Here is a 288,358-nt window from a genome sequence, read left to right on the forward strand (position 1 = left end):
TGATAAAGTGACTTTCCCTTTTTATTTGATAGTGAGCATTGTGGCACTGAGATTTGACTGAAAAATTTTCACTTCTCCGTAACCCTGGTCATAGTTAGATGAAGGAAGACTCACACTAATCCAACCTTTTCCCAAGCCACCTTGAACAAGCACACTAAATAAGTATACCGCTAAGCTGCACAAAGCCAATATAAAACAACTTGGTGACTGGAAACATCCATTCCTCTATTTTTTTTTTCACCACCAAATTGTGTAATTTTTACTTCTCTATTTAACCTGTCCATGAAATTTTCTCTATTAATGTTCCAGCATCACAGTCAACATCAAAAATGTCAGTTTCTAAACAACAATATGTACATGTGTCACCAGAGCACTTGCTCTGAGGGTAATGCTCAAAAGCAATGATTACAATCAATCTTCTTCCTGGTGAGGATGCTCCCTTGCAGAAACAGGCTATGCATTTGAAAGAGCCACATGGATATTATGAAACAGCTTACTGAAACTCCTCACCAAAAACAAATCCTGGTGCAAACCTTTTACAGAAAAAGAATTACTCTTTCATCAGGAACTTCATTCTCTGAAAGATTAACTTGCAAGAGTGCTTTTCCATGACAGCTCTCCAAGAGCCTCAACATTCAGCAGTCTTCTCTGGATCTCATTGATGTCATCAGAAGCAAATTACGCATTAATCATTGTGTGCATATGCAAGAGGTACCTGACCTGGCTGCAAATCTCCAGTGACCTGCCACAAGTGGCAGTTCCTGTTGTATCAGAGTTCCTGGCTCTGCTATTCTTGCGTTTCCCAGTACTTACTCTGCTTCTCCTGGTGCACCTTCTTATGTATGAGGGATATACATTGAATTAAATAGTCAAAGCCAAGGCTAACAGAAACATATGAAAGTCACAATTATCTGTGAGATTCTGGGCTTGATCCTCAAAAAGTATCTAAACAAATGAATCCTGAGCACTAAAATATACTGCTTTTCACTTTAATAAAAGGATGGGCTTTGTGGGCCCAAAGGTTTTCTTAGCACCTAACTCCCCTCCCCTTTCCTACAGAGTGATGATCACCCTTGTCTTATCCTCTGGAGTAGAGTATCTTCTTGCCTTTGCTCTTGCTCATCTGTTAGTGCATGTTTGACTGATTAGTTTTGCTCTCAGATTGTCAAACTTTTCAAGTTTTAGAACAGTTATTTTCAGCTTTTACCGAGCTACAAAAGTTGCTGCTTCTTTTTCAGACCTGAAGTACTTTTGCCGGAAAACACTGCGTCTGATTTTTTTACCCGAAGTATTTTCATTTCTGCTACCCTGAAAAAAGACACTGCCTCTCGTCATGGCTTTCCTTTTCCCAAGAAAATCTCCCGTGCTTTTGCGTGATGCAAATCAGATCTTCCATCTGTCACTCGCGAAGCATTCCCCTCCGCGTGCCAGATCCCAGCCGGGCTGGTAGCCTCAAACTAATGGAAGTCAGGACTGATTCCTCCACGTCTTTGCCCTAAACTTTGTGATTTCCCTCTTCCCCCTCCAGGCGCCGACCGGGGGAGGGGCTGCGCGAGAAGGGGAGTAGGCGGAAAAATGAAAGAAAGCCGTAGCTGACAGGCGGTGTGTGGAAGAGAGTGACGCCGAGGAGGGGCTGTGGGGCCGCGCGGGGCCGGGCAGCGGGACCGCCGAGCGGGGCGGGCGAGCGGGGCCGGGCGATCAGAGCCGGGCGAGCGGGGCCGGGCGAGCGGGGCCGGGCGAGCGGGACCAACGAGCGGGGCAGGGCGAGCGGGACCGGGCGAGCGGGGCAGGGCGAGCGGGGCCGGGCGAGCGGGGCCGGGCGAGCGGGGCAGGGCGAGCGGGGCAGGGCGAGCGGGGCCGGGCGAGCGGGGCCGGGCAGCGGGGCAGGGCGAGCGGGGCGGGCGAGCGGGGCCGGGCGATCAGAGCCGGGCGAGCGGGGCGGGCGAGCGGGACCAACGAGCGGGGCAGGGCGAGCGGGGCCGGGCAGCGGGGCCGGGCGAGCGGGACCGGGCAGCGGGGCCGGGCGAGCGGGGCGGGCGCGGCGCGGCAGGTACCGCCCGGGACCGGCAGGGGGCGCCGGCGCCACGGCCGGCCGAGGCGGAGGGGCGCGCGGTGCCCGCGGCGCGGGGCGCGGCGGGGCCGGGCCCAGACGCGGCGCGGGGCGGGCACAAAAGCGCCGCGCCCGCACACGCCACCTTGGAGTCGGCGCCGGGGCAGGGTGGGGTCGGTGGGCCCGAGTTCAGCGCTTAGCGGCGCCGGTACGGGCGGCTGCCTCGGGACTCGCACGATGCCGGAGGCGCGGCGGCGCGGGGCACGGGTGCTGTGGACGCTCCTGTGGGCGGCCGCGGTGCGCTGCTATAACGTGGATGTGGGTCGCCCCGTGATTTTCCGGGGTCCCAACGGCTCCTTCTTCGGGTACTCGGTGCTGCAGCACTACCACGACAGCACGCGGTGGTGAGTAGCGCGGCCCTACGCGCCGGGATGGGCGAGGCGCGGGCGGCGGCGGGGATGCGGCCCGGGGGTCGCCGCCCGGGTTTCCACCGTCCCTCCCGGCAGCCGCCCCCGCCCCGCACCGCGGTCTCTCCCCGCGCCCGGTCCGCCTCTTTGGGGTGCGGTGGAGGCAGAGCTGTGGGGCTCCGCGCTGGGAGCATTTTAACGCGGGGATGTTCTTTATGGGCTGGCAGCCGGCGCTTGGCATTGTGACCTAATTGTCCTCGAGCGCCAGCCGGCCCGCGGCCGATGTCTCGGCGCTGTGCTCGATCCCCCTTCCTCGCAGGAAATATTTAGCAGCTCACCGACTTGACTGCGTACGAAAAAGCGCCCGGGGTACGAAAGATGATGGTTTTTGCCGCGTTAATGGGAAGTGCTTCTAATAGCGGTAACCTCCACCGAGAGCAGCACACTCAGCGTCCACGAAGCCAAACTACCCGCACTCTGCCTGGCTGGGACAAAATTCCTTCGGAGGCTGAAGAGACGCTTCCAAATCGTAGAGGAAATGTCTGTGTAACTTAAAAAAAAAAATAAAAAAGAAGGCCGAAGAAAGAAAGTTTATCTACATCCAAAAATTTGTGAAACTGGCAAGCTTCTTGTTTTCCCGTTGGTTGAAAAGAGCATTGGACCATAGTCTGTTTGTTGTCTGGGTTAGAGGCTCTTTGTTAGAATTAAAAGTGATTGCTCTTAATTTGACCTAGCTGGTGTCGCCTGGTGCCCTTCTAATGTGAGTAGGAGCCACTGCTGCCAGTAAGCGTCCACAAAGCATGTCTTTATCTTTTTGTACTTAGATATTCAGCTATTGATGTTGGAACTTTGGTGCACTGTGCTTTAAATAAATGTATTCATTCTCTGGCATACAGTTCTTTAATAATTAATTTCTTTCACACCCTTTATTTCACAAGTAGTTCTATGCTCTGCATTTCTCCATAGTGGCTTTCATGGAGTATTCATTTTTAAGGACATATAAGAAGATTTCATAGAGGAAAAGCACCCTGAGAGAAGAAAGGCTCTCAGTTTAAAGCAGTGCTTAACTTAGGTCAAGAGTCAATGAAGGGTGCAAAAGCTGAAAGGAACTTCTATTCAACACAAGTTGCTGAGGATTCAGTGGTGTGACTGAAATGCTGATCTACTGCAGTGTGGTGGGGAAAAAGTGGTAGAATTTGTTGCTTCTTATGTAGGTATCTGTCTTTCTTATTGATAATATGAATTATCTTCATATAGCACCTGCTGGTGTAGTATTTTTTGAAGGGAAGGTGGACTAGGGAGCGGGCTCTTGGTGCTAGCCCCACTTCATTTAGAAACCTGCTGGACTCTTAAGTGTTGGGTGTCTGTCTGAAGGCAGGGATCTGTTAGAAGTCTGGTGCTCAAAATGAAAATCCCCAGTTATGTAAATTCAATTTTTTTTTGTTTGAAAATGGAGCTGATTCATGGTGCCTTCACTGTGGCATCAGAAGAAAAAAAAAAAACAACCCAGACCAACCAAACATCTAAGATCATTATTTTTTTTAAATAAAAAAGTTTTTAAGCCTAATACCTAGAAGGGTTAACAGCATCTTAATATTTTGAGCATCAGCAGTCAGAAGTCATGAGGGTGGGATTGTCACCACTGATGGGAATGCTTCTCTTTTCATTGTGAGGTTAAGAAGTTTGTTTTCATGGGTACTTCAAAATCCTGTTCCCAGTTGACACAGGGATAACAAGTTGGGAGAAGAGTATTTTTATACTCACCTTGATTCTAGTGTGCTATATACAGTTGTGCTTGTAATGCGTGTGTGCATCCTAAAGGTCAATAATGAATCTCTTAAAAGTATATGCAGCCTCCTTCCAGTTTGCTGAAGAAGCTGCTCTTAAGAGTCAGGGTTATTATTTGTGTCAAGTTTTTTTTCTTTCTTCTTGTGACTTTTATATACCCAAGGAAGGGCTATTATTTTCAGTTTTCTCATGTTGATTGGGTCTGTACACTGCAATGGGAAGTTGTTAAAATAATTTAACTTTAGACAGTGCTATTTTGGGCATTGAAGGCTTGCCCAGTGAGTTTAGCACTATCCGAGTCTGCAAAATTGTGATTGATCTAGTCTGAGGCTGACAGGGCTCCAGCCCATCTAAAGTTATTTATTATTTTAATATGCTCTCAAGAATTTGAAGGTATTCAGGGAACTCTTGGTCTTCATTGCTTGTGAGCCTGATACTCACCTAATGTACTTCTGATCATGAGAGCTGTCCTGTTTTCCGTAGCCTCGTCTGTGCGCTGGTGTGTGTGAACATACTTGTGTGTGTGTGTCTATATATATAGTCACCAATTTATATTAAGATGGTATCTCTCATGGCCACATCTTCCACGTTTCAGCTTTTTGTTTTCCAAGACCACAAAGGCACCTGTCTGTATTGCCTACCTTAGGCCTGTGGGTTTCCACTAAGCTGGTTCAGGGTTTGGTGATTCTTTCAGGCTTTATGTGAGCCAAATATTCATGTAGAATGAAAAAAAAGGGAAGAGGGGATATTTGGTATGAAATCTTACATCAGATAAATGTGAATAGTCAGGCTGCTGCACACAGGAATTACAACTGGGAACTGGTTGTTCAGCCGCCACTGCAATAGTGGAGCTGTCAGTGCCTTTGACATTTTCTGCAATAGTTGATTGCAACGTTGGTTCCATTGAGCTGTTTTTGCACATTTTCTTGTCTCAAGAAATCAGAGAATCTCAATAGAGATGTGCTGAGATTATTGTATTTCTGACAATGTCTGCTTTTCCTTCCTTAAGTGGGTTTTATGGCTGTAAATCTTGACAGGTTTACTCAGTTACCCATCATTGCCATTTTCAGCAAAACCAAGTGGCTGGTTACATTTACAGCAGGGACAAGCTGAAGTGCTTCTGCTCTCGGGATATAAAATTATGAAACTTGGTGTAAGAACTCAAAAAACAATCAAGAAATGACCCCAGACAGTTAAAAAAGAAAAAAGAAAAAGAACCAACACATTTTTTCCCAAATAAAAAGTGGTAATAATTTGAAAACTGATTCTTCTTTTTTAAAATGAATGTTACTTTAGTCTCTCCCCCTTTCCCTCCTTATAACCTCTTCTTGCTGACACCCTCAAATCTCTTAACAAGTCCAGGGTGACCATTTCATCTTGTCTGGCAAATAAAATGGAAAAGTAATGAAGTCAGTTTAGTTGCATGGTGTCCTGCTGTGAATTTTACAATGAAGAGTGAGCCTGGTTTCTGTGCTGTTGCATCGTTCCTTCAGCCCTGCTCTTCACCAGTTTGTACTGCTGCCGAGATAGTGAAGGTTGATCTGCATCTTGGGCCACTTGGTGTGTGTTGTAATGCATGTCATGTAATCTTGTGTGAAATCAGAAGGAAGGCAGTCCAAAATTGGATGGAATAAACTTTCTAATACAATTTGAAACATTAGAAAGCAGGCATTCTTTATCTGCACAGGACACGCAGCTGATCTCTCCTTGTTCTTCATATGTTGTGTATCTTTACAACAAGGTACTTATCATAATCATATCTATTCACTAAAACGTGTTTCTTATGTAATACATAAACATCAGTTTCCTAAAACTATTTTGCCTCCTTCTGAAAGTCCTTTTATGGTTCTGGAGGTTTATTTGAGAGGGCTTTCTGGTGGTTGTATACATTGAATGCTTCAATATTAAAGGTGAACTTTAATAAACTAAAGGTTTTCTTGAACTTTTTCTTTGGGCACGTGCTATTGCTTCTTCTTACATAACTTGCCTGAACACTATAGGTCTCCTTATTTGTTTCTCCACTGGTTCCAGTCACATTTATCATCCTGTGTGTATCATCCTTTATATCCTTTCTTGTTTTTTTGTTTTTTTTCTTGTTTTTTTTTTTTTTTGTTTTTTTTTTTTTTTTTGCCAGCTTAGTCTTTAAGCTCTGTTCAGCAACTTCAGGGGAGCTGAAAATTTTTATTCTCTATGTTATTTACCAAAGGTATGGGAACAGATTGACCCATGGAGACTGGGTATTGTGTGTATAATCTAAGCAGTGATGCTGTAGATTATGCCATGGAATTTTGAGGAACCTGAGCTTCCTGTCATTGCTCATGGATCATGCAGCCCTTCTACTTCTTGCTCTGAATGTCATGGATAAAACACAGAGTTTTATTTTGGGTAATGTTTTTTTTTTGTTGTTTTTTTTTTTTTTTTTTTTTAAGAAACAGAGATCTTTCTAAAGGGGAGAAACTCAACTGAGATATGGTAGGGCACCTTTCTCTGGTATGCTTTTGAAATCATCTGTGGTATGTGAGGATATATAAAGAATTTTTTTCCCCTGAAATGTAACATTGCAATAAGGTGAAGTGCCTAGTCCTCAGTCTTTAAATTGTGATTGTGTAATCACTGCTGATGTGCTGTAGGCCAATGCTTAATGTGCTTGGCATATCTTCAGCCATTGGTCAGCTCTGCACTTTCGTTCACTGTTTGTTTTGTTAAATCCAACACTTAATTTCCAAATCTGTATGTCCTGAGGGTCAATCACCAGGGAAGTGATCATTACTGTTCTTCAGGAAGTAATTTTAAGGAGGTGTGAGTTTCATTGTGGCCAAGAAAGCTTCTTGTCATCCAATAAAATAGGCTGCTGCAACTCCTTCAGTGGCATGGTTTCCAGCCATGCAGCTGCGTAGTTTTCTCAATAAAGATGAAGATGTTTGTCATTGATCATGTGAGTACTAGTGCAAGAAGAGAAAGTTAAGTGGCATTTCTGCTTTCTCCTTCCTATTTTGGTTTAAACCCCAATACTTTTTTTCACAGAGCCAGTGGGATGAGGCTGTTGCTTAAAGATTTCTCTACACCTCAAGGAAAATGGCTGAAATGGCTCCAAACTCCCCTTCTCCTGTTCTTGGTTCTCTTCCTTTCTCCATAGAAAGTAACCTCTTTCTCTTGATGGGGTTTCCATATCAAGGTATCTTCATGCAGCTACTCACTAATATTCTAGGGGCTTCCCATAGAATAATATGGTTGTGGTGAGAACCTGCACTCATCAATAATCTCTGCAGAGAGTATTACTCACTGTAAGCCTTTTGGCAAAAGGCTAGAGAACTGCTGGTACCTGCTTGCTGACTGCCCAAGTAGTCATACAGCAGCCTTGGAAATCTGTACTGCCAAAACTAGTAATTTTAAATAAATGCTGGTTAAACTATTTGGAATATATTGGAAAGTTTTACTTCTGCTATCTGTATTTATATCTTCTGTGTTCATGCCAGGCAAGATTCCACAACACTGAAATAAGAGAAGACTCTATTAGACTCTAAGATTTTGTTTTGAAGTGTATTTCTGATTTGATACAGTAGCAGAGAAAAACACTTCTGATTGCAGTGCTGTTTCATAGACATTGCAAAAGATTTCAAAGGTGTTTTAAATATGCAGAAGAGATACAAACAGGTGTTTTTTTTTTTTCCTCCAGGAGTCCAAAAGTATTTAGATGGAAATAAGTTGTCTATCCAAGTCTGCTGGAAAGTCTCATTATAGTTAAATGGGTGACTTCCTTATAACAGTTAAGGCATTACTTACAGAAGCTAGTGAAAGAGTAACCAAGTCTTTTTGTTGACAAAGGAAATATTCCAGTCTCAAACCTTTGAATAAAATTAATTATTATATAACAAATACCAACCAAAAACTATGTGAACCAACAGAATGTCTCCTGTTTCCTTGAAGGTAACCATCTGAGGTCATGAGTGAGTATGGATCATGCTAGATGAAGTAGTAGCTCTGCAAAGGTTTCAACTGCTGGGTTTTAGGTGCAAGAGTGAGAGAATGGGACAAGATCCTAAGATGACATATTGTGTGCTATATGTGAAATATCAAATATGAATGCATGGACATTCAAGACAATCCAAAATAAATTTGCCATTGGACACATCACTGGCTGCTTCTTTCTGCTCAGTCCACATGAAGAAATGGCAATGTACATTTTCTTTTTGAAAGGTCTAATTGCTCAAGGCAGCAGTATTATGTGAATAATAGCCTACTCAGTTTGTTAATTATCAATTTTTCCCATTCATCTTTTTAAAGAGAGATGAAAATGCTTTGTAATTTAGGCTCCATTGTCTCTGTCTTTGGTATTGCAACCCAAGGTATCTTGTGCACAAGTTGCTAAATCATTTATTTTTCTTAAGTTAGAGCAGAACCTGTTTTAAACTGAAGTTCAGTGTGACCTGTGTTATCTTACTGTTATAACAGTTCACAGAAACATTCAAATTTCTACTTGGAACCTGTAACTCTTTAAGCTAGTAATGTTTATTTTTGTTAGCTCTTGTGAATGTCAATATGTGAATGTTATGCATTCATTGCCTGTATAAATGAAGTGACTAGCATTTGATTTTATATCTGCTGCCTGCCTAAGAGGATTTCCATTTAGTGCTATTTTCAAGCTCCTTTGCACTTGCTCCCCAAGGGTGCAGCCTTTGTAGGTTTTAATAGTTTAAGTATTTTGGACATTAATTCTCCTCACTTGAGAAAGCATGATATATGTTACAGAGGGCAAGAATGCAATTCCAACAGAATTCTCCAAATGAAACAGTTTAGCCTATGAAACCTCAGAGAAAATGGTCACTTAATATAGGGTTTCTCATATTTTTGTAAATGTTATCAGGTGCCACAGGACAGTTTTGTTGCATCCAACATCCAAGGTAGTGGGTCAGGAGTGGAGATGTGCTCCTGTTGTGTATAGATGAGGCTGTGATGCAGGAGAAACTCTTTTGGATGACTCAGGTTGGCCCTGGACAAGTGCACACCTTGTTCCTTGGTTCTCCTTGTGTGTACTGGGATGGTAATGATGAGTGGTGATTGGTGTGGAGCTTTAGATTGGAGGGTAAGGGAAAAGTTGTTAAGAACAGGGAAAACATCCATTTGAGGGTTGGTGCTGGGCTGTCCATCTGTGACTGGGAGAATTGTGTATGCAGACTAACTTTGCACCGACAGCTCTTTAGTGGCTAAACCAAGAGCACTGTCTCCTTGGTCAGCTGCTACCTCCCAGGTAGCAGCCTGGGTCTGCACAGGGGACTTGTGGAGCCTTAGCCTTTTAGAGATGGTTGCCCTTAGTTCCAGCCCTGGGCTTAACTTTAGTGAGGATTTTTTTAGATTCAGAATATCTGTCATATGTGACAGTACAAGAGAATTTGCAGAACTGTTAGTTAGCTACTTGGTACTCCCCACTGCCCTCCTTGGAGCTGCCCTCCTCCTGCTTAACCTCCTTCTTCCTCCTCACCAGCCCAGGTTTGGAATCACAACCACTTGAGAAAGATTGTCCTTTTAATGAGGAGACAGTGAAATACTTGTCCTTTAATACTTGTCCTTCCCCTGTAATCCTCCTCAAAAAGCATCCCTTAGGGCATGAGAAGATAGAAGCCTGGTAGTTAAAGAGTTTAACTAGATCCTAGCACAAGTGATTAAAAAGTGCTGACCATCTTTCTTTCAAGGGTGACCCTATGGTTAGAGCAGGCCATTGGTGTTTCCCAGAAACACTAGATCTCATGTGATATCCAGGTGAAGTCCAGGTAAAGTCTTCACAGCCTTAAAGATAAATGTTCATTGATAGGAGTGTATTGTGGAAGAGATATGCTTGTATTGTTGGTTTGATTTCTTCCTGTTGTTTATTCAAGATGTAATTATATAAAATGTTCTGAGAATAGGGTGTCTCCACTTTCTAAACAAGCTTACAAATCTTGGTCTGCCTGGCAAGACTGCAGCCAGCAGGAGGTTCAGATTTTATCTGCTTGTGGGTGTATCAGTTCTGGGATGATGTAGCTAAAATTGAGGAAAAATGGATGCAGATGCTGTTGTGCTCCTAATAATGCTATACTAAAAGCCTTTGGGAGGTATGTGAGGATGAGGGTGTGTCACTTTAAATGTGGTACAATCCTAATGGAAACTTTATTTGTTAAAAATATTTGTGCCTTCACTGTGGAGAAACACAAAGGCTTCACTGCCTTTATTGTGTGTGGTGTTTTCAGTTTGTGAATCAGTGTCATTGTTTTACAAGGTTGTTGAGAAATGTATTTTTGTCTAGTGAAGCTCTGGCAATGTGAGCCTTGGTGATGCTTGTTGATTTTTTTCCTTTCCTCCTGAAATTAATCACTTGTTGCTTTGTTTCTGGTTTCCAGGGTCTTGGTTGGTGCTCCCAAGGCAGAATCTAAATACAGCACCTCTGTTCAGTCCCCAGGAGCAGTGTTTAAATGTCGAGTCCATACCAACCCTGACAGAAGATGCACAGAACTGGATATGGGGAGAGGTGGGTAGTTATGATGTTGGGACAGCAGGAGGCAAAAAAATCCAAACTGCATGGCCAGCGGTCCTTCTTCCAACTTCAAATTGGCCCCAAAATATTGAGAGGCAGCCATCAGCCTTTCCAGATGGATTTTGAACACTGCTAGCAAAAGCATTGTATTCTCTTCAGCATTACAAAATAACATGCTAGTGGTGCTGGTGTCCTCTCAGTGACATTGCTTGCTCTTTCCAGGAGTAACCAGGTATATGTGGATTTTTCCCTGCTAAACCTGAGCTACTGTCTTTTTTTTCACCTGCTTCAGTGTAACTTTTCAGCATGTTGGTAACTATGTAAGTATTTTTGAGCGTTACTGCCTGTTCCAGGCAGTGCTGAAGTCAGAGTACATGTGATGACCCCAAGCAATGCAGTGATGGGCTCATGATACGTAGTGTTATTGGTAATGTGGTGAACTGTGGGTTCTCTCATAATACAGCAAATAATTTCTTGAGTTTACTTTTTATACGAAAGTGGTCTTAGTGAGACTGCTTGTATGCCATTGCATGGGATCAGGGCTGACTTCAGTTACTCTGATGAACTGTCTGAGGCAGGGGAAGGTGGAGGCCTAAAGTGGAATTATGATCTAAAACTTCCTGCTGGATAATGATGGTAAAGAATGAAGCATTTTAATACTTTGGTTTTCTTGGTGAAATGTTGCTTTTTCTGCTTTTATTAAAAAAAGGCATTGTTCATCTTTTCATACTTACACTGAGTAGAATTTCTGTTTATGAAGTTTACATGTGTTAAGACAGTGTTTTGGCTAAGTGGTTTGTCCTTTCCCAGATTGTAAATTGTAATGGATTCATGCCTGCCTGACAGGACTGCAGATTTCAGTCTCATTTTTAAGTGCCCTGATCTCATTTTCAATATTGCATTCAGGGGTCAATCTGATACCTCTCCCATTGATTTAATGGTTTGATGGTTTATTTGAGTAGAGCTGTGAACATAATGTGATAGATACTGCCTACTGGGAGCAGGGTCTATCCTCAGCTGTTGATGTGTGTGGTGCCAGTTAAGAGTCAGAACATCGCCCCAGTTAATGCATTCAAGAAGTAATAAATAATCAGGATGCAGGGGGAAAGAAAAGCATTGTCAAATGTTTGATGGGCAGTCTTTTTTTGTCAGGATTCTTTGGTAGGTATTTAAAGCTCATGTCTCCTTGCCTTGCTGCCTTTCCCTTTTTTTCTTTAGGTAATTCTCGGGGCATGCTCTGTGGAAAGACCTGTAAGGAAGACAGAGATGATGAATGGATGGGTGTGAGCCTAGCTAGACAACCAAAGGCTGGTGGAAGTGTGCTGGTAAGTCCATACTATTCTTTGATCTCATTAAAAATGTAGCTACTGCCTGACTAAGCACATCAGATTGTGTTTGGCAGTGACTGATGGAGTCCAGAGTAAGAGACAGCAGACTCTCTAGTCCTTTCTTCAAGCAGAAGTGAGCCCCAGCCAGAGGATGTGATTTATAGAGGGAGGATTCCAAGCCATCACACCTGACTTGTGTCAGCCAAGGACTTCCTCCTAAATCTGAGGGTTTATATCTTTGAACTGAATAAATACAATTTACCTGGGATTCTACTATTTGTTCTTTTTGTAGTTTGCATGTGTTTATGTAGGAAATGTGAAAGCATACATTTGCCTTGAGCATATGAATTGCGTCTCAAAACTTACGGGGAAAAATGTAAATTGCTCTTTGTAGCCATAGTTTTCATTTATCTATATTAATTTCCTATTGACAAGGTAGAAGAGTTGCAAATAGAGATGTCTTAATTGTGTGTGGATTGACTTATTGTTTTTGGTGTGGTTCCTATGCACATAGACAGGACAAGGAAAGCAGATGTGATCCTTAGGATGTGCAATATTTCTTTGTGAAACTTTTCCTGTGATACTGTAAAGAGTCCTGGGCAAAACCCTTTCTATAATGCCTGGGTATTTTACATTATGATTTTACATTTATTGCTTGTATAGATATTATAAACATCCATGGTTGGGTTCTGACTGTCTACCTGAGTGAGCATGTCTGCAGGGAAGTTAACAGAAATAAAAAGGAATTTGCAGCAAAATGCTGTACATATTATATGTGGCAGGCAAATATCAAGGTTGTATCAGAGTAACCTTGAGAGCAGTCTAATTCTAAACAGCACTGTTTGTGAATAGGAAACTTTCAGTTGGCCCCTTCTTTCCAGTGATACAGAGCCCTTGTATGTAACATCAAACTGTCAAAAAGCTGCTAGTGAGAAAGATTTTGTGCAGGGATTACCGTACCAATCACCTGGAAAAGGCAAGAGGACAAACCTGCTTCCCTCAAGGACTTTTTTTTAATATGTGCTTAGAGTACAGATGCTTATGCCCTAATCTTTGTGCACTGATTTCCCCGTGGGAGAGCAGGTAGGTTTGATACCTTTCTGTCACAGTATTGTGATATTTTTTCACCTCGTCTCTCTTGGTATATACCTTGTTAGTGTGATAGGGGCTACCTTTACTTTTCTTGGATGTTTTAAACATGTTCAGGACTAGAGGAGGGAGGGAGAAAGAGAGGCATAAATAAAATACACTGTAAACATATACAACAGAGGACAAAATTAAGGCATTCATGCTAGTCCAAGCAATTCATATTTTCAGGGTGTATCCTGAGCTGTATGTGCTGAGTTGTGTGTGACATCTGAGGAGTAACTTGCATTTATCAGGATGACACTACCCTTGAGGCATCCTTTTCATTGTACAGTCATCAGGCTGAAATAGAGAAATTAATCCTAATTAATTTTAAAAGGTTGTTCATACATTTTTTTAAGCAGCTCTTAATTTGTTGTCAAAACTATTGTTTTAAGAATAGAGAATTTGTGTATTTTGGTTCAAATGGAAACAGGTTGCAGCTGATGCTTAGGGGTCATCTCCCTAGAGAGAAGCAGTAATTGAAGGGAATGCTGGTGGGGCAAAAAGTCAAGCAACTGCCAAGCTGGGTGCTGGCTGGCTGATTGGAGGCTACAAGGGTGAGAGACATGGGCAGTCTCGGATTAGGGCTGAGGGAGTAGAAATTTCACACATACAAGGGTGAGAGATATGGGCAGTCTTGGATTAGGACTGAGGGGGTAGAAATTTCACACATAAAGCAGGTTAAAAGTGCAAGTTAAAGTAGGTAAAGTAAAATACACAGCTGTAGTGTGCTTATTCCAGTGCAGTTTAGGCTGGTAAAATGTCTCCACAAGTGACACTGATTTAAAACAATCCTCATCCAGGCATCTGACAAGATAATGCTGCCCCTCACTATGTAGACCATGTCCAGATGCCAGAGAATATTTAATTATATAATTCTTCTTATTATCTATCACCAAAGTCTTAAACTACTAATTATATGTCTGTGTGCATATGTGTGTAAACAGAGCCTGAAATGAATGCATACAGATTCTTTTGTGGAAGGAAATTACCTGGATGTTTAAGGTCATTGTTGCTCTCTGTTTTGAGAACTTTTTACTGCAAAAGATTTGTGATTTTCCCACAGATAGTTTTCCATGCATGTGCTCTTCTAATTTTAAGGATTAGCGTTTCTTTAAAATGTAGCTTTTCTTTGAGGCCCATTTGAAAACTGGTTTTCTGAGACGATGTGTCTGAATATGTCTTCATAGCTGTATTTGCCAATTTTTTTTTAATTGCTAGATAACATGAATATTTGTTTAGTTAGGAGTGTGTAGAGTCTGCATTGTCAGACATTACAGTTCTATTTACTGTATCCCCTCCAGGAATTCCTTTAAGTCAGAGTAATAGCTTTCTGGTCAGTAGCCCTGGGTGGATTGTTTTTTCTTTTCCATAAACAAGTGTAGTTGACTGTGTGAAATGTTCATGTTCTTGGCACCCTGTGTTAGATTAACCAGTCACACAGTTTAATTGTGGGTTGTATAAAGAAGTTGATGCTTTTGTTTTGTAGCTGCTTAGTGGCCTAAATTTTTTTCTTATCAGCCTTCCCCAATTGCCTGATAAGAGTACCAGCTACAGTGGCAATGGGGCAGTAGGGAAAGTGAGGAGCATGCCAGAGGGCTTTAGTTGGTGTTTGGTAAAAGGTGGATTGTGTTTGAGCTGATATTGTGCCAGGATGTTACTAAACCAGAATTTGGTATTTGTGTGATGGATTAAATAATAAAGTATCAAACAGTGAGTATATAAACAAATGTAGGAGTAGGATTGAATAAGAAAGTTTCTTGTCCTTTGATATACTATCAGTCAGTCTGCATTAATCTCAGTACTGCAATAACATATCTGAGATTGCCCACTCTTTCCAAACTGAAACAGTAAAATTCCTCCTTTTACTTTTGTTGGGAGAGGAACCAGGGGTGTTGCACTGTGACTGGGAGATGAGTTACATCCTTTGGTCTTGCTCTTTCCAAATACCTGCCACTTCTGTCATTGTGTTGCTCTTCCTGTGGAGCAAAGCTGGTGGCTGCAACAATATGCAAAAGAGTCAAGCGTCAGCAGTTTTGAAATGGCCTGTTCATTATATTGCAGTACTGCAGTGTTGGCCATCAGTAGATATCTCATATTGCTTTGCTCAGAAACATTTTATTTTGCTTCAAGGGTTTGCATAATTTCTCCCCTGTTCTGTGGTAGAGCTGGAACCTGTATGCCAGCAGCAGCTGCTGAGCACCAAAGTATGCTGGTGGTTTCCTTATTGCACAGGGATTTACCTATAACTTGCATCTGAAATAGGGTGCATAGGCTGTCAATTGTTTGCAATTGCCTCAAATTCAGGGGACTCACTTCTGTTCCAATGACCTCTTCAGACATGTGCTGTTTCTGCCAGAGAAGGAAGCCTGTAGCCACATCACCATGCCTTGGAAACGTTGAGTGACAGTGAACTGTAATCAACTCTAAATGCTTTTGAGAAGACAGAAAAAACAAAATTGGATGTGTTGTGGTAGGGAGACAAATGTGCTGGTTGTCTGGCTGCAGAGAAATGAGTTTTGAGCAGGAAGAGGAGCTGCTGGACTCATGTTGACTGTAAAAATGTTAAATTCTGTAGCAGTGGCACAGGAAAGTCTGGGGAAGCACTAACTCAGGTAACCAAGGAAAGTTCGTGCCTTGAAGGTTTGCAGACTAAGGCAGTCAGTGCTGAACTATAGTGTGCCTGAATACATATCGTGATGAAGGTACAGAAAAGTGGTCATTAACCCAAGACGTAACAGATTGGTGTAAGTGTGCCCAGAATAGACTGAGCCCATAGCCTCCAGCTGATTTTGAACATATTTCATATCGAGCAGCAGCTTTTTCTCTCCTTACATTGTTTTATATTTCTTGGCCTCTGCACCTCACTCCTGAGCAAAGCCACCTGCTTGTGATGAAATCCTGCTGTTCTCCCTGACTCCATTGTTTGTACTTTTCTGATATATTAATTAGTAGGTTAATTTATGTGAGTCTTGCAGTTTCTGAAATATAAAATACCAAGGAATTTATAATACCACAATCCTTTATCTTTCCAAAATTTAAAAAAATACTCTTGGTCTGTTTCCATTTGAGTTTATATCCAGAGTTGGGATTGACAACTGTTGCTGTAATGGTTTGTGCATTTATGGCATTGTCTTTGCAATGGGTGTGTATTTGTGCTCACAGCACAGATCCATCAGGAGAGAGGCTATTTCCTGGTTTTGCTGAAAATTAGCGTTTCACATGTTGGTTATCTGTAGCTGTTAAATTTTGAATGATTAGTGCATGAGGATGGAAGTCATAACTAAGCCTCCTCAAAGTGCATACAGGAGTCTGCTCTTTATTGTACTTCTCACATGCATTTGGCTGTGCAGCCAAGTGCCCTCAGAAGGATTCTTTGCATCACAGGTAGTAGTCTGCAGCATGCAGTGTGATGCAAAAATTTCTGCAGCCCCCAGAGCCCCTCACTGTCCCTCTGTGATAGCCAAATGTGGATATATGTGCTTTTCTTTCAGCCCAGGAAGTTAGGAAAGCAATAAATATCAAATGTAGCACTGCTAACAGTAGAGCAGGTTTTGCACACCTGATTTTGCTCTTTGAGAGTAGTATTACCTATTTAAATCCTTTTGGACATAAGTATATTGAAATCTGGTTGATGGCTGGATTGAATTTTGAGCTTCTCAGTTGCTGATACACTTCCCATGTCCTTTAGTGCAGAGGTGACACTGCTGTGCCTGCTTTATGAGCAGATATAATTTTGAACAATGTTGAGCTGCTCCTGTGGGCAGCTGTGAGGTGCTGAGGCAGAAAAGTGGGGTAGCACACAGAAATGGAAGACAAGAGGGTATGTCATCTGGGGAGGATAGGGTCAAATATGGGATTCATGGAGAGGGTTGATGCAAAGCATCCAGGAAAAGATGAAGGCATGTGAAGGAGATGATTTGTAGCATAGAGTCTTGGTCTGTTGGCATGGGGTTAGGCCTTAAATGACAGAAATTGACACATTTACAGTGACTTAAGTGTAGACTCCGACCAGCTGGAGATATGGTCTGGCATGTGCTAAGTTCAAAGCCATTGCTGTTTCACATTTCCTTTTCTTTCCAAACAAATCCTGAGCAGAAGCCAACTTGTGGTTTGACTGGCAGCAATGCAGTGTTAGTTTTTGGAGCAAATGGGTTCTGAGAAGTTGTGAACCAGGCTCTACATTGCTTGCATGTGTGCTTGTGTGTGGCAGTTGTACTGAGCAAGTGTCTGGTGAGTCCTGTTTTTCACGATGATCTCATTCTTCACTGTAAAGCTCTGCAGCTTGTCTGCACCTTGGCTAATGTTGTCACTCTTGTTGCTACAAAATCCTTGGCATTTTAAATTAAATTCACTACCATTAAGCAAGGCTCAGCACATCTGTCACCAGAACACAGAGCTGCCTTTCCCCGTGGAAGCAAACCTTTGACTCTCACATGCAGTATTTGGTGGTTTAGCCTTCTGAGTATTCTCAGTGTCTTTATTCCTGTTTTTCACCTTTTGCTGGGTTGTGTTAGTGCATCTTTAGTTAGAAAAGCTTTGTTTTCTGCGAGGATTCATGCACAGTCCGAGATTTTGAAATTTCCATCATAGGCTCTGAGACTTCTTGTTTTCCTAGTTATATATATATGAAGGCTGAGTTCTGAGCTGCCAGTTCAGACAATGTCCTGAGCTCCAGAAGGTAACAATGAGAAAATACTTTAGAAGCAGTGGAATGTAGGGAGAGTACAATGGATTTGTGGGGTGAAGGTGATGCTGAGTGGTCCTGTTCATGCATGCTCTGCCTTGGTTGGAGTGATCTCCTGTGACTCTGGGCCAATAACCCATGTTATATGGTCTGTTTAGGCATGTGCACACCGCTGGAAAAACATCTACTATGAGACAGAGTACATCTTGCCCCATGGCTTCTGCAACGTCATTCCTCCTAACCTGCAGTCCAAAGGGAGGAAGCTCTTGCCCTGCTATGAAGGTAAGGAGTCAGGCCAGGAGTGGAGCTTATAATATCCCTTGCTATGCTTCTAGTAATACAATAACCTTCACTACTGATTTTTTTTTTTTTTTTTTTTTTTTAACGTGTGACTGCCTCATGGCCCAGCTGTGCTGACAATTGGGTTTTGGATGACGCTGGGAGAATAGCACAGTGACTGGGTTTGTTGGCTGGTAAAGTGCATGGCTGCATTTTACTGGAGGAATAAAAAGTTTCTGAATTGTATTTTGAGGCAGCAGCTCTCCCCTTAGGTAAATAATGAGAAGATATTTCTATGAGCTTGGCCTTGTGTGCTTCACTGTGACATGGAATAAAAATCCTGAATTTGTTGCAATCATGAACCAATTTGCCTATCTTATAGAAACACTTCCATTTTTATATTGTCATTTATCAGAGGATTGGGATGTGGGACAGGGAGGAGCGTTATTTTCCTCACTTCGGGGTACTTCTGCAACAATTTATATTAAATTGCTGTTGTGTTAAGGTCTGGGTTTGAGGTGCATACAGAGGGAGGGCTCCAGCTCTGAGCCATGGGTGGCTGTACCTTTTGGTTCTGCACCAAATTCTGTGTGCCATAATTTTAATTTCTCCTTCTCTAGTGCATGTGAGACTTTTATATCATGTTTCCATTTTTTGAAGACTTCAGAAGACAGAGTCTCCTTGGCCAAGAGCAATTAACTGAATTAAAGGGACAAATGTATTGTTAGGTAGAAGATATGGTGTCTCCTAAGATTCTTGGCTTTGAGAGGAATGTTTTGGGGAAAGCATCCTTACTTCCTCCTTTCTTTAATTTCTTCATTGTAGGAACCTGAGGAAGTGGGCAGGTTTGGAAGACAAAACACAGCAGGGTTTGTTGTGGGCAACACCTCTGATTTTACTTATTTGCTTTTACCCATTTGCCCTCCTGTCCATAGCTGGCAGCAGCCAGCAGCAGGCTTTCTGCTGGCATTAGTAAATTGGAGAGGGATAAGGCAGTGAATGTCCTGGCAAGTTTCTCTGTTGCTGTTGAGTGGCTAGGTCCTAGCTTGGTGGCCTATAAAGCTGTGTCTGTGACAGAACTGTGTCCATTTCATGCTCACTGTTCTGAGGTGGCTCCTCACCTCCCTCTGGGCTTTGCTTAGGAATCTGCCATTGCAAACCTACACACCTTTTGGAGATGGCATGCAGTTGTGCATTGATGTTTTCCTGCCCTGAAATTGGTCATTATTTGATATGTGAGAAGTTTTGAGGGACGTGTACCAGCCATGCTAGCTGCTGTGCAGCAGAGTACATGTAAGCTGTGTAAGCCTTCCTATTGTGGGTACTGTGCTACTGTATTTGTCCTTCCTTGCCTCTCTGTGCTCCTTGTTAGTGTCAGCAAAATCAGGATAAGGCCTCACACTAATGTCATACACTGCAAATCATCTGATACAAACTTTTTGGACATTTTGCACATGCAGGAATACCAATGGGGCTCCGTCTGAACCTTTGGTACTGCTCCTGCACTGCCTGAAGCCGTGGTGGGGATATGGTTTCTGGAACAGGAGAATCACTTGTGTTTATCTATGCGTCATGTTTTTGGAGTAAAACTGCTGTTAATCTGACGGGATATTTGCCAGGAATTGCTAAAAAATAGAAATGTGTGGGCCTAGTACACGTAGAGTAGCCAGTGGAAAGTTGGCAGGGTTGATGCAGTACTATGCTGGCTTAATTTCATTGCATAGTAAAGTGAAAATTGAAAGTTTGGGACTGATTTCCACCCAGCCCCCCAACCCCATCAGACATGAAATTGCAGTGTTACATGGAATGGCTGCATTTGTTTACTCCCGATTCTTTAAATTTCAATAAAACAAGCTTCAAGAGAGATAGCTGTGGTGTATCACACAGAGGAGTTAATTGTTTAAGGCTTGCTGTGAAATAAGCTTACAGTCATCCTTGTAACTTTTTCCCTTCACTTTCTGGAAGGAGCAGAATAATTTTCCTCCTGACACTGATGAGTGGCTAGTGCAAAGCATTGAGTCTGAAGTGCTTCTACACTGACAGCCTCTGGCCGTTGCTGGGAGGCTGCCAGCCCTGTGGCTGCAAACGCTGCACTAGGACACATGCCTTTGCCTGACAAAAATCCAGTGTCTCAACCTTCTCTGTATCTTTCCATGTACAAATAGGGGTAGACAGTGGTGTGCTTGCTTCCAGAAGCCTTGTTTTTAGTCCAGCTAAGGTGATAAGCCTCAACAAGTGAAGGGTGCAGGCCAGCTGAGTGCACGTCAGTGTCCATCCATGGAGGAAATAGAAATTTCCTGACTAGATGGCACTGGTGCAACTGCATAGTAGTCTCAATGCATCTTATTCTTGCCTGGCTTCCCTGAAAGGGCTGACAGAAGTCTGGAATTGAGAGATAATTAGAACAAAGCAGCAAACTTAATAGTTAAGTACAATCTCTCTGAGTAGGATCTAATTTGGTTTAGATGAGCTGGATGTAGTATAGCTGATGTATGAGGTCACTGTTTTCCAGGCAATACTTTCAATTGGTTTTTTCCCCCATAGTTTTAAAGGCTTTCCAAAAAAGGGAGCTGCCTCTTCATTCCCCAATGCATTCAGTTTACAAAGAAGGATGGTTGTGTGTACTGTGAGAGGCAGTCCAGCTGATGAAGAGAGCTGGAATGGTTTCCTGTTCCTCTGTGGTAAGAATTTTGATGGTGGAAGTGGGGAAGACTGATGATCCCTTTTGTTAGTAAATAAGGGGAGCAGCACATGCTCATATTCCTTGCATCCAAAACAAAAAGTAATTTTTCTCACAGGTCCAAACCACATTGGGTTTTCTGGGAGCCATCATAACATCCTTGCTTTGTGGTGGAAACTCAGTATCACAATTCTAGGTCAGAAAGGTTACTGTTTCTTCCTAGAATAGTGAAACACTGTAAGGTAGGAAACAAAAAGCTTTCAGCACATGTGATAGTTTACACCTTTGAGGATGATAATTTTATTGTACCCTGTAGCTTAGTTTATGTTATGGCCTTGAAGTTTGCTTAAAGACTGGCAGAGAGTTGTATTCAAAGAAAAAGTTCAGGGGCATTTACCTTCAGAACTGTCACACATCAAAGCTTATTCTTTTTGCTTGTGTGTTGTTTTATGCAATTAATCCTTCCTCTGTCTCACTTCTCTTGTAACCTGAGATCATCCTGGCTACAAACCGCTGCCATCTTCTTCTCTTTTTTCCTGTATGTATTATTCATGACATATCTTTGAAGTTGCACAGGCTGCAACCTCCTCCAGATTCAACCTTATCATGCTGCTTTGCTGTCAGCTGTTGCTGCAGCAGTTTCATGGCTTGCATTCTGTGTCATCAGGAATGCACAACAGCCAGCAGGCAGACAAGAAAGAACAAAGAAGTGTAGAAACAACAAATTTGTCCTTGACTACAGTTATTGCCTGCAGCTATGTGAAAACAAATCAATTTAACATCATGCAAAGGTTGTTTTTCAGACGTACAAGAACTGTGAGCTGATACAATAACTGCACAATTTCCATCTAGTTGGTTCCTTTACTTCATGGCTGGCTGGCTATGTTGTATGAGGACAGGTGTCACTACGGTGCACTGAAGTGGAGGTGAGGTAGAAGCAAACTTGTCTGGATGTGACCATCTAGGATGAGTGGCACCCCTTGGCCATGGATGCCTGGGTGGAAAGGAATCTTCCTTGGATGTGGAGGCAGGTGTACATCACTGCAGATGGGAGTTAGGGGAGCAGACAAGGAGGGCTAGTTTTGTGCTGAAAGGGTTGGCAGAAATCCAGGAGCCCAGTGTCTGTCTGTACTGGGCTGCTGGCTTGTTGGGGAGGACTACACCTATCTTGAGTCCCCCTGAAATTGGTGTGCTGATCTCTCTGTGTCACTAGAGCTTTAAATTCTCAAACAGCCCACATGTCTGAGGTGTTTGGGCCCCCATGCTTACATTTCTGCTTGTGAAATGTCATGGCCTTGGCAGTGAAGACTGAAGCAAAGAGAGCCTGAAGAAAGCAAATATCACCCCAGACTTCAAAACAGGCAGCCAAAGAAGCCATTCAATATTTCAGCCTTCTCTGCAATTTCTGTTGCAAGGGGTCCCTGTTTCCATTCAGCCATGGAACCTACATTTTCTTTAGTACCCTTTTCTTTAGCTGTTGATGTATCTGAAGAAGCCCTTCTTGTTAGCCTTGATATCTTTCACCAGATTTAATTCCAAATGGGCTTTGACCTTCCTCATTGCATCATGCAAGGCTGGGGATACTGCTATAGTGAATGCAGGGCTTTTAGGACATGCACAGAATGATTTTTCAGGAAATGCTGGAGGGAGGAATCTCTCTCCTTGGCTCTCTTAATGAAAAAATGTTCACATTGATAACAGACCATTTTTCCCCAGGCAAGTACTGCCTGGAGAATCTGTATGTGGAGAGGTAGCTGTTCAAAACCCCAACACTTGCTGAATAGCTATGGGCTAATATGGGCTTCAGTTCTCCATGGAATTGTCTTGCATTACCTCTAGGAAACCCAGCTGTGCTTCTGTTCTGCTGGAATGCATATCACTTTGGCAGGACCCTTCCTTGGCCAAGGGTGTTGGGCATTTGGAATGTAATTTGTGGATCAAGTCTCTATTCCACATGGTGTCTCCACGTGAACTTCTCCCTGTGAAACTGGTATGACCTCAGCAAATGTCTGAAATTCTGAACAGAGCCAATTTGCTCATCCTTTTGATTATCATTTTTATAATGTAGCGATGAGTTAATGAGGCTTAAAATTAAAAAAAAAGTATAAAAAAGTCTAGCAGTTATCAGGTTATATGTTAAATTGTTTATGAACATGAATTACTGTAACATACAGGAAGTAGTGATAGTATGGTAAATATTTTAAAATAATGCTTTGGAAAAAACTGGAAAGGCTCTGATCCAGCTATAAGTTTCAAATACTTCCAAGATGAAAATATTTGAATTAGGGTGGAGTGGAAAGTTATTTTCTTTTTTTCCTTTTTTTCCTGTTCCTCACTGTGAGCTTAATGTATTCCTAGAAATATTTTTTTTCTCATCATCAAAAAAATAAAGTAAAAATTCCTTAGGTTGGAGAGGGCAAATGATTGCTATGTCAAATCCATAAACAAAAGCTGTAGGGTGGTTGTTGGGTTCCCTGTGAACTGGGAGCTCTGAGCACGTAGCCATGAAAAGCAGCAGATCTAAACATCCTGCAAAAGAGACCGTTGTCTGATCATGTAGAAACACATGGCTTTCCTAAGTCACTTTTCCTCAGTTTTTTTCCTGGAGCTTGTGTCCTGAAGCACCCTCAGCAGAAGTGTTTGTGGGGGCTTTGATGACTGTCATTGTAGGGGAATATCACTTTATTCCTCTGAGGTAGTAATGGGCCTGAGAGTTAAACCTCTTAGAGCAGAGTCTGTGGCACACTGGCATGTGCATCACTTTTTGCTCCCCCCTTCTGAGCTGTGGTGATCTGCTACAGATTGGAGCCTCTTCTAATGCACCTTTACTGGAGCGATGCTGCTGCTCTTTTCAAATGCAGTGGTACTGCTTGTTTAGCACCTTTGTAGGAGAACTCTGGCCTCTCTTCCCAGCTGGCTACTTGCGATACTCCCTGATGTGGGTGGGTATGCTGCATGGTGCACCTTGGTGGCCGATCCACTGATAAAACCCAGGAGCCCTGCATGCTAGTGTCTCTCCAGGCTGTGTGAGTAGCCATGCAGGTGGCTTAGGTGAAGAGTGTGTGCTGTGCCAGGGATGACCACTGTTTTCTTCCCTTCTTCCATCCAGAGTACAAGAAGAAGTATGGAGAGGAGCATGGTTCATGCCAGGCAGGGATCGCAGGCTTCTTCACTGAGGTGAGCTGGGGCACATGTATGGAAGGCTTGGGCTTGGTAAGTGGCTCTCCTGTTGCGTGTCCCAGGAGGAGATTCCCAAGTATGGCTTGGACAGTGGGCTGAGTGTTGAGAATGGTCCCTTCCTGCTAGCAAACACCCTTCTGCCTTGTCTGGTTTCTCAGGTGTCTGTTTCTTGCACAGTGACTGCGCAGTTGTTCCTTCGTATGTGTACATGTCTCTCAAGGTCTGTGGCCAAGTATAAATGAATTGACTCTGGAAATATCTTCAGGGAATATTCTTATTATGTACATCCCAAAACCTGCATAGAGGTATTTCTCTGTAATTAGCTCTTTACTGTAAGTGATGATGTCAAAGTCTTTCTTGAATAATTTTGTTTATGTATGTGTACCTGTGCATGAATATAATGCACATATATACACATGCATACAGAAGATAAATGCTTTTTTTCAGTTCTACTACAGTTCTTTGTTGCAGAAAGATGGAGAAAAAAAAGTGTTAGAATATATGCACCACAATTGTTCTAAATACTTGACCACATTCTTTCCTGGACAGAAGCTTATCAACCATGTTTCAGTTTTGTCAATAATTAATTTGTTCCCTTATGCCTGGATTTTTTTCTTTTGTTAATGTTTCAGGGTTGTGGCTTTTTCACTTGTTTGTTTTGGTTTTATTTCAAATTTTTTAAGAACACATACCCTCTCCTAATTATATATATGCACTGATCTACAAATGTACTGCCCAGACTGATACAATTAAAATAAGTCAGAAATTGCCTTCTCCCATTTCAGTAAACTGGGATGGCAGGCAATGTTACCACAAGGGCTCTGTCTGGTAACTGGATGTTCAGCCAGCAGCAGCTGTTTCCTGACTTGTCTGCTCTCCCCAGCCTGTTTCTGTTCCCAGGCTTAAATTCTCCCTTGCTACCCTAGTTCAAAAGATACCGTTGAACTTTTATCGCTTCAGTCTGATGGCAGCAGGAAATGCAGATAAATGGCTTTTTGAGTCAAACAGGTGATCCTATATCCTGTGTTCAGTACTGTGGATGGTAGTTTTTCCTGTCAGTAAGTAACCTGACAGGTATAGCCCATAACAAAGAAAAAGCTATTTCTAAGCACATGCTGCTCTTTGGTTGGTTTTGTATTCCTGTCCCTGTAGTCTTATGAGGAGAATCCCTTGTTTTACATCTTCCCCCAACTGGAACTGTTCACCTGAAGGGGACTCAGATATGATAGCAATTTCCACAAGGATGGAGTCCATGGGTCCATGGCTTTGCATTGAATGGAGATGTGAGGAAAGCAGCTGTTCACATATGTGTCTTCTTGGGGGATGAAGAACTTCCTGGGGTTAATGCTTCTCAGGCTTAATTTGGTCCCTTGCTGGAGGTATTTAAAACCACATCCAGGAGCAAGGTTTTTCTGCAAGGATGCTGGATGTTTTCGGACAGCATTTTGTGAATTTCTCTTGAATGTAAATGTACTGTGGATTTTGACTCAGAAACATTATCCATGACCATCTACTTTTGAATGCTGGATGAAACTGTGCCTGATTTCTATTGTCTTTTAAAATGTTCCATCACTCTGGTTGTCTGTAATGATCCCAAGCCATTTTATTCAGGTTGTCTCTCAAAGACCAGAGTGTCTGATGACAGAGCTGGGCAAACTGTTCCACCTAGGACATAACACACACCCTGCTTGTTGAGTGCATGACAGCTGTTTAGCTTCATAGTTCTAAAATCAAAATCTTTTTTGCTGTTTCCATCATGGTTGGTTAGTATAGTGTGTCAGCCAGCATCAGGGCATGATCTTTAGCAGAGTGATGGTTTCTGGGTGGGCTGAAGTACTCCTCTCTCTGGGTCTGCTGCAGCACATTTGGGAGAGGCAGCAAGTAGGGGGACTTTTCAGAGAACTATGTTAGCATGGATAAGCTTGATGGTTAGTAAGGTTGAGGAAAGTCTTCTGTTGCAGCAGAAGAGCTGAGCAGAAGTGGACTATAAAAAGGCAGTCTGTCACTAGGGTATGTACAATGACCCCCAGGTTTGGGAAGAAGGATACTGTCCAAATGCACACAGAATGGAGGTTGTTACAGATAGACTTATTATAGCTGTTTTAAGTAATTATCTTGTCCCCTCTCTGTTAATGTGTAAAGTTTTGATTGTTATTTTTTCCTTCTACCCTTTTCCCCACACATTTCCCTTTTTCCTGTTGTAGGAACTGGTCATCATGGGGGCACCAGGATCTTATTATTGGACGGGAACTGTCAAAGTACTGAATCTCACTGACAACACATATTACAAGCTGAATGATGATGCTGTGATAGCCAGGAGGTACACATACCTTGGTAAGCAGATCTCTAGTGTTCACTGTGAATAGGAAATTGTCCAACAACATGTTTCAAGGCTTTAATACTATAAAGTTGGTAGTGTTTGTTTCTATGGTGGTGTAGAGTATTTTTATAAAAAGTGTGAAAGGAAGAATATTTGAATTAAAATTATACTTATCTGGAAGGAAAGAAGCATTCAAAATACTCAGTTTTTCTCTCCTTGTTCTAACACCCTCCCCCCACACTTTGTTGTAATATTTTTGACTAATATAGAAAGGCATTTTAACAGCACATTGGATTGTGGTAGGCTTCTTAACATTCTTGCCTTTGCCCTGTAACAGGCAAATTGTTACTAGTTGAACTGCATGTCTGCTCGCATGTGCCTTTAAAATAGCTGTAATAACTAAATAAAGAATTTGTATTGGAGATGCATTTATTTCAACAAAAATAACACAATCTAACTGCGTTATTGGCAACTGAAGGAAGTTGTGAAAGGTTTGGATATAGGTACATCTTTAACTCAGTTGGTTTTACTTGCTGTGAAACCAGCTAATGTCCCTGACATACTTAATTTAGAGGCTTCCACCTAATCAGAAGTGCTTAAGACTGATGAGACCTAGAAGGCATTTCAGCAGTTAGATACTGTTTGACTAAAGTCTTGCACTGACCTCTCATTGTCCCCTTAACCTTTAATATTTAAAAACCCATCATTCTGTAGATACTGCTTGATGATAACTAAATGAAGAGTAAATGTTTACCTGTTTGCAGACATAAATAGGTTTTGCCACTGATAGACTTGAATTATAGAGTTTACTATGTTGATGAATGCCTCATGATTTGTAGTAAAAGAGCAAGGCAAATACAAAAGAACCTTAGAAGGAAAGCTACTCTACTCATCTTTAGTTATTGTATATTATTTTAATATATGAAATAAAGCTGAATCTTTCATATTTTTCTTTCAAATACACACTTTTTTCTTTGATATATTGTCCCATTTTTCTTCTAGCTTAGAAAAAAAACTTTTTAAACTATTGACTTCTCTTTACCTACTTTAAGCTATTGACTTCCCTTTGCCTAATGTCCTCATCTATCTCCCCTGACCAAAAAGGAACATGATTTTCCAAGGCTTTCTGGGCAGTGATTTTAGCCAAAGGAGGACACTCCTGTCTGATCCAAGTGGGACTGTTGCTCTTTGATGTGTTACTTTCTCTGTGGTCATATGATTGCTTTTCTCTTTTTGTGTATGCCTTTTCCTGTTTTACTGCTTCCCTTTCTTGACTTGCAGTTGGCAAACTGCTGCCAATATGAGCTCCTTGTGTCCCTTGGTCATCTCCACACACATGGCTTTCTTGTCTCAGCTTTCGGAAGGTTACTGGAGGGTGCACTCTCACTTCCCATCCCCATGAACTTTTGAACAGAATATTGGTGCATCCTGAGCAGAAAGGTTGTTGAACTCTTAAGTGCAGCCCAGGAGCAGGGAAGCCTTATAAGCCTGATCTATCTGGCTGATCTGATTTCCTGTCATGGTTATTTATTTATTTCCTTTACTACTCAGGATATGCGGTGACAGCAGGTCATTTTTCTCAGCCGACTACGACTGACATTGTAGGAGGAGCTCCCCAGGATGGAGGCATCGGAAAGGTGTGGCTCTTTATCAGACACTAATGTGGGTTGGATGCAACAGTGCATGAAATGTAATACTGATGCAGTTCTAACATGTATGAGAAGACAAGAGTTTTTTGTCTGCAGGATAGTTTTGAGCACTGAGTTGGAGAGAGATGAGGTAGTTTGGTGAAGTTGTCAAATTTTCTCAACCTGTCCGTCCTGATGCATCACATCCTTTGCCCTTCTTCCCTCTCTTTCCCACCCAGTCCTTACAACACCCATTTTAATAAGACACAGACAAGATCCCTTTCATACTGCTTTTGTTTGGGATTTGTTACATTTAGGTATTACTTAAAAATTTCCTATAAGTGAAAATACTTGTCTTCTGCTTCTTTTATTCACACATTTGACTATCTCAGTATTTACTTCAAGATGACATCTCTAATAGGATGAGGTCCAGTTATTAGATGCCATTTTTAAACTTCATAATACTTTGATGTTTAGTGTATTAGAGTCTGTTTTTTTTGCCAGCTATAATTAGAAATCTCGGTGACAGTCTCTTAAGAAGGGAGGAAACAAAAAGATCTTCCTGTGGGCATATATAGGTTCAATATCCCAAAGTTTTAAACAAGTTAATGGCTAGATGGAAATGGCTAGTGAGTTAGGCAAGCCTGGTTCTCCTGTGCTGAGTATTCACATGCTGTTGGAGAAACTGGTTGAGGGTGAGCACTGTGACCTCTTAAACTCTTCTAAACCAAAGGTGGAAAATTGGGAGTGGGGAGAGTGAGAGTAGGAATGTAAAGGATCTTCTTTTGTCTCTCTTTCTTCAAAATACAATCCACTTGGGACCTGCTGTCACCACTTGCTTGAGCAGAGGTGTCCTGCAGCTCCCTTCCATCTTCCTCCCTTTGGCTCTCATGCTCTTTAGTGACATGAGTTGTAGCTGAATCATAACAAGCAGTGAGAAGCCTTCACTACTAGGAACACTATCCTGTTCAGGCAGATTATTTTTGATAATGACCATGTTCTGGGGGTAGCAGTGCAAGTGGGGAAAATGGGAAAAAAGTAGAGGATGAACTTGGTATTTACACCTGATCTGGCATGACTAGGACATACAGGATATAGTAGCATCACAGTTGCTACTGAAAGGACATGTGCATAAGAAAGACATAGTTTCCTTATCCCAGTTGTTCTGTTATGGCTGCTACAGTGCACCTTCCTTCCAAGCTATTTTTAGTGTGGAACAAGTTTAATTTCTCTATATGGAGGAGGGTGTGGAAACACACCTGGTAGCAAGATATCCACAAGAAAGCAGCTTGCTCTGTAGTTTAAAGACTACTGCTCTAGTCTTTAAAGCTTACATTATTCTCCCTTGGCATGGGATGTGGGTAGCAGGAACACATGGCAAAGTGTCGGTAAGAGGTGCTGGATACATGACATTACAATGGGCAGTCCTGTTATGCTTTCCAAATACTCTAATAAGCTGATCTTTTCCACTTCTCTGATAGAAAGTGATTAGCATTGTCACAGCTTTCCACTTAAGTTAAAGCCAAGTTTCTTAATGAGACTGGGTAATTTCTCCAAAGTCACAAAGATTGTCATTATTTGAGACTGGGTTTGGAGTTGAGGCACCTGGCAACATGCTGTTGGTGCTAAACATGCCACTGCATAAGATAGGGAGATAGCAATTGTCTACAGTAAACCTGTGCTGTGTTCTTGACTGAAAACAGCTTTGAACTCTGTTTCACCAGCTGTTAATAACTCACCACATTCCAGTGCTTGGCTCTTCCACATGGCCTTGGAAGTAAGAGATCCTCTGTCCTACAAACTGTGTGAGCACCTGCTAGAAGGGAGCCTGTCAAATGCCACAGGAGTCTCAAAGACTGACTGAACCAGGCTTTCTGTTGAAGGGAATCCCTTTCTACAAGCCACGTACTTCACATCTGAAATTTTGGTACAAGATGTGTTCTTGGACTTGAATCATCAATAATTTTATCCCTGAGGATTCTGGATTAAACAGTTTCTCCTGTGGAAATGAGCAATGAATAGGCTGTATTTGAATAGTTTTTCTGATTTAAGAATTGGTTCAGACAGAAACAGTGGGTAGTCTGATTGGGATTTCTACTCTGACTGTTTCTAAAGCATCATGAAGTTTGCAATAAAGTATGTGCAGGCACATTTTCTTGATGAGGGAATGCTAGATAAGGGAAGGGAGCAGGGTTATGCATTCTCAGTCTTTTGCCCTCAAGATACCACTTATTTGATAGTTGTAAAGTTGCCTGGCTAGATGCTTTTAAGTGCACACATGTGCACATACATAAGCAAGTGAAAAAAGTAAGCAACAAGATAATATTCAAGTGTTTCTCATGACAAGCCTGTGATTTTTCAGGACAGTGGCAAACTGTGTCATCTTTTAAAAGAAGGCTGACCAGTAAAATGGCCATGATCCTGGCAATAGTCATGATCATGATTTAGATATTATTTAGAAAGCACAAGTGCTTCATAGTTAGTATTGGTTAACTTTTTTTCTTTTTCCCCTTTCAGGTTTATATTTTCAGAACAGACAGACAATCAGGCTCTCTAATAAAGATTTTTCAGGCTTCAGGAAAAAAGGTGAGTATTTATATATGTGTGTTTTCTATTAGGAGGGGGTAGAGTGGGTTGGAAATAATGGCAGAGTCATCCTGGAGCATCATTTTCATTCCACTGCTTCATAAGTTGTCCAGCAAACCCTGTTTCTTCTTATCCTCACAGAAGAATTAAACCTATTTTACAGATCAGCTGTATGCCATTTCCTCTGTAGCAGTCATGACTGCAATGTCTGCTCAATGCCCATGTGACTGAAATAAAAGTTCTTGCTGGAAATTGTAATAGTGGTTCTCATGAGTTTGTGTGACTGTAGCAGTACCTCTGAGATGTGGTACATGGGGCACCAGGTGAGCCTAGATGCAGAAATTTCCTCTTAGTAGATGTTACTGGGAGATGTGGGTAACCTGGAGTTCAGTTTGATATGCAAAGCCCCAGTCTGTTTTTCTGTGTTGTGTTGTGACAAGGGAGATATTGCAGTTACACTGTTTTGTGGAGGAGCAGTTTCTTTGCCTCAACAGATGATTATTTCCCCTTCCAACTATAAATCAGTCTTGCATTCTCTTCTTGAAACTGCTGTCTTAAAGCTGAGCTGCCTTCCCACTCCATGAAATTTAGTGAATGCTAATCAAGCTTTCCCAATGTGGTGTTGTGTTTGAATGGGAAACAGCTTGTGTTCTTCATTTGGGGCCTTACTGGAGCTGTGTTGCAGGAGAAACAAAATGGACAGTATGTCTAGCTATAGGTAACAACAAAAAAAGCTTTATTTGGGAATAATTTAGTGATGAAATGATACCTCTTATCTGAGGTATCCTGTGTTCTTCTGGAGGGATAAGAAATACATAAAAAAATGGTTTCTGGAGGGTTTTGGCTCTGTGAAGACCTGCTATCTTCAGGAAGACCCAAAGTGTTTGCCTGTATCCTCAGATTGGGAATGTTACTATATCTTGTTATTTTTTTTCCCAGCAAGACACAGTTGCAGTATTTAAAAACTTGCATGAAATAGGGGATGTTAATTTACTGAATTTAATGAAATAAATGTAATGATAATGAAACTACAAGCATGTGTAGGTGTGTGGTATGACTTGTATTTTAGGGCCTCTCCAAAATTTTACTTTCTCTGCACTAGCAGAATTACAGACATCTTGAAAGGAAAAGACTTCCCAGTTAATCCAGGGCATCTCCTGTGTTTGATTGCTTCCTGTTGATTCTTTCCCTGTTGAGTTTTAAATGTCTCTAAGGATGTGGTCCTGACTATTCCTCAACCTATTAAACAGAGTTTTCCAAGTCTTAGCCAAAACCTTTTCCTTTTCAATTTAATTGCTTTACTCTTATTCATAACTTAACTAATCAAGTATTTACATCATTCAGGTACTTCTAGGGTTTTTCATTAGCTTCTTCTTCTATAAATTCTCTAAAATCCAGATGAGAATTTTATTTTAAAAACAAGGCTGTGCTAAATCATCTTTTATGTTTGGTTGTTGTTTTCTTTTTGTTCTTTGGTAGAAGTGAAACCAGACCCGATCAGCAGTGAGCACTTCTTGGAAATTAGCTTTCATAAAATGCTACATCCTCCCCAGTGGTGTGAAAGTTCATTGCTCTGACATTCTTGGTAGGCAGATATGAATAGCAGGCCAGTTTATTTCTTCCTTTTTTATTAATGGAGGCTGAACTAGGAAATCAAATGCAGACAAAAAAAGAAAATCCAGTACTTTGTTACAAATTTTAATCTTGCAAACTTCAGGTTCTTACATGATCTGTGAACACTGTGGAATCACCCATGCTGCAGACATACCATATTGCAGTTAAGTAAATAATAGCTTTTTCCTGAAAACTGCTTGAATACATAATAAAATGCTTTTTCATAACTTTTATTTGTTACCCATGAGACATTTACCCATGAGAAATTTCTTTTAAAGCCTTTGTGGATTAAAAAAATAAACAAAAAATCCACAAGGGAACTTAAGCTACAAAATAGCTGGAATTAAAGGATATTTGTGGTCCAACTTTAAACCCACAGAAGCACAAAAATCTACATTAACAAACTGAAGTGCTATTCTTCAATCACCATTGCATTATACATTTAGCAACTTTTAAATCTTACAGACTACATAGAATAGAGTTGCTGCTGCCCATCTTCTAGTACGTCCAATAGTTCAGGTTCATGAATGTTAACTTACAGGTTTGGAGGTCAGACATCTGCTATGAGGAATGCAAAAGCATTCAAGAACATAATTATTCCTTTAACCTCAAATTTTCCTGCTTTGTAGAAAACAGCACTCAATTTCCAATATGAAGTGGCATCTTCCCCAATTTCCTGCTGAAGCAGCTTTTAATTTTTAGGCTATAATTTGTAATTGGTTTCAAAGAGTATGCCTTATGTTACCTTAGCAGAAGTGAATGAAATAAGGGTGAAATATCACTCTTGCTTTTGGTTTCCTTCTTGTGTTTAAATGTATTTTGAAATTTGTCCTGTGGGTGCTGGCTGGGAGATAGTCTTCAATGTTCACCCATATAAAAAAATAATGAAGTGAAATTAATGTATTTCTTTATTTTAAGCAATTAAGTTTATCAAGCAATAATAAGTGGAAATTGAAAGTGGTTTACATTTGTTCTGTATCAACTGAAAAGCTTTTATTTAAAGTCTTTGTTTCTGTACCTGCCTGTACATGAGAGGAAAGGCTATGATTAAGACCCACAACCAGTATGCCCTTTGACAGCGAGTTATACAAATAAATACAAATAGAATAGGGAAAGATAGTCTATAATTAAGAGGTTGTCTTAGATACCTGTTTTCATGGCCTCTTGCCTGCTTTTCTTTTTTTTCTTTCATTATTTCTTTAAGGTATCCCCAGATCATCTGTGGTGCCCAGCTTCAAGGAACTTTGGCATTGGGCATGAATATTCACTGTCTAGGTCTGGTTTGGGAGACTCATTTCACCCCTTCCTAGTTTTAAGCATTTGACAAGCAAAAGCTAGTCTAAGAAAGCTCTTTAAGTGTCTCACTTAAATATGTCCCAGAGTATAGCTTCTATTCTGTTGGTAAAACATCCAGGCTTGGTGCACTGTTACAGTAAAGTGTTTTCATTTCTGCCAGAGTTATTCCCAAAGCTTTCTCTATAGGAGTGCTTGTGAGTGATAAAGCAGCAAGTTATCATGTGAAATTAAAAGAATAACCAACTCAAACAAAAACCACGCCTGTATGATTTCCTGCTGTGTGTGGGCAGATACTGAATGCTTTGTTGTGACTCAACTTGGTTACAGATGGGCTCTTACTTTGGCTCCTCCTTATGTGCAGTTGACCTGAATTCTGATGGTTTGTCAGACCTACTGGTTGGAGCACCTATGTTTTCTGAGATCAGAGATGAGGGTCAAGTCACAGTCTACATCAACAGAGGAAATGTGAGTATGTACAGGAGGTGACTTGGTAAAGGGAATGAGGGTGTGGGTCTGCATGGTGAAGCTTGATGTTTCAAATAAGTGGGGCTCTGGGTGTCTCTAGCAAAGCATGAAGTCACAGGAAGACACATCTGGTATCGTAGTTTGCCAGACGCCAGCCCAAATTCATCACAGACCTGTAAATCTTTCAAAATGATCTGAGAAAGTCTTTGGCTCTATGTTGAAACTTGGTGGCATTTGTGGCTTTATTTGGATTTAATACCAAAACCAAGTAAGAGTCAGCAGCTTTGACCGAGTTTCCTTTGTGTTTTGAGTGGTCACTAAAACCTGAAACACAAATTGGAAAACAAATATCTGAGGATTGAGGAAGAGGAGAGAAAGCAGAGATTGAATTAATGTTACTTTCACATTATGCCCCATATAGAGGTTTTAGGGGAGGTTCTTATCAGCTGGTATTATTGGATTTCATATGACCTAACAACAGTCTTGGAAAAGTCTGAACTTTGTTGCATTGGCTAACCAAGGCCATTCTTATGTTCTATTACTAGGAAAACAGCGGTTGTTTACATATTATTAAATATTTAATATTCAGGTCCTAAAGCTGAATATTAAAGGAAGAGTTGTTACAGACTAAAATTAAATTGGCTTGTATTTAGTGAACTTTGAATTTAGTTATGCTAGACTTCAAATTCACCAGAAGTCCTAGCATTTAGGAAACTTCAGAAGTGTTTTTGCTGTAATTTTTTAAAATTACTTCTCCTTTAATTGAGCTTTACCTTTCAGCTTTATCCACAGGAGATTCCACCTTTTATGTTTCAGTGTTGCTGTTGGATGTCAGGATAGGGTCCAGAATGCTGAACAGATAGCCAACATTTCCTGCTCACACTGAGAGTATACATGAGTTAATGCTTAGCTTCTATAAAATAGTCAAAATAAGTTTCTTGCACTCCTGCACCAGGAGTAATAGAGTTACTTGCACAAGCAATGGCTTGCAGGATTGTGGACTTTATTTTGAACAGTGGACAATTTAAACTTTGTTTTGATGCCTTTTCCTTGGTCCTAAAAATTAAGAGCCAGACAGAGTTAAGGGATAAAGGGTTTTTACCTCAGTAGCTAATAAAGATCCTCATGGTGCACCACTTTGCCAAGGTGGAATGATAGATCATGTACAATTTTATAGACCTTACAAATTATCATATCTAACAAAGATGCCCCAGTGAGAAGCTTGAATGAATAGCCTGATATCTCCCCATCTTGAAGAATTTCCCCCTGGATGGGCTGAATCTTACTTTACAGGATGTATTTTGAAGAAGATCTTGGCTTCTCAAGATAGCATGGGGTTTTCCATCCTCCAGCTGTGTGGTCTCTAGGATGTTTGGTCTTCTGGCCTAACAGAATATCAGGACTATGCTGAGTTATCAGACTTAAGGAATTCAATAATGCATGCTAAGAGCACTGAGGATACATAAAAGGTATATAAAAGATATATAAAAGGTATATTTTAAAAAAGGCAAAAAATCATAATGACATCAGTTTCATTCTTCAAGCGCCATTGCTTGAAAGGTTGTTGTAGAGGATCAGAGAACACTGTATTATAAAACAAACAAAGACAATGATGCTACATTTAAAATGCTTATATAAAACCCTTTGCTGTGACAACTGGAAAGAATTGAATCACACATACAGGCCTACCTGTCTTCTTTCTGTTGTGTTTCAATTTAATTATGTGGGATTTTCTTAAGGTCAGCAACTCCTTGCAGCTGAGTAAAAGATTTTAGTACATGTTCCAGAGAGTAGCTTATTCTCATTCACAAAGGAAGCAAAACCAAAACAGCTCTGAGCTGGGTACAGACGTAGACTGTGTCACTAAGTTTATTTTTCTTGTGGAAATGTTCATTTTCCCTGAAGAGAAGACTGAAAGAAAATAAAACTTGCATATCTGACCAGAAGGTGGGTGGGCAGGAAATACCAGTGCCATATAAGGCTTCTCATGGCATAGTAGTACAAAGCTACTTAATTTTCAACTTTTCTCAGTCTCTTTATTTCGTTAAATATATTTCCGTATTCTTAATTTAAGAAGGCTTTTGGAGGACTTTGCTTTAATCCTTCTGTCCTGTACTTAAAATATTTTCAAATCCAATTATTAAATGTTCTTTGCTCAGGGAAAAATACTCCTTAGTTTGCTGGAGTTTAGCTGAATAAACTTGGACTGGGGATTTTGGTCCTTGGATGTAATCTGCGAGTAGAGCAAGCTCTGGGCTGTTACATTTTAGGCATCTGTAAACTTTCATGATTCACCAGTCCCTATGACTGCATTTAATTACACCTCTGCATTACTGTTTAGTTAATTTAGTATTTTGGTTAAGTCATGCACTCCTTTGTCTTCCCTTCCCCCTTTAAAACTAAAATCCAGAAGGTTTAAAACACAAGTAAATTCCATTTCTAGAGCTTAGGTAATCTGACTGCAAAGAGAGCAAGAGACAGGCTGCATCTTTGCCCCAGCTCATTCCCACAGCACATGGGCAGCTTCCATGGGGAAGGCTTGCCTCATCCATTTCCCTGACTTTTTTTATTTCTTGCTTGCTAGGGAGTGCTGGAAGAGCAGCTCACCCTGGATGGTGACAGTGCCTATAATGCACACTTTGGGGAGAGCATGGCTGCCCTTGGCGATATTGATGACGATGGCTTCCCAGGTCAGTGCAATTCCCTCCATTGCCGTTTCTACGTAAGTGTGAGCAGCACTGGTGACACTGTCAGTCCTGCATGGCATGCATTGCTTATCCAGACCTGACTAGCACCTGGGTTCAGCCTAAGGATACATCTGCTTGGATTTGTGTGCTAAAGTGTTTTGTAGCTGACTGTCCTTGCTGTTGATTTAGTTTGTGTCTGTGCAGGTCACATTAACATTGCTTTGCTTTCCTTGCTATTGTATTTTCTTCTTCTCTGTATGGCTTATAAAAGGCTGTAGATACCCTCACCCTAAACAAAACAGAAACCTGTGTCCAACTTCTTTCTTCTTGACCATTTTCCTATGTTTCCAAGCCTTTCTGGTTTTGTTGACATAATCTCACTTCTTATCAAGAAGTATAATTCAGAAGTAGCTTTTCACTCCTGATAGCACATAGTCTATTAATTTCTCTCTTTTGCTTTGTTCTCCCCCTGCTCCATTCTCAGGATACTCAGTGTGAGACCCCATGCTGTGAGAGCAGTAGGTGAGAACAAAACGTCGGTGTTCCTTTTCTGCCCTTATTTCTGGAAGCGCAGATTAAGGACTTCTAAACAAAGGCCCACTTAATGCGGGCTTGGATTTATTTCTTCCAGGCCACTCGGGACACAGTATCCCATTAAGCCTAACCCAGCCTAATTGCAGGTTGCCCTCACAAATTATGAACATGCTTTTCCTCTGCATCTGGACATGTGCTTGTGTGTAATTGCTAATAGTTATAGTCAGTCATGGTGATGCTGAGACTGCAGAGGGAGTTGGATTAGTCTGTGGGTATGAAGCAGTTGTGAAAAGCTTAATTTTAGCAGATAGCATAGTCACTAGATCCAAGTAGGAGAGGGGAATGGGAGGTGGGATCATGCTCTCTGTAGGAGTTTGCAGTTTTGAAAATTCACTCTCAGCAGTTGTTTTTAATTATTGCCTACCCATTTAATATACCCAGCCTTTTTGTGTAGCCTTGGATTTTCAACCAACCATAATGTACTGCTACAGTAAATATTTTGCCAGTCTTGTCTTGGTTCACAAAGCTGATGTTCTCATGGGTTGAAGATTTGGTTATGAAGGGATTGTAACTTCACTTTCTTGAGTATTGGTTGATAAGCACATTTTTGTAAAAGAACATGTATCTAATTAGGCACAACATCTGATGATGTGAAACATACGTATGTGTACAAATTCAAATGCATTTGTGTATTTTTAAAGTTTACCTTAACATGAGTTCTTAATTAAATCAAATAAATTCTTCTACCAAGGTTCATATAAGCTGCTGATGGTCTTTTCATGGGGAGCTGTTTTCCTATGGATAGCTGTAGCCTAAAATTAGGGAAAAGTTGGATTAATTGACTAGATTGTGCAATTTGCAATGTTTTACAGATGTTGCCATTGGAGCACCTAAGGAGGATAACTACATAGGAGCAGTGTACATTTACCATGGGGATGCCAATGGTATTATACCTCAGTACTCTATGGTAGGTACCGCTATTGTTTATGATCCCTATCTGAAAGTCACTTTCCCAGGACCCACAGAAATAAACAATACTTAAGGGTCCCTTAATAGGTAACCTTGTCATAGCTCTACATCCTTTTCTCAGTCCTGGTTTGAAGATAACTTCTCCCAAAGTTTGTCTGTATCTATGCTGAAAGGTAAAATTATGTTAGTCATGAGGTATTTTTTATTGTCTTTTGTTACAGTTGTCAGCTATATCTTCTTGAAGCAAGCAGAGTCTTAAAAGTTGAGTGTTAGTTTTTAGGGATAGTACTAATGTGGAGGAGAAATGAAAACCCTGGAAAGGTTGAGCATGCAAATTATGAAGAGGCCTGTGGGAAGTTGGGAGGTTGCACTTTCTTCCTGTAGAAGCAGACTTAAAATTTAGAGTTATTAACTGTTCTTTTGTACCTCCTTACCCACTTTGTTGGCCTTCTTGCATTCTGACAATATGTCAGAAGGCTGTTCTTAGGTGCCATCCCCCTTACTCATTTATGATGAAGTAAAACCTTGCTCGGGATATGCTATGGTATCTTGTGCAGAGACAACACAGTGCAATTTAGCTGCTGTAGTCAGGCAGTAGAGAAGATAAATTTATGCTCATGCTGCCCAACATGTGTCTCATAGTCTCTGTCTAGGACTTTTCATTGTTCTGAAAGCCTGACTCTTCCCTCTCCCTGTGTGTTTGAAGTTCTGGTTGTTTTGTTTTGTTGCTGGGTGGGATCCGTCATAGTAAATCAGTTTACACAGAATTAAAGAGTTCAGTGGTTATATTGGCAACTCTTTCAACAGACTATAAAAGTTTAGTCCTTCTTCTTTACCATGTATATGGCATGCACTTCTTTTGAGAAAAAAGGAAGTTAAGTGGCTCTTCAGTGCATTTTAGAAGTATTCATAATGTATGGCATGTGGAGGATTCTGCCTGATTTTTGCCAAGAGCCACTGGTTGGGAGGTCCTTCTCTGAAAACCCCAGAGCTTTCCAGCTCTTGCTGAAAAGGATCAGATTTTTTCTTTTGTTTAGTATAGTTTAGTTTTTTTGTTTGATTTGATTTTTTAGTTTGGGGATTTTTTTGGTCATTCTTGGTAAAATTTTACATTTTTAAGGACAGATCAGCAGGGTGGGAAGGAAGGCATCCTGTTTGTGATCTCTCCCTCCCCACTGGAGCAAGGCCAGCAGAAACAGCACATATCTCTCTATTTGGTCAGTGGGAAAACACTCAGCTCAAGAGTGTGGCAGGGTATGTGGTCATTGACTCTTGATAAACTGCTCCTATCATTGTCCCATGTCCTGAGGCAGCCAAGGGGGCACTGCTTACAGGCACTGTCTCTCTGCCATTTCCCAATGTCTGGTGCAGGGCACTAGACACACCCCTGGTTCAAGTCCTGTGTGCAACCAAAACTGTGTAACAATTTCATCTCTTTACCTATCTGCGCTGGATTTTAACCTGGAGGTGGAAGACATTTTGTATCTTATTATTGTATTTCTGATCCATTTTACTGCTGTGGAGTTCCTCTTTGAAATAAGCTGTGAGAGGTGGAGGGGAGGCTGCCCAGCAGGGTATATATTTTTACCCTTTTCATTTTGTTAGCTCTTCTTCCTCCTTCCTCCTGCTTTTATAATTTAAAGTGCTGACAAGTGGCATTCTCTGATGTCCCTTCAGCAGCTTCAGTGGCAGCTATTAGCAGAAGCAGCTGACTTGGCTTTTTGTCCTGCTGTTTTCATTTATGGTACTTAAAAGCAGCATTATTCTTCTGTCTTGTAGGCTGAAAGAACCCACAGATGTCTTTTAGGTATTTGCAGGTGGAATTTACCACCCTAACTGGGACATCCAAAAATGGAACATGAGTATAATGTGGGGGTAAAGTTACTTCCAGTTGTCTTAAACTTACCTGCCCACAAGTAGAAAAAGAGATCTGTACTCAGAGGAGCACTGTTTTCCCTGTAGACTAACTGTCAGGATATCTTTCTTATTTTCAACTAGTCTTTTTTTTTCATAAATTTCCTGCCTGATCTTTTGTCCAATATTGCAATGGGAGGGTCAGGAAAAGTTGGTCACATGTCACAAACAGTGAAGCACCTCCAACAGACTTAAAATTACTTCATGGTTTCCTTTGTCTGTAACTTCTGCAGTCAGAAGTTGATTTGAGTTCAGGTCTTGCATTGGTGGCCTTGCAGAATGATTGAAAGCTGCCTGATTGCCATCTTAGAAAAAAAGAATTTGATATGTTAATTTGCTTCAGACAAAGGCATTTGCAGTGCAAATAATTCAGAGAAAGTTTTGTGTTAGTAATTAAAAGAAGAAAGAAACTATGTTAGAAGTCAATTAATCTTTGTGTGGGGGAGGCAAAAATGAAATACAACATCCAAACTGGCAGAAAATACTCTGTAATAGATGATGGAAACCAGAATTTCCAAATGGGATGAGAAGTAATAATTTTGACTTTGAGTATGCTGGCAGACTTGGTGAAAATAAATGGTTGTGTGTCATTTTCTGTTTCAACTAATCATTAATATTGTTAAAATGCTTCTTAAAACTTTTATTCACAGAAATTAAGGTAATAAAAAAAAATCTCTTGAGTGCAGTTATATTTTTTCCTCATGCAAAAATCTGTTTGATGTGTTCCTTATTTTGCTTAGGTCTGCATGAGTATTGTAATGCAGGTGTGGGTTTTTAGTTCAAGTCAACACTGGGCTCCTACTAGCCAGGAGCAGAAGGGCAGTTGACAGCCTTCCTGTTAGGGCTGTGTGCATGTAGTGCAAGACAGCAGGTGCATAGCACTTCCAGCCCACAGAATAGAGACCCAGTGGCCATGGAAATCATGCTTAAATGTTTGGGGATTTTTGTTTTGGTAAGTGTTTTTTTAGATAATTTTTTGTGTTAATGACTAATTTCACTTGTGTGTTTTCTACTGCAGAAGCTATCTGGACAAACAATAAACCCAAAGCTGCGTATGTTTGGCCAGTCCATATCAGGGGGAGTTGATATGGATAGCAATGGTTATCCAGGTATGTCAATTACTGTGGCAGTGAGAGCATCAGGAAAATACAGCAGCAGGCTGAGAAAACAGCAGAGCTGCTTGTTTTCAGCCTCTTAGTTCCTGCCATTGCAGGTGATCAGTGAAACTGAGCTGCTTTTTCTGTTTCCCTTTTGCCACTGAAAATTCCTGATAAAAAATTTCAGTGATTACCTAATTAAAGTATTTGGACAGTTACAATGATTCGGTATCTGGCCAAGGTTTTAAGTTAGTGGGAAGCTGCTCTGTCAGGATGGCAATCTTAAAATAACCCAAAAAGTAGACAATAATATAATAGTAGTAATAAAAATCAAACAGTGAAGCAGAAGTGAACATCACCAAACTAATCCTTCAATAACAAGATTTATGACAATGATATTTGAAGGGACAAACTGGCTAAGTCAGAAAATGCTTTTTTTAGATTCATGCTCTGTGATTTAGCAACAGATTTGAGAGAACTGAATTTTATGCCTTCTTTGTAACTGCCTCAATGTTACAAACATTTCAGATATGACTGTTGGAGCCTTCCTGTCAGACAATGTGGTACTTCTGAGGTGAGATGTCTTTTTCATTCACTGTTGTCTTCTTCTGTTTTCTGTTTATGTCTTATGTGGTCTGAGTCCAGTTTCCTCCCTATTTTATTGTGGCCAGAAGAAGCTAGCTGGATTCTTTTTTAAGCAAAACCTTAGACATGAATGGTGTCAAAGAATGCAGTCTAATTTAAATAGAATAGTGGGGGGTTATAATACCAGGATAATATCTGGTCTATGAAGAAAAAGGGTTAGAGCTGAAAGGAGATGTGTTGCATCTCAGTGCCTCTTTAGAATAGTTGCTCCTGACCTGTGACAAGGCTTTTTTATTATTGTGATGTTTACCTAAAGTACATCAATGGTGATTAAAAGGAATGCAGTTGAGCAAAAATATGAGCTGCGAAGTATACCAGGATGTAGTTTTGTAGTTTTACAGATACAGATAGATAGATAGAAGTTTTGCATATATATAAATTTATAATGGGATGCAGAATAAAATAAGGGTGTTTAGGGAAATGAAATATGGATAGGTTTTCAGTGCACACAGGAGCTGGGCTGCTGTTTCAAGTTTGTGAGTTAAGTGTAATTGCTTGTTCTGTCTTATAGAGGTGGGAAAGCTTAGTTCACCAAATTATGCAGGTGGAGAGTTGAGTGCAAGTGACTGGAGTAACAGAATGGAAAGCTGGATTTTTGTCAGTAGCTCCTTTGTTATACTTGTTAATATTAAATAAAAAAATCCTTTCAATACTTAGATATCTTTAGGAACTCCTGCATCTTAATGGAAGTCACAGGGACAGGGGCAGCCCAGGTGAGAAAAATGCTGGAGCTGCAGAACAGATGTGCCAACCTTCTTCCTGTTCAAGGCAGGAGAAACTTGGCTCTGTTTCCATTTCAATCAGTTACACTGAAGAAAAAGAAAAAGGAGAGAGAGGGAAGAAATAATATTGATTATAAGAATGGCATGTGGTCAAGGCTTTTGAAGAGTTTTCTGTTTCAGAGAACGCTAATAAACTGCTTCTGTGAAAAGGTGTGCCATGCTCCAGATGGGAATTCACAGTCTCATGTCTCTAAAGCTGCTAGAAAGAAAGCTGCATTTTTCACCTACATTGATGTTACTTGCAGAGAAGGGAAGAAAAACTGAAAGGCTTATTGTGATTAAAACCACATACATCACAACAGCATGCTGACCTCTGTTCATGTGTTCAGTTATGTTTATGCATTTCAGGGGAAATTAGTTCCTTACTGACTAACTTTGTGAATGGCTTGATTAATTGCTGTTACTGCCAATTTACAGTGTGTCCCTCTTGCTGTTAGGATAAAGACATAAACTTTTTCTCCCCCATGCATCCCCTTACACTTCCTGCTTTTGAGAAATTCTTTAACCAAAACTAACAAATGTTTTACCAAGTGATATTTAACTCATTTGGTGGAAACCTTTCTTGACTTGGGGCAGATGCATTCTGTTGATCATGTGTGTGTATGGCTCTTTGACAGATGCATTGAGTTGTTTTTCCCCAGTGAATAACCAAGTGACATAACATTAAGGAAAAATCACACAGTGCATGATAGCTGGAGAAATATTCTTTTCTGAAGGAGAGATATTTTTCTAGATCAGTTATAACATTTACTCTTTTATGTCTCCCAAAACATTCAGAAAGAGTGGTTTTTTTTGAAGGTGTGAAATGATCCTAAGATGCTGACTTTTTTCCTCCTTTCCCCCTACCATATATATTTCTAAGGCTAGAATTTCTTTTTATCCTCCATCTCAAAATGTGAACTTGCACTGTTACTTCAGGCTGTGGTAAAACAGTCTGAGCAGCTGTATTGCAGATTGATGTGAATCTTGTTCCAGTTCATATAAATGAGGTGTAACCACAATTCCAGCTGTCTTCTCCCTCCCCTACCTCTAAATTTAGGTGGCTTGTGGAGTGAGAGTCGTGAAGTAGTTTACAAGCTCTGGCCTTGCATGGCTGCTGGAACTACCTTAGAACTGAATCTGCTGGTTGCTGCACATTTTTTTTTTATTACTGTAGTTGATTTTGGAAGAACATGTTCATCTGGAATACATACAGAATTGCAAACAGGAAGAATAACACCCATAATTTTTGGGTTGAAGTCTTGCACTGGAGATGGCTTAGGAGTGCCTGAGTTTCTGGGTTGCTTTCCCCAGTCAAGCTGCTGGGCTTCTGTCTTGTGTGAAGAAGGAAACTGTTGAGGAATACATTCAGTGCAGGTAGTTTGGCGTGTGAGCTGCAGATTGAGCTTTGGGTGGTGGGGGCACAAAGCAAGGGGACATTGAAACATAGCAGGAGCTGAGGACTCAGAAGGCAGAGCAGAGACTTTAGTGTGCTTGGACTGTGAGGCTATAAAAGCCAACAGGGACCTTTGTTTGGGGTCCCTCCTTGGAGGCACCATCTCCAGCTGTTTCCGTCTTACTGCACTGCGAATAAAAGGCTTTATGAAGCTGTGAAAAACCTGGTCTGACTGTGTGAGTGTGGTGTGTGTTGGGAGTCAAGGTGGGCACCTGTCAGTTCACTGGAGCCACACACTGTAATGAGCTTTGGTCCCAGCAGTTAAAGTCTCTGGTGGTGGGAGTGTGACTGCCTGAGTACCTCCTGGATGGTCAGAGAAGTTTCCTTAGCAAGGCACCTCTGCCTTAAGGCAGTCACCTTGCTCTGTGATTCTGGCTGATGCCTCCCTCAGCCAGGAGTACTGGTAGCAATAACCTGGTGCTGGAGTTGCAAGAGTAGAAAGCTTTTTGTTCACAGTACACTGGATAATTCCTGAAACAGAGTTCAGCAGCGTAATAAGAGTATTCAGTCCTTGTCACTTGCCAGGAGGGAATTAGCCAAACTTTTTCCTCCAGAAAACATGGATGTGGTGTCTCTTTTCTCTCTTATACTGTCAGAAAAATTGTGTATGAATCCATCTCCTGTGGAGGACCTTTGTGCTCTCTTCTTGACTTTGAGGTCACAAATTTCACTATAGACCATTCTGTGGAAACCCACAGTCTCTCCTTACCTGCTCCTGTTCATCCAAGATGGTTAGCAACCAGTCTCATTTGCATTAACTTGTTCTTGTTTGCTGTTCTGGTAATTTTGTTATCCTCTTCAGTCATCAGGAAGGCTTATGCAACCTTTGCTGGAGATTATTATTGTTATTACATGTTACCAGTTTTCTCAGTTGGCAGCCTTCAGCCTGTATCTGAGCATTAAACTTCAAGCTGGCATTACATGTTTCATTTAAATGCTAGTAGTCCTTGCCAGTTAGATAAGATGCTAGTTTATTTTACAGTCCAAATGTACTCTCTTATTTTTCCTGTCTGCTTGAAATTGGGCAGTTTTTTTCCTTTCATGGAGAATTTCCCTCTGAATGGTCACTCAGTTTTACTTCTCTGTTGATCTCCAGATCCAGGCCTGTCATTACCATGGATATCACCATTTTCCTGCCCATATCTATCAATATCACAGCTCCTCAGTGCCATGATGGTTTGCAGCCGGTGAACTGCCTCAACGTCACAGCCTGCTTTCGCTTCAGTGGCAAGCATGTTCCTGGAGAAATAGGTAAGATACCTGTGCCAGCCCTAGACAGGAGCACAGTAACAGGTTGACCCAGAGTCAAGGTCTCTCTTTGTACTAAGTAACAGAGCTTTTGTGTTCAAGATGAACATGGGCTATACAGTCCCAGAAAGTTGGAGGCTTGAGAGCTTTCTTGGGTGTATTTTTATCTTCTGATGAGGCTGACATAATACTGAGGAAGATTCTTCCTGAGTGAAATGAGGAAAATGTCTCCTTACTGCAAGGATAGAGAACACAGCCTTCTGAGTTCATATTCCCTGTCTACCTCTTGATAATACATACCTGTATCCATATCCTTTGTCAATGTTATAAGAAAAAAGGTATGATTTGTTCTGGATTAATAGTATTTGAAAGTCTGCAAGGAGCTCTTGAAACAGGCAAGAGAAAATCCTTTTCTGTGCATCAGTTTACCTGTTTGTAAGATGATTATAAATAGTTCAGTATTTTACTGATTGTAAGAGTATCTTCCATATTAAATGAAATGCTTAGATTTTCTCAGGTGAATGGAATTGTGTAACATGTCATTGCCCAAGCCTTTACATCTTGGCTCTTTTGAAATACTACTTATGTATTTTACATCTCAATGTTTGCAAGTCTTAGCTGTTTTATGAAGTTGTATTGGACAGATTCAACATTTCTAAATATTTAAGGCCTGGGTTAATTTTTTTCATGATGTTGCACCTTTGTCATGCTTTAAGAATGGCAGAGGACTTGTACTGTACTTCTTCAGCAAAGATGCCTCAGCCTCACAGCATGCTGTGTCTTGACAGTGAGTCTGGTAAGGAGCTGGGGGAAAGCACTGCCTCCTGCTCTGTGCCCTAACCTTTTTGAGCAGCTAGTTGAGAAAGATGAGTTGTATCTGTGTATTCTGTTTTTAATTAAGTCAGAAAAGGAAAACACTTCTTGCTACTTCTTGCATTCACATGAAGAACTGCAAGCAGCTTGTCACTGTCACCTGAACAGCTCAAAACAATAGAGTTACTGTATTTAAGATTCCTCTGTATTCTAACATATTGGTGCAACTGAGACTTCAGTTTTGATTTTTGCTTCCTCTAAATGCTGACTTTTTCCTTCGCTGTAGATGATAACTCTAAGTAGACAAATACATGCTTTGATAAAGTATTTTTTTTTACTACCCACTACTCTATCATTAAGTAAATGCATTTCTGAGGGTTCCTGAGGTGTTAATTCCTCTCTGAAAAATTACAAATAGATTTTCTGAATATCTAGGTGTTCTTACATTCCTGGGGGACTATTTAAAAAGTTTCCTTTGCTTTAATCTTGTATCTTTGGACCTGTGGCCAGAGTAGCAAGTAAGGCAAAGAAGTAAACTGCCTTTTTTCTAATCTAAGCATTGATTTCCCTTATTTACAAAAGACCTATCTTCCTGTTCATCATGTCTTGTCAGAGCTGGTTGAATTTGCCTGTATTCTCATACAAACTGTACTGCCCATGAGTTGCTGGGTAAAAGCACATATGTGTCTTTTTCAATGACTAACATCTATTGCATTACAAGGAGCTTTTTTATTATTAAGTAGGTTATTATAAGCTTCAACCATTTCCCTTTCACACAATGCTTCTAACAAAGTGATTTTTCTTGAAAATGATAGCCAGAGCTATCTGACTGTATAAAATCCCTTCAGCATATGATTTGGATAAAATATCTCAAATAATCTTTCAGTTAGTATTCTAGCAGTCAGGCCATTTTAATTATGTTGCAGTTGAAGAATATTAATTTACAAATATGGAACAATTAATGGAAATATTGTAGTGGTTCCTTTCCTGCATGGTTAAATGTAGAGGGGAAAAAACCCTAGAATATCTCTGTTAATGCATTGTTATGCAGTTCAGACTTTGAAAGACTTACAGAGGTGTTGAAATGCTATGGCAGAATTTTGTGGCTGAAAATGTTGGGAATGTCTCACCCCCAGATGTCTGGGTGCATTTTGTTAAATCAGACTTTGAGAACAGAGTGCTCATCTAGAGTGGCACTGCCCTAGGGCTTGTCAACGTGGATTCTCAAGATTACTGCTTGCTGGTGTAAACCTGAGCATTTCTCCTCCTTTTGGGCAGCTGAAATTTGCCGTCTACTACATAATGTTCAGAAATCAAGCTGAACATGCATGTAGTGTTCTCCTGTGGCAAATGTGTGTCTTCTTCAATACTTTTTTGAATGTGTGGTCATTTTGTTAGCAAGGATGGGAAGAAAAGTCATCTTCATCTTCCTCACACTTCCATGTAAACATTACCTACCTTTTTTTTTTTCTTTCTTCTTCTAGTGGTAGTTGCAATACTGAAACAGCTATCTGAGGATCTGTGTTTATGGATACTGCTTGACACTGCAAATGACAGTACAATTTCCATAAAGTTGTTTCTTGCAGACTCTAGATTTCAGAAGTATGAATTTATTGCTGAAATGTTTTTGTCTGAGCAAAGAGCCATGGCCAAGTGAAACGTGCTCTTTCTGCCACTCTCTGTCTGACCCTTCACTCTGCCTCAGTTCTTGTTGGAGAGCTGAACATCTAGTTGTATGCCTCCTGACAGAGACAGCCTCCAGTATGTCTTGGACGTATGAGAAGTGCATAATTTAAAGTTTTCATTCTGTTGTCTCAGAATCTCATTAGACTGTTCCTCCCTCACTTGAGGGGTCGTTGCTCTGTCTCCCCTGGGGTCTCTGTATTGCCAGGAAAGACAGAGATTAGAGGAAGGCCTTTCTTATCTTGGATGAAAAGGTTTCAGCATGTTCAGACTGTTTAATTCTGTGTGACCAGGACAAGAAAGAGGCTGCTGACATCTCTGTGCATTGAGCGCTGCTTCTGCATTCATCCCTGAAAGAAAATGGAAGTAAACTTGTGTAGTAAAGTTGTTGAGATCTAGATATTAAAGTTATTAGAAATGCCTCTGCCCAAATTCAGGTGCAAACAACATCATATGCCAAAGTCAATAGTTTGGATTTTATTTTATAGTAAATATGAGAGAGAGAAAGAAAGAAATAAATAGAAAATATGTGAGGAGAACAGAAAGAGGGTGACAGAGACAGAATAAAGAACACACCACAATCCATGGATTGCACAGTGTTCCGTTGATCTCTAGTTGATCTCGGTGGTGATGGTCCCTCCAAAAAGCATCTTTAGGGAGGCGTGGGCTTTGGAGGTTCCTTTGCTCATTCTGCTATAATGAGGAAAATTTTATATCAAATAGGCATGAACTATTTCAATCTCTGACATCCACCCATTGACTCAAACATATAATAGATGTTTCTTTCCTTACGATCTTCTTTAGTTTATGGGTTGTCCATGGAGGTGATAATAGAAAGATGATAGGAGTAAAGATAGAAACAACAGAAGCAATAACATGAGTAATCATACAGTGTACAATAATCATCAACCCAATTCTCATTATCCAGTGCTCCCAGGAATCTCTGTGAAGCCCAGGAATTAGTGTTTTTTAACGGATAGCAGGTACAAGGGATATCACAATATTGTATCTCTTAAGTGTTGGTTCAGTGTGTTTTACAATTAGTTATAGAATTATACAGTGGGTTTTCATTTTCAAATTCTATAGAGGAGTATCCTCAACAGATACACATATTAAGATGTGTCAATCAGCCAAGTTTTGAGAGGATTCACGACTCTTGTAGTACAATTGACTAATGTCACATCCTGGAATAAAAGTAAATGGATTTTTTGAAGATGTGTGTTTTATTTTCTTCTTGACTGTATTTAGGTATAGTCGAAAGAATATTATATGTAATATTCTTAATCCACTAGATAATTTTATATATTATGAAAACCAGTTCTTTTAATACAAAATTACTACACAAAACATATTCATGCAAAATATTCTCATGCATACTTATTTTTACATCAGGGCAATGCTCTGTTTTCCAGGAGATAGTTGTAATTTAATCTTGACACAGAGTGGAAACTGTGGATTTATTATTGGTGGGATTAGAAATGAAATTAATTCCCTTTCAAACTTAGTTGTATTATCCCAAATAGCATTTTTTCTTTTGAATTTCAGTGAGTGAATTGCCCTCATCATATTCTGCACCCACAACTAAGAAGCATTTATGTTGCAGAATGTGCTATAGTCACTACACTGATTAGCATAAATAGAAGAAGTGAGGCAAAGTTAAAATATTCTATTTGGACATATGGCAGGAAATATAACATACATTGGCTTGAGAGCTGGTAGAAGGCTTTTTTGTATTTTATTCATGTCCTTTTTGAAGTCCATGGCTATCCTTCCAGGTTTGGGAAGCAGGATTCAATAATTTCTTAGATGACTTTTTTTTGTATTTTGTTAAGGCTTTTTTTTTGTTCTCTAATTAGTAAATCAGAAAAATGTAGCCAAATCATAATAATTTTAAAGCCCTTTGGGGCATAACTGGGGTGGTTAGTACATGTTTGTATGATTTCAAATATGTATAAATTTTTATACCAACTCTCAGGATAAAATTTGTTGAGACAAATTATGCATTCACAAGACCTTTTGTCACACCATTTTTCAGTAAGAAGAAAGCAAGTTAGACAAAAATCAGACCTATGGAGAATACTTAAATTAATATTTGATCTCCCAGCAAGCCACTTGCAATAAAAATACAAACAAAGCACAAACATTAACAAACTAAAAATGCAAACAATTATGATGACACTTTAAATTTCATTGGTTTTCATGCAGCTCCATTTCATGGGCTGGTAGGTTCCCATAAAAAGAAAGTGAATGTGCTGTTTGCAGTTTCTCTGCTCCCAAACTGTTTTCCTTATTTTCAATGTGGGGATGTTTGATCTTCCTAGTGGAAAAGAAAAGAAATAAACTTTCCTGGCAAAATATGCCAGAATGAAACAAGTTGCTAATTGCGTTAACTTTTTTAGGTGAAGTTTTAGCTTTTATTCTATGAAGTGCTTGTTGCACTGCTTCTGTTGTTTCCCACAGTTTTTCAGTGAGGTCTCCTCCAACTGATTTCATGTTCAGTGGAGGGAGTGAGACTGCTTTAATTGCAGTCTGTGAATTAGGGAGTGGTTTTGGTGTTTGAATTGCCTTTTTTTTTTTTTTTTTTTTCCAAGATTTTAGTAGACTTCTGCTTTTCGCCTGGGAGCAGTCAGCCTTGTCAATTAGCTCCTTTTATTCTAGTGATTTTCCTTTTGGACATGATCGAATTTTGTGGCAAGCAATGTCACTGCCTAAAGTATTTTTTAATAATGTATCACTTTTTTAGTAACCAATTGCTCCCCATCCCAATTCTTTTTCCTTTTTTTTTCTACTTTGTCCACCCCAGGGGTAGAGAGGTGACTAACTAATTGATTAAGGAAAGACAACAAAACATTTCCCTCTAAAATTTTCCTACCACCCCCGCAGAGGAAGCTGCATGATAAATAGCTAAGCTTACAAAGGGACAAAACCATCCCCCCAAGGCAATAGCTGCAGGATTAGGACCTGCCTGCTTCTAGTTCTCCACAACAAACAACAGACTTTTGGGGGGGCATTCCACACAAGATAGGAACTGCAGAATTGGCTTCAAGGACTGGAACCTGCCAATTGTGGCTTTTCACAACAAAACACACAAAGAGTATTAGTCCCCACCAAACAGGAGCTTTTGGCTCTGCACAAAAACCATGTAGACAAATCAGTTTACCATAATTTCCACAATTCCCTCAGAGAAAGATGAGTTCAAATTTCTAAGCCTCCAGAAGAAACCACAGTCTCCACAGCCCCTCAAAGGAAGTTGGTCAGAGTGCTCAGGATTCCTATGGATGGAATCCTAACAATCCTTACAGCTCCTTAAAATAAGTAGTGTTTGGATTTCTAAAATTTATTACAGAAAGAAGTATATGAAATAATTTCGTGAGTGGAGACAATACTATTGTGAAAGACACTTTGGGTCAGAGAATATCAATCCTGCTGACTATGCCAACTAAATGTTAAGATCCAGTTATTAAAGTTATTAGAAATGCCTCTGCCCAAATTAAGGTGCAAACAAGACCATATGTCAAAGTCAATAGTATGGATTTTATTTGATAGTAAATATGAGAGAGAGGGAAGGAAAGAAAGAAATAGAAAACGGGTGAGGGGAACAGAAAGAGAGTGACAGACAGAATAAAGAACACACCACCATCTGTGGATCACAATTGTGAGAAATGATACTTTCAAAAATTTAAAAAGGTTTATTAAAACCTTATCAAAAAATACAACAGGAGACTGAATAGAAAAAATGATACAGCGTCGGGAGCAGAGAATTTTTTCCCACCATGTGCTCACCCACACAGTGGATATTCTGCCTTTTAACCCTTTAGCCCCTCCTCACGTTCTTTCCATCGACTCCTTCTTTGCTGTCCAGTGCAGGAGATCACTTTCTTAGATCTTGATTGGAGGTCAGGTGTTGCTGTAGTAATGAGCCAGCCCTCCCAAATGCCCAACTACCCAGGCCAACCCATGATAGCAATGCAGGGGGTGGGGGGAGTGAAACTTAATGATAAATCTATAAAATTTCTCTTAATATATACATAATATTTGTCCTTTAATTGTGAGAGTCAACCATAGCATTAATCATCTATTACACAATGATGTTCCATTGATCCTTTCCAGCTGGTCTTCTTGGTGGTGATGGTCCCCCTGAAAAGCATCTTTAGGGAGGGATGGACTTCAATGACTCCTCTATACAGTTTTGCTATTGTGAGCAAAAAAATCAGTGTTTGAGGCATTAATTACTTCAGACTCTTGTGCTTACCACAAGTCTCTGACAACAGTCTAGATAATTTCCTCTACAATAATAACAGTAGTAATACTGCCTGTCTGAGTGAAGCAATATGCAGAATAAATAAATAGACTCCACAACCTGGGGTAGTTATGAAGTGGGTATGTATTGTCAGTGCCCAGCACAAGTGAGCTATCTCTCCAAAAACTTGTGCCCTGAGTCTCAGTCTGACCCACACTTTTATTCACAAAGGTGTTCCATATGCAGTACATCACACAACTTTGCTAGCATATTCAACTCCTGGCCCCGCCTGTCCTCGCCTCTCATGCTAAATAGGTCCATGCCCTTCTAGGCATGCGTGGTTTGCCATGGTGATCCTGTGGGGGTCTCTTGGGATCTTCTGAGGCTGAAGATTTTGGTCTTCCTCATGACTGAACTTTTAAACTTTTTCTCTCTGCACGTGCACTTTTGGTCCTTTGATGTTTCACTGAGTATGTCTGTCAGTCTTGATAGGCTTGGAGATAGGGCAACTTCTTTATCTGGGTTCTTTGCATCCCTGGGTATTGCTTTTTGTGAAAGAAGCTTCAGAAATTTGCATTTTCTTATGCCCTTTGTACCATGGCAGAGGTTTCTTAAGTAAAAGGTTAAAATTCAACACATAACTCTACAAAGTAAAATATAAATGCTTAATTCATTTTGTTAACTGAAGTGAACTCCAAAAATCTCTATTTCATGGGAATTAGGTGAATTTTACTGGCTATGAAAATGGAGGGTTTTGTCATTTGACTAGTGTTAGGCAGATAGATATGTTAGAAATTGCCCAAATTTTCTCCTGTACTCTTCATTTCAGATGTGTTGACACACATTGCTTGTGTGTTGATGCGTACCTAGGGTAGTCCTCATGTCCCTAATGCTATTGCCTGAAAGACTGGCAAGATTTAGTGTAGGATAATAGGTTGTTTGATATTTTCACTGTTTAAACATGTTCCTAGGACTGAAGAAACACGACTTGTTAAAAACTTAAAAAGCATACTCTCATCTTCTAACCCGTGCACACATATAGTTTGGTGCAGGAGTATTATTTGTCTGTCTCTCATTTTTCCAGTCTGTTTGTAGGCAGGCATGAGTCAGTGCTACCCTCAGAATGCCTCGGAAGCAGACATGCTGCAGGGATGTGTTGTTCAGTGTATGGAGCAGTGTGGATCTCTCCCTACTTAGACCCAAGGAAAACACTGTGAGACAGGATTCGAAACAAGGTGGGGAGTACTGGGAAAAAGAAAGCTTTTTGGAAGGGAATGGAGGAAATGTCCAAAAGTGCTAGCAAATTCTCATTTGCTAGCCTTTTTTTAATGCTTCCATTACTTCAGAATTTTCTTTGCAAGCAAAATTCATGAATCATTTTCTCCTCATAATTACTGGCAGAGACATCAAAGAAACACATTCCTTTTCCAATGATTTTGTGTAATTATTTAATTAGTTCTTCATTGTTTCCATGTGATGCCTCCCACTTACCCCCTGGCGAATCAGTACTATAGCTAGTAGTTTAGCAAGCATTTACAGATGTGCTTATTCCTGATGAGTATTTTTCCTCTTGCTGTTTGTGTGTTTTGTCATTATCTTAGTGGGTGAGGAAGGGATATTCTAAGTGGTTCGGAGTGTGCAACCCGTCCACTAGCACAGCCAGCTGTGATTCAAGTGTTTTGGCTTGTGGGGTACCATGGCCCAATCTTAATCTTTTCTAGTCACTGCTTCAGGGGTGCTTTCAGCCCTATGGGATGCCTCTTGCATCATAACTATATATATGCTGTTTAGGATGAAAATCCATTATAAAATGCCTGCTGCCATTTACTCTTACCGGCTGGATTAGTTCACCTGGTTGGCTGGGTAGTAGCCATCTTGAAGATATGAGCAAAATTTTCTCAGAGGGAGCCATTATCAAAGCTTTTAGGCATTTAACTTTAGTTATGGAAAATGAACAGTCATTAGAAGAATTGAGCCCTTTTTCTGAGCTCATCAAATTCACGAGAGAGTTTTATTTTCATTGTAAAGTTGGGTGGGTAGATCCTCAGTAGAAAGAAAGAAAACTGAGAGCTGCTAGACAAATGTTTGAAGGCATTACTTGGAAGATTTAATTTGCTAGTGAAAACTTGCCTTATGATCTCCTACTAAAGTGAGCAGTAAGAACTTACACCACCAGCAGTGATGTTTGGCCAGTTATCTCCCTAACCCTCCACTGTTCCAGGTTGCTTTTTGGAAGCTGCAAAGTTGTGGGGAGCTAAGTATGGTATGAATGCTAAGATTCATTGCTAGGATGACTACAAATAAAGAAAAAAATTGTCAGGAAGTGCCATATCCTGGTTGACATCTGCATGGTTTGTGCTGTTTCAGAAGATGTTTTTAGGTTGCTGCTGTTGTTTGTGTTGGTAATTTTTTTTTCTGCTTTTTCTGTCAGAAACACAATTTAAATGTATTCTGGGGGTTTTTTTGAGGATTTTTTTTGTTTTTTTTTGGTTTTTTTCTGTTAAGTGTGTGTTTCTAGATGTATTGTTACACATAATTTCCTACAGGAAAGAATGGACTGGGAAGTATAGCTATATTAAACATGGGAGTATGTTCGTAATTGGATCTGGCTTTCTGTAGTGGCACGGAACTTAGTGATTGATTGAGGTCCCTCAAGGGTTGACCTTTCTTCAAGCACAGATACCCTGGAGGCAGCATGATCCATTGATAGGTGGCTGGAAAATAACTATTGTTCACTGACATCCTTTGTTTTCTTCTTCTTCTTCCTTTTTAAAACAGGTTTGAATTATAACTTGACCGCTGATGTGGTAAAGAAGGAAAAGAGCCAGCAACCCAGAGTTTATTTTGTGACTTCTGGAGAGACAGCAGGGCAGATTACAGAGAAGTTACAGCTGTCATTCATGCAGGAAAAGTGCGAGCATTACCTAGCATATGTCAAGGTCAGTTCGCTCATGTCCTTCCTTACTTTGGCCTTACTACATTCCACTCTTTAAAAAAAATATTCAGCCAATTGAAATGATGCTGCTTTGGTTTCAGATGTTTAATTTCCTGATAGGTAGAAGTTCAGATCTTCTTGCTTGGCATGATTTGTCAATCTGAGAACCTTCAAGACCTGCTGCCAGGAAAATTCATTTTTTTAATATTTGGTCAGGCAGGTCTTTCTCTCTTTTTCTCTTTTTTTCTCTTTTTCTTTCTCTTTCTTTCTTTCTCTCTCTCATTCTTTCTCTCTTTCTTTTTTTCTCTCTCTTTTTCTCTCTTTCTCTTTTTTTTTTTTCTTTTCTTTCTCCTTTTGCCTTGGTTTATTGCTACAGGTATTATTCCCAAGGAGACAACATTTTGTTTTATCAGGAACAGCAGGTTTAGTGTTTAGTTTTGTTTAATGTCTGACTGCACAAAATACTAGTGATACAATCTACATGGGGATGGCAGGATAATGATAGGCCTGCAATGAAATCATTTGGCTCTTGGATTTGAAGAATCCTGTGAATTTCATTGGGGCTTTAAAGCAGCAGTGGGATAACTTAATTCCACATGCATCATGACACTAGGGATACAAAGAGTGCTTTCCAGACTGAGACACTGAAAGGGTTGGTTTTTCCTGTGAAAAACTCTGCATCTAGGGCTTGCTAGGACTGTAGTTATCCTCATTTGGCAAGTGTTGAAGAAATGTCACCCAGGTGCCATTGTTTTCAGAGGAAGCACAATTTTCTTCCACGCTAAAAATGTATAGAATGGATTTTAAAATTACATAGGAAGGACATTTATCTTTTAAACTACATATGTCTTACAAACACTAATCTTTATCACCAGTCCTTACTGAACGACTTCTTTCCATTGATGAGTGTGACCTGAATTTGATGGATAACTCATAGTACTCCCTTGTTTTGAGAATACAGCACATCCAGCTTTTTCTAAATGTATAAACTTTTCCAGGAAACTTTTTTGTACCTAAAAACTCTTGAGAATGACAGATAAAATTCATCCTTTGACTCTATCAACATTTTGTGCGTGGCTGTTGGGAGAAAAAATAAATAAGGTCACCAAAGAGGAAATGTTGTCATGTGAAGAAACTACGTATCTTCCACATTTCTTTGCTTCTGGAACAACCATTGCTGTCTGCTGTAGAAAAGCTTGTTAAAGTAAATGTAGGCCTACAAGATTACCTTTACTGACAAAATGTATCACTGAATTTACTAATCCTGGTCTTTCTCCTGTGAACACATTTGGTTAGATTTCAATTTGTTGAGTTTGGATCAAAAGGAGCCACGTACCTATCTTAACCCAATAATGATTTCTTTCACACTAGCTCTTGTAGTTTTTGGATCCTACACAGAATTCATTAAAATGAATTTTCCTTTCAATTATTGTGACATTTCTTGCTAATTTTGGGATTGCAAAGGTAAAAAGTGTTCTTCTGGGAACTTCCTGGGAAATTTAATTTTTATAGTCAAGAGAAACAATTAAACATGTCTAAAAATACCAACAACTTAAAGCAAAATAACTGTTTAACAAACAAGGCTACTGGTTTTCTATGTGATATAGGCAGCCATTTTTCACTATTAGAAGAATAAGAGGAAATCTTGTAAGGGAGAAAGAAAAGTACTGGAGGAAGATAATCCCTGTGCTTTTCTGAAAAAGATTGTGTAATCCACAAGACTACATTATGTTAGAAGCATCAAAGAGAGCCCCACACACTCTGAAGGAGTGGAAATGAGGTCATAATCACTGCTGTCCTGAACTAATAGCTGGTAAAACATACCCCCTGAAAAACCAAACCAAAAAAAAACCCTCCACAAACTCCAACCAGAACTCTCCTTAATTGCAAATATTTGTGATGGAATGGGTGATTAAAAATAATGTGGGCTTAAAATATACAAATATTTCATTTAGGCTTCCTGTTTTCCTTTTATTTACTGTATGTCTGATGAATTCTCCTGCATGGCAAATTGAGTTGTTTGTAGTTGCATCCTTAATACATTCCCATTATTGTTGTTTATTTGTTTCACTGGTTGCGAAGGTATCTATGTGGCTTAACGATGTCATTTCTGGATTGCCTATAATGAAGGATACTTGTGTGTCACCTTGTGCCAGCTTGACTAACTCTGGTAGGTACACAAGGTCTCTAGTTCAAATGGAACACAGCAGAACTCTGTGGGTTAAGTTAACTAAATGAAAGCCTGTTCCAGGCCTTGCTGGAAGATATTGTTTTATCAACGTGTAATTCTACTATGCTGGAGGCACAAAATGGAAGGACTGAGCAAAGCCATTGAAAAAATAGATCTCTACAAGCTGCCTGCATTTTTTGATAGATTTGATCTCAAGAAACCCCAGAAAAACTGAGCACTAAAAGAGTTACAGTCTGAAAATAAACTGACATTTAATTGTTTTGCAATTGGTAAGTGTCCGTGTTTTGAGCATGACACATTTCCTATTTGTGATTCCCTTTCAGGACAGTAGCTACTTTTCTTATTGCTGCTACTGAATTTGACTATTAAAATCTGTATTTCCTCTTATCTGTGTGACTAAGTGGATCTCAGATTTACAGGATACATGTAGCTGGGATCTTCATCTTGTACATAGCAGCCTATCAAATTACAGCTCAAATTGCTAGAGCTGTGATAGTTCATGAGAAAACATGGTTTCTGGTTGAGGACAGAATTAAATGCAAATGCTTTGGGACTTCAAAATGCATTATGTATGGTTTTCTAGTGGGTATAGAGTTGTAGAGGAATGATATGGTTTTATGACTCTTTTATACTTTTAAAATTGCCTATCCTCACTGGAACCTTTTTGATGAATACTAGTTAAGAAACTTTCTTTAGTATACATGGGTAATAAAACCAATACTGACGGAAACTCAGGTGTCATCTCCAAAAGCTGTATTGCTTTAATTTAAACAACTTTTGAAGGTTTGAGTGATACATTGAGTAGAAAATGGCTGTTAATTGAGAAGTTCAGGAGCACCCCAGGCTTTCTTATGTCAGTACATAGTTGATCCTTTGTGTCTCTTAGAAGGTGCTTCACTGCTGGACCATTCTTCCAGCTCTCTGGAGATGATGGTGCTGCTGCTAAAGATCATCTCTCCTTCAGTGGTCATAAAACTATTAAGAGCAGATGAGTGCCTTCTGTGACAACTGTCTGTCAGTTTTGTTGGAGTACAAGGATTCAAAGTTTAAATCTGATTAGCTTTTGTTCCCTTTTTTTGTAAAAGGATTTGGGGTTTTTTTTGTATAAGGAATGGTGGGAAAATGGAATGTGCTACTAAAAGGAAAAGAAGCAGAGTTTGCAGAAGGGAATAGAATCAGAGAAGACTAAAGAAACAAATGGATTTGGAGGCTTTAGAAATGTTTCCTTAATATCTGGACCTGCAGCTGAAATATAGAATTTTCTCATGGCAACTGCACTCATCTGATAGTGTTCAGAAGACTAGGGCAATGGGCTTAAGAGGTGCTGTGATCAAGGTAGTGACTCTGAGGAAACATTGTTTCCCTTTTCCAATAACTGGTTGTCTTCTGGTTATGTGGGTTCTCCTAATTGGGATAGATTTATCAGTGTATCGGATGAGAATTTTACAGAGATACCAAAGGACTTTGTGCCTGCAGATTTATGCAGGATCAAAATACATCTTCCTTGATTTATTACAAAGGTGTAATGGTGATCATGTTGGAAGCCCCTTGAAGAATTCCTGCATTTATTACAGAAGCACCATCTGGTTTCTTACCCCACTCTAGGCCAGCCAGCTGGGCTGCCTATTGCTACCAGTCACTGTTGTCTGTGTACAGAGTGGATGCTTTAATAGCTGCAGACACCATAAGTGGTGCTGGCACATGATTAAAATACACATAGCATTTATATTTTCCAGAGATCTTTCTCTTGGTTGTTTTAAGCAGTTTCATGTAAGTCATAATATTAATTCTTAATACATCCAGATGTAGTTTATGGGAAGGGTGGGGCTGAAATGTAACAGCCTTTGCATAATACGTGTGTAAGTGAAGGATTAGTGTTTGTACAGACAGGTTTGGAAAAAAAACACTGACTTTTCAACAGAAAATGCACAATTGTGCTTTATTCATTGCTGAGTCCTGTAGCCAAATATTTGCATTTTTATGGGTATGTTTCTGGTCTTTGTTTGCCATTCATCACTTGCTTTTAAAAGTACTCTAGGCTGCTGACATCACACAAACAATCTCTAGTGCTGCTCATCTATTTCAGTCAAGGTCTGTGGTCATCTTTGTTTCTCCCTGTATAGCTGTTTGATCTCATCTGAGGGGCTTGCATGTATTGAAGTCTTTTCTTTTTGATTCATAGCACTCATTTTTCTAGAGGTTGTGTAACAAAGCATTTGCTCTCAGTCACATCAGATGTAGAGATGGTGTCACCTTGATCATATGCTTTCTTCTGAGAGTTGCCTGCCTGTGAATTAATATCTCTATGTAAAGATCTGGTTGGTAGCATTACAGGATAGAGATAACACTTGAAGCAGAGACTGCTTTTCCAGGCAACAACAACAATGAAAACTTGGTCATGGTTATCTAGAATTTCACAGGGTTTGGACCACTTGATAGACAAAGAGAATACTGAACTGTTCCAGCCTGCAGTAGAAAATTTATCATCACTACAAGACTAAAGCTGCTGTGTAGTTTTACCAGGAATGATGACTGTGGTGAGATTCAGTACTAAGACCGAGAGCAGAGTTGATGCCTTTGGGTTTATTAGTTTTGCTTGTTTTATGTAACTTTCTTTACCCTTTTGCAGAGCCAGCTGGAGAAACTGCTAGGCCCAGCCGGATGCAATCATAACATGAGTGCAGCCTTAGAAGGCTGTGGGATAGGTGGGGTGATCATGATCAGGGGTTTATTTACAAGAAGCATGCTTTCCAGAACAGTTCTGTTTTCCAAAACTGTAAAATCCACTGATAATCTCTTAGGACAGCCTGCCTCCCCTCCAGCAGAGCAAAAGAAATGTGGAATACAAATATAAATAAGTAAGTAGTGATTTTTGTTGCCTTATTCTGTAAAGTGATCAGTCATCTCTTTTTGGATAAATTCTGTCTGGCACTGAGTAGAGCTGATGTCTCACCTTGAAAAATGAGCCAGGGAGAAGAGAAGCTGCATTTTTTCCTGCATAGCTCATATGGGCAATGGAAGAACAGTGGTCAACTGCATAACTCTTTCCATCACCTCTTAGGTAAATGGATTTAGGAGTACTAAGAAGGAGTATTAGGAGTCAGCGACATCTTTAAGCTGAGCATTAACTGTATCAAAATTTAAATACTATTAGTGATCATGGAGTTATCTTTGGCTTTTTCAAAGGTTTTTACAAGGCTCACCAAGAACAAATAGTATTATCTTTCAGGGGTCAGTTTATAGTCCAGTTAAAAACTGTCCTGCACAATATGAGCAGAATCAAGCTGCCAGATATGCCTCCTTTCAGGACGGAACCCATTCTGCAAGTAGTTAAATGCTGTGAGATCTGTAAGGGCTAGTAGTGCAGCCAAGTGGGAAAACAAGTTGTATCAGATACTGTAAACTCCTTGGGAGCTGTTTAGTGGACAGTGTAGCTAGAGAGCTGTGTGGTAGCCCAAAGGTGCTCGTGTCTTGAGGCCATTGGGAGGTTTTCAGCTGTGAGCTGAAGGTAGAGGTTCTGTCCAGAAATCCTCCTCAAAGGTTTCTAAAGAAATTACTTTTTTCTCCCCCTCTTCTTACATTGTTAGGTGACATAATTGGGTGAGTGACTATCTCCTTCTTTATAGTTGGAGAGTAGTCTTTGAATGTCTTCTGCTCTGTACAGAGCTTATCCATCATAAAATCTATTAAAAAAATCCAATTGAAAGTCTTAACAAGGTAATTGATTTTACTGAAGTTCACTGTTGCTCTTTGACTTTTGCCATTATGTATGAAAAAGGCCAAACATGTTGTTTATGGCCCAGGCAAAAATTTGGTTGCTGTGGTGAAATAGCTGTCAAAGTGCCTGGCTAATCATATTTATGACTCCAAGTAGAGATTTTGTAGTCCCCAAATGAAATAAATGGCGTTTTGAATGAGGCTCAGTTAGTAGACTTGCAGCATAGTAGCTGATGAAATTCTGCCTTGCCTCCCTTTTTTAAACTGTAGTGTACCCTGCTGAACCTTAAAAGGATGCAAATCTTTAATCTTGAGCCTTTTTATGTACTTATCCCTTTGATATGTTCTGTAATGGCAAAGAAATATGATTTATTTTTCAAGCAGAATATCTCAAAAAAGCATATTTCTGAAGTTTTGGCAGAGTTGAGAATTATTTTTACTGCATGCAGATTCTTAATGAAGCATGACACTTCACTGCTGCTTTTAGATATTCAGTCACAGCACATATGCCAGGCTTTGCTGTCTGTCCACTGACATATTTCTGTCTGATACTGTAGTTTCTCAAAAAGAGATTTAATTTGGAGATAAAAGCTTTTGGAGATTGAGAGGCAGATTTAGGCCTCAACAGACCACTTCTAGGGTGGAGGTTGGTCAGAGTGCTGGAGCCCCTCTCCTACAAAGACAGTCTGAAAGGTTTGGAGTTCTCCACCCTGGAGAAGAGATGGCTCCAGGGAGACCTCATTGCAGCCTTTCAGGACTTGAAGGGGACTCAAAAAAAGAGTGACTTTGTTAAAACTAGTAGACAGGAGGTTTAGATTAGAGGTTAGGAAGATCTTTATCCAGAGGCTGGTGATGCACAGGAACAGGTTGGCCAAAGAAGTTGTGGATGCCCTGTCCCTGGAAGTGTTCAAGGCCAGGCTGGATGGGGCCCTCAGCAACCTGGTCTAGTGAAAGGTGTCCCTGTCTGTGGGGTATGTGGGGTTGGAATTAGATGATTTTTAATGTCCCCTCCATCCCAAGCCTTTCCATGATTTTTTGATACCAGAGTCTACAGATTTGTGAGGCAGTTCATGGGATTTTTGTCTGAAAGAAGTAATTGCATTTCCCAGTGATGACACTTTAGGAAGTGAATGGCCAAACAGAGATGAAAGTTAGCTTTGTGCTAGGAAAAAATAATTTTAAAAGGCAGATAATGATGGATAGGAATATTTTTGCTTTCTCTGGCACTCCCGGTTAACTGAAGAGTTCTTTTTAGATGGAAAGAAGTAGCAGAGAAGGCAACACTTCTGGTTTTGAAACTTTCTAACATTTTTTTTGTAGAGTTGTATAAACTAAATACATGATAACAAATTGTGCTGTGAAAGTTTATTATTTGCTTCTTTAGGACAAATTTACATTTAAGGGGAATACACTTAAGGGTAGAGTTTTTCTGCAGAAAACTGCTGTAGAGAACAGCTTGTTTATCTTAGTGGTTTTCCTGTTTAGAATACATGGAAGAATATCAGAATGTGCGCTAATCTCAAGCACACACACACATACCAACAACACACACATACACACACACACACACTTGGAGTCACCTTCTCCTGTTTAAACTGGGGAGTGCCTTAAATTATTACCATTTCATTTTGCTACCCTTAGAAAGGAATGACCAGGGCACTTCATCAGGAAACACTGAAAGCAAATTCCAATAGAAAGCTCTCTAGGCTAAAGAGAAAACAATTAATTTTGCTGTCTGTGGCTTCTGGGTATGTTTCAAACCTATAACATCCTCTTAGTCGAAAAGTCTTCCTAGAAGACTCTTACACATGCTATGTTTAGTTTGGGTGGCAACAACATAATGCCAATCCAGTTCATAGCAAAAGCGCATGTCAATATGTTTGAAGACATGTAGGAATAAGAGGTTGGAGCATAGAGCTTCTTTTGCACAAAATGCAATTTCTCCCTTTCTCTCATGAGGAGATACTCATTATGTAATTCAGGTGTGGAACTCAATTAGTCTTGACCTCCTAGGTTCCAGATATTGAGAAGAGGTGCATGCTCTGTCATGTTACCCTCACCCTCAAATACCCATGAGCACTTACATAAGCAACAGGTTAGTTACAGTTGGTATGGTTGTGCTGGTGATCAGAAGTTAAATGCTTGGTAATAGACTTCAAGTTTGTTATTTTTATTTGTCAATTCAGCTTATAGAGCTCTGTGACTTCTCCTGGAATCCTAGTTACTTTAGGGAATGCTTAGTATTTTGTATTAATGTTACAATAGTGTGTATTAGTAATTTTGTCCTGTATTAGCTGTTCTCCAGAGAATTGAAATTGATATTTATCCAGGAATTCAAATTATTTTCCCCTTGGCCACAATATCTTTGCCCTGATGGCATATGCTTAAGCTAGTTTCCTGACTTAATACTAGATGCTCTTATGGATTTGATGTATTAGGCAAATTAGAATGTCATGATTTTACAATGGCCTTTTCTACCATCAAATATTTATGTCACCAGCTGACCAATGTGCTTGCTTTCAGTGGTCACTTGTGCTTGGAAAAAATGGTCATGATTGAAAAAAGTATGCTTATGAAAGCTATCCTCAAAGCAGTGAAGTAGTCAAATCTTGATTTAAGTGTTTATTGTCAAGTTATTAACCTTAAGCAACTTCTGGCTAAGTTGCACATATTGATGTTTGTGATTTGTCATATGTAATACAGGATGTTTCTTGTAAAAAAATCTTCCTGTAAAGTATTTGTGAACATTTATCTCCTTTGTGAAAACCTGAAAAATACTTAACAATGAGTGGCTTTTGCATGGTTTTTATATAAGTTGGTTTATTTCCATCTTGTTGTTCTAGTTATTTTTAATCTCCATTTAGGAATGGGCTTTAAGACCCTGAAAATGTTTTACTTAGAATTATATGAACGTGCATAATACCATAAGGGTAGGACTGAGTGATAGCCTGACTGTAACAACAAAATACAACAAACAGGGAGAGAATCCTGTAGTAGTTTATATTGCCCAGGTCTAGTGTTAAATTCTAGATGCAAATGTAAAAAGTTAGTGGTAAGTCTAAGGGAATCTCATGTGAGAATAAAGTAAATTTACTGCTCTGCTGGATTTGTCTGCATCTCACAAAATGGGATGGGACCCTGACTGGTTGCAGACTTAGGATTTATTATCTGTCTGTATCATACAAGCAAAAAACAAGAGACACAGAGAAAATAGCAACATCCATGCAAATCCAGATCAAAGACAAGATGGCAGCTTATGCAAAACCTTTTTCTACATATTCTTTGAACCAATAGCATAAAATAAAAGGTGCAAAGTCATTATACTCTAACCAATAAGAAATGGACCCATGTGGGTTTAACATTAACAAAAGGACTTCTATGAACCTCAAACAATACACAATAATTCATTATATAAGATTAAAATTTTTTCTATCTTTGCAAAGCATATATCTAGGACTTTTCACATCTCAAACTATCAGTAAGTTCTTGTTCTTTCTTGTTCCTTATGATAAATATAAACTATACACTTGGTTCGTATTTTCCTAGCTTCCCATGGGCAGGTTTTGAAATTTCCCAGCCTTTCTCAGCTTTATGTCTACTTTCTGGGGCCTTTTTGCACTTTCTAAAATATTTTACCTTTTTATATTCCTACATACTACATCCTTCTCTAGATGACAAAAGAAGTTGAAAATACAACTGATTAAAGTTGTCATGACTTGGTAACTTTCATCCTATGAGTAGACTTACAGCTGTTCATTTGGCAAGATTGACTAAAAGGGAGCAGACATTAATAACTTTAGTGAGAAGAAAAGAGTGTAAAAATAGAAGCAAGTAACAAATGATGTAAGTTGTAATAGGTTGTCATAAATTTCCACCTTATTTTATATGTTTTTGGCCTGCTAGAATCTAGATAGTAGCATATGAAATATGCCATTAGCCACAAAAAGCAGTTTTAGTAAAGGCAAAGTGTACAGGGAAATGGTCTGATGAAAAGGCTTTAAAATTCCTTTCTTTTAAGAGACTAAGCTCTATTGCTTGGCGTGAAATCTGGCTCAATGAGCTAGAAAGAATGCCAAAATTGGAAAGCCAGATCTTGGTCATGTTAAGGAACGTTTCCTCTCTGACCATCCAGGAGCCACTGGCAATTACATTCCCACTGCTCCAGACTTCTGCTGCAACCAAACCCCCTCGTAGTGGGGGGCCCTGCTTGACTCCCCACACACAAACCACTCTCATGCAATCAGACAGGTTTCCCTCACACTCTTGACAGAAGGTATCCCATAGCTGAGTCTCAGATGTCTGGTTCCTTTAAGTATTTAATCATGGTGCAGTAACATGATTACAGCTCATTTGGACTTCATCCAGAAAATCAGTGCAACAACTCATCTGGTTTTCACGTTGATATTTCCTAAAACCTAATTGTCTCTTTAGTGAGTGATTGCATCAGTCCAGGATTTTGTATTGTAGGCTGTTGTGATCAGAAACCACCTCTGGTACAGTCCTTTGTATAAAGGAGTGCTTTGTATAAACCACAGCAGTGCTCATGGCTTATAAACAGCCAGGGGGACAATCACCTTCATGGATGAGAAAATGGTAAGGTTTGAATGTTTGAAGGGTTGTTTTCTTATAATAGACATCCCTAGTATAATCTAAAAGGGTATATCTAAATCTTTTGAAAAGGCAAAATATAGACTGGACATCCTAGGAGAGGTTTTCCTCTCTTGCACCTCAGAGTTCTGGCTTGTCTGCCTTGTAGGAGCATTTATGAGACTGCAGGTAGGTTTTTCTGGTTCTAGTCAGAACCAGAAAAAAAAGGTCAGAAATAATTCATATCTTAATTAGAAAAATAAAAATCCAGTGCTTGAAAAGGCTTATATAAATGTGTATGTGCTATAGTTTGATACAACTGCAGTGTTTGCCATCTGAACAATGCTGTGTTCTGAGGTAGCTGAGAAGCAGGAAACTAAATATATAGGTGTGAAGAAGAAATGAAGACCATCAATTTTGTGTTTATATATGTGTATATATATATATATTCTAACGTCAAGTTGCAAGGACTGTTTAAATGAATTTAGGATTTAATGATGTGTTTTTAATTGTCCTATATGTCTCATCTTCCTTTGTTTTCCTTTCCAGCTTGATTTTTTTCCTAGTTAGAGATGTTGCATGTGTGCTAGTGGGAAATGTGGTCAGCCATGTGGTTTATGCTTTGTGATGTATTTTGCAAAAGACAAAATATGAAAGAATGATACCTGGGAGTCTTCACAGCAAAACAGTTGTTGTTTAGCATGTTGGTTTACTATTACTATTACTATTACTATTACTATTACTATTACTATTACTATTACTATTACTAAAGTTTACTATATTATTATAACTATTACTAAGTTGCTTCTTGTTCTGCTGCATTCCTTCCTCCAGTGCCAGGCTGGATAGTCAATGTAGGCCCTGAGACAAGTGTTGTGTAACAGTTTGCCCACAGCTCAGCATTATCCAAAATGAGCTTGATTTGTGATCCTTGGAGAGGTTAGCTTTTCCAAGATCTGGCAAGCATACTGATAAACTTAAATTCTACCTAGGAGCTCATTGGTTGATGCTGGACCTTCAGCTCACTTCAGGCTTTGGCAGATGAATTTACCATACTTCTATTGCAAAACACTTTTCTTTTAAAACCTTTTTTTCAGTTGACAGGTATGAAAACCCTTGTCTGTAACTACAGACTTCAGTGTTTTAAGTGAGTGTGCTAATTTCTGTCATAGTTACTTAGTTGGTAATAACATAGTTAAGGAGCAGTATGATCAGGTTTTGGTCCATTGTGTACCACTTGCAATTTTTAACAGATGGAATATTCTTGTTCAGTGTTGTCCTCACCATTGATCTATTCTCCACCCTCAGAAAAATTTTGACTTTTGAGGTGTTGCAGAAACCTACTTTTGTGGATACATGTGGGTATGCAATAAAGGACTACATCAAGCTGTGGGCTGCAAATAATTACTTTATGTACACAGTAAACCGAAATTATGGAAGTTTTGACTCATAAGACTTATGCACTGGACAGATGTATGCAACTAACTCAAAATATGCAAGTTCGTTTCATGCCCGTGGGAAAGGACTTTGGGTCATTTCTCTGTACAAACAAATCTCTATTTTTACTTTGGAATTATTTCCACTTTTATACTAATATTTTTACTAATATTTACAATTTTTTAGTATGCATTTTCAGCTTATCCTTCATTTTATACAGACCACAGATTTCTAAGTAATGAGTGGGAATAAACTCCAGTCGCTTGCATAACTAAGCTTTCTGCTTTCTCTTTTTCTCTCACTTTGGAGCAGATTTGTTCATACAAACAGACAGGAAATGATACTGGGGTTCATGTTATTTTTCTGTGTATATTAATGTATATGTAATGTATAAAGACTATTTAAATAAATCACTCCTTATTACGGCCTGGGGTTCCCGGGGTCTATTTGACCCCGGCTGCCATAGGTGTCCCGGATAGCGCTGGGCAGCTAAGCACAACCTGTCCAGGTCCCTCAGGCAAGCTCCCAGCTGCAGGCAGTCTTAGCAAGCAGCTCAGCTCTTCAGTGAGATCAGCTCTTTGGTGAATTCAGCTCTTTGCTTGCTAAGGTGCCCTGGGAAGGCACAGGGAGAGAGAGAAGGCTGTATGAGGTTCCACAGTGGTGTCTTTATTGGCAGCTTCTGCGAAGGGTTTCAGTGACAGCTCTTTGTCCTGGTTTGAAGAGCAAAACTAGTGAGAGGCTCTAAGTCAGAAATACAATTTATTAGGAAAAAAGGGAACAAAAGACCAAATACATATAATAGCACAAAGAAGAGCCACTGACAGAGTTAGAGATACAACCTGACACTTGCTGGCTAGGGTGGTGGTAGCAGATATGGTTCTGTCTAAGCAGTGGTCCTGTAGACTGATCTAGTTTCCCTCTGGAGGTCCAGTGTAGAGAAGGTCTCAGCTGTTCTTGGAAGAGGGGATCTACTTGCTGTCTGCACAACCCCACTTATATCCTTGATGGCATTCGCTTGGCTCCTCCCTCTGGGCGGAGCATCTCACAAGAGAATGCTGTGATCTTATCAGTCATGTGGCTAAAAGAACATGTCCTCCTGGAGGGACTTATCTCTGAGTCACAAGATAGGGAAAGAAAGGGATTGCAGCTCGAGGTGGTAATGGAATACAGCCTAATATTATAACCTAGGACACTCTTCTGCCAAACTGGGCAGAAATGGGAGTTCATATAGGATATGTGGGTTTTGGGAAATGGTCCAATAGTAAGGGTCGAGGCAAATATTACCTATGGTCTTACAGAGTGATAATGCCGGGTCCAAAGGCAGAAGAGGTGATACTTTGGTCCAGTCATCATGGCTAGGCATTTCTTATCTTAGGCAAGTGACCACCAGGGAGGCCTTGCAGGGCCTCTGGCTGCTACAACCCCTAATCAAAATTACTTTGCAAAACAAAGCTTGTTTAAAAGGAATTTTATAAGACACCATCTCTAGGAAGGGAGAAACAGTACTGGTATTGTAGCATCTAAAAATGCCTAACAAGACACAAACTTTTACTGTGCTAGTCATGAACAAAAGGATATTTAGGAACAGGTCTTTACCCCTTGCCTGTGATAATCTCTCTGAACTGCTTTTGCTCTGCTAGCTTGAGAATGGCTGCTGGATAATCTAAGGAAGAAGTCACAGAGGGAAATGAGACACAGCTGCAGCGCTTGCATGTATCTTTCCTACTTATCTCAAATAGATCTTTTTCAAGCCTAGCTTTTAAAAACACAATTGAAATGGGTAAAGGGATCCTTTAACCATGATTTTTGCCAGTGTGATGGTTTTGGTCAGTTGGCTCAGGGAGGCAAGTTGTTCCCCTGCTATGCCATAGGGTCCCTTCCCACGGGAGACAGTTCTCCGTGAACTTCTCCAACCTGGTTCTAATCTCATGAGCAGCAGTCCTGCCAAAACTGCTGCAACATGAGTGCCTCTCACAGGGAACAGTCCTCTCAAAACTGCTGCAGTATGGGTTGCTCTTCCACAGGGTGCTGTCCTCCAAAGACAGGCTGCTTCAGCCTGGAAGCAGGGCCCCCTCTCTCCACCGTGTCTCCCACTGGATCACAGCCTCCTCCAGGCATCCACTGCTCCAGCATGGGCACCTCCTCTATGGGCTATGGGCAGATCTCTGCATCCCCTGTGTACCCCCATGGGCTGCAAGGACACAGCTGCTTCGCCGTGGTCTTCACCATGGCCTGTAGAGGAATCTCGGTTCCCGTGCCTGGAGCACCTCCTGCGCCTCCTTCTCCACTCCTTGGTGTCTCCGTGTTGTTTCCCTCACATGTTCTCACCTCTTCTCTGACTAGAAAAATCTGTGCACTACTTTTTTTGATTTTTTCTTAAATATGTCATCACAGAGGTGTTTCTGTCATCTCTAATTGGCCCAGCTTTGGCCAGCAGCATGTCCATCCTCAAAGCCACCAGGGGCTGGCTCTGCTGGATGTGGTGGAAGCTTCCAGCAGCTTCTCACAGAAGCCACCTCTGTGGCCCCCTGGTTCCGAAAAGAGCTGAGCAAACCCAAAATAAGTAGCCAGTGGCTGTGTACTGTGGCAATAAACCAAACCCCCAGAAGTCTTTGCCACCATATACAAGAATATACCAGGCCCTTTCTTATGCAGGAAGTGGTGACCAAGAACATGCATGGCGGGGGGGCATGGGGAGTCATTGCTGTCCATCAGCTAAAGAGCAACTGCAGTGTTTACCGCATCACCTCTGCAGCTAGATAATATGAGTGGATGGATTTTGTGAGTTGTCTACACTACAGATAACTGAAACTTCGTTATCTTCTCTGTGTTTTTAGTTGTAACTTGATAAAAAGTATATTGGTGTTTTAATGTTGTATTTGCAAATGGATCTTTTTAGTTGGCAGCCTTCAGGTTTTTGTCAAGCAGGTAGAATATTCCACTTTAACCTACAAGAAAGTGGCGGTTTTTCCATGTAATCTCTTTCCCAAATAGTGCAAAGAGAATAAGCTATGATGCTGAGCATGTTTCATTCCAACTCAGTCGTGAAAGCTTCTTATCTCATATTACTTTAGGCCTTGGAAGAAACTCTTGATTTTACTTTCAGGGGTACATAACATGACTGAAGACATTTTCTGAGATTGTCTGGAATAAGATGCCAGCACTGGGCTTCTGAGAGAAAAACTGACAGCTGTACTGTCATTAGGCTGATATTCATAATGGGTGATACTCTTCTCATTACACATCTGTTACTTTTCATCTTCAGTTGCCCTTGCAATTAGTGGCAAGAAATAAACATTTTTAGGGCATGACTCACTTGGGCCAATCCATATGTGTGTTTTAGGTCAAGACAAGTAAGACTCCATTGACTAGGTCTCTACTGGCTCACTAAAAAGCAAAAAGCAACTTAACTGGAAGTTGACATCTGTATTACAGATGTCAACATTTAGTCAAAGGAATCCCACTCAATCCAGTCCATTGTTGTCTGATATTATTTACAAATTAAGAAGGAAAAATGCCCAATTGGTAATGATGCACTGATGTGTTTCCAGTATTCTGCTTATTAAGTGAATCAGATTGAATTTTAGCCAAAGGACTAGAATAGAGAATTGGTACAGTCAAAAACTCATTTTTAATTCCACCCCCACCCCTTGCAGTCAAATTATATGGAAAAAACCCCCTATACTTTTCAGCTGTAAATCTGAACTCAGCTTGGGGACATATACAAGGTCTAATTGAGTGAAAAGAAATTAAAGCGAGCAGAGTGCAATTCTCTTACCAGATGATAAATTTGTCTACACCTGATGAGTTAACACAATGCTTCTTCAAAAACCACTGGCCCGTGGAACTGCACAATGCCCATGGTGTAAGAAATACAACTGGAAGTTCACCAGTTCCATTGCCCTGGTAATTTAGTAGGTTGTCTGTAACACTGGGGTCCTTGGACCCCAGTGGATCCTGATCACTAGGGACCATCACAGGGACCCACCCCCAGGACAGAAGAACTCACGGATAAATGGGAGGGAAAATATGTTAATGATTTTGGGGAAAATTTTATCATATATATGTTTATGCTAAAACATCAATGAATATGTATGTAAAATACAGTATATAAACAGAAACTTTCCTGTACTCAGCATGTATGACTTTAGGAGGAGCTATCCCCCTTGTGCATCTGGCCAAATAAAGAATGCTTGCTTTCAATGTTAGTATTACGGAGTTTCTTGTTTTACTGAATATTTTGGTAACAACTCTGTCCAGTGTTCCTGGTTTTTTTCTGTCTGCTGGTCATAGGATAAAAGATACAGGAGTCTTTTATACATCTACATCCTAATTCTCTTCAACTTTACTGAAATGTGATCTGATGGATAGCCATAATCATTAAACTTGTGTTCCTGTGTTACAGCTGGGTATTCCACCCTGCTTTTTTAAGATGGCAACCAATCTACATAAGAGGTCATCATAGCCTTACTGTTGAGAGTTTTAGTAGTAGCTGGATCAGAACCCCGGCAAACAACTCAACAGCTGTGAAAGATGTTAGTTAAATGGTTTAAAATAGTTTATATTACTTTCACTGAAGAGCTTAGTGTTAGCATTATTATGGTCTACTTCTTTTTCATGTTGAAACGACATAAAATTTACCTTGTATTTGGAGCCTGTCATATTTTACACCTTATCTTTTGAAAATTGAGTGGGCATAGGAGTAAAACATGCTTTATTGAAAATTATATGCACATGAATTCAAAAGTATAACGCTCTTGCCGTTTTTGTCATTGTTTAACAATTTGGAGAGCAGTCAGTGGAATGTACAAGTGATGCAAATGGCATGGCATGGGAATGCTAGTGCAAGGGGATAGCTGAGGTTTATGTTTGGACTCTGTCAGAATTAAGTGCCATCACCTTTTTCTTCTTAGCAATGATCAGAGCTGTATTAAACACTTCAGTTTTGTTGAATTGTTGTCATGTATTTTGTTGAGCTGAAATAAGTAGCTGTTGAACATCTGCATAAGAGTAAAGCAATATTGATTGTACATGTGAAGGCTTATCTCTTAAAAGCTTCTGTGGGGAGGTTGATTCAAAATGTCAATTGAAAAATTTGTGCTAATCTGAAATGGCTTTTGCTGAGTACTGTGACAAAGCGGTTATACTTTTTGGTGGGTAGGAAGGTGTCATGAACAGTAAGGAAAAATCATTGCTATTCCATAGCAAATAATCTTTTTGCTGAAAAATTGTATTCTTGCTGCAGCACATGTATTTCAGTCTCAGTTTTGTTTTCGTTTGTGAAGGATCAGGTTGCCTTTGCCATGGAAAGAGGAGGGAAGAGTGCTGGAGAATTTTTGTCTTGTGGTCAACAGACAAGCAAAATAATAGATAAGCTGCAGCAGTGACTTCTGGGGCAGGCAAATTTATTGCTTCAGAGCTGCAGCAGCCTGGATTTCAGTGATCAGGAATACAGAGAGGGACCAATTTGTTGCCTTAGTGGTTACCAAGCTTCTAGCACCATCTCTGCTCGTAATTGCTAAGACCCACACACTTGCAGCACTGCATGGCTTGTGTGCCCTCAAGCTCCTCTGCTCTTCCCAGGAGACAGCATCCTCTACTCTTGGGGTCCATGTCAGAGGAGCTATGCAGTGCCCATGGATCATGGACCTGGCATTTCAAACACAGGGTAGCAGACATGAAAATGACTACTGGAAAGGTAGGCCTTGGCCTTATTCCAGGGTTTCAACTCACACTTTGGAGATGTTTTTTGGATTTTTTTTCCCTCTGTGAGATGTACCCATGCAAATACTTTGTTATGTTTTGGTTCATCAATTTGAAATTTCACTATAATAATTTTGAGATTTCTTGGCCAATGCACCAAAGAGTGTGGTGGGTTTTAGTGCTGGTTAATCACCAATATGCTTCTTGCTGTGAGATAGGATTAGGAGAAAGGCAAAGCAGGCTCAAAACCTCAGAAGGGTATAAATAAAATTTTATTAACAGTAACTAAAAGAAAAAAAATTAGTAAGAATCAAAACCCTTTAGAACACTTCCCCCCACAACTTTATCTTTTCCACTGACAGTATAAAGAAACAAAACTTTAAATTTCCAATCAGTTTACCATGTCTAAAATAGTCTTTCTTTAGTTCACTTAGGGAGAGAAGTCCTTCTTGTTAATGTTATGGTGGCATCTCCATGAGAGGAAAAAATCAGTTCTCTCTTAGTTCTTAATTTCCTCATGGGTAACAGCCACCTGGGGAACCCTGCCATCATGAAGTTCCTCCCATTTTCTACAAGCCTTCCCACAGCTTGTTGATGGGCCATGTCAACTTATGGGGTACTGTTTTAAAGATGAGCTGTTCAAAGGCAAAAGTTCTCATTATCTAGATCTAAAATCATCTTCATTCCTGGGAACAGAGATCTTCTCCTCCTGGGGGCACAGGATTACTCTTCGCTCTTTTCTGTTCAAAATTTTTATGAGATCAAAGCTACTTTAACATCTGCTTATTTGAACATGGAGGCTTTTGCTCAATATTAATTTGAAGCTTTTATCTCCTCATAGTTTCATACTGAAATAGAGATTTTTGGAGTTCACTTAAGTTAACAAAATGAATGAAGCATTTATATTTTAGCTTGTAGAGTTATATGTTGAATTTTAACCTTCTACTTAAGAAACCTCTGCCATGGTACAAAAGGGCATAAGAAAATGCAAATTTCTGAAGCTTCTTGCATAAAGAACAATGCCTAGGGATGCAAAGAACTCAGATAAAGCTCCCCTGTCTCTAAGCCTATCAAGACTGAAAGACTACTCAAAGAACCACCAAAGGACCAAAAGCACACGCACAAAGGAGAAAAGTTCAAAAGTTCAGTCATGAGGAAGACCACAATCTCCAGCCTGAAGAGACCACCAGAGACCCCCCACAGGACCACCATGGCAAACCACGCATGCCCAGAAGGGCGTGGACCTATTTAGCATGAGAGGCAAGGACAGGCGGGGCCAGGGGTTGAATATGCTAGCAAAGTTGTGTGATGTACTGCATATGGAACACCTTTGTGAATAAAAGTGTGGGTCAGACTGAGACTCAGGGCACAAGTTTTTGGAGAGATAGCTCACTTGTGATAGGCACTGACAATACATACCCACTTCATAACTACCCCAGTTGTGGAGTCTATGTATTCTGTGTATCGCTTCAATACGTTATAGGGAAAAAGAGGGTTTTTTCCATAGTTAATAAGAGGATTTCAGCACCAAGATCGAGGCATCTCCTCATCCCTTCTGTCTGGGAGTTGACTTCTTTACTAACCTTGATGTTTTCATGTTGTTCCTTTACATACATGCTTGCATCTTGTTCCTTTTTCTCACGCTGAAAGGCTTCAATCTACATGAAAAACATGTTGCCTGGGCCTCGTAGGTGGTTATTTGGCTGGGAGATGTTGTTAGTATCTAGTCAGCCAGGCCAGAACTCGGCATCAGTATGCCCAGAGTGTGTGGGGGACTTCTCCTTCCCCCTGCCCATTGATCGCGGCAGCTTTCACAGGGATAAAATTTCCGTGCTGACCTGGTGCTGCTCCCGGGGCCCAGTGGGCTCAGCTGGGGCCCTGGGTTTGGGGAGGGGTGTAGTAAGCAGCTAGATGTTCATTTTAGTTAGCAAGGTCAGCTCCACCCAGCCCGAGGCACCCCCCGTCCCGGGGACGGGCCCCCACCAGGACCGCTCAGCCCGCCTCGGCCAGACAGGCCAGGCCAGTTGATGTTACCTAGTTCCCAATTGGAAAAAAAAAAGAGGAAGTTCCCGCATTTTAGTTTTTTACACCTGTACTCCACAGAAGCATGTGCAATTTTCACTGCTTAGAAGTTTTGCATCACTTCCCTAGATTTCCTCCTACAGTGAATATGTACTGTAATTTTTTCAAGTTCTGAGTCAATATAGTTGTATATTGTAGCCCTAATGTTGTATGGATTTATTTTTACCAGGTTTCCAGTGCTTTTCTTGGCTGATGTGATTCACAGCCCTAAAAATTTATCCATCTCCACCAAAGACTGTGTATCTAAGGATTATTGGCAAGGTTGAAAGCTCTTGCAGATGTAAAAGTACTTTACCAAGTAGTGCAGAAATTTGTGAGAATTACATGAAATTAGGTGTGAACCAGAACTTCCCCTAGCATAGACAATTGAAGCAGGACTACTTTCTCTCTGTCCCAGAATCAGACCTATAGCACACTCTTCACCAGGGAAGCCTTGACTGGCCCTTCAGCTAGAAGACTGTATTAGCCAGGTTTTAGAATAAAAATGTGGACTCATAGAGAGATCTGTTAGACACTGAAGAGCAGATTGGCTCACAAAAGAGAAAAGAACCTGTTCTTTTAACATCTAACAGAATCTCAACATTTAATTCAAGTGTCTTTGTTTCAGGTTACTGCCTTACATACTGTGGGAGGTGGGTCTGCCTGAATTGTCCATAGTGCTGCCCTGCTCTTTGTCTTTCTTGAGTGGTACCCCACAATATAAATTAAATTATTCCTCTGAAGTATTATTATCCTAGTTTTATCAAAATTAAACTTAATATGTCCCAACTATCTTTTCCATTTTTATGTGTTTCTGAATTTCTTTCATGGTTTCATGGTCTCTTCTAGTTTGGTCTAAATTTAAGAAATTGACATCATTTTCCACTTCAGTGGCTTGTTCATTTTACTCAATAATTTAAAATTGTATTAAATTGTGATCTTTGTTCTTTGAATGCTAGACTTCACTCTTAACCTCTTGCAATGTCTCTACTGTAAATGGTTTAAGGTGATAAAGAGTATGATGTGAATCATCTAGGGAAGGAGAATGTTCATGTGAAAGATAATAACTGGAGTGTGACTTCAAGGTTCATAGAAATTAAAGCTTTTAGAAATAGTATCACTACAATACTGCCCTCATTAACCTCTCCACCCTGAAAAAAACCCCAACCCTTTCTTTTCCCCCTTACCCCCAAAAGGAAGGCAATAATAACACAAGAGATGCAGGTAAATGCTTAGGTTTTAATATTGATTTTTAATTTTTTTTTTTTTTTTTTTTTACACAGAGAACTTGCCTTCTTACCAGGAAGTGGTGAAATAATAACATTTTTCTCCTCTTAAACAGTTTCTATGTTGTATAGATTTTGGAAGCTCTGAAATCTCATCACTGAATGTTTAAAGATAGGAAGTTACTGCTTACAGTGAATTCAGGTCTGGTCTGATTCTTTGCCTGGTCTTCCTCAGTATAAAAATAGACTTCAAAGTGTTCAGTGGTTCCTTCATGGGCCCATCATGAAAAAGATCAATGTTCCAAGGAGCCCCTGTTTAACAAATGCAATGCTAAACATTCCTGAGTAGTTACCTCTCCAGCAAAGAAATCCCGATGTTTGATCTCCAAGGCAACCATACTGTTTGAACTGAAGGGATCACTTTATTAGCTGCCACCATTAGCAGTCACCATCTCCTTTGTGAAGCAGCAAGCAACCAACCAGTGCATGGCAGGCATTCCTGACCACCCAGTTTGTTGTTTAAATAATCCAGAGAATTGAAAAAAACCTGGCCCATACACCACCACCACCAAATTTGGCATGTCCTGGAGAGTTTTGCTTGAAATTGTTGTTGTTCCCCTAAGAGGAAATGTATGTCTGAAGCCCCGGCCTGGGAGTTCAAAAATCTGAGTTGAATACTCAGCTGTAAAACAGTAATCTGGTATAAAACTGGGAAGGTACTTAACAATTTTTCTCCTGGTTTCTGATTTTTGTGTTGCCCTCCTCTCTTGCCTTTGGGTTGGTACACCTGTTTGCTCTATAGGCTCTTTGCAGGACAGTCAGAACTTAGGGTTATACTTTGTTTTGTGTAGTTTTGTATTACTGTAACGTTAATCCTCTGAATCTGGCTCAAGAGTTTAGAGTCATTCTGCTGCAAAATAATTTGCATTTTGGTTTTTTTCTTTCTCTCCTTGCACTCCTTTTTTTCCTTTCTTTGGGTGTTTGAGCAAAGGCAGAATCTGCCAAGTCTTTCCACCATACACGGTTGTATGGAAAGCTTGGGTAAAAGTGTATCGATTGGTTACTCACAACTACCAATGGTGCTAGAGAGAGAGCACTCCAGAATCAAAGCCCAATGCACTTCATTACAGAAGTTGGATGTCATCATTTTTAAGTTTGAAGCATTGATTTGCTTTCACATTTGATTTGGCTTTAAAATTCTTCTCATCTTCCACACATTTCATGTATGTGTTCTTCTCTTCCAGCTGTGTACATCAGCCTCATGCTGTAAAATTATTTTTCATGATGCTTTCAATCATGTTCTTTATTTGTAGCCTTCTGTTAGGCTCTTCTACTCAAATCTGAGTGCCTCATACAGACACAGCTTAAACCTTTTAAGCCCCATTACAAATATCTATCAATGCAGATTTTTTTTTTTTCTAAAAAAATCAGGATCAGCTGTTATTTGGCCTGTTGATAGCAAAGAATTGAACTGAGGGGCTCAAACTCCTAATACATCAAGCTGTGACCTTGCTATATCTCATAATAAAAACAAGGCCTAGCAATCTGGGAAAGTTTTAAGACCAGAAAGGTGTAGCAAAATAGGGCTTTAGGTTTTGACCTTCATTCCTCCAACTTAGCAATGAACTAGTTGCCTAACATGAATCTGCCCTGCTATTGTAGGGGTTTTTATTTCAACTGGACTGGAAAATTTTAGGCTTATGTTATCTTTTATGACTTAAGACAGTTAACTGTTGTAAAGTGAGGGCTGCATTGCTGCAGACTAGCAGCTAAATGAGACTGATAACTCCAGGAGTAAGGTGTCTTTAGGTATTGATTACCAGGGAAAGTGTGAAGAAGAAACACCTAAGCATCCAGTAATGAGTCTCAGATGAAGTGTTGACCTTGGGCTATCTCAAGCCTTCTCAGAAGATACCAACACCACAGATATTGATGCGGACAATATTTCATTTGCTTTTTCTTGCTTCCAGCAGCTGGTGCTAACTTAGCTTCAGAGAACAACCAAAGGAGGCAGAGATGAGGCTTTAATTAAAAGATGAACTGGAGAAGTGTGTATCCCACAGCTTTTTCTCTGAATGACTCTAGGTAACCTGAAGTGTGTTTTGCGAAAATCTTAACTGAGTATGGCAAGAAGGCAGCTGGTTGAAAATGAGTTGTTTTGGATGCAAAAAATATACCTGGGTTTAAAAAGTGATCACACGAATCCATGGCATACTTCAGAGATAAATTATATAGCCCAGAGATATAGCCGTGGACTCAGACAGCCTTTCCATATTGCTGGTAGCTGGGACAGTGTGTGAGAGGGATATCACTGTGTGATATCACTGTCACTTTGCTTATTCTTCTCTGATAGGATTTGTCATCAGCTGTGGTTAGGAATGGACACACACTGAGACAGCTCCCTGTTCTTAACCCCTATTATTGCTCCATATTCTTACCCTTCTGACTATTTTAAGTTAATTGTAGTTTAAACACCAAGGTCATAGGAGATCTTTAAAGAGGATTTTAATGACTTTAACATGTGTGTTGGTGCTTTTGTTGACTAACAGACATTTTTCACTAACTGGTTGCACTCAATGTGTTTTACAGTAACGGGTAGAAAGATACAGAAGAGCTGTGCCTGTAGGCCTGTAGGTACATTGCAGGCAGGGTGACCTGCAAGCGTATAGACTGTGGCATCAGAGGGGACAGGGTCTGAGCTAGGAGGAGAGACTGACTCTGTGCTGTAACCTGAGGAACAAGATGTTTTAGAGCCCAGAAAAGTAATTGTCAATGGGATGTAAGACTCTTAAGAGGAGTGAGTTAAAGCCAGAGTGTTCTTGGAAAGGACACTTCCTCTTACTGTAGTAGGTTGTCTCTCACAGGTTTCTAAAACTTCTCATTTCATAAAAATAAGACAAGAAATTTGCCATAAAAAGTGGCAAGCAATTCTACAGTGTTCATTTACAGGCGTGTATTTATTTCCAGAGACCACAAGGGACAAGGGAAAGGTTCTAAATTGACCATACTGTTATTGAACAATCATTTTTTTATCACCGTTTACTTACAAGCTCTTTGCACTGCTTCCTGTTTCCATAACCAGCTGGAAGTGTTCTTATTAACCAAGCAGGAAGCAAGTATTTAATTAAGTTACAAGTGACATGAAGTGCAGCTATCTTGAAAACTCTGCTGCTTCTGCCACCTCTTGGAAAAGAAAGAAAATCATTGCAATGTTGCAGGATCAATATCTTTGCAACTGTCAAAAGAATGAAAAATATGTAAGCTGTATTCTGATTTTACTTTTAGTTTTAAAAATAGCGGTTGTGTTTGTGTCTAGTCAACACGTTCCTTGAAAAGCCAAACAAAATATTTTATGTTATTGTATCTAAAAGCAGTCCTGTGATTTAATAAAAGTTGCAAGGAAGGGTTGCAAAGAGAAGTAGCAATGTTGAACACCTTCTGGGTTAGTATTTTGCTTTTTTTAAATAAGAGGAAAACTTGAACTCCAGAAGGGATGACTGGGTTTTGGGAGATCAGATTATATCATTAAGCCCTGGCAGATGTGTCGTGTGGTGTGTTGTATGATGGGTCAGGTGTCTGAGAGGTTCACTAGAAAAAATTATTTAATAGGAGATAGCAAAGAGTAACTACAGTTTATGGCTATATTCAGCTGATTCTCAGAAGGAAAACACAGTGACAGCTGGCAGTGCTCAAAGCTCTGATAGTGTTTGGTTCTCCTCTCTGATAATGCTTAGATTATTAATGTTCTCCTTTCCTGGGTTACACAGAAACACTGATGACAGTATCTTAGGGATTCAGATTACTTTGATTGTTTTCACGTGTGGAACGCCAAGAGCTTTTGTGCAGGCTCAGTGGCCTGGTGTAACTCCCACCCCCATTCATATGAAATTCTGTAGATCACTTTGACATAAGTCAAGGTGGACGTTTCCCTTCAACTCAGGGATGAGTGTGCCTGACAGCAGATGAAGAATATTGGTTTCATTCTGCTTAAATTTATTTGAGGAGTGGTGCTTAATCGACAAAGAGGAGTGATGAGTCTTATTGAGATTGTTTCAAGAAGTACAGTGCTGGAGGGGAAGAATATCACGGGGTCTTACTAGTTTTGCATCTTGGAGTTGTCATTGTTGTAGCCTTCCATGTTCCTGGAACTGCACATTTCAAAAAAAAAAAGAGGTGTCCTTGACGCACTGATGGTATATACTGGTTCTAAATAGGGTTTTACTCCCAATGGGACTGTAAACTGATTCTTTGTAGCTGTATATGAAGTATATATACTGAAACAAGGGGCTGATCTGAAAAGGATCATCTAACATTTAGCGACTGGAAGGCAATGGCTGGGAGCAGAAAAGTCGCCAGAACAACATTGCAGAGAGGAAGACTTGCTGTATTTGTACAGACCATGAGGGCTGATTCAGGAACAGAGAAAAGCTATGAATACTAGAGAATACTATGGTGTCCTGAGTTGGCTTGTATCCCCTTTCCTCTATTTAGCCCAGAAATAAGTTTTGCACCTTTAAGACTAGTTCCAAGAGTGAAGCAGGGGAGAGAAGAAGCACGGAGTTCGTTATCAGAAACTGTACTTGCTGCCCGCATCCTGCTTCTGGACTGTGCTGCCTGCAACACGGACAGACAGTGGGACAGAGCTCTCCATTGTTTTTAGTTAGTTTTTAGCTGGATGAGGCAGAGAAGTTCTCTGGACTGTGGGTTTTCTTTTTCTTAGAACTGTTTAAACCTGCTCTAGACTAAAAACCCTTAAGAGCACCAGCAGCTCACAGTTGTGGCCCACTGGGCCTGACCTGAGTCCCGACATTTCCAGTGCCAGAAAGATTGATAACAAACTGAGTGAGCTGAACTACAACCCACAAAGGAGACTTTCTGAGTTTGTCGTCTCTTCAGATTAGGAAGAGGTTTTATTGTTTAGTATTATTCATTTTTTATGCTAATAAATGCTTTACTTATTAAATAAACAGTTTTATTCCATTTTTCTTCAAAGAAATCTTTTCCCAGACCAGTTGAGGGAGGGGTCACTTTAATTTGCTTTCTAAAGGAACCCCTTTAGAAGTTTTCTCCCAGATTTGCCCTAAACCAAGACATATGGCTTTAATGAAGACTTTGGTTTTCTGATTAATTTGTAAAATAATGCTTAGAGCATGATGTCATTTCCTTATCTCATGAGTATTAGTTAATTAGAGGTTATGTAAATGCTAAATGTGCTTTGGCTCAGCCCTACACTATAAAAAATGGGAGGTAGAGGAGAAAGAAAACAGAAAGGAATATCAAAGGCTGGATTAAACAGAAGCATTTTTGGCAAAACTGCCCATGAAAAAAAAAGACCCACCCAAGAGACCCAGACATTTTCAAGTTAAATATTTCATTCTGGTTAAAACAATGGTTGCTTCTTTTTCATTTTAGAAAAGTTTTTTACAAAAGAGAAGTAGTAGAAACAAAGACTTCAAAAACATTTATAAATCCAGTAGAAACAGAGGTATGTGGTGGGCTGGAGGTAACAGCTGCTAAGCAAGACAGTGAGTAGTTTCATATTAATCCTGGACATTAGAGGAATATTAGCTTCCCTCTGCATGAAGAGAGGAAGAAGCCTAGGTTAGAATCCAAAAGATCTGTAGAATATCAGGTCCTGAAATGAAGATTCACAGATAGCAAAATCGTGACAGAAAAATGTCAGTTAATTCTTTTAATTGACATTTCTTCTCCAGATGTTTAGAAGGCTTACTACATGGTGGGAGACAGATCAGATGAGTTGTCTCCAGGCAAGTGGCAGTAAATAGCTTTTGTGACTAGCTGATGCATATAATTGTGTATGCATTTTTCAGAATCGGCTGATTTTTACCCAAAAATTCTAAGGTAACTCAAATAGTAAATAGTGAACTAACAACTCCAGTTCATAATTTGCTATTTGGTACCAAATTTGGCCTAATTTGCTATTTGGTGCCAAAGCAATTGCAAATGTGATACAAATGTAACAGAGTTCATTGATATTAAATACTGTTCATTTTCCTTACACACCAAGGAAACTGATGGAAAGAATATAATTACTATGTCCGTAAATCATATGATAGAATGAAGAAAAATCAATGTGGTATCTTAGGGGAAAATCTCTTTTTAATTTTTTTTAATTTAATTACAAATCTATTTTCATTTATTAGAAAGAGTCAATAAGGGTACTGTTGTGGATATTATGTAAATGAATTTCTAGAAAGGTTTTACAGTCTCTTTCATTAAGTAACTGTGTTGATATGAAGCATTAAAGATGAAAGGTACTGTTGGGAATTAGGAGCTGACCGAATAGTGGAAATATGTGCTGGTTTTGCATTGGTTGTTCTTTGGTGAGGAGGGAAAGAACCACCTATGGAAGTGATTTTCTAAGAGGACTTACTAAGAGCTTCCTCTGTGCCTAGCAAAACCAATCAGTGACTAGTTTTGAGGATTGACACCTGGTTAAACCAAGATGAAGATAATAGTATCTTTATCTTTAAAAAAAGTTAAATACACCTCTGTGACGCACATTTTAATGATGGGCAAGCCTGGGTAAAGCTCTCTTGCTTCTGGACTCTGAAGAAAGATGTTCTCCACGCCATCCCAGCACAGTGGCTGGACAGGGAATGGGAGGCCGCAGGTTCTGGCCAAGGCTGGACCAGGCCACAGCTGCTAACATCTTGCTGCTACTAAGCTCTGCCCTGCCGCTGGCCCAGGCTGAGCCGGGGTCTGCTGGGCTCTGCTGGGAGCAGCCCCAGGCTGGGCTGTCTTGGCCAAGATTCTTTCACCATTGAGGTTCATCTGCAACCACCGGGCAGGGGTGTTCTAGCCTGGCTGCTGAGATCCTAGCCTCCCTCCCCACCTCCCCGGCACAGCTGCCAAAGAAATCCTCCACCATAAAGCCACCCAGCAGAAATCACATGAGCATCTGCAGGCCTGGGTGAGATATTAGCACAGATGAGCCTTGCAAACATAAATTCTCTTTTGAGTGTAAGAAAAAGTAAGAGTGAAGACATGTAAAAGAAAATGTGAGACGCTGAGGTCAGTAAAGAAGAAGTAAAATTCCAGGTAGGAGGAGAATGAGGAGATGCCTTAGTCTTCGGCTGAAATTCTTTTTGTGAGACCATGGTGATGGACTGGGATACACTAGTATATCCCGGTAATAGATGAAAAAGCATGGGGGATGGAGCATTCAAACTGTAGACATGAGCAAAGTCATCCATGCTGAAGCAAGCAGATGTTGATATAGCTGTGATCCAAATGAGAAGCTTGAACAGAGAGAGACAAAGTGATGAAGAAGCTTTGCTCCTAGGGAAGGAGAAGAAAACCTCTGTTCCCAGAGATGAAGATGATCTCAGAGATAAGTGAGGAGAACCTTTGATTTTGAACAACTCATCCTTAAAAGTTAACCCCATTAGCTAAAGATTGAGCCCTCGAAATCAATTGTGGGGAAAGCTTTAAGTCAAGGGGAGGGACTTTTTACACACTGATCAGATTTTCCTTCCTGGATTTGCTTTGACATTGAAGCCACAAGAGAACTGCTTCTTGTGGAGAAGTCTCCATGGCATGCCAAGAGAGACTCCTCTCCCTAAGTTAATTGAAGAAAGACTATTTTAGAGACGGAAAACTGAGAGCCCCAGGTTTTGTCTCTGTACATTGTCAGTGGGAAAGAGAAGAAGGTTCTGCGGGGAGGAGAAGTATTATGAAGGTTTTATTCTGATTCTTAGTATTTTTCTTGTAGTTCTGTTAATATAGTTTTCTTTATACCCTTTTAAAGTTTGAGCCTGCTTTGCTCTTCTCCTAATCCTATCTCACAGCAGGAAATGAGTAAATAATTTTAGTGGGTGCATGGGCATTTGGCAAGCCCTATACCCACTACATAATTGGTGCATTGGCCAGGAAACTGAGGCTGTCAAACCAAAACCACTACAAAATAATAGCCTGTTTTGTAATTGAAGATAACTGGGGTGTCACTGTTAGCCTGTTCTTCACAAGCGGTACAGAAAAAGGAAAAAGGATGAAATGGCAAAGTGTGCTGATGATGCAGTAGCATTCACAGTAGGAAAAAAGTGCCATTGATATGGTAGTATTCAGGGTAGAAAAAACAAAAGATGTTATTCCAGCTTTACAGAAAGATTTTGGAGTGAATAGGCATTAAAATGGTGGATTAAATTCCCAGTAATATTCATAGTATGGGCCAAAAATATACACAAAATTATAAGGTTTAAACTGGTTATTAAAATTCAATATAGAAATGTTGAAATTATTATAGCTAAGTCTTTGAAAACATCAATTCAGGTGTCAGACAAAATGTCGGTTCTTAATCAGAATTAGGAGAGAAGTAGAGAGCCAAACTAAAAATTCATTTATGTTCAGGATATCTCTGTGGTATATGCATATCCTGGGTACTCTCATCTTTCTTTGCTTTCAAAAAAAAGTATGACAAAACTAGAAAAGTGATAAAAAAATAAGGATACTTAGATGAGTGAGATGACTTCAAAAGATGAGTAGGCTAAATCAAGGAAGAAAAGCTATGAGGGATTATTAACAAACATTTTAAGTAACATATCAAGTGTATGAACTCGAGAGTATGTAGCAGAAATAGTGCTGTTATCTTCTCTTGGCTCATGTAATTGCTCCCTCAATGAATGTCCTTTATTCACCCATATCATATGTCATAACTAGTGGTTTGTTTAATGCCATATAGTCTGGGCTCCTAGTTGAAGCTGTATTTCTCACTGGCACTGGAAGAACCCTCATCACAAGACTGTGTGTTTTGTTCTTGGCTTTGAGGTCAGCTGTGCTATTTCACTTCCTTGTCAAGCATTGTTAGGGAAGAAAAGTAAACTTTTGACTAAAACCTTATTGTTAAATCATATCCTTGGTGGTGTGTCCTGAATCAGTGTTAGAGTGGGTGTAAACTCAATTTGCTCAAGTCATTCTTGTTCTGCTTTAGAAATGTGAGTACTTTATGGGAGAGAAGGATGGGGAAGTAGTTTAGGAGTTCCCTTAGCAGTTTTGACTGGAAAAGGTATTCTTGTTGTATTCATAGCAAGATGCTGTGAGCCCCTTTCATCCTTTTTTATGGTAGAGTTTGTGCATTCTTTGGCAAATCCCAGCCTGTGGCAAAGGGCCTGTGGCATTATCAGACTCCTTCATAGACAGTTATAAGGGGCTGTGTATTTTGTGCAGGCAGAGCACTGTCACAGGAAAGGTTTAAGAAATCATGCCTCAGGACTGGCTGATCTCCAGGAGGCTACAGAGCAGTGTGATCTTGATTGCTTTACAGACATGATGGACAGGAACAAAAAATCTATGTAAATACTTGTGAGTCTAGTGTGTTAGAGGGTAAGTAGTTACCACTTTTGATCGCAGGGAAGAAGTTCCATGTTGTAACTAAGACTTCCTTGATTTTCAGAATTTTTCATTCTTACTTGTTCATCTAGACTTTTCTGGTCATGCCTTTCAAAATCTGGCAGAAAATGCTAAGAAATTCAGGTATGTTTAGTCTTTTAGAGAAGAAAGGAGAAACAGGAAAAAAAGTGAAAAGAAAAGCAAAAATCTAAACTTGGTCTTAAAAGTTTTAATTATAGACTCAAAAGGAAACAATTAGCAAACTAAACTAGGATCAAGGCATATTTTGTTTAAAAATGACTCAACCAAGTGTTCATGTGAAAGGGAAAAATGAGTATGAGTGAAGACCCAAGACCTATTACAAAAGTCTGTTAAAATTGCAGGAAATTTACAGTATTTGACAGGTGCTTTTGAAGTAGATTTTTTGCTTTTGTCTGCAGGGAGTAGGAGATGCTCAGGCGCTTGCTTGAAGTAGTTCTAAATATTAACCGTGTTCTGCTTTGACTCAGGCTTCTTTTGTTAGGGTTACACTGCTACATCTGATTATGGTGAAAAAAGGCAATAAAGGCAATCCTAAGATTGAATTAAACCTATAGGTGGGCTTTCTCTGCTGGGTATCGGAGAGGGGCCAGTCTAATTTTTATTTATGCCTCAACATATATTATATATGACATGAAAAATTTCTCTGGAGTCTGTACACATGCTGAGAGCCCTGTCCCTAGGGACACTTTGCCTGACAGCAGATCAGGGCAGGGAAAGCTTCCATGATCAGGCTGCAAGTGAGCTCCTACTTGCTGGTGGGGCAGATACCTCGGGAAAAAATGCTGAGTGCATTCATCTGCCCAGCTGATGCCAGCAGGGTGCCCTGGATACAGTGGTAACAATCTATCCCAGTATTCTGTTTCTATCTCTGTCTCTCTTTTCTCCTCTTTGCTCCCTTTTCTAACCCCGCTTTGATAGGAACACTTACCTTTTTTTATCAATAAAATGTTCTCAGGTATAATATGGCCCCGTTTGCGCCTTATTTTCATCCAAGAAATCTATCAAGAAGAATCCTCCTCGACTCCCCTTTTATGGTGGGACAAGACAGTATCAAAATAGCTGATTTCACATTTGCTGATTTCCAGAGGCATAGAAATTGGGAGACTGCTATGGAGGAGTTAAAATGCAGTGTGGTGATGGCTGCATTGCAGACAGATTTTGTGCTCCACTCCATATAAAGATGAACTGCAGAATATAGTGTCTGAGTAAGGAGAACCAGATATTTGCATTGTTATGAGATAATGTGATGACTGTGTAGTGAAAGGAACAAAGTGTTAATGGCTGAACAAGTTCTCTGGCAGCAGCTTCATTTTCCATTCCAAACACTTTCTCCCCTTCAAACTGTGAGGAAATCTTGCAATCCTACTTGTAAAAAGTAACATGGATGAGTTGACATTACTGTAGGGACTAGAGGTCATGCCAGCTGCTTCTCAGCTAGTGCAACAGATGTTCCTTCCTAAAAAGGGCATGCTGTACTCTTTCTCAAGCTTTTGAGTCTCTCCAAAATACTGTGTATTGTGCGTTGCAGCTTTTGTGCAGCAGACTTGGCATTAGATATTTCTAGTTGCTCCTACATGGGATAACTCAGGCCTTCTTTTAGACAAAAGAACATGGATGGTTAAAGCCTTCCAAAAAGTGGGGAAACTTTGAAATTGAAATAGGTTAAATGTTTGGGGTTTCCTAATTGTAAATTTTGATTTGCTAGTGAGGTCTTGTGGTGGTCTTGGTGCTTTGATTCTTTTCAATGGAAACAAACTAATCTGACAGTGGTGTACTCCCTTAATGACTCTGCTCCTACTAAAAGCCCCAGTTTGACCTGAGGATGCACTAGGTTGATTTTAGGTTGCTACCGATTAGCATTCACTGCTTCTTCTGAAACACACTAAGTCAACTGGGAAAGAAAGTGTTGTAACTGTTGTCAAGAAAATGTGCTCCATTTAATTTGTTTTACATTCAAACTGACATTGTAGGTGTCCAGTGTCTTTTATGATTTTGATTTGATTTTGATTCCTGCTGTGTTATATGATGTATTTTTGCCCAGTTGCTTTGATAACTAAGTATCAACAAGTTGTTTAGACAAAAGTCCTTAATTTGGTGTTCAGTACTGATTTCCCAGCTGCCAAGCAAGGTTGTACTGGGAAACAGCAAGGCTACTGAGCATCTGTGGAAGTCCCATCTATATTGCTACTCCCACTCTTCCTCTGACACTTGGGATAGAACTTGCTGTTTGCTATCCCAAGAGAATAACATCTAGCTAATAATACCTCGATTTACTGGAAGTTGGAGATAATAGAGAGGTAGTGTTTTCTTTTTGCCAGGAATCTAAAAATGTCAGGTTTTGGTTAAAAGACCAAGTCTCCAGATAAGGGGTTGATGGAACAGGCTTCTGGATGCATTCTAAAATGAAACAAGTAATTTTCCATCTGCTAATTTTGGAGTTATTATAATTACCTTTTTTTCATCTCTTTCCTTCATGTTTGTTTGTTTATTTTGTTTTATTTCATTTATATTTTTAAATTTACATAGTACTGCAAGGACTATGCAGTCCAGTCACAGCATTCAGTCACTAATCTTACACGTTTCTACACTTGTTTTTCTGAAACTATGCTCAGTGATAACTCACTGAAGCCCCTTTCTCTCCTGAGGTCCAGTTCAAGCACAGATTTCATAACTCAGAAGACACTGTGAATTAGCAAATTAAAGTGCTGCAGCAAAAGTCTAATGCTAAAATCTGAATAGTCCATAGTCCCCAGACATGTTAGGCAGAGTTCACAATGTTCAGTCATTTGTTCTTTACGTAGAAAGTTCACAGAGCTCACTGGATGGAGCACCTTGATTTTCACATGACTTAAGGTTACACTGGGACAAATATAACGTCTACTACTGTGCTTGTAACCATTCCGTTTCATTGTTATTTAGGTGAAATAAACTGGAAGTCAGTAGGAGAAGAACTACTATTGACAAATATTCAACACAATAAAAATAATTAATTTAGGGGCTTTTTTGGGCACACACAAAAACCAATGATGATAGCTGCTGTATTACTTAAAAATGTCTGTTGACTGGATTTGGGTGACAAATTGGTAACAGGAGAAAAGGTGTCAGAGATGTTTCTCATGAAACCCGTAATCTTTCCTGACTGTGTCTTTTTAATTTGAAACATTTCTAGGATTTTTTTGGTATTTAAAAAAATACCCCAAGAACAGGGGAAACCCCACAAGCCATTTAGCAGTTATGCTGTATCCATTCGTGTTAGCAACAGTGCTGAACACCTGGTGAAAGTCCAGTGTTTATTTCTGTCTAATGTCCCATTGCAACTCTAATTTTAAAATTGTTTGCTTTATTTACTATTTGCCAATTGCATCACCCATTATGCAGCTGAATCTGAAAGCAACATCATCATACTTCTTGGTTTCTTTGTAATGGGAGCTGCAGTGGTTCTGAAAACTGTTGGTCAGGGAAATTTTGCAAGATTAAATTCTCCAGTATAGCACAAGCTGTGTAAATATCTGTAGATCATAAATGTGCTTGAATTAACTTTCTCCCCTTCTTCATAGGGTTTATGTGAAATGACAACATACTGCACAGGGGGGAAAAAACTCCTGTATTATAGTCCCCACTTCCAGAAACAGCCTGAACCTGAGTTTCAGTAAGGCAGCTGCACTGATGGCCATGATGCTGGTACACAGGGATTTGGCTTCAGTCCAAGAGTAGGACTGTCTTTCTACTGGTCAGATGTAGCATGTGGTGCTGAATGCACAGCAGGGTTGTGGGTTATTCACCCAAATGCCCTGTTTCTGTTAGTGCAGTTCGTTCTGTGGTTTTATAGGTTTTTTTTTTTTTTGTGAGATATGGGTGAAGTGATGTGTGATTATCCCGGAGACAATTTAGTATTTCTGTGAGCCCCATAGGAAACAATAGCCTAGTGTCTTGTTTTTAGCTCAAATATTTTCCTCTTTTAATAAATAGGATAGCAATAGGAGCTTTATTTGAAAAATTCTTTACTTAATATTTTAAAATATTTTGCTTCAGGGTTTCTTGCAGACAATTATCAATCTCAAGAAGTTCCTTTAAAATACCTGAATAGCATTATCTCTGTTTTACAGATCAGAAAATGAGGTAGTGAAACAAAACAATTTGCTCAAAACTACAAAGGAAGTAAGTGTCAAAATCCTATGTAGCTTTCTCTTCTTTTCAGGTAAAATCCAAAAGAACTAGGGCTAGGTCAGGCAGTGCATATGGGCAACTTGGCCACATTGCACCTCATACAAGCTGTACTTAAGCATTAAAATTAGGTTCATTTGAAATAATTTGTGTGAGAATCTGTTATATTTATTTAGCTGAAAAGTTTGTGAATTGAATGTACTGGAATTTTTTATTGTGGGAGTTTTCTGTTTAGCTGTTTAGATGTGATCAACTATGTGCAGTTTAGAGGTCACAACTATGTAAAATTCAGAAATCACTTAAGAAATAATTTTTGACCTTTCTTCTCAGTTTTTTTATGTTCTTTGCTATATTTTGGAAGATACTGGGTTTGAAAGAAAAACCAGTCATGGAAAGAATGCAGCAAAATGTTTCACTGAGACTTGAAATCTTCCTATACCTGTGTTTCTCCTTGGTGTGGGCTGCCTTCAATCAGTAGATAGTTCTGATAGAGAAATATATTTCTATTTCATATGCATACCTTTGATATTTTGAAACTTGAATTTGTTTCAGGTCTTCTTCTGTGATCGATTTTTCTTTGAAATATCTTTCAGACACCCAGTGTCATTCTCTTGTGACTTCTTTTAATTAAGTTAAAAAAAAAAAAAAAGTCATCATACTAATTTCTGCTGGCATCTTAGTTCCAGAGGAGTCACCATTGCAGTCTGTGGTGTATTTTACCATGGGAACAGTTTTAGTAGGCACTCTGCCATCTTCTTTTCTCTGTCAAACTCCCATAAAATCATGTCATGATTCCCCACTGACAATTCAAAGAGCTACAGAAGCCCTGGGGAATGAACATTCTTAGTGCACCCTTGCAGTTAAATGGAGTGAGGAGGGTGAAGCAGCAGAAACTGTGTGCATTGCCTGCAGCCAAATCCTGATGCCACAGTGCCACTGCAGCTTGTCCCTCCTGGCCCCAAACCACATGCAGCTATGGTGTGTGCCAGATTTGGCTGTGGAAAATTTGTAGACATGTGCTTATCAGTGGAGGGTTTTGGATTAGATTTGGTAGATCTGTAAAGGAAATATCCTGGCCATAGTGGTTTGTGAGAGTGCCCATCTGAATCTATGGGGGGACCTGAAGACCTGTGGCATCCCACACTGATTATCCCTCCATGGTCTCTTCCACCAGTGTTGAGAAACCCTCTACACCTCTCAGAGGAATTAATTTTCTGTGTCCAGCTGTGTTTGGGGCCTTTGTTTATAATATTGAGGATGGTTTTTTAAGCAGCAATGTTATGCAGGGTGTGTCTCTCCATCCAGGGGAGGCTCTGTGGAACTACTTCACATCTCATGTGAAAGCCTTTTTTCTGATTTAGTGAACCCATTTTCCCACGAGCAGCTGCACCCAGCCCTTGTGCTGGCGTATAAAGTGGCATCCAGAAGGGAGACGCTGTGTTGTCCCTGACAGAGGGTGGCATTGAGCAACAGGGTCCACTCTGAGTGTTTTTGTGGCACATGAAAGCTTCTGCTACAGTTTCTCATAGCCATCCCTGAAGGTGGGGCTGCCTTTTGAGTTAATTTAAACCTCCAGCTGGTTCATACAGGTTGTGGCTAGTTCCCACAGAATTGGCAGAGATTTGGGGTTAATAAAATACAGATACCACCATTTATCTTTGGACAGGAAATATATCTGTGGGAATGGGTGTGGGGATTTGGAGGATTTCAGGGTGGAAGAGGGCAATTTTATAGGGGAAAGACAGCTGTGGAGAGAGTGCTGTAATAAACATGTCCCCGTAGTGTAGTGTGTCTTTGATAAGGTGGGTTTAACGAGATAATATACTTTCAGTCAATAAATCAAGATTTTTGCATCTCTTCCAGAAGCTGGCAGTGGCCAAGACAATACGCAAGGTTGTGCTTAAAAAGAAAAGAAAAATGTAAACACATGAATTTCTTCTCTAGCTTTACAGGCAGTTCTTTTTCACTGAAAAATATCCAGGGGTCCCTCAAAATGAAGCACTTCAGGTACATAGTTACCATCAACACAGTCTAAGGCTAGTTTAGCTAACACTACACGATTATACGCCTGAGATGTAATGCAGATAATTAGATAATGATATTTTCTAAACCCTGCAGATTATTCCCATTTATTTTATTCCAAATATTCTTTGCTTTATCTGCACATTTAAGGAACTCTTCTTACTTTAAAAGTGTATTTCCATGTCCACATTCTTTATGATTTGTCTGCACATTCAATTTGCAAATAATCTGTTTTTCTTACAGTAATTTAAGGACTGATCAAAAAGTTTAAATCTCTCAGTATTATTTTTCATCTCCTGTGGTTTCCCTCATATGAAATGTGATTCTTCTCAAATGCATTACTTGGAATAATTTAAAGACTGTGGTTTTTTTTAAAGTATAAAGGGACCACTTCTTATGAATAGAATGCCAAGGAAGGAAAAGATCCTTCATTATGATGATGTTCTTCAGGGTTTCATATTAAGAGGTTGAAGGGGACTTGACATGATGTATTAACATCTCACACTGCCCCATCAACCCCCCAATACCCAAAACTGAAGCAATCTTTCCATTATTGCTCTAGAGTAATACTGAAACTACCTCAAACACAGCTGCTTTTGTCATTTGAACCAATCAACATTTGGTGTTTAGGTGTCTTTTCAGTGGGATAACATTGTGTTTTAAACAGAAGCTTTGATGGCAAATGTTATGACTTAGAAAAAAATGAAAGCAGTCTCCCATCGTGGCCAGCTTGGCACAAACAGAAAACAAAACATGTTTTTTATTACTCTGATGTGTAAGATTAATTGCTTGGCACTTGCTGCTTTTGGGACAAGAATAGTCAAATGCGTGTGGCAGACATTCACATGGCTTAAAATAAGAGGAATTTTTATAGTAATACTGGGATTGTTTTATGTAAGTGGATTTGTATGATGAAGAGATGTAAAGACACTCTGATTTACTTTGGGTAAAAATGGGCTTGGTTTGATATGAAAACAAATTGCAGTAATTGAAATATGCATTTTCTCTTGATTCAGACCTCTGGAAGGAGGAATTTCACAGTGTAGCTATGTAAACTCTAAACAACTGCAAATAAGCAGTCAGCTGTACTGCCAATAAGCACTAATCCTTTTCTATAAGAATTCCTCTGAAATTGTGCAACTCCTGAAAGACACTTTAAAAATGCATTTATTAATTGTAACATTATCTTTGGGTTAGAATTTTTTTTATGCTTATCGAAAATGGAAGTTAAGTAAAGCTATACTGCCTGTGGTGAATGTTGCTTTCCAGTGAGAGGAAAATGGTAATGTGGGAAGGTTGAGGCATTATGCGTAAAAGGTACAGAGAATAAGGAGTGACTGGGGTTTCCAGTAAACAAGAAATTATGCGCAGTGATGTGGCCTTGAGAAAATACAGTATGTACAAGTGGAAAAGATAGTCTTTTTATAAACTTATGAAGAAAATCAGTTTTTCAAACTTTGGACATTTCATATTACAACATTAGAAAGTATATATTTTTTCTGTTTGTACGCTTATGTGGGAAGAAACAGTCTAGAACAAAAGGCTTGTTTTGTCTTCCAGATGTGGTTGGTGTTTTTCTTCCATCATCTTTTACTCAATTTTTTTTTTTTTTAAATTTGGGATAGTAGTTTCTATAAGAAATTATTGTGAATCATTCCCTCATTCTTATTTTCAAGTTTTTTCCCTTCAAATTCAGATTAATTATTTCTAAACCTAATTAAAAAAAAAATTGTAAATACTTCCAATCTTTTTCTTACTGTGTCACAGAGTCGTGGAAGGACTTTTTGTCACTGAAAGAACTTGCAATTTTTCTCCTTAAATTTTGCACAGAATTTTCTGAACTTTGACTATAACACCGTTTATCTTTCTATCACAAGAGAAGCAGTCTTGAGTCCTGTAGTTACAAGCATAGTCAGCCTTTTATCTCAAAGAAAATAGGTTTATCTAGGTAAATGAGAAGCTATGAATGAAAGGACTATAAATACTGCATTTAAGAAACTGACTGATAATTCAGTAGTTTGGAAGAGGTCAACAGTTTTTTTTCAGTAATACTGCAAAGGTCAAGTGACCAAAGTAGCATTGATTATTCCCTTGTAAATGGGGACAAAATAATTACAGGTACTTTGCTGCTTTTTAAGAATGGATTCTTGACCATAGTGCACAGTGATGTATGGATATTTTTACAAAGGTTTGTTTGTTGGCTAAACCGGCGATTTATCTCAAATACAGGAAAAATAAAATACATTCTCTTTTTATAGAATTTTTATAGTTTGAAAAAAATCTAAACCACATACCCTTTAACTAACTGCAGAAGATACACGAAGAACAAATAAGGTGGTACATTCAAAGTCTGTGTTTAGTTAAGTATGATTATGTTTAATATTTCCATATAATTTCCATTTTGAAAACTTGTAATCCTCAGAGCTCATAAATTGAGTCAGTACTGTTCAAATTAAAAATGCTGCTTGGTCATGCAGGGGTGCTGAATTCTGTGCAAATAGTAAATCCTGCTTTAGCTACAAATATAAACATGAGGCCCTGAATTGTCTCCTTATGCTTCAGCTGAGCATATCCCCCCTCAGCAAACAGTGTGGGAGCTGAACTATCCCTTTTGAAACTGGGAAGTACAGCTGTGGATAGCATATTCAAAGCAGAGATTCTTCCATTGGTAGTGTTTCCCTTCACCCTAAGGAGTACTGGATGGAACATCATCATCATCATCACTTCAGTTATCCTGAGAAAAATCTTTGTGTCTATTTATTGTGCTGAAAAGCAAAATTAAAATCTTGACAAAAAAAGCATATGAATGTAAATACTGTAGCCAAACAAAGCAAAACTTGTTCAATCCAAAGATTTGAGTTCTAGCTGCATTGCTGAGTTTCTCTAGACCATGGTGGGGTCTGAGAGGTTGAGGTTGGTTGTGTTTGTGCCTGCATTTTTCATTGAGGACACCCTCTTACAACTTTGCCTTGCCTGACTGACTTGCTCTTGCTTCTTCTCTTTTTCATTAGTTTGCAACTCTCTTCTTAACTACTATATGTAAATTATTAGTTACTCTGTGGCCATAGGAATTTAAGCCATTATGGAACCTATTGCAGGACTGGGACTTGAATTTCTTTTCCCCCTTTTTTCTGGGTAATGTTCCAGGTGATTTATGAATATAATTTGTTTTGTGTTGCAAAAATATAGAGAAGCCTGGATCCCAGCAGAAAACAGTAGTACAGCTTTCATGACTCTTCATGACCCTAATCTTCACTACTTTGATTAAACAGCAGGAGAGGAAAGAAAACCTCTTTCATAGCTTTCAAAAAATTTGCAGTACTTTTGTTCCTTTCACTTTAGTTTAGCTTGAAAAAATTACAGCTTTGGCTTTATAGCAACTGCAATAATTATGGCTACAAAAATATTTCAATTACAGCACCCTTTTTACACACTACTGTACGTTTTTGGTAGGCTCTGTTTCTATGTGGTGTGGCTGTGAAATGTAGCAGAAATAAGACTACTTGTCTTCAGATTTGGGCAAGGCTGGAAAAGTACATTTTTGAACTGCTTTATTTTTTCATCTTTTTAACATCTACACAGACATTCAACATAATGTGTAAATGCAACAAGTGAAGACAAAATTAGTCTTTCAAAAGGAGTATATTTTAAAAGTTTGAAAACCAAAAATACTTATTAGATATCACAGCATACATATGGTCTGTATGCCTTGTAAGAGGAAGAGGGGTTTGACTACAAAGAGCTGGTCCCTGATATAAATGCAGGAAGGTAGCTATTGGTCAATGAGTTGGGTGTTAACAAATCCGAGTCAAACACAGTCTTTTGAATAGCCTATAAAAAGAGCTGTGTGCACCAATAAAGTCTCTCTGCTGTATGAAAACCGTGATGTGTGTCATCTCTCCATCTCCAACACACCATGACAACTAGAAGTTCACAATAATAAATAAAGGTCTAAGATGTCTTTGAGTGCTTTCAAGTGAAGGAATGTTACAATCAGTGCCTGAAAAATGACCTTTCTCTGACCGACTGTAGCTAGGGGCTCACACCACACAATAAGGATGCAGTGGGAAGAGACAGTGTGTATCTTCCTCTAAAAGTAGCAGGGAGCTGCCATGCTGTTGGTATTTTGGTAATGTCAATGAAGATGATGATGAAGGTATCACAGTAGGATAAAATCTTTTCAGTCTTTAAATTACACTTGCAGTGAGCACCCATTCTATTGGAGTGGGTGGGAAAGAGGTTATGAACAGTGTAGTTTATAAAAAATGTATATGAAAGGAAGAGTATCTGTAGAGAAAGCAAGAGTGGACATCTTGAAGGTTAATTCCCAGTCAAGCTGTCCTTCTGCCCCTCATGACAGGCTCCTTTTCAAAACAGGTATTTACTTCAGCATGTGTAGAACCTGTAGAGCCCACTGCCCTGGTGAGGGAGGCAATGCACTTGGGATGGCAGTACACACAGAGAATGTGCTCCTATGAAATCCCTCACTAAAGTCTGGTGAAGCCCCAAGACCAAGTACACTGTCCTACTTTGAAGCTGAAGACGAGACCTAAATACCCAACTCTACATTAGTGGGTCTGACTGGAAAGGAGAAGCAGCATATAGTGATATTCATGAGCTTTTAAGTCTCTGGTACATTTTGTAAAGAATCTATTTGGTTGACTTTGTGGAGGACATTTTTAGTTTTGTTTGCTTTTTTTTTAGCTTTTTTTTTTTTTTTTTTTTTATCCACATTGCCTAAGTAAAATTGCGAAGTGCCAATAGCTGGTCAAGGAGGCAAATATCTTTAAACTGACTCTTAACAAGATTGAGATTGGTTTGTGACATTAGTGAAAAAGAGTACACATACATCTTGGAAAAAAAGGTGAATCTGGAAATACAGACCTGTCCTCCACCTACATGGTTTGTCAAGGTCATAATTCCCAGTGTGTGCTCTAGTGTTCATGGTGCACACACTGAATTCAAAGATGATGATTTCCTATAAGTTCTACCTGGTGAGCATGCCCTTTTCAATTGTTTGCATCTTGGAAAGCCTACTGAAGTTAATCTGAGGTTTTTTGGCCTGATTTGGGAGTCTTTGGGTACTACAAGGAAAGGATGGTAGAGCAGATACACTCTGTAAGTCCAACAAAATTGAAACAAGATGGTTATCAAGAGTGCTTCTTAGAGAAGCAGAATCCCATTTGTGTATTTCCTTTTCCCCCCACATGCACTTACTCATGAGGAAAAGGTCAAGGGAAAATTAAGGTAACCTATGGGTAGATAAAAAGGATTTAATTCATTGTTCATGTAGCTGGAATTAGTTCTTATGATCTGTGTTCCATTCACAGACCAGTTCCCTGGGCTGTAGCCCTGTTTCTGATCTTCTTGGTGCCTGGATGGTCTGCAGCAGGATTCCACACAGATGGCTCTAAGGCTGCTCTTCAAGTTTGTTGTGAAAAATGGATTTACTTTACATGCTGAGTTTTCATATGCACTGTCTTCACTTGTACTCTCTTCAAAAATATTTCCTTCCTCCCTTGCACTTTGTTTGCTTTGTGTCCAGCCAGATACTTGTATTGCATTAACAGAAAGAAATGAACTTAAGAAAGCAAGGGTTACTTATTCTTATATACTTATTCTTATATACTTACTCAGCAGTCTCTAGTTCAGAGACTGCTGATCTTGTTTTAGATTGCTGTCTGTCTTCTGGGAGAAAAAAATGCTGAATATACAAATTTTTCAGCTAGCAGATGGGTAGAAAGTAAAGAGAGTTAAAAAAGCTACCATGTTTCCAAATCAAGAATACATAGTATCTTCCTTTTTTGGTTTACAGGGTATGCAGTCTATGTCTGACTGCTTTGTATATGAATGACTCCTGACAGCGCTAGTGTAAATGGCTGTGGTAGTGTCCTTCAGGCTGACCAAAAGCCTAGCATTTCCATCAATAAGAAGTGCCACAGAAGTTTTATAAAGTAAAAATGTAATTTGTGTGCCTTTCCCACAGCTGTCTCCATGCCTCTTTCCCTTCCACAGGCCTTCTGACACTCAGTTCCCTCTGGTGAGGTTTGCAAGCTCTGAGCTGATGAACACAGAGTGAGTTGAGGAGCTTTGGTATTGACTGGTTTAGGCCTTGCTCTGCTCTTAGAAGTATGCATGTATTCTTACTCCCACAAAAGTGTATTAAGGTAGTAATATCATTTTGGCGTCTTAAAATAATTGGATATTGTTGCTGCATTTTATTCAAGTGGCAGTGATGGACACAGAGATTGGTCTACAGATCTGGGTTATATACAAACCTGAGTTCACAGGAGATGGAAACAGCAGTGGTTGCAAGGAAGTACCGCTGGAAGGACAGAAGTTCTCTTTAAGAATAGGCTAAAGGAGCTTGGGGACAAGCAGTGCTGTACAGAGGACTTTGAAAATAGTTTCTTGATCTTTGTTACTGCCATTTTCAGAGAACTGGGACCTTGTGTGTACTCTTCGTGGGACAACAAGTGGTCCTGATGGCATTTTGAGTCCTTCCTCATAACAGATGTGAAAGATAGTTTGGTTTTGGGCATATCAGTTAGAAAGATGTCCAGCCTTCATTTTCATTGACTAGGATATTCTCTCTTCCCATGTAATTCTTTTCACATGGTCTGTAAGTTTATGTTGTCATACATTTGGGGCCAGTTTGTTAATGTACCATTTACTCTCTGTGGGGATTGACCAGATCAGTTCCTAAGTAATACCTTACATTCAGACCATGTGTTATGTTTTTCTAGAGAGACAAACAGTTTTATTTGTATGTGGGATTTGTGTGTATTTTTAAGAAACAAGTTTAAAGCAAGCCTAGTGGGGCAAAACTTGAAGTTTGAAAATTATTGCTAATTGAATACAGGTGTTTCAGAAGCTGTCCGGTCTCATTTTTCTATAATAAAGGGTTAGTGTATTACAGTACCATGTAAAACACAAAAGAGAAGCAGAATTTGTTAGAGTTCTAGTAAATGGAAATAAAAATGGGCCTTTTTTTAACTGTTATACTTTTTATAGGTTTTTCTGGTCCCTCAAGGCTGGGGTGAGACTCAGGACACAGCACAGGATTTTTCAGTGTGTAGAAATAATCTGACCTGGCCAGATTTTTGAAAACTATGCGTACAAACTGCATCTGCCTTCATTTGAAAATAAAGTAATCATAGAAACACAGAATATGATGAGCTGGAAGGAACCCACAAGGATCATTGAGTCCAACTCCTGGCCTTGGACAGGACATCCCCAAGAGTGACACATGTGGCCAAGAATATTGTCTAAACACTTGAACTGTCAGGCTTGGCACTGTGACCACTTCCTTGAGAAGCTTGTTCCAGTGCCCAGTCACCCTCTGGGGGAAGAACCCTTTCCTAATATCCAACCCAAACCTCCCCTGACACAACTTCAGGCCATTCTCTTGGATCCTGTCAATGGTCACTGCAGAGAAGAGATCAATGTCTTCCCCTTCTCTTCCACTCATGAAGAAGTTGTAGACTTTGATAGATATATGCAGGGTCAGTTGGAAGGGTAATGATTTATTTTGCATGTCAAAGATGTACATCTGTGTACACTGAGGATGAAATGGGCAGGTGCTATTTAGACAGGGATTTTCAGAGAAAACTGGTTTTGACTAGCTGTTTAGCTCACTGTTTTGATGTGACACTATTGTGGTTGAAGGTTGTTATCTGAGATACCAAAGTGAGGACTCATGATGTTAGGAGTCACTATTTGAAGAGCTCCATAAATTTCTACCCATCAAGTTAGACAGTTATAAAAATGTTTTCTTTGACCAAGTGCTTTAAAAACAAATTTTAAAGATAAAAGGAAGTGAAGGATGTGTAAAATACAACTTTCAAAAGGTGTAATCCTTTTGGTTGTGTAATGTCATAAATGGCTGTAGTGATGTTCACCTGTGCTTCACCTCTGAGGCAATGACTTCATCAAGTGGATGTGCAGGTTTTTCTTTCTTTCACAAAAATATTTGACTTTGTTTCAGGAGAAATAACTTCTGGACTTTTTGAGTAATCCTGATTTTTTTTGAAAATGAGACAATTTTCCACTTTTTGGGTTTCCAGAGAAGCAGATTAACAAACCTTCATGAATGTTATTCTAAGTCTTACAGTAGTCATGGCTTCTTCTGGGTAGCCAATTTTAATTTTTCATTTATTCTAGCCAAGAAAGTAAACTGGCAAACATTCAGTCTTTACATAATTTTGTTTTTGCAAAGCGGGCAGCATTGGGTTCATGTAGTGTACATAGAATACCACAAATACCTCAGTTACTATTTCCTAAAGCATTAAGGTTAAGCAACACTAAATGTAACAGTCTTACATAAGGATTTGAAGTTTTAGGAAAATATTTAATTTACCTAGCATGAGCTGGGACTTGCTAGCAATGAACAATTGTTAATTTAGGATCCACTAGATTATTTGCAATATGTTTTTATGTTGTTTTGGTTGCTTAGGGTGTTTTTTTTAATGCCATTTCCAAGGAAAAGATGTAGTCAATTTGTAAAAGGTAGTTGTGATGGTAGGTCTTTGAGATGACGTGCTACAAACTGGCAGTTACAGGAATGGAAAAGTCAGCTGAGTCTATTTCTACATAATGAAAAGGGTTTTCCTCTCAGAGGCCTTGGAAAAACTTGCCAGAAGTGGATACTGACAACTGTAATATGAGCTGTATTTTTTCCTTTTTGTTTGCTTTTTGAATGTTATATGCTGAGAGAAGTCTCTTCTTTACAGATGAGTAGTGCTAAAAACAGGTTTCTGTGGAAAGAGAATTCTAATAACTTTAATAAAAAGAAAACCTAAAAATCCTTCCACATTTTTAACAAAACTGAGCTAAGTAAGCCTTTTCTTTTTATCCTGTTGCTTGTGATAACTCATTTTATTCTTCCTCACCTGACTGAGGTATTTTTAAAAAGAATCAGATTACCTGTGGGCAGAGGTAAATAATATCTGCTATCTAGATTTAAATATCTACTGTGTTGTGTGGAGCTTTTAAATGGACATTTTTCCATTCTTAGTCTCTATTAAGACACACTATACCAGTAAGCCTAGCATATAAATTTGCCTTCATGCTCTCGTTTGTAACTGTTTTCATGATTTCAGCTTATGGGGAATTCCAGCTGTCACGCTTGAAATCAGTCTGGATTGTGAGGAAGCTGAGAGTAGTTGTCTGGACACATTAATTTATCTTGGGAAAGGAAAGAAAGAAGTGCAGTGCATTTTTAGAAAGCTTTCTCAACTCACATCCTTCCCTCTGTTGCTCTCTAAGATGCTAAAACATTACTGACTGTCTTGGTTTGAAAAGACAAGTGTCCACTAAGGAAGGCAGGAGCCTCCCTTGAAATGGAAAATGCTAGCTCACTCCCTCCAAATTATTATGATTGTGAAATTAAGGGGCTCTCAGGCAAAGATATGGGAGTAGGAATAACAGTGCTTTATTAGGAAAATACAAAAACAAAAATTGCAGTAATACAAAGCAATGCTGACAGAGTCAGAATACAACCTGACACCCTGTTGGTCGGGTGTTGGTAGCAGTCCCATTAAATGGTGGCTGCAGTCCTCCTGGAGTGACAGATTGGTTCTGTTGAAGCAGTGATCCTGTAGAAGGGTGGAGTTTTCCTCTGGAGGTTCAGTGGTGGTGTAGATGGGCTTGGCCTTCCTCTAGGAATCCAGTGGAAAAGGAAGCTAGTCCTCTGGGAATCCAGTAGGAAAATACTGCTTGTGGTGTTCCAGACCTCAGATTATATCCATATAAGAATGCTTGGCTCCCCTCCCTGGGCAGAGCATCTCCCAATGGGATGATGTAATTTTATCAGTCATGCAGTGAAGTTCAATAGCACATTAACAGAAAATATTTCCTGGAGGGAGGATTGGTTGTGGAAGAGATAAAGAAAACAGCCCCACCTGGTTTTAACAGGTGGCCAATTAACAGAAGATAACTGCCCCACCTCTAAGGGATGGCAATGGAATGCACACCCAGCCACATCTTGTATCTGCAACCTAAGACACTGACCCATTGCCTGGCTACTCCATGATTACTATAACAAGACCATTAGAACTTGTGGTACAGCAGCTGTTCTTTGTCCCCTCAGAATGTGTGTGAGATTGTAGCCTCTTCAGAATAAAGTTGTGATGCATTAATGAAATAAATCCTAGCAGTAATACTGCCCCATGATTTAATTATGGTAATAAAATCATTTGTACATGGATTCAAAAGTGCTTCATTAAATACTTACACATTTTATTAAGGAGAACAAGAATGTATTCATATCTCATGAAGTTTATGCTGTTCTTTCAATGCGTTTGTAAATATGGACAATGTCAAATACTGTTTACCAGAAATAGGCAGACTAAAATGGTCTGGAAATTCAAGAGTTCCAAAAACCTGCTGAAGAGCTCTCTGGCTCCATATGGTAAACTTTTTCTAAATCTTGTAGTGCAAGGGAAATTTCAGGAAGCATTGAGAGCTTTAAAGTGTCAATATATGAAAAAAGGATGGGAAAGCTGATCTAAAGGGCTGTAGATTGACATCATTGTATAAACAATATAATGGAAATGCAATTATGTCATGCTCAAGAAATTAAAGGAACAAAACCTACTTCATTTAAAAAAGAAAAAACCCCAAACCCTCAGTAATGAATTAATAAGTTTGATCAGTGAAGGTAGCTATGAAGATTGTGATAGAATTTTAGGGTATTGCAATTTCACTTAGCATTATAGGCACTATGATTTAAAAAGAGATAAAAAAGAAATGATTGCACAAAATTTGTATATATAGATGTTTATATTTAGCAGACTGATGTAGAAAGGAGATGTCAGTGTAGGATTATTAAGTGGGTTATTTCTAACTATGTTCTACAGAAATCAGTGGAAAGCTTAAAATTAGTTATTAAGTCTGAAAATAAAAAAAAAAAACACCTAAAAAGAAAGACTAAGCAAAGATTAAGTAGTCACCGGCATAAATGCTTGTGCACTAGCAGCCTTCACACACATATAGGTACATGAGGTTCCTGGATACAGGGTCTTAAGGATACAGTAATGATTTTTGGGCACAGATGATTATGAGATACAATATAATGATGAATCACCCTAAGACAGGCTTGTCTTCTGCAAAACATGGACCTTGAGAAAGATTTCAGGCTCATAGCAGACCAACAATTGAATGTGAATTCTCAGCATGACAGTTGGCAAAAAGAAGCAGTGAGGTTTTTGGGTGTACATACAGAGAGAATAGTGCCTTGGAGTGGGTCATCTTCTGTATAGATTTTTACTTTGGCTGGGGGTAGAATTGTGTGTTCACTGATGAGATGCTTTCTGCTTAGATGATGTTGTAAAAAGCTATAAAACCTGTTCAGGTGTTGCAAGGGAAGGCCTCACTTAGAAATTTGAACTAATCACAGTGTTTTTATTTTAATGAAGGCCAAGAGGCACCTAAGTAGCTATTTGTAAACTACTAGAGAAAGATGTGACAGAAACCTGTGACTGAAACGTGATGTCATGTCTATTTAAAGAAGCCAGACCCAGAACCTTTTAAATTCAAGAGGGATTCCTGTAGGACCTAACTATATGTGTTCCAGGAAAATACACTGTAGCTAAACAAATTAGTTAATGTGGTGAAATATTAGCAAATAAATTGTAATGTCTGGGACATACAAGAAAGTAGAGTAAGTGATACAGTCTATTACTGCCTCTTAGGATAATTTATTTTTTAAGAGGGGATAATTGAAAGTATTATTAGTACCACAATATTTTTTCTCTAAGAGTTTTCTGTTAATAAAATAGAGATAAATTATAGAAAAGCAGTTTCTCTGTACAGGACTTTTGAAACAGTACCAAAGCAGAGATATGACAAAATCCCACAGCCAGTGAGATAAAAATGGCAGATTGTGGTTCCTATTCCTTGACTAAAACTCTGTCTTGTTCCAGCCAAATTTGCTTGAATTCCTGATGTGTGTGGGTTCTTGGTAGCCTAAAGTTAAGGTTGTAAAAGGCAGTGGTTGCTTGCCAAGACATTGTGCCTTTACGATGTTGGACTCTACATTTATGTGTTGTCATGATGTTCCTTAGTCTGTGTCTATTAAAAATGAAAAAAAATATTTCTTACAGTTATCACACTACATTTTCAGTTGGAAATTATGTTCAGAATCACCGATGTGACGTTTGATCATTGCTCTTTCGTTACTTTTCAGATTTTTTTAAGACTTTTTGGTACTAAAGTCAAACAAAAATACAGTCATAAATGGCAGAGGCCTTGCTTTCTTTCTTTCTTCTGCTCTGCTAAATCAGAGAGGAAAAAAAAAGAAGGAATATATGGCCATGTACAGTTACTGTGACAACACTGAAAAATTGCTTTGAGATGATTGTTCTGTGAGAGGAGATAGCAAGCCTTTGTTATCATATTTGCTAGGGTAAGCTTTCCAATTCAGGCATGGGAGAAGCTTACACCAGTTCAGTGACTCCAGTCTATACAGATTAGGTATTTACTGCTGTTACTTATTAAATCCTAGCTGCATAGTTGTTTCTGTTCATAATTCAAACTCCTTCTATATTACACTCATAGTTGTCCTTCAAGACTTCTTTCAATTACTGAAGCTGTGCTTCAGTCTATATGCTATGATTTGCCAGGTTTTGTTTTTCAGGGTTCAGAAATGTCTTTAACCTATACCACTTCCATAGCATAGCAGTCTTGTGGTGTCAAAGGATGATTAATTACATGTAAAAGCTGCTTGTGGAAATCATATCCCTTGACAAATCCAATTCATTAGGGTTATACAACTTACACAAAAAATGTACAGTTTCCTTTACTTGAAAGATATTTCAGTCGATCTCAAACCTTCTTCACATTGAATCTTTTGACTCCTTCTTGGACATCAGGAATACTTAAAAGCTATCTGCAGACTGTGTCATCAATATAGGATTCAACACAGGAAGCAATACATTTGGGTATACTGAAAATGAAAGAAACTGATTCACTTTATGTGTTCATATCTCAGAGAGTCTGTGGTGTACCTGTGATACAGAACTGTCTTGTCTCTGTCTTACGGAAAACAAATGCCACAGACTGTTGCCTTCGTTTTTGAAGGATTGTGAGCAGAAGGGAACATGTGGCAAAATTAATAACTGGGCAGCATTCATAATTTTATTCATACATAAAGATCAATGAGTCTGTGAAATGTATTTCCCAGGGCTGTGGTGGTGGAGAATTCATAATTTCACCATTAAAATCAAGCAGAACACCAGGAAACAATAAAGGTGCACTCCAATGTTCATTAAAGTCAATAGGAAACTTACCTTTTGAATTTAAAGGGCATTGGACTGAACTCTGCAAGACCATATTAAAACACGTAGAAGTGATTAAGTACTTATTATTACCATACTGCAGTAATAAAGTTACAAAAATAGTAGGTGGATTTGAATTTAACCCACTGCCTACATTTTTATTGTCTGTGTTTACATAGTTGGTTGTGTAAAGTTGGATTAGGTGGCAATTTGCCTGATGATTTGTGTTTGATTGTTGCTGTATGGCATGCTCTTTTATAGTCTTGTTTCTCTCTATACGTCACATAGGCTGATAACAGTCCTTACTAAAGTTAATACACATAATATTCTTGATTTTCTGTGAGAGCAAAGCTACCAGCTTCTGTGAGTTGTAGTGTTGTTATTTAGTAGTCTCAGTATGGTACAACGCCTACCCTGGGATTAGGACTGAGAAAGGGGCTGCAGGCATGAGTGTCTCTTCTGCTGAGAGAATTAACAGTGCTGCAGATCATGTGTAGAGTCCTTTTTATGGGACTGGAAAGAGGTCAAGCTATGACTACTGCTTCTGTATCTGTTGTTGATCAGCTCTTTACCAAAAAAGCACAAATCACTCCAAGCAATGTGCAGTTTAAACTTCAGAGTGCTGGTGGACATTTGTATTATGGTAGGGAATTTAAGGGCTAGCTGAAGGTGGAGGAGGGTAAATGTCATCCAATCTGATATTTGCTATTGTTCATACAACTAACCAATGATTTGGTAATTTGGTTAGTCACTAATCTTTGACTTCAGAGATCTGTGGACAGTCAATATATTGGAGAGAGCAAACGGTTGTCTTGAAAGAGACCAAGCAGGGTGGTCTGAAAGACAGTTAGTACCCAGATTTCCCACATCTGGAAGATGTAATTTTAAAGCTATTGCATCTCAATTGCTTCTTGCGGTTGGTGGAATATATTCAGAGAAACCCACTAACCAGTGCAAGGCAAAGTTGAGAGTTGGCCTATCTGAAGGTTTGATGTGCTTACTTACGGGATTTATTTATTGCCTCAATTTCATCTGTGTTGAATTAATGCTATGTTTTTAAGTAACTAAAATTTAAGAGGAATGTTTGTCTATGAAAAGGTAGAGCATTTGCACTTAAGTTTTCTGGTAGGTTGGATTTTGGAAGTCAAGACTGAACAGAACACAATGAGCACTTTGTCCTAGCACAGCAATCTGGATTTAGGCATTGCATGTTGTGACAAATGGTTTGAATTTTATGCCTTGGGTTCCAGTGACAAGAAAAGGTGATCCTTTTGTCTCATCAGCCAGATAATATGGCACCATTCTATACATCTGGTATGAAGACTACAATATGAAAATAAAGAAACTGAAAAACTTTCTTCTTTTACAAATTGAGTTTTCCTGTGCTGAGGATGGGGGAAATGGTAAATTTTGCATTGAGAAACAAATTTGAAGATGGATTTTCTTGCCCCTGTATGTCTGTAATCGTATTTTATAGCCACTTTAATACCTTTATTCATACATTCATTTGATATTGCAAAACAACAAGGGAATACGGAGTTTTCTGTTTTTTTAATGGGAGGTAATCTCAGTCAAAATCTAGGATTTTGAAACCCCAGAGATGAAGATTATTTGATCTTTGCTTTTACAGGAATAATTTAATTGCTTTCTATCTTTTTTAAAGAAAATATTTTAATTGAAAACCACTTGATTTATAGGTGGGCAAAATATTCCACTGCTTTTGTTTATTGAAGACTATATCCCAAAAGAATAACTTAAAAAAAAAAAAAAAGCTTCTGACTTGTTCATTGTAATGTGCTTATTCCTGTTTGACCTGGAGAAAGATGAAGAAGTAGAGAAACCTGCCTGCTGTGTTGAATCTGGTTGAATTGCATATTTAATTAAATGATCTTGTTTAATTGAATGTATAATTGTTGTAGATAGAAACTTGCTTGGCTATATGCATAGGTGAAATATGTGTTTGTCTTTTGTACAGAAAAGAGTCAAGGACGTCATCTCTCCAATTGTATTTGAAGCTTCATACAGTCTTGGGGAACATGCAATAGAAAGAGGAAAAGAGGACAAGGAACTAACAGCTCTGAAGCCCATTCTTCGCTGGAAGAAAGGACAGAAGATAGCACAAAGGAATCAGGTCAGATTCGGACTACGTTATTTCCCAAGAAGGCCTGTGGTTGAACTTATGGCAGAGTTGTCTCCAAAAGTGGATTGCCAAGCTCTGGGTCATTTGCACAGTAGCTTTTTTGTACAATCCTTACTATTGCTAACTTCATTGCTGCTCTGTGATGTAGTAAAGGCTTGTTGCCTCCAAGGCGGGGCAGCACAAAGTGAGGTCACTTTCTTGTTTCAGTGTGTTTGTGCTGGGAAGTGAAAGATGAGAGGTCCTACTCCTTCTGCTTCTTCCCTTAATGTAGGAGGTTCTTGTGAAAGGCTTGGTCCTGGACATCTTTCCAGGTTAAGCCTTTGTTAGTGCAGAAGGGGACATGGGAATTGTCTGAGGGGAGAACAGTGGGCAGAAGAACAAAAAATTTGCCTTACTGAACTATCCTCTTTTCTTGAGGACTTCATACACCCAGTCATGTGGCAAGGGAAACCTATTCCTGCTGTTATTGTAGGACATACCATGCTAAAATAGGATGGTTTCATTCCCCTCCCCTCCCCTCCCCTCCCCTCCCCTCCCCTCCCCTCCCCTCCCCTCCCCTCCCCTCCCCTCCCCTCCCCTCCCCTCCCCTCCCCCCTTTTTTTTTAGCTGTGAGAAGTCTGTCTGGAGTAGATGGTTAGATCTGGTTTTTAACCTTAAGAAATTAATTTTCTACTGATATGATAGCATCATTATCTGTAGCATTGCTTTCTGAGTCTGCTCATAAGGTCCCCGAATACTACTTAAAAAAGAGTAACTAAAACATTTTATTTGCTATTCTGTATAACCAAGTGCTTTGAACTGTATTTGGTTGTAATTCTTGCACTTTAGAGGCATGAATTTTTATTCAAGTATGCTTTATTTTTATAAATTTATGCATGAAAGATGTATTCAATAATTACTTGTTTTTATGAAGAGGGACTGTGGGACTGTTGTATATATAAATTTTTTGTTGTTGCAACAATATGATGGGAATTTATAGAGAACTTTGGAACTTTAACACTGCTGTAAACCTGAGTGTTACATGAACAAAGCTTCTTGTATTTTTTATTAGTGGGCTTAAGCTCAAAAGGTCACATCTTGCCCTGTGGGTGAGTCTCAGATCAATGTTAAAATACCTAAATGCTGAGGTTGTAGAGCAGGAACAAAAATACTTTGGGAATTTCTCTGATTTGTTTCCTTTTGCAATTTGGATGGGAGAGAACCAGTTTAACAATCCCTTTTCATTTGTTTTCCAGATGTTGTTCAATTAGATTAGTAAGAAAAGGATTTTGACACTGGGTATGCTGGCAAGCGTGCTTTCAGCCAAGGATATGACAAGAACTTCAGAGTTAGTGTGGCAGTCATGGTGACAAAGCCCTTATAAAGTAGCCTCAAGGCATGGTGCTAGGGTCCTCAAAGACTAAGTTCATGGGAAAAGTGGAATGTAGCATTCTCTTTCAAAAGTCTTTTTTCTTGTAAGTCAAAAATAATTTTAAAAGGCCAAAAAGGACAGTAGGAACCAAAATTATTATAATAAACAGTTTATATTTTCAAAGACTCTAATGATTATGGAGGAACCTTACATTTTGGAAATCCAGTTCAAGACTCTAGTGTTTTCTCTTTTCAGACGATATGGCACAGGTGAGGTCAGGTAGACAAAATTAGTGTTAGTATGAGTACTAATGTCTTTAAATATAGCTAGTTTTGTGTTGTTTTCAAAAGCCCTAGATCTTGCTGATCCAGAAGTGACTTTTTATTAGTCTCTTTGTTTCCTCCCAAATCCAGTTGCACCTTCATCTACAGGAAAAAGTGAGTAAGTCTTCTTGCTTCAGGGAAACTATTTTGTGTTTAGAACTGGATTTGGCTTAGTTCTTTGTAAATGGTTTGTACTATAACATTTATTTTTGTATACCCACTGTATAAATACATGTTAACCAAGAAGGAGAAAGCTATCCTGCCAAATACAGTGGGAATTTGTTCTTAGTAGTATCCAGTAATGTATCTTAGAGTGCAAAATGTGAAATGTGATAGGCTAGAATTCTGCCTGTTTTAAATACTGTAATAAAATCACCAGTTACTATGTGGATGGAGATTTTGTTTTAGGAAAATATTGTCAGTAGATTTAGTTGTGTCACTATCTCCAGGACTTTGTGAGTGCCAAAACTGTTTGTTAGTTAAAAGAGATTGAAAATATCCACAACCTTCTCTTCTTACTATGCCAATGTCTTGCAGTGAAAATTTGTGCCCAGTATTGCACTTCTGGGTGAATGAGATGGCATGATTCTTGGATGAACTTCAGCTTTTTAAAGCAGAGGTCTGTTTTTTGAAATACTTGTGTTTGAAAAGATGCTTAAGTAAATGAATTAGCTTGGTTGGCAGGCATGAGAGAGTAGAGAAGGATTTTCATGGAGATGATTTATGAACGCATCTAGTGATCTTTAGTTTGATGCACAAATAATGCCATTCTGCATTTTAAAACATGCACATGCACCACAATCTCATACTGAGAACAAAGAAATGGCAGATCTGGACAGGATGAAATACAGTGTCCATACACACAGCATGGTCTGGGTTTTTCAGTGATGTCTTCTCCAGAGCAGAGATCCCTGTGTTCCTTCTTGAGTCAAGTCATGTCACTGTCTGCAAGCTGAACTGTGCCCATGACATTTCTTGGCATTGGAGTGGCATCTTTATTCTGGCAAGCTGTTGAAATGGCTCTTGGCATGATTTTAACCTATGCCAACTACTGCATTCCTAGGCATTGGTCAGGACTTAGGATGCTCCTGTCTTGGAGGCAAGGTCAATTCATTTTACTGGTGCAGCTGAGTAACTTAGTACAGCTGTCGGTAGTTGGGTAGGTGGTACATTTGAAGATGAATTGACTTATACCTAGGCATATTGGAAGCCCTTGGAAGACTGCAGGGATCAGTCTAATTGTCATGTTCCATATGAAATAGCTTGCCACAAAACTCCTTCCTCCTTGGCAAGGCAAGCTCCCAAATTATCTTTTGCATTTATTCCTGCAGAGATCATAGGCCACCCTTCCTGCCTAATTGCAATTGTTTTCTCTTTGGTTGGAGTGGGATTGCTGAAAGCAATTTATATTCTTCTCCATCATCCCTTCAGTGGTGTCTCTTTTACTCTCGATGAGTTTGGTCAGCTGAAATAGTGTACAGATTTGGCCTAGATGGTTTGACAAGTGGCAATGTGCTAGTCAGAGTCTTCCACTCAGCAAAATGGATTAATTCCCCTGTAGTTCTCCTCAGCTGGAAAAGTTTGGTTCTTCCTTAGCATGTAGCACTGCATGGGGTTGTTGTGAGCAAGATGCAGAACCCAGAATTGATCTTGTTAAACCTCATACCATTGGCTTTAACCCTTTGATCTGGCCGTCCAGATCCTTATGCAGAGCTCTTCTACCCTCTAGCAGATCAACACTTGCATCCAACTTGGTGCTGACCACAAACCTTCTGAGAGTGCATTTGATCCCCTTGTCCAGATCATCAATAACCATATTTAACAGGACTGGTCCCAGTAGTGGGGACCTGGGGAACCCCAGTAGTGTCTGGATACCAACTGGATGCAGCACTGTTCACCACCACTCTCTGGGTCCAGCCATTCAACCAGTTCTTAAAACAGCAAAGAGTGCACCTGTCCAAGCCATGGGATGCCAGCTTCTCCAGGAGAATGTTGTGGGAGATGGAGTCAGAGGCTTTGCTGAAGTCCAGGTAGACAACATCCACAGCCCTCCCCACATCCACCAAGTGGGTCAACTGGTCATAAAAGGAGATCGGGCTGGTTAGGCAGGGCCTGCCCCTCCTAAACCTATGTTGTCTGGGCCTAATGCCCTGGTTGTCCTGTATATGCCATGTGATAGTTGCCTTTTTCCTAACTTGCTGGAAATGAAACTCGAGATGATTTTACTGAGGAGGTAATATAAGAGCAGATCTTTGTTTGAAGGTTTTCAGAGGCAGTTATGGAAAGATGTCCAGAAAAGCCCACCCCACAAAGATGTGTACATATTTATAGGTTTTAGGAAATTAGAATAATTGATAAAAACCACCCATTAGGAGGACAAGAGGTGATTCAATTTCCTCCCAGGTTAAGCCCCTTGGTACTAGCTGTATTTACTCTATGAAATGTATCTCAAAGAGTGTTCTCGGCCTTGGTTCCCAAGAAAACCCAAGATAGGATGGGGACTTTGCACCACTCGGGGCTTGGAGCTCTGGAATTCGTTTTATCTTTCTGCCTAGGAAAAGGCCATGGAAAATTACTGGAAAGACTAACTACTAGTACAGTAGGCTACAGAGATACAAATACAAGTGCAAAGACTACAGAGAACATATAAAAGAAAAAAAGGCAAAACCCAAACTGGTATCATGATCACACTCAAGATGATCAGTTCCATAACTGTGTCAGGCATCAAGATCAGGCTAACAAGCCTGTAGTTTCCAAGATCATCCTTTTGGCCTTCTTATGGATGGGCATCACATTGTCCAGCTTCCAGTCACCTGGGGCCTCTCCCAGGATTGATGGTAAATGATGGAGAGCAGATCTTCTGACAGCTTTTTCATCAGCTCAGGGTGGATCCAGCACTTCCCTTTATTGAACTTCATGCTGTTTTCCTCAGCCCATTGATTGTGTCTGTCCCCATCTATTAGCAGAGAGCAGATTAACCCTTCCACCCAATTTGATGTGTCCTGCAGATTTACTGAGGGTGCACTCTATGCCCTCATCCAGATCACCAATAACTACTTGAAAAAGGACCAGCCCTAAAACTGAGCCCCAGGGAACACCACTAGCGACTGGCCACCAATTGGATTTAGCTTCATTCACTGGAAGTCTCTGGGTTCAGCTGTACAGCCAGTTTTTTACTTGTTGAAGATTCCACCTTCTGAAGTACTTGTAGCCATGAATTGCAGCATTCCAGTCTTGTGAGTCATCCCACTTAATTTCCACGATGGCAACTACATCATAGCTTTCCCGCTGCACAATGGCCTCCAGCTTCTCTTGTTTGTTATGACACTGTGTGCATTGGTGTAGGTGCACTTCAGCTGGGCTATTGATTTCACCCCCAACAGTGGTATGCTGCCCCTAGGCTCCTCTCTAATGAGCCTGGTCTTACTCCCTTCCACCTTCAAACCTAGTGCTTTGATGAAGCCTATGTGGAGCTGAGGGAGCTTGATAGCTAACCTTCATCCCCTGCACCATGCAGTGCCAGCACATTGGTTTCACTCCCCTAGTATTCCTGCCTGTCATGTGTTCACTCCATGTGTTCACTCAATTAGGGGTATTGTGGAAATCATGTATTCTCATTTTAGCCAGCACATCTGATGAAATCCTGGAATGTTTTTCACAGTAATAATTGCTCTTCTAGTGGGAATTTAAATCAGCTACTTTGTTTTGCTCAGCAGCATATATTAATGGACTGTTTCCATGAGTAGTATAGTAAAGCATGGGATGCCTCAAAAGAATCAGTCTATATTTCTTTTCTTGTGGTCAGTAGACATGTAAGTAGAAGCTTTATTTTTCAGGCAACTTGAATATTTAAAATCAAAATAAATTCAGGTGTAAAATCAAGCTTATGTATCTATATTTAGGCACATTGATATAATTGGTTTGTAAAGCTATAAACAGAAATTACTTACTAGAAAGGTTAGTGAGAGTTGCTTACAGCTCAGCATTTGAAAATTGGATCATATATCCTGGTTGCTAAATAAGAGCCAGGAACTCAGCTTCAGCAGATAACATGTTTTAATCAAATGGCATCAGGATCTAAAAACTGAAGAATTATTAGAATGACAAGCCCCGTTATTGAATTTTTTTACTAGCATGATCTAATTGCTAAGTCATTTCTGCGCATACCGCAGGGATGGTAAATTTACTGTAAATCAGTGTAGATGTTGAAGTACTGTATTTTTAATCCTGATTATTTTGCATAGCACAGGTATTCCCTCAGAAGTCTGTGGCACAGTTTATTAAATTAAAGGAATAGATCTTCAAATACCAAAGGCCAGCTCTGCCGTTTTTTAAGGGATGCTACTTGAATCTTTTATAGACCAATGTGTGAGGCAGATGTTAAATGTCTGATCTAGAGTGAATCGCTATTCTTTCATCCAGTCCATAAAATGACATGTTTTCAAGGGTTCTTTTGAGAATTCTGTTTTCCTCCCTTTTCTTCAAATACTGACCTTCAGCTGTTGCTTTCCCTTTCTGTGAAAGCATAGGCAGAATTCTAACTAGAATAGTGCTCGAAACCTCTCAAACTCTTCATAGTACAGTTTGGTTACAACCTGAAATTTCCATGTGTTTTCCTGAATTATGGTAGATTGGATATTTTGAAAAGCTTTCCCCCCCCCCCGCCGCCCTTAATTTATTGAAAGACTTCCAGTATTTTCTGTGGACTGGAGTGGCACAGGAGATATTTTATTTTTTATGTTTCCTGTTCTCTCCCCTACTTCCAGAAACATAGACTTGTTTAATATTAGATAGCCATTGAAAGAAAGTGAAGCAGTTTAGTAAATCTGGTATGAAGTCATAGATCACCTTCCTCAGAGCACAGAAGTCTGATCATTAGGCTGAACCCAGGCTTCTTCTTACTTGTTTTACCTCCTATCAGTGTTCAGTAGAGTCCACTACCAGCAAGAAGAAAAAGGAGAATACCTACATGCCCAATACCCAGCAGCTTTATGCTTAGGATGGCTTAGGATGCAGGAGCTAGAGATTTTTCTCTCTCCTACTTTCTCCTACATTTACCCCTGGTCTTTACCACAAAATGTGGAATTGAGACCTTATGCTTCTCTTCAACAGGCATAATGGACAAATATACTTTCTCTGAGGCCCTGATCTGACTACCTATGTAGACATATTCCCTTCCTAATCAGCTCTAGATCTCTCCTTACTGTAGGTTTGATTGTGTATAGATGTGTATTTTCACTTTTTATAATTAGTGTACTTTAGTGCAGGCTTTTTAGCTTACCCTCTGGAGGACGTGGGTGCCATCCATCTTTCCTAACCCCTCAGGGAGATATCTGTCACATTACTGGACCTCCCAAGGAGCAGAATCTTTTTTACTCAGAAAAGTTGGCATGCAGAATTTGAGAAAACTGTGTTTGTCAGGAAGGTTTGGTGACTTGGTGGGAACTGCTCTGGAGCAATTTCCCGTAGCTGCTGGGTTCTGTGCAGCAGTGGAGAGAGTGCAGGGAGGAATCATGAGCCCTGGAAATGCTGGTTTTGGCTCTTCTTTCCTGAACATCTGGTGATAGCAGGAAGTCTGAGAGACTCACTGAGAATGAACTTTACACTAGTTTTGTGTTTATACAGTGAAGATGTGTCCTAGAAGCATTGAGGTTTTCCTGTCCCTGTTACTGGGCACACAAACACCTATTTTTCTCATGGAAATGCTAGACAACTATGTGGTGGCCTTGAGATAAGAGATGCAGCTGTGTTTCTCATGGCAATTTTTACTCTGATCTCCACCCCTCATCTCGTACTCCTCAATTTTTCATGTATGTATTTCTTATGTAAAGAAGCTTCTTGGCCATCTCTGATATATATATTCAAATCTGTGAAGCACTTGGTACAATGTTAGTGGAATACAATTAAATTTCATAAAACCATTGTTCAGAATTGGTCCTCTTCACTTTGGGTAACAGTAACAGCAAAAATTATGAGCTGCTTCCATGGTTAGTTTCATTCCACTTCCTTTTTTCAATTGTGAGTAACACATACAACCCATGGATTACCTTCCTCAACAATTTTAATATTTAAAGAGCTCTATAAATCCTCAAAGCTGCAATTCTAAAGCTGCAACCACTATAACTATTGCTTGGAGGTAAAATTAGTGGTAATGCTGTAGTAGGGTCTGAGCCATATCCCAGGAATGGACTCCTGCTTTAACAACATGCAGTGTTAGGCTTGGTACAGTTTCTGCCCCAAAGAAATTGCAGTACAAGTAGACCAAGGGCACAGTAACAATACACAAGTAGTGTTCACAAATGCTATGATGCCTTAAAGTGTGTTTACTTCTTGTTTGGGAGGAATTTAAACAGACAGAAATTAGTCAACCTGAAAGGTAGAAGTGACAAAAGGGTGGGGAAGAAAAGGCTCATGTTAGCAGACAAGAAAATGGAGGAAATAGACTGTGAGAAACAGGAGCCTCGAGACTCTAGAAGACATATAAAAAGGGAAGGTGGAGTGGAGTCCAGGTAGACCAGGAAAATAGTGAAAAATAGCAAAATAGTTCACAGATGTCATTAACCTGTATGTGGGCTACTGAGTCAGTTGTGCCTGCATCCTTGGGTCCTAGGAACCTGTTGGACTGCAGATCCAGACCAGCCAGCTACTTTGAGGTGAGAGAGTCCCAAAAAGACCTGAACAGGTTCAAGATCCTCCACAGAAGCAAATGGTTCACTCCTACACAGCTGCAAATCTTGGAACTCACCATCCTTATTTCTTTCTCCTAACCCAGTGTTGCGTAGGAACCTGGGTATCTGTGACAAGGAAACACTCCCAATGTATTTCAAAGTAGCTTGCTCTCTAGTACATGGTATGCTGGAAGAGATACATCCTCAGTGATTTTAGAAAATGAAGTATTTGTTCATTCTTTCTGAGTAATGGTAACTATAGATTTAGTAAAAAAAATCCAGGATTATTAGATAGTTACTTAAATGTACTTTCAGTATTTTATACTGTGAAAAGTACAGATAATTTCTTTGATTGCTGTGTTCACTTTGCCAAGATTTCTGCAATTCAAACAGAGAAACTGACAGGCTAGAATTTTTTTACAGTTTATTATTCTTTCTCCTCTGATGGTTACCAAACAGTCTTTCCTATGTGAAACTACTACAGTGGTCTGAGGATTAATTCTGAGGACTTTTGAAACTATACCTCTGAAATGTTCCATGTTTGAGAGAGAAGGCTGGTGCCGCTTCCTGTCTCATTATTTATTCTTGTCCTTTGGTTGTGATAGTCTTTATTAAGGAGGAAAGGGTAAGTTCAGTCTTTGTTTCTAAATCCCTCAAAAATTTCACTTCTGAGATTCTGAGAAAGCAAATAGTAGGGAAGAAAAAGGAAAGAGCAAAGTAAATAACCTGGATTAGCTGGCCACCTTCCACCGTTCTTCTTTTGAAGCACAGTACAACCTACAGCACAGTTTGATATCTGTTGTCAAACTGATGCCTTAAGGAACCTAGAAATAAAACAATACACTTTCAAGACAGTATTGGTATAGGAGGTAATATAAAGGCTGATCTTCATTGGAGGCCTCCAGAAGCAGAAATAGAAAATGTCCACCAACGCGCAGAGTAAAAACAGTTTTATAAGTTTAGAAAATTAGCATAACTAACAAAAATCTCCAATTAGAGACAGAAGTGGTAAGGTAGTTCTTACTTGGTTCAACCCTTTTCTAAATCCCCCTGCCCTTAGATAATAAGTAAACTTTTTTATGAAAATGTGTCTTGAGCTGGTTTCAACCTTGGCTCCCAGGAAGAACCAAGATAGGATAGGGGCCTGGACCCCAAGCTTGGAGCCTCTGGAATGCATTTTGTCTTCTGCCTATCAGAGAAAAAGGTAGGGAAAGGTACTGGGGCTATCTAGGAACTGTATAACTATATAACAATAGAGCTATGAATATATTTTAAGGAAATATGAAAGCAATAAGGCAAAATTCATTTTGGCATCACAACAATTAACCTCATAAACATCCACTCCTTTTTGGTGAGCTCACACAGCATAGAAAAAGGAGAACAAACTGCCTGCTTAGTCAAGAACCTTCCTGGAAAGCAAAAGACTAGGTATGTCTATGCCTTCTGGGCTTAAGATTCAAGTCTTTTTCCAGTCCTGATACAGTTGGGCAGAGCTCTTAAAAATGTATTAACTCAGTATGATTGGCATTTTTTTGCCTTCTCAGTCTCTCCAACCCAATCTGACCATTACGTGTATTTTGCACTGATTTTCCCTGGCCTTGCCTTTATGATTGAAATATATTTTCTCTGGTAATAAAAAGTAATGAAGCCTGTAGAAATGAACATTCATTTTAAAGGAAGAGATAAGTGAATTGTCAGGTCTCCTAGCTGAACAGTGTTGGCAACATCCATATTGAGAATTTGAATATTTGGTAGGCTGAAGAGCATTACACCTCTGAAAGAATGAGTCCTCCAGCCTGAAAAAATCTAGTCCTATGTTTTGAAAGGTGTTGGTGTGTAGGCTAAATGGCAGGGGAAACTAACAATGATCTAAATGGCATCTTGGTTTCTTCGAGGCAAAGAGCATATTCCTGTTCTCTTCTTTCACTTTCTGGTGGCTGTCTCATTTAGCCATAGTTAACTACTGCCATTTAAATAGTATGCCTGTATGTTGTCCCTTCATAGTTCCTAGCTTTACCAATCTGTTACATTTCCTCAGTATTACCAGAGTTCACAGGGTTGACAATGGTTCTATTATTTGAGACTATCACTGATACATAACAGTCTTTGTAATTTTCTACTGCTTGCATGATGGCAGAAATGCTTCCTGCCATATATAAAATCTAGGGAAAATGTTTGCTGTATTATTTTCTTAGTTACAATCCTTAGGAATGAAAATAGTTTCATAAATACTTCATATTCTGTTTCATTTTTTTATGCACATAGCTGGGGAAGAGAAAGAAGAATGCCAGAAATATGGTATTAGCAGTTACTCTTGTCAGATGAGAAGGGAGAATGGATTGATAAAAACCTCTGAGAGTCAGGATTTGTTGAAACTTTTTGTTCAGTTAGAAGATAATAAAACCAGTTCTGCCAAGATGAGATTTGCCTCCTCTTGAATTTCTTTAATACTCACACCATATATCCCTGTATCACAGATTTTGGTCTTGTTTTTATTTCACCCAAACATGTTCCTTCTTTGAATTTTGATCTTACTCTTTTCATGTTTTAACAGTTCTTTCCTCTGTTTTTCACAGACTGTTTTTGAGAGGAACTGTCAATCTGATGACTGTGCTGCTGATTTGAAACTTCGGGGTAAATTATTGCTATCTGGGTGAGTAGGTGAACTTTTATTTTCTTTCTTGCACAGTAGTATGCCATTCATTTTATGTGGAATGCCATTGGAAAGTCAAATACAAACACAGATGTTTTAGATCCAAACTAGAAAGATGGTGACAGTGGGGTCACCTTTAGTGCAAAAGGTCTTGAGATGTTCGCAGAATTTGAACTCTTGTGGTGGTGGGCTCTGGTCACATAAAGTGCAAGACACCTTCACCTTAACAGTCACAATGGACAAAAATAGAGAAAATAAACAGAATAGCAGAGAGAGACAAACAAAGTAAAGATGTATGCTCAAATCAAGTACCAATGTGGAATATATAGTTTTTTAAAGAGAATATAATACTGTTCATTACATGGTAGGAGTAAAACTGCCTGCAGAAAAGTAGTTTGTTCTGTCACATCTAAGGTTTCAAAAGTCCCTTTTGAACATGGCAAATTTATCTTCAAACTACTGTTTTCTGTTTCTCAACTTGCAGTTTTGCAAACTCTCCAAAATACTCCTCCTTTCAAATTCTTCCTGTTGCAACTTGGGAATGAGTGTCTGATTCCAGTTTCTTCTGGGATAATAAAACTCATCAAATAGACTAGAGGTGAAGTTTATGTTCTGTCTTGTGCCTGGTGTTATGAGTAAGGTGTGGTGGTTGGCTCATGCAAATGAGCAGGAGTTGTTGAGTGTGGTGGGGAGAGATTCTGTTGGGGTTGGCGATTCTTTTGACATATACGTTTGTTGTTCCAGTGCTTTTGAACCTTTTTCTGTTCTCTCTTCAACCCTCCCCACTCTGTGAGGTGGGTGCCTGGCAGCTCTGGCTGACACGACTGGCAGGGCATGTGGGGGAGGGCACGTGCTTGTCCCTTGTGGGAGGTGGCAGGGAGTGGGGACATTTGTTGCTGGGAGGCCTGGCAGGATAGCATCGCACCAATAATCAAGATGTGAGAAGAGTACCACCAATGAAAGGCAAGGAAGGACATATAAGGACTGCTCATAAATATTAATGAGCCTAATGCAATCTTGTGTGCATAAAAAGCAGAGATGCTGCTCCGTGAGCTGAGCCTCTGGTGACCAGGAGGAGTGTCAGTATGCTCCCAGTGCTGTCCTCCCCCTTTGGTTTGTAATTTTAACGGGTTCTAATTAAATTTTATTTACTCATTCCCACCTGGGGTCTGAGTCATTTATAACACTGGTGATCCTAGCAAAAAGCCTATTGTTTTATCTGGACGTGTACTCAATTTGGGGATAAATCAGGCTAAAGGTGAACATCACATGACTTCTATTTCCTTTTTTTTTCCCCCCAGTATTTTTAGAGATGGAAATGCTGATGAGAGTTATTTAGTTGTGTGCCAGAGATTTTGCTATTTGATGGAGAATCTGTGAAGTGCTTTGTTTTCAGGTCAGGAGAGTGAAAGACAAAAAAGCAACAAGCCAAACAGAAAACCAAAAATAGACAAAATAATAGTTACAGACATGTTTAATATAGATCTACAGCATGCTGTAACAGTACTTGGAGACAAAACTGAACCAGAATAAAGTCTGAGAAGTTACGGACTTCTCAAGACAAGACTGAAATCCGCATGAATGTTTTTGGGGGATTGGCTAGTAGGAGCAAGTTAGGTTACAGGCTACAGAGCCCAAGATTTGATTGCAGTTAGTCTGGATATTTGACTCAATCTTTGTGTTGAGAAAAATCTGTTGAGAGCTAGATAGGTGTCTGTGTGGATTAGAGAAGCCAGGGAAGGATTTTGTGCCACAGTTGAGGAATAAATAGCAAGGGACAAATCCTAAAACTTGTCAGTAAGTGTATAGTAATCATTGCATTAAGAGCTGCAGTTGGGATTGTTTATTTTCACAACCATTATTTATCTTATCTTGGCAATTTATAAGTCCCAGCTGTCGTAAGAGCTTAGGATATTCAAATATGGTTCCTGCACTTGTATAGCAGAATATTCAACAAATGCTCACAAATTTGGTTTACTCAGTGACAACCTGAAGTCCTTTTTGAAATAAACAGGATGTTGTCAAATCTCTGCACAGTGTGGGCTTTCTTTAGCTAAAAGGCTCTGTAAGTGTCAGTTATTAAGAAATATAGCACAATTAAAATCTCTTACAAAAACAGATTTTTGCTATTATTGTATATAAAATTACCAAGAAATATGCTATGGATTCTAATTTTAAACAAATGCTGTCTTGAATTTTTCCAGCCCCATGTGTTTAATGCAAACTAATCCTATCATGATTTTTCCACATTATTCTTGATTATGGTAAGTGTGTGCAGAAAGCAAAATATTTTTTTTTGAAAGAGCAAAAAACGTGACTCATTTATTACTATCTGCACAAAATATTTGACTTCACTGTTAGCAAGGTTATGTTAACACCTTTGTCTAAATAATCACCTAAATTTGATGGACTTATTCTCAGAAAGGATGCAATTAATGATGCACAGATACACTGAATTGAAATAAACAGGATGTTTATAGGAAGGCAGTGGTAAGTTCTATCTCTCAGGTCTGATGCAGCTCTTTGAAAATGTCACTGGACCTGTGGATAGGCTGGTTTGGTTAAGATCATCTACTTTGACTGGCAAAATACATTCTTGCCAAGAAAGTAAATTGCCCAGATTTGAGAGCAATGGTGTCCTGAGTACTACGACTTAATTAAAAGATAGTCAACAGAGAAAAGGAGTAAAGAGTTGGTTTTGGTGGTGGAGAAAGCTGTGCAAGTGCTAGTGGTATTCAGCATATTCACAGATTATATGGGAAATAATCTTCTAGAATTGAATAGCAAGATGATAACGTTTGCTAATCCTATAAAACTATTCAGAGCAATGAAAGTAACAAGCCAGGAGGTAGGCTTTCATGTGTGAATAATCTGTGGATTTTACTGTAAATGCTGAGATTGTGTATAGTAGTGAAATGGCAAATATAAATTCTGAAAGCTGCAGAAATATATCAGCAAAATGCCACTCTGTGCTTGTCTTGTTCTTCCATCGTCGTCTTGCTTTTAGACATAGCTGGACACAGGGCTCTCTGCTACATAAACTGGCTATCCTTACACACTTTTCTTAAATTTGTAGCATGTTAGAGCCAAAAGCTGTTAAGAGTTCAAACTATACCTTGTTGTATACGGCAAGGTATAGTTCTGTTCATCACTAAATATACTTTCAATTGTGTGCTGGTTACAGCATATATGTGCATAGGAAGTTAGCTCAGATTACATTATCATCAAGAGAATTGTTTGCATTCTCATGAGCTCAGGAACTGCACAAGCTGCTGTGAAACAGAGTTCACCCATGATGCATTTGAATCATTAGAATTACCCAGTTAAAAGATGACATCCAGCTTTGAATATATGAAACCCCAGCCTGTAACCAAGCACTATGCTGCCACTCCGCCACTCTTCCACCAGAGAGATTGGGGTAGAAAATTGTAAAGGTAGAAGCTAGAAAACCTGCGGGTTGAGATTTAAACAGTTTCTTACAGGAAGCAAAATCTGTGCACACAAAGAAAACTAAGGAATTAAGTCACCACTTCCCATGGGCAGGCAGGTGTTCAGCCATCGTCAGTAGAGCAGGGCCATCACACATAACGTTCACTTGGGAAGACAAATGTCGTCACTCCAAATATCTCCCCTTACTCTTCTTCCCCCCACTTTATATACTGAGCATAATATTATGTGGCATTAGCAGTTGGGGTTACCTGCCTTACATGTGTCTCCTCCCAACCTCCCATGCCACCCCCTTCATTGGCAGTATGAAAAGCAGAAAAGGCCTTGGCTCTGTATAAGTCTGACTCAGCAGTAACAAAAATGTCTCTGTATTATCAACCCTCTGTTCTGCACAAATAAAAAACATACATAAATCTAAATAAATATAAATAAATATAAATAAATGTAAATAGTGCTGCTGGCCAAGCTGAAATGCTTCACTGTGAATTCATAGAAGAGGACAGGGCTGTTTGGAAGCAGGCAACAATAAAAAATGTTAAAGCCTTCTAACTTTATCTGGAAGTTTTTGCAAAGATATAGGAAGCTAGAGATGGGATGTGTTCTTTTGAATGTTTCTGTTACAGTGAAAGGAGTCCTCGATGACTTAGGTTGAAGACTAGATTTACATGCTATATTGGATTGAAGAAGAATTAAGATGCATTTATTCTGGAAAAAAAAAAAAGGTTTGTTTTCAGTTAACAGCTAAATAAATCTCTTCAAGGCTTGTGCACTTTCATTAGCATCAGTTTTCATGCAAACACATCTCAACTTCCTGAAGGGATTGCTGGCCAAAGGAGCCAGCAATCTTGTTGCTTGTGACAGATGGTAAGCAGGGTAAGGGTCATGGACTGTGGCTTGGCCGGTTCAGACCGGAGATTTGGAAAAACTTTCTTGCATATGCAGTTCATGCTGCTCAGGAATGAGATGTGCTGAGATGGTATGCTCTGCCATCCTGGGTTTTAGGACTAGTTTGGATAAGGTCCCTGCTGACCTCAGCTGTTGCTGTGTTGAGTCGTATGTTGAGGAGAATCAGAGTGGATTTTCTGACCTTTAGAAATTCCAACCAGCTTTTCTTTAGTGTTCTGACTTTTTTTGAGGTAAATCCTCTCTGTAACGTAAGCAAAACTTCTTCAACAAAATTAGCCCTTAATTAAACATGGAAACATTTGAGTAGGGATGGTTATGGGCATGCTTCAGCCTAGTGGCTGGAAACTTGCTGATGGGACTCCATGCCTCTCACTGATGCTACCAGCAAGAACATGCAGCTTCACAAGAGGGTAAGATTGGACCTGGCAAAGCAAACTGTTAGGATTGAAGTCTATGGCAGATGTTATGAGCTAGCATGTAAGAACAGCTACAGTGATTTGTGCTAGTATTGCTACAAATGTTCTTTGTAGTGGTTGATCTGGATTTTCTCATAGGATTATGAGTGGTGTTAGCCTGAAGCTACAGATGGCAGTTAAGAATAAGGAAAAAGTAGCCATGGAGTGTACTGGGGACTTGATAAAGGCAGTGTTAGGAGAAACTGAAGGAGCAGAAGAGAGACATTTCATCTTTCCAGTCATGACTGTTCTCAAATCAACTTTTCTTAAAGAATAAATATATGAAGTTTTGGCAGCATGGCACAGAAACATGACTCATTGCTTCCCCTTCAACAATTCTCCAGTGCTGAGTCTTGCAGCTGCCATAGGAGGTGGCAAAATCTGGCCTTATCCATGCAGTTATACCCTGTGGATAGTGGCATTGGTGATTTCTAAAGAAAGAGACTTAAAGGTGTCCTAGCATAAAGAATATATGTATGTATTCTGTGTGGGTAACTCTAATGACACAACCTGAAACCCTAAGAGAAATAGGAATAGAATATTTTGCAGTAAACTTTGGTTTTTTTGACCATAACTTGGTCCAGGTTTCCTCTCCAGCAATTCACTACAAAAAAACAAAATGTTAATTGTTATTGTAAAATATTCTTTAGTCTTAAATATATATTTATTACCTATCATTTGACTTTAATGCCTCATTCTGTTCCTCACCTATCATTTGACTTTAATGCCTCGTTCTGTTCCTCAGCGTACAGTAATGTCTTTTCTATCATGTTTCTGCAGCATCTAGCACATTTTTATTGACCCCCTTGTAGATGCTTATTTAGAAGCTGAGTTGTGTCTGTTTCCACAAGGTGTGCTGAGGTAAACTCTGAAGTAGGTGTTTCTTAGAGGTTTATATCTCCCTAGCCTTTAAAATCTTGTATCCATTCATTTGGTACTTTATGTGGGAGAAAAGCTCTCTGGTCTTTTAAGAAGAGCCTGAAATTGCTGAGGGAGGTCTCGTCTGACGTACCAATGCAGTTTCAGCTCCTGGCCTGATGCCTGTCTATCTGACTGGCTCTGCAAAGGACAGTTATCAAGCCTTTTTAGGATGTAATAGGAACTAGGTGAAAAGTGTGAAGACATTTGAGAAACAGTGAGGGCTTTTGAAAAAATAGACTTTCTTCCAGCCATGACAAACAATCTAAAAAGACCAGAGCAGAGTGGTTTCCTGTTCCATGTGAGATACAGCTAAGAAGGAAATTCTGCATGGCTGTGTATATACACTGACAACCCATGTGTTGCAATGAACAGAACAGCTTTACCAAAAACAAACAGTACAAGAAGAAAGAAAAATGATGTTGTGAATGTGGTGTAGCTGCTGTGTTCCAGCACAAGCTGTTTGTATGATAAGTAAATCAGATTGTAAGCATAGGACTGTGAGCCCCTTTGGATAGAAAATGCTGCATGAAATATTGCTATTCCTAGGAAGGTTCCAAGAGGAAGTCTGTCTTTCATACATTTATTTGACATAAGGTTACCTTTTATCCATCATTAGAACAGAGCTGCTTATCCATCTGAGTGCTTCTGACTGATGTTTGGCTATTAGGAAGTGGCAGCTTGGCTTTATGTTGGTTTAGAGCATCTTCAAAGGTCACCATTCATTAGGCTTAAATTTATGTTCTTATCCTATAGACTGGCTGGGGTGGGTTCTGTATATACTGCTTGAAATTGGGGTTTTTTTTTGGAAATGTGTAATTGGAAGCAAAAGTAATAGGAAGCCAAAGGGGTGACAGTTTCATTTTGCAGAAATTTTCAAGATTTTCCAAATTATGAGTTTAACTGAGTTGAAGTATACACTTCCAAAAGTTCTTTTATGAAATGGGATTTTTGAGAAATGTCCTTTTCCAGTTGAAAGGTCAAGTTTGTGGATTGGGCTATTTCTCCTTCCATTTGTTCCTCTGAAATTAGCCAGAGAATGGAGAAAATTCCAGTCTGTCAAAAACTTCCTCAAGTTTAAAATGTTTCCATTTTAATGAAATAATTATTTATGAGGAAAAAGTATTTTCCAGTATTGTCTGGCCAGTTCCTCAGAAGATTGGGTTTGTCTTTTTTTCATATAAATTCCTTCTCTGACTTACTAGAGGATTAACATTTTTTATGCCAACACTTCTTTTATTTCTGTGACCTCTTCTGTCTTATGCATGGCTCTGTATATTATAAGCAGGTAAAAGATTTAATGTGATGTTTTAGGATGTAATAATGAAATACTTAACCCAAACCTCTCTGAAAAGACAAAGGAGAGTGTGCATGACTTCCAGACTTTGAGCTTACAATTCTACTGAAGTTTATAAGCATATTATTTGTATTATTGAAGAGTGAATAAATTAGTGTGACAGCTATAGCTGGTCTACAGCTGCACAGATAATTTGGCAGATAACAGACACCCATATCATATGCACCCATATCATTCAGCCAGTGGGCTGGGTGGAGTTACTCAATCATAGATATAAGAGTGGGAAATTTGAAGCCTCTAAAAAGAGGGTGCCCTTCAATAAACGTTGACTGTTGCTGCATGAACCTGGTGTGTATCGCTTGCCTATCTCACATCTGGTGACCCTGACGTGATACAACAGCTGCCCTGGGTAGCATGAGGAGACAGAGGGGCAGTGGGGAATAGCTGCCTGCAGCCTTTGAGCTGCAAAGCAGCATGGAGAGCCCTGGGACAGCCTTTAGAGCAGTCTGCAGCCTCTGACTGTGGAGAACGGCATGGAGAGCCATGTTTGGTCTGGACCCCCTTTTCTCTTTTTCTCTTTTTGTAAGTGGAAGACACTGGCAGCATGAGTGCGTGGGCTTGGTACAGGAAGACTCCATCACCAAGGTAAGGACTCTTTTTTAATGTTTTAAAGCCCTTGAGGCTTATATTGGACTTACTGGGACAGTTAAAAAGTGTATAGGGGAGAAGAACAGGCAGAGCAGTTACACTGTGCCTTGAAACCACCTGGGATTGTGTCGCCACTCCCTGGAGGGATGTCCCCCAGCAGAGCATCCTCTGGTCACCCAGGACAGTGCCGCCACCCTGGGCAGGGGCACCCTGTAACCATTTGGAGCTGTATTGGTGCCTCAGGTGGGGAAGGCATGCTGGCAGGGCACCCTCCTGCTGAGTGGAACCATGGAGGTAGCCTATCCCAGTGTGTGTTTCTGACAGAGTGCACCCCTGCCCTCCAAAGGGTAGAGATGGTAGGTATGCTCTCTTGAACCATGCTAAACAAGCGTCCTGCCACTCTGGGCTCTGCTGCCTCGGCTGGGGTCCCAGGGATCGTGCCTGGCTGCTGTGAGGTGGTGCCTGGTTGCTGCCAAGTCCCCGGCCACTGCAAAGCCACGTTTGCTGCTTGCTCTGTGGCTGTGACAGGCAGACATTTTGTGGCAGCCCCAGTTTCCATAGCAGCAGAGCTCTCTGCAGCTGTTCCAGCTGTGCCTGTGAGAGAATTCAATTCAGGTGTATAGCAAAAAAGGGCACCCCCGACTGGGAAGAAATGATGATGTCTGGCTCCAGATCAGAAGGCTGAAGGATCTGCTTTATTGAAACTATACTATATTACATTAATGTACTATTTGAAGAGAGACTATCCTATTCTACATACATATTTCTTACTTACCTATCAACTAACTACTCATGACTTCTCTGCTGAGAGTCCGAGACACATCTGGATCAAATTGGTCATTGAACCCAAACAACTTTCACCAGAATCCAATCAAGCAATCACTTTAGGTAGACAATCTCCATACCAAATTCCACATAGAGAAAACAAAGAAGCAGAGATAAAGATTGTTTTCTCTTCTTCTCTCTGTGCTTCGCTTAAGAGACAGAATTCTGTCTCTCTGTCCAGAGAATGTGAGTGTCCTACATGCACACCAGAGATAAATGTCACACCTGGAAGTCCTAATTTGCTGCTGCGAGCATGCCATTACCACCAAAGATGGAGGAGCCCCTGGGACATAAACCAATAAGGGACTTAACATACACTAAAAAAAATGCCTTTGCCACTAGCGAAGTGACACTACATTGCCATTTTCCTTTTGATTCAGTCATTTTCCTTTTGATTCACTCAGGCAGATTCAGTCATGCCAAGAGCCACTGCCACAGTCTCTACCTGGCTGGCGCCACTGCTGCGGTCCCCAGAACTGGGGTGTCCTCCAGCCAGCCACTGCCGGCAAGTGAGAGCTGCAGCCATGGTCTCCATCCCAGCCAAGGCCGTGGCCGTGGCCCCCCAGGGCCAGGGGGTGCTCTGACAGCCAAGCCCCCTTCAACAGAGAGGAGCCCTGCTCCCTGCTGCAACTCCAACCCAGCACTGCCATCAACAAACCATATTGCCTAGAACCATGGCTGTGGTCCCTCTTGCAGCAGCAATGAGGGGGTGACAGGACAGCTTAGTTGGTTGCGTGGCTGCCCTGCCACCACTGCCTGCGGTAGAGGCACTGGGACTGGGGACCAGTGTGGCCCCAGACTGTGCTGCTCCCACTGTAGCTGAGGTTCTGGTTTGCTACCCACTGCTGCTGCTGAGCCAGCACCACAGCTGCGGTTTCTGTCCCCAGGATCTGCTTCTGCTTCCTACGGCAGTGAGGGTGGGGGTGGTGGGTGTAAGTGCCCAACCACTCTGTATATTATAAGCAGGTAAATGATTTAATGTGGTGTTTTAGGATGTAATAATGAAATACTCAACCCAAGCCTCTCTGAAAAGACAAGTGTGCATGACTTCCAGATTTTGAGCTTACAATTCTACTGAAGTTTATAAGCATATTATTTGTATTATTGAAGAATGAATGACAGCTGTAGCCGGTCTATAGCTGCACAGATAATTTGGCATAACAGACACCAACTTGACCATCTTAGTTCATTAGATAATAGAAGTAAACAAGTCCCCGGGTGTGTTACTGATAGGCTGGATTCAAGTTCAAACAGGGGACCTCAGCCAATCCCTTTGAACCATGAATGCACCCAAATCATTGGCTGTAAGATTGATCCCTGGGGTCTTCGGGGTCTGATCTGGCTAGCTCCGGAAGCCCGGCACCTCTCAATCTCACAAGGACAAGAGTAAAAGATGGGAAGCACTCTTTCCTCTCAGGACCAGAGTCCCAATTTATTCTGGGTAGGAGCCACCTGGGAAACAAGGTGCGTCCCAGAGGGGCAAGAACCCGAATGCCTGATGGCAAGAGATTTTAAACCCAGGGGGAAGGGAGCGGAGGCAAGGGATCACTGCCAGTGGGGCACAACTGATGGGAGGGGTGAGGGGAGGAGTAACATGAGAGACCACCACCATAGGGCTTTGGGGGAGAGGGGAAGACCATGTGATGAGAGAAGTAATGCAAACATACTATTTAGTGCAAAATACCGAACCCAGTGCAAACCAGCAACTAAATAAGCTATTTAGTGCAATACAACAATTGGACAGTGAGCTGGGTGGAGTTAAGACCCTTACCCAAATCATAGACATAAGTGTGAGAAATTCGAAGCCCCTATAAAAGAGGGTGCCCTTCAATAAATGTTGGCTGTTGCTGCATGAACCCAGTATGTGTTGTCACTTGTCTGTCTCTGAAACTGCAATGATTTTGCATAGGTACTATCTGTGCAACTGCAAAACTGACTGTTTACAAGTACTGTGTATAGATACAGGGATGAATATGCTCATGGACCTCTTAAAATTAGCAGAAGGACTCCCTCTGGTTCAGTAGGCACATTATCAGATATTAGGTATCTGATTTGAAAACTGAACTACAGAAGTTTCATATTGACTTGTCAAATTATTACAGAACCTGAACTGAAAGAATTCAGAAATCATAGACAAAAATGTGTTATGACAGCTTTGTCCAATTTGCTCTTCACCAGCACAAGGTGTAACGGCACAGAACATGAGTTAGTGTTGTAACAGTGCAGAAAATCAGTGTGTTCTGAAGGAAGGAGCAATAACATAAAAATTTGATCAGAAAGTTTGAAGGGTTTTGAGTGTATCTCATGAATATAGTAACATTTACTAAAAAAGCTAGTAAAGGTTTTCACTGATCATAGACTTCTGCAAAGCCACAAAGAAAAGTTGCAAGCCTGTGGTTCAGTGTGGGAAGCAATGCTCTTTGATAAATTTGACCAGGCTCACACCTCAGCACTTAGCCTCCTTTGATCATACAATGGAAATTTGTTTCCAGAGAAGCATCATGTTTCATAGTATGCCCGTTGAGGTTTTATGCCCCTGAAGTGCATCTTAACAAAACAGTCATGATGAGGAAACACAATATCCTTTTTTGTGAGGCTTAATTATATGCTCTGGTAATATCTGTTTTCCCCTTTCTCTTCATTTATAGCAAATTAAGAACTTGTTTTATTTTATTTTGTGTTGAATAAACACTTCTTTCAACAATATTTCTGATGATCTGTTTACCCTAGACAGTCTACCCTAATTAGCAGAGTTGCTGAGAAGAAACTCATATCTGCTTTACAAAAACAACCAAATTGAAATGTGCAAATGTTATGGTTTAGCATTTCTAGTGCTACAGAAGTGGTTCTTGATAGTCAAGGCCATGTGTGTATAAAGCTATGTACGCCACTATGGATAGTTCCAACTCTCAGAGCACAAATGCAGAGCCATGACTGCAGTCATGTGTTGCCTACTGGTTATTTGGTAGTACCCAGTGCTGTCCTACTTCTAAACTACCAAAAATGTTCTAAGGAGAAAAAATGATGAAACACTGGGGAAATGGATAGAAGTAGATTGCTTCCTTTTTTTCTCAAAAAGTCACAGCAAGTCTTGTGCTGTAATTTAAGTACTTTAATGAATTATAGCATAGTTTAATTTTATTTAAAAGTGATTTGCTGCGCTGAAAAGGGTGTAATAAAAATATTTGCTACCATTTCATGTATATTTGTAATTCTGATTGGAATTTAGCTTTTTTGGTGAAGCTATGAAGCAGAATTCCAATTTCTAATTTATTTATCTTTTATTTATCTTTTACCTACTGACAATTGCTAGAGTATTGAATGCTGAGTTTGTGAGGCATATGGAAAAATCTGTTATAACTCATCCGGGATTGGATTTCCAGTTTCCTGAAAGGGCAGAACCCATAATTAATCAGGATATAGTGCAGATTGCAGTGGGAGCATAATCTCAAAGCATAAGTGAATGTTTTCTGTTGTTGAGGATGAATGGGGATGAAGAAATAGTTTCTCAGTTCCCATCTGATTTGTTGTGCTCATAGCTTCATAAATCTCTCCTAGAATAAATAAACACAGGTTGATAACAGTGGACAGTCCTCTTCCATTTGAAAATAAAGTGATGGAACCCATATGGGTAATAACAGAACTGTCAAGTGATGAGTGTTAACAAACCAGAGTAGTCCACATATTTAGTACAAGAATACAGATTCCCAGTCTCCATTTTCTAGTAACAGGTCACTGATGATTAGTAAAGGATATTGTACAAACCAGTCTTATCCCTTCTTAAACACTGGTTCTGTTTGAAAGAATCATTTAATTGTATCTACTGGAGTAGGAGTTTGTTGTTTGTTATTTTAAACTAGAGTCTAAAGAGATGTTCTTTCATATAATTTGAATTCATTGCTGGGCTACTGTGTAACCTGGTCCTCCTTGTGAACATCTCAACATTATTATTTTATAGGCCTAAGATAGTTAAAGTCACTGTTGCTCTAGCAATTGAAGCATAAAGCTAATATAAAAAAAGCTTAACTTCAGGAAGCACTGTCATATATCAGTTGCCTCAAGAGGTGGAAATGCTTGATAATGCACAGACCACAATGGGAAGCAGATGCACTTTCGTTTTGCATTTGTAGTATACATATGACTGGTACAGATGTGCACATATCTGCATATATACATACATATATACACTGTCTTTTGTGATGCAGCTATGTGAACTTTTTCTGCATTACATCTTGAAATTGCAAAATCTGGTAAGCCTGAGAATCTTCATAGGTCACCAGGTAAATCCTCTTGCTGGTTTTGTGTGAGCTGTAGAGGAAATGTGCTGATATGACATGCTTATCATGCTTGACATTTAGACGTAGCTTACTCTTGGAGCGTAACATCTGCTACTGCAAAACAAATTGCCTTAAGTAACAAAGCTGTACTCTTTGTAATGTTTTCTCTCTGTTTAACTGCTTTCTACTGACCTCTGAAAGTGATTATTGGATAGGGCACTGATCTTCTCTCATCAATGCTTAGCTGAATATGGTTCTTAAATTTCATATTGCACCCCAGCATTTCAGGAGTAAGACAAGCAATTGAAGCTATCTAGTAGCATGAAATCTATGTCTGAAGGCATAATTTTTATGGTAAACACATAAGTTTACATGATGACTTCATTAATTATCTAATTTTTAGAAACATTATGGTATAAAGTGCTATTGATTCAGCTAGAAATTTCAGATCTATGGTCAGCAATCATGTACTTTAACAGATCTTTTCAAATATTTTAACAATTAGGGATGAGAAATAGGGCAATATAGAGGTTTCTTTTTCATGTCAGGTTGATGTGTGCAGCTTCACTTATATGTGCCTGATACCATATATCTGTTGCATCTTTTTCTGCCACTAGTAACTAGTTTTTGTTTGCCCTGCAACCTTAGCATGCTGTCTTTCACACACTTGAAGGATAAATTTGTCCCAGAGGCACACTAACGTTGATTTCTGAGATAGCTTCTAAAGATGGTAGTTTGTATATGTGAGTGCAAGGGTAAAAGATTAGATTAGATTAGATTAGATTAGATTAGATTAGATTAGATTAGATTAGATTAGATTAGATTAGGAGTTTCTTTAGATGTTGTATCTTAGCTTGGTTTCATGTCACAGTTTCATAAACCAGAGCAGCTAGATTCAAGCCAAAATCTGCTCCTTTGAGTAAACATTGTGTGATAACAAAGGCAGCTCTTTCTCTATTGATTCTTCAGTTCTGTTTGTAAAGAGTTGTGAACATCTGGGTGTAGTTGAAATTGCTGATAATAATAAAAGGCCACCAGATAAATCCCATGACTGGGATTTATATCTGTTTTGTACTTAAGGGAAGAAATTACACTTGGGGAAAAGAGGACAATTTCTAGAGAAGCATTGATCATGTGGTAACTAGCCATAATTAGGAATTACTGTTTTTTCTATACCATAAAAAAGAGTCATGTGTGATGTATGTCTTCCCCCACTTCCAATTCTCCTGCCCTCTCCACCTCTTGTTTACTACTCAAATGTATTCATTTATATCATTAAAGTGTAGGAAAAATGGAAAAGGTAAGGCTCTGTGCCATATTCCTGAATTGTAATATATATGGGAACTGAAGCACTGGAGACAACAGCCCTTCTGCCAAAACGGTGGTGGCACAAGCAATTCTGTGGTCATGGCCCTTGGATCACCCCAGTAAGCACTTTTTTTCATATGGGACATTTAGTTCCTTCCTAAGGGGGAACACTGGAACACTGTTATTCGGTCTTCAATACAAGCAGAACAGTTACGGTACCACTCTTAACCTGTGCTCTTCTGACACAGAGCCTTAGCTGGCTACTCCTTGAATTCTCAATTATATTTCTTCTATCAACTCATGTTATGTACTACTCAGGGCACACTGCAAAGTCTCTGCTTGAGAACAAGATTGCTAACTACAGAGAAAGATCATTAATTAAATGATCTGATGGCCTCAGTGCTAGTTTGCCATAGCTGGCTTAATGTACCTCAGGTAGGCTCTGGTCATCAGCTGTGTGAGGTGTCTTTGTGCCTTTGTTGGCATAGACTTCAGCATGAGAAGGGGAAGGCAGAAGTTCATGTTCAAGATATCATATCAGAACAAACTATGGTATCATGAACATTTGGCCCAGTCCTTCGTCTAAATTGGCTATGAACGTTCCAGAGAGAATTGCAATGCAATTCTTCTGAACACTCATGTGATGAGAAGACAATGTAAACAAGCAGTGTAAAATCCAATAGCTTTGCTCCCTGGTGTGTTGTTTAAAATTTTTATTTGGTTTATATTTGTGTATGGGGCTGCTACCTCTCAGTTTTGCACTGAGATATCAAATGAATTCCTAGATCAACTGAGAGTTTCGGCTTTTCAATGGCCCTTGAGGTTTAAGTATTTGTAAAAACTCCTCCCAAAGTTCAACTAACCCTGAAGCCCGCAATAAAAAAAAAAAAAAAACAAACCAAAAAAACGAACAGAAGAAAGGTATTCATGGTTGATGTAAAAAGAGTCTGTGGAGACAAAATTAATATTTAATTATCTTAGTAACTACAAAGATCAACTGCAGTCCTGGTTGGTGAAGGTAGAAATCTGTTTGGATGTGTCACAGCAACACTGTTGATTTACACCTTTTATTGATTTAAAAGCAAAAAGTGGGGTTCTTTACTTTCGTCTGATGGAGTTGGAGGTCAGATTAGACTTCAGTTGTTTGAAACATTTTTACCCATTTGCAGTCTATTTGACTATAGTTGTAACTTCCACTGTCTATGGAGCAGTTATGGCGATTTATCTATGTAGGTGATAATTGGTTATAAGGAAAGAAAGGTTCCTAATACAAAAGGGAAAGTTAGTGACCCAGATAATAGGGTAAGTGTGACCCTGCCACATTCTTTGTCCTATGCGTGATCTGCACAGACTGAGAGTAAGTGCTGAATGCCTTCTCACTTTTTAAAAAAATTCATTCTGGTGAAATAGAGAAATGAAATATGAAATAGAGAAAATGTTCTTGCACACCATTTGGAATGCAGATTATGTGTCCCCTGACCCATGTTAATGAAAAGCAGCATCTTGAGAGGTGGATAAATGAAGATTGCAGATCTTTTCAGTTTGTCTTTCTCAGATGATCTTTCTTCCCTCACTGACCATAATGCAATGATATGGTGTGGACATTAACAATTAGAGCATTAAAGCATGCAAAAAAGATATTTTGTTTTATCCTGGAAATTGCTTTCCTTTTCTTAATCACTTAAAATGTAAATTTAATAACTATTTACATTTGATGTGTCTTACCATTTTCAGTGAATTTAAAGCTATGGCAAAAATTTGGATCCTGATTTTTAGAATTGCTTGTTACCTGCAAGTTCGGGTCATGTGAATGAAAGCTGAAAGTACTTAGTGCTCCTGATTTTAAAACTGTTTTTTCCATGCAAACATTGATAACCTTACATCCTTTGGGTATCTATATGTATGTGTATACAAATGTGTTTGCCTATAAACAATAAATACATATGTGTACAGTCTGCCCAGAACTTTTATTCAGTTAATTTTTTGTGTATAGTACCTAATGTAACAAGGTGGTAGTGTTCTGTCCAATTAACTGATTATTTCTTGATATTTTCCCCACTTCTTTCTTTACTTTTCTTTTTCCTTTTTGAGTATTTTTTGTTTGGTTACTTTGTTTTGTTTAGAATTTTGTTGTGGTTTTTGTAAGTTTTTTGTTTGTTTTGTTTGGGTTTTGTTTGTTCGTTTTAGCCTTCCTTTATGTGAACAAGTTCACATGGATCATGTTGAGAATGTTGGCAGTTTTGTATTCTCATATATGAAAATATTAGCAAAAACTTATTGCTTGATTGCACTTTCAAAATTGTTTGACAAAGCTTGTTGAGATGAAGGGGTGGCTTTAGTTTGTTTTCTTGTTTCTGAGGGGTGACAACAAATTCTTTAATTGACATATTTTGACTTGGCAGCTAGGGTGCTTAATGTGTGGCAGGTGCTGAAGGAGGATGGCACCAGGCTGGCAACAGAGCTGTTCCAGCACCACAGCAGGCTTCTGCACTTGTGACATTACTCTCTCAAGCAGACAAGGGCTTGGAAGCTCCCCTGTAAATGGTAGCTCACTGCCAGTGAACCTGATTCATTCCAGGTGTACACAAATTCAATGACTCAGAAAGCTGCTCTTTTAAAATGGACTTACTTATGGGGCTTACAGGCTTTCAGAGGCCGAACTGAACTCACCTGCCAGCCTAAAATCAGTTGAGACTTTTTTGGAGTTTATTAGTATGTGAATTTTTATAGGAGCATCTACAGAGTGCTTTAAAAAGTGTGTTTCTTTCTCTATTGAGACAAATGTCTCTGTTGAGATAGTTTTGATATGATAGACTTTGAACAACGAAGTGGTAGCTTTATAAAGGAGTGACGCAACCAACTGGTGTTAATTTTTGAATTATTTTTTGTGGGGTCAATTTTAAGTGTGATTTTATTATAAGAACTTTTAGTTATTCATTAGGAAGGAGAGTATTCTTCACTTAATGTTAAATCTCAAAATTCAGCTACTGCTGATTCAGTGAACATTCTGTAGCATGCATTGCATTTAATATCAACTCTACATAAGATAGTTTGCAATGTTCCTTTGCTTATTGGAGCAATACTTCCAGATCCTGCTAATGAGTATAACAAAGTGGTTAAGTTTTGAAGTGATTGCAAGAAGTGAGATTATAAAGTTCACAAAAAATAATTCATAGCATTAAATGGTTGAGATTTTTTTTTTTTTGCTTACAAGCATGCACTTTTGATTATTAGAAAATCCCCGCAGATTGTTTAGCATCTTCATAATTTGTTTGTCAACAGTAAGTGTTGAAATTGGTGCCAAAAGGTTAAATGCTTTCAAGTATTCCCATATAGATGAGACATTAATTTGGTACATAAGGAGCAACAACTCAAATTAGTTTTGCAGTCAATTCTGTACTACATACACTTTTGCAAATCTTTATTTGTACTGATAATTGATTATGGGAATAAACAGATATTTTGAAAGCAAAATGTCCATTTATCAATAGGATTGGTCAGTATCTGCAGTTGATTTTAGGTGCAAGAAAGCAGATGCATTTCCTGGATAGTTACATCTTCCTCATAATAAGCTGTTATTGAACTTTAAGCCATAATTTTGGACTTAATAAATGAAGATAATAATAAATAAAATAAATAAAAGAAGGAAATATGCTACAAATATTGCTTACATTACACGGTGAAGTTACACTCACAATCCATAGCCATCAGCTTAAAAACCTGAGTCTAGATAATATTCTTCCAAACTTCTTATTCACTAGAACCCCAATTTGGTATATGTCATCAGAAACCCACATTTTGAAACTTCTTGATAAACACAGGCTCTACCTTTGGATGTCTGGTTCAGCTTTGATGGGCAGAAGATGCTGAACAGTTTACAAACAATGCATTTCCAGAAACTGCATTTCTATGCAAATGCCCTGGCTGCAGGAACATGAAGAAGGCTGTCAGAGGAGGACTGGTAGCAATGGAGGGTCAGGCTGCCTTTAAACACAACTATTGGCCTGCACACCAGCCATCTTCAGAGAACTACTGATAAGCAGAAGTGTGGTGTGTGCCACTGGAACAGCTGTTCCTTTATAGAAATTGGGTAAATGAAAAGTGGTTCCTTCTTGCTTTTGGGCTGGCTGTATTCTAGAGGAAATAATTGCGAGCATCTCCCTGCCTTGTGGCTGGAGTTCTTTGTCCATTTCTGACTGGCTACTCCGTGTTTTCTCTGTGGTACTTCCTCTGTTTCTTCAGCATGTGTGAATGGTTCTAGAGTCCAGTTATGATAAATACTAAATTTAATATTTGTCTGTTTTTGCTAATTTTTGAATGAATACCTGGTATTTTTCATATAATCTTTTACTGTTACTTCTAAGATCTGCAGATCTGTGTATTGATACTGTATATTCTTGTGATTTATCTTTATCCTTTATTCCTACTTGTTAGTTCATTTTCTGAACAGCCTAGAAGGATTAAATACCAAGTAATAGATGTGTGTGCATGAATATCTGTATTTACCTCTATGTGTGCATGTCTGTGTTTGTATGTAATCTGTGATGCCATTTGCAACAGTGTGTTGATTCATGATATATAACTGTTACCCTTAAAGAAAATTACTCCACCATGTTAGGTCCAGCATAAACATCTAAAGAAAGATTAGTCACATTAAGTGGCAATTTGTTGCAATTTCCACACATTTTTTAATTCACATCAGTTTCTGGATTTTATTTGAGTCTGTTTTCGATTTTTTTCCCATCCATAGCATAAATCTAAGAAGACTTTTCAGAGAGTTGCTAGAATAAGTCTGAATTATTGAGAGACAAACTAAAGTAGCTTGTGTATTTGAATGTAGGCATAATATCTTGCAGCTGTTGCATTTCCCCTGCATGATTACATTACAGTTTTCAACTAATTTATTATCACACAAAGTAGGGCATGTGAAATAGCTTCATGTGGGAATCATGGGGTTTTCCTACAGTCTCAAAATACAGTGTCAGAACTCTGAGTTTGGAGCTGTTCATTCCTAGTATGACCCTCTGCACTATGCAGTGCAGTGCATTCCTGAACTTCTGAATGCTGAGCTTTTAAACAGTTGAGTTGTGACATATCTGTAGCAGAAGAAAGCAGGATCACAGTGTGAAAGTTGATCAGAGTTAAACCAATGTAACTGTTTTTGCCTACAGTGTTGATGACAGAACTGCCTACCTGGCCCTGGGAGCAGTGAGGAACATCTCACTTAACATTTTCATCTCCAACACTGGTGATGATGCCTATGACACCAATGTTTTCTTCAATTTTTCTGGAGAGCTCTTCTTCATCAAAATGTGGCAAAAGGTAAGAAAGGCAAATCTCACTGCAAGCAAGATTCTTAACATTAAGCCAATTCAATTACAAATTAAGGATGGACTAGAGGATGGCCTAGTCCACACCGCTGAGACATTTAGTTGATTTTGGTAATGCTAGACTTTAATTCCTTTCAGGCTCTTTAATGAGATTCTTTTTCTTTTATGGATTGGGAGTGTATAAATTACATCTTCTTTATTTTTGTAGAAGACATATGCCTGTTATTTGTGGTGTACCAATGAAAAAAGGAAGACAGTTTGAGGTATTAAGAGGTAGAGGGAGACTGGTTGGAAGTACCAGGTACCAAATGGCACTGAAATACAAAGTGTAAGTTTTGTTTGAGTGGTGCCACACTGCACCCAGCAGTCCTGATTTTCTCTTGACCTAGGCTTCTAGACTTACTCCTTGTTGAAATCAAGATCCAAGGCTTGTTCTTTGTTCATATGTGCAACTTTGGGTTGTGGCCAGGATCCAAGCAGTCAAGAATGCTTTTAATTTCATCCACATGGAGTCAAGTGAATATTTTGAGTTTTAGTCTCTTTTCATTTAGATAGAAATAATTGGATGTTATGATTAGCAGGGGTTCATTTAGAAATAAAGGTGTTGTAATGAATCAAGCTTTTTGCAAACTGATAGCTGTGAAAGCTTTTGGGTGTGAGTGATGTGACAATAATTGTGCAAAATGATAACTGTATGATTGTGACAACATTCTCTGTTTGTTCCTGCTTTCACCATTGTTTGTTTCTCCCCTAGAGCTTTGCTTTGCAAGCCATAAGAGCAATATTAATAACAGCAATACAACTATTGCAAAGTTCATTATTAACTTGGTCCACTGAACCAATGAAATTTTGCCATTATTTGTCATATTTTATGATAAGTTTAAATTATTATAAACCTCTTAAATTATCTCACTGCATAATAAAAAAACATATTTTTAAATGCATGTTAATTCTCTTAGTGTTCAGTTTTGACTAAACAGTTGGAAGCCTCAATGAGTTGTCTTTTTATTATAAACTTTATTTTCAGACATTATGTGCTGAAAGTGTGCAACTTATTAGGAGGGAAAGGGCAGGGGATAAACTAGAAATGCCTATGCCAATGTACAACTTCTCCATAGTGAAAGTTTTATGGGAAGACTTTCAGGGTCTGGCCCAGTTCTCATTGACGTCAGTTAGAGGGTTTCCATTCCTTTCTACTAGAAAAGAAACAAAGCTCGATACTTGTTCTTTTAAAAGATTGTTGTCATCTTTTTTCTTTTTTGCATATTTTGCACATACCAAGTAACTGGAACACTAATTGCCTTCATCATTTTCCTTGGCCAACACTGTGAGGAAAGAAGCTGATGTGTTGTTTCCAGTGATATTTCACCTTCAGCTGGGGTTTGTAGAAGACTTGAAAACATCTGTGCTTAGTGCTGGATAGAAGGAGTATTTTCTGGAAGCAGCTAACCTTGTAGTATTATCTCACTACTCAGTGTATTTTCTTCTAATAGAAGCTAGTATTTCTTTAAAAAAAGTACTGCAAATATCTTCCTCAAGTCTTGCAAACAGCATCAAAATATAATCTGCTATTATTCCTGCTGTTCCACTGTTCTTGTGATTAATTTCATAGGGTTTGGGTTTTTTTTTCTGATATTTATTTCATTATTTCAGTAACAGTTTTGGAAAACCAAGTTACAGGATTATGTTAGGCTATTTTCCTTTGTCTTATTCAGCTTTTGCTTTCAGTCAAACTAATATATCATTGGCCTCATGATTTTTCAGCTGAGAAACTAGATAATGACCTCATAACCTCAATTACAGGGTTATATTTTCCCTAAGCTCTTTGACAATGCGGGTTTTTTTTGGAGTAAAATATCAGTTTCCACGTCTCATAGCCTACTTTCATCCTTTGACATCTATGCAGACTTTTTTCCTTGTTGAATATTGTCCAAGCAAAAATCCAGAACATAAAGCCAGAATAAAAAAAGACAGCACTTAGAGTTTTTCCTTAGTGGAGCAATTTTGGAATCAAAAGAGCTTTATGTGGTGGGAAGCATTGAGTATCACCTGCCTTTTAATGAATAGTGCTAAAGTGAAATTCACTGAGATCTTTCATGTGTTTGCTTTATTGTTTCTCTGCAAGGTGACTCTAGGAATGATGATCACGTAGTAGGCTTTTTTAAGTGTCTCTGGAGTCTGTTCAAGATGCTGTAATTTTCCTGTGTGTTTTTCCTATGACTCCACTAGGGACATTTGTAGTGAATCCAGTTTGTAATGAATCCAGCAGTTTTGTTTCTTTCTGTGAATTGGTAACAATGAGACCTGACAGTGCAAAAGTTTAGTGCTGTTTTTTTCTCTACAGAATTCTTGAGACAAAATGCCACATCTTGTGTTTAAAAAGCAATGGGGTGGCCTAGTTAGGGATGATGATGGTACTGTTCCCTGAAGAGTCTGAGTAAGCTAGCCCCTCTTCCCTTCCTGAAGGTTGAGATTTCATGAGACTTTGTAAATAGAGATACCACCTAAAGATCAGTTGTCCACTGGAATAATTTCACCAGGAAAGTGGTGGATTCCCCAGTGCTGGACACTTTTAAGATTCAGCTGGACAGGGTGCTGGGCCATCTTGTTTAGACTGTGCTTTTTCCAAGAAAGGTTGGATGAGATGGTCTTTGAGGTTCCTTCCAACCTGATATTCCAGGCTTTGCCGTAGCTCTGCAAGTTGAAAAAGCATTTCCTGATTATTTAGGAGACTCCACCTATTCCACTGTCTGTTTTTTTCCTATTATGTTGCAGCCAGTCCTCTCTATTTCATGGATGAAACCCAGCCTTTTCTTTACATGGCTCCTGACAGACAATTCTTCTCTGAAGAGGCACAATATGTGGCATGGGCTGACTTCTTATTCCTGCGTGGTCCTATCGATACAATTCCTGTGCAACAATTCAAGATCTCACTCTATGAGATAGGGGTTTTTTACAGGTGCATGGAGTACAGCACTGCAGTAAATTTCAAAATGTGTCCACTGAGAAAAGTGTTACTTTTGAAATAGGTGTTCTTGAAAAGACAATAGAGAGCAAGAAAGGCACTTCACCTGCGTGCTTGGATTTTTTCTTTGCTGTGTTGGCAAAGAAATCTTGGTCCCCTCTTCTTTGTAGAGTAGATTTTAAAATACTTTTTTCTTAATCTGAAAATCTATTGTTCCTTAATTTTGATTCAGCTTTAGGAAAGCATTCTATTTCAGAGTCTGAAAAATCCACTTAGCAGAGCTGGTACAACTTTCCTATCAAAGAATGCAGTGTTGCAGTGTGCTGAGTCTGGAAAAAGAATACAAAACTATTGCTACTAATTTCTACACCATTTTGCTTCTACTGGAATTACCTTCTGGCTTATGTTGTTTTGCTGAAGATGCATGTCAGCAATAGGCACTTTGCTAACCATTGTTGGCTGCTGCTCAGTGCAGAGGGATATTTTCAGTACAGTTGCAGAAATAGCACTATAAGCTTGCTGGCAATGGCAGTAAATGTGTAGGGCAGAGCCATGTCTCTATTAAATGAGCTCAGCTATGGCTTGAGATTTTATGGCAATAGTATAAATCCAGCACATTTACCACAGTAACAGTAAAAGAGTGATAATGTATAGCATTAACCTCTCACTGTTCTGCAAGGGCTGACATGAATCTCTCAGCTAACCCAGCTTTGGTTTTGGAGAGAGTAGGTCAGGAGATTCCATTGCTGAACCATTCCCTGATGTAGGTTGTTCCTACATTTCAGACAGGCTTCCAGTATCCAAAGCCAGCTATGTGTAACATTCCTGCTGCTTCTTACAACAGCTTTTGCCAAACAATAGGTGAGTGATGTTGGCAGGGCCAGACCAGGGCAGGGTTAACAGTGAGATTATGGCTTCTTTGGATGCAGTAGTTGCCCATGATTCCTTTGTGAGCATGTACCTGAAACACTAGTGTGGAGTATGAATATTGCTGATAACTACAGTCATGCTGCTTATGTGCTCTGGGGTTTTGCTTCTGATGAATAATGCAATCCTCTCTACGTTACCAGGGAGATCATGCAATTTGGATATGAACTCACTCCTCTTCCTCACTCCCAGAGCTCTTGCTGGCATCTCTTGACTAGGATTGCCCAGGAGGGCTGCAGATGAAGGCAGAGTTTAACTTTTTCCAAATTGGAATTCTCTTGCACCAGATTCCCACACTGATCAAACTGTCAGGGTCTTCAGTGTGGCATGGAGAGGATAGGACACAAAAAAACCAAAGATATATGCTCCCTTTTGGGCTACTGGAAGAAAATTTAGGTCCTGGGTATTCATTATCTCTGTTTCTCTAGCAGTTGCTGCCCCTTCTGGTTGATGCCTTTTTCTGAGCTCTAAATCATGGTTAGGTGATAAAATGCAGCTAACTTTTTAAAGGATCCCCAAGTGCACAAGATCCTGAAATGTGCTGAAGATACACTCATGACATAAAGTGAGTACAGTTTTGTAAGTTTAGCAAATTATCATAATTTATAAGAATTCCCAGTTAGAGACACAAGTGATGAGGTAATCCCCCCTTTTGGTTCAACCCTCTTTTTAAACCCCCCTTCCTCGTTAGTTGTTTATGGGAAAGTGGCGCTTGACCTTGGTTCTCAGGAGAATCAAAAATGGGATTGGGACCTAGGAATGTGTTTTGTCTTTCCATCTAACAGACCAGGTTAAATACTAGCTACAAATCTAGTTATACAATAATAGGCTACAGAACTACAAGTATGTGTGAAGAATATATAAAAGCAAAAATCAGTTTGGCATCAGAATCTTCTCTCAGACAAGTTAATATGATCTGTCTCAATTCTCATCCAACTTGTTAGCAGAAACTTTTTAAAGCTTGCTAGCAGAAATCTTTAATTTGATAAGTAAGCGTTCTGATTTAATCCAGCTGATTTTGCATGTAGTATGTTCAACCAGCTCCTGTAAACCACTTTGACACAGGATCAGAGGAAAGTGTTGCCAAGTAGTGTGGAAGCTCTGACCCCTTGAGCAAGTGCATCTGGAAGATTGCCCAAGCCATATATCACTAACATGAAGAGATTTGAACCCTTTGCCAGGAAAGCAAAAGCTTTTATTGCCAGGGCTTGGGAATATGAGTAGCGTGACAGTAGTCATGCCATATGTTGCTTCTCTGTTTTTGCAAATGGAATGGTCAACTATTGCTCCAGAGTGCACAAAAATGTTTTATATCCCTGGGGTAAAATTGTCCATTTCCTTAACTGGGAAGAAAAAACTTGTGCAGCTCAAGCTACCAGACTTCATTGTTTATTTTAATTTTCTTTTTCTGTGAATGCTCAATGAAACCCACAACTTTTCTGCTTCCCTAGGGATAAGTAAAGAGCAGTGCTTTTTCAGGTCAGGGGCTGTAAGTGTTATGTAATATACCCCTACTCACAGTAGGCAGGAATTGAAGGCTTCACTGTTGATCCAAACTTTCCACTTGGGATTCATGTATCATTCCTACTATCAGGGAATGAGCACTGTAGATTTGGTTTATTCATGTAGTTAGTAGCAATTTGAGAGATATTGATATTTGGGGCATATATGAGGTTTGTATATATAGAGATATAAATACAGATATATAGATTTATAAATAATTTTTTATTACTTTCATTTTTTTTTCCCAAAAATTAACTGAATTAATAGAAATTAATATAATGAAAAATACCCAAGTCTTTTGGGATAATTCTGATTGGAAGTGGTTTAGAAGCTGTGATTTTATAGGACATTCAATATTGTTCTGCTTAGTGGTGGAAGAACCTGTGTGATTTTGATTGTTACATACATTGAGAAGTTTTATGCTGATCAGGTGGGGCTCTGCTTTGGGTCACACAGTGTAGAAAGTGTTTGTCCTGGAAGTAGCTCATAATGATTTTTCATTTGACTGTTTATGTTGGACGTCTTTTGCAACTTTGATGAATCTATAATCATATATATATATATATATATATATATATATGTATAATGGCTTTGAGGAATAGCCTGGGATGCTTTGTGTGTCTTAAATTATTAAGGGAGATTTTATGTGATTGCCTAATTCTGCCCTTCTCACAGGTCAGCCAGGGGAATGATTTTCTAAAGGAAGAACAGCTGTGTATATTAATACAGTTGTGTGAGATGTACTTTTTGTAGGGGTTTAGAAGGCAGTCTGTGCTATATCAAAGACCATTTACAGTGAATCCTGACCCACCTGCTGTTGTACATCATCATACTGAAAAGATGTACCATGCAATGTGGCATTTCTCCATGTCTAGGCATCAGCAGAAGTCCTGGTTTCCATCAAAGTAAGGTAGGGAAAATGAAAGTCAAAGCAGTTAACTTAGGAGACATCTTTAAGGAGGTGGAGAAGGGCTTCATGAGACACAGGCAGTAGCTGTTCACCCCATTTCAGTCTCTGAGTGGCCCATAGCTCACCAGCCAAGCTCCTTCTCCTTGCACAGAGCTGGGAGCCAGCAGTACCTAGTCATGGGAGAGGGCTTTGGCAAAGCTGCCTCTGTTGAGATCCAGCCACCCCTATCTAGACTATTATTTTGATAAATTGTATTACTAGGAGAAAGATAAAAACCCTTCATAGAGGATAGAGCCCATTATACAGTGAACTCAATATACTTATCTTGGATATGCTTATTTAAAGGTTATGCTGTCCCTATGGATCCCAAAGATCACCAGTGACTTTCCTGTCCCAGTCTCTCACTTCATTATCATGTTTTGCTCTTAAACTCAGTGGACAAAGACTTGCCAGTGTTTGAGGTGAAACATTTATGGGACAGGGTTCATCTCCTATGTTCTTAGGATGAGGCTTAAAATTGTCTGAACTTTGACATCCTCTACAAAAGACCTAAATAAGAATTAATTTGCACAGCTTTCAGTAGCTTTCATTACTGCAAGAAATAGGGGGTTATTTTTGTTGTTATTTGAAGCCATAAGTCAGTTCTGTTTCGGCAGGAGTTTCTGTTGGTCACTTTTCTAATAGGCATCTGTAATGCTGTCAGAAGATAAATGACATCCCTGGTGTAAAAGTCAATAAAATTGTAAACAAAAATATATATCTTTACAATATATAAAAAACGTTTATATTATATGGATAATATGCATGTGTATATATATATTTATACTTTTTTGCATTGCTTAGTCCTTTAGAATGTTGTAGTCATGTTCTTTTGTAGTGGCTGGAAGTAGTGCCAATTGTTCTCTTTCACCTAGTTGTTTAGTTTTCTCCTGTGAAGCTGATAGGATAAAACCCAAACTCTCTTTAATCTTATTAAGCACAAGTCATGATCATGTGACATACTTCAGGTATAGCCTCTCTGAAGTCAATGACAATGCTGCTGTAGAAAGACTAAAAAAACAGCTGCACAGTCAAAAACATGAGTAAGGTTGTGAAAAGTTTTTAGCTGAAAATCAAAGTGCAGCTTACAAAATCACAAACTTTCCTGTCAGTGGGTTTTATATCTATGTTCCTGTTAGCAGAAGCAGGAATGTTAACCCCATCTGAAGGAGGCCCCATATCTAGTTTTGGTTTGTGGTTTTTGGGTTTTTTTGGGGGAGCTTCCTGTCGTATTTCATGAAAACCATAGGCATTAAGCACATCAGGGAGGAAGAGTGAGAAGTGTTTCAGCTGGCTTAGTTGCAGTCTCTGGGGGTGAGCAGGAGACTGCCTCTTCACTGTGGAACCCCCAGCAAGGCAAGCTGCAGGGGATGCTGAGCCAGCCACATTCCTAGATGGCAGCTCTTTTGCAGCCTACCTTTGGGAGGAGGCCAGAAATCCTGCACTTGAGTTTTGGCCACAACAATCTGCAGACACAGTGAATTCCACTTAGCAAGGGAAAAGGAGAAGTACACTGAAAAAATGCTTGATAAAGTAGTGTGGTACATCTTAAAGCCTTATAAGTGATCTGCTAAGCTTTTTATTTTAAAGAGATTAAAGTATATTTTAAATAAACCTGTTTCAATATCCAAGTGCAGTAGGTAATGGGTTATACCTTTGCAGTTCATCAGTGTCCCTAGGTTTCAAGGTACTCATGATGTTGAAGGGTTTTTGGGGAAGATATCCTAATGCACAGTGTCTGAGTTTCTGAGAGAAAGACCAAAATCTCCAAACCTACATGTGTTTCAAGGAGGCATTTCCTGGGATTTGAGGTTTGGCTTTCATTGTTGGGGAATTTTATGTTGAGCTAAGATTTACAAATTCCAGGAAAATGTCCAGTGCTAAGATCATTATCATTGTTATTACCTAAATGTTATTCTTTACACTTGAAAATTATTACTGGTGAAGTATGGAAAGGACAGAAGGGTAGGGAAAGGCTTGATTTTATTGATTGTATTTCCTCTGTATTGTATTGTATGTGGGTTTAATTGTGAGATTGGGGGAGGTGTATTAAATTATTTTTGAGGATTTTAGTTTACTTTTTCAAACTTTGTGTAGTTGATGATACTTGAATTTATTTTCTAAACTCATTATGAATTTAGGCATTTTATTGTAACACTAAGAGTCAATAGCTGTGTTGCAGCTGAATACAGCAGTATTCATTATAATTGAAGCCTTACACACAGAAGTTCGTCTCACTGTATATCTGGGCATATATTATGCATACTTTCACAAGTACCACTAGAAAAAAGAATTGTCTAATTTATTTGATTTCTGCCTTTTTTTTCCTGCTTTTATTCTTTGGAGCAGCATGTTTTAAAAATATGTTTTTATTGTCAAATAAAAATGTGTATAACTATTGGATTTGCACGGTAGAAGGGAGGGCTATAGGAGCGGCTTCTCAGAGAAGCTGCTGGAAGCTTTCCCCATTGCCAGTGTCAGCTGACTCCATGACAGACCTGCTGCTGGTCAAGGCCAAGATAATCTGAGATGGTAGTAACACATCTGTGATAAGATACTTAAGCAGGAAAAAAGTTTTCACACGGAAGTAATTGTGGCCAGATAAGAGTGAAAACATGCAAGAGGAGCAACTCTGCAGACACCAAGGTGAGTGGAGAAGGAGGACAAGAAGTGCTCCAGATGCCAGAGCTGCGATTTTCCTGCAGCCTGTGGTGAAGCAGCTGTGCCCCTGCAGCCCATGGAGGAGACCTACACTGGAGCAGGTGGATGCCCAAATGGCTGTGACCTCATAGGAAACCCATGTTTGGGCACTCTCCTGCCAGGGATCTGCAGACCCATGGAGAAAGGAGCCCACACTAGAGCAGGACTTTTGACCCTGGGGGTACCCACAATTATAGCAGATGGTTTGAAGGACTGCACACAGTGGAAGGCACCCATGCTGGAGCAGTTAGTGAAGAAGTGTAGCCCATTAGAAGGACTCATGTTGGACAAGTTCATAGAGAACGTTCTCCTGTAGGAGGAACCCCATCCTGTAGCAGGGTAAGGACTTCTTTCCCTGAGCAGGATGCCTTGAGAGTCTAACTAGAACAGAGGCTAGACAGAGCTAAAGGAATAAAGTAGGTATTTATTAAAAAGGCCTTCAAAAGATACACCTTGGGCAGTACAAGAGCCCAGCCATGGCTACAACCAAGATGGACAACAGGGCAGACATTTTCACTCTTTTTTAAGTTTTGGTCCATTTACGTATTGGGGTTGATTATCCAATTACAGCTTCAAGTTATGAAATCCCATCCTCCCAGATTGCTCTCCTCAATTTGCTGTTTATACTTTTTGGGCCTGAAGCTGCAATGGTGTCTTTGGTTCTTGGGCTGGAAAAGGATTGTTTTGTCTAACTAAACTGTGAAGAGAACTTGCTAACACTTTATATGAAGTTCAGAATTATACACTAATGCAGTACAGAATCTGGAAAATATGAAAGCTAAAACTTAAGGCATGAAACAGGACACAACAGCAGAAACTCCTATTCCCCATCTCCCCGTGCTACCCAGAGAGCAGGATCTTGAGCCCAACAAGGAGGGAAGGGTAGAGGGAAAGCTTTTTCGAGATTTGTTTTACTTCTCATTGTCCTTCTCCAATTTTGATTTGTAATAAATTCAACTGATTTCCCCACTCAATAATTTCCCCAAGTTGAGTCTGTTTTGCCAGTGATGGTTAATGAGTGATCTTTCCTAGTTCTTATTCAGCACATGAACCTTATGTTGTATTTTCTCTCCCTTGCCCAGTTGAGGAGGGTAATGATATAGTGTCTTTGGTGGGCACCTGGCATCCAGTCAGGATCAAAACCAGAGTATTTCTCTGTAATAATTCAAAACCAATATCTGTGTTAATAGTACATGCATACAATTTAATAGTGTGAAATACATATACATGAGAGCATATGTATACATATATATACATGGGAAGTGAGATGAAGGAAAGCTTACCCCAGAGCCCTTTTTTCTCCCAATGATTTCCTTGTTTTTGGAGAGCATGGACTCATACACACAAGAATGCACTCATATTACTAAGTTTATCATAATAATCCTATGCATAGATAATGAGGAAATTATGAAGATTAAAAAAATACATGTTCATCCACATTTCCTTTAAATAAAAGTGTAATCAAATGCAATCCACTTGACAGATTGCAACAGCATATTTATTTTGGATATACATGTCAGGGTATGAAAAATACAGGAATAGTGTATAATTCTGCACATTCTTTTTCTTGAGTCTTAAGTTTTCTAGATAATTGGATTATGTCTGGATAGGCATTTAATCAAGCATTTTTTCTGCAGTTTTATAGAGAAAAGCCTTTTTGTGGGAATAGTACAATCTCAGTTACTTCTGAATTTAGCTGAATGTGTGTCAGAGATACTTTGTTTACTAGTTCTTATGATTGCTTTTAAAATATATCACTGTGGAATCAAACTGATTTTTCCCTTAGTTTTCATTTTACTGTATTTTTGTGTATGGAACTTGGAGGACACGGTTTAGCACATAGAAGTTGCCTTATCCTTGATACTATATTGGCGTATTTGCTAGCGAGTGCAATGTTTTTAAACAGCATGTCTTCAAAGTTTTATGAACAAAGGTTTTGTCTTGGCAAACTGATAGTACATTACTAAGTAGGCACCTTTTTGTCGTGCTTTGGTTTATGTGGATGATGAATTTTTCCATTCTGTACTTAAATATCCATTTTCTTGGTGGTGAATGGTGGCACATCCTGTTGGTGGCCAGTCATTAGAGGTGTTCCCCAGATCTCAATACTGGGACCAGTCCTGTTCAGTATGATGATCTGGATGAGGGGATCAAGTGCACCCTCAGTAAGTTTGTGGATGACACCAGATTAGGAGGGAGTGTTGATCTGCTGAAAAGTAGGAAGGCTTTGCATAGGGTTCTGGACAGGCTGGATTGATGGGCTGAGAGCAATAATATGAGGTTCAACAAGGCCAAGATCCAAGTCCTGCACTTGGATCACAACAACCCCATGCATTACTACAGGCTGGGGGAAGAGTTGCTGGGAAACTGCCCAGAGGAAAATGAGCAGTGATTTGACAGCATCTGAACATGATCCAGTGTTTGCTCAGATGGCCAAGAACGGCATCCTGAGTTATCCTGGGAATAATGTGTCCAGCAGGACCAGGAAAGTGATTGTTCTCCTGTACTCAGCATTGCTGAGGCCACATCTCAAATCGTGTGTCCATTTCTGGGCACCTCATTACAAGAAAGGGCATGTCCAGAGAAGGGTAACAAAGCTGTCTGAAGGGTCTGGAGCACATTTTATAAGAAGTGGCTGAGGAGCTGTGGTTGTTTAGTTTGGAGAAAAGGAGTCTCAGGGATGACCCTATTACACTCTACAGCTACCGGGAAGGAGGTGAATGTTGGACTCTTCTCTCAGGAAACCAACAACGGGATGGGAGGAAATGGCCTCAAGCTGTGCCAGAGAAGGTTCAGGTTGGACATCAGGAAGAATTTCTTTACAGTTGTTAAACATTAGAATGGACAGCGTAGGGAGATGGTAGAATGACCATCCCTGCAGATGTTCAAGAAAAAACTGGATGTGGTACTTAGTGCCATGGTCTAGTCAAACCATGTAGTTTTTGACCAAAGGTTGGACTTGATTATATCAGAGGTCTTTCTCAACCTTAATGGTTCTATGATGCTATGATTCTAAGTGCTTTCCATAGTGGAGAAATATGTATCTGTACATTAACACATATGGGAATGAGTCATAGAGTCAAGCCTGGCCAAACAGCATACTTGAAATGTGGCCATCCTCATAGTGAATAAGGGTCAGCTGACCTAACAGCTCTATGGAGGTGATGTATCTTGGTGATGTTTCCTGTATTGTTTTCTTCAAAAAATTATGTTCAGCAGTTCTCAGCAAGAAGGGAAGAGAAATATTTAGCTGGCGTAGTACAGTGAAAGTCAATGTAAGTCTCTAATTGGTCTGTTAAAATGAAAGTGTGGCAGCAAAGGAGGTGGAACTTCTCACTGTGGCACCAGATGCCCATTTCTCCTTACAGTTTCACCGTTGTATCAAAAGCCTTTGTGGGGTCCCCTGGCTAGCTCTGGACCCCAGCTTTGCTGACAAGGACAAAAGCAAAAGATAAAAGGTGCTCTTCTTCTCGGGACGAACGTCCCACAACTTTATTGTGGAACACCTCCAGGGGAAAGAGAGAGTCTGGGAGGGATATAGTAGCATCCAGGAAAAAAGATCTGGAAAGGAGACATCCACAAAAAGAAAGAGGTTGAGGGTCTTGTGGTGTGAAATTTTAAACCCGGGGGAAGGAGGGGCAGAGGAAGGGGGACCACAGCCAATGGGATACTGATGGGAGGGGTGAGGGCAGGAACTGACCCAGGGTAAGACCACCACCACAGGACCTTAGAGGAGGAGGGACAAACCATGTGATACAAACAAACCACTTAGTGCAATATAAAAACTACTCAGTGCAAAATTCCAATCACCCAGTGCAAAATAATAACTAAATAAACTACTCATTGCAGCACAAAATTTCACCACCTGCCCTGCACATCTCTTAAAAGATAGGAGGAACAAAAACATGATTGGTTTTGTTGACTATTCCTGAAGATTGTTTTGGGGCTTAATCACTTGAGCTGAATGAACAATTTATGCTGCTTCTTCAGCTTCTGAGGGTGCTGTACTTAAAAAATTTGCTGCAATAGCTTTTCACCAGTTAAGGTAAAAGTTTATGAGTGAGAGAGAATTAGAAGTATCTAGTAAATAGAAATGTTTTTTTCTTCCCTTTTTACTCAAATATTTGCTGTGTTGGCCAGGATCAGTCAGCTATCTGTAAAATAGGTTCCATCCAGGGATGAGAAGGAAGAGGTGAAAGGCATTAATTAATCATACAGAAATAGCTGTTTTCTCAAAATAAGGAGCAAATCCAAGATATTCCAAGCCAGGATTGCTGGGTTTCAAGGTGCGATGTGCCTACAGCATTACTAGTGACATCATGGAATAGGACAGGAAATTTCTCCCTAATGCCAAAGGAAACTTCATTTTTCCCTCTAGTTCTTTTTATAAACAACTGTTGAGGTTCCCCAACCCCCTTTCAAGTTTATTTTCTGGTAATGAATCAAAGGATCAATTTATTAGTATACAGATCCAGATGCCCAACTGCCCCATATCTTCATATGTGGATTTGGCTGTGTGAATGTCAGCATATTCAGGTATGTAGTTTTGCTAGCTCATTAAGCATTGTGATGGTGATGGCAATTGGTGAAACAGCAGTTCACAGAATTTATAATGTGTGGCATTCATATTTCTTGATGTGGTTTGTTAGGGGAATATCTATGTGTTGAAAATAAAGGAAAACCTTCAGTCTCTGTGACATCTTTAAAACAGACCTTTACAGTACATACAAAATATGCTTTTATTCCATTTTATAATTTGATGTGATATCCAATATTCTTTAATCATTGCATTCAAGAGGTTAGATAAATGCTAGTTTCATTACAAGGTCTAGATGAAGAAGTCTGTATTGAGTCTATAACTCCCTCTCTGTAATATTTTTTCTAACAGGTAATGATTAATAGTAATTTTCACATTATAGTTGCTATTGATGCTGGTTTATCATTTACTTGGCCTTCATGTCATTCACATTGTTACTTGCATTCCACCTGTGTTTGGAAATTATTTACAAGAGAATAAATATCTGAAGCTTGAGATCCAGAGCTGTTATGTTAAAAGAGTAAAGCCATCTTAATTTCTTTCCATCGTGAACATCCTTTTCCTGCTTTTGAGTGATTCTGTCACCCACTTTGCTTTGGCAAGTGGAGAGCTATACACAGAAGAATTTCTGACCACAAGGTGCTTGTTTGAAGTGCCAAGTAAACTATTTCTGTAAAGTGAAACAAAACTCCTAAGATTTTCACTCTGAGAGGAGAAATTCCTTGAAATGCACATGAAAATATTTCCTGGACCAATGACTGCTTTTTGAGCTATGGCCACCTTTGCTAATTACTGCAGTCTATCTTCAGAGTTACTATCAGTAACAGGATGATTTTTTCCCCAGCTTGCAATGTATACCCACTGTTTCTGAGAGGTGCTGTGGTCTTCCCAGGTGTCCTGGTGCCACCACTGAGTACTCTCTCCACTGCCTAAGAAGCTGGCCTCAGAGAAGCAGTGCATCTGTGCTTCTCCCCTGTCCAGTCCCTGGGTTGTGCAGTACTGAGAGTTGGGTACTTATGGCAGTGGTTTTTTGAAGGCTTTGTGCATTTGGAACTCCTGAAACAGATGAGCAAAAGAAGAAAAACCAAACCCCCAAAAGTGCAGGCTCACTTTATGAGATGCTGAGATTTCCAAGCAGAAGTGAATTCCTGTTGCCTTTGGCATTGGCTGTGGACTGGAGTTGGGGAAGGTCTGTGCCTGACAAGGTCCAGCCCAGAAACACGGAGGAAATACTGTCTGCTCAGTTACCAGAGAATACTACTGACAGAGATGCAAAGCAGACATCAGACTGCAGTTATCTGAAGAAAAGAGAGGCGTGAAGGTCTTTTGAGGACGATAACCAGGGCAAATTCTATGACATATCTGAGGTAGATCAGACACAACATTTCAGTGATTTCAGATGATCTTGAATTCATGCATAGTGCCAGTGAGTTCCCAGTCAGGAGTACCAATAATCCTCTTTGTGTTCTTGCAGTTTTAAAATATCATACAAAGCACTATTTTAGAGGTAAGTGTGGTATCTGTGGAATTTTGTATTAGAATAACTAAGCTGTATGCACATGAGGGGGCCTCCAAGATTAAATTACCCTGAGCTGTACTTGTTGTCAGCCATAAGGAAACTCAGTCAGAGCCAGACCTTTTATTTGAAAAAAATCCTTAGCATTTTATGAGCTCAGTCATCCCTAATTGCACTACATATATAGATGATTTTGATGCACATTCTTTTGTACCTCAATTGCTGTGGAAAGAAAGTACATTAGTATGTTCAGGAGGTGGCTGTTAATTGGAGTCCTTGAAACCTAAGTGAAGGTATTTAGAGAACTGTGAGACAGGGAGATATAAGTAGGAGCAAAATAAAAATTTTGCTTTCCAAACCCTAGAGAAACTCTTGAGTTGCTGATAGTACACCAGAAGGGCTTAGACCAAGATCATGAAGAGTGATTTGAAGGAAGTATTTCAAACATCATCACAGAGATGAGTCTTTATTTTAGGTTCCTGACATGTTTGTTCTACCCAGCTTTGCAAGCCACGTGTGTAGGATGCAGATTAACAGCTGTGAACAGAGATATGTTTTGTGATATCTCCCAAAAGTAAGAAGTTCTTAAAATGCAGGTCATGTCTATATAATTATCCTGTTGTGTGGAACAAAACATCCAGATGTTCATCTAAATTGTCATTTGGGAAAGTATCCTTTCTCACAAAAAGTTCACATTGAAATTACTGAGCAAATGTATGCCTTTTAGTCAGGGTCTGTGAGGAGAATAAAAAATGGTACAAATTTTGCAAATTTTCCCAGTGCCCAGTGTAAGCCTCTACCTTTGGTGCAGGTCAGAGAATTTCTAAATAGATAGTGATAAAATCTATATGCCAGAAAGGATATAGTAGGTAGATGCATCATACCTAACTTTTGAGACTCAGCATAGCATGAGGTGGACAGTGCAAGTAGCCCTCTCTTGTGGTATTTTCTTAGGAAATTTATTTTAAGACTTCTTGGATGAGGATGCTATTCATGATCCTCTGTGGTGTTAAGTGCATTGGTTCACAGACAAGCACTGTAGAACAAGAAAACAAATAACAACAAGGAAAGCAGTAACAAGAGTGTGTGCTCTGACAAAAGATGCAAGGTTCCTCGGAATTCACTCTTGTTATTCTGCTTTTGTATCCTTTGGAAAACAAGCAGCATCACAAGAAAAAATCTGAACAATTTAAATAAATTTTCAACATCTTCAAAACAGGAGTGTTCTGCCAACAACACAAGAATTCCAGGACATTTTCTCATCAGTTCCGGAATATATGCACTAGTAACCAAGATTTGCGAGGAGGATTTTTTCAGTTTAAATAATAACAATAAAAAAAGACCTTTAGTTTGAGTATAGCTAAGGAAAGAGAAATGTAAACTACTGGCAAATGTATTTTCTAGCAACTTGAGGTTTTTTCCCTTTTAAAAAATATACAGATTATTTTAATATTTTCTTAATTAAGTTTCAATGCCTTTCATTGGTGGTTTTAATCAAAAGTTCCTTAGGAAATAACAGGTACTTAGAAGAGTTTTTTAAAAGTATGATGTAAACTCTGGCACAGATAGTCAGCAGTATTCAGCTCAATACATAAATTACCTTAAGTTCAGAAATTAATATAACTTTCTATTGAGAGCCACACCTGACATATGCTTTTCACATGTTTAGTATTGTTCTGTTGCATCTCCTTACTGACACTGCAGATGCAGTATCTACTCATAGGTTGTGTGCTTAGAAAAGCAAAGAGCTAGAAGATCATTTATGAGTGTTAGAATAGTTGAATTCACACCTTCTCTGCGAGAACACTGGTGAGTGCAAAATAACACAAATGACCTGTACTTATAGGAATTTTTGCTTTTGCTGAGTCATAATGTGGTAGAAGAGTTACCAGATAGATAAAAGCATGATATTGGAGTACCAGTGTTGAAGGGCAGTTAATGGGATGTGGAAGATTAAGGAGATATTTTAGGCAAGGAACTTGCAACCAGTCATGGGTGGAGATGAGTGGGGAGAAGGTTGAGGAAGTGATGACTGAATTGGTCAAGGTCAACATAAGTTCAGAGAAGTTATTCTACCTTTGGGGAAGAAATGCATGATGCTAAGGGTGAGAAAACTAAAAACCAGTTCATATAATCATATGAACTGCCAGATCAAGCTCAGGAAGATTGGAGGGTTTCAGTTGGACATAAGTGAGGGTCAGGACCATAAATGGTCAGGTTGTATTCACTAGCCAGTAAGTCATGCCATACCAAATGTGCAAAAATGGAAAAAACCCATATGGGGTCTAATTTGAAAATGGTAAGTCAAGATGAGGCTGAGGAAGTTTCAATATCTTGAACTTGTGTGTTTCATTGCTCATATTATAATGATGAGGAACTTTTTTTTTCTGTGATAAAGAACTTTGACAAACAGACTGTGATCCAGACTGAGCTTCGTATTTCTCATAATCAGGTCAACATTTGTGATGAAGTAATAATACAGTAATTTGACTAATTATCTGACTATTTATCTGCTTGACTAAGAGTATGTAACACTCTGAAATGTTTCAGAAAGGAAGAAGTTTTCCAGATAAAGTTTCACACTGTCTTGTTGGAAGAGAAACAACCAACCCTTTTTGCGACGTTTTCTATGCAAACTAAGAACTGCTATGAAGCTCATGCAGTAAGCTGAGTTTTTCAAATGGGTTGTATAGTCATAGAGTAGCATTGCTCAATAAAAGCATGCCCTAACATCAGCAAGAAGTGGTATCTGCAGTTTCTGTTAGCCCTGAGTTGCACTGCTGTTCCCTATTTGTAAGATAAGACAGCCTCCTGGCACAGTGTGAAAATCGAGCTTAGAGAGCTGACCACCATAGGAAAACACATAAAGAAACTATTTTCTCTCCTTCCAGAACAGCACACTGAAATTGAAGTCTGTAGCTAAGCAGTGAAGGAAAACGAAAATATTTACTCATTAGCTGAGCCTTCTCCATCTTAATCACAGAGCAAACCAAGGAGTCCACAGGAAAAGTTTTCTGGTAGCCTTTAATTTATAAATTTGTGGGAGGCTGAACCAATATGATGAAGCCAAACTCATTTCTGCTGTTTCCTAGCATTGAAAAGTTTTATTGTGCACCACTACTAGAAACACTCAAGTTGGAAGGGACTCATAGGGATCACTAAATCCAGATCCCTGCTCCTCATAGGACTCCCTATTTAAACCATATAACCTAGAGCATTGCTCAGACAAGTTTGGTGCCCTGACCACTTTCCTGGAGAACATGTTGCTGATTGACCACCCTCTCAGGGAATAACCTTTTCACACTCTCCACTCTGAACTTCAGTAATGTTGTATTAATGTTAATCATTAAACTGGACAGTACGCTAATGAAGCCAGAAAGTTATTCAAGCAAATTTTCCTGCATTCATTAAACTTTTCCAAGCAACAATAAGGAAAACCAGTGAATTCAATGTTATCTTGTCATTTCCTTTTACAGTCAATAAAACCATGGGCATCTGCCTGCCACCTGTCTGGTCTGTAAAGGTATCAATGTGCAAAATAAAGAAGGAGTGCTCTTCTTCCGTTATCAGTATGAGGATTCTCTCAATTGTCCTGGTCTTTGACATCTCTGAAGGGATATGGCCTTGAGGAGAGGAGACAGTTTCTTGTGTCTGTCTGGTCACTGTCACCATACTGGACAGCTATGTACTTAGAAACCCCTCTTGACAGAACACAGGCTAGGCATTGATGGAAGAGAGTTCATCATTTGCCCCATTTAGCAAGGGACATTTGAATGACCCAGAATGAAGAATGTTTTCAGAGCAAACAGATGTGTAATTTTTCATTTGGTTATGCAGCTGCTCAGACTATGTGTTCTCTCAATCACTCTCATAGAACTGGAGAACCTTCCAGATTCCTGAGAGGAAAACGCTAGTGAAAGGGATGCTTTGTCCATAAAGCACTTGTTTTTCTATTTTGTGTTTGTTTTAGAGGAGAAAATCTAACACATATGTGAATGGTAGGTCCATACTACTGAAGCTAGATATTTGATTTGCTAAGCAGTGCCATCTTTCGTATTTCCAGAAATGGAAGGCTACAAAATATTGCAAGGAAGCAAATCCATAGAGAAACTGAATGCAAAGGCCACTTCTCTGGCGTTTTAGTAGTATTGCAGTAATGTCACTCCATTAGGCATCTCAAGGTGTGCACTGATTTTGTCCTTAAATTATTTTTGCTTCTCATGAAACCAGTGAAATATTGTCTTAGTCAGGTAAGAAAGATAGTATTTGATCTATCATTTTCTAGAAATATGTGCCCTGCTTTGAACCATGATTTTGAAACTAAATATCTGTAGAACACTCATGTTGTGCTTAGGTCAGAATGTGAAAGGCAGAAAGGCATTTCCTGGAGATGCCTATAACCCAAGTGCATCAGGAAGCTCCTTCCACTCATTCTTGCTCCAGCTGAGAATGTAACTTTTAAGTGCATATATGAAGTAACTCAGGAAATGTACATGAGCATGAGCTTTTCAAACTGCAGTAAATAGTGAAAATAGGTCAAATAAATTATGTGTTCTTTAGCAAAGAGATTTTCAGCTGCATGTCTGGAATAAAATTAACTTAGAGATATCTAAAATTTAGGTATTTGTATTGCAGCAGATACCATAAGCAATATAGTTCGGGTGATGATATAATCAACAGTAGGTCTAGAGAGGTATCCAACCCATGGGAGCAGTAGCAGTAAATCACATAGCAGTCACTTGCTGTGTAGGCTTTTAAAAGCACATATCAGATTCCAGAGCTGAATCATATTCCTAAAGTTTAGTGAGATGAACTTGCCCACAGTGGCAGAGTACTAAACTGTTCCCTGATAATCTTGTAATGGGAATGTGCTCATCTGGAGCTAGCCACTTATTTTATGGAGCAATTAAACATTCCATTCACCAGAAGAATTTCTGCTGTAAGTGGAGTCACCAGTCAAGCAGTATAGGGTTGTTCTAATATTTTACATTTGAATTACTGACTGTCCACAGTCAATGTTTAGCATGAGGAGATGCTCATTCCTCTACTTTATCTATGCAACCACTGTCCCACTAAAGGTTAGTATCCAGCATGACTCATCCTGTAGACCAGAGTAAGAGATCAGGGCACTGAATGTCACCAGAACCAGATTAACGTTCTTTTCTACATCCGTGTATTGCATAGTTTGGTCACTGTTTCTCAACACTGTTCTTTCCTCATGGTACAGGTACCTGGAAAACTATCTTAGAAAACCTATATTCTTGATCATTTGAAAGCTTTCTTTTAATAAATAGAGGGAATAACTATTATCCAAGAATTTGGTCTGACTCCCTGACTCTAATGTGTTTAGTCATGCAGTATTTCTTCATGATCTATCCCTTAAAGCAAGGTTCTGATTGCTGTCTTCTTCCCAGTGCTGATCTGACTAAGGAAATACAACACAGTGCTTTGATGGGAAATATTTAATTTTTCATAGTATTTCATAATGTTGCCATTTCTTAGCAATCTTCTTTTTCTCCGCAAATCTGTAACCTCATGGTCTTTTTTATTTTCTTGCAGGAGGAGCTGGGCATTGCTTGTGAGTTACTGGAGTCAGATTTTCTCAAGTGCAGTGTGGGATTTCCTTTCATGAGATCTAAATCTAGGGTAACTTTGTGATATTTGCATTTGCAGAATATTGGTTCATTTACCTCTGTTTCCATGGAGTGTCTGGAAAGCCAACTGCTCTGTTAAATGTCTGTGATTATTACTTTCTCTAGCTTGCTAAGCCAGATATCCAAGCCTTTCACAGTTAAAGAGGCTAGCTATCCTTTTTACCACCAGACAAGGCCAATGATAGTGCCCTGGACACTGCAATAAAATAGCTTTGAAAAATGGTGCAAAAGTTGCAGCTGTGGAAAACTTATGTATTTCCTCTGCAAAAAACTAGAAAAGGACTCTCTTTCGTATGTTGCCTCTGTGAGTTTTTGTCTTCTTTCACATTAAAATGACGCTGGATTTATATAAATGATGATGAAAATGCACTAATGACATTTTCAGCTTATGGTCTCTGGTAGATTTTTTTAAAGAGGGTTTTGTTCCATAAGAGAAGAGAAGATACACTCTCTCATAATGTTTAAAAATCCAGATGGATTCTTTCTGCCACTAAAATGATCTATATAAATGACCAACTCAGAAAGGTGAGAAATTAAGGAATAACTTAAGGATGATCTGAAAAAATTAGTCTGAAATTTTTCAGAAAATTTCCATTTCAAAAGCAAATCCTTTCCATTTGAATTGATGTATCCTTTGACCCCATATAGAAGTTTTTTTTTTCTGTTTTTATAATTGACTCTTTTGTGCTATTTTGAAAAAGTAAAAAATATTTTAAATTGAATTGAAAAAATACATGCAGTAGCAAAATATTATCTAGAATGTAAGAATGTAAGCCATTGAACTTATAATGGATTTGTACACTGTTTCACTTGGCCAAAGTCTGTTTTGGAGTTAGGCAGAAAAGTTATATGGAGAAATAATCCATCTAAGTAAAATTCTTATTTCAAAATTAGCACCTGTTTTCAGCCATTATGACACGTGTCCTGAATGCTTTAGCTAGTTCCACTTGCTGGTGTGGCCTTTATTCCCCCAAAGATCTCTTCATCAGCAAATAACATACAGAGCAGTGTTCATATAATTTCAGGAGTGATACTCCTGTTTTGCAAGACTCATTCCTAGGCAGATGATCTCCTCAAGAAATATCTTTGAATGGCAATTCTAGTAAAGGTCTTCTCTTAATGAAGGAAAACCCAAACTCTATAGTATTTGAAGAGAAACACAGTTACTGAGACTCAAGGTAATTTGAAGCAGAAGTGCTCTTACATGTATCAAAATACGCCACTTTTATAAAATTAGGGCAGTAAAATATAAATAAAGTTTCAGAATAAATACATTTTGAAACAATATGCAGAGTCTAAATATGGCTTTTTCTTTGCACAGTATGAGTTCAGTGTGATCTTTGACACAAGCCATTTGACCGGGCAGGAAGAAACGCTGACCTTCCTTGTCACTGCCCAAAGGTAAGGGGACACTTTTATGTCTAGATGACTTGGATATTCTTTGTTACATGAAGTTTGCATTGTGTGTGCTTGACAATTACATGACACTAGCTGTAGATATGTATTTGTGTAGTAAATTAGGTTAAATTACTGGGGCTAAATGCATTTGGCTAAATGTATTTTGGTGATGCAGAGGAATTATGTATTGAACGTTCCTGAAAAATGAGGTAGGATCATACACAAGTTTTCTTTGCCAGGTGGTTGCCATTCTGAAGGATCATTCTGTATTCTCTCAGTTGAAAGTCTCTTGTGTTTCAGTGGCTATCTCTTTGGACCATATATCAAGCTCAGCTCAGCCGCGATTGATGATCAACACAAGATATCCCAACCCATTTGTTCTAGCATTTGAATGAAATAAACATGCTGGGATGCAAACCAAAAAAGATAAATGCTTTAATCAGATGGTCAAGGATCCCAGTGTTAGGTTTTAAAGTCGTGTTTCAATTTTTCCCCATTCTGGATCTTTGGTGAGCCATGACAGACTGTGGAACACATCTAGATAGTGTACTTCCCAAAGAGCACTTCAAGTTGGCATTGAAGTAGGGTATTGCAAAGTATGCGTGCCTAGGCATTTTGTTTTGGGCAGGATAAAAGGTGTGACACATGCTCTGTGCCTCCTAAGATGATGTACCATAAAGAAGCAGACTGCATGGGTGATTCATTCACAAACACTACCAATGTCTTTATGGGAACCAATGTGTGGCTGCATTAATATTGACCGTGAACTGCTGCTTTGATGTTTTGGGTGTTTGACTAGTTCTTCTTCCCATTTTTACTGTGTAAATGAGCCAACTTCATATCCTTATGCAAATCAGGATCTTCAGTCTGAATTCTCCTCCCAAATGGTATGACACCTCTACAAAAAGCTAGAGATGAGATATAGGATGAAACAGCTGCTGAGTGACTGCTCTCATAAGGCATAGTCCTCCCCTGCAGTAACACCTGTAGTTGGGAACAAGATCCTGAAGCACACAGGACTGGTATGAGACAATGAAAGTGAGACACTTCACCATGTCTTACATGTTAGCGAAGCTTTTTTCTCTGTCAGATGTTCATCATGTGTTCAGATTACCTGATGGTGCTTCTCAGTCAGAGACATCAGTATCTGCTAGGTGAATGTCAGCTGGTGCAAAGATGGGTCAACAGTGCTTTAAATTTTCACAGCCAGTGTTTTCCAATCTTGGATAGTACAGGACTTCCCTCTGTAATCTCACTTTTTACATTTCTGTGCCATACCAGTGAGAAGTACTAGTCTGTGCCTTTAGATGAGCAAAGGAATAAACAGTAATTGTTACAAATTGAGTGCATGCTTAGAGATGTTATGAGAAAGTTTCTCATTGTAGAAGGTTGAGAGAAGATATGTTTTGAAGGATTTAGCTGAACCTCCAAAGAGAGTAGTAGTGCAGGATTCAATGCTGATTACCCTAATTTCCTCTGTGACTTTAGGCAAATTGCTTAATTCCCTTGCTGTCAAATAAGTGTAACAAAATCTTTCTACCACAAGAGTTGCAGGGAGCCCTGAGGTAAAGTCAGGTATGAGGAAATTGAAAGTAGCCATGCTGCAGTCAGGCTGCAATAGGTGAAGGCACTGTTTTCACACAGAACTGGAGCTAGTCTGGCAGAAATAGCTGGTCAGGGAAACTATGTCATGCTGTCATGGGAAAGCCAGTGTTGCCTTTCAAGTGCCTATTTGATTCTGTCCCGTGTAGTTGCGAATTTGGCAGTAGAATCTGTGACAAGGGACTGCTTCAGTATTGGAACAATTGGCGAAAGAAGTAAGCATCTCATTATACTGCTCTTACACTATATGGCTGTTTTTAAAAAAACAACAAACCTTCCTCTTTGCTTCCAGGTGTGAACTGTTTTTCTAGAGCTAGATTCACTGAGCTGTGTTCTCCTTTTCTGACAGTACCTTTACTCCATTTGGAACAGATAAGAACATATCCATGAACACTGTGTAGAATTCTACTTGCTTATTCTGTGTGCCACCATGGTATTTTAGTATTTATGTTGGATGAGAAATGTCTCAATTTTGGACTCTTCTGTGAGCCTATTCGCAGGAAAAGTTTTTATTAAGTGGGGTTCTTTCCCAGGGGTGAAAATTTGTGCAGCTTTCTATCTGGCCAATATTTTATCAGCAGACATAGGCAGTATGTCAGTTGCAGAAAGCTGAGCTGTAGGTAAGCATGTATGTAGCCAGCAGGCTCTATTTCTGTAATCTGAGCAACTCATAATCTGCATGGTATTACTTTGGATGTCATTGCCTTCTGTTGCCTCAGTGATACTGTCCTCAAATAAATATGATCATATCTTTGGTTTTGCCGGTTTGATTTGTGAGTAAATCCAATGAACTGCAAGGCAAAAGTGATTCCAGAGTACTGCTGAAGAAATTGGAAATACATTTAACATATCTTTCAAGATTGTTGTTCTGAGCTGTCTCCCAACAAGCAGACTCATCATCAGAATTAGAATAGTTGCAGGTTTGTGTGCTAGACATGCATTACAGAAACCTTTCCCAAACCTCCTACATAAAGTATTCACACGGAAACAAACTGACTTAATTGAGAGCTAATTGCTCACTTTTTTCCTTTCTTCATTTTGGTTTTGACTGGCTGAGGCAACTGCCTTTGACAATGTAAAGTAGGAAGTGCTTTCATTTTGGCAGCTAAGTACAGGAAGAGGGGGAAAGAGAGGGTGGAATTGCAGAGACGTTATGGCCAGTTCACTACAAGGGTCTTGCCCAAAAAACTGCTTGCAGTGGCAGAAAATTCAGTTCAGGTACACTGAAAACATTTATTCATGATCCTCTGTGAGGTGTGTCTCTCACAAACTGACATGCAGTCAAACTGGGAGAAAATGAGCCCTTGCATGGAAGTTTAAATGTTCTTGTTTCTCTCCACTTTGTATGATGGCTGCTGTAGTTTGCCACAGACATTTGAATTCATACCTTGTTCCAATATATATATAATTTTTTAATGAGCCTGTTTATGTCACAGCCACAAAACTCATGTTTTTTGTGTGCCCTCTCCAAGGTTGGGTGAACATTCTTAAGGAGCTGATATCACTCAAATAGAGAGGCTCAGAGTTCAAGGCAGAGAGATGGTGACTGTGAAACTGCGATATATTACAAAGACTGTCGATTTGCAGTTTGTTTATTTTTCCTTTCTGGCATAGTGGAAACCTAGAACGAGCTGAATGTCTGCATGATAATACTCTAATCCTGTCCGTGCCCCTGATGCATGAAGTGGACTCATCCATCAATGGGTAAGTATCAATCATCAAATGAAAACAAAAACAACAATAATAATAATCAGCAGCATCCTAAGAATAACATCTGAGTATCTCCCAGTGAAAAAATTAATTCTTGTTGTTGTTTACATGTAGCCAGACTGTCACTTTTTCCTTGTTTCCCAGACACTTGTCATACAGAAAATCTCATTCAATATCTGGAAATTTTATTAATGTCAGGACTGTACCTCATTTTCACTACTTCCTAATTAATGCTAATTAGTTACCATCACATTTATAGTAGGTATTTTAGTGATTGTATTTAAATTCAAGTGATGCTGTAGATATGATGAATCTTAAAATTAAATTTTAAAAGAACAAATAAACCACATTTTGATACTTATGGCATGTCTTTAAGGAAATGATTGAGAGGCCAAAGATTACGGTCAAATATTCTGGAATTTTAAGGAGATTGGTGAAGTCTAGCTGTTTGCCTTTCTGTTTAATTTCACAAATAGAATTTGCTTCTGCTTCTGTTTATTTTCTTATTTCCTCTATTCCCTAGTCTGTGAGGCATCTGACTACCACCTGTGGAGCATCTCTCACCCTTTGACTGAAATAATTGCCTAACATACAGCCATTGTGTCTTCTCCCTAAGGCTGCATGTGTATGAGTTCCTGCCTTTGAACTTGAGGCTCTTCCCTTCCACTTGGAATCACAATCTTAAGCCTAGAATGAAAGATTTGTGGTCAGTCTCAACAGTCAGACCATTCTTTAGCATAAACAGTGCTTTGAGTTGAAATTGGAGGATCTGGGCACAGAAGATGAATTAGTATTCATGTAGATTGAGAAAGCTGACCTTAATTCCTAAACTGGGGAAGCAAAAACTCATCAATAGTGTCCCCAGAGGGTCAATGTCTCATCTATGGCAATCTCCAGACTACAGGTATTGTCTAAATGGCTAGTGCAGGTTGGCGTTAGTAGAAGTCAAATATTCCCTTGTCCACTATGCTACATGTGTAGAAAAAAACCTGCACTGACATGTGATTTGATTGAAAAGCTGAATAAACCCAGATTCAAGGCCTAGACTGGGTTTTGCCCCATAAAGCTCATCTTGTTGGATAGAAATAAAATCCTTAATTACCGCCACAGGAGTCAGAATGGGTAAAAGGTTTGTTTGAGTCTGCTCAGGGGAATGAAGTGTGCTGTCAAACCTCACAAGATGACTAACAAGGACAAAAATCTCTATATTGAGAGTACAGTCTCAGCAGCATGCTCTGGAAGTTTTTGAATGCTTTCATTTTTACAAATTCTTTAAAATTTAACTCTTGTTTCTTGATGTTTTGATAGAGATGGATTTTTATTCATCTTTACAGATAGGAATGCTTTCATCTGTGTCTTTAGATCTCTGTTTCCTACAGAATAGTGCATGCCAAAACATAATAAAAATTGGTTTCTTTTCTTTCTCTTCAGAATGTACTTCTTTAAAGCACAAGGTCTCAGAATATATAAGCCCCACCCAAGTGCCTATTTTATTATATTTTTCTTTCTCATAGACATAGCTTAGTTAATTGAAGTTCACAGAAAAATCCAGCAGCCAAAGAAAAGATGGGTTTATTGCAGGGCACATTCCTAGGCATAGTAATTAAATAATACTCTACTTTTTGGACAGTATCTTTTTGAAGCTTGTTTTATTAGTTTAATTGTCCTACATTTGAATCTAGAGGAGCAAACCTAATTCCTGGTTATAAATAGCCCAGAATGGCTTGTACCATATTCGGGAGCCTTTTGGCATAATACTGTAAATGGGAGGAGAAAGTCTTTCACTGTTTCCCCTAGCAATCACTGACACAGGATGCAGGCAGGAAAAAAGGAAATGTACCTAAACAGGCTCAAAATCCTGTCTCAAAGTGCTCTGATTCCAAAGAAAAACCTGGGAAGGAAGCAAAGTTTTAGTCAGTAGAGAGGACTAAGGTTTGTCTGAAATTACACCAGGGCCCTTTCCAGACAGTGGAGAAGCCCGAGTTTAAAAGGAGACATAAAGGATGCTTAAAGCACTTCTAGTCCTCTTCTGCAGGATTTTTAGGTACTGAAATGTTACTTTAGTGAATATGCAGCTTAAAGTATTCCTCTTAGGTACTGTTACTTCAGATTAACTTGGTAGTGCAATGATTTCCTGTGTTACTCCAAGCTATGGGACTTGAGCAAATCATCCATGGCAGGGGACTCCAGAGAGGAGGATTTGTGATAGGAAAGGAGAAAAAAGGATAAGTAATCAAAAGAAGTCTGCTTCATTGGTGGGATGTTAACCCATGTCAGTTGAGATGCTGCTTGTGTAGTCTAATATTGCCAAGAGGAAATCAAATCACAAAAAATAGATTAATGTAAAATGGTCCCATAGAATTTCACATGACTAGAAAGCAAGGGGTGCAATTCAGTTAGACACAAATATATTTAATTTTGCTCACAAATTCAGCTTACTAAATTTATATCTTGGTCTTGCAGAGAAGTCTTCCCTACTTCATTTTTCTACGGTGATTCTGTGGCAGCTTCCAACTTTGTTCAGTTGGAAAACCATGAATGCCTTTTCCAGTCTCTCAACTTCACATTGCAGGTAAAACTCATCCTTATTTTGACTGCTTTCCTGATTGACAGCACATTTATGTTTTGTAACTATTTTATTGAGTTTGGTAATGGCTTTTGTGCATGATTTTGCATCACAGTCATGGGTAGAATGGAAGCTTCGGACAAGGTTTATAAAGAAGACCCTCTTGTTGAGTTAGGAGGTTCAGCAAGGACTCCCTTGCTTTCTAAACTTCTTCTCATTGAGGAATCTAGATGCAACTGGATCTAGTCCTAGCCTCAACTGGGTCAGCAGTTTTTATGTGAAGGTTATATAGGTGTACTCACTCATACTAACAATGGTGGGCAAATCTCTTTTGCTAAGCTTCAAGGAGAAACCTTGAGGGACATCTCCACTCTGGAGGGAAGAACTTCCAGACTTTCTCCTGAAAGTAGTGTATTACAAATCCATGCTGATAAAAAGTGGGACTGAGCTTTTGTAGTATAAATTAATCAACTGTCACTCATGTGTTTCTAGGCTAGCTTTGCCAGCTCAGCAGCTTTAGATAAGTTATCTGTACTATCACTTATTGATTCCTTTATCAGGAACTTTGCCTGTCACATCCTCACTGGCACCAGTTTTTGTCAGGAAATGTTGTCTGAATGTTTAACTTTGGGATTGACAAGTCAGTCTCTGTTGGTAGTCCCTGCTTTTCAGAGACAGAGTAACTGAGAGGCATTTTAAAAGATTTTATTCCATTATCAGTCTCATACATAAGAGATGTAAAACTCAACACCATTCTATCAGAAACCAGCCTATTTCCTGGTTAGAATACTTTATAAATGTTTTTCAGCTTGTTACCTTTTGCCACACAATGCTGCTAATCCTTCTAACACCAATCACTTATTTTTTTATCTCTGCTACAATGCATCAGTCATAGTTCCCATTCTCTAAAATATCTGGTTTTTTTGCAAGGTCATATTTTGAAACTTGTTGAAACTTGTTTCTAGTTCAGTCTCTCTCTCAACAATGTCATCTCTATTCCATGGCCTTCCTAAGCCATCACACCTTATCTCAGTGTTTGCATACAGATGTACAAGAGTGTGTGAGCTTTCTGTCACGTTTTGAGAATCCCTTACAAATCCATTTCTCACAAGCCTCAGCAGTCTTTAACACTGAAGTCAGCACGACTACCCTTCTCCATCCATCATGAGTAACTTTTACAAATAGGGTTTAGTTTGAGCTATTTTGCCCCCACTCAGACAGAGCATCCTGCTACAATGCTATACAATGTATTCTTGATTGGATGCCATATTTACACCATGCAGGGATGACATGTGTCCTTTATCTGAATATATTATGACAGGAATTGCAAACATGGCATCTCACTTCCATAGGAAAAAAAGCTCCTACCATTTGTTTCTTTCACCTTTTTTCACATGCTGAGTAAAGAGCCCTAGTTACTCAAGTGCCACATCTTTGATGAAGCCACAGAAGTGGAGGAGTAATTCTTTTTAGTGGTGTAGTCATTGAGCAAAAGAGCAGGTAGCCTTTATCCAAGAAAACACATCTGTTCTAGGGATTCAGGCTCGCTAAATGCCCCAGCATGAAAATATTTCTAGCACTACTGATAACAGTACAGTATACAGAAGAGATATGGACACTGAAAAGACAGGTATGAGAAGCTTTCAATAAAAATTTCATAACAGCTCAGCATTATTCTAGTGTTACTTATATATTACACTTCACAAGGCAGTTAGATGGGTTCCTGATGTGGCAAAATATGTGGAATGGATTATTATAAGAAACTCTTGTGATGTGGCCAGCATTAACTGGCATTGTATTTCACTGCTGTAACTGCATCTATTACAAGCCCTACAAATCCTTTTTGACTGCTACATGGGACTAGTGAATGATAAGTCACTCAGAGGTAGGTGCATGACTACACGCACCATTTTCATTTATTGTGAAAAATAGTGTTTTGTCTATTTTCTTTCTGTTTTCCTAGGCTTATAACTCAGCCTATAGCAATGAGCATGTCTGCCTGCATGGACGGATTGCGATTCTGTCTTGGTTTGGAAAGACAGGTGTCTGCTAAGGAAGGCAGGAGCCTTCCCTGAAAAGGAAAAATGTAGACCCCTTCCCTCCAAATTGTTATAAATTTGAAATTAAGAGGGGCTCTCAGGCAAAAATATGCGAGCAGAAATTTCTTTATTAGGGAAGAAAATAAAAAGATAAAATAAACAATGCAGTGAACGAAAACAACACTGACACAGTCAGAATACAACCTGACACCCTGTTAGTCAGGGTGTTGGCAGCAGTCCAATTGGGAATTATGGCTGCAGTCCTCCTGGAGTGGCAGGTGTGGTTTTGTTGGAGCAGTGATCCTATAGAAAAGGGTGCAGTCTTCCTGCAGTGGAAGAGGCAGCTGTTCCTCTGGGAAATCCAGTGCAGAAAATGCCGTGTTGGTGTTCCAGAATCTCAAGATTATATCCAGTTAGGAATGCTTGGCTCCTCCCTCTGGGTGGAGCATCTCACAATGGGATGCTGTAACTTTTATCAGTCATGCAGTGACATTCAATAAGCCAGTAACAGTAGATGTCTCCCCGGAGGGGAGAGAATTGGTTGGTGGAAGAGATAATGAAAACTGCTCAATTAACAGAAGATATCTGCCACACCTCTAACATATGGCAAATAGAACACATCTTGCCTTGCAATTTAGGACAGATCCACAGCAATTAAGCCCCCACTGTCATACAGTGCCCTTAGCTATTTACTGAAGGACTGAAAACAGGATTTCAGGGCATAAAAGCTTTTGTGAACCAGGCTATTAATTCTTGTGATTCTGGTTTCCTTCTTGGGGGTTTGTAGGGCTTCTTCCCTTCCTCCTCCTCATACCCAGGGATTGGTTAATGCAAATGAAGAACGGATGCACTGATGCTTTAACTAGATAAATATTTTCAGTAAAGCAAAATGATAACAGGGAAGGGAGAGAGAATCTATATATTGGCAGTGCCACCATTTGTCCTACCAAATGCTCTTGTCTCTCATGCACACACTTAGTGGTTGCAATAGTAATATTTTTTCCCATATTATTATGCCATAACGAGTCTGCTCTTTAATAAAGTGGGAAACCTTACAAGTGTGTGTATCAGAAAGAAAAAGTAGTTTCACAATGGACAAATAATTGTTTGTATCACTCTTTGTTAATTATTTCCTGCCAAATATTTAACTTCTCCAGATGAGAAAAATAATAGTTCCTTAACCAAGAGAAAGAGATGAGTTACAAAAATATGGGCCTTTATAGTAGTTTTTATATGTGAAAATCTCTACTAGATCAAATATGAACAAAGAAACCGAAAATGCCTTTTCTGCAATAACTCATATCTGATCTTAGTGAGATAATCAAAATTTTTAAAATGTCTAACATGAAACATTATGTTTGTATTTCATGCAGCATTTATCATACTGCATTCTAGTGGAATTTCTCCCCCTGCCTGAAGCCTCAGGGCTTTTGTGAAGAGGATTTGGCATTGCAAACTAGTTCTGTTTATCAGTCAGGCATTTCTTCAAATATAAACAGTGTTTGAAGAATGAAATCCTATTGGTTTTAATATTTGTACTTTACACAATTGACAACTGCATGTTACATCTTTTCACAGTCGTATCTCAGTGTGGATAAATATTATAACGTGTTTCATGTTTTTATTTTATTTTTTTTTAATGCATTTATATTTGTGTGGTTAGAAAGAGCCAGAAAATATTTTTCCTAATAAAAAATGTAGATACAAATGAAAACTTGCTTTAATTGAATTTTTTCCATGGATTATTTTTCTTCAGCAAAACTCCTAAACTAAATTTTGGAATTTTCACTGGATACATATCAGTGGTGGATGGGAAATTCTTTGAGCTTTTGTTGAAATTTTGGGGGCCAGGGAGTGATAGAAAGTTAATATTTTCCACTAAAAGTATAATTGAATTGAAAATTCCAGAACTTGAATGGAAGTTGTTCACATTCATTTCCTGGCAACTCACTCAGAAAACCCACAGTCCAGTATTCACAGTAATTGTTTGGCTTCTGCTTCATAAGAAAAACATATGCAGAACATCATGCAGTGGTTACCAGATGGAAATGAGAATGTTAGCTGAGATAGTAATATTTCTTATAGCCTTCAAGATTTTATTACCAAAACATTCAGTGTACTAGCAGTGTCTCTCTTTCAACAGTATATAAAATATACTGTTTGTATTGATGACTGGCAATTATCTTGCAAAACTTCTTCTCCTTTGATATGTGAGCTGTGCCTGAAGACTTTTAGGTAAGCTAATCCTTGAAAAAGAAGTCTTAGTCTGAAGACATTGAAAAACCTGCAAACTATTTGTATTTCTTCAAATTTATCTGTACTCCCAGCTCTGAATCTACAGTAGTTTCCCATTTATGAGAAGTCAAGTATGTAATTTTATTTGTATTCATTTTTTCTCTTACAGGTTTACAATGCTGGACCAAGCACTCTTCCTGGAGCTTTTCTTGATATTTCAATTCCAAACCGCCTCTCTGCCACTGGAGCTGAAATATTTCATATTCAGCAGATGATGGTGAGTATGTTACGATGTACTCTGAGCTCAGAGAGGTACTGAGAGCTACTGATGACTAAAACAAGTCCACCAAAACTCAGTGAATCAATTGCTTTTTAAGGTTCTTTGCATCTGTGGCCAGATCGTAAGTAGCTGAACCCCTCCACCTATTGGCTGTTCTCCCTCATCTAGGGCAAAGACAACTGGTTGTATATTCCTGGTTTCCTACAATGCCATGTAAACTAGGTCAGGCTGATGTTGAAGGGAATATAGAGAACACTTCCACAAGTCACACCTGCAAAGAGGATTGTCTCTTAATCAGTTCTTCCTGACTGAGGGAGGATTAAGTTGTGTATGTAATATCAGTAGGATGCTTTATCAAGCTGACTCAGATTCCTTGGGGTTTTTTTCTGTGGTTATCAGCTAGGTCTGAATACATTATCTATATCTATTTTTTGCTGTAGTCCATGTTATAATTTGCTCTTTTTGAGTGTTCTTTTAACAAATGTAAATAATAGAGAAAGTTGTTCTTTCAACACAATGCTTTTCAAAAGATGATTTTGTGTCAGTTTCAAAGAAAATCAAGATAAACTGTGATATACAAATTCTTAGATGTAATTTCTAATATTTATTTTTTTCAAAGTCTTTGTTAGACCACTAAAATACCATCATTTATACTGTGGTGACCAAAAGATGGAAACGTTACTACTGAGGTAAATTTATTGCTGAAAATCAGTGTAATCTGCCTTTGTGAAATAAAACCGGATTTTTGGGATAATTGATAATTTAATGTTGTTAGTTGCTTTTCTAGCCTTTTAGCTGAAAAGTATTACCTATTATGTAGGTAACAGTGTCACTGAATATGTGTAAATATAGATCTGAAAGATCTTTCTAAGCAGGTTTCCAAGATTTTTGCTGTTGGAAAGTATGAGATAAATATAGTTATGGCTTGCAGATGGTCAGTAAAGACAGAATGACTGAGAAGCATGTGGGAATATTGTATGAAGCAATAGTAGTATTACAATAGTAGTATAGATGGAGTCCATTTGCCAACCAGACTTAATTAGTTCTCCAGAATATGTACAATCTTCTGTGGCATTGCTTTTTAATGTTTATTTGGTCCAGCTTTATATACAGAAGATCACTTTTCCTTTGATATATTGCCTGTCAAAGTGTCATGACCCGTTTCCTTGTTCATTCTCTGGTCTCTGTGTGCTGTAGCAGAGGGTGTGTTCACAGCAGACGCAGAGAGATGGAAGTCTTCTTAGGATTTTATCTCCCCAAATGTCAGTATCTCTAAAGTCAGTCATTCTATAAAGGAGATCCCACCTGAGCAGTGTGGTCTTGAGCACTGTGGTAATAAATGCTAGCAGGGTTTGTATTGCTTTTTCCCAAGAACAGGCTTCATTGCTCTGCACATTATTTTACTGAACTGTACTTTGAAATTTGTTTTTGTAGAAATGTAAACTCCTGTTGTGAGACCTCTTTGCAGGTAGTAGGCAAGTATGTTTTTATGAGAGACGTCTGCCTGACACACTGACATTCCAGTAATTTTGACTACTGATTTTGGGTATATGGTCAGTAGAATTCTCCTATGACTTTCTGAATACCTTTATCATGTTAATAAATGTGAGCCCAGAAAATCCTGTCTGGAGCAGAGGTTATCCTTGCTTTACAGATACATAATTAAAACACCAAAAAGCTTGCTTGACTTCACACAGGAAATTTGTGTGGGGAGCCAGGCACTAAAACAATGTACCCCAATTCCTACTAGAATCAGTGTATCCCAAGTCTTAATATTGTAACAGAGAAGGCATCCCACTCTCTTTCCTACTGCTCTCTCCCAGTGAGTTGTTATTGACTGAAAAGGGAACTAAAATCATTGAGTTTTTCAACTTTTCATAAAATAGATATAATTAAAGAAACCTAAAAGGAGATGAACTTTAGAAAATGGTTTACAACAGCTGTTTTTTCCAAGACAATTTTTGTAAGCATAATCATTAAATATTTCAAGGTTTTGCTTATTTGGTTTATTCCCAGAATCTAGACTTCATTAAAGATAGTAAGGTAATCCTTTCAGACAGTGCAGGTGTTTCTGTCATTATTTTCTCTATGCCTACAATCCAGATATTCCAGCTGTCAGTGTTGACAAAACTTTGAAAATAGCTGTTATTAATGCAGAGGATTAGGAATTGTCATTTATCTGTAAAATGCACTGTTGACACAGCACTTGGGATTTGATGACATAATGGTTTTTATCTTAAAGATAGTAATTCTATTGCCATTTTCGGATATACAGTAAGGCAGTGAAATGTTTGAGTCAAAATGCATAGTTAAAGCACTAGAGTTTGTCTCACATACACATAAACTACACAAGATAGTTTCAGGAACAAACTCTCTCATATTGTGTTGATTGAGCTAGTCTTTCAGGCACAGAAATTAATTGCAGGAAGAGTCACATATGGCTCACTGCAACAGTCTGTGTCTCTGGGAGGTGTTAATAGGAAGTATTATCTGCTGGTCTTAGAGAAAATGACAGCCCTCATGCTTCCTCTGTTCCTGCCATTGTGAGCTTTTGGCTTTATTCCAGAAACTGTTTTAACATTTTGTTCAAGACAAATTCAGATCATGGAGATGTTTTGACATTTGTAGTTCTGCCTTAGAGATGTTCAGATGCAGTTCAAGGTCTATTGGGAGCAGCACTGCAGTTCTGCAGCACTTTCCCCAACAAAGCTCACAATACATAAATGGAATGAATTAACAGTAAAAGTCAGAAGTAAACAAAAAAAGAGTAATTGTAAAAAAAACTAGGGGAAAAAAACCCTAACAATTGAACTTCCTCCCTATAAATTTGTAATGACTAGAAGATACTAGAAATCTTCATATAGTATTAGCTAGGAAATTTCACCTCTGACACTGGTTTTACATAGTAAATACTTATATTTTGCAGTGGTAAATAATATTTTGGAAACACTTAAGTCAAATTAGTAGCTGTTTAGTTTAATTATTTTTGTATTTGCTTTCTTGCAAAGGTTACAAACCAGCCAAGTTAAAAACATAATAAATTAAACACCTCAGCTTGTTAGTATAAGTGTCGTGATAGAATAGTATAGATGATGACATCGAAGAGCTTCACAGAAGAAGAGAAGGTAGTCCTAACACAAAGGTATATTCTCCACTCTTCGAGCCATTGATTATCTATTCTTTGAGGAAGAAAACCAGTGCTCATTATATTTGTGTATGTGTTTGGTTTTGAACTGAAAGATCAGTAATTTCCTTTGTGTACCCAGCTAGGGATGCACAAGGGCAAGGGAAGCACTACCAGACCTTGGCTAGCAGCCAAGGAGCTGCTTTCTAGGATCATCAAGAAGATTTTCACAATGGGAGTTCCTACTGTATTAACCAGGGAACTTCCTGAAGCTGTTCATAACTTAATGATGTGTCCCAGATTATTCTTGTGATGGCTTTATGGACTGGATCAGATTGTTGCCTTCTGGTTTATTTTCTTTTCATTGAAGGTAAATACAATTATGAGGAATTAACAGTTGGAAACCAGATTTGTCTATTTGAACTGGATGATCCTCCTTTAGAGGGACCAAGCAGAGCCTATTTTAAAAGATGAAAGGTGCTCTTCTCCCCAGGACTCAAATGCTGTTTATTGTAGGAACCACCTCAGATCCAGGTGATGCCTCAGAGGATAACAGAGGCCAAATTGTGAGGAAGAGAAAAGAGATCAAGATTGAATGTCTCATCTGGGGGGGGGTTTTGAGTTCAGGGAAAAAGGGGGAAAAGGGGGGGCGGGGCGGAACTGAGGGGCCACATCCAATGAGACACAGGTGAGGAGAGGGGGAGGCAGGTCAGTGAGAGACCATCACAACTGAGGCTTGGGGTGGGGAGAGGAAAGGTGTGTGGAAGAGACCAATGTGACACAAACTCCATAGTGCAATATAAAAACTACTCATTGCAAATTCCCAATCACTCAGTGCAAAACAATAACTAAATAAGCTATTTACTGCATCACAACAAATACCAAGAATATAAAAAAACATATTATCGCCATCACCAAGATAAGAATCTTGTTGGAAAGTAAGATGGATATGTTGCAAAACAGTCTCTTCAGAAAGAGTTTGCAATCTAGGCAACATATATAATATATATAATATAAAGGGGAATTTGGAAGAAAGAGGGAAAGAAATACTCTTCTCAGTATTTTGAGAGCTCAGTTTTTTGGGCTCCCTCCTTGCATGCAACTCTTGTTGTCTAAGTCCAGTAATTACTGTTTTAGTAATTGTTATTATAAGAATATATTTAAATTACTATGTTCTCTTACTCTAACAATTAATGAAGAGAGGCACAGAAGCAATTCTGAAGAAGCACCTGCCAGTCTCCACTGATAATACAGAAATCATCTAGTTTCCCTGATTTTCCCTAGGCTTCTAAACTTAGATCTTGAGAATCATTTACAGAGAGTGAAAAATGGGTTGAATTTCAGTCTTGTGACTCCTATCCCCTTAAATGGACAACCTTTCAGCCAATCAATCTTAAATGGGCCAGTTAGATTCCTGGTCCAACCCTTGCTATCACTTCTTGTTTAGGGAGCAAAATAAAAAGTCCTTCTCTTCCAAAGACAAAGAGAAGTCCTCCAGTTGTCCTATTATGTTTGGCATATTCACTTCACACTTCTTTCTTCGTTCTACACAGATTTGGATTCTGCTTTTATGATAGGTGGATATCATTAAGATTTTAAAAAAGTAAAGAAAAACTGAATGAATTAGTGGAAGAATTGAAGAGAATTCCTTTTACAGGTTGCCTTTTAAGTTGATTGATCTCTTCCTGTGAATGTTCAAAGACAAAAAGTAAAATGAATTGACATTTAACAGAAAGATTGTACAGGAACATTTTGCACTTGCAGCAAGATTTATTTTAGCCTTTTGTGTTAGTCATCCTGCATGTAGTATTTTCATTTCAATGACTTACACACACACTAGCATACACATATTTTGGCACCGTATTTAAAAACATAGCTAGATTACTGAAGGAAATTATTCATTCCAGGGAACATACTGTACAGAAATTTGTACAGAAAATTGTACAGGTACTTTCTGACCTTCCTGCCTCATTCACTTTAATTGCTTTTTAAATGACTGATCCAAAACATTTTTGCTTAGGCAGTTGGAGGTGTTCCCTGTCCTACCCCCAGTGTAGAGCACATCAGTGATATCAACTGAATCTGGCTTTGCCTAGGAGCCCTGTCACTTGCAGGAGAAATTAGTACATCTGCCACATGCAGGATGGCTGTGACGAGGGGCAGAAGCATACACTGTGGTCCAGCATGGCACAGTTGCCTTTAGACACGAGCATGGAGGAGGACCACAAAGCAGCTCAGAAAGAGTTCCTAATGTCAGCATGATGAACTGAAGAGGAACTCTGCCGTCTTGTAAGTTTCCATTGTTATACAGGAAAGGCTGCCCAGGTGTCCTGATTTATGGCAAATTTAGGAGAAAACCTCAAAAGAAACAAATTCAAGAAAAAAAAGAAAATAAAAGAAAGCAAATTCAAGTGGCCTCTCCCCCAACTGGTTCAGGAAAAGATTTCCTTGGAGATAAGTGGAAAAAAATGTTATTTAACAGGCAAAGCATTCACCAGCACAAAAAAACAATAATAAACAATAAAACCTCTTGCCTATCTGAAGAGATGACAAACTCAGAAAGTCCTTTTTGAGGGCTGTAGCTCAGCTCACCCAGTCTGTTATCAGTCCCTCTGGCACTGGAAATGCCACAGCCCAGGCCCAGCCCGGTGGGCTGCAGGTGTGAGCTGCTGGTGCTCTTCTGGATGTTCAGTCCACAGCAGGTTTAAACAGTTCCAAGAAAAAGAAAAACCACAGTCCAGGGAACTTCTCTGCCTCAGCTAGCTAAAAGCTAACTAAAAACCAAAGGAGAGCTCTGTCCTGCTGTCTGTCTCTCTGCAGAGAGCACAGTCCAGGAGCAGGATGCAGGGGAACAAGTGCAGTTTCTGATAACAAACTCAGAGCTTCTTCTCGCCCCTCTTTTGCTCTCAGAACCAGTCTTAAAAAGGTGCAAAACTTATTTCAGACTAACAGACTAATGGGGATACAAGCATCATAAAGTCACCCCAGGACACCAGCCATAAAATTAAGATTTTTTTCTGAGTTAATACCTTAAAATAAATCTAAAAAACCCCAGTATTTTTGCCATCCGCATCATAATACAAGAGCTGTGCCTTGGTCAGAGCTCACAGCATTTCCAGTATTTCAAGATAATCTTTTTTGTGCATTGCTGGATGCATCCTTGAAGATGGAGCAAATCTTCTTAACATCGAAGAAAGCTTTCTCTGACTTCCTGTTTGAGATCTTTAGGTGAAGTCACATTTGAACAAATTCTTTGACATTTTCCAGTTGTTTTGACCAAATCTTCTAGAAATGAAAGTGCTATGGTATTTGTATAAGCAGTGGAATTTTTTTTGAAAATTCTAAAGAGGATTTTCTTGGAAAAGGCATTTTGAATGTAAAAAAATAATTGTCTTTCAATACAGTCTAATAATATAGAAGTCAAGGCCATTAAAATATGGGAAAAAAGGCACTGTGATCCATATATTAAACTAGGACACAGCAACATGATATTGTTATCCAGTTGTGGCCTGCTCATTATTAGCTTCTAAACTAAAGTAAAATTTGTCAAATTACTTAGGTATGGAAATTTTACAACACTGTCTCCCAAAAAATCATGGTCTTTCAAATGAGTGGCAGTTTGATTAATATCTTCTATCAGCTGAAACTGTTGCTACTTTGTGAATGGGCCATAGCTCCTATTTTTTGGCTGAATATGTGAATTCCAATTTTGAAAAAGATGACTTATATGCCTTTTGATAAAAAGAAATTTCAGATAAAGAAAGATGCGAAATAAAATGGATGTATAAATAATCTGTTATTAGAATGATGAAGGAAGGAGGAAGTTTGGCAGATTACCATGAGTATTCATGTAGTAATCAGGAGTTTTGCTGTGGTGTGGAAAAAAAAATGTATAGTTGGTTTTTTTTGTAAGCTTTCTAGCTAGAGAAGGAAGCTCCTCCTGTTGAATAAAAAGACAGTTTACAATTTTTTTAATTTGTTTTTCTTCTTTTTGAAGGACTGAGTGTAAGAATTCACTATTTTTCCATTGGAAAGCTTTTCCTGACAAAAACAATGAAGAAGGAAATTCAGACTGTAACTGCTTAGTAAATTCTTTTAACACATGGTCCTGCTGTAAATTCTGACTCTTAGATCAGCTTTTCTCTTCTACATCTAACAAATGTACAAGATTTGTGGTGTAAATGAAGGAAGCAAAAAAACAAGGAAGCGTTTAAAACAGTGGTATCTGTGTATATGTGGTGACAGAAGGGTTTTCCTCCCTGCTCATGTATCAGAGTGAAAATAAGCATCTTTTATTGGATTTCTGTCCTGGCTTTGAAAGTACATAATTCCAGTCTTCTGCAAGGTACCAGATGATATCAAAAGTATCAATAAACCATTTCTTGGGGGAAACTCTGTGGATGTCTTGGAAACAAATGACATCTTCTACTTAACTTAATATATCTCCTCCACCCCTCAAGAGGTTTTTTCAATGAAAATGACCCATTTATTCTTCAGTTGTCTACAGCAGATAAGCAAAATCATCCCCTTGAAAGTCCTACCTTTTCTCCACTGCCTCTAAAGAGAGTTTAGATCTTAGGCACCTTTCTGATACATTCAAATGTCTCCTTTAGCGAAACAAACCACAGGAGTTGTTTGAGCCCTACAGGGAATGTACTTACCTCCACACTCTTCAGAGCTCCTCATCCTAACATCAACACAGCCCATAGGGAAGTTCAACAATTAGGTAAAGAACAAACATGAGCTTATTTGTGTTTAATACATCATAGGTAAGGCTGCAGAAAAGGATGTACTATATAGACAGATACAATCTAGCTGAAGGAACATCAAATGTCAGGTGATATCAGGGGCTTTTAAAATAGAAACATACCGTGAGAATTATCTATTGCCTCATATATATATATATGTTGGTTAAGCATTTCACAGTTCATCATAGGGAGAGGAAAAGTACTTCTCAGTGACCCTTTCTTGGATTTCATCTGCTAGAGACCAATCTATAGGGAGCACGTGAATGATAGTGGTAAGCTGATTTTTGTGTAAGGTGGTGGTCATTCATTCCTAAGCCTGAACTTTCTGTGGACCTCAGAGTTAAATCATACCAAGTGGTCAGTTTTCCTTCTGACTGTGTACATGTGGCATGTACAGTTCTGTCTAGGAATGAATCTGCTGTCTTGTAAGTCAGAAACTTCATATGAGAAGTACCCAAAACTGGGTAGGAATCACTAGTTCTTGAGAGCAGTACTTCTGGGAATTTTTGCTAAGTACATGCAAATTGGCTGCAGGGCCAAGACCAGGTCAGTGCTGCAAGAATCATGCTTATCAAACCTGATTATTTAATTAAGCCACATATTAAGTACATCAGAAAAACATCTAAAGATGTTCCAATCAGGTTAGCATGATTTATGCCAAACATGCATCTGGTGCATTCTCCTGCTGTCTAGAGGCTCAGAAGCCAGAGCTGTGGTGTACTGCCCCCTCTATGCTGATTTAATTCTTTAGCATCTCCACTTTGTTTCCTCTTGCCTCTTCTCATGGCCTTGTAAGGCTACTTGTTGGATTTGTGGACTAATGATTTTCCTTGCCATCATTGCTATTTTTAGTTGAAATATTTCAAGAGTTGTGTAAAATGGGTTAATTTAAAAAATATTTCCCGTTGTTTCAGTGGCTCTTAAATTTATTACCAGAATAAACAAGACTGCTCTGATTCAAACATATTTCATTATTTGTGAATATTAAACATTTTTGGCATATGGTGCAAGTAGTCGATAACGTATTTACATAATTTATTTGTCTACTGCTGAGTCTGACCTTGTCTGGAATTTCTTGTCAGTTCCCTTTTTTTCTTCAGTGTGACATGTTAGATTAACCCTGCTTAACAATTATTTGTTCTCTTAATAAAGGGTGAATCAGTATCTTTGACTCAGAATACTTGCATACATTTTATACATTTTCCCCTAATACTAGGATGAATGTGCTATGGTTAGCAACAAAGATGAACACATATGTTATTTATTTTTCAAGTTTGAAAACTTGAACTACTGCTTAGTTATTCATACATAAATAAATCAGTTTAAAAAAACATACAGGAGAAAGTATGTAAAAACTCTCCGCCAGACCACAGCCAAACTCCTAGTCCTTTGGAGTCAGTATAGCCCAGAGATGATGAGAAAGGCATCCATTACAGAGTTGAACAATGCTAAAAATGTTGTGAAATGACTGGCCTGTGTTCAGACCTTGAGCATGTTTCCTGCAAGTAAAATTGCTGTTCCAAATATCTTGTGTCTTATTATGTTTTCCCTGAACTTGCCCACACACTTTTTCTGAGGTTGGATGTGGGTTTAGTTTTATCATATGCACTCATGTCTGGATTCCACATTCATACTTGCAGTCAACTTAGTTATGCTGACTTCCAGGCCCTCCTCCACAACTAGTGATGATTTAGCTGAATAGGGCAATCCCAGACTTACTGGAAGAGCTTGGAAACCTTAAGTTTTAATACCCTAATGAATCTTTTGCATTAGAAATCTAGTGTTTCTGCTTTTAGTAATGAACTGAAGATACACATTTGCTTGCCCATTTCTTTTCTAAAATGTCAGTCTGTCCTGGTTTGGAATGGGTAGAAATTGAGAGAAGTGATGCAAAGCTTTTTGTGTAACTGACAGTCTGTTGAACCACTGAGAAGCTGTACAGGCCTCTGTGAAACACACATATTAAAGATGGAAAAACTCGGGAATTATTTCCTTCCCTCCCAGTCAGGATTGAGGTATCGCGAGCTTCAATCCTCCCTCGAGTGAGAGAAAGGAACAAGGTGCAAGCATGTAAAGGAACAGCATGATGGCATCGAGGTCAGTGAGGAAGAAGTTAAGTCCCAGATGGGAGGGGTGAGGAGATGCCTTGTTTTGGAGCTGAAATCCTCTTATAAGCTATGGAGAAAGGACTCTTTTTCCTTGTAATTCATGAAACTACGGGGAGATGAAAGTGTTCAAATTGATATTGAGCAAAAGCCTCCATCCTAAGATAAGCAGATGTTAAAACAGCTGTGATCCCATGAGAAGTTTGAACAGAGGAAGAGAGTAGTCCTGTGCTTCCAGGAGAAGAAGACAAATAATATTTCTGTTCCCAGAGATTAAGATTATTTTAGAGATAGATAATGGGAACTTTTTCCTTTGAACAGCTCATCTTTAAAGCAATACCCCATAAGCTGACATGGCCCATTGACAAGCTGTGGGAAGGCTTGTGGCAATGAGAAGGATTTCACAATGGCAGAGTTCCCCAGGCAGCTTCTATTTGTGATGAAATTGAGAGCCACAAGAGAACTATATTTTCCTCTTATGGAGAAGTCTCCATAACCTTAACAAGAGGGACTTCTCTCCCTCAGTAAACTGAAGAAAGATGGTTTTAGAGGTGGTAAACTGACTGGAAATATTAGGTTTGGTTTCTTTACATTGTCAGTGACAAAGAAAAGGTTGTGGGGGAAGGAGAAGTGTTCTGAAGGGTTTGTTTTGGTTCTTACTTTTTTTTCCTTTCTAGTTACTTTTAATAAAATTTTCTTTATACCCTTTTAAAGTTTTGAGCCTGCTTTGCCTTTCTCCTAACCCTATCTCACAGCAGAAAGTGAGTTTATTGGTGATGGGCCAGCACTGAACCACCATATTCTTTGGTGCATTGGCCAGAAAAATCTCAAAACTGAGGAGATCTTAAATTGGTGGACCAAAACCACTACATGAAATCGGTGTTTCTGCTCAGTTTTGAACTGAAACCACCAGTCATTAAATATAGGAATAGCCCTTGGCTTCTTATATACAGCAATGCAACAGGGAGATTGTACATAATGCTCTGTTGGAAACAACAGCCAGTTTCCTGCTGTTTTTCTGTCTCATTCTTCCAAGAGATTCCTATCACTTGCACATACTTAATCCCACATCAGCTGCTAATATCCACTTAGTCCTCATCACTTGGTGCTTGACCCTCAATTGTCCTGTCCGGCCCATTTTGAAATTGTATTTGATTTCCTTCTGCCAGGCTGCCATCTTGTGCTGGATACAGGGCCCTGAAACAATGGGAGGTCTTGCTTTGATGGATGTTAATAGGTTGAGGATAAATCTTGAAGGGGCCACTGGCTTTCAGTTCACCTGTGAAGTTTATGTTACATATGTTATGTTATGAAGTTTATGTTATGTGGGCTAAACTGTTAAACTGTTTGCTAAAAGTTTGCTAAACTGCAGCAATTTCTGAAAGGCCCCAAAGGCTTGCTAGAAATTGCCATGTTCTGAGAGTAGCTACAGATGGGCAGAGATGATGCTGCAAATACCCTGAAGGTGGCAAACAGAGCTGACAGCAGAACAGGAATATGCTGAGGCAGCAGCTGTATTATTTCTCCTAGAAACTCCAACCACTCTCAAGTGACTTGGCTTCATGGGCAGCTCTTGGTTATCCTCTGGGTTTCCTGGAAAATGTGTGATGTTTTTCCCCTTTGCACTAGTACCTCTTTCTTGGAGCTGCAAACCAAGCCCAAGTATTCTCATAAATCCCTACACCATGCAGGGAAAGTCAGAGATGATGATCCCTATGTATGCAATAAATTAAACATGGTATTCTCATACAGCCATATAAAAAATCCTGCAGGCTTTTTAGGATGTGATGTGTGTGGAGTGTACATCATATGTTTTACAAACAGCTGATACACTCTGTAATGTCCTCCTGCCACTTTTTCTCAAGAGTGGTATAATCTTACATGATGAAAAACCATTTCTACTTTATGGGTTGCCTCTGCTCAACCTATAAAGTAGCAGGAAAAAACTAATTCAGATTCAAATATTCAGAATCCATTAAAGTCATCCTGCAGTAATTTCTTCCTTGTTGCAGATAGAGCATTTTAGAAGCATGAAATAACATGCATGCTTTCTCTGGTGGTTGTATCTTGTCTCTGAGAAATTTAGTGGTTTGTGCTGACAACAAAAGAGCAACCCATTGTACAGGTGGTCCTATTTAAACGTCTCTCAAGCATGTTCATAGGATTTTCACGGAGAGAGCAACTCACAGTAAATTAACAAAGCTAGAGATTAACTTATCTCTGAATGAGAGTGTGATCATTTATGTAATCATAACATGACAGAATGGTGTGGGTAGAGGCAGTAGGAGGGATTTTCTGCTGCTCTGCATGATGACAGATTAGTAATATTATTAGCCTTTGCAGAGTTATGGTGATATGTAGAGGCCTGTTATGCAAGGTGCCATTTACAGTCTGTGTAGTACAAATGTTCTGGCTTGTATCTTCCTACATTTATGCATGTTACATGTATATGCACACCTGTTGAATACAATAGGAGACTACACATATATATACACATACACTCATACACATATACATATATATATATACACATATATATACATGCACACACACAGATATATATGTATAGATACACACACACACACATATATGTGTGTATATGTGTATATATATATATATATATATATATATATATATATATATATATATATATATACACATGCATTCTGGAATGAGTAATGATTTTCAGTCCCTTATATTTTGGATGGCCACTAAAAACTGTCTGAAAGTCATGATGTTCAAGTGCCACATATGTCTAAGTGAGACACCTGGCAATAATTTGCTGTTACAGTGAAATGTTGTAGGCTATTCTGACATCAAGTGGTGTCCAAGAATGCATGTGTTATCTGAGTGCCAGCTGTACTACTGCATTAATTACTCTGATATTCTGCAGTGAGATTATCAGAATGATTTTTTTTTACCTTTTTTACACTGGAGCTGAGCAGTTTGACAAAAATGCCTTTGAAATTGAGTAAAAACTAGAAAAAACATGATGTATGTATTGATGTTAAGTGTTTTGCGCTCTAAGACAAGACATTGCTAGAGAATGGCAACATCCCAACCATGGTAAAAAGAAATGACTGCCAGTCAAAACTTCTATGGGAAGATTTTACTTTTGCTCTTGATGTTGGTTGACCTCATGTGAAAGCTGAAGACATTCAAGATAGTGAAAGCATGCTTCATTCTAATAATGAAAATGATAAATAATAGATACATCTTTGTGATAAGATCTTATAAAATGATTGGATTTCTATCAGCCAACCACCCCCTTACAAATTTTTCAGTTTAGAATTGGAATTCTGAAAATGTAATTTCTTTGCAAAAAATTTATTTTTTAAGATTATAAATGTTTTCCAGGAGTTGAAGGCTAGGATCAGTAATTAGTAATATTTACCTCTGTGTTACAAAAATTTTACACTGTTATCCCAAAAAAACTCATGGTATGTGTGGTAGTCTAGACTGTATGTGATTACATAGAACACTGAATATAGAGAAGAAGAAAAAGTAAAAAATAATTTAATTTTGAAATTAGGCTCCTTTTTTTTCCTGCAATGTAAAACTGTTCAGTGTAATCTGGTAGGTCAGTCATTGATTCGTGGCTGCAGCACATTCAGACCACAGGACCAGACTCAGAGCAGGTTAGAAAAATGTGCACAGGTGCTGAAGATGCTATGCAGTTAGCCTGTTTTACCTTTGTCTTTGGCCTACTTTATGTGCTAAAATGGACTTTGTCTACCTCTGTCTGGGTACAGATTTTAGGTACACGTCCAGTACAGATTTGTCTGTATGCACCAGACCAGTGAACCAGACTGCTCATTATTTTATTCAGGACTTAATAAGTAGTTTCTGGAAAACAGACTGAAACAACCTTCAGCACAGATGGCTCCAACAAAGTTCTTTGGAAGTCCCTTCTTGGAAGGCTGCAGGGCTACTTCTATTTGGTACCTCTCTTGGGAAAGGTTTTTATTTCCCAATCTGTAGTCTTAATGTAGGATTTAAGAGAGCCTGCTTTTTGTGCCTCTTGTTCCCTGCCCCAGTTGTTCTTTTGCGTTAGGAGTTAGATATTGACATTTATCTCTGGTTTCTGTACAGTTCTTGCACTGACTACAAAAGCAGTGCACATCTCTTTCCACATCCTATGCACTGCTCAAAAAAAGTCCCTTCTGCTGTTTCTGTAAGATGCTGGATACTGGATCCTGGAATGTCCACTCTGGTGGTAGTCCTTTTCTGTTTATAGGCTGCTGAGAAATTGAGAAATGGAAATTTGCAAAAAGCTCTGGAATGCCAGGTACTCTGAACTCCAAATCTGATGAAGAATCTGGTTTCCTCCCTACTGCATTTCAAAGACTTGTACAGCTCTTGCATCTATAAATCATAAATATTTGGCCAGAAATTTCCTTGTTTGTGTACCACAAGGTGGTTGGAATAGCATCATGTTTGAACAAAAAGAAACTCACAGTGAGGCTTACAATACAAATCATGATTTATATTTCAGAGATGCAGTTCAGTCTCAGCATAATGGAAAAAGTTTTGTGCTAAGATTTTATTTAACTAGCTGTCTTTCTACAGATGAATATTTAATTGAAAACAGTTTATTGAAAAGCTGCTACTAGTTTTTTCCGGCTGGTTTACTGAATCCTTATGCATGTAAAAATTGCGAATAACACATGATGTGAAATGTAAGGCGTCTAACAGTCATCCTAACAAAACAAACAAACCAAAAACCCTAAAAAAATCCCACCAAATCAGCTGTGGCCATCCTTTGAAAAGGATGGATTTGCTTCTACCTTAGCATGAATCCATCCACTTAGAATTTTTTTGTTAATTTTTTCCCGGTTTTGTGACTCTGTGGCTTCCAAGAGTGCTAAAAGAAATGGATTGCTGCTCAGTTGCCTTGCATCCTTTCCTGTCAGCACATGCTGATTGATCACAGGTACACAGATGAGTGTGATCTAATTTCTGCCTGGTTGAATTGCCCCAAATTCTCCTGACCAAGTTAGCAGTGTCTGCCTTCTAGGAAGTAGCCTCTGACTTTGGCTGCTAAAACAGGGCATAGGTGACCTGACGGTCTGTTCCAGAGCAATGCAGGTAACAGGAGGTGTTTAGTTCTTGCATGTTTCCCTCCTAATATGGACTGAAACACTGAATTTATAATCCACATCGTATAGGATTGCTGTGTAGCTGGCAGAGAGGAAAAGGTATTTCCAAGTTCAGAGTTGATCCTCTGGAGGTGCCTTTCTCTGTTTCAGCTACAGTATTTTAAAAATGATGCCAATCTTCAGTTTAAGAAAATATAGAAACTTCAAGTAGAAAAGACCAGGTTTATGTTGCTTCATGCTAGACAATTCATTTTAGTCTTGTGAGGCATTTCTGCTTTGGCTCATTTTTACACTGTACTTTTACAAGATATAAATCAGGACTATTTAGGAAGTATGCCACAAGCTTGCGTAGCACAGAAACTTGTACTGTCCTTCCTGTATCTCTTGCATAAATCTAATGACATCTGTAATTTAAACTTTCAGGAATAATGAACAAGTACTTAGAAGATCCTGACTTTTAGCTTTGTTTTAATTTAACGTAAGCCTTCTAGTTTATATGGATCTAATTTCCCTGTGAAAGATCAAAGAAATAAATGTCCACAGGCTTTGTGAATCTCTTACCTAAACTAAATAATGAAAACTCATTTTAGTTGATCTGGACAAATCATAGTTTTAATCTTCCGTTGAGCCCAAGGAGACTGTAAACTTTGGGTATATTTGTTGAGAATGTAAGGACAGATTAAATCACGTTGTGAATACATACTGCAAAAAACAGATTATGCAGAATTTGTAGTGGGCCAGTGAAGCAGACAGGTGATCTATATCACTTTCAAAGAGACATAGATATCACTTTTCTGGAAATAACATTTAAAATCTAAACAGACCTTTGGGTTATGCTTCTTCGTTTCACAATACTTAGCACAAACTGTGTAATACTGAATTAGATTCAGAGTATGCAGTAATTTTGTATCTGTATCAGATTTTTCTTTCTCTCTTTCAAGGATTTATGAATTGAATAAGGTAGTTCTCAATCTTTCATCCTCTCAGAGGATGTGAGGATGTCAACAGCAGTATGAGCAAGAATGTGAATTAGTGGTGTTATAAATAAATCAGTCAATTTAATAATTAAAGGAATTTATTAAAACAAATCAAAGTAAAATTGGAAAAGCCACAAGCAAATCAGCACCGAGCCAGGTGATCGGTGCTGGGTGAATTGGGTCCAGACTATGCAGCTCTGTACCCCTGGCAATTCACAAGGTTCTGATTTCACAGGATCTTTTTTTATACTGTTTCCAGACTTAGCGGAATGCTGGGGGGGTTCTCCTGTTTCCTTTTGTCCTTTTTCACATATTAATGCATGTTCCTTTTTTTTGGTGCTTCTAAACAGAGGTTTTCCCAGAATACTCTAATTGCTGGAATCCTGTTAGATGGTAACCCGTCAAATATCTTGTTCTGGAGATGAATATTCATCTTATCATTCACTGCATATCTTCTAGACAGAATAATCCTTCAGAATAAGCATCTTTTGAGACAGGAATTCATCCTGTGTATATTGCTCTTTCCCATCACTTGGTTCCATTTAAAAGGATACTGTCTATTTTTTAGTCATGAGGATGAATTTATTCTAAATCATGTATTACAGTGGTTTGTGAGAGAATCTCCCTTGCTCACTTACAGGCTTTAAGGATAGTAGCAGGATGAATTTGCTGATACTTTGTTGTCATTTTTTTATTAAATTTTTGAGGTTTTTTTTCTGAAAATATTCATAACTTGCAAAAAGTGAGAAGGCTTTTCTTGAGCAAGATTATCTTGACTGAAGCTCATTTTATCAGTTTGGTACTTTTCAAGTCTTACTTGGCTCAGGCATCCACTTTCTTGGGCAAGCGAATAAGCTAATGATACAAAAATGTGGGTTTTATACTATTTCTTCTAAAGGTAAAAGAACAGACTTAGTGCCTAGGCTTGTGCATTTACACAAAGATTTATCTTGTTAGTTCTGATATAAACAGGGATGCACCAAAGCATCAAAAAAGCTAACACTATTGTCTTAGTTTAAGACAATTTACAGGATGAGGTCTGTGAAATTAGTTACTTCCCCTTAGTTTTAACTTCTCCCCTTTCCACTAATAAGGAGAGACAAATACGAAGAGATACAAATGAAAAAAATAACTTTACTTAACGAAAGCAGCAATAATCAACAAATACACAAGCAAAGAGGTTTTGCTTCCAACTCCAAGTCTTAAAGAAACAATAAACAAACTTGTGCGGGTTAATGTAGATGAAGATTTTTGTGTCAGCCCCCTAATGCTAAACTCTGCCTACTCTTTCTGCAGCTAGGACAACTATTGATTTAAAATGCTGTGTCATAACATACATTTTGCTGAGGTTTTTCTCCTGTCTCTTTTTCCAGACATGTAGCATTCAGAAACCTACACATGAGCTAGGTTAGACATATTCGTATCCTGTCCAGTCAAAGCATTTTCAGTGCATGATTATCTTACTTAGCTTACTTCAGATACTTTCTTTAGGGTTGACTCCCAAGGTGGTTATTTTTCTCTTTTGACTATTAATAGGAGTCAAGACATTTAGCTCAGATTTAGGTGTATTTTTTACAGACAGGCTAATTCAACCTTCTTTTATAATTTCATTAATTGAGAATAATAATTGTGATTTATAATTGTGCATGCAGGTTGGTCAGGACAAAGGAAGCTGTTCTTTCCGTAGAAACCACAGCCCATGTGTTGTTCCTCAAGAAAATGAAAATATTTTCCACACAATATTTGCTTTTTTCACGAAGTCTGGCAGAAAAGTATTGGTAAGAAACAGTACCACTTATGGCACCACTTGAACATACAGCATATTTTACAAGACATTTTGCATGTTTGGCATGCTGATCTGAAGCAGATAGTTCATGATATATATATATATAATATATAATAATAATATATGTTATATATATAACAATACTGGTGATGTGCTGGGGGGATGTTTAGTGATTGTCTGGTTTTTAAAAGTAAATAGGAAGTTTCAGGAAGTGCAGTGGAAGGGGATTTAGTTAACATGGCAGCACACACTTGGTAATCAGAGCCTTTGCTCCCATGTTCTGTCAAAGGCATATGGGGGCAGTGGGTCACTGCGCTATACTTGGTGCCTGGCTCAGCAGCTCTGTAGAAGACTGAATTTTACCTGGCTTGCTTTCATGTAGGCATCTGTAGCCAGCTACCTTTGGGTCTTGAAAGTTGCTATTTCAGTGCAAGAGTGCTGTATTATAGCAGTTATATAACTTGGTTTTCTGGTGTGTTTACTGTTTATAATTTATCATTGAATTTTGCAATTTGCAATTTTATTTTTATCTCCTTTGCCTAACAACTTTTTCCATATTTCCTGTAGGACTGTGAAAGACCAGGCAGATCTTGTTTAATTGTACACTGCAACATAAGCTCACTACCTAAAGCAGAGTCCTGTGATATAAATATCTACATGCTGCTGAATACTGAGATACTGAAAAAGGTACGTGGTCTCCTTGTAGATTGTCTTCAATGCCAATTTAAGTGTGCTTATGCGAACCAATGAACTCAAAACTTCAATATTTTCCTCTTTACTAGTGTGGGAAAAATAATGACGGTATCAAAGAAAGATCTACTTATTAACAATGTGTATGGAGCTGTTAATCTTAGTTCTTACCCGTTACCCACTAAGATAGAAATAAATTTAGTTCAGAAATTTATATATTGAAAAATAACAAATGAGGCCCCTAATTGTGTGCATGGTGTTTTGGCTAGAGATTTTTGAAAATCTAATTGATTTCTGAAAGTCCTCATTCTAAAAAATGTAGGTGAATGTAAACTGTGACCAGCTATGTATTATCTTCCTGTGTAAACAGAGACATGGCAGTATTTTGTCATTTTTACTTCAAATTATTATTATTCAAAGAAGATGCATCATGACTGCATTAATGCTGACCTTAACATTTGTGGCAAGAAACAAATGGTTGCCAGTTAATTTCTGTCTTCCCTGAAGCTGCTGAATGAGACAGTAAATATTTTAAATTTTTTGTGATTTACTGCATTTTCACCTGTGTTCCTTTCCTTACAAAAATGCTGACTCTAATTTTGGCAAGATACTGTAAGATTATGAGGGAATAAGATAATTGGAGGAGAAAGCTGATAACATAAACCTACTAAAATAAACCTGTCTTTCATAGTTGTTAGATTAAAAGCATCAGAGAGATCCCTTATTAGAAAACAGTTGCTAAAGTAATTAATAGCCTTGAGGTTTTCCAGTTGAAACCAGCAAGTCTGTCAATGTACAGGCATGGCTGGAAGTTTCAGGTATTTGTTACATGCTTATAGAAATGCTGAAATATGTAAACAAGTAACTGAGTGCATGCAAAATATGCTTCTGGGAAATTCAAACCTGGGAATAGCCAGGATTCATCCTATCTGCTGGGTCCCTTCTAAGAATACTTTTAGCAATACTCCTTTAAAAGACATAGAGTGTTTATACATATTTGAGTATCACCAGTGCACACCATTTTCTACTTATTTCATACTCTTTTCAAGGCAAACCGCATACAAGGGAGTAATCTGTAAGATTAAATGACATTTTATTGAAATGTGCCTGTTAAAATGCACTGGGCATTTTATTGGAGAAATATGTATTAATGAGAGGAATTGTGCAGTGAATAATTAAGGTATTTGCCATGCACAGATTCAAAGAAGTTCTTCCCCTGGGATATATTGTAGTTTATCCCAGTTTTTGTATATCATTTTTCTGTTCACTTGAAAAACAAATTGGAACATTTTTCACAGTCATATTGAGCCTGCCTGTGTCATTGGAAATTCTCTGTCTTGCTTTCATGGTAGATGTGGTAAACATTAACAAACCAAGTACAAAGTATGTGCTTAAAGTCTAACATACCTGATTTTGCTATAATCTGAAATAATATGCTCAGGTATATTTGTCTGTTATGAGCATAAAATATATTTTTTCAAAGCAGAGTTGTAACCAGGCTGATACTTAACTGCCAGCCTAGCCTTCACTAAGTGTTGTCTGGGTGTATTAATTATACTGGTGATTGTTTGATGGTTTGTTGGGCATTTTTTGACAGGGGGATTAATGCTTTTGTTGTTGTTGTTAAGTCCAGTTCTTCCTCTTTTTACTTCTCAGGACAGTTCATCGGTCATCCAGTTTGTCACAAGGGCAAGGCTGCAGGTGGACCATGATCTCAGAGTTGTGGAGGTGCCCAATGGGAACCCAGGAGAAAAACCAGTGAGTACAAAAACCTAAAGAGAAATGTTTCCTTATCCCAGTGGATTGGAAATTACTGAGAGCTCTATACAAACTGGAATTTGTGCCTGGGCTAAGCCACAAGACTGCCCAGACTTTGTCTGACTACACTAACAGTACTGTGAGCTGTGGTTTTGTGGTTTGGCTCTCTGTGATAACCATGTCAACAGAGTGAATGATGTTATGTCAAACCAGAGTGATCTTTGTTGTACTAGCTAAAATACTCTTGAGGTATTAATGCAAAAATTAGGTTTAGGTCCTGATTTAGGGTTAACATTTGCTTTAATCTTATTCAGATTTCCCTTGAAAACCCAGAAGAGACTTGAAGCACTGTCTTTTCACATGTGCCAGAATGAAATATTTAGAATCATTAATGATATTTTGGGAGCTGTGAAAATGCAAAAAGGTGTCTAAACTTTCAGAAATTAATTTAACTTTTTTCCTTGTGCTAAGCTGGTAAAAATCAAATACGAGCTGATACCACATATTGTGTTGAACTTCCTCTTCCTTCTGATTCTCCTACCTTTTTGGTGCCATTGGTCTTCCTTTCTTCTGTTATCCAAAAGTCTGGCAGTTCACTGTTACCGCTGTGTCTCAGTGTCCATTCACCTGGCTGGCACCACCCAGTCACAGCCTCTTGTCTTGGGATCCTACCAAGGACTCAGTCTGCATTTAAATCAGCATCTCAATCTACAACTATTTGCACAAGATGTATCCCTCAACAATCATGTCTGTAACTGTAGTCTTGAATTTCTGTTTCATTAGACCTGTCAGAAAAAGGAGTTCTTTAATATGACAGAATCTTCTTTTTTCCCTTCTGTTTTCTTTTCTTTGTCATGTTTCTGTACCATTCTATACAATAGGTTAGAAGTTAAAATGAAAAACATAGTTACCCATTGCTGGGAATGTGCCTTATAAGTGGCCTCCAGTCATAAGTGTTAATGCATTCCTTGCATTATGAAGTGCACTGTGTGTGTGTTGGGAAGCTATCTTAAGCTTCAAACAAGAGCTTGCTTCCAATTCCTGGGAAGCCCTAGCTCTAAAAGAGCATGCTTGAAATGCAGCCATGTAACATTAATCTGTAGTTTCAAATATTTTTTCATATGAGTGCCATTTCCTCTCTGCTTTATGGTATTTCCATATGCCAGCTTTAGTATTGCTGTATGTTTCGAACAGGGTCATTTCAGGCAAAAATTTAAGATATGGCTTGGCTCAAGATATTAATTTTTCTGTCTTCTCTTCTTGTGGAATGCAGACGGGAAGAGTAGTTGTTGCAAGGCACAAGTATTTAACTGGAAAGAGAGACTGGAGAAAGAAAATGTCATTGTTCAACCTCCTCTTTTCCTTTTTAAAGATCATCCTGTACTCTTCATTAACCAGAGATTGCTGTACTGTATCCATTTGGATAGCTCTTTCTGTACAGTTGCGCATGGACTTCCTTTGAGACTGTTTATGACAGTGTACCCTGATATTTCTTAGACACTTTATCTTGCTAAGGTTGAAAAGGCCTTTTTGCTTTCTATGGCTAAATTGGAATTATTATCACATTTAAATGTTTTTTTTTAGGACTAGGCACCATTATTTGAATTGTCACTTTTACATTATAGTATATAGTATGAGAGTACAAATTCTCTATAAAGAAGATAAATTGAGATGGAAGACAAAAGGAAAAAGGAAGGCTGATATTTTTTATGATAGTATTAGAAATATATAGTGGACCACCCATATAAACACCAACTCTGTGAGAAACTTCAACAGATAATTTTTAAGGGAGATAAGAAATGTATGTGAGTATCTCTAAGTTGGGTAGTAGGCTGTCTTTGAAATTAACCCATTTTTTAAAAAATATGCATTTGTGCTATTCTCAACAATAATTTTTCTGGATTTGGATATGATTTTATGTGACTTTTAATTATGTGTTTTTGATTCTTGTTATAACAGTCTGCTTGAGTTCTTATATTAGACAAATCACATGAATAAGGTGATCAGAATTTGGATTTGGCTCTGTGATGACAGTGGTATTAGCAGACATATATATTGTCTGAAACTGGTGTCATATTTTCAGGAGGCATACTTTATTTTCTTCATCTATGAGTTTCCATGAAGGTTTGGTTCTCCTCGGTCTATGAGCAAAACCAACAATAAGCTCCAAAAGACCACAATAATCGAATACCAGATCAAAGAGTCCACCTTTTCTGCTCACTACCTGTGTGCAGGAATGAGTGCTCTTAAGGAGCAAAAGGACTGTCTTTGGAAGTGTGGAGTAAAGAATTAAAGGGATTTTAGTACAACCAAACTAGCCAAATGCCTCTTAGTCTTCCTGTATTGAAAGTGACAGAATGCAAAGCTTACTGCATGATAAAATGCATTCAGGTCCTGCAACACAGTGACCTGTAAAGCTTAAGGCTGCTGTCTGATGCTATCCACTAAGTACAGGTATGCTCTACCTTTGAACCTTTCATGCCTTCTGGATAGAGTTCACTGTTCTTTTATTTCCAGCTCAGTCATTCTAGTTTTAATGTATATCCTGGGTAACCCAAAATGTTACTGTAGCCCCATTTATCTATGCCCAAAATTGCTACTCTCTCTTTAAGACCCCTGTACCAGAAACCAGAATGGGGAGGTGGTGCCCAGGGCTTTTTAAAAATTAGGACAGCCAGAGATCTCTCTCTCTCCCTGTTCAGCTTGCCTCTTGGCCTTTTCTTGCCTCTACTTGCAACAATAACAAGTGGAGAATCTGCATTTTGCAATCAGAAACTGTTTCAGAGTGTTTCAGAGTTTACTGTTATTTTGCAAAACCTGTGGACAGGACTAAGCCAGTGCTGGTCTGGTCCCAGGGCGCCGCTCATCAGTGCAAGTCTGTTCTTCCTTCCCTCCTCTTCCATTGGAGTAGGAACCCAAGGCAGCTACACCAAAACTGGCAGAGTCCAGCAGGTGTCAGGAGGTGGCAGCAAGTGGGAACACTGATCCCACACACCTGGACAATTCCTGTCTGCCACTAGTACTGCTTTGAAAGCTCCTACCTTCATGGGAGTGTTTGCTGCCATTTTCCCTTTGTCTTTAGAACCACACACTCAGCTGTGGTGGGCAGCATCTTAGTATGGGTCACTCTGCAAGTTCAAGTTTCTCTTTGTCTCTGGCGGGGTTTTGTGAGATTTAGCAATTTTGTATCTAGTGATTGTTTACTGTTATTTTTTTGCCTGTTGTTGTTTTGCTTGCTAGTAAACTGCTGTTTTTTCACTTATATCTACTAGGATTTGGTTTCTTTTTATTGGTGGAAAGGGATTGGTTAACACTAAGGGGGAGAACTCACTGTAGAGAGTTTCCCTTTAAATTGTCTTAAACCAAGACAATGCAACACATGCAAGTGGTTGCCCTTCATGGGTTTTTTCTGCTCAGGATTTAGGTATGTTTATGTTTACAATTATAATATATTTTGGAGAAAAACAGTAGCAAAGAAAACACAAAAAGTAAGTTTATGATTGTGAAGACTTGGAAGGTGTATTTTTATACATATTCTATGCAAAGAGATTCATGAACTTAAGCTTTAGCTGTCTGCATGCAGCATGGAGGACTCCTGACTTTGGCCTGTTCTCCATATCTGTGTTTTGTCCAGCCTGTGGTACTGGACAGTGTTCATGATCCAGTTGGTTTTGTTTAATGCATGTGGGAATGCCTCTAATGCTCAGAAATCCATCTCCAGCCTCTTATTTTTTAGAAACACTCAGCATTTTAAGGCACCAGTTCTCCCCAGCTTAGCTTTTTAATACCTGGCTGGAGCTTTCTCGAGCAGCTTTGCAGCCTGCTTGCCAGCAAAGTATTTGCTGCCATATTGTTTTTGTCATTTCAAGTTATTAATTTTTTTTTGTCTTTCCATTTGCTCCTGAAACATGGCCAGGAGAGAGAGTTTCCCTTGGATGGGGAGGGGGCTCAGTGATCCTGGGGATTCCCCTGAAGCACCTGAGTGGATGGTGAAGGTCCTTTTTCAGTGAGGTAGGATGTAAATAAGGTCCCAGTTCAGTGGGACATCTTTCATGAGCAGAGGCTCAGCCCATGGCAGAAAAAGAAGGACCAGGTTAGGCTCCAGTGGTGGCAATGAATTCCCTCCAGCTCAACCATCCTCCTCCGAAGCTGAGAGAGAGACAGAGAGAGAGAGAGAAAGAGAGAGAGAGAGAGAGAGAGAGGGAGAGGGAGAGAGAGAGAGAGAGAGAGAGAGAATCTTAAACCCCAACAACAAGGAAGGCAGAAGGTCTTGTTTGATCTCTATTTGGTATATCCCTTACACTGGGTGTGAGGGACAGTCTGCTGCTTAAGCTCTCTGTTCAGCAAAATATGTTTAAAAGTCTGACAATGGCTTTGTGCTATTATCTGAAATGCTAAAATTATTTTTTTCTTGGTTGAAGAACTGGTCCATGTTTAAGACCTATTTTGAATATTGTGATACTAGTTACGAGAATATGTTTGGATAATGTTAAATATTTGGAGCTTAGTTCATTTCTATTTGCTATGTTTTCAAGTCTTGTTATCATGACACCAAAGCAAGGCCACTCACAGTCTTCTTTGAAAGGTTGTGGTGATCAGGAGAGGTGCCTGAGAACCCTTGTCTTCAAAAAGAGCAAGGAGGACCCAGGGAACTACCTGACAATCAGCCTAACTCAATCTCTGGCAAGGGAAAGGTGATGGAGTGTCTCATTTTGGAGGCCATCTCTATCCACATGGATGACAAGAAAGGGATCAGGAGTAGTCAGCACAGATTCACTAAAGGCAGATCATGCTTGACCAACATGATGGCCTTCTATGGTGAAACAACCACCTGGATGGGTGAGGGGAGAGCAGTGTGTGTTGTCTACCTCTACCGCTACAAGGCTTTTGACACTGCTTCTCACAATATCCTCATGCAAAGTCAGGAAGTGTGGACTGGATTGATGACTAGTGAGATGGATTGAGAACTGGTTAAACAACAGATACCAGAGTGTTATAGTGACACAATGTCTAGTTGGAAGCCTGTCAGTAGTGGTGTCTGCCAAGGTTCAGTGCTGGGCCCATGTTAGGTCATGTGTGCTGGGTGAGGGGCAAGGAGACAGAGACACTCGCCCCTGATGTTCGTGTGGCACAGAGGAAGTTTATTTTGCCAAGGCCTTCCTTACAAAGGGCATTTTGAAAGACCCAGTCTGTATGTTCTCATTGGTCTGAACTCCACACCCCTCGGGATCTGGCCACTGAAATGCTTGCAGCTTCATAAGAGACCTGAATGGGAGAAGCCCCTGTCATTCAATCCTGGGGCTTAGTAGCAACCTCATATCTGCTATTCAGTAACATCTCACCTTCCTTGTTTAATAAAATTTGTAATTTGTTTACTGTTACCCATCTGCAAGGGCCCTTTTCAGACAGGAGAACAGAAGACAGCATGGGCCAATTTTGCCTGGAAGCCGCAGCATTAATGTTTAGGATGTGTTGGGGGAGAACTCAGGCCACAGGCACAATGCTTATATGTTACAACTTATAGAAAACAAAAAGCATTCAACCTTTAACCCATTTAACCCTTATAGAAAAGCCCAACTATTAAAAACAACCTGTAACCCATTTATCCCTTGAAGAACCCAACACCTAGAAAACAGTATGTAAACAGAAAAACAGTTTGTAAACAGGAAAATACTTTGTAAACAATGAAAGCCCTTATCTTGATTGTCCATGAGGTAGGTGGTCATTTGTGATCCACTGTTCTTTTGAAGAGACTTCAGAATGCTGCCCAGGGTCCTTTACCTTGGATTTCATAGGAATATTGTATTGTTACATGCCTTATTATAAAACATAAGAACATGACACCACTTAAAACTCAAAAAGGGAGAATGTGCCTTCACCCCAACTTTTCTTCCCTTTTTTCTTTGTATAATAAGTAGAAATAGAAATAAAGCATGCATTTTTTTAACAGCATTAATAAGAAAGAGAGTTGCTGGAAGGTCTCTTTTTCACAATGAGCAAACTTGACTTGAAGGCTACTTCTAGACAAAGCCTCTATGTCTGTCTCAAAAGAAAAAGGGTTAGTTTTTTTTGTACAGAATCTTTACCAGACAGATTCATAGGTTGATCAGGCCAATGACTTGGTTGGGAGAGATTTCCTGCATTCTACATTTTAGAAACAAGTTTGTATTAATATCCAGTGCAAAATGAAATGGAAAATTTTTAACAGTAATATCTTAGTGGATATCCCCTGGATCTTACCCATCCTTCTTGAAATATTGCAACAATAATTAGTAGGAGTATTAAAAAAATACATAACAATACACATACTAATGCTTCCCTGATGCACAACAGTAAAGTCAGAGACAGAAAGATAACACTTTACTCTAGCTTTAGCAATTGCAAACAAAATCAACAAATACTGTATTATGAACTCTTTACCCTTTGCAAATGTTTTCAGTTTATTAGAATTTCTGGGAAATGAAAATCTTGATTTATTAAGAGGTAACGTGGTTGTAATGCTTTGTAGGGAAGGCAGCTTAGTGTCTGTTTGTCTCTTTACCATCCGTTTGCAAGCAGCTGCTGGCTTCTCTCTTGGCTGGATGACAATGTGTCTTGATTTCAGCTGCTGTGAGACATTTAACCCATGTGTCCAACTCCATCTCTTCAGGCAGACTCAACCGTTTCTGTCCCTGTGGTACCACAAACCCGCCTGTCTCCTGCACTGCCTTTTTCCAAGTGAGACCTTTGCAAAGGCTTTTCCCCTGCTCTGCTTCTGAGTTCTGCAGCTTTCTTTGGAGGCAGACTTGGTGGTGGGGCTGCTCCCACTGGAGGTGCAGCCAGGCTTGGCTGTGTCCCCTTGGGACTGGATCAGGACGGGGCCCCACCCCGTGGTGTCAGCTGCATGGAGGTGCCGCTGGGCCAGCTGAGTAGGGTGCAGGGCTCATGGCATGGAGTAATGGTTGTGGAGTTCCTCCTGGTCCTGGGAAGAGTTGGAGCGGACACCCTACAGTCTGGTCCCCCGGAGCAGGGCAGCATGGTGTGCCTGCCCAGACATGCGATATAATGGCCTGAAGTCACTGCATAGGGACTACAACAGTCTGGAGTGGGCAAGGGGTGTTTCAGAGCTGCCAGGGCTGTGTAGCCTGCTGAAGTTCTGGTGGCCGCCATCTCTTGATGTGGCTGGATTTCACAATCAATCCCACCGGCTCCCTGGACAATGCTGGCATCTGCCAGGATTCCCCACTTCCCGGGGAAACAATCCCTCTTTTTTGAAAGAAGAAAATCAGTACCTGTGTCTTGGTTTGGAAAGACAGGTGTCTGCTAAGGAAGGCAGGAGCCTCCCCTGAAATGGAAAAATGTACACCCCTTCCCTGCAAATTGTTATAAATTTGAAATTAAGGGGGATTCTCAGGTAAAAATATGGGAGCAGGAATAACAGTGCTTTATTAGGGAAGAAAATTAAAAAATAAAGAGTGCAGTGATCCAAAACAACACTGATAAGAGTCAGAATACAACCTGGCACACTGTTGGACAGGATGGTGGCAGCTGTCCAATTGGAATTGTGGCTGCAGTCCTCCTGGAATGTCAGGTGTGGTTTTCTGTAGAAAAAGGGTGCAGTCTTCCTCTGAAGAGGCAGTGGAAGAGGCAGCTGTTCCTCTGGAAAAATCCAGCACAGAAAAAAAGCTGTGTTGGTGGGCCACAATCTCCAGACTATATGCAGGTAGGAATGCTTGGCCCCTCCCTCTGGGCGGAGCATCTCACAATGGGATGTTACAGCTCTTATCAGTCATGCAGTGACATCAATGGCCCATTATCAGCAGATGTCTCCCCTGAGAGAGGAAGGACTGTGGAAGAGATAAGGAAAAACTGCTCACTTAACACAAGACAACTGCCATACAGATGGCAAATAGAATACATCTTGCTTTTCAATCTGGGACATACCTGCATCACGGAATTTTCTGGCCCAATATCCAAGCTCCCATGGTCTTCGTTGTAGTTTTAGTCCACAAAACAGGTTTTTTAAACACTCACAACACTTTCTGCTGTCTGCTGAGGGGTTTTTTTGCCACTGTCTAATCAGTGTCCCGGTTTTACACCAAAAGTCTGGCTTTTACACTGTTCCAGCTTCTACACCATGGTTCCAGCTTCCCACTGTAGTTCTCCAGTTCCAAACACCAATCTGGGCTCTGATGCCCTGTAATCTGGACCCTACCCTGATTTCCAGCTCTTGGCCATTTGTTAATCAAGTTTTGGTTTGTAGACCAAAATCCAGCTATAATGCCACGCGTCTCCTTTGCTCTGTGTTGCTGAGTTCTTATTACCTCTGGGTTCACTGCATGTTAAGCCACATGTGAGAAGTGAAGGACAAGGAGACAGAAACACCCACCCCCAACATCTGTGTGGCACAGAGGAAGTTTATTTTGCCAAGGCCTTCCTTATAAAGGGCATTTTGAAAGACCCAGTCTGTATGTTCTCATTGGTCTGAACTCCACACCCCTCGGGATCTGGCCACTGAAATGCTTGCAGCTTCATAAGAGACCTGACTGGGAGAAGCCCCTGTCATTCAATCCTGGGGCTTAGTAGCAAGTTTATATCTGCTATTTGGTGACAGGCCCAGTATTGTTTAACTTTTTCATCGGTGACTTGGGGGAAGGGGCAACAAGTTCACTGAGCGCAAATCTGGGAGTAGTGGCTGATTTCTCAGAGGGTTGTGAAGCCCTTTAAAAAGACCTCAAGAGTTTGGAGGGATGGGCAGAAAAGAAAGGTCTGAAGTTCAACCAAGGCAACCAAGAGTCCTATGCCTGGGGAAGAATAACCCCTGCACCAGTGCAGGCTGGGGGTCAAACTGCTGGAAAGCAGCTCTACAGAGAAGGATCTGTGGGTCCTGGTGGATACCAAGCTGTCCATGAGCCAGCAGTGAGCCTTTGTGGCCAAGGGAACCAGTAGTATCCTTGATTGCATGGGGAGAACATACAACAATAACATACCTATGCATCTATAAAACTTCTCTTAATATACACATAATATTAATCTCTTAATTGTGAGACCAAACCATAGCATTACCCATTTATAATATTCACAAAATGGTTTTGTCATTTTTAAGCAAAGGTGAAAGTGGTTTGTGAAGGAGGAAGGAAAACCAGCTACTTTGTCTAGCAAAACAAGCCAAACAAAACAAATGAATTACCTTTAAAAAAAACCCTGCTGCCTCTCCGCATTTGCTGGATGTTGCAAAATTTAACACAGAAATAGCCTTCACTGAGAGGAGATGTTCTTGAGTTTTCTGCCAAGTAACTAGTTTTGACTGAAATAAGAGATTGAAAATTCACATAGTGTATATGAATAATGTAATTTGCTCCCATTGTCTTCTTGAGACAGATGGTATGAAGGCTCTTTGTTGTCTGTATTTCCCTGCCATACATGCTATAGAAAAAGAGAGAACAGCTCCCAGCATTTCCAGAACAACCCATGACTTCATGTGTCTTACAATGTGTCTTGTAAAGCACAGCGGGGATGATTTGTATTTAATAGTGATGTATGAGTTGTCCAGTTTTTTGGGGGGAAAAAGGTAGTTAACAAGCAGTCTTGGTTTAAAAGACCAATATCTGCCAAGGAAGGGGGAAACCTTCCTAGAATGCAAAAATGATGCCTCCCTCCAAGTTATTGTGACTTCAAAAATTTCAGGTCTTCGAGCAAGAACATGGGAAAAGGAAGAACAGTTCTCTACTACACTGTATATATGTAAGAAGACAGAACAAACAACGACAACAATGATTTTAAAAATCCCCAATAACAGACTTTTCCTGCCCGTTAAGCTATTTCCCCTTTGGTATAGCAACAACCACAACAGTGGGTCATGGTGACTCAGGTGAGGTAGAGAAGTTGCAGTACTTCCGTCGTGGCTTCGGGGAGTACTCTGATGCAAGAGTGGGACCTCTCTGGTGGTGATACTAGCAGCTCAGGGGAGAGAAGGAGAAAGGAAAAGAAAAATTACTCCTCCAGGCATACATGTGAGTGGTGATCAGTCTTTGGCACCACTGACTGCAGTTGGTATACACTGGGAAGGAAGGCAGGGTTTTATTGTGATGTTGCAATACCATGCAGAGAAGAGGTCTGGCGGGAGCAGCTCCGGCTTCAGGCGTGTCACCACACAGTGGCTTCAGGGAGGGGGTGGAAAGGAATGTCTCCCCCAGGCATCCACATGGACTGTGCTTGTCTCTCTCGGTGCTGGTAGCTGCCGAAGTCTCAGTCAATGGGGCAGCCAGGACTCTCTCTCTCTCTTGCAAGCAATGGGCTTGCAAGCAATGGGCTTACAAGCAGGTGGCAGGCAGATCTCCACAGCAATGTTGAAACCACTGTGCAGGAGAAGTCCCAGGTGAAAAAAACCCAACATAACTGTCTCCTCCAAGCCGGGAAATGACTACTCCCACCCAGCTAAAAACTCCAAACCCCTTTTTCCCTCCCTAAAAACCATTTCAGCAGTATATCAGGGTGCTAGGCTACTCCTGTTTCTTAAATGCTGTCTATTTACCTAGAAAGCCACCCCCAGCATCTCCCTGATAACAAATGGGCAGAAATTCACTTGAGAAAACCTAACCCACAGAAGTTCATAATGAATATTTCATGTGAACCATCAGGGGGTTTGGCAGGGCCAGAACATGATGAGTAAGACAAGCCATGCAAGATGTCATGCCAATCCAAGGGATGGATTTTTTAATGCAAAAGTTTGTGCACATTTGATGGCCCAGCACCTGAATAAGCTCAGTGTTGGGGCTTTGCAGGGTAAGTGTTACACTGGAGAGGAGGCTGATATTCTTTGGATCCAACACATTACTACTAAAAATCCACTTGAAAGCTTTAAATTGTTTGGGGAAAAATTGATGGAAAGCACTAAATTAAGGCTGCATTCCCTATTTGTTTGACAGATGAAATATGATCAGTGAGGCCACCATACAATTTGTGTAATAAGTACAAGAGAAAAAAATACAACTTCCAATTCTAAAAAGATCTTTTTCTAATTGCTATGTAGGTGGTCTTCGAGGCCTTGCACAATCTGGAGCCTCGTGGTTATGTTGTCGGATGGATCATTGCCATCAGTTTGTTGGTGGGAATTCTCATCTTCCTGTTGCTGGCTGTACTTTTATGGAAGGTAAGGTAACACATGCAACATAAAACCAAAGCTAATCCCGGGGAAAAAAAGCTTAAATTTATCCTTGTATTTAACATCCATTTTCTCTAGGAGCTGAATAATTGTCTACTCCATCACAGAAGTCATTAGTCAGCAAAACCAGTTTAATAAACAAGCTTTTGTAAGGGACATGAAAGTACTAATGACATAAAGAAGAAGTGAAAAAGTGGTTTTTTTAGAGCCTGACTATTAAAAGTTGAAACCTCTGATAACCATTTCAGGACAATGGAAGATTTCTCATATAAATCTGTTATATTACACTTAGACACTTTGCATTTCTATGTTTTTATGATGACTGAAGTTCACTGATTTGAACAGGGTTTCCTGAAAATCAGGTCACCTTTGCTTGACCAGCAAAGAGATTGGGTCCATGTCTAGAAAAAACTAGCTGGTAGCTACTTTCTAAGAGATAGATGTCCTTGGGAGAGGAGTATATAGCAATACCTTTTTCAGATCCATCAGACAAAGAGTTCCAGATTAGTGAAATGCCTTACCAGAGCAAGAAGCATCTGGACCTGTTAAAAGACGGCCTTCACACCGTCTCTGATAAAGTTAAATTCTTTTACCCAAACACTGTTACAGTATTAAACGGGGCTAATGCTGACAATTGCCAGCAGCCATCTGGTGTGGTAAATATGAAGGGTAAGGAACTTCAAGTGTTTTCATTTTTCAGTTCCCTGTTACCAATCCAGAAATTTAAAAGACCACAGTCAAAATCAGGGACTCTGAGAGAAGTAAATCTCAAATGCTCACATGGGAACAAGTCCAGCATTATTTTGATTCCCATGGAAGGAAATCCAGGAGCCTGACTTGCACTGTTTAGTAGCATGTGTGCTGCACATCTCTGCTAGTCAACTGTGCTGGGACAGGAGGCCACAGCCCCAATGTGCTGGATATATTGCTGCTGGTCATGAAGCTATAAAATGGATTTAGAAACCTAAAATTGGACATGCAATTCTAATTTTAAATTATGTAGATGTCTGTATAGTTGGGTTATAAATTATATATCATATCACGTAATGTAATATAATATAATGTAATAATATATAAATTTTATATGGGTAATAGATTTAAAGTACTTTTATTATCAGTTTTGAAGATCTTTAAGTATTTACTAGCCATGTTCTTTTGGAAAACAATATTTGACCACAGTTTAGAATATCTCATAACTTCTGTTTCTCTGGCATTTGGGAAAAACTTCTGCTTTCTGTGTCAGAAATAGTAAAAGAAAAAAAAAGTCCATGCAATTAAGATAGAAGAATAACCATGAGAATGGAGAAATGTAAGATTGGAAGAGGCACTGGGTTTATGTCTCAATGACACACAGTTTTGACAAAGGATATTGCTGCTGATACCTATATGACTGATGTCATATTACTCATTTCCTGTCATAAAAAGATATTAAATAAACTGTTTGAAAATGTGCAAGATAAGAGAAATATCACCCTGTGAGTCTTCAGGTAAAACTTGTACAACTTGAATTCTTGGTCTACACTGCAGTTAATACAGTTCTTTGCTTCCTGAGTTAATCTTGATACTTCAAGCTCTTTTAAATTTCATAGGGATCATTCAGTACATGTGAAGAAACTGCCATTTTGTTGCATGAAAGCTTTGAGAGACATTCCAAGTAATAGCAGCAAATAGCTATAACTGGGATTACACGGCTGGTTTTGCATGTATATGTGCTGAGGCAAAAGAATTTGAGGTGCCTTGCCTAGAGTCAGAGATGACAGTTTGGCTTTGCCAAATGAGCTGCAGTACTTCATCCACAGATATTATATTATAGAGAAGTCATTAAAACCCTGAATTGCTAGTATCTGCCAGTATTTTAATTTATCTTAGTTTAACTCATAAATATATATAAATGTCTAAGTTTGGCAAGACAGGTGTCTGCTAAGGAAGGCAGGAACCTCCCCTGAAATGGAAAAACATAGACCTCTTCCCTCTGAATTGTTATAAATTTGAAATTAAGGGGGGGTCGCAGGCAAAAAATATGGGAGCAGAAATAACAGTGCTTTATTAGCGAAGAAAATAAAAAGTAAAATAAACAATGCCGTAAACTAAAACAACATTCACACAGTCAGAATACAACCTGACACACTGTTGGACAGGATGTTGGCAGCTGTCCAATTGGAATTATGGCTGCAGTACTCCTGGAATGTCAGGTGTGGTTTTCTGTAGAAAAAGGGTGCAGTCTTCCTCTGAAGAGGCAGTGGAAGAGGCAGCTGTTCCTCTGGAAAAATCCAGCACAGAAAAAAAGCTGTGTTGGTGGGCCACAATCTCCAGACTATATGCAGGTAGGAATGCTTGGCCCCTCCCTCTGGGTGGAGCATCTCACAATGGGATGTTACAGCTCTTATCAGTCATGCAGTGACATCAATGGCCCATTATCAGCAGATGTCTCCCCTGAGGGGAAGGATTGTGGAAGAGATAAGGAAAAACTGCTCACTTAACACAAGACAACTGCCATACAGATGGCAAATAGAATACATCTTGCTTTTCAATCTGGGACAATAAGTAATATTTCATACTCTCTAGTTACTGTATGTATTAAAATTATGGTAACATTAAAGTTGAGATAAAACTGACATGGGAAAGTGTGTTGGGGACACAAATAGGATGGGACTGCTGGGATATGTTCCTTGAGCTTTTGTTGCAGCATCAGCCTCATTACATGGTTGAGACAATAGGAAGATGGCAAAAGCTCATGTAGAGCCAGCATATAGCCAAAAATTCCTTTGTTTCAGGGCATTTATAAAACTTTCTAGCCAATAGCATATTCCTAAAGCTTACAGATAATTGTTCTAGCCAATTGCTAAAAGTACACATACACCTGCTTCACACAATGCTTGCTTGTCTCCTTTCTATTAACAATACACCATACACCATTATTAAGCTTAAAACCTTCTACTATCTTGCTAGAAAATATGCTAGTCTTAAGGTCTATCTTAGCCAAGCCTAAAACTCAAGCTATTGTTTAATGTCCTTGCTTGCTATACCATTGTAACTTTTTATACTTTCAGACTTTGCAGCTACAGCTAGTTCTAATTTTCTCTGCTCTTTCTGTTTCTAAAGGCCTACATTTCCAGCTTTCTGAAAATCTTCTTACCTTTACTATTTCCCTTGTTTTCCCCCCTTCAGTACAACCAAAAAGAAACCTTCTTAACTTTGTCACTTATTAACTACCTTGCATTACATAGCTCTACTACAATACATATGTCTTTTTGCTTATTTGAGTCACCTCTCTTACTTGCTTTAAGTGTTGCTACTTTATACTACAGTAATTTTAATGCTGTAAAATATTTGGTCTATTCAGAAGACATAAGTAAAATCTGGTAGTGGTTACTATTTACTGTTCTTAGAAGTCTCATCCATTCTAAGGACTTAATTTAAGCTTTAATCTATGTCTATACTTACATCCACTATCTCTGTAAGATCTTGAGAATTTTCTGTGATTCTGTTTCTTACATCTCACTCTTGAATGATAAAAACTTCTTTGATAGTTTTGTCTATCATTTGTTATACACACCAATGCATACAAGATACTACTATTAGTTTCATCATTTAAACAACCAACATATACCAGCTTATTTTATGAAGTTCACTTAACCTAGGTGCAAAGGTCCTTTCCAACTTTGCAGCTGCAGCTAGTTTTAGTGTTCTCTGGTCTTTCTGTTTCTAAGGCCTAAATTTCTAGCTTTCTGAAAAACTTCTTACCTTTACTATTTTCTACAGGAAAGTTGCAGTCCTACAGGGGAATCTGAATTGTCTGATTGTAAATATTTTTAGACAAAATTGGCTAAGTAGATCCTACAGTCATTCCTAAATTTTGTGTGCAAAGAAGTAAAAAGAAAAAACATCACAACTTCATATTAGAAATTAGTTTTTAAATGTGGCATGAAAGAGCAGACTTTAGTTAGATAACAATTTGGATAACTTAGAACTGCCAGTGAGAACAAGAATTTAGCCAACTTTCAGAACTAGATTATAAAATAAACTGTATTTTTATTAAGAAATTAATTAGAGCTAAACTGTAGTGCTGGAAGGCAGCTGTTTGCACAAAATAGAGCAGGAGCTGGAGCAAAGTCATTGTAACAGAACTGAGCACTGGCAGCAGTGCAGAGTGTGCTGGCAGCGCCCATGTCTCAGCCCTAGGTGGAAAGTACATTCTTGCTGTGTGCACAACTACACTACAAATTGCACTACAGAATGGACAGACCCTCAAACATGCTGATGTTTTTCAAATGGAGTAAACAGTTCCTTAAATCTGTAGAAGAATACTAGAATACATGTAAATATTTTACATTACACACTGCTAGTGAGATCTCAGGGATATTCCAGCACACAATTCTGTTTTTAAACAGAATAAGTTTACTGTGCATCATACTAGGATGGGAATGGTAATTATTTCATTATTTGTAGATCTAAAATTGCACAGTTTAGGGGGTTTTTGTCAATGGAAGTGATGTTGAATGTTTGGTTGTTTCACTTCAAATAAAAGCTTACTTATTCATGTGCAAGATCACAGCCATGTTTATATTCACATAAAAAGCTTTTTAGCATTAGTTTTTGAGTGGCTTTGCTGCTCTATTTATTTTCATATTTTATGTAGATGTTGGGCTTTCTCTTGTTTAAGTGCATACAGATTCAGAGAGGTTGAGCAGCTTTTCCCTGACCTCCACATGATGCCATGCATAAGGCAGATTGGAAAGGATTGCCCCATTTTTGCCTACTTTGTTGGACAGCCCAACCTGTGGCGTTTTCTGTCTTGTTCATCTATTCTGCATAACTTTGTGTAGGCACCTGTTGGACATGCTCTCATACTAGCCAGATTCTCTGCAGTGTAGCTCTCTCTCCACGCTCATGTCTCACCTGTAGTTGTCTAATTGCAGGAGGAACAGGAGGTGCTTTTATGCTGTTGCCCACAGCAATACATTTTGCTTTTTTATGTGGAGATTGGCCTGTTGGTGGTCTCCTGATGCTTGTGGAAAGTGGAGCAGGGCAGGAGGTTGCTTTCCGTCAGGCCAGCTACCCACATGCTGTGACAGGCCTGCGGTTTCACAAGCACTGGTAACAATTCAGGAGGGAAAGACAGTGATGGCTGGTTTATTTTGGCAAGTGATGTCCCAGACACTCTTGTCTCAGGAGTCAGGGCTGCAGCAATGTGTCAGCACAACGTCTCCTTTGGGAATAGTGTATTTATGCACATCTAGACCAGGTATACACCATGCAAAGGCAAAAGTGAAGTGTGATATATTATAACACGATAAATATTCTATTAATGATAGTTGTGCTTTACAATGTTTTGGACTGAAATTCCTACATTTGAGCTAGCTTGAGTTGTGAAGTGAATTATTTAATCCATATCATTTTAGATTAAGTGCACTGAAAAAACAAAATTTTATCAAAGAAGGAATGTGTAAGTGAGGACCAGGCTGGATGTTTGGCAGCTGAGTGATCCATGGAGCCAGCTGTGGAAGTAATCTTCAAAACAAAGATTTTATATTAATTTATATTCACAACAGCAACATTATTTTGTTTCTCTGTGGTATGTTTAACACAGGAAATGGACATTTATCAAAACTGATTTATTTGACATTAAGCCTGTCCCTGTGGTATCCAAGCTCTAACTTGTCTAAAATGAGGTTTCTAACATTGCTTTCTGGTTTCTGGGGTCAAAGAATTGATCTCTGGGTGTCCCTTATGTAATAAGAACCTCTGTGGATTTTTGAGAGGATTGTAGTGAGGAGGACAAGGAGACTAACACCCACATATGGGGCTTTTTTTGCCTAGCTCTTCAATGTGTGCTACAAAGTACATTTTTGCCTTTGGTCTTAAAATGAGAATTTGAAGACTTTTTAGATTTTAGGAGAAACAACTTGTGACTGTATAAGTTTCTGTGAAAGAACACTTGTATTCCCCTACACAGAGTAGTTACCATTGCCTCACATATTGTTTCAGCATTCAGAAGATATCTGAAGCTGACGAGGCTAAAGCTAACTTAAAATCCATCTATATAGTAAAATCAAATGAGTTTTCCCCTTTTTGTAAGGAGAGGCTTTCTCTTACTTAGGGCCAAAGAAATTAACTCCACACAAATATTCTATGAGATATTCCAAATCAGAACTGCAATTTAATAGTAAAGTTACAATAAAGGCAGTAGTACAGAAACACTGTCTTGAACTGACACAGTCAGAATACAACCTGATACCCTGTTGGTCAGGATGGTGGTAGCAGTACAGTTAAATGGTATCGGCAGTAGCACTGGAGTGATAGATGTGGTCTTGTCAAAATGGTGATCCTGTAGAAAAGATCTAGACCTTCTCTGGAGGTCCAGTGGTGGTTATTGAGAGGTCCTGTCCTCTGGGAATCCAGTAGTAGTCCTTTCATGGTATTCCAAGTCTCAGATTATATCTAGAGATGCTTTGTTCCTCTCCTAGGCCAGGGTATCTCAGAGTGGGATGATGTGATTCTGTGAGTTATGCTGAGAGACCTTGATGGCCCATGTCTCCTGCTTCCTCAGAGGGAGTTATCAGAGCTAAGTCATGGAGAAGATAAAAAACACTGCTCCACCCATTTTAACAGTTTATGTAAATGATAGTACAATAATCTTGGCATATTTGGTATACATCTTACATTGTAACCCAAGAGAACAGATCACAAAGGTCTTCCCTGCAGAGATGTAGATGGATGCACCAGTTGCCTTGGAACTTAAGAAGTCTATATTTCTTCTAATTTCTTTCTTGATTTTTTTGTCTTCATAATCTCTCCTTTATTTAAATATATGTCAATACTATATTTTCAAACTTACTTATAAGTTCTTGCTCCCCTTTTCCCTCTAATTTTTCAGGTTGTCTTATTCACAAAAATATGATCCCTGTTTGTAGCAACCTAATAGCACATACCTGTCCTGTCTGTCCATAAAAACTGCATAAAATGACTTTGTTTGGGTTCTCTGAAATTCCTCTTTCTGTAGTCCTCAAAACATTGCATCCTCTATGGTATTGTGATAAAGTTTTCAATTTTACTGCTTTTGTTACCAATTTACCTAGTTGCTTTAAGTAAGTTTTACTTGCTATCTCACATGTAGGCTTCTCAGGATACTACTTTTTGATACAGACTCTAGGTGTGGTTGACTTAGAATAAGTTTTTTCAATATTATCCTGTTACAAATATTAAAAATACAATCAGGTGATAATTAACTTCTGTGATTCAACACCAAGCATGTATTACCATGGATAGATCTTAATTTTGTGTAGTATCTAAGAAGCCTTGAGGAGGAAATGGGACAATGGAAGTGGTTAGCTGTCTGTACAAAAGAATGAAGTTTTCACCAGGCAGAAGTTGACTGGATCATTTGAAGTCTCCTTATTTTCTTAAAGAGCAATCAAAACTTGTTTTATTTTTTCCTTCTCCTAAGCCAAAGCAAGCACCACAAAATTTTTGTAGATCCTTGCCTTGCTGAGACCAAAAGGGGTCGTATTCTTGCAATAGTGCCTCAAACTTCAGTTTTCTACAGCCGATTACTCCACTAAAAGCTGTGCTTTTTGAATTCTGACTGGATGTTGCAGAAAGATTGAGTTTGGTCGTCTTTTATTTGTTCTTGCACAAGTAAATGGTTAATGCTGCTGTTGTAGCCAAAACGCTGCTTTCACCACTGAGTTTGCTGGCTGCTGTGTAATACTTGCTCACTACCCTCAAAAAAAAAAAAAAAGATTGGCAACATGCAGTGGTGGCATGTGTCCAGTACTTGTAAAATGCCTTTGTTATCTTTCTTGATAAAATGAGCTATGCAAATGTGCAACAAGTGTTCTCTGTGGTCTCAGTGTCCTCCAAATGAGAGCTGTGCATGCCAGAGTACTTTGAGAACATCTCAGCCATTGCAACTGTGTTGCTCTTATCCCAGAACCATGCAAACAAATGTAATCCACAGGCAAGAGAGAGGTACAGTTGTAGTTCAGAATGTGTTTCAGAAAAGACAAAAGATAGCCATCATTTTCAGGAGTCTAAACAGAAAAAGAATGCATGTATACACTGAAAAATTGCAAATAAGTACCTAAGGTTCCAAGATTTCCCACTACCAGAATGCAATATGTATATTTATTGGAAGTCATTAGCATCTCTCAGACCCAAATGCCAATACAGAGCAAGTGTGATTTGCCTAGTCTGAACTATTTCTTTAGAGTTGGTGTTACAATGGGCAATGCTGTATTATAACTTACACCAGATATAGCCATTTCCTTCTAGTTTGGCTAACCCATGAAGGTGACGTATTCTGATAATTGTGAACATGATACAACTTTAATTCAAGTATTTTTAACAGATCAAATACATCAAAGTATGATTGTAAAGCTATTTTTTATTGATTACAGAAATGGTCTTTAATGTTTAGTCTCTAGTTTTCAAACAAAGCAAAAATATTTCAGTAATAGTTCAGTTTCTTTTCTTTGGAGAGGAAATGGAAAATATGGATTGAGATATGTCTTAATTGTGTTTACAGCAATGATTTCCTTAGTTACTGTCCTATTCCCTGTTGAGATTTTAGAAGACAATTTTATCTGGATGTATTTGCAGTAAACATTGTATTCTTTCTCAGTTTTGAGAGTGACAATCAGAGATGAACTTTTGTTGATGTCTGTATTAATTCTACAACTTTTTAAAAATAAACTATATAGTAAAATTTTGCAATAGGTAAAAATTTTTAAACTATATGGAAGTGTGTTAAAATGTTGGCCAATCTTTTTAATTATTCTTATAAGTATACTAGTAGCATCTGTCTTGCAAGATACTGTGCATAGTTACTATACTGCAAGATGCAAGAAGTTTGTATTTTCATTAAACTCAGGTTACCCTAACTCAGCACTGAATTTTCTTTTAAGTCCAGTACTAAGTCCTTAAAAAACTATACTATGTTTGCACAAATGAAAGTTTAGATGAATAAGTCTTGTCTGATGGTACTTACATGGTAAAGATATTCCAAGGGTAAACAACAGATCTAACAGCTTATTCTCTACATTACTGAGTAGCTCCATTGAATCCAACTGAACAGCTCCTGGGAGAAAAGTTGCACAAAAATTGGTTAGAGGAACAAATTATTGATGAGTGGGGTGACTCTGGCATCAGTGACAATGGCAAGGCATGTTTTATTAAAAGAACCTGATGCATTAAATTAGATTGTCTGTACTGGTGTCCCTTTCTGTGTGCAGTTAACTGCTTTTCATACCTAAATACATTTTTTTCCATGCATGCTGCTAGTCTGAATTATGAATCTACTTTGAGATACCTAGCTTTAGTGACTGTTTTTGGCTATTTGGCCTTTCAGATAGGTGTAGGGCATTTGGTTAAAATAATAGTTTATTTAATGATTCCTTTAGATAAGTTTATTACTTGTGAATGCTCTTATCAAAAAAAGTTTTATCTTATTATTTCAACATTACAAAGTAAGTGCATAAAAAAATGTGTGTTTAAAAACTATGCTTGTTTTAGTACTACAGTATGTGAAATAAACTTACTTTTAATATCTATGAAGGACTACAAATCTTCTCCCAGCATACCAGCAGTAACATCTCAAGAAATCTTAGCCAGATTAGATGAAAGTAAGTTAAAAGTTAAGGGCTATTTTGTGTACATTGCTAATACTTATGTGCCATAGCAATGTCTATCAGCTGCAATACACTAGGATCAGATACAGATGGTAGGTATCAAATTCTTCCACAGTAGCTAAACAAAGTGTTTGCAGAGGAGAATTTATCTTTGAGCAAGCTGCTGGACTTCTTTGCCTCAGTTCCCTGGCTGTACAAGTATATATGTCATTGTGTACATGTACAAAGTGTGTATTACATGTATGTGCAGCCATTTGTGGAACAGCGATGTTTGAATCACATTACTTTCTTGCACTTGTTTCATTGAGCAAATGAGAACCTACATTATAAGAAAGTTGAGGGATTTGCCTCTCAAAAAATCAATGAAAGACCCAATAATCGAAGCCAGACCTCCTGAGTGCTCATGAGCTGACTTTAGTTACACTATCATCCTTCCTCCAAAATGCACATTTTCTCCTTTAACTATAGACAAGACACATTGCTCCTCTCCAAACATGCCTCTTCCTCACATGGTGACACAGGATTGACAGTTTGACAGTTCTTGGTGGAAAAGCTGATATAAATATCTGTTCATGACCTGTTTGTACTGTGGCAAACATTTTTTAATTGGGACAAAGGACACACTGCATCCTCTTGAAACTGATGGCTTGTCAGAATCATGCAGGCCTATGCAAACCCAAATGCAAAGTGTTTTTACCTGCCTTCTTGGTGGTGATAAAATGAGATGCATTTAGAGATGCATTATGAGATGCATAATAACCAGTGATCAGTCTCTACATGGCAAAATACTCCATGCTTCTAATTTCAGCAGCACTGCTTTGCAGATGTTGGGAGTGTTCCTCTGCCGACTGGTGGCATCTTAATGGTGTGGGATTCCTGGCCCTACTCTGACCCATGATTAGCTACATATTTTTCTAGCTGTGGAACTGTTTACATGAAGGGAGACGTACCCAAGTAGCGCACACCAAAAGAGATGTGTAAGTTGATTGTGAATGGCTTGGGACATCCACCTAGATTAGCAATGTGGCAGTAAAATATTAATTATGTAAATACAGACTATTCATCAGGTTTGACTGGACACTGCTTATATTAGATAAAGAAATTGTGTACCAGAGGAAAGACAGCTTGTAGTCGACTAAGGCACTGAACCCAAAGTATGTTGTCAAAGCCTTATTCCATGGGAGATTTCTTCAGTGGTTCTTATGTTTTATTTCTTACCTCTTGGTTAATACTTACTTTGCTCTCTTTTTTTTTTACATGTTGGCTTTTTTTTTACTTGTTGGCATATTGTGCCAACTCTTATCAATAGAGTAATAGACTAATATTGTTAAAAATCAGCACTTTTCTGTGAAGTTTAACACACCGTATGCACTAGAGAAACCTAATTAAAAACTAAGAGATGGCAAAACCTTCTGATCCAGTTTTGATATCTGTTTGATTATTGTTGTTCACAAACTTCTATTCCTAACTCAGTTATAGTCTTGAAGCACTACCATAATTAAGACATAATGTTTTTACAGCAGTATGTGACTGTTACAGTTTTTTCTTGTTTCCTAACTATTTACATTAATGGGAAAAAACTTTTAAAAATGCAAAATATAACCATTCTTCTACATTCCATGTTTCAAGGTATTTTTCTTTTTATTTGATTGGGAGAATAAACCATGTTGGGCATGATAAAAACACTTCAGAAATTTACCTAACAGTGAATAAAATAAAAGCAGATATTGCTTGCCTTCTGATCAGCTTTGTTTTTTTCCCAACTGCAAATTAAATTTTATTTTGTAATCTCAACACTCTTCAGACATATTTATAATTCACATCCTAGAGAGATAGCCACAGTTTCATACTTCAGGATGTGTTGGGTAAGTGCTTATACTTTTGGAGTTTTAGAAAATACAAGATCTAGCTATTCAGCCTTTGGATATGCAGAAAGTAGCAGCAGAGAAAAAACTCAACAAGATAATGCATTATTGTGATGACAATTCAACTTGAAATAATTTTTGACTGCAGTTTTCTGTTTTTGTGGGTGCTTGAAGAATGCTATTCTATGTGAGTGTTGTTAGATATGATTTACTTGGGATTGAAGGGATTTAAAATTTGGCATGGTAGTTAAAGGGAGTTGTGTATGCTAAAGACTTTTAATACCCGTGTTTGAATAGAGGACTTGACTGTGCTGTCACATGGCAAGAAATAACTTCACAATAACAGGTGTAATTTCCTATCTCAGACTAACAGTTTTTGTGTTGCTCTATTATTCAGTATTGCCAGAAACATGCTTTCTTCTCAATGTATACTGTAGATGGCAGTAAGGTTGTGCTACAAAAGAGTACATGGGCTGGAATAACTAAATCAAAGATGTGTGTAAAAACCTATGGATGGTTTTAGGTTTTGAAGTGACAAAAATAACCAGTCCTTCTAGAGGTGTTTCAAGAAGTATTAGAGCTGCTATAAGTAGGTGGTTTAGATTCAAAACCTGAGGCCACCCATGGGTTTTACACACATCCTTTAATTTAGTTATTGTAGCCTATCTATCTTTTTCTCATTTCCTGTGTTGTCTGTAATGGATGATGCCTCCTCTTCCCTTATATCCCTTCAGCTTTCCACAGCTTTCCACAGCGTTCCACAATCTCTCTTTGCCTCCTGTAAATGCACTCTCCTGTTGCTCTTCTTCTCATGAGGGCCTTCCCCAGGCAGAGGCTTACTGATCAGAGCTTTCCTTGGCTGGGGATGTGTGAGCTCACAGACTCCCTGCTGGGGCCACAGTTCTGGAGCGGGGTATTTCTTTGCTCTATACATATATACATATATATATATATATATATATATATATATATATATATATATATATACACACACACATATATATGTATATATGTATAAATATATATATATATATATATATATATATATACACACATATACATATAATGCATGTGTGCACATACATATATATGGAAAGCAAAATTTGGGAGAAATTAACAATATTAGAGACTCATTGCCTATGGAACAAGTGTTAGCAACCACTGGTCCACTGTAAACACCCATTCTACAAACATTCTACAAATGAGATCACAGCAATATTCCTGTTAAAGATGAGGATCTCTGTCTTTCTTGCTTGAAATTCAAGACTGAGTCCCAGCAGTGCTTCCCTCAATGGGTTTTTTCAGTTCTCTTAATGGTTTTGCATTAGCCATGGAAAAGGGACCTGCTCTCACTTCAGCCCCAGTGATAAAAGAGCCGGTATATATTCAACTCTGTGTTGTATCAACTCTCCTGCTTTGTTCCAGTTGTCTGCCTCCTTATTACCCATCACTGTATGTTAAATTCACTTGTCCTCTCTAGCTTGACAAAGGTACTTACCAGCCTTCCCCATATGGTGAATACTGCTGTCCTTCTTGAATGAAATAAGTTAATTGTAAGGAGATGGATATGTGGTCTTTTGTGAGACAATAATTATGTTGTGATTTCTTCATGACAATTAAAAAAAAAACCAACTTATTTTGGGAAATGGTAGGGATTTTATTATTTACATTAAATGTAAATATATGTCACTAAAGAACAGTATCACATAACAAAGAAAGTCCTTGTCTCTGAAGGGTGGGAAATGTATCTAATCCCTCACCATAATTTTTGAAAACATTAAAAAAAAAACCCTTAATGTCAAATTTCTCTTTTTGCTTGCACTTAAGTCCTCTACATAAGTTTACAGTATCCACATCATTTACAGCAAATAAACATAATTCTTCATAGTGGAATCACCTCTAGATGTAGGGTTTTATGTTTTATTAATATTTATTACAGTTTTAGCTCACTTTTTATCCCTACCAGAGAGTTATATGACAGCATTCTTTATCCAAAAAAGAAAGTAGTAAAATACCAAAACCCTACTCGACAACTTTTAAAGACAATTCCTGAAGCACATGTTCAGAAACAGACATTTTTTATAAAAATATCAGTGGGAAAGAGTTGAGATTTGTTTGTTTGGCTCTCAAGGAAATTAAAAAGCCTTTCTATAACTTTGATTATAACTTCAAGAGAAAGTTTCACTGTACCAAGGACGTGGTTGCAGGAAAGATGAAAACCTTAAGAATTTAAAATCTGTTTTTAAAACTAGAAATTGTACTTCTCTTGGCAGTTTTCTTTTCAAATGCATAGAACATGCAGGTTCTGTTACATACATTGATAATACAAAGAAAGCCACCCACATTTTCATAACATCTGCTCCCTGAGCATGTGTAAGTTGTAGCAGCAGTGAATAAATTAAGTACCCATGATTAATACAGCTGGAGCAGAACAGAAAAGTACTAGGCTCTTACAATTTTTTTATCTAAATAATAATTCGCTTGCATTTTAGACTGAAAATCTAGAGAAACTTCTGATATTCAGTTGTAGTCTCCACTAAGCTGAATTCTGTTTGCATCACTGGTGAACTTTCACGTGATTTTACGATGATGCAGTCTTGAGCATGTCTTCTCAAACTAAATTCTTTGCACTGGTATAGCTTGTAGGTCTAAGTACAAAAATTACTAGTAATTATATTTTTCTGCAAAAATTACTAGTAATGATATTTTTTTCTAGATCTCATCTCTAGAGTAAGTTTGAAGAGTTGGGAATTAGAGAAACTCCTCTCCAATTCTCTATTTGTAAATCCTTTCATACAGTGTTCTGAAAGAGGCTAGGAAGCAAGAAAATTCAATAGAGTCACTTCTGTGAGTTGATTTTTCAGAACAGAACCACCATTATCCATGCATTTGAACATACATTCCATTTCAGTCTGGATGAATGCATGGTAAATTGTGGGAACCTGGACTCCAGCTCATACTGAAGGTCCAGCATGTCCTTCACAGCAGCACTCAGTGGTGGGTGAGGGTCACAGAGTCAGGTTGGTGCAGTGTTGTTGATGATGCACTGTGTGGCTGTGATTGGTATGTTGTTCTTCCACCCTCAGCAGTCCCACAGCAGAAGGGTCCTTTGAGACACCAGACAAGGTATTCAGTTGTGTAATTTCCTCTGTCTCCACAGCACCTATCCCAAAAGCCCAACAATGCCCTTTTGAGTCCTTGAAATAGCCTCTCCTGAGTTAATCTTTGCCAAGGGTGCATGGGGTCTCTGGGCAAATCAGAATGGGGTGATTTTGCCATTCATTCCAAATCAGGCTCACCTCAGGTTCCAGTTCTGTTAGCTGTTGGGACCCCTCTGTCACCCCAAAAATAGAGATAGATCATGCCCCTACAGATCTTGATGGTATCAGGGTACATTGTGTGCCAGTGTCAACTAAAGCCTTATTACTCTTGTAGGTCTGATGTTCCAGGCCATGGGATCCACACAATCCAATAGATCTGATTCTCCCTCTCTTCCACATGGCTGGAGGCAGGGCCCCTGTAGTTCTGGTCATGGCAGTCATTGCTCAGTTCTTGCAAGCATGAACTGGAGATCTCTTCAAGAGGATCAGAAATAACATTCAGCCTTTCCATTCTGTCTGAAGACTTACCCAGGGATGAGCTGGACTATTCTTGAAGAATTTCTGTTGGTGATTGTTCTTCCTCTCAATTCATTTACTCCTGCTGTTAGGCAGAGGTGGGTTTTCCATCCCACTTTCTCATGTCCTCTCTGTGGTCATGAAGGTAAAACTGCAGGTCACCTCATGGTGTGTCCCCTCTCTCCAGCAGAGGGGTACATGCTCTCAGTAGCAGAGATTCTGGTCCATACTGGCAGGGGCATGGGACATTTTCTCTCTAGGTTGCTTGAGTCTTTCAAGCCTGTCCGCAGTCTTGTTCAGTCTTTTCACTGTCGAGGCACAGGTCAGTAGGGAGGAAAAAAGGACTTCATATTGTCAAAGTTGGGTTGCCACCTGAAGCAGGGTTTCTTCTTCTTTCATTGACATCAGTGCCAAAGGGTTGGTGTATGATGATGGCATACTCCCTAGAAACTTCTGTCACATGGATTGTGTATACTGGATCTGATCTGGATCTACAGGGGACTGTTTGTTATTTCAGTCCCTATAGATTGCCTCCAGCACAGCTAATTCTTTCAGGTCCTGGATACCTTTCTCCATAGCATTCCACTTGTCTCAGTGAACTATTAGGTCATCCATGAGAGAATACTGTTCCCTCAAGCTTGGCAGATGTTGCCTCCAGGGGCTGAGAGTTTCTGTCCTCTTTCCGATCCCCTTGCCAATGCCTACATCCTGGAACAGGGATCCCAATTGCTTGGCTTCACTACATCTTGTTTCATCTTGCTTCATCTTGCATGTTGTAATACCCCAGCATCAGAACAGGCAGGTCACAAGAGCTCTCCTGACTGGTGGCTGAAATGTGTTTGCATATCTTGCAGCTCACCTGAGGGTAGGGATCAGGTGATTCTCTCTGGCCCTGCTTCTTCCTCCTGTTGTGAGTGCCTTAATCCTCTTTAACCCTCACTAAGTGAACTAAATTTGTCTTGAATTTCTTTATAGGTGCACCTGCTACCAGCATGAGTTGTTCATCTGGTTCAAGATGCAGTTTGAGTGGCCTCAGTGCCTGTGGGTCTGTTTTCTTTTTCTTCCTCCTGAGGGTGCTGTCTAGTACAGAGCACTGTCCAATAAATAGTAGCCAGGGCCCAGCACATTGCAATAAATTGCACATCTCTGGAATTGCCACAGCATTCTCCTTGCAAATATTCTGTCTCTTTATTTGGGTCCTGTAGTATTTCAGCAATGAACTCTCAAGTCTTTGAAGTAGATTCCTGCAACAACTGGGCATTTTTCTCTCACATTCCCTGCCACTCATCACTATCCACCATCAGGTCATATCCCTGAAAGATCATGTTAAAAGTCTATTATTTAATTCTGCACTAGGGAGACCTGGTAGACTTAGCAACAACAGCATGCATTCCTTAACATCCAAAGGGAATTCAAAATTCTACAAAGCTGTTGTACAGGCCTGATGAAGGAAATGGGGTAAAAAGCTGGAGAAAGTCATTCTTCCCTTCTCCTCCAACAGACTGGATACAATTTTTACTGGACTACCAAATAGTGCACCTGAGGCAAGGGTAGGATAACAACATTGAATACAAACCCCAAATGACCATCATTTACATGTCATCATGTGATAAACTGTTATCACACAGTGCATCAACAAATTCCGATCCTTCTCCCTTCTCTGAAATAGAGCACTGCAAGGAAGACATACAGGAGTAGATATAGGGTTAAGTATCACAATCACATGAACAGATCAAGCAACATTGTAGCCAGGGGCTCTGTACCTCACACAACAAATACTTAGATGAAGTTTGTTTCCAGCCTGCTCTGGGCAGATCTGTTGTTACCATAACCTTTGTGACCCACTTGGCACCAAATTAGGCTGTTATGCTTTAGGAATTGTATTTTTGAATTTGGTGTTCCCACAGAAACATGCCAAACTCCCCTTAGGTGGGATGGAGAGGAGAATTGGAGGTACAAAATGGGAAGATCATGGGTTGTGGTAAGAATAATTTACTGGAAACAGCAATGAGATAAGAAAACAAATAGTAACAGCAACAATATTAATAATGAAAGAGTAGAAAAGAGTGATTCACATAAAAAATGCTACTGAGCCTGACTCAACTGCAGCCACATTACCTGGACTATGCCCTCTGGCTCGGAACCAGCATTACCCCACTGTTCCCTCCACTTTGCTTTCTTGACCAGAAGGAACCCCTTCCCCTGGAAGAGACTCCCCCCACCCCTGGCAATGACATGAGATTGTGTAGAATAATCTCCAGATTCTAGCCATGCCCCCTCTGGCTACTGCAGAAATTATCCCTGTCTGGCTGGAACTAGCAGAGTAAGTATGTATGTAATGTATACCTATGCTCCTAGCAGAGTACACTTATCTCTAGATTAATAGCATATCCCATTTACCAAAAGAGAGGGGCTTGTTAGACTGTGCTACAGCTTCTATGTCCTTTGCACAGAAGGCAAGAGGCAGAGATAAGGATTAATGATAGGATGGTGTGTGTGTAGTCTCATGCTGCTGTGAATTCAGGATGTAATTTGAGGCACAGGCAAGAACTTAGACTTTAGGAAGATGTGTTGGGGAAGCCCCCTTGACAGATTGAATATGCTGCCTTTTAGACCCCTGTGAATTAAAATGCACTTGAAGAAAATTAAAGTTGTTGAAAACTGAAACTACGTCAAATTTAACTGAATTTTAGTAATGACAAACAACACAAAATATTCCTACGCACAGGCAATTTGGGGATAAAGGGTGGCAATAACTAGTTGATAAAAGAAGACTAAAACATCATGTTTTACACAGCAGGAGTAAGAAAACAGGTTTAGAATGGTGGGAATTACATAAATGTTTAATTATATTGAGCAGAATATTTATTCAGTGATCTCAACAGTGTATTGCTAAGTTTGAGGAGTTATTCTTGAATGCTTACCAAAGTCTGTTATTAAAATAATGTTTATCTGAGAGACTGAAAGAAACAGAGATATGAGAAATTTTATCCAAACTGAGATGAAAACCAGTTGCATTTCTTTAAGTACAATGGTTTAGGAAACAAGAAGATATGCAAAAGTAACTATCAGTGATTGTAGCTGAAACTGAGAAGTGGGAGATGGGTGACTGCACTGTATTGCTTTGGTCCCTCTTGTTTTATGTGGTTATAGACACTGACAGTACTGTTCATAAAATTCAGTCAGCATTTACTTAAGACCCAAAAGTTAGCCTCATTTTAGGTTCAGCTGTAAATTTAGCATTAGTTTCTATTTTAAACCAAAAAACCTTTATCTGGCTCTGCTGGTCTGTATGTATTAGAAATACTTAATTTTTTGTTTTGTTTTGTTTTGTTTTTTTTATTTTTTTTAGCTCATGCTTCATATAAGAGGATTCTTACCTCAGAGTAGTTCATCTATAAGGAGCAGAGTTCTTGTGAAGATATAGGACCTGGTCTGATCTCATTTATATTGATGTAAATAAGGAGATAAGATTTTGGATTGGCACTTGGAGGAATTAAATGCTAATTTCTGGGCTAGTTCTTTCTGCATGAAGTATCTGTCATTAAACCACCAAAGAAAGTTTCAATTTAATGATTTAATAACTTACCACTGTCATCTCTTCTGATTTGCAGATGGGCTTCTTCCGCCGGAGGTACAAAGAAATTATTGAGGCTGAAAAGAGCAGAAAGGAGAATGAAGATAGTTGGAACTGGGTCCAGAAAAATCAGTAAACTGCCCATGAAAACAAACCTGCCCAGTCATGTGACATGCACTCACTAGTCTATAGGTCCTGCTCTCGTATCTTCCATATGTGGAAGAAGGAATCTTCTCCAGATTTTTTGGAGACCCCATTGATACTGTGTCTTTATTACTCCAAAAAGCTAGGGAACATATCCTGAGGCAACCACTGCAGCCATGTCAGGTGACTGGAGCAATTCACACTTCATTTAAGCATTGAACTTTGGTAACCAAGCTGCAGTGCAGAGCAATATTTATGAATCCAACTATGTAGTATGCCCTCAGGGGAAGACTTTTACCTAAGAATATTTTTTATAAATACAAGCTTTTTATATTGAGTATTTCTTTATATTTGTATCAATGTTTTATAATTTCTATTGAATAGCTATATAGTTCACTCAAGCACTGATATCTGCCTAAATCTTCGGAAATACATACATATATATATATATATAAATTCTATTGTACTTTTAAATGTCAATGCAAGACAGAAAAGAGAGATTTGCAGATAAAAGTAGCTGAAATTCTCATATGCTTAATTCACAATGCTTGGTAATATCATATATAGATAATTTAATGGAAATAAGTCAAAATCTTTTTAGTGTCTCCTTCTTTAAGTTAAATTTGGTATTTGATTTATAAGCTACAGAACCTAAAGTATTTCACAGTTGTGATCCTCTGTATCTTGAGTCTGTCCTTTACTAGCCTGGATGGGAGAGGATATAAACACTTCTTCAGTAACATGTATCAGGATGTAGCTTGCTTTGGCTCACTTGAAGAAGGTTGCACAGAATGTTCTCTTTGGGAAGTTTTCTTTTGCAGTCTCTAGGACTGTACAGTTGAGATACCAGAAGGACATAATTGGGTAAACCACTATGGCATTGACAAATTTCTTTAAATAATTTTTTTAGAAAAGGTAACTAAGTCATATTAATATTAAGATGGATAATTTTAAAGCTACTGTTAAAGATTGTGATTTGTTGCTATCAAAGCAAGTGATAAATTGCTACATGCTGTGAGCATTATGTCTTTCATGTCTTTGTTTATATGATAATTTTAAGAGAGATAAGTAGATGCAAGGATTAAAATGTTTGGATATTTGAGTCTTGAGATTGCCTATCTCAAGGGTGTTCCAAGTACTGAATGTATTTCCTCAAGAATTTAGAAGCAAGTTTAGTAAAGGCGCAGGTGTTACTGGATCTCAGCTTGACACTTTTATTGCTGGTAATTTTTTAACAAATTGTTTGTTGAATTAGAAGGAATCCAGTTGTAATTAATTCAAACACATTTCTTCAGAAAGCTCTTGGATTTCTGAATAGAAATACTGGAACTTTGTAAGACTTGGGTTTAGATTCTACTTGTATTTTACACTTTGTGTAAATAAGGAGTAAATATCATGCTGGTATAAAATCCATGTAAAGGAAAGAAGGGCCAAGCTCTGTGGTAGAAAGTGAAACCAGGATTGCAGGATGTCTTCTTCCTTAAGAGTATGGTAGAAGAACGGCTGGAAGTTTGGAAACTTGAATGCAGAGAACATGCAAGAAATCTTCTTGAGAACAGGTCTTGCTCTTCCTTGCCATATTCATGATAGCTTCAAATTATAAAAATTGACCACATTCCTATTCCTGTTTGCTTTTTACCACGACCATCATCAAGTGTCTGTTATTACAGTATTGACTGGTATTTATTAACTATTAGCTATCTGCATGCATTAGGGAGAAAAGTTTTAAAGTGAATTAAGTGTATTGATTCAACATCTGACAAGAAAAACTCACAAGTTGCTTGGGTTATCTGGGAGAGAAATTATGCCTGATGTAAACTCCAAGCCTGTAGACTACTTAAGCAATCATTTCAAAGTGGCGAAGACTTCTGAAAGCATTACAGTGAAAACAGCCCTTTCTATGCCTAAATACATGAATGATAATGACCCCACATACCAAGTCAGTGATGTGCAGGTAGCCCAGTTTGCTGAAAGCAATAGATATGAAAAATGTTTCTTTGACAATATTTAGTACCAATTTTCTTGAATGCCTTCTGTTTATGGGCACATTTTGGAGTTTTGCACAAGTTTAAAGCATAGTATCCATTTGACATGGAAACGTATAATACTGCTTTCACTAAAGAATTAAGGGAGTCATGGAATTAATCCCAAGTCTACCCACTTGCTAGGATCTCTTGGATATAAATTAAAACATAATTTTGTTCATTGAATGTGCATTGATTAAACTGGCGTGAAGACTAATTACTTTTTGAACTTGGTTTGCATGCACAGTAGAGTACCTACACCATTGTCCCTTATTTTTCTCAGAATGTTATTTCTTACATATTGTGAAATTGTATATTTCTGTTTGTGAACTTGTGGTTGGAAGAATGTGTTCACTCTTACTGATGTCACCTGTATTTCTGTTTGTGAACTTGTGGTTGGAAGAATGTGTTCACTCTTACTGATGTCACCTGTATTTAGAAGCTTGTGTTCACCTGTATTCTGATTCACTTGCACTGTTTTGGAAATATCAGGTTTACAAAAATACAACTTTTGGAATAAAAGATGAATGCAAAATTATCCTAATAATATTTTGTCAGTTATTTACCTTGTCTAGCTCAAGTACTTTTCCATTAAGTGGGTGAGACATTTTCTCCTGTATATTTGAATTAATATTATATGTGTGTGTTAATTTGTGTGTGGCTAATAGACATCTTTTATTGTAATTCTATGATTTATAACAGCAAACTGTTTGGAGACAAAGAGTACAGCTGACTTGAATGCAGTATTTTAAACCCATGCAAATAAAGGTAGTGAGAATTACTTATATTTCATCAATCTTGCTTTATCAACATCAAATCAAACCCCATGTGATTGTGATACTGACCTATGTTAAGAGTATCAACCTGTGTAACTTGAGTTCTGTTTCAATCTATGAATTTGGATGAAAATTGAATTTTTCAGCTTCATGTGCTTTTCCTGCAAGGATTTATAGTCCATAGTGTCTGGAATATAGTAGCTGAATAATATATTTGAAATTATGTTTTCAAGTCTATACATCCCCATGTTTACTGGTCACCTGTATAGGGAGCAGAAGCTAGATGTAAGCTTTTACTTCTACATCTCTAAGTGTTTCAATGTTCTCTAGCCATACTAAAGCAGTTTGTTTCCTCAGTATTAAGACTATTGGCTATATATCTAAGAACAGGCTGGGCAGAGCTAGGACCTGGCCTGTGACTCAGAGCACATTTGTACTGGTGGAAGACCATAGCTTTATGGACCACAAAGCCAAAGACATTGGAGAGTTCCAAGTAAATGTGGTTTCTGACATTTGAAGGTAGCACCCTTCAAAGTAAAAATAAATGTTCTCAGTCATTGCTGGGAAAAAGTAGGAGCAAGCTGCTGCTAAAAGGAATGCAATGCCCAGTTTGCTTTTGGAGATTAGTGGAAGCACTAGTGCTGCAGCAGCTAAAATAATATCCAGAGACTTTTGGATGTACTAAAATCTCTTTGTTATCATGTGAGCCTGTGTGTGTGTAGGGTGTGTGTGTGTGTGTGTGTGTGTGTGTGTGTGTAAGCAAGCAGTGTACATCCCTTTCTGGGGCCAGAGGATTGATGAGCTAATGATGCCCTCTGTGGGGCTCACTTCTTATCACCTTGATAAGCAGAGAACAGCAGTTTGTACATAGCAGGATTTTGTGTATTATGTTACTCCAAACAGCTTTTCCCTGTAGGACTTCTGTGACAAAATGGCTTTGTTTTGGAAATCAAACCCACAAACTTTAGCACATTTATTTCTTCCGGTTTCACCAAAGGAAGAACTAGATCAAAATTCAAGAAAAATAATATGTTTTTTAACAGTAGAAAAAACCAGCTAATTTATTAGCATTCTGCTCAGCCTGGCTCATGTGTCTGGACTGGAGCTGGTCTGACATTGTGGCTCTCTATGCGTGCCATTGGCCTGCTCTTTCGATTGGGCACAATGGAAGTTTCTCTGCCAAATCTTTTCCATTTAGTAGTGAAATACCCCTTGAAAAGATAGGACACTTTCCCCTTTTTGGGTCTAGTGGGGTGCATATTGACCCAAGTAGTCCTGGGCAAGGTGTCTTGATTTTATTAAAATTCTGAGTGCATAACACACTGGATAATTGAGATCCCAAAGGCCTAAGGATGGTGTCATGGGAGTCATTAAGGATACAAAGTAGATTTTAGCGTCCTGTGGACCCACTTTGCTTACTACCAGAATTAAAATACAATGAAGACAGCTATTTTGTATAGATTCAAATGTACAAATGAATTTAAAGTCATTAGACTATTTATTGCAGCAAATCCAAAATTTCAATATTTTGGATGGCTACAAATGGAGATTTTATTTGCAAGTGGTTTTGACAGAAATAAAGAATTAATGGAGAAATTAATCTTATTAGTAAAAGAGCAATGAAATTTAGTTTATCATGTCTTGGTTATGCTATAATCCCCTGTGAGTGTTGGAAAGGAATAATTCACATATTTCTAGTTCATTTCTACTTGCTTTTTAGATAGCTAGTGCCATTTTAATGCTTGAACTTATAAAAATTCAATGTTTTAGTAAATTAATCTGCAGTTCAACAGCCATAAAGAATCAGAAATTAATGAAGTAACCTTAAGCAGAGATGTCCCTGCTTCAGACATGCATTCAGATACAATGTATTGACTTGCGTGAAATTATTCTAGATTTATATCTACACAAGTGAGAAGGGACTCAGATGGGCTTCTCTGAAGCTGAAGGACACACGAGACAGGCTGTGCACTAATCTGTGTTAAGTGGTAATGTACAATAATTTTAATCATATAATATAATAATTACAAGAAGTTTTCCTCAGGACTTGCAATCTAAGAGCTGTGTTATTCTATCTTAATGATGCTGCTCTGTGCTACAGTCAGAAAGATAAAAGGAACAGTAAAGGAAATGATTGTTTTTTCCAGAAGAGACCAATTCATAGGGAGAATGTATTCTGTCCTACATCATTCTCTCAATGGAGATAGGGCACTTGAGAACTGGGCATGATCTGCCCCTTACCTTTAGCTAACTTAAATAATCAGACTAATTACTGAAATTATTGTTTTACTGTGTTGATTTTAGGTGAATGGCACAGAGTAGGAAATTGACAATAAAGTGATTACCTATTAAGAGGTCAGAATACTTGCTCAGTTTTAAATTAATGAAACCTATATATAGGATTGGATAGAAGATTATATAAATGTGGTAAAATACTTTTCTCCATTTTAATTTTCGAGTGAAAGAGAAATCAAATCTAACGATCTATGAAAACAGATTTTTTTTTTTTTTGTGAGATTGCCAAATGCCAGAATCAAGGTAGCATTTGCCCTGTTTCTTAACTCAAGACTGTATCCCTGACATAGCTTCATCAAAGGGGAGACCCATGTTTCACCTTGGCCAGGTGGCACAGGTTGCACCTTGTCTCATAATCTACTTCCTGCTCAGCTGTGCTTGTCCCACTCTCACTCCCATTCTACAAACACTACCAGCATTTCCCCCTGGCCTTTTTCTGAAGTTTTTCTTCTGCTTTGTAACTGGTGTTACCCTTCTCTCTCAATTTGTCTGAATAAGAAGGCTAACTTAAATGTAAGTGATTTTTCCCAGCCTGTCACTGTTGTTTCAGACCCAAAAAAGATGTGTCCTGAAAACCTGGCAGTTTTCCCAATTACATCAGCAGTTGAGGCCTATGGGAGGTTAGGTCAGGAACTGTGGTCTCCTCCTCAGGTTTCTTTTCATCAAACTTAATAGCCAGGCTGAAGTGCACCTTGTCAAATAACGAATGAACGTGAAATCTGAGGGAGGTAGATAGACTGACAGACAGACATGTATAAGACTGAAACTTATTTTGGAATGGAAAAGTCATATAAAAAAGGACAGGCCTGCCAAAGTCAGAACCATTCAAAATTATGTAAGCAAATTGTTTTTAGATTCTGAAACAGGGATGTGGAACTGGAAGGTTTTCAGTTCCAGTCTCCTATTTTCATTGGCAACTATTCCATATCTTTCCTTTTATGAACTGAACAAAGTCCAGTAGAACTAGTTAAATTTTTCTTTCCTTATTATTCTTGCTAAAGACTATTCTAGCATTTTGTCTTGATGGTACTTTTAATGGTAATTCTCTTCTCAATTTGTTCTCTTGGCCTCAAGGTCTTTTAATTTAAGGAGTTCCTGTCCTTCCTTCCTGATCTGAGTTGATCTTTCTTGCATACAGGTTACCAAACACTACTTCTTGGGTAAGATACCAATTTAAACACAGAAGAGCAAAAAATACTAGGTCTCTGTGAATAAAGTTGATTGAACTCAGAAAGGTTTAAAATATTCCCCAGAACTTGATTAAAACCAAACAAAGTTGTTGCCAAAAATTGATTTTTTTTTTTTTTTCAATAGTAAAAGAGGTAGAGAGGCAGAGAGAGAGAGAAAGGTGGGGCAGAGTTGGGAAACAGGGAGAGTGACGGGGATTAGGTAGAAACATATCATCCTCCCAAGGGTCTCAATGACGTCTCATGGGTTCCCTCCATCTGGTCTTGGTGATAAGTGTCCCCCACTGCCCTGCCAAAAAGTATAGAATCAAATGGATTAATATACATTTGGGCTAGGTGGGAGTGCCCAGGTGTCTCCCCTGAAGGGGCTAGGTTTGACACTGTTCCTTGCAGCATTGTGCATCTGTTGCATCATATTGTGGTCCTCTGGTGCAGGGTCTGGGGACCTCTTTGAGGGGGGCCTTTGACGGGCCATGACACCTCTTCTGCTGTCCCTTCTGTGAGCATAGCTCTCCCCATGGTGAAGGGGCCCCTGCAGCTGGTCTCCCCTGCACAGCAGAGGATGGACACTGTCATAGTTTGACACTGGCCCAGTGCCAGACACCCACAAGAGTCACTCACTCACCCTCCCCTGTCACAGCTGGGCAGGGAAGAGGAAAAGGAAAAAACAAATTAATGAAGGGTTCATGAGTTGAGATAAGGACAAGAAGAAAAACATTTCAAGGACAAAACAGGATCTGCTTAAGGTTGCAAAGTGAATTTATTGCTAACAAAATCAGAGGAGGATAATGAGAAGTAAAATAAGCCCTTAAAATGCCTTTTTTTCCAGCCCCTCCCACCTTCCCATTGACAGATGCTTCACCATAGTCTTCACTGTGGCCTGCAGAGGAATCCCAGCTCTGGTATCTGCAGCACCTCCTTCTTCACTGACCTTGGTGTCACTGTGTTATTTCCCTCACATGTTCTCACCTCTTCCTCATCTCTGGCTGGAATTAACACTGTCCCCACTTTGTTTTGATTTTCTTCTTAAATATGTCATCACAGAGCCTCTCTCATTGGCCCAGTTTTGGCTAGTCGCATGTCCATCTTCAGAGGCATTAGGGATTGGTTCTGCTGGACATGGTGAAAGCGAAAGCTTCCAGCAGCTTCTTACAAGAGCCACCTCAGTGGCCCCCCTGCTACCAAAAACCAGGCTGTGCAAAACCAATACATTCTCATACTGCCCCACCACCAAGTAGGCTCTGGGTGTGCAGGTGTGCACAAGAAACTCAGAGGGGACACAGCTCAGACAGCTGTCCTGGACTGAACAAAGGGATGTCCCAGACAGTATGGCTTCATGCTCAGTACATAAAGTCAGGGAAGGAAGGGAAAGATATCTGGAGGTATGGCATTTGTCTTCCCAAGGCATCATCACATATAATGGAATCCAGCTTTCCTGGACATGGCTGAACACGTGTCCACCCATGAGAAGTGGTGAAGAAATTTCTTTTATTTGCTCTTCTTTTACATGCAACTGTTGCTTTACCTATTAAAGTGTCTTTACCTCAGCAGTTTTTTTCTATTTTATTCTTCTGATTCTTTTCCCTGTTCCACCAGGGTGTGAGTGAGCAAATAACTGCATGGGTCTTGGTTGCTGGTTGGAGTTAAAACATGACTGTCAGTGGTGATCTGTTCTAGACTGAATAATAGAACATGATAACAGAATAAGGAACACCAAGATCAGTAAGTTTTTTCAGTCTTGTGGTTTTTTTTGTTTGTTTCGGTGGTTTTTTAAAATATCTTTTGCATTTGGAATGTGAATTATTTCAATATCTCTTTCCCTTCATCAAAGACTACTTCTGAGGAAAGTCAATATTTTAAACTAAACATATAGTATCCTCAGTATCAAATATTCCAAGCTTTCATTATCAACCACTCCAAACATCCAATTTCCCAATAATGCTTTTGAGCCATCTCAAAGCTCACCAAAGTGATACCTAAACATTCTGATTGTTTCCATCGTTCAAACATTTCCCCTCCTCTGGCATAGATCTTTACAGATTGTTTTACTGTCTAGAATTTTTCCATCATATAGTTTATAACAAACCTCTGCCTCCCCAAACATATGCTACTGCAGCAAAACATTGCAAGTTTTTCCCAGAAGAAAACTGTCCTTCAGAAGCCAATCAACAGTATTAATAACAACAACAAAATGAATTCTACTTTGCTTGGCTTGTCCTAAAAGGCTAAAGACTGGTCAAAAACATGACTGAAAGTTGAAGGTGTTCTCCTAAAGAATATTGAAAAGCCATAATCCAAAATAGTAGGTGACAACTCCATCTTCTATGTCTTTGAGATGCGGCAATTATATAAACTGATGTGCTAATAAATGTTTATGTTGTACTCCTTTTTTTTTTATCCTTTCCAGCTGAGATGAAAAGCTTTCAATTGTGGCAGAATAAAAGCTCTGGAGGACCAGTTCTCCTTCCTGCGGGGTAGGTAGGCACTCAAAGCAACACCAGTGTTGTCATGGCAAGTATTTGAATACAAAAAGAAATGCTTTGGGAATGTGAAGCTGGATCATGTGGTAGCTGTTATTTTACAGTTTGTTCTTCTGTAGTATGTTTTAATATTCCTTGTTATAAGTTTGTAATGCTTTGTTCTATGTACCCCATTTGGTTCAGTCCTGTACCCTAATGGTTCAGTCCTGAGCTGTTTACCACAGTTTTCCCTGCCAAAATGTATGTCAATCCACTTGTCAGTCTCCTTGTATACTTCCCTTGTTCCCTTTTCTTGCCCCTGTCTGTCACAGATAGCACGTTCCTTTGGTTCTGGAGTGTTCCCTGTCTTTCATCCCTATCTCAAAGCAGAATTGGATTGTGAGGTTTGCTCCCTCCCTGTGTTGGCTTCTATTAAGGAGCTCTTACCCTGCACCCCTCCCCTAACGCCTCCTATTGCTCAAATGTTGTGTCCTCCCCGTGTTCCCTCTACCCTTTAAAAGCAGTCCTTCCTTTCATGTTCAGAGCTGTCACTTGCTCTGGCCCCCTTCAAGAGTTAAATCCTTAGAGATTCAGACAAGTGTCCTTCTGTTGTTCCTTTGCCTCAGTTTCCCCGTGCTCTGTGCTCTGCTGTGCTCCCCACACCACAGCAATCACTGTCACCCGCACGGTCTCGGCAGAGACTTGGGGACAGCCACTTGTGTGTCTGCCCTGTGGCCACCCATGGGACAGTGCCAGGAACCTCCATCCCGAGGCCACTGAGAGCCAGACTCAAGATCCTAATTTTACCTGTGAGCAAAATTTCAGTGGGAGTCTTGGTGGCAATGGGGTGTTTAGCAGAATCAGTCATAGTCCTTGAGCCTGCTGGATACATTTAAGAAGAGAATTTATGACTAAAGTCAAAATCCATTTAGTGCTGAAAGTTTTCTATCAGGGACTAGACAGGCATAAAAATTTATTTCATGTAGACTTAAGATTAAAATAACTCCTGGATAATTTGAAATATGTATTTTTAAAGCTGAATAACGCCTCCCTTCCTCCTGAGCTGTTGTTTTGTATTTTCAATGTTAGCCTCATGCCCAGATGTTCTAAGTGGTGTGAAATAAGAGAAAAACCCAGTTGTGTGAAATAAATGTTTTAAAGCTTATGTAAGGTTAGAAGATCCTACAAGATTTTGATACTTACAGTGATAGACACTGATTGATATCAATGATATAAAAAAATGTGTCAGTACTTGAAAACTCTCTGGGCAACCCAAAGTGTGTGAAAGAGAATGAAACACAAAATTTTGGTTTTAGCAAAAGTGATATTGGACCTAAAATGTGAAAGCAAGTTATTCTAGTATGAAACATCATTCTCTTTGTCATTCTGTTCTAAACACACTCTAAAAGATAACTAGACTTTTAGGGCAGCATGCATGTTGTTATTAGACAAGTTTTCATTGTAATTTATATTTACTAGTTGGACCTAAATTACTAAAAATTCAACCTCTAACTTTGTCAAACAAAGCATTCCTGCCATGATCAATTAGTGATATGATATAATAGTCTTTATACTTTAGTCTGGATTAAGAAAATATGGGTCATATCCTCTAATATAAGTACTCTCCTCATTTGTCCTGAATTTTGAATTACTAATGTATTCAAAGACACCTTGAATAATTAGGAAAATCTCCTTAAATTGATTGTGCTTCGTGATACCTACAAAAATAGCACAGCAGCATCTTGCTGTTCACCTATTGCAATGCCAAGTGCCTTACTATTTCATGCCATTCTTCTTTTCTGTACCATTTGTTTTATTGACCTGGTGCCTTGGACTATAGAAACTGCAAAAGTTTGGCATGCCCTTAGTTCAGTCTATTACTTGAAAGACTAGATTATGGATACTACAAACTTCACTAGTTGAAACCTGGATAGACTTTGAAAACTAGACAGAAAAAAAAAAAACCCAAAAAAACCCCACCCCAAATCATTAAAACTGTAAATACATTTGGTTGATAAAATCCCATTCTTTTTTCTTTAGGCAGTTTCATTTACCTATGGCAAGCACTTGCAGCACAGGGCTGAAGTAATTGGAATGCCTGAGTGAATGCAAATCTGAGGAAGTTTAAGCACACTGTATATAAAGCTGATGTAGTTCTTGAGCAGTCCAGCACTGATCAATTCATTATCCTTACAAACAACCTGCTTAAGAAAACCTGCTGAAGACAAGAAAACCTATTGAATATTACTGTAAAATTAGAGAGCAAATCAGCTCTAATATTCACTAATGAATATGAACATTAGCCTTCAGCCAACTGCACTGAATGAGACCCTGGTAACACTTTTGAATAAAATACATTAGGGATTGAATTTTTAAAATTATTTCTTAAATTTAATGTATTGATTTTTTTATTAGGAGATAAAGTAGCTGAGGAAAGAAAGGGTTTAGGAAAGATACTGAAAATGGAAATGAATGAAGGTTGCCCACTGGCTCACCTTAAATATTCCTTTCATAGGTTTCTGTCATATTCAGCAAAAAGGAAACTCTGAGCGAATATTTTCTCTCCACAAAACTTCATTTGTTTACTTTACAGTCCAATGCTAGCATTGACAAGCATGCCAAATGTAACTTTGGAGGTAAAACTGACACCATGTAAACTCAAGAAAGCACCAAGTTTTTGTGTACACTTTTGTATTAGTGAAATCTTGAACAGTAAGTAGGAAAACCATCATTTCTGTTGTCTTGAGTGTTTTATTATTAAGAAGCTGAGATAACATCTTAACATAAATTATTTTTACAGTCTTTGGGAGGCAAGCAACCTCTTCACAACAGCTATAAAAACATAAGTAGTTTGAAAGATACCTTGATGTCTAAGCAGTGGTCCAATTTCCCTATTAAGAGTTAGCCTTACATCAAGAAACTTATTCTGTTTAATTTTTGTTATTATTACATAAATGACATTAAAATAAAAACCTTTTTTCAGTCTTGATGCTTCAATTATTCTGTCTAAACTCCTTTTATGCTATCAGCTGTCCACAGCTGCTCCCAGGATTGGTTCAGCCTTTTTTAGTTCTTTTATAAACCACTTTATTATGTTGAAGTGTAACAGACTCCATAATATAAAGTAGCACAGCCACAGCACTGGAAGTTACATGCAAATGTCTAGACAGGATTTCTTCACTGGCAGCCATCGGGATTTTACGTTAGTTATGCATTTTAGGCATTTCTTGCCTTCGTGTGGACTTCAAAAAGCACATTAAGAGAAACATGGGATTATTGAAAAGTTTTCCTTTTACAGAATTTTCTGAAGCTTTAAACAGAAGTTTATATTATTAGTGCCAGATGTCTGTGTGATTCTATGCTACCACATAATATTTTGTATCTTTCCCATAGCAGTTCTGTGCTCCACACAGAGAAGAGGAACCCACTGCCCCCTTGTCTGTAGCTTGTCCAGAGATGTTGCCATATGATATTAGTCCAGGAAGCACTGGCCATGCTGGCATGTAAAGACCTGGATAATGGGTTGAAATGACCTAAAATTGAAATGGCTTTAAACCAAAAGAGGGTAGATTTAGATTAGTGTCTTGGTTTGAGCCAAATTGTGAGGAAGTGTCCTGAAATGAACATGTCCTCAGGTTCAAAAAAGAATCTCTGGAGGAAAGTGAAAAAAACCCTGTTAATTTAACAAGCAGAGTGTTCACAAAACATGAAAAAAGAAAAGAAAAGAAAAGAAAAGAAAAGAAAAGAAAAGAAAAGAAAAGAAAAGAAAAGAAAAGAAAAGAAAAGAAAAGAAAAGAAAAGAAAAGAAAAGAAAAGAAAAGAAAAGAAAAGAAAAGAAAAGAAAAGAAAAGAAGAAAAGAAAAGAAAAGGAGAAAAGAAAAGAAAAGAAAAGAAAAGAAAAGAAAAGAAAAGAAAAGAAAAGAAAAGAAAAGAAAAGAAAAGAAAAGAAAAGAAAAGAAAAGAAAAGAAAAGAAAAGAAAGAAAAGAAAAGAAAAGAGAAAAATGTTCAATAATTAAACCTCTCACTGCAGAGATGAGCTGGTAGATTCAGAGTCCTTTCTGTAGGTGTAAACCTTCCTGTAAGTTTCCCTCCAGGATCCAGAGCTGGCCTCTGGGCTGTGGCATGGCAGAGCCCCTGGCAGTCTTCTGGTGTTTCAGACCAGAGAAAAGCTGAGCAGTTCCAAGAGAAGAAGAAGAAGCCACAGACCCAGGAAAAAAACTTCTTGCTTCAGCTAACTAAAAAAAAAAAAAAAAAACAAACAAAAAAAAAAAAAAACCCAAAAAAACAACCTAGCTAAAAAGCAAAGAAAATCTCTCTGTCTCTCTCCAGAGAACAAGAGAGCCGAGAACTGCAGGGGAAAAAACAAACCTGAGTGAATATCCCGGGTTGGCTTCATCACTTCCCTAAATGTCTCCCATGCAAAACCACCATAGCAAGTTATCTGTGTTTTGAACACAGGCGCTGAAAGAATTCTACCACCTTCTCCCCCACCCCCTGATCTTAAAGCTACAAGACTCGTGTCTGGGCATAGACCAGCTGATAGGGGATTCAATACCCCCAGGATAGTTAGCTATTAGGAAGAATAAGAGGGTGGTGAGCCACTGGAACAGGATATCCAGAGAAGTTTTGGATGGCCCATCATTGGAAGTGTTCAAGGGCAGGTTGGATGGGGCTTTGAGTAATGTGGTCTAATGAAAAGTGTCCCTGGACAGAGTGGGGAGGTTGAAAGTAGATGATCTTAAAGATCATTCTATGATTCTTTGAAATCTGAGTTGGTTCCATTGCTTCACAGTATGCTCTTTGTAAAGATAGGTCTGGAAAATAAATTTTGAGACTATGAAGCTCACAAAGAGACCCAGGGGGTGATGGTATCTGTGGAGTACCTAACCTGAAGACAGCCACTTTAATTCACTGGGGAGCTAAAGGCTACAGAGGTAGCTTTAGGAGGGCAGTGAGTGAGATGTACCTAAGGGCTAAGGTGAGATAGGAAGAAGATGGTAAAGCTCAGCATTAGTTGAGGCCTGTTTAGCCAGCAACCTAAATTGTTTTATCTTTAAAAGAAGTGCTAGGCATAGAACTTTTCTGATATAATTATAGGGTCTGCATCTTGGAGACAACAGAGACATCCTTCTTAAGACCCCTGGGACTGGATACAGAAAGGAGAGTTTGGGAAATGGGGGAACCTAGGACCAGTTTGCTTTTACTGTAAAGATAATGGGCATATCAGAAAGAAGTGCCCCCAGAGGGAAAAGGACTTGAGGGTCTATGAGACTGAGCAAAAAGGGGAAGCAGAAGACTAGGGGTGTCAGGGGCTCTACCTCCCAGGGACAGAATACTATAAGGAGCCCTTGATGACTTTAAAAATAGATTCCCAGGAGGAAGAATTTGAATTTCTAGTAGACATGGGGGCTGAAAGAGCTTGTGTTTGTAGAATTCCAAAGGGGTGCAAAAAGGGTCAAGATACTGTGCAAGTAGTAGGTGCAAAAGGGGAAGGGTTCAAAGTCTCAGTTAAAATGCAAGTTTGAAGGGGCAAATAAAATAGAAATTGGGGATGTTCTATAAGTTTCAGAACAGGGTACAGTTTATTAGGATGGGATTTGCAGGTGTAGTTATACATTGAAGTACTCCCAGAAGAAGGGAAAATGGTAGTTAAGCTTCTCCAATTAAGGGAAGAGGATGAGGAGAAAATTCATGAGATGGTGTGGGCAAAACCAAAAAATTGAGGTAAATTGAACATGAAACCTATAGTAATAAAAATAGTTAATGAGGGCCATCCAGTTTGGGTATGACAATGCCCACTTTCCCTGGAAGGGAGATGAGGACTGCAGCCAGTGATCCAGGACCTACTTGAGGAAGGGATCTTCGAACCATGTATGTCCCCCCCATAATACACCTTACAGGCTTGTCCAAGATTTGAGAGAAGTGAACAAGAGAACAGTGAATTGACACCCAGTAGTGCCTAAGCCCTATATGAGCAATATCCCCCCAGCACAGCAGTGGTTTAGTGTGATAGACCTAAAATATACTTTTTGGACTTGCCAACTGGTAGAGAAAAGTAGGGATATGCCTTTGAATGGGAGGACCTTGATTCTAGGAGGAAGCAACAGCTTCGGTGTACTAGGTTACCCCAAGGGTTTTCTGAATTCCCAAACCTATTCGATCAAGCCCTAGGAGAAGTACTACAACTCTTTTCCATCAGACCTGAGATAAAACTCATCCAATATGTAGATGATTTTCATCTCTCAGGACAGGAAGAAAAAGAAGTTTGGGAATCCAGCATAGCATTATTACAGTTTCTGGGGGACCAAGGACTTAGGGTATCAAAAGGGAAACTCCAATATGTAGAGTGTGAAGTAAAATACCTAGGACATGTGATTTCTTAAGGCAGTTGAAAACTGAATCCTGAGAGAATTGCAGGGATAGTCTCACTCCCATTGCCAAAAACTAAGAGAGAAGTCAGAAGGTTTCTAGGTTTGTTGGGATATTGTAGACTATGGATTGAAGGATATACACAGGCTGTCATATTCTTGTATGAAAAGTTAGTAGAAGATGAGATTAGGTGGGAAGAAGACAATGAGCAAAAGTTTGAAGCTTTAAAGCAAAAATTAGTCAGTGCACCAGCACTGTCTTCCTGCCTTAGACAAACCCTTCTATCTCTTTGTAGATATAGAAAAAGAAGTAGCTCATGGAGTACTAGCCCAGGACTGGGAAGGATCCAGGAAAACACTGACCTACTTATCAAAACTGCTAGACCCTGTCAGCTGGGGGTGGCTAACTTGCATTCAGGCGATGGCAGCAACTGCCCTAATCATAGAGGAAACCAGAATTTAACCTTTGGGGGAAAATTGAAAATATACAGCTCACACTCAGCTAGAAGTATCCTAAGCCAAAAGTCTGAGAAATGGCTCACTGATTGTCGAGTGCTAAAGTATGAAGACATCTTAATAAATGGTGATTTAGAGCTGATCATGAGTAACCAACTCAACCCCACCCAGCTTTTATAAGGAGAACCAGGTGAGGAATTAATGCATAATTGTCTAGAAGTTATAAACTATCAAGCTAAAGTAAGAGAGGATCTAACAGATCAACCACTCCAAGGGGAAGAATTATTGTACATTGATAGATCTTAAAGGGTAATCCAGGGACACCAGGTAACGGGGTACGCTAGAGTAGATGAAGAGTTTGTAGCCATAGAAAAGGGTCCAACCTTTGGGACCTTCCAACAGGTCAGCCCACGCATGTGAGTTATATGATCTAAAACAAGCTCTGGAAATATTAGCACAGAAAAGGGGAACCATATATACATGCTCAAAAAACGCCTAGTTATAGTGCATACCTCTGGAAAAATTTGGGAAGAGAGGGGGCTATTAAATTCAAAGGGAAAGGAACTGATTCACAAAAAACTTATTTTAGAAATGTTAGAATTCTTATAATTACCAGAGGAAGTGGCAGTAGTATATATTAAAGGACATCAAAAAGGGATGACTCAAGAGGTGTGAGGGAACAATTTCACTAATGTAGAAGCTAAAAATGCAGTGGAATCAGGGACAGAAAAACTAATGATGGTATTAACCCCCATGAGAGAAATGCAAGAAGTCACGGTATTCAGTAGGGCAGAAGAGGAAGAACTCCTTAAAATAGGAGCCAAGAAAGATAAAGAAGGGAAATGGAGATTAGCAGATGGGAGGAAAATTCCCTTGCCAAGAAAATGCTAGAAGGCATAGATGGAACAACACATTGTGGTACACAAGTACTAAGTGATCAATTTCTCAGGAGCTGGGGCTGCATAGGAATTTTTGGGATAGCTAAGCAGGTGACTGAACTGTCTGTGATGTGTCAACAAGTAAATAAGAAAGTCATGAGGAAAACACCCAGGGGAGGGTGAGAACTAGCCTTATGGCCCTTTCAAAACATCCAAGTACATTTTACTAAGCTTCCCGAGGTACAACAGTGGAAATTTCTTCTCGTGACAGTAGATTGCTTGACTCATTGGGTAGAGGCGGTACCCACTGTGAAAGCCAGTGCCAATGCTGTAAAACACTCCTAGAATCAATCATTCCCCAATATGGGATGGTAAACAGGATTGATTTAGACTGGGGAACTCATTTCACACTGAAGACATTGCAGAAAGTTGTTCAAGCCCTGGGAGTAAAATGGGAATTATACACTCCATGGCATCCACAGAGCTGGGTTGAAAGGATGAATCAAACTCTTAAAAGAGCTCTAGTTATGCTAATGATTGAAACCCAAATGTCATGGATAAAATGCCTCCTTTTAGCCTTATTAAAAATTAGAACCCAACTCCAGTTAGATCTGGGGGTGTCACCCTATGAAATGATGTTTGGGTTACCCTTCCTAACCTCACCCCAGAAGGTTGCCACCTATGAGGAATGGGAAGACAATGCCAAGAAATATGTTATGGCTATAGCATGAACCTCAGAAGGGCTAAGACATAAAGGGGCTACTCCTTAAACTACCACCCTGGATTTCAGAATCTACAGTATTAACCCTGGGGACTGGGTGATGATCAAGTCATTAAAAGATCAGCTTCTAACTCCTCAATGGGAAGGTCCTTTCAGGTACTGCTCACCACTGAATCAGCCATGCATACTGCAGAGTAGGGATGGACTCATGCCAACAGAGTTAAAAGGCCCAGTAGAAGAACCCAAAGAATGGACTATAACATCCAGACTGGGTTAAATGAGATTGACTCTCAAGCAGAGACTGAGAGACAACCAGAAAAATAACAGGATGCCCAAATAGTAGAGTCAAGTTTCCACCAGCCAGCTCAAGAACTGTTTCCCTGTTTTAATGGACGAGAATTACAAGGATCTATTAAGGGGAAGTACACAAGGGACCATAAGAGGCAATGGGACAGAATCCTTAAGAACCACAAGTAAAATAAGATGAAGGAGGGCAAGACAAGGTTGACCTCTTATTCACTACCAAGAAGACTCTATAGCCCTGCTGCAGGTATCAACCCTGTAGACATGGTAAGGTAGGAGCAAAAAGGCCATGCCAGACCTCTATAAATCCTCAGCTGTCTTTCAATACAAAAGGGACTGGAGGGCAAGACCAAGCTGGCCTTTGTACTCAGCACTAAGATACACCTACTATGGGTATCAACCGCATAGGCTCAGTAGATGGGGGTAAAAGCCATGCTGGACCTCTGTAATATCATTCTGCTCATTCTGGATAAGGGTGTCTAGGGAAAACTGGGGCTTGTTTCCCTTTGGTTCCTTCTGTCCTTGCCCACATCAACAGATGCTAGTGTGATCCATTCAGTTAAATTTTTTGAGCCAAATAACTTGAGGAAAAGGGGGGATTGTGATAGATGAGTAATGCGATGACTGACACTCACAATTAACAGACAAATATCATGTATATATGTTAAGAGAAGTTTTATAGACCTAGAGTTATGTTTTACCCCCTCCTTGCATTGTTATCGGGGATGACCTGGGTTCAGGACATTTGGTAGGGTCGGCTTGTTACTATGGCATCACCTGTCCTCCAGTCAAGATTTAAGGAAGTAAACTCCACCACTGGACAGCAAAGAAGGAGTTGATGGACAGAACTTTTGGAGGAACTAAAGGGTTAAAAGGCAAAACCTCCATTGTGTGGATGAACACATGGTGGGAAAAAGCCTCTGCACCTACCACCATAATATTTTCTCTATTCAATTTTCTGTTGTATTTTTTGATAAGGTTCTAATAAACTTTTGAATTTTTTTGGAAATGAGTTGGGGCAGTGTGAGCATAACATATCTGAGACACTGCATGTTATGTCTTCCCACAGAGACATTTCCTCTTCATTCCCATACTTCTATTTTCTACTTATTTGTTGCTTGACTTCTCTTTTTCTCAAATATTATTGTAGTTCCTTTAACAACAAAATTCTGAATAAAAGAACAGGAAACTGAGAGAATAAAAGGAGTGTTCAACCCTTTCCTTGAGATGGTTGCTGGAAGTCATAAATGACTGATATAATGGAGGCAAGACTCAGTCTTCCCTGATCCCATACCTATTGTAAACTGCTCAGCTTTACCTAGTTATGATTGAGTTGATAGATGCCCCTTACTTTAGGGGGAAGATAGTTGAGGGAAAGCAAATCTGACACTTTTGTAACAAGCGTCACTTGTGTAACTTGTGTAATTTGTGTGACTTTGTGTAGCAAAAAAGCAGTCAAAACATGGGAAAGTGCAGTGGAAAAAGCAATGAAAAAGCAGATGTTTGCACATCTGTATGAAGGAAAACTCTAAAGCAAAGCTGTTTCCAGGACTAAAGTTTGACCTCTCTGTGCTCCCAAATCACAGAACTGCCCCTCTGTATGTTTTAGGGTGAAATCGTATCCCTTTGAGATCACCACAGTTCTTTACTGTTGACTTTGGGGGGAGCAGGGACTTAACCTAAATAAATATTTTATGGCACCATCATATAATATTCACATCTTGTACTTCTTGGAGGAAAAAGTCAGATATTCATTTGTCATGCCATGTGGCAAAGGATGTGTCTGTATGGCCATGTTCATAGCAAACAGGTAATACCTCTGAATTCAATAGGCACTACTGTGACACGGTCCTGAGGAGGCTAAAAAAAAAAAATATCATTGATTCAAATGAGGCCAAGATTTCACCTCCTGTTTTTAATGTAGCAAATGTTATTGCAAGCCCACACACAGCCAGTGTAAAGTGCAAATTACCATTGGAGTTTGACATATTCATTACCAAACTAACGTCTTCGTTTATATGCATGTTGGTAATTAGAAGAGATGTTTCAGTTTCTTTCTTTAAAAATGAGAATTTTATTAACAAAATGGCAAACTTTCTTTCAATGAAAGCAAGTCATATGCTACAGGAAGAGACACAAATTTGAAAAAAGAGCTGAGAGCCAATATTTAGTGAAACAGCATTGCTGTATGGTTGAGAAGACAGACAATAACTTGCTTTATTGTGTAAATGGAAGTTAAGTAGAAGAAAAGTAACCATGGCAGTAGAGGCTCCATTTGCAAAAGCAGATTAAAAGCTACTGAAGACAGAGTAAAGACACTCAGAGAACATCAGGAGACCTTGTTGTTAGATACCATAAATAGATTTGGTTATTTTCCATCTTAATTTTTTAAAGTAATTTGGTGAAAAAAACACACTCACTCCCTCCCACCCCTCCCTTCCAAAACCATTTGATAACTCCTGTATGTTAACTAAAGCTGCATTATTTATCACGGGCAATAATATTTTTCCCAATAATTGAATATAACTGATGAAGATGCCATCCTTTTCTCCTGTGAGAGTTAGTTCCACCTTGGCACATTGCTATTAGGTCAAATATGGTCCCATCTTTTTGAGTATCGGTGAGAGAAGAGAAAAAAATATAATAGAATTTTTAGGGCATGGATGTGTAAATATTATATATATTTTGTAAATCTACATGCAGGGGAAAATCAATCAACCCAGTGTAAAATCTGGTGTAACTTTCTTGCACTTCTGGTTGAGTTTTCTTAATTTTGTCACTCTGCAGGGTTAACAGGAGCTTCCAGGGCCTTGTAATTCTATTCTAGAGTGACCTCTCATGTTATGTCACTCAACTTCTGTTTGAATCTGTTCATTTTACTGTTTCCAGTAAGGTTATGAAAATGTCATCAATTGCTTTGGATGCTGGTGTTGTATGCAGCAAGCTCAGTTTCACTCCCCTCTACCTCCTGCTTATTTCTTAGTCAATGCACCAACAACACTCACAAGACAATTTTCTCCTTATTTTAAATTAATTTTCATATATGTTCTGTTCTATCTGCAGTCTTCACCTTATAGTGAAATGACCAGATGTCTCAGAAAGCCTCAAGCTATGCTGGCATCAGGAGAATTTGCCCCCATCCTGAGTGACTGCAGACTGAGATGCCAATATGTTGTGGTTTGTAATGGATGATTGATTTGCAAGGCTGTTTTGCACTGATTGTCCCTTGCTTAAAGAAGCTTTGGGCCTTTCAAAAATTATTTTATCTTTCATTTTATACCAGGCAGTATTTCCCCTGTGTGTGGTCTTGTGTCCACTACATCCTAACTAGCTGCTCTACTGTTTGTGATTCTTTTTTCTCTTGAAGAGAAGTTAATGGTTTTTTTTAAATTTTAATGGCAAAATTATTACATTGGAGAAATAACCAGATCAGTTGTCTAAATACTTTTGAATGTTCCAGGATCAGCCATGGTGGAAGAAGGTGGAAGACCATTCCTCAGCAGCCATCTGGACAGATCATCACACTTTTTTTCTTCTCCTTAGGATGGCTATGTGCCACCTCCTCCTCTCATCTCAATCATTGGATCCAAACATCTAACATCCACACTTAATAAATCTTTGCAAGCTGTGTCTTCAGACACCATGGGCAACCCTGTGGTGAGACCCCTCAGATTCGGCCAGAGTGTGCAGACATGTAGCTGTGTTCCCCACACATGAGGAAATCCTCCATGTTCATTAGAAAGACCATAAAACTGTTTCTCTGTGTAACCCCTTTGCATATGAATCCATACCTCTGAAATACCAGTACTCTCGAGGTCCAGCTGTCAAGGTGACCCTGAGAATGCAAAAGTCCTTGTTTCCCAGCCTGCACAGCCGAAGAAGAAGCCTGAATGCGTAGGGTTGGCTTCTCAAGGTTGTTTATTTTTTTCTTATCTATAACATTCTTTCTCTGCCCTGCTGAGCTCTGTCTAGCAAGTTGTCCATGGCATTCTGTCTGCCCCCTAGGGTGGTGTTTACCTTTTATACTAAAAACTACGTGAACTATTTTTACAATAATGTGCCAATATCTATCATTTATGTTAGACAGTGTGTCTCTACCTTAAACAAATAGAAAAGTGTCACCATCACAGCAAGACATGGAGGACAAGAAGAAGGAGAAAAAGGTCAGAACATGCCCAAATCCCTCCATCTTGTCCCCTCAGACACCATTCTAAAAAGCCCCAAGATTCCACTCCTTCACCCCATGTCGATTCCACCACCACACCACTCAAACCCTTGTGGCCTGTAATTCCTCATACACAGAAGTTTTTCCACAGGCTAAAATTGAAGCCACAGGTGTTTCTGACTTCATGCCAGTGTCTCCAGTCCCCCTGCCAGGGTCTCAAGACAGCCAGGTTGACCAGAGGGATGTCCTGAGTTACAACACAGTACAGGCAAGGCCATCTCTGGGAAAAAACCTGTGAATAGCCAGAAAGTCCGAGCTTGGATATTAGAGGCAGTTGGTGTTGAGGAATACACCTAGTCCGGGTAGGTCAGTGTGCTGCTGCAACGCAGTGCAAGTTGCAGGTTGTGCTTTGTGTGTGGGGAAATGACTGGAGCTTGCAGCACGAGCAGTGACCGGGCACTGAGCCTTTGCTCAGCAAGGCGCATGGGAACCTGTGGCACCAGCCGGGCAAGCGGCCACTCAGAGATACAGGGGAGCCAATGGCCCAGCAGAAGACCCTACAGCCCTGTGTGCATGGACTGGGGATACAAAACCCACATATTGCTTGGTTCAGGGTCCCTCACTGGCAGCACCCAGCTTGATCTCAAGCTAGTTTTTTTGTGACTTTGCCATGATTAAAGTACTTAGAGACATCAGATATCTGAGACTCTGTTATGGGAAACTTGTGGCTGAGCCTGTAAGGAAAACTTGTCTGACTTTGTGAGAGGGGTGTATTAGGGAGTCTAGCAAGGCACACATTGACTTACTGAAGCCATCCACTGCAAAGGGTGTTTGCCACTAGCTGGGGTGAAATTCTGGGGTGGTGGAAGTGTTACTGCCAGAGTGGGTCCTGGATGGTCAGACAGGAAGGTTTCCTTAACAGCTGTCCTAGGACTGGAAGTGGGATTTGTAAATTACAGTCTTCAGGTTATAGCAGTGTCTTTTCCCTTAGAATTGAACCATAGCTTAATTGAACAGTAGTAAATTACTGATTTAACCTATTTCAGTTCCCTGGAGTTTTTAATGCATTCTACAAATTGATTACACAACTTTTACAAATAACAGGAACGGAGCTTTTAATTCCTCATACAAGGTACTTAAAACATAACCGGGCAGCATATGTTTCTCTGCCTTACAATGTTTTTAAGCTGATCTAGCAAGAAAAAGGAATTCCTGAATAAATAGTAATTGGATTCTCAATGTTTTTAGTTGGGAGTGGGTTATCATAGAATGACATTTAAAAATTACCTGCTTTTAGGTGTGAAGGATTGCTGGGGTGTTTTTAGAGCATTATTCTTTTTGCAGGACTATGTCAGCATTCTGTTTGGCTAGTAAAAAAATGAATGAAAATCCATTGCATCCTTCATTTATTAAGTTATCTGTGAATTTTACCACTGTATTCAAAGACTTTACTTTTTATTTTCTTCCACTCTGAGGTCATGTTCTCAAATCATTGCATTAACCTGTTTTCTGTAAAGCAACCCTTTTGTGTTATGTTCATATTTGGGAATACTTATCATTGTTTCAAATATACTGTTTTAGTTGGGTATGGGGAGAGATACCAAAGAGTCTCACTTTATATAAGTCTATTCAATGTTTTATGGGGTCTGCCAAAGATTTGAAATAGCTTTGAAATGTAAGCTTATTTGTCTCAAACCTCAAAAAATAGATACATACTAAAATGTGTGAAAAAAGTGAATTTTTTTTGTCTGATTCTTTGCAATATTTTTATCATATTTTGTCTACAGAAATTTTCCAGAGTAAGTTCTATAATAAATCAAATATATGTAGCCAGAAGAATTGAAAGTGTTATTGGCCAAAACTTTCTACATAGAAAAGCCTGAAAAGTAGCTTCACTACTGACTCTTGGTAAGCTCTGTGGCAAGCCATTTAAACTCTCTACCTTTTGTTTTCCTCATTTACACAAGATTCAACATAGCTACATGACTAAACATTGTGTAGGAATGACAATCTAATAACACCTCTGGATACACTACCGAGGTACGCATGGAGGAATTTTTGGATAACCCTGAATAAAAATCCTCTTATGACTTTTTTTTGTATAGAAGAAAACCACATTTCCCCCAGAGCCGGGGGAATACTGCAGAAGTAGAACTCGCCCCTAGAGGTCACTGCGAGCCAGGGATTTCGGCAGGCTCCAGCGAGCGCCCTGCGCGCCGGGAGCGGGAGCGGCGGCGGCGCCCTGCGGCAGGGCCGGCGGCGGGTCCCGGCCGCAGCGGGATGCTCCTGCGGGCTGCTCCTGCCTTCCTTTCCCTTAGCCTATCTCCCATTCCTCTTATCTCTGTGACATTTAAGGCTTACCACCAGAAACCAGTCAGTAGTCAGCTTTTTTTTTTCAGATTACACCGTCTTTGGTGGAGATTTTTTCTTCAGTTTTGTTGGGTTTGGTTTGATCTGGGTTTATTATTATTATTATTATTATTATTATTATTATTATTATTATTATTATTATTATTATTATTATTATTATTTTTTCATCTTTCTTTGCACTCAGAAGAAAAACCCAGAAGGACAACTGTGGCAAATTATGATAATTAATTTAGGTTCAGGAGAAAATTCCCTTTCCACAGGTGAAGAGCTTGACTTCTGGATTCTCTGGTGTTAATTCTTTACAGAAGTGGACTTTACTGTGCTGTGTAATTTAGGTGGCATTTGATTTTGCTTTCTGGCATGATTTACCAATGCCTCCTATTTTTTAGCATATGATTTGAGATATTTCTGAGTTGACTCTCCAGTTTCAGTGTAGATCTCCAGTAGCTCTGAGGCTCAGTGTTATGCAGAGTGGTTCAAAAGCATCATGCTGCATTTGCAAGGACTGTAAAATTACTCATTCACACTTTATTTTCACATTTACTTTGTCTTTTAGAACAACTAACAATTGGTTGTAGCTATCCGGTTGATAGACAGAGTTATAGTTGGGTATGGGGAGAGATACCAAAGAGTCTCACTTTATATAAGTCTATTCAGTGTTTTTTGGGGTCTGCCAAAGATTTGAAATAGCTTTGAAACAAGCTTCTTCGTCTCAAACCTCAAAAAATAGATACATACTAAAATGTGTGAAAAAAGTGTAATTTTTTTTGTCTGAATTCTTTGCAATATTGTTATCATATTTTGCCTACAGAAATTTGCCAGAGTAAGTTCTGCAGTAAATCAAATATATGTAGCTAGAAGAACTGAAAGTGTTATTGGCCAAAACTTTCTACAATAGAAAATCCTGAAAAGTGGCTTCACTACTGACTCTTGGTAAGCTCTGTGGCAAGCCATTTAAACTCTCTACCTTTTGTTTTCCTCATTTACACAAGATTCAACATAGCTACATTACAAACATTGTGTAGGAATGATTAATTATTAACACAGGTTGTGTAATCCTATTTGGATAGTACAGAAATTACAGAAAATTGCAGGCTTTCTGTTACTGAAATAACTGCTATCTGACTAAATAGTTACGATAAAATGCCACACTGGTGTAAAGAAGACATAATGTGAAATATTACATACTTATATGGAAAAATGGAAGAAATACCACTGTCATAACTCAATAAATAAAAATATAAATACAGAAATTGATCTTATGTAAGTTCCTAAAACGAGCTGCATGTATTGGGCCAGGGAGGATAGATGCATAATGTTAAATAAGGTGGAAGAAGTTAGTTGGAATGGAGTGAAGTGGTAATGTTGCTTCTGGTTACATTCTATTTCTTGCAAGAAGGGGAATGATGAGGAAAAAGTTGAATTTTAGAGGTTAGTTGAGAAAAATAGAATAAGCCCTCCTCTGGTAAAGGCTTTACAGGTAACTCTAGCACAGGGAATTTAATGATCTCAGTTGGCTGCAGTGGAAGTACTTATGGTCCGAAAGCACTTCAGTGTCCATCCAAAGTAGAGCCATGAGACTCTTGTGTTACATGAGGCCACAGCAGAAGGGCAACTGGAAAAGCTTAATATATGTCATTTAATACAAAGTATATGTGCATGTAGTTTGCTAATGTGAAATATCAAAGAATCAAAGTTTTAAGCAGAATATTAATTTAATCTTTATTTTCTTGTCATTGTCTTATTTTATTTCAATTTAAAAAATACCTTCCTTAGTGGTGGCTGCTTAAATGCTTGGCAGTTGTAGCCCTACAGAAGATCATCACAATCCTATTGATCTATGAAATTTCTGGAAATTATCTGAAAATGTACTTTCTGCCTCAACCATTCAGTCTTTCCTTCAGTGTGGAAAATTTTGCTGTTTGTGAGATGGGTTTTCACTCACATAACAGACCTCTGCTCTTCCCTGTAGTGTTGACTGAGCATCTGCTTTACTTTGCAATTGTTTTTTTTTCAAAATAGTAAAGATCGAGGATGAGACCGTATAATTTTGTAACATCAGTGGCAAAAGTCCTCCTGCATCCCTCCTGGCCTCCATCTGAGAGGTGACACCATTCAGGAGAAAGCAATGTCCTACTTTCTGGATTTTGTCACTGTTGTTTAATGAGATAACAGCATGCTTTATCATTTAGCTGTGACATATGATGGGGTTAGGAGATCCAGAGAGATTTCTCAGAGCTGCCAAATTTGATGCTGTTCTGTAAAGGATATTTCTTACCAGTGAAAAGGTTTTTTTTTTTTTCCCCATTTCTTGCTCCCTTCTCATCACCAAAAATGTATCTCTTTCTCTCTCTAGGTCAACCTACTTCCTGGCAGGCTTGCAGCACTCCAGAAGAAGTAGGACGATGAAGGGGACAAAAACCCATGAAATAGGATGGTTTAATCAATCCTCAACTCCCATCAGAAAGACCAGCAGCACAGACTCCTGTGCCCCAAACTGTGCTTCCTTTTGTCTTATTTGGGTTCTTAGGGGTTTCTGCTGCAATTATGGATGCAAGAAAGGTGCTCCTGAAGAGAGCACTAGGGCAGTCCTCAGGAGCTGTAGTGGAAAATGAGCATCTGTTGTGATCGGCAAGAACCAGGAGCAAGGAATAATCTCAAAGACTGAGAATATAGGTGGTTTTGGCAGCTAGTGCAGTGAGGTGGATCTGTTTTAAACAGGCACATTACTATTGAGGGGCAGGGAGGAGGAGAAGAAATCATCAGGAAGGGTAGAAAGCCTATAGAAAAAAAGAAACAGGCAAAGGGAAAGAGAGGCATGCTGTCTGGCCTGGCTTGACTCCTCACAGGGGGCAAACAGCAGTGAGGAGCCCTAAGATGAGGGGAAGGAGCAGCTGAAGAGACTGGTCCTATCCATAGTGCTTACAGGCTTGGCATTGTTTCCTTCTAATATTGTTTCCCATCCAACGTGGGGACACCAAACTGCCAGAACAGACAGAACCCACAAAGTGAAACTACCTTTTATGATGGAGGGACAATCCAGGTGAGGATTGTTTTCTTCTCAGTACGCCTGCTGTGCTAGACTTAAACTTTCACTGCCAAAGAACAGACACCTGTCATTTCTTGAGAAAAAAAATTCAGTCTCTGTTATCTCTGGAGACCACAGAGACAAACCGTGCAGCAGCTTGCTGGGGTGCTTGCTGTTCCAGGGATAAAACAGTGGTGGAGACCTACTGATGCCCAGGAGAAACAATAGAAGCCAACTGCTGCAGTGAGAAAGAGCCCACTTGCTGTACCTGCTGCAGCCAGGGATGGCAGAGGAAAGGGGCAGGAGGGCACGCTTGGGCTGGGCTGCTGAATCATTACTGCCCAGGCTCCAGCCCCAGTGTGTCTTGGTGTGCTGCCTTTTCACAGTTAGGAGTTGGGGAGAGAAATAAGGAAAGGAAAAAAATGAATGATGTTGCACGAAATCTGGTTTTCTGTCCAAATTTTACACTGCTGTGGACTTTTGGTGTTTGGAGTGAGTTGATACGGGCTTGTCAAAGATCTTCTAGCCCATAACTCCGTCTAGATCCCAGCTCAGCACCACTCTGAGAGAGCCTGCGGAAGCAGCTGGTAGGGCTGTGGGCTGCCTGCCCTTGCCTCCACAATGGACTTTGGGTATGATCAATCCTCTGTTTCTGTCTCTCAAAGTGGAGCCCTCAGATCTATCAAAGCAATTCCACACATTTAATTTTGGTATGTTAGTGCCACAGGTTGTGTGGTGCAGGAAATAACATCTCTTCTGGAGAATGATGTCAAGGCCAGGGGAGAGTGTATGGCAGAACACAATTTTCAGCCAGGGTTTGCCAAACTGCCATGCAACTTTAAACAAACCTCAGTGAAATCTGCAGATGTAGGCTTTTCCCCAGACCTTTAAATCATTAGACTTCAAGTCTTGCTCAGCATTTGCTCATTAGCTCTGTTTCTAACGCAGAGCAGGGACAGAAGTGTTTGGGCGCTGCTGGTCTTTGGCTGTTTAGCCACAATAATTAGATATTTAAAGGGTGGAGGCTCAATAGACAGCTTTATGCATTATCCACACTACCAAACACTCCTGAGATACTGTTACAAACTTAAAATGAGTTGTATAATGCTAACAACCATGGAAATAAGGGAAAATTAAAGATTTGGGTGTCTGGGCCTTTTAACAGTTATTGCTGTGTAGGATTCTCAAAGGCCTCAGAAGAGTTCCTGTTGTTTCATTGGAGGAAGGTGAAACAAAAGTCACACACACCATAGTACATGTCCAAAGACAGGAATATAATTATGAAAATGGAATTTATTCCAGTCTATTAGGTGACTAGCTGAAGCTCTTAAGTATGCAGATAACACCCTATAATCATGGAAGTTCACTAGCAGGTGATAATTTCCTTTCAAATTCCTTTGGATATCTCATCACATCAGAGCTCTAAGGCTTCAGCCAAAAGCTCAATTTTCAGTTATAAAATTACAGGCAAACTAAATGAGAGGAAAGGAATTTTTTAGGTGAGAGGATGGCTTATATCAGGCATAGCTGGAGTAAATACAGTAAAAATTATCAGGCACATAATCTCCTAGTGTCTTCTCCTGTGCTGTGATTGACGGTCTACATAGTCCACATAGGGTGAAACTACAAAACCACAATACTGTAGCTGTTGTGTAAAACATATTGGTATAAAAAAACATTGAGTTTGTGGATGGGAGTCCTACAGTCTACTCTTCAGAAGCATACATAGGAAGTGCAAAGGAAATGAAGGTCTGTAAAAGCGTGTGGGGAAATTTCAGCAAGCATATCATCCTGCTAGCCTAGAGCTAGTACCTAGAAAAAAAAGCAGTAAGACTGATAGGCCAGAGAAAATGACTTCTCAACTGTACCTTTGTTGGTATATATATAGTGTCATAGGGAGAAATGAGTAGACATCAAAATTATTTTACTGAATATTTACATACTCATACTTGCATTTCACACAAGAGTTTATTAATAGGCATATTTATTGAAACTGTGAACTCAAAGTGAATATTAAGAGGAAAAATGAAATCTTTAAATGCAATAATTGACTGTCATACTACTTCTGAGAACCACTGTGCTAGGGTGACATGAAGCAAGTAACTTGTGTTCTAGTTGAATCAGCCCAAATGGACATATCTGATGGCAGTTCAAAATTGACCGTGTTGCCCAGTAATCCCATGTTGGATTGGGAATAAAAATGGTAGCAAAATTCCTCTGATTTTGCAGTAACTGACAACAGAAAAAAATAACAAAAGCAAAGTATAAAATGATTTTTTTAAAAACATAGCATTAGTGAAAAAAAAAGGGCAAAGGTAACCCCCTGTGTGTCACTTTTTCCTAATATGTTAAGAAAAACTGCAGACATAAAGAAGTCTCTCAGAAGTCAGAAGACATCTAAACTTTCTAAATAAATTAAGACCTGTGAAGTACTTACTCAGCATTATTCAATCTTGTACTGTGTAAGAAGCAGGAGAATACCTAGTTCTTCTATCCATTTACTTATTTGACAGAGTCATTCGGAGAATAAAATCTTTCTTCTACTGAGGGAATACAGGGAGAGATGAAGTGAGACCTCTGATCAGTACATCGTGTTTTCCATCTGTTTTGTTTCCAACACATGGGAAAAACATAGCAGATTGCATGTTGCATTTATTGAAGAACATACACGTGTTTAAATCACAGTTTCCTTTCCTATGATGCAATTGTGAATTATTAATTTTTCATTCACAGTTAGAGCGTAGACCTGATGCAGAAGCTTAGTATAAGGTGGTATCCATTAAAGTAACCTAGACTGCTGAGAAATTATTCATTTTAATAGGGGAATGTGCCCATAGGAATAGTGGTTTTGTTCCAATTCAGCGTTGCAGGGACAGAAGTCTTCAGCCAATGTTACTCAGATTGAGAAAGTTCTTGAAACAAGATGGTACTGGACTGGTGCTGAGGAAAACAATGCCTTTCTTATGAAAGAAACAGGGAAATTCTTACAAATTTAAACTATCAGTTTGATGCTTTGTACCATAATAAGGTACAGTAGTGTTGACATCACTTTTTTCCCACAGCATGACTTCTACTACAATGGCACATAAGCTGCAAAATATCTTAAAATATTAACTATTAGGCTTTTAATTTTGAATGAGACTAAACAAGGACTCAGATTTTGATCAAAGACAGCCCATTAGTCTGTAGTTATGCTTGATTGAGATTGGGTCTGACAGCCAACATAATAATAGACAGACCATTCTTTAACATATTAACCCTTGTAACCTAATTTGCCATCAAAAAATGCAAATAGAATCCTCAGTAACATTTTTATCCACTCACTTCTCAATGACATTTGATTTTCCTTTTGCAATGTCAGAGTACTTGTATTACAATTTTAAAGATATTTAGCCTTTCTTCAGGACAGATGTAGACATTAGGTTCTTGCTCAGCTTTAGTTGAAAATCTCTCTCTTTAGCTACCAGTGCTCCCTGCAATATTTGCAAGTTTGAGGTTGAAGTTCCTGGTTTAACAGAGCGTTAACCACCCTCACTACACCATTTAAACATTTGATCATTATCAGCGCATATAGTTGAAATTGTACAGAGAGGATGGGGGGTGGCAGGAGAGAGCAGGAGGGAAAGAAGAGAGGAAGTGGGAAAGGAAAAACTGAAAAAGGTGCCCTATTTACTTCTGCAAGGAAGTCCTTGAGTCATTTCAAAAAGCTCAGAAGGAATAATTCACATGACACAACAAAGAGTAAAAGAGAAAAAAAATGCCTGCCATTGAATTGGTTTCTAATTGGCATTACACTATCTGTTCATATTAACTGTATATATCTTCAGCATCCATCTTTTTAATTTTTCCCATTAAAAGCAAAGTCATAAAGTCCTCCGAAAGTTAATCCTAGTCTATTCTGGGCAAGAAGATTTAAATCAACATGTGTACAGGAATGTTTAAATTCGGTTTACAATAATCCCAATGTGGTTAACTATAACCTCTAAGTAATTCTAGCAATGTTCTAATTTGCAAATGTTATAACAATCCTTCCCATTACAATTTCTAGCAACCAGTGGAGTGCAAGTATGAATTGGTTTGTTGATTTTATATTTTTAAAACTTTTTAATTTTTTTCCTGTTTTTTTCTTTCTCTACCTTCACAAGTTGTCTCCTGCCAGCACTTCAGGTGCACACAGCTTTTTGTGAGCAAGGCAGGATGCTTTCCATCCAAGTATGTGTCTTTTTTTTTTTTTTTTTTTTTTTGTCACATAAATCAGATCAACTGTGTGTCTGTATCTTGGGACTGGGTAATAGAATATCACAATGTGGAGTTGTGGGATAAGAACCTGATGTTTGCTCAACAGAGCTTAAAATCCTCTTGTTCCTGAAAAACTCTGTTGTGTAAATTGTTGATGTATCTAGGTTTTGGACTTAGAAACATGTCTTTCCTAGAATTTTGAGGATATGGATCAGCATACATTAGTTTATTGCAAGTGCAAAGCATGCCAAAACTTTCACTAGCATTTGCTGCAGAGATGAGCAGATGAAATGTTTTAAGAAGTGAAGAATTAATCAAAACATGCTAAACAACATCTTATGTGTCCAGTTGTCAAAAAAGTCTCAAAACTTGTTGTTTCATAATTTTTTTTGAGAAGGGAGGTCTCACTTGCTGACTTTTTTTCCTGAATAAATGTTTACTTTTTTATTTTGTTTTTATAAGACAGAGACTGAAATTGATGACACAATTTCATGATTCAAAGATACTTGGATTTGAGAGAAATCACAAATACCTCTTCACTGGCGAGTAATTCACAGTAGCATCTTCAGCTGAAGACTTTAGGGATTTTTAGGGATAGTGAGCCTTTGACACATTTCGTTGTGTGTAGTATACCTGGGCTGGCCTTATTCATGCTAACTGGTGATGCTCAGCAGGAGCTGATCTGTCTTTTGTCATGTCTAGTGTGGCTGTGTTCACACATCTGCTGGTTTAAAACTAGATTGGATGGTGGGCAGAACTCACTGACTTTGTTGTGACTGCAAGTCAGACACATATTGTGTTTCTTCGCCTAAAAGAACAGAAGACAAATGGGGATTTGCGACAATCTGCATTAAGAGGTTTATTCACCGTGAGTGTTAATGATAAGTGGAGAAAAATAGCATGCCAGAATGTGGTGGCAGCTTTGGCTGTCAGAGTACATATCTCGTCACACCTCTGACCAACACAGCTGTGCTGTCAGAACACGATAGAGTTTGCCTTCATTGGGAAGAAGATGAAAATAGAAGGAAGCAACCATTGGACATGGTGAAAGCTCCTGTCCAATTGTAGCTCCCAGGCTGACAACCCATGTCTCCCTACCCAAGTTTTTCCCCTCTTTTGGAAGGTCTGTTCCAACCACCCATCATCCTCTGGACTGCTTGGACATTTCCAACCACGATCCCAATGAATGTTTCAGCAGTTTGTGAGTTTCATACAGTCTTTCCTGAAGAGGGAAAATCACAATGAATGCTCTAGTGAACACAAGGAGAATGAGCTATGATATTAAACTGTGACAGGATTAGATATAGTTCTATAACTCCACCATCTCAGAAGACCCCAAATCTGCCATGACTAATTCACTGGTAAGATTGTTGCCTTTTCTTTTCCCACACCTTTTTTGTTTTAAAATAGGTTGAGTTGGATTTTTAAATGAAGAAAGTGAATTGGCGCAACCATGTGCTGAGTCAACTTCCCTTATAAGTTTATTTTTCAACTGAAGGCTCAAATGCACCAGTATTTTTAAGGTTTTGTCACCACTGTTGCTGCCTCTATCTCACAGCCACTATCACTAGAAAAATACAATGCATTGTGAGCTATTTTTGTGGTTGTAGATGTTTTTAAAGTTCTGAGAAATTATTATTATTTTTTAAAGTAAGACATTATTCTTTCCAGTCCATTCTTCCAGTTCATTAAAGTCACTTAATCCTCAACTCCATTATGGATTAAGTAACTTTACACTTAATCCATCATGGAGTTACTAGCCAGACACGCAGTTTTTCTCAGCAACTCTGAGCACAAGTTCAGACCACACTTCACCATTGGGTTGTGAACTGGGAGGAAAGGTGTACATTCACACCTACACTCATCATTGTTGATGATTACTAGCTGCCACAAGGATTTTTGTGTGGGAAGAGATGGGATGGAGTTGAGCTGCCAGCTGTGGGAAGCGCCTGCAGAAGCGCATGGCAGTACAAAGAAGCACATGGCAGCACAGAGAGGCTTGCTTCCGCCTTACCTTGGGGGAAGGAGGTGCCACATTGTTGTGTTGCACCAACTGGTTTGTTCCATATCCCCCCCTCTCCCCCTGGAGCCTTGTGGTGGTGGTCGTAGCCTGGATTACTTCCTTGCCTCACTTCTCACATCAGTTGCTCCACTGGCAGTGATCCCTCTCCTCCTCACACCTTTCCCCTGGGTTTAAAATCTCTTGCCATCAGGCATTCGGGCTCTTGCCCCTCTGGGATGCCTCCTTCTTTCCCAGGCAGCTCCTATCCAGAATAAAGTGGTACTCTGGTCCTGAGAGGAAAGAGTGCCTCCCAACTTTTACTCTTGTCCTTGTGAGATCGAGCGGGGCCGGGGGTCCAGAGCTAGCAGGATCAGAGCCCAAAGGCCCCGGGGATCAATCTTACACCACATGACAGAGCCCTGCGGAGAGGAGCCTGCTGGCAGCTGACAGACGGGTGAACAGCACGTGATCACCCCATAGGACATTTAGAAAGTGTGTTGCTGATGTAGCAACATGGGATAGGTCATGTAGTGAATATTACCATGTAAGGAAATACTGTGCCTTGAAAAAGTGTATAAACCCGGCTCATTTCTTTGAATAAACAATTCAGATTCCCTGCTGGTCTGGGTCTCTGTCTCAGTCATTAAACATTTGGATGCAACCTTTCGGCTATGGAAAAGAAAGCAAGTTGGCTGCCTGTGTTACACAGAGGAAGAGTCAAACATCTAGGCAATCTCAGGAGCAGGAGGTGTCCTTCATATCTGCAGCTGCTTCTGATATGATTCCACTTGAAGTCAACAGTGTAGATTTTGGAGAGGGAAAATTTTTTTCATTTCTCCTCTTAACTAGAACGACCACATTGTGAAGGGCTATAGAATCAAATATACAAGAGTATGTGCCTGATTTTACAAGTAAAACCTTTCCTAACAGTTACAGAGAACAGCTGTTTTCCTATAACGACACAGGCATTTTATTACCCCCCCCCCTTTCTTTTTAACTGTGCTATATAATTGTTGTCTCCCCTTAATTTTTTCTTTCCATCATCACTGTTTGATAATTGTTTTTATGTAAGATATCTTCATTGACTTGACATTTCTCACAACAGCTAGAAAAAAGTGATTTGTTTGAACTGCAGGAGGTACCATGAATTAATAGCTGAATTCTATATTGTGTTCTCATTAAGGGGGAAGACAAGTCATCTTATTTATGAGTAACACTTTTACCTTGTAATTTTTCACAGCAAGCTAAGATAGCCCTGGACACCTACGGTGTCTCAATCAGAGGGTGACAGACAGTGCCATAGCATACACTCTGTCTTCAGTATGCTGCTGTCAGTCAGTCACCAGAGACTGAAGCTATTTGTGGTCCATAATAATGCACATTTGTATTGCAGGAGAAATACCATCACTAGACCAATACAATGCATCGTGAGCTGTTTAATGGGTTGTAGATTTTTTTAAAGTTCTGAAAAACTAATTTTTTTTAAAGTAAGACATTATCCTTTCTAGTTTGTTAAAGCGATTTTATGGGTTGTCTGTATAACTCTCTTTCATGCAAAGCATCCTTCTTAAGAATTTTTCTGGGACTCTTGGCAGGAGAGAAGATACTAGCACAGTGGCTTTCCAAGTTATACTGTTTACTGTTAGCATTTGGAAACACATTGGACATGGTAAATTTTAGAAGGATAAGAACAGGGATCTGTTGTATATAATCACCCAGTTGAGACATAGTTTTTCATTAAAGTATTCATCAATTTATTAGACAAAGTTTAGGAATATAAAACAGTTGGAACTGCTGCTTCAGGACAGAGTACCTGGAATAAAAAGGCTACATCCATTGACCAATCTTTCCTTTTACCACCTTAAAGTCACAAACATTATAGAGTTCATCAACCACACTCTGCCAATGAAAATCTTGGTCAGAGTTCCTGGTGAGGAACTTGTGTTTGATGTCAGAAGGAGTAGAATGGAGGTCTAAGTAAGAATGAAAGCAGTTATATCGCTGCTAGAAAAATAGCTCAGGACTAAAGTTTGTCATCTTTTGGGTTGAATTCTTGTCCTTTTAGAGTCCATGTCGATTTTGACACTGTTGTTTTTATGATCAGGATTACACTACTAATATGTTTTGACCCAGCTTCCATTAAAAAAAAAATTAAAAGAAAAAATGTTGCCCTCCTTTTTTATATACTCATGCAATATGCCCACTTGCACATAAAGTGGCTTGTGTAACTTTTATTTCTTGCCTTTGGGCTGGATTTCAAAATATTGTAATCTATTTGGCTTTTGTGACTTTCACTAATTAAACCATCTAAAGCAGATGGAATTACAGAAATTACAGGGTTTAGAATACAGTCCTAATTGGTTTACGATCTATGTGACACTACAGTGCCATTCAGACTGTGTAATGTATAAGGACTGCACAAAAGAGAATCTTCACCAATTAATTTTCTTAAACTCCATTATCTGCAATTTTTGCTTCCTCTTAATTTCTTTCTGTTAAGCTTTTTCCTGATGTCCTTGTTACTGTGGGAAGAGAGAAAGTATACCATTGCCATACTGGGCCTTCTTCCATCAGCTAAAATGACCCAAACATTTTTCTTTTTTTTTTTCTCATCTGCAGTGGAATAGAACAAGAGAATAATAGAATAAAAATCAGTGAACTTAAGAGTAATAGACCATACTAGAAATGTAAAATAATCATTGTGTACTCTGATACATTTTAAAATGATGGGGATTTGGGAATGCATAGAAAAAGATCCCATTTTTGAGAATGTAATCACTCAAAGTTGTAATAATGCTATGGGTCCCTTGCATAGGAGGGAAAAAAAAAAAATCCTTCTGTTTCTTTAAATTATCTCATTTTGCCATTTAGACATGATTTTTAAACTCACGATTCCTTTTGTTGCCATGGTAACAGGTTTTGGCCCTCGCGGTGACAGAAAAGTATCTCAGTTCTTGTTCCTCTTTGAACACATATGTTTCTATGTATAGCTGAACAGGCAGAGGGAAGGGAGGTGTGACAAGATCACACCTTTTGGAGCAAGGTAACACCTTGTGCCAAACCGAGGCTGTGCTGAGGAAATAGCCTGAAGCAAGGACAGATTTATCCCTCCTGATTACTGTGTGGACTCATTCAGACTCCAGCTTTAATGATGCCAGATAGGTTTGCTCCCCCTGCTCCCATCCCCCTGGCACCCCCTCTTTCCTAGGTGACATTTTAGGAATTTTTTCTATATGAAGCAAGTACTTGAATGAAATCTAGTTTTAGGGGATTCCTATGGAGCTGGCTGCTAGCATTTTGCAGCATTGCAGGGGTCAATTAAGAGAAACAATTATCTGGTTTTAAAGCTTTAATAAGAAAAGCAAAATAAAACAGAAAAAGCAACAACAGAAACGGAATAGAACAGAAAAGCAAGAAGAAAAAGAGGGAAAGAAAAAGTGGACAAAAAGTAATGTTAAATAGCATGGAGCATGACTAATGGCACAAGCATGTTAAAATCATTGGGAAAATGTCCTTGGAAGACAAATGAATTTTCAGCAGAATAATTAACTTAATTAACAAATTTGCATGCATATTCATCAGGCTATTGAAGTCTTTCCAGCACAGCTTGATGAGCATTGGTGTAATAATTGTCTCATTTACATTCTGCAATCTACTACAATTTGGGCCATGCAAAAAAAGCCGACCTCTTCCTTTTGACTTTCTTTAGGACCCTGACCCTCTCAACAAATGCATGCAAACAACATGTAGTGTCCAATATTTAGCCTTGTGTTCCATGCTTGATCAAAAAAACCTGCTCTCACTCTGCTGTGCTTTCCTGCCTTTTACTTTCCTCTTCCTTTGCTTTATTATTTTCCCTTTGGCCCACATTCTCTTTTTCGCCTCTGCTTGCTCTCCTGGGTAAATCTTGGCACCAGTTTTGACTTCAAATCTCCTGGGCTGCCAGACTGCATCATGTAAAAATTGCCATTTTCCTCTATCTCTGCAGGGCAATCTTTAAAGGCAGTAAGGTGTGACGCTTCAGACTGGCAGCTTGGCAAGAAAGAGCCCATGGATACCAACACACAGGAATCTGGAGGGTTCACTCTGACAGGCAGTCAGTACTGGGAACAAAAGAAATTGAAAAGAAAAATTTTATTTTACATTTTGCAGGCATATGGTCACAAAACCAGCAGAAATATATTTAATTACTGATATTGTCAGTTAAGCAGAAATAATGTACCAACAGCAGTACCTTATTATTTTTTCTCCTTAGATTATAATAAAGTGAATTAAAAGAGGTGTCTAGAACATAGTTGGTTCATAGTGTTGCATTTCACATCCATTTACATTTTTATCCCAATCATTTTTGAATAGAATCCAATCACTTGATTTTAGCATGATTTTCTTTTTAAATGAGAATTCATATTTTTAAATGCAATTAGGCCATTTACTGGCATTTTTTTACCTTGTTTTAATGCAAACTCTTCAGCCATGCAGAACTGAGTCCCAACAGTGTTTACAAATAATATTAGATATGCACACTGTGCTGTAAGTGAATTGACTTGTAAGACACCAGCCTGAATGATTTGTACCAAATGTAACTCACTGTGCTACTTTTCAGGCTATATAACAACACTGTACAAGCTGTTTTCCTCAGAACATAAAATCATAGTAAAATTATGTTCCCTGATTTCTGGTTAAAAAGTTCACTGCTAAAAGAAATGCAGTACCTAAATCAGGATGGATATGGAAGGTAAAAACAGTGATCAAGGGTTGTGATATAGAATTCCTAAGCCTATTTGCTTCTTTTTCCATCTTCATCACTCCCCAGATCCATGTGTCTAGAGCTGTGCTCACACCCTGCACCACAGTGAGCAAGCCAATACTGATTTCTAGTTTGTTTAAATAAAATGAGGATCCAGAAATTTTCATATTCCATTTTTTCTGTCCCTTCAGTAGTTTTAGCCAGAAAGTATGCTATGGGTGTTCCCCATGAATATCAACAGAATTGGACCTTTCAGAAAATGTTATGGCCATTTCCTTCTGTTTTGCTGCTGGGATTTATACAGCAAAATGCAGCCCAATCTTAAGCAATCAAATATAGTTCTCTTCTCAGTCTGATGGAATTCAAACCTATCATTAACCAAGCAGGTACTCTAATCAACTAGTTGTAGTGTGTTTTGGCAGGAGAGGAGAGCATTTCTAATCTCTTCATTGGAGTGGTTCTGTAGTTAAATACCAAAAGTATATCCATGTAAATGCAATGAAGTTGTTATGGTAAGGTCTCTTTCAAGAATGTAAGCTGCACTAACTTGCTTGATGTAGGTGATTTTATTCATTAAAGTATAACAAGAAAAAGTTAGAAAATATTTAAAATTAAAATTTCTCAATTTGCTAGGATATTTATGGCCCATTCAAATCTGCAAAACAGATAACGCTTCACACCACAGAGACACTATCCAAAAGTTACAACTTGGTACTTTTTAGCTTATAGAAAATATATTTATATATATATATTTAACCTTTGAACAGTGCAGCATGTCTTCACCAAATGGTGAGTTCTTCATTTACAAGTATTGGATGAATTTCAAAGACTTTCACATAATGTGATTTTCCTGGTTTCAGTCACAATAGGGTTAATTTTTGCAGTGGCCAGGAGGGAGAATGTATAGGACTGGGAGGTTATTCTGGCCAGGCCGGGAGCTGAGAGGGGGTGAGGGTGAGGGCGAGGGGTGGAAGTAGGGCAGAAGCAGGGGGGCAGGTAGGAAGGCAGTCTCTTTCAGGGAGAAGGAGTCCTTTTCACGTAATAAACTGGAGAATACCATTCCTAAACCACAACAGAAACAAATTAGTTTGCCAGTTAAAGTAGTTTAAAACTGGCTCATTTACAGACTTTAGCACCTGTGTCAGTTGAAAAGTCCCAAATGATCCTAGCAGCATAATAATTGTCATTTAAGGCCTTTCATATAAAGCTAATTCATACCTCAGGTTGTGGCCATGTTTGAAGAACATAGGCTGTAATTAAGCAGTTATTAATATTTATTTTTTCCAGTTGTAGTTACTATTACAGGATAGAATAGATGTGCCATGATCAACAGATTTTCTAACTCCTAAACAGAGACTATATAATACAGGTAATTCTGGCAAGAATCATATTTCCACCCAATGTTAATACATTTGCAACAGTTCCACTGATTTCAGTGTCTGAGGAAATCGCACATGTCAAGAGAGAGTTGCTTGTTCAATTTTTCACTGCATTTGACAATTACATTGCTACATGGAGATGGGCAGTTTCAAGGCTCTCACAACACGTCTGCTTTCACATTCCTGCAGATTGAGTCAGTAGCACCAGGGAGAACTGAGAAAGAATCGGTCTTGTGGTCACAAACAGAAAAATTATTTTTTTATTGAAGGAATAACCTCATCTGAATTATTGCAAGAATATTCTGAAAGTATCATATTGGAGCATGGTGGAGCTTTTCTTGGTTTGAGTGCTCTAACTTGAATACTTATTTTGGTAAATTAATCATTTTTACTTGTACTTGAGACACTGTGTAGTTTAAGATAAGTGAAACCCATGAAAATATTTTATTTTTTAGCAAATTTACATACCTATATTAATTTGAAGTTTCAATGACTGAAGAGAAATAAAAAGAATGGCCAAATGTTTATTTTTATACAAAATTTACCAGATTTGTTTTGTGGGTCTGTAATGTTGCTCAAAATATACATATGTATTTAAACATTATTACTTTAAAATTAAAGAATAGAAAAAAACAATGAAAACATTTTACACTGAAATTTTAAAGCAAGCATTTAACTTCTCAGAAAAAAGCCCCAACCTTTGTCAGATGAGATTGTTGGCAGGCTTCAACATGACTGTGGATAGATTCTGTGGGCTTTAATGTTGGTTCCCAAGCTGTATTTTTAATGTAGCTGCATTTTCTATTCAGAGAAATAAAAATTCTTTTGAAACTGAGGCTGATAGACCTGTTCAACATGAGAGAGGGAGGAAGCCTAAGGACTGGATTGGATCTCAAGATTTTTCTGCTTGTTATTCCACCCATCTCGCTACAAACCCAAGACCCTTCCACCTGTACAATCCATGAGTCAGTGTAGAGTGTTGTCCATTTCTCTCATTCAGTGGTATCTCAAGCCAGCTATATGGTTTTCAGCTCTGCAACCTTACTTGATCTACCTTATCCCTCAGTAGCTTCTGCAGCTCACCTCATAGGACTCCATACAGCAGCTTTCCATTTTCAATGTATCCCTACAATACAGCAGGAATCATCATTAAAGAGAAGCTATTGCTTTTCATTTTCTGGAAGTTGGTTATGTGGTAGGGCCTTCTCAGCACATGATACAAATCTTCTCCTCCTCTTCTGATGATAGTCTGACACTTCTATCTTTTGTCCAGTTTATGAAGAGTTCCAAGATCCCTGGGCAATTTGGATTACCTATTCAAGCTTGCTGTATGATCCAGTTAGTCAATGTAGGTGGCTGTCAGGACGTCAGGAGGAGCTATGTCGCAGTGACAATCACTTCTGAAGCAGCTTGAGCCCTTTTGTAAGCTGCCACTCTCTCTTTTTCAGTTGGATTTTTACAGGCCTCATACACTTTGTATTTCTGACCCTAGAACCCCGGGGTTCATCCTCAAGTCTTCCAGGATACCTTTTTGCCAGGGACTGCAGGAAGGACCATTCTCCCCATCTGCAGTGTAGAGTATATTTTTCACATTTTGTTCAATCCTGACTGGCCCAAGGGCTTCTGCATGAACAATCTCCTGTTTAATTTGCTCAAAAGATTCTTGTTGTTAAGGACCCCACTTGAAATTATTCTTCTACTGGGTCACTTGATGGGAAGAGTTTACAATCTGACTGTAATTTAGAATATGCATCCTTCAAAAATCCACAGTGCCAAGGAAAGCATATGTTTCCTTTTTGTTGGTTTATGGAACATGACTTCTCTTTTATTTGCCACATCCATGGGAATCTTGATGATGTCCATCTTGCCATTTTACTCCTAAAAACTGAATTTCCTGGGCAGCTGCCTTGACCTTACTTTGCTTTGTGACAGACCTGGAGGATTTGGATTATCTTCTCCCCTTTCTCAAAAACATCCTCTGCTGTGTTGCCACACATAGTGATGTCATCAAAGTATTGCAACTATTCTTACACTTTTCCATTTCAGTCTGGATGAATGCATGGTAAATTGTGGGAACCTGGACTCCAGCTCATACTGAAGGTCCAGCATGTCCTTCACAGCAGCACTCAGTGGTGGGTGAGGGTCACAGAGTCAGGTTGGTGCGGTGTTGTTGATGATGCACTGTGTGGCTGTGATTGGTATGTTGTTCTTCCACCCTCAGCAGCCCCACAGCAGAAGGGTCCTTTGAGACACCAGACAAGGTATTCAGTTGTGTAATTTCCTCTATCTCCACAGCACCTATCCCAAAAGCCCAACAATGCCCTTTTGAGTCCTTGAAATAGCCTCTCCTGAGTTAATCTTTGCCAAGGGTGCATGGGGTCTCTGGGCAAATCAGAATGGGGTGATTTTGCCATTCATTCCCAATCAGGCTCACCTCAGGTTCCAGTTCTGTCAGGTGTTGGGACCCCTCTGTCACCCCAGAAATAGAGATAGATCATGCCCCTACAGATCTTGATGGTATCTGGGTACATTGTGTGCCAGTGGATTGTGTATACTGGATCTGATCTGGATCTACAGGGGACTGTTTGTTATTTCAGTCCCTATAGATTGCCTCCAGCACAGCTAATTCTTTCAGGTCCTGGATACCTTTCTCCATGGCATTCCACTTATCTCAGTGCACTATTAGGTCATCCATGAGAGAATACTGTTCCCTCAAGCTTGGCAGATGTTGCCTCCAGGGGCTGAGAGTTTCTGTCCTCTTTCCGATCGCCTTGCCAATGCCTACATCCTGGAACAGGGATCCCAATTGCTTGGCTTCACTACATCTAGTTTCACCTTGCATTTTGTGATATCCCAGCATCAGAACTGGCAGGTCACAAGGGCTCTCCTGACTGGTGGCTGAAATGTGTTTGCATATCTTGCAGCTCACCTGAGGGTAGGGATCAGGTGATTCTCTCTGGCCCTGCTTCTTCCTCCTGTTGTGAGTGCCTTAATCCTCTTCATCCCTCACTAAGTGAACTAAATTTATCTTGAATTTCTTTATAGGGGCACCTACTACCAGCACAAGTTGTTCATCTGGTTCAAGTTGCAGTTTGAGTGGCCTCAGTGCCTGTGGTTCTGTTTTCCTTCTCTTCCCTCTGAGGGTGCTGTCTAGTACAGAGCACTGTCCAATAAATAGTAGCCAGGGCCCAGCAATAAATTGCTTATTTGTGGAATTGCCACAGCATTCTTCTTGAAAATATTCTGTCACTTTATCAGTGTCTTAGAGTTGTTCAGGAATGAACTCCCAAGTAATTGGAGCAGATAATTTCTTGAGCAACTCAGCCTTTTTCTCCCACATTCCAGGCCACTCATGACTATCCACCATCAGGGCAGATCTCTGAATGACCTTCCTATAAACCTCTGTCCTGTCTCTAACCATGGTGCAGTCTTCTACGGGGAGACCTGGCAGATTTAGCAATAACATGCTTTCCTTAATATCCAAATGGAATTCTCCAAAGCTGTTGTAACAGGCCTGAAAAAGGAAAAGGGGGTAAAAAGCTGGGGAAAATCATATTTCCTTCACAGGCTGAGTGTGGTAGTTAATGAATTCCCAGTGGTAGAAGCCAAGTTCAGGGCAGGAGAGTGGTACTGAATACAAATCCCAAAGGACCCTTTTTGCCCTTGATGTTATCATGCCATTACTTGATATCTTAAAGCATATCAACAAAGTAATCCTGATCCCTCTTGCCACTCTGATAAAGAGCACCATGGTGGGGACATATTGCATATAGTGAAACATAAACAGGGTTAAATACCCAACCACATTAAAAGATTGAGCAACATTGTAACCAGAGGGATCCACAGCTAATATACAAATACTTAGATCAAAATTAGACCAACCCATTCTGATCAGATCTGTTGTTATCTCAACAATTCATACTACACAATGTATGCCAATTAAAAACTGTCATCATTTAAGCTAACATGGAATTTAAACTCCCCACAGCTCCTCCCTTTTCCCACCCCCTCTAGTGAGAGAGAGAGAGAGAGAGAGAGAGAGAGAGAAAAGGCAGAGATTTTGGGTGTCTTTCTTGAATTGTGGAGACCAGAATTGAACACAATACTCCTCACTAGAGCCCAGTAGAGGGGCAGGATCACCTCCCTTGACCACACTCTTCCTGATGCATGCCAGGATACCATTGGCATTCTTGGCTGCAAGGGCACTGCTGTCCCATGGTCAGCTTGTCATTCACCACTACCCCAAGGTCCTTCTTCACAGAGCTGCTCTGAAGCAAGGCAGCTTTCAACCTGTGCTGGTACTTGGGGTTATTCCTCCCCAGGTGTAGGTCTCTATACTTACTTGTTTTGTTGACCTTCATTAGGTTTCTTCTCACCCAATGCTATCAAGGCCCCACTGAATGGCAGCACAGCCCTCAGGTGTATCAGCCACTCCTCTTAGTTTCATATGATTGGCAAACTTTTTAAGGATGCATTCTGTCTTCATCCAGGTCATTGATGAACAAGTTGAGTAAGACTGAACCCAATATTGGTCCTTGAGGAACGCCACTGACTAGAAGCCTCCAACTGGATTCTACTCCACTGATTGTGATACTCTGATCTGTACCATTCATCCAATTCTTGATCCACCTCATGGTCCGTTCCTTTGATCTGCATTTTGCAAGCTTACCTGTAAGGATTAGAGACAGTATAAAAACCCTTGAAGAAATCAAGGCAGACAACATCCACTGCTTTCTCCTTGTCAACCCAGATGGTCTGGATAAACCAGCTGACAATTGAACCTATCTATTGTCAGCAAGAGACCAGAATTTCTAGTCCCTTCCAGAGCTGCATGCTTCTATTTAGCATGAAAAGAAGATTCCCTCTACACTCACTCTACTGGTGAGTGTAGAGGGAATCTTCAGTTTACAAGAAAATTGGTACTTTAGAAGATGCTTAACTTACTTAACAGAACAGAGTAATAGGCAGATCTCAAACTTCTTGGTAGGATATTTTTTTAACACCATACTTTGTGCATTTTTGTCATGCATTGCCAACATGCCATATGCTTATAACACATGGTAAAAGCATGGGTAAGAAAATGTAATTGTGACATGTTAAGACAGCTCCGGATCCATAATACTTCTGAGCTAAAATACACTTGTGCATTTGTTATGTAAGTTTACAGGCCTTTTTTATTAGTCTCTTTGTATGCGTATCACTAAAAGGGATAACGTACCTCAAACTTAGCAGATTCCCAAGGAGTGGAGCAGGTGATATGAGCCAGGGTTTTGAGTCTATAGTTTGTAGTTTGCTATTGATTTTCATAAGCTAAAAGCTTTTCACTTGAGTATCCTGTGTCAATATCCTATTCCAGCTACACTGGAAAAGCAGATTTAATTGATTGTTTTTAAAATGTTTAAAAATGAAACGCAGGTACAAAAGAACTGAAGTGCTGAATTTATCATTTAATTGCATAATGGCCAGCTTTGTTCTTCTGTTTTTCTATATGTAAAGACTAGCAGCTCTTATCTCAAAGAGTTTATACTTTGAAGAGATAATGAAGAATATTATTGGTGGAGAAAAAAAGCTAATGAGTGATAAAGAAGATTTACCTAAGGTGAGTCACACAACACACAGTGACAGATTTGGAATAAAATCCAGGCTTCCTGCATTCCAGATCAGTTTCAGACATACTAGATCTTTCTGTCTTCAGCTACCACTGTTACTCATCTCCCTGGAGAGATGAGGAGACTAGCAGCTGTCCTCACATACTGGCATATGGGGCAGACTCCTCTTCAGAAGTTGCTGCAGGAGTTTGTCTTTCCAAACACGCCACTGATAAAACCAACTGCATTTGAGAAAAGTAGGCAATAGAAGAAAATGCATGAGGAATTGCAGTTAGGAACCTTAACCTACTGAGTCATGGAGGAACACAGACTCCATCTGTGACTGAGCAGAGAGAGGGGTTCTTTCATGGAAATATTCAGAATATAGCTAAGATGCCTTAGTCAGGCCAGTCTTACAGGTATACATGTTTATAAATGGACATTAAAGCTTGGAAATTATTTCAATAGTTGATTGAAGAACATTTTATTACTTGTTCCCACAAAAAACACTATTAAAATTGCAAGATTACCTGCCACCAAATGATATGCAGACTTCTTAGAGATTATATGTATGATACAATTTTATCAGTGATACCCAAGCACAAGATGCTGTAAACCCAGGGTTTACTCCATTCCTTGTTTTTTTTCTTTGCCTCCTATCTCTCAGCAGGCCACTGGACTAATCACAAACTACAAGAAGAGAGAAGGAAAGGCTATCCTTCATTTATCATCACTTTAAACTTATAGTCCAAGTGGTCATTCAGTTCAGGCAGATTTAATTCCTTCATCTAACAACAGAATGTAAAGCCAAGGCCAGCATATGATTTTGTTTATTTACCATGCCCCCAGAGGGCTCATAATGGCATTTACTAATACCTTGCTGGCAATGATAGTGAAATACTCCAGACTTTTACCTCCAGAGATTTCAGCATTCATGGTGACACAAGTATGGATTAAAAAAAAAAATAAATCACAGAACTCTCTTTACTATTTGCATTCCTGGAACTTAAGACATTAGAAAGTGAAGTTTCAGGGATTGCCTAAAGAGATTGTACTGAAACATCAGTTATATGAATATGCTTTTCTCTGGCTGATAAGAAAGAAAATTTTTAAGAATTGGCACTGCCCAGATCCAAAACACATAATGTCTTTATCAGGAAATGGTATGTCCCATACTCCTTTGAAGTGCAGGATAATGCTGTCCACATTTAAGGAATTCATTTTCTGCATGGCAACCCTAGCTCCAGGTTTTCCCCACAGGGTGCTTTGCAAAAACAGTGGAGGGTGTACCTTTGTTCCGCAAGGACATTATTTTTCTCCATGCAGAATCTCTGTATGCACATATTAACAAAATGTAAGGCAAAAACCCTCCACCAACATACATTTACAGATAATAAGTAAAACCCTCACTATACAAGGCCTTGCATTTTCTCCTAAAGGAGCCCACTGCCTTTAGGACAGTGTTGATTGAAGTCATGCTAGAGAAGCTGCATGCCTTATGCTTGTAGAATTTTTATTTACAATTTTACATTACTTCATTTTTCAGTATTTATTTTTAATATTTCTGCTTGACATATGTATGTTTTAGTTAGTCCTTAACCATACTTCTTCCCTTTTTGACTGGACACAGGGTAAATATACAATGCAGTCCTGTATATAGGAAACCACCAGCAAGACACAACATAGAAACATACATGGACAACAGAGGCATTGTGTTGGTTTCTAGACACTATCCACACCAGGTGACTTGGTGAGGAGCAAATCTGTTCTCAGTTCTTGACCCCTTCTATTGAAGGTGCTCGGTTGTTGTCCTTTTATTTCTAACAAAATCGTTCACTTCAGAAGGAAGATTGTAGTAATTTCATTGTGTTTGGACCCTTTTGGAGCTCACTTAAGTACAAACCTCATCTCTGCAGAGCCAGCAACATGGTGGTGGTGGTGACAACCTTTGAGATCCTGAGAACTCAATAAACCCCAAAGCTATGCAACCTGACACAATTATTGACTCACTTGATAGAACAAGGGTTGGGATGAGAGGTGATAGGAGGCTGAAAAGAAGCAACTAAGACTCCAGGGCTTCACCTTACCTCCTTTTGTTTTGTGTTGGGTACCCTCAATCCTGCATTGTGCTCATCTCCTTTCCCTTTCCCTTTCCCTTTCCCTTTCCCTTTCCCTTTCCCTTTCCCTTTCCCTTTCCCTTTCCCTTTCCCTTTCCCTTTCCCTTTCCCTTTCCCTTTCCCTTTCCCTTTCCCTTTCCCTTTCCCTTTCCCTTCCCCTTCCCCTTCCCCTTCCCCTTCCCCTTTCCCTTTCCCTTTCCCTTTCCCTTTCCCTTTCCCTTTCCCTTTCCCTTTCCCTTTCCCTTTCCCTTTCCTTTTCCCTTTTCTCTTTTCCCTTTTCCATTCTATTCTCTATCTATTCCCTTTTCTATTCTATTCTCTATTTCTTCCTTAAGATATTATCCTAATAGTCTCAGCCTCAAATGGCAGAAGCAGCGTCATAAGCCTGACCAAAATGGTTCCTTGAAAGTGACAGTGAGCCTGTCAGTCCTCTAGGAGAGCAATGGGAGCCTGCACCTGGCTGTGATGCAACTTTCTAGGATTAAATCCCCTAGAACACCATGGAAGAGTGTATAATGAGAATGTTGCTCTTTTCATTTTGCTGTCAAATTCAAATCTGAATCCCTTCTGTTGTCAAGGTTTTCAAACCTTGAATTTTAATTTTGATGGATTTACCACCAACCACCCTTTGCACACAGTTGTTTCCGTCTATTTCTGGACTTACTGGCTGTGCTGGGATAGCAAATGGTAGGAGAAGGTATTATCTTAAATGAGCTACATGAAACAGATTTCTGTCCGTGTCCCCTCGGCATTTCTTGATAACAACACTGTCAACAGATCTAAACATTGTCAAGATGTGTGAAAGAAGCTAAGTTTATGTCTGTGAACTTTTCAGAGAATGGGTTTCAGAAACTTTTCATGCTTTTATTTTATCAACAAGAACAAAAAAATTCCATAGAAAGCAGATACTTTTTGTAAAAGAATTTTTAGTCAGGACACCAGTTTTCTGTTTTGTTGAGAAAATGTTAACAGGCTCGTCTTGGTGATTTAGTGGTTTGAACATTTCAATACATAAATTTGCATGTCTGCTAATGGAAGACAGTTCAGCTTAAACCTTTAAGACTTCTAGTGGATGGTTGTAACCAAGTTTTCACCAATCCTTTGAATTTTTTACAATACTGATGACTCAGCCCTCAACACATGCTCCATGCAGTAAATATTTAGGTCAACGAGAGCACAACTTTGTATATGTAAAGCTAAAAGATGGTTTTACTCAAAGGACATTTTTCTCTGTATGGCCTTGTAATGCTTTTGCACAAAGGTGAAGTAGCACCATAGAATTGAATATGTTTGACACTAATACAAGTCTTTTACCTTAGCTTCCCTAGCACAAATTTTCCCCAGCAGTCTATGTGTGCAAGAAATGAAGCAAAACACCACACACAATTGTCCTCTTGAGGAGAAGAAGAAAGAGCAGAAGTGTGACACACATCAATTCCTGCTCCAATGGAAGGTGCTCTGCTGCCGCAATGATGAACACAATATGAGAGATTGAACAGAAGTACTTTTGCTAAATTTTCAAGTTTTTGCTCCTCCTTTTCTGGGATCATGTCAAAAAGAGGTATATGGACCACTGAATATTATCCAAGAAAAGCTTATATGTAAATAAGCAATAAATGACAATATGCAAGTGCATATCACTGAAATTCTTAGCTTGTCCTTGTAGAAAATATATTACTGCTAACACATGAAAAGCAAATATTTATGTATTTTTATATATATTCTTTTTTACAGTAAACCCATTCCACCTTATTGTATGCTTTCTTTATGCATTTCTTTAGTGCATATGTTTCTGTGTGTCCGGGGCTCAAAGAATTTCGGAACTTTTCTGCTTGTTGATTCATTCCAAGTTGTGAGCTTGATCCCATACTTAAGAAATGAATGTCAAATTTTAGAGAGCAAGTGGCTTCTCTTTGCACAGTTACCTTCATACATGGAAACTTTCCTTCCTGCAAGTGCATTAAAGGCTAACTTTGCCTGTTGCTCTGCTCTTGTGTTCTAGATTTGCTGCTTTCTGATCAGTCCTGGCAATGGGATGAGGAAACATGAGTTGCTTTTGCTTGTAGGCAAGAGAAAGGAAAGTAATTAAATACCTTGTAGTGACCATAACATATTTGATAAGAATAGTTTTGGATATTAGAGTTCTGAATTCAGTTGTAGTAAACTTTTTTGCATTTTACCTCTGACTCCAGGAAGGTCTCCTGAGCACTTCTCCATCAAAGAACTCAACAGTTCATTTTCAAGAGGAAAGGTGAGTTATAGGTCCATTAAACACAGCAAAATTCCATAATGTATCACAATTACAAAACCACCTGGGCTAGGCAGAGTAACATTTTGTTGAGTCACTGGATTAGACTCTTTAAGTTGATGTGCTTATGTTCATTTGTAGATCACTTTAATAAATAAGCAGTATTCCAAACTGCAATTTACTATCTTTAGATAATTGCATAATATCAGAATTCTTTACAGTATTTATATGAAGAAATTGGCAATTCATAAATGTTAAATTATACTATTTCTGCCTGTTTGCCAATTGCATAAAATTACTGAACTGTATCTTGCAGTCATCAGAGTAACATAGCTTGAGATACAGTAAATTCTAAAATACAGCTAATCTGTGCAATGCGGCTTCACATAAACTTATGTCAAATACTGTTGTGCTAGAAGAGATCCTGTTACCTGTTATGTAGAATGGATACAGTCATGTCACAACTGCAGTGCACTGGAGTAATTTGCTCTGCTTCTAAATGTTGATAAAGATTTACTAACTAATTGTTTTCAGATGGGTTCATATTCTTAGGAAAACTGCCTTTTGTGCTTGTGTGCTTGGTTTTGGACAACTACCTTATCTCAGTTATTTTATAAAATATGTTCCTGTACTTATTTATTCCCTGTGACTATCTTTTTATTTTTACATAATTTCTTTAATTACCCAGTCTGGGTTCAAAATATCTCTTTTTTATATATATATAAATTATTTCCTTTTTTAAAGGTTGTTGTCATTGTTTTAGTTTGTGGTTTGGTGTTTGGTTTTTTTGTTTTTTTTTTTTCCTGAATGTTGAACCAGTGAATTCATAAGAACCCAGAACTGAGGTTTTGCAGCAATTCTGAGTTTGGGTTTTTTTTAATGCCAGAGGAAAACTAAATATATAACTTTATAATATTAAAACAAATCCATTAGGATTTATAATAAATCTTAATGATCAAAGACGTGGATAGGCTGCTTTGGTATTCTTTATAGATTTTACTTGTGAGGCCACCTTCATTTCAAAACAGACATTATACATTGTGTCTCTTGGGAATCCAATCTATATTCCTTTTTCTCTGAAAAACAGAGATGGATATCTTTCAGACTTGGGTATTCCTTTACACAGAATTTTCTCATGGTTCTTTCCCCACCTTAGAAGCTCTGAGTTTCTTTGACAATAAAAGGAGAAAGAACAGAAATTTTTTATTTTTCAATCTGGCTTCTTTTCTCACTTGAATGTGGTATCCAGATACACCAGTAATGAGCAGTGAAGCCCAGGCTGAGACAACCAAGTCAGAATGTCGGCATATGGATTCCTCAAGCAATCTGGTGTGCAACTCTATTATTACGCTAAGAAACAGTACAGGGCACTTGACCCATCAATGTTACATCACACAGAGATTGCTCTCTGGAACTGATGATCATGATCATCTTGAATTTCCTTCAGTTACAGGCTGAGTTGGTAATTGCAGAAGTATTTTGTCCCATCCCATTAGCACCTTGTCAGGTAGCAGTGCTTTTGGAGGCACAGTATTTGAATTCTGTGGAGTTTGTTTGGCTTTTTTCTTTTGAATATAACAAAATTTAAATTTCAGTCTCACTTCTTGAATACAAGCATACAGTTAAATTCTCAGGCAGACATTTATTAGCATTTTGCCTTTGTAGCCATTTTCTAATCATTGTGCAGATTAAGTATTTCAGGAAGGAAAAATTTACTGTGATTTTTTAGCAAGTACCTCAGGCAATTTGCTGACATATATCAGTGCACTTGTCAAATGCTTTGACACAGATGTCTGGTTTTGGCAACTACAGAATTTGAATATCCTACCCTGTACATAGCTATTCATAGAGTCAATTCAGATCTGGTGTAGGTGGGTGCAACTTCATTGACTTCAGCTCTGAGGCAGTTGCCTGTGCTCAAGCTGAATTTAGGCTTAGAGAGGTGTGCCAGAGAGTACTCAAAATGGTCCTCTAAGACCTATTGCTGTCTCTGCCTGTGTGGGAGGATGTGTTACAGATGTTTCTGGGCCATCATGGACAGCCATGGCAGTGATGGATGGTCTGGCCTCACCCTTCCCTTTCTCTTTAGGAGTGTAAATCTGGAGTCAAAGCCAGCTCCGGGTAGTGGTTCCACATATGTTCCAGTTCCAGTCCTTAGCCTCTGGCTATCACATTTCTTCCCTGGTTGGAGCTTGGAACTTGGGATTCTGTACTTCCCTTTACAGACGGTTTCTTTGGACACTGTAAATATCCCATATATGAAAAAGGCTCTTTATTCTCCCTCCAACCAGCCAGTCTAACTTCCTGCAGCTACAAATCGCTAACGTTACTTACTTACCTGAGCTTTTCACTAGTTTTACAGTAGACCTTGAGAAGAAAGGTGTCTTTTCCGCCCTTGGAAGAACAGCCACCCCTAACTGTCACCGTGATGGATGTCCAGGCTGGGGGCACAGAGACTCTTTGTTGACTCAGTTGGCCCCAGTCACTTTGGGGGCCATTTGAACTTCTACTCTGCTACCCAAAAACTCTTCCAGGGAAAGTTTCACATTGTGAAGAGGACAGCAAGGAAATTAATAGCAAGAGGATCAGCCCCAATGTACCTGATAATATTCCATAGGTCTGTGGAGGCTAATATTGCCTCTGCAGCTGTTACTTCCCTGCTCAGTGATCCTCCACACCATGAAATATGTTAACGTGACTGGAGGGGAGAGGGAGGGCATGGGTCTCTGGCATTGCTGATTATTACCTGTTATGCTCCATTCCAATCCACTGCTGTCAGCTTCCCTTCCCCTATGTCTAGTCTAAAGGACCCAGTGAATGCATTGCAATTTGGAGCAAAAGCCTAACATTAACATGTCAGTATACCCAGACACTCAGATTTGCTAAATTTATTTGATCAATGTTGTGAGAGAAGGATAAAAACCTTGTTGTAGATGTTTGTTTGCCTGCAGATAGAAATGCAATTGCCATAGTAAATTTGGGATTGTCACTGCATATCACTTCTAGATTTGATTTTTCTCAAGATGCTTGTGAAATGAAACCCAGAGGATTGACACAATGTCTTTGATTGTAAATCGTTACGCTGAGCTGCCCTGCTGCTATCAGAAATAATGACAAAATATAATGCTACATGGCACACGTCATCCTTTAGTTTGAAGAACGCTTTTAATTTTATGCTCTACTTTCACATAAATGCCCTCACTTGCACCTTAACAAGCCCCCAAGCATTGGTTACCAAATGATATTATATCAACCCCCCCTTTTGTTCTCTCACTATAAAATTGAACAACTGGGATGGAGAGAATTTGGCTTTGGTCCAAAACATGGCTAGATTCATCTGCATTTGGCTCTGTGCCTTAAGATATAATATTCAAATATGAGTTGTCCTTAATTTTTGTTTAAATAATCCTTCTTCTTTTTTTTTTGTTTTCTGGGATGATTGCAGTACTTGCAAGATGTTTTCCCCTCCTGTTATCAGATTTTTATTATTGTTAAATGCAAATTCATCTCTTTTCCCCCATGGAATTAAGAAGATATGAAACCCAGTGAGACTGTTTAGAAATTAAATGGGCCCCCTAGAAACTGTTCTTTCAGAACCTCTTAATATTTAATCAGAAATTGTACCATTTCTGTAGTTTCCTTTAAATATCTCACAAAGTATTGTGAAGAAACTTATTTCTCTGATTTAAGTTTTTTTTTTTTTTTTAGAAATAGCTTTTATTACCTATGAAATCCTAGAGGTCCTTCACTCAAACAGCTTTAGCTGATACTGTGGTTGGTTAATAATTATGCATGTGCTTTTGAGAGGAAGTGCTTGGTACATATTTTCAGGGTGGACCTGGTCTGACTGCAAAGGGGATTTGGGTTAAACCAGAATAGACCCTTGCTTGCAACAGAGTTACATATAAATCCTTTGTGCATGATGCTTGCTGTGATTAAAGTAGAGCAGGACTTTGAGAAGTGGCCTATTACCAAATTAGCTATAAATTGAGTCTTGTCTTGTACTTTTGAGTTCATGCTGCTCTATTTTCAGAGACAGAAAGAGGGGAAGCAGGTCAGTGGAGATTGTGATCTTCAGCTGAGAAAACATTTGCTGTATTCTCAGTGCTTTAGTTGTTTTTATTAGTACTGATATTGCCAAGAAGCAGTACCAATTAAATTTGTCATATGTGGTCAGGGATAACACAACTGACAATATCTGTATTTAAAAAACAGTAGTATCAGTATACAGTATGTATAAAGCATCACCAACATGGTAAAACTTGGTATTTCATAAGACAGCAGACCATGGGGATTGCTTTAAGACAACAAGCTGAAAAAAACCCATTTAATTTATAAATGAAATATGTTTTAGTGTTATATGCCCCAGCAGGCAATTCACTCATTGGGAATAATCATTCAAAATCTGCTCTGCTTTGGTAATAAGCTGAAAGAGAGACAGAGCGGCATTTCCAAAAACACTGGTTTTCTTACTCCTTAGGAATAAGTTATTTTATCTTTGGAATAAGTTATTTATCTCCAATTCACTCATTGGGAATAATCATTCAAAATCTGCTCTGCTTTGGTAATAAGCTAAAAGAGAGACAGAGCGGCATTTCCAAAAACACTGGTTTTCTTAATCCTTAGGAAAAAGTTATTTTATCTTTGGGGTTTGGTTTGGTTTTTGTTCTTATTTTTGTTTGGTTTTTGTTTGGTTTTTGTTGTTGACTTGTTTTTATTTGGTTTGGTTTTTGTTTTTCTTGTTGTTTATTTGTTTTGTTTTGATTTTTTTTTTAATTTAAAAAATGCTGTCTTCTGTCTGGAGAGTAGTCCTAAAAGGTTAGGTTTATTTATTTTTTTTAGATTGACATGAACTGTTATGTAACTAATGATAAATATGGGGATTTACACACTTTGTGATAGAGGAATTAACAGTCTTCCTTAGCCACCTGATCCAACAACCTTCAATGAAGTATTTAAATCAGATATGGCGAGTAAATGTAAGTCAAGGGCATCAGTTGCTGAAGCAGTTAACAAAAGAAGCTTTTCTTATTATTAAAGTGTTTCCAGAGGCTGAATTGCTCACTGTCATTTCTCAGGCTATAGTTATTATTCCCCTACAACAATGAATGGGAGATTTTAAACTTCAGGGCTGGAAAGATGGGCTAACAGACTGCTGAAGCAGAAGAGGTTTGGGTCTTGCTAGGTGAATGTGAAAACTGGAGTTCTTGTCAATAAATGTTGATTTCCAAGAGGTAACAAGGTGCAAAAAATTTCATCTTGTTATTTATGAGGGATCAGCTTTTACTGAAACTGACTCAAAAAAAATCTCACTTTCCTGGCTTGGCATTTTGTCTTCCTCCTCTTTTCTCCCTATCTTCCTGTAATGGTAGAAGACTTTTTTTTCCCCCTCAGCTATAACTGTGAATAAGATTCAAATCTGAGAGATATATAGTGGCTGTGGATCTACCATATTCAGCAGATGAAAAAAATGTGATGATGCAGGGTCCCAGGAGAAACTATTTAAGAAGTTTTCTGTAAAAATCTGGTCCTGGTTGCTGCGTGGGTTGCAGTTAACCAGTATTGGGAGGAGCCCCAGAAAACCTGAATAACATGATTACAACATATAGTGTTATAGTATCATAAGAGTGTAATAGCACATTCCTATTCCTATTCCTATTTTAAAAAACTTTCTAGTAAAAAAAAAGGAACTTTAAAGGTTCTGTGAAGGGCACTCTTACCTTCTTGAAATGGTGAAATGAAGGTCACATAAAAATTGAAATATGTAGATGACATAACAGAGTTCTTTTGTACTGACCTGACAAAAAAAAAATTAGAAGCTGTTGATGAGGCTATAAAAAGAGTTTCTTTCAAGAAAATTTACTGAACCTAGTGATTAATTAAAAAAAAACAAAGTAGGTGTACATCTGCATGGAAAAAAACAGTCACACCTTTCTCTAAATTAGAAGGGGAAAACAGTGTATTACTCCTAATCTGATGTTCTTCTTTTGCTTTTCTTTTTAATAGATTTCACAGTCATATATTTGTTCCTATTGAATCTATTCCTTATATGTTTTATAGCTGGTGTGGTAGCTTCCACAAATGAACTATCACAAGTATAACCTATCTTTCCATTTCCAGAGAAGATTTTTGCTAGTAGATTCTACTCTCCCTTAACCATGAGTAAGGAGGCTGCTGGAAAACAGCATTAAAATAATATCAGCTCTCTCAAGAAAGAGGCAGTGGAGGCAGATCTAATTCGTATATGCCACTGTTAAATTATAAAGCAGCACCAATGAGGCGTGAATCATCACCTGCTGACAATTTCTGCAACTATGGCTGCACAGCACAGTATCTGTACAGTTAGACATTGATGTTGCTGTCAGAAAGGATAAAGATCAGAAAACAGGGTCCTTGGTAGGATTTGACCACTTAGGTATTGCCAGTTCTGCAATGAGTGTGTCTACACCAGGAGGCTGTAGCTGCACATTACAGACATAACATATGAGGCAGCTCTTCAACTGCATGAAGCTTCCAGTCTCAGTAACTGTGTGTCCCCTGTGACATTGAAGTTCATCAAAATACTAGAGCAATGAGGGCACTATACCAGTTGTTCATAATGAGACCCTGAAACCAAACTTAAGCAGAGATGCCTGTGAGAGCTGATCTTCTGGGCAGGGAGGTAGATTAAGTACCTCTCGTTGCTGCCACCTGAAAGTCACGTGTGGATGTGCAGAACCAGTGCTGCTGCAGCTGATTGATTCTGTTTGACTCAACAGGTTGTTTATAAGCAACTGTTGATGTGCATTGTGTTCATATTATTAAGTGAGGGTTATTTTTGACAATAAGATGGTTGTGGGGAACTGTGACTTGTGAGTCTCTGCCACAGCAGTGTTGGCATAGTGCCTATGTTACACTGATGCCTTTTCATGGTCTTAAAAAAATTGAGTCAGACACAGTTCAGGGATAAGGGGGTTTTATCTCAGTATCTAATAAGGTTCTTTATGATGCACCATTTTGACAAGGATGTGCTGCACTGTACACACATGATAAATTGTGTATACAATTTGTAGACCATGCAAATTAGCATATCTAAAAAAGATGCTCCAATGGGAGGCCTGGATGATATTTCCCCATCTGAGGAATTCTTCCATGGATGGGCCAAATCTCTAGTTTATAGCATATGTTCTAGAGGGGGCCTTGGTTTCTCAAGATAGTGTAGGGTTTTCTGACCTCCTATTATGAGGCCTTTAGGATGCTTGGTCTTCTGGTCTAACAAAATAGTAGGACTATGCTAAGCTATCAGACTTAAGGACAAGTATGCATGTTAAGAATACTGAGGATACATAAAAGTTATATAAAAGGTATATGAAAGAAAAGGCAAGAAATCATCTTGGCATAATTTCTTTGTGCTGGCTGGCTGCCATTCTGATACAGCCTGTAAGGAGCTTCTTAGCTTTAAGAAATTTCTGAACAGTGCAAGTGTAGTGCAACTTCCCCTTATTCATTATCAATAAGTGCAGAGGCTGAAATGCTTATCACTGTGCTTCAGTGCAGATGTTTTCTGTTCTGCTTGGGCTTTTCATATGTCTCTTGTCCAGCTGCTGTCTGGGTGTTTCCCACAGCATCTTCTCCATCCCATCTTGTGTGCAGCTCCCTATTGCTATAACTATGCTGAAAATGCCTTTCAACTCCCCTCTCTGCATCAGTGAAACTCTTGTGAAAATGAATCAAAATCCTTCCATGACATATTTGAGTGACTGCATTATGGATGTCATGGATCACATATGCATGTCATATCACTGGATTGTGTTGCCTACTGCTAGTTATAGGTTATAGATTTTCTTCTATAGCTTGTGTAGCTCTAACTTAGCCTATAGTGTGACATGGTTGCTGGGAAGCAGATACAGTCTTTCAGCTGGCTACTTTGGCAGGGTTTTTTCCTGGAAAGGGTTTACATCCAGCTCATGATGTTTATTTTCTGCCTATTTTCCATATCTTTAACTTTTATCATTAATGCCTCTCACATGTCCAAGGACTGGGGGCTTTTTTTGCCTTTCCACAGGATGGAAAGGATCTTTTACACTTCCCTTTCCTGGTTATTTGCTTTCCCCTAAAGCTGTGGAAGCCATTCCTTTCTGTCCTCATGCAGTGAAATTCTGTTTGACCTGCAGCAAATGCCACTTTCTGTCAGAAGTCCCTTGGAAATTTTAAGGGCCTGTTCAGTCTTTAGACTCTAGAGAAGAGGGAAATGCTTAATCCTTACCAAATATCTTTTCAATATTAGATGCCTATTCCAAAATTCCAGTTCAAGACAAACTTGGAAAACATATGTAATATACTTGTATATTACAAGTTGTTGTATATTACATATGTAATATTGCCAAACAAATGTAATATATCAGCCACGAAATTAGGTTAACCTAGCAGAAATTATGTGCTTTCTGAGTTAAAAGGACATCTAAAAAGAAAAATCATTTACTTCTCATTAATAGCTTAATAGCAAATCCTACTTAAAAACTTTAAAATTCTTTCTAAAAGTATGATAGAGCAGTTTTAGGACATTCCAAGAGCCTGCTTTAAAGGCTCCTTCTGTCCAGTTTCCTCTATTGGCCCTGAATCAGGTTAGAGAGTTGTGTCTTATGTTGTCTCCTGATATTCAGCCCTTGCTCTATCACTCTCCCAGCCCACAGCGGCCAAAAATCCTGTGAAGCCTTTGAGGAAAATGTGGGGTTATTTTTACTGTTCCATCACAAAAAAAAAAAAACAAAACAACAAAAACAAAACCCCAAAAAACCCAACAACAACAAACAAACAGGAAAAAAACAAAACAAAAAAAAACCAGAAAAAAAACCCCCACACCAAACCATTAAAAAACCCATAAGAAACCTCACCAAAACTTAGCTTCTGCCTACAACCTGTGAACCTGTGAGACCAGCTTGATAGTAACACTTCAGTGCAAGAACCAGTCATGCAGACATGGCAGAGGTCAAGGTGAAAAATTGATGCTTACTTGTCATTTAAGAGAGCACAGACCAAAGGAGTGATGCAGAGTTACTCATGCTTGCAACTGCTGCATAGTCTAAATAGAAGGTTTTTTTTTTTATTGGAATAGGGACACATTCAAGCCTTTGAATACAGACCATTATTTCTACCTCAGTGAGCTCCTGCACCTTCAAAAATAGCTCAAAGAAAAGACACATGTAATTTATAGGGAGTCTTTTGATATCCAGATTCCTCAAATCAGTAAAATTAAGGTATCTTTCTTATTGTATCTTCTGAGTTTACTCCTTTTCCAAGCTCCACAGACAATAAAGTTTTTGATGAACAAAGAAGTGATGATCAGACTATTACTCTAGATCCTCTTTGGCAGCAGGAATTTTGAAAAGGTAAGAAAAAAATGTTGTAAGAGTGCATCTTTTCCTTGTTAACCTTCTTCTCTGTTTCAGCTTTCCAACACCAGTAATTCCAGAAGAACCTTGCATTTCAAAAGGCAAAATTTAATCTGGTATTTCTGCTATTTTTCCAAAGACCTGCTTATCACAACACATGCAGGGCTAGAAAGCAGTTACTCACCTGAAGTCTATCTTAATTTAATTTGGTTCCTCCCTTCCGTAACACACCTGCCTTGTGCTGAGTGAGATATTTCCTATTAGTCAATGCAAGTTTTCTGTAATGATCTGAAAGAAATATGGGAATATAGTTGAGAGATTATAGTGTAGTTGCTAGTATACATATGGCATGCAGGATTGAGGTCTCCAGCAGTATGTTGCCAGTTTTGGGAAATTTGTAACTTTTTGTTAAAATGACCCAAGGTGACAGGGAACAGCTAAAATCAATTAATATTCAAATGCTCATTAATTTTAAGTGGGTAATCATTCACAAATTTCAGTGGCTTTAGGTACCAGGGCAGAAATGTGAACCCTAGATGACACAGAGCTAACTGTGTGGCCTCCTGAAGAAGCTTCTGACCATATTGAGATATAATAGTTCCAGTCCCCACAGGAGAGGACTCTTACCCTAGTGGGAATTCATTCTAGGATCTTTTTTTCTGTATAAAATGGCCACACGGCAATTAATCAAAACAGTGTTGACAAAATGTGATTTTAACATAGGCAGTAGTCAAATGCTTGATAGACTTGAGCTGGGATCCTACCTTGGAGTGTACACAGGACCCAGTCTTGTCATAGGGCCCTGATTTTAAAACTGTTTTTTAAAAGTTATTTAGAAAGCCATGGTCACACATAGTTTCTACCTGTTCTGGTACCTTTCTTCATATTTGCCTGTGAACAATTGACAGTTAAATACATCTAAATAGGGTCCCATTCATTTGAAAATATCTTTTGCCTCAGAAATGTGATTGTAAAAATACTGTGTGCATGTTTCCCACATTCAGTTTTATTCCTTGTTAGTTTCTGTATTATCTACATTATGCTAAAAATCTTCTTTATAAGAAATTCTCTTATAAACTCAGCCTACTATTCAGGAATCCAAATACCTTCCTCTTTAGTTGTTAATCACCACTAGTGGTGAAAATTCAATAGTCCATAGTTTCTTCTGCCACAACTTTTCATTCAAGGTTAGATGTAACACATAGGGTTTACTCACTGGCCCATGTATTTTGCAGTTCGTTGTCAACACTACTTCTAAGAGGAAATAAGCAAGCTCAATCTTTGCTCTTTTGTCTCTGCAGGGCAGACAAAGAACAGAAGCAACAAGAGCAACAATAAATATTTGATGCCTAAGCAGATATTTTTTGAAGGCAGTGACAAAATATTTTTAAATTGCTTTTTTATTATTATTATTCAGTGAGATTAATTCTCTTTGTTCCAAATATTTATGATATTTTATCATTTATGCATAGTTTCTGTAACAACATAAAGATTCTGTGTTTTGTCAATTTTTGTCCCCAAAATAAATAATTTGCAGTTTTGCCATGGGAAAAATAATGAAATTCTGTAAAAATTTTGTTAAATTGTTTGGAGATGTCAGTCATAAATATAGATGTTAATAAGGCAAAAAAAAGTTGTGCAATAATAAAGAGTCATAACATAGAAATACAGCATGAATAAACTGAAACATCAAAGGGTTTTGAATACAGTTCCAGTCTTTTATTTACATGGTAATCTCTGGGTTATGCATTATCTCTCCTATTCTAATGATGCAGCAACCTGCTATAATTTCTTTTCAAAATGAAATAGCTGTAACTTTTTGGGGAAAAAGCATTCTGCTTCAAAACAGTGTCAAGAACTCTGTTCTTGATATATTACAAAAAGTATTAAATAACATGCTCTCTCATCTAATAGAGAAATTTTTGATTCCATAATATAAAAAGTAGTAATCTTTCTTTAGCATCTGTGTATATCTGTTGTCTCCCCACAGAAGCTTGCTAGAATTCTTGACATTTAGCTTCAAGCACAATATTTACTCTGCACCATGCTTATCTCCATAAGCATGGTGAGTGATCTGCATTTATCCAGGCTCCAGCTTCTGGTGATATAGAAGGGTACAAGCAGCTGACACTGTGACCCTGAAATTTCTCTAGCCTTAGAGCAAACAAAGCCTTCTGCTGAACAGTTACAGAGTTGAGGAGAGGTTTTGGCAGTTTTTAGGGATTTTAGTTTTTTTAGTAGAATTAGCTTTAACAGAGGGATGCTGCAGAGGATACTGCCACTCTTCTTCCCCCTGCAGGTATGACTTCTGTTTCTTGAGGGTGAGGAAGGAGTGTGCAAAGCAGGTGCTGCAGCAGAACATATTCTTACAGACATATTGTGCTAGATCATGAAAGCCATCACCTTTTTATGCTGCCCTAAAGACACCTTTGCAACACCACTCCTGTGCTGCAGCAAAGCAATGCTACTAATTGTAAAGAGCAAGGAAGGAAGTAATGTCAACCTGGCTTCATCAGCAATCCTAGAAATATCTGCAGGCATTCTTCCAACATGGGTGTCGGCAGAGTACTTCCATGGAAAAGGCATCTCTTTGTTTTGATGAAATGCAGAGTGCTAACAAAGTGACGTGTTTAGATACCATTTCCCATCTACTGCATCAGCAGTCCATTCTGTACACATTCTGGAAGCTGCTCTGCTAATAGATTGGCTCCTGATATGATGTCTGAAGCCCTTGATCAATTATTTTTGCAAAGTTGTTTGGCTCAGAACAGAGGCAGCTTTCAGTAAAATAAGTGCTGGCTCAAACATTCTCTGCTTTTTCTCTGGGTGTGTTTGTATATATATGTGTGTGATAGATACATAATGATGTGCTACTTCTGCATCTAGAGCCCGATGGTTTTCTCTTATAGTCTATGTCAAATCACCAAGCACAGCTCTGGGGGGCCATGAAATAAACCTCCCTCAAAAATCAGTATATCTCTTGTGTAATGACCTGATTATAGCATTCAGTAGCAAGCAAGAAGTTGTGTCGTTCTGCTAAAGCAGTAACTTTTCCCTTTCCTCCAAGACAGTACCATGACCTGGCATTTGAGGGGCAGCAACCATGTCATGGGGTCATTTTCAGCCCAGCAGTTCATCCACAGGGCTAGAGAAAAACCTTACACCACTGGTCATCGGGGCTGCTCTGGGGGGGTGAGCTGCTCTTTGATGACAGACACTTCTTTAGTATCCTACAATCAATTTGTAAAGGTAGCTGATTGCCCAGGTGGGGTTTTATTTGCATGTCTGGCTTTAGTTTGGTTTGGTTTGATTTTTTTTTTTTTCTCTTTTTTTTTTTTTTTTTTTGGTGGGGTGGGTGTGGGTATGTGTGTGCATGACTGTGACAGTATGCAAATATTAGTGTCCTGCACCCCAGGAAAATGACAAGGAGTGGAGGTAATTTTTAAGGAGAAGCTGTATAAGCATGGAACAGTTATGGTTCTTGATGTAAAGAAAGTCACCAATTCACAAAGGAATTTGATTACCTCTATCCATTATACACACACAGTGAGTGATCGTGCTACTAACCATCTGTCATCTATTTCATTTGCATCATCAACACCTGCCCTGTTTATCTGCTACATTCTTTTCTTCTCTGAATTCTTACACTGCTTTAATAAAATACAGAAGTGTTATTGTTAAAAAACAATTAATTTACAATCCTCCACAGAGATCGTATTACTTATATTTCAATTTAGCTTCTAATGACCTGCTTTCTTGCAAAATGACTTAATTCTGGTGTCAAAGATTAGTTATTAGACATTACCCTGATGCACCAGTCATGTACTGCTGAGACAGCCAAAGCAGCTCTAGGTGTCCCCAGTCATTAATCAGAACTCAGAGACATTTTCCCTATAACTCATTACAGAACCTGATCTCATCTGCCACTTTAACTCTTTGCTTTACTAAGTATTTAAAAATCTACTTTTCTTTGTTGTTTTCACAGTTTGAACCTTCAAGAGGGAGAAAATTATTGGAAGTCTAATTGCTTTGGAAAAATCCTCTTGTTGCTTGTGTTTTCTGCTGGCCCTCTGCTGAGAAATTAATTTTGTGTCTCAACTGGTATGTGAATGGGGCCTAAAAATCAGGACTTCTTGTTCTCTACATTGGTTTTGGGAGAAATTAACACAATTGGATTTTCCACACAATTACAGCCTGGGATGTACATTCCTTCCAATGACAATAGACCACAGAGGCCAAGCTGCTTCCATGGGAGTGCCTTGGGAAGGCAGCTACCAGCAGCCCCTCCTTCCTGGGCTTAACAAAAGATGTTATGAAGCAAGTGGACAAATCCAGCCAATTCTTACAGCAACAGCTGGGTTTGTGAGCACTCAGAAGAATGACTGGTTTTGCAGTTTACACATTGATGTTTCATACACAAAATATTATGTAGAATCTATGGTAGGGCCAAATTCTATATTCTTACCATATTCCAGGCAAGGGTTGACTTTTCTTGCTCATAAACTAGTATGGCTTCTTCCACCTTCACAAGGAGTGTGGCACTTTCCTGAGAGTAACCTTATTTGTGAGGCATTTGCAGACAGTAAAGATAGATTTGATCTTTGAAAAACATATAAAGCACTATTCTGTGTTTTTGTTTACAGATTCTGTGACACATAAGAGAAATACTAGCCATTATATTAAATCCCAAATCTTTAGAACATTTCAGCAATGAGGGCATAAAAATTTCATATACTAATGAATGGATTATATATAGAAATTAAACCTTTTAAGCAATTTTTGTCAACTTCAGCTTATTTCAGCAGAGTATTTTTAAAATGCAAAACAAAATTAAAACTTCAGGCTTATAAAAACTCATTTATGGAGATGGCACAACTGGCAAGATTTAGCATAGAAAAGGTTATTTCTTTTATTCACAGCCAAGACTATATGCTGCAGTACTACTTCCAATAAAATTTTATTTTTAGCATGTCTAAATGGTACAGTTGAGAATGGGTGAAATCTTTTACTTTCCCAAATCACAGTCACTTCTGTCTGTCGAAAACTGAAAAGCTACGTAGTGTTATAAAAGGCAAATAGTGTCTCATTTGACTTCTTGACAACTGCATACCATGCTGGATGAATAAGAGATGCTCTTCATTTTCCTAAAGCACAGGAATTGGCTGTAGAGTGTGAGCTGATAAAACTTCAACAGCTGTCTTACAAGAAGTAGGATTTTTTTTCACAGTAGACTATCAAGGGACATGTGAATAGTACACTAGACTAACTCTTAAACAACAGGCATTCTATGAAATTATCAAACTCAGCTATGAGGGCCTAAGAATAGTCTTCCTTTGGATGGCAGAGGTTCTTCACATTGTTCTTCACATACTGTGAATGCTAAAGCTGTACATAAAATATTTTGCTAGGTGTGTTCTATTCTTATAGCTTATAATATTTGCAGATAAAATTAATTTGAAACATTGATATCTTAAATACTGAGAGGATCAACCCTTTAGACAATATGTTATGTCTCTTTGTATAAGCAACTTTAACAGTGCTGTTTCCAAATGATATAGACTAATTGTTTCAATGAGACTAACAAGTAATTCATATTTATAAATAGTTTCTACACAGGGTGATGGAGCATGGTAGAAGAGTAAGTAACATCCACCTAGAGCCTAAAATGTCTTCAGACATAATCCTAAAATAATTCTGTTTTCAAATGGTGAAATGTTATGCTTTCAACTCAGGCTGCACATTATCAGCATCCAGATCAGGAGTTATGCCAAACTAGATGCAATCTAATATGGAAATGAGATGTTGGCCTTGATATTGTGTCATTCTTCTGAATGGGATCACCTGCACCCATATCTCCTAAGAGGAAATTTCAAACAGAGTTAGCTCCTTAAACCTTCTAATTAAAATGAGAAATCCCCAGGCTTCCATGACTCAGCCTCAGAAAAAGATTATTAGGAATTTAATAGGGAAAATATCGCATCTCAGACCATCTGTGACCCAGTGCTCTGTGAGAATTTAAAGAAAACTGGAGGGAGGAGGTGCACGCTCCAAAGCACACTCTAGAAGTATTTTGTTGGAGCTGCAATAAATCAACATAGTTAGAGTACAACCTTTTTCAGATTTAATTACTGTTACATAATTATTAGCAAAGCAGTCTCCTCTGAAACTGTAGAACTCATTATATCAAAAATCCCCAAGCTCCTGATGGAATTTATGAGCTAGGTACTCTCTTCCTAGCTCTGGCAAAATGCAATAAGATGCATTTGATTTTTGTCTCCAGCAATATTTTTAGTGGGGGGAGCCGTTCTATTCTATTCTATTCTATTCTATTCTATTCTATTCTATTCTATTCTATTCTATTCTAAATTTTTGTTTGGGGAACATTCCCTCTTTGCCTTTTTTATTATAAAACATGTTTGTTTCCATTTGTACACTTTTCTGCTCCCAGCATAGAATGTAGACATAAGCACTCAGGGACAGATACCCTTTCCCCTTTGTTGAAAAGGATTCACATCTCATTTTCTCCATCTAGTAGCTACTGATTGAACTAAAATATGGATTCCCTCATGGAGATGCCCAAGGACAAAATTTTTATTGTCTTTTCCCAGAGGTTTTGCTATGAATACAGTTTCAAAACTTGCCAATGATGTGAACAAATTGCTACCAGGGAAGACTATTTGGTGTCTGTCTCAAGCAAATCTGGGGTGAACCCCTTCCCTGGCCATTGTTGCCTGGTTAGGGACTTTTGACAGCTGCCTTATGGCTCCTCTGCAGGACGATGGAGAGATTGCAGGATGCCCTGACAGACAGGCTGACCTCAAAATCCATGACATTGCTTCATAGATAGAAGCAGTAAGAGGCATCTCCCTCAGAGAGCTGAGAGAACAAGTGAAGAATGGTAATGGCCATGGTTTCTTTAGAGTCACATTATTTCACAGCTGGTGGGACTGGGCTAAGGAAGAAGCAAGGCCTCAGTTCAATCAGATGAAAAAACTACAGCAATCCTCACTTTCCTATTTCTTCCCTCAGTCAGGAAACTGCAATTCTTAGCAGAACTTGTGCTAGCACAGCCCATCCATCAGCCCTGGGAGGTACTCCAAAAAGCTAAGCAGGTCTTTAGTTTCTTATGAGCTCATAAGGCACAAGTCTAGGAAAATTATCATAGTATATTAAGGGGTAACTCACAGATAATCAATGCTTTTGTGCCACAGCACAAAGCTGAAATTATATTTACCTGTTGAAATTGCTATAATAATACTGCCAGATGGAACAAGAGCAGGCTGCTTTTTCTTGAGATGCATAAATTTGAGGCATTAGACAGTGACTGGTCTTCCTGCATTTACCCACTCCAAAATACTATTTTGTTGTTGTATTAGTTGACTTGAAAAATTGCAAATCTTATTCTGGTAATTTTATGTATGTGCAAAATTTCTCAGCTCAATCCAATTTTTTTTTACCTGTAGACATAATTGTTGAGATAACACTTCCCCCAAGGTTTAAACTAGTGCCTTACAAAAGGTGAGATGCTGAGATATACTGGGTCAGGTATATTGCAATATTAACTTTTGCTCTGCATTTAATATAATTCAATTATCTTCAGAGATATTACTCTTGTTAGATATTACAGGTTTCAAAATAACAAGAAATAAAATACAAATTAATTATGCATAACAATTTAATGTGATCTGTATCCTATATTTAATAAATTATATACTTACAATACTCCAAAAGAGAGATTAAGGAATAAAACAAGAATGAATATGGGCCCTCTTTCCTATAAGAGGGCTCAAGGATCAGGATGTGCATTTCACATGGTGCCAGCTGAACTTAAGTTTCCTGCACTACATTTCTAAAAGACAATATATGAATAGGTGGTCTAGAAATGAAGAGAGAATGATAAAGACAGCTTGAAACTGGATTTCTAAATTTAGGAGGAGTCAGTCTATATAGTCTTTAAATTTTTCTTTTCTTCCCTAGGAAAAAGCAGTTGCTTGAATTGTTCTGGAGAACAATTTAATCACAAAAAAACCCAAGAAATCAGGCTATCACAAGGAGAAATTACAATAGTTAAGGAAAGAGGACTGTATAGTGTAATATTTGTTGGTGAGCTGAAGAAGAAAAGAAGACAAAGACAGGACACAAAGAAATCCTAGTACCATCCATGAAGTTTATTTGAAGAGATATCTAGATCTAGCTACTTATCTAAATAAGTCTTCTTCTGAAGCATCTCCCTGGAAAAGTGTACTGAATTTATTTTCTTGGGCACATCCCTACTTTGTGAAAGATGGGCTCAGGAGGTTTATTTGGCATGGAGGCAGAGAGCATGATTTGGGCAGTTATGTGGGCCACTGGGTAGAGCATCAGATTGAGGTTTCAGACTCTTGAGCAAGTTACCATAGCTTAATGAGGTCCTATGTAGCAGCTGAGTGTTGCAAATGTAGGGTAGCACATGCTAATTTAAACAATTTTCTCTGGGGCTCAGCTGATGCATGGCAGCCATTAAGCCAAGTCACGTGTCTGAAATCTGATTTAAGGAATCTGGGTTCAGCTTGGTTCAGGAAGTGGATCACTAGGTTTCTGCTCAGTTTGTAACTTCTTGGGACAGCTGGTTCATCTTGAGTCTTCTCATGCGTTTAAACTGTAGTAATAGTGCCAGCTTACAAATACAAAGTGTTCTGAGGGAAATAAAAAAAGAAGGGAATGTTATCAGAATAAGATGTTTGGATTTGGTATTGGGAAGAAGTGTGGAGGATGTCAGACTTTGGCAGAACTGAATGCAAATTTTTATTCTTATCCCCATTAATATTTGAGTAAATCCAGTGTGTTTAAAGGAGCTTTGCTGGTAGGAATGAGGGCAGAACCTGGCCCTCTGTTGGCAAGCATACATAACCTCAGCTGAGATTTGTCACATTTCCTGGGAAGTGCTGAGGAAAGGATGGAAAATCAGGGAATGTGAATTTTATTTACCACTTACTAACTTTGGGACTTTGAAAAGTATCATGTGTCCCTATCCTCTCAGGAAAGATGAGAGCACAAATGTCCATTTTTATTTTTTCCCCAGTATGGTATGCTTTTAATAATTTAATATTGTGATTTTTTTTCCTCCCTTGTTTGAAATGAAGGTCTCTCCTGTGGAAGGATTTTATTTTGCATTTGTGTGCTGATAATAACATGTGGCACTCCAGACAGCTATTCTGCTCAGAGCTAAAAAACATCAAGCCGCTCCTTTAATACTACCAATAAATATTTTTGCTATTTTTTTTCCACAAAGTGGTACTCTAAGCATTGTGCCAGTTCTCCAAGTGACAGATGCTCTTAGAGGTAAAAGTGTCACTATTTACTGGTTACAATAACTAGTTCAAAACAATTTAAATCCTAAAATATTTATGTATGCATGTCAATTACAGTACTCTGCTACTCTTTATTAGATAGATTGACAAAACACATGTATCATCAGAGTTACAATAGCTATGATAATTCCTTGAGGGAATAACTCTGTAAAGAAAATGTGAAATAAAACCATAGTATTGTGCACTGTGATTAAAT

At 39.0% G+C, this 288,358-nt stretch overlaps 1 protein-coding gene across 1 annotated transcript; it reads left to right on the forward strand.

Moving 5' to 3' along the window:
* Nucleotides 1–2,156: 2,156 nt before the first annotated feature.
* Nucleotides 2,157–220,227, forward strand: ITGA9 (integrin subunit alpha 9). Its single transcript, XM_021546471.4, has 28 exons — nucleotides 2,157–2,454; nucleotides 10,620–10,747; nucleotides 11,972–12,078; nucleotides 18,055–18,178; nucleotides 23,965–24,032; nucleotides 26,240–26,369; nucleotides 27,907–27,992; nucleotides 30,501–30,569; nucleotides 33,807–33,944; nucleotides 36,529–36,634; nucleotides 38,038–38,132; nucleotides 41,067–41,157; nucleotides 41,674–41,719; nucleotides 45,104–45,258; nucleotides 54,770–54,930; nucleotides 106,677–106,832; nucleotides 117,760–117,836; nucleotides 137,089–137,239; nucleotides 157,904–157,990; nucleotides 159,320–159,399; nucleotides 162,613–162,702; nucleotides 165,172–165,280; nucleotides 169,718–169,825; nucleotides 187,534–187,659; nucleotides 188,235–188,354; nucleotides 190,014–190,115; nucleotides 201,127–201,246; nucleotides 219,984–220,227. The coding sequence occupies exons 1-28, from the start codon at nucleotides 2,288–2,290 to the stop codon at nucleotides 220,080–220,082; spliced, it is 3,096 nt and encodes a 1,031-aa protein (XP_021402146.3). The 5' UTR covers nucleotides 2,157–2,287; the 3' UTR covers nucleotides 220,083–220,227.
* The last annotated feature ends 68,131 nt before the right edge of the window (nucleotides 220,228–288,358 follow it).

Source organism: Lonchura striata, chromosome 2 (genome assembly GCF_050655825.1).
Source record: "Lonchura striata isolate lonStrDom1 chromosome 2, ASM5065582v1, whole genome shotgun sequence".
In the NCBI taxonomy this organism is placed as follows: domain Eukaryota; kingdom Metazoa; phylum Chordata; class Aves; order Passeriformes; family Estrildidae; genus Lonchura; species Lonchura striata.

Excerpts from the sequence above, each read along its gene's own strand:
- ITGA9 (XM_021546471.4), top strand. The coding sequence starts at position 2,288 with ATGCCGGAGGCGCGGCGGCGCGGGGCACGGGTGCTGTGGACGCTCCTG. Across the intron at positions 24,033-26,239 it reads TCGCAGGCTTCTTCACTGAG|GAACTGGTCATCATGGGGGC; the intron begins GTGAGCTGGGGC and ends TTCCTGTTGTAG. Across the intron at positions 187,660-188,234 it reads AGTCTGGCAGAAAAGTATTG|GACTGTGAAAGACCAGGCAG; the intron begins GTAAGAAACAGT and ends TATTTCCTGTAG.